The sequence below is a fragment of the Oculina patagonica genome, chromosome 4 (genome assembly GCF_052425735.1).
Source record: "Oculina patagonica isolate OP01 chromosome 4, crgOcupat, whole genome shotgun sequence".
Classification (NCBI taxonomy): domain Eukaryota; kingdom Metazoa; phylum Cnidaria; class Anthozoa; order Scleractinia; family Oculinidae; genus Oculina; species Oculina patagonica.
This window is the reverse complement of record NC_135761.1, coordinates 27,676,808-27,954,557: the sequence shown is the minus strand read 5'-3', so window position 1 is coordinate 27,954,557 and position 277,750 is coordinate 27,676,808. Positions and strand designations below refer to the sequence as shown.

The window sequence follows — 277,750 nt, the reverse complement described above, 5'->3', positions numbered from 1 at the left end:
AAGGAATATGTGTATAAATACCCGGCGCGAACGAGCCATTTTTGACAAAATTATATGGCTGCATTTCCTCCGCGAAGATAGGAAATTGTTAAATTAAACTACAAAGAAACTGTAATGATAAGTTCGAAGAACAATACACAGGATAAACCTTCAACTCATACCTCATGCAAAAACGTCGATATCTCGAAGAGACTTTGATTTTGACTTTTTTGTTTGTTTACAAGCAAAATGAAGGAGAATAGCGGTTAAGTGGGGTAATCTGGAACCGGAAGGAACCACATTCTTGTTAACTCTCAAGGGACTGTTTTAATTTCTCAAGGGAATACTTTCCGCTGTGGGTGATCAAAGCGCGTGACTTGTAAAGTGTCACTCTATAGTTTAGACTTGCCACAAGTCGACCTCACGAGTTTTCACAGTGAATAAGCGAGCGAAGCGAGCCTTTTAGGTCGCGAAGCGGCCGTGCGAGTGACAAAGTCGCGAGAGGTCCTTCGTCCCGGCGCGCCATAATAAACAAGACGAAGGACTTTATTGAAAGTCTATCTATAGTTGTGCTTCAGCACTTCCGTTTTTGTAGAAAAAACGTGATTTGTCAAATTTACAAACGTTATATAACAATCAAAAACGTAAGTAGCCCAAATCTTACGTCACATAACCAACTAAGAATGTAAGGGGTTCAGGGCTCGAAGGCAGCGAAGTTTAAAATGATTAAGAATGCAATGTGTACCGGTACAAGTCTTTCACACACTAAAACTTTAATTTCTCAAGGGAATACTTTCTGCTTTGGGTGATCAAAGCGCGTGACTTGTAAAGTGTCACTCTATAGTTGAGCTTCAGCACTTTCGTTCTTGTAGAAAAACGTGACTTGTCAAATTTACAAACGTTATATAACAATTAAAAACGTGAGTAGCCCAAATCTTACGTGACATGACCAATTAAGAATGTAAGAGGTTCAGCGATCGAAGGCAACCAAGTTTAAAACGATTAAGAACGCAATTTGTACTGGTACAAGTCTTTAGGCGCTAATATTAATTTAACCTCAAACGATTAACAACGCAAATTTGTACTGGTACAAGTCTTTCACACACTAAAACGTTGCTAATAGTTAACCAAAGGGAACTCATTTCGTGACAATTGATTATTTCTGCTGAGTTGCACAATTTTAAAATTGCAACATCATTAAATGTGTTAAGTGATATTTGCAAGTGTTTTTGTTGCCTGTTGTGAAATTACTTCCGGTGGGAGCAGTAAACGCTTAACGTTTTTGCTTCTGTTCAGAAGTTAATGCATCGCCATTAAAAAAATAAACAGCAACTGTTTTACTGGAAATGTAGTCGTTAGAAATGGCATGTGTAGCCGTAAGGTAAAGAATAACGCGAGGAGAAGCGGCTTTTGGTTATATCCAAACGAAAATGTACTTCTCAATGTGGGGTTAAGATTGCGTGACGAGACAAAAGGTAACTCTGTCGTGCGTATCGGGAACCCTGCATTAAGCCGAGTAGAAATCTTTCTAACTCAAAGGAAGCAATTATTTCGATTAAAGGCAAACGTCAAAGTTTACCATTTTTAACCAAGCCAAAGTATATGAGTCGCAAAGCACCCAGCCGTCGCGACTGACAAATACAGCATTTCCTCCGCGAAAATAAAAAAAATGCTTGAACTGAAAGATGTTTGAATTTTTCCATGATATGTTCGAACAACAATGCCCAGGATAAACCTTCTACTCATACTAACTTCATGCAAAAAAAGTCGATATCTCGAAGAGTTCTTTGATTTGGACAAGGGAGAGTCATGCAATTAACCGGTTGTATTTATTTTTTTCTGCGCTTGATTGTTTTGACATGCGAAGCGAATGAAAATGGTCGATTTTCAACCCAATTTGTACCCTCTGCATCGAGTCTAGACTAGTCTAGACGTCAAATCGAAAATGTCTTAGAAAAATAAAAATATTTGAAAGAAAAAGCAACATAACGTTTTTAGTTTTAACCTACATGCAGAAGATGAGCGAAATCCCTGTTTTTTTAGCCTTGCCGCAAAAGACCATTCTTGTTTGATTTTTCTAGAAACTTTCTCTTAAGTCATTTTGAATGGTATGCGGGGCTAGAAAATCAATACTAATTAAAAAAGTTGGGAAGACATTCACTATCATCATCTATTTTTTTTTTAAAAATGAGGATTTTTCTTGCTTTTTTCTTACTGGTTATAACATTTTCCAACATTATTTTATGTTATATTATTAGCATGGCGTACATAAATCATGTTATGAATGCACGCTCACACTGTTGATTTAGATTGCAGTAAATTGATTTCTTAAACATTGTTTCTTATATCAACAAAACATTAACAACATTTATTTAGGAAAATGTTGGACAACAAAAATTATTTTTGCAGGTTTAAGTGCAATTCATCTTCTTGCTGTAAGCAGTGACTTCCATTGGTTAGCCTGTGTGGATAATAACAATACTTTGAACATATTCAGCTTAAAGAAAATGAAGGTATGAAAATCAAATGTGCATTATTTATGGGTTAGAGACTGTTGTAAGTGTTTTGTTGACAAATACACGCACGCCTCGTGCAGTATTGAAAATTTCTCGTTCATTGTGCGGCCAGCGCGTGCGTGTATTTGTCAACAAAACACGAACGGACAGACTCTAACCCTTTTATTAAATATACAATCTGAGTACACTGCAAGCGATCATCGACTTAACGAACTTCAAACAATAAGCTTAATGTTTAAAAATAAGAAGTGTAGTAGTACATTTTAATTACACGGGATTACATCAATAATATAAAAATCACAAATAAGCCGTACAGAAATAAAGCTTAAAATGGTTCATAAAATCGTTCATCAGCTGCTGTGGTCGTTTATAAATACAGTCAGCGAGAAGCTTGTTCAAAGCGAGTCGATGGCTCTCACAATCAAGAAACTACTACGATTTCCAGTTGAGTACGACGCGAACAAAGTTTGGTGACGAAGTTTCAACATAACAACGGCATTGTTGTCAAGGGCAAACTTCTCTGTTACCATTGGTAACAAATTTGTTTTTGTAACTGCCTTGCTCGACAATCTCGATGCTTAAATAAATAAAAACACTACAAATATCGTCAGCAACACTTTATTACGCTTTCAAATAAAAAATATATACACAGAGACAACGATAAAAGAAACAAATAACGAAATATATTTAACAATTATCCTGCGAAATCGCGCGGAATATCGCCTGATACTTAGCCGACGAGGCCGTAGGCCGAGTTGGCTAAAATCAAACGATATTCCGCAAGATTGAGCAGGATAATTGTTTTATTATTCAACAAATTGTCAACGAAACACATTTTGCACTAAGAAAAACTGTAATCATGCGGCGCTTTACAAGATTTCGGACGAATCTTCGCAACCTACGAATATCGCAGGATATCTGTTATGTACGGATGACAGATATCGTTAACATTTTGACCATATATGGGCAGCGCGCGCATCTGTTGAATAATAATATGCCTTAGTAGAAACTCGGCTGTGTTCTATTGGAAATCCGCGAATCTGATTGGTTCTCTCACTGATTTCTATTCGTCGATAGAAAACAGTCGCGCGCGCGTAGCTCTTTAAGCGGTAAATTTTCTTGATTTTTGTCTTCAAAGTGCACAATATTGAAGGTTTTGGACTGTAATCCTTTAGGAGTTTCTACTAAAACAATTAGACTACTCGCCCTCGTTTTCTATGAGCGATAGTCAACTCGGCTGCGCCTCGTTGACTATTTGCTCATAGAAAACTCGGGCTCGTAGTCTAATTGTTAATTAGCTGTTTTATATCGACGGTAACAGATCTGTGTTGAGAGTTGACGTTATGTTTAACGTGCGTCACTTTACCTTCCTCGTTAGAGTTACTGTTCAACTGAAATTTTATCGTTTTCCAACTCCAGGGATTTTCTAGCACCTTTAAGAATTCCTTCAGCTTTAAATAATATATCTTTCTCAAGTGCAAAATGAATAATTCGCGAACTGAAATGAAGAACATTTAGCGTTTCGTAAAGCTGACAAAAGCTAACACTATTTCGGATCGAAATTTCAAAATATTAGCCAATCAAAAAATTGCTCAATTAAAACTGACGCCATCTTGGATCGAAATTAGCCAATCAAAAAATTGCCCTGTTTCCCGAGAGGTCCTCCTTGTATAAAAGAACTTTGGCGGTCAGTACCTGTAACGACAAGTTACCAATGGAAACAGAGAAGTTTGCCCTTGACAACAATGCCGTTGTTATGTTGAAACTTCGTCACCAAACTTTGTTCGCGTCGTACTCAACTGGAAATCGTATTTATTGAGCTGCAGTTTACCTTTGAACATGAAAGCGCTTCAAGTTGTTATCCTCTTCGATTTTGTTTGGTATTGGATCGTTGATAATTTGAGGAATACGTTTTTCTTCCACTTCTACGAGCCTTGAAGCTGAAGACATTTTCAATAATGCGCACTGTCGGAGTTTGCTGACGACAGGTAAAGCAAAATCACGTGATCTATTTTAACCAATTGCGCGCGTGGATTTTGGACAGTGAACGAAGATTGTATATTAATTCTTGATCTATATTGCTTTGAGCATGCATAACATCCAGTAGTGCATGCTGATAGCATGAGCATGGTGCAATTTTTGGCATGGGTTTAAATCCACATTTCCACCGGCAATGTTATAAAACAATATTGGTTCATGCTTATAGCTGTGCGCTATCAAGTTATGGTGCATGCAGGAAGTTTGGAGAGTACTCAAGAAGCTCTTGGCTATCGTCTCAAGCAACTCTCACGCCTTTTTTTATGCTCTCCAAACTTCCTGTGTGCACCTTACTCGATAGTGCACACTAAAACATGAACCTGTTGTTAACAAACAGCAATCTTCATAGCGGCCACTTCTCCACATCAGCCAGGAATTTTTGTCCCAGTCCTACACGGATCCATGCTGTCAGCAGATAGAATGGATAGAATTTGAGTCTGACGGAGAAGCTCTGCATTCTAACCGCTGACAGATCTATTCTCCCCAATAAGAGATCTGAATTAATCACCAAGTGCAGGCACAAAAACAAATTTTATGCAGCCAACCAGAAGCAGGATCGCTCCCACCCCCCCCCCCCCCTCCCCCCATGGCCCATGAATGTAGTTTAATTTTTCTTTCGACTGTCATTAACAGCACAGTCTGATGATCGCCTTGTGCGTGAAACTCCAGTAACTGTCCGTAGTCTCTATATTTTTATCATTTATTTATCATGTATTTCAGACCCCAAAAAACATACAGCAGATCATATTATGCTAGCCTGGCTAGTAATCTTTGCATTTGTAACAAAGCTGTTTAAACCTTCTATGATCAATTTTGATTTTCCTTTCTAGTTTTAGTTGTTTGAAATCTTAATTTACGTCCTCTTGATGTGGACTAAATTCTATTTTTGTTTATCAGTTAAAGAGCACCTTGCCACAGTTGGAGTCTCGTTTAACTGCAATAGCTTTCCAACCCAAAACAAATTCTCTGGCTGTTACTTGCTGCAATAATCAGGTAAGGAATAAAGTTCATGTATTTAGCCAGATGATGATTTAGCCAGAAGAAAACGCGATGGCCTTATGCGCCTACTGGTGTGACGAGAATTGATGATGATTTAGCCAGAAGAAAACGTGATGGCCTTATGCGCCTACTGGTGTGACGAGAATTGATGATGTATTTAGCCAGAAGAAAACGTGATGGCCTTATGCGCCTACTGGTGTGACGAGAATTGATGATGATTTAGCCAGAAGAAAACGTGATGGCCTTATGCGCCTGCTGGTGTGACGAGAATTGATGATGTATTTAGCCAGAAGAAAACGCGATGGCCTTATGCGCCTACTGGTGTGACAAGCATTGATGATGATTTAGCCAGAAGAAAACGTGATGGCCTTATGCGCCTACTGGTGTGACGAGAATTGATGATGATTTAACCAGAAGAAAACGTGAAGGCCTTATGCGCCTACTGGTGTGACGAGAATTGATGATGTATTTAGCCAGAAGAAAACGTGATGGCCTTATGCGCCTACTGGTGTGACGAGAATATTGATGATGATTTAGCCAGAAGAAAACGTGATGGCCTTATGCGCCTACTGGTGTGACGAGAATTGATGATGATTTAGCCAGAAGAAAACGTGATGGCCTTATGCGCCTACTGGTGTGATAAGAATTGATGATGATTTAGCCAGAAGAAAACGTGATGGCCTTATGCGCCTACTGGTGTGACGAGAATTGATGATGATTTAGCCAGAAGAAAACGTGATGGCCTTATGCGCCTACTGGTGTGACGAGAATTGATGATGTATTTAGCCAGAAGAAAACGTGATGGCCTTATGCGCCTACTGGTGTGATAAGAATTGATGATGATTTAGCCAGAAGAAAACGTGATGGCCTTATGCGCCTACTGGTGTGACGAGAATTGATGATGATTTAGCCAGAAGAAAACGTGATGGCCTTATGCGCCTACTGGTGTGACGAGAATATTGATGATGATTTAGCCAGAAGAAAACGTGATGGCCTTATGCGCCTACTGGTGTGACGAGAATTGATGATGATTTAGCCAGAAGAAAACGTGATGGCCTTATGCGCCTACTGGTGTGACGAGAATTGATGATGATTTAGCCAGAAGAAAACGTGATGGCCTTACGCGCCTATTGGTGTGACGAGAATTGATGATGTATTTAGCCAGAAGAAAACGTGATGGCCTTATGCGCCTATTGGTGTGACGAGAATTGATGATGATTTAGCCAGAAGAAAACGTGATGGCCTTATGCGGCTACTGGTGTGATAAGAATTGATGATGATTTAGCCAGAAAAAAACCTGATGGCCTTATGCGCCTACTGGTGTGACGAGAATATTGATGATGATTTAGCCAGAAGAAAACGTGATGGCCTTATTCGCCTACTGGTGTGACGAGAATTGATGATGATTTAGCCAGAAGAAAACGTGATGGCCTTATGCGCCTACTGGTGTGACGAGAATTGATGATGATTTAGCCAGAAGAAAACGTGATGGCCTTATGCGCCTACTGGTGTGATAAGAATTGATGATGATTTAGCCAGAAAAAAAGCTGATGGCCTTATGCGCCTACTGGTGTGACGAGAATTGATGATGATTTAGCCAGAAGAAAACGTGATGACCTTATGCGCCTACTGGTGTGACGAGAATTGATGATGATTTAGCCAGAAGAAATCGTGATGGCCTTATGCGCCTACTGGTGTGACGAGAATTGATGATGATTTAGCCAGAAGAAAACGTGATGGCCTTGTGCGCCTACTGGTGTGACGAGAATTGATGATGATTTAGCCAGAAGAAAACGTGATGACCTTATGCGCCTACTGGTGTGACGAGAATTGATGATGATTTAGCCAGAAGAAAACGTGATGGCCTTATGCGGCTACTGGTGTGATAAGAATTGATGATGATTTAGCCAGAAAAAAACCTGATGGCCTTATGCGCCTACTGGTGTGACGAGAATATTGATGATGATTTAGCCAGAAGAAAACGTGATGGCCTTATTCGCCTACTGGTGTGACGAGAATTGATGATGATTTAGCCAGAAGAAAACGTGATGGCCTTATGCGCCTACTGGTGTGACGAGAATTGATGATGATTTAGCCAGAAGAAAACGTGATGGCCTTATGCGCCTACTGGTGTGATAAGAATTGATGATGATTTAGCCAGAAGAAAACGTGATGGCCTTATTCGCCTACTGGTGTGACGAGAATTGATGATGATTTAGCCAGAAGAAATCGTGATGGCCTTATGCGCCTACTGGTGTGACGAGAATTGATGATGATTTAGCCAGAAAAAAACGTGATGACCTTATGCGCCTACTGGTGTGACGAGAATTGATGATGATTTAGCCAGAAGAAAACGTGATGGCCTTATGCGCCTACTGGTGTGATTAGAATTGATGATGATTTAGCCAGAAAAAAACGTGATGGCCTTATGCGCCTACTGGTGTGACGAGAATTGATGATGATTTAGCCAGAAGAAAACGTGATGGCCTTATGCGCCTACTGGTGTGACGAGAATTGATGATGATTTAGCCAGAAGAAAACGTGATGGCCTTATGCGCCTACTGGTGTGAAGAGAATTGATGATGATTTAGCCAGAAGAAAACGTGATGGCCTTATGCGCCTACTGGTGTGACGAGAATTGATGATGATTTAGCCAGAAGTAACGTGATGGCCTTATGCGCCTACTGGTGTGACGAGAATTGATGATGATGTAGCCAGAAGAAAACGTGATGGCCTTATGCGCCTACTGGTGTGAAGAGAATTGATGATGATTTAGCCAGAAGAAAACGTGATGGCCTTATGCGCCTACTGGTGTGACGAGAATTGATGATGATTTAGCCAAAAGTTTTATTTTTTATTGAAATTTCTTTAGCATCGAGCAGACCAGCAACATACTGCCAACAGAACAGAACATCTCAAACCACACACCAAGATATTCATAGACGCCGCTACCCTAATGACTCTAGTCAGAACGTCAAGGCAACTTTTATTTTGAAAAACATACTAGGCTCTTAACTCTTACAGCAGGCAGGTTGGGCAAGCCTATGGTGCCATGGTATAGCTACTGTGATGTTATTTACTATTCTTATCAAAGTGTGACTGCGTATGAAGGCAAATGACCAAGAGGTCAAATATAAAAACATTACCTTACTTCATCACCTTGACCTAACTCTATTGTAAATAAAGTGTGGTATACTTTCTTCTATTGTGTACGCTCATTAGTAGGAAACAGGAAGAGGAACTCACTGATGAATTTGTTTCACAGGTGTATCTGTTCAGACCCTCCAGTGGAAAGTTAACAGATTGGTCAAGACAGGCCTCGGAGCATGGTCTGCCTAAACAGTGGACTGAAGGTCGTTCTAAAGTAATTAACATCCAGTTTAATCCCTCATGCCATGAACTTATGATGCTCCAAGATCATTCCATGTTTACTATCCTGGATCTGAGAGAGGTAAAAATTGCATTTTATTGTCATTTTACAAGTTTCTAATGACTTGTGACACTAGACTTTCCTTCCTGTGAACGAGAAATGAAAACTGAACTTGACAAAAGTCAATTTGCTTGGCAAGGGTGGGGGGGGGGGGAGATGATACAAATCCGTCAGCTCTGTCTGGATACAGGGGATCTATGGTCACCAAGGACTCTCACACAGGACTTTATGTTAAATTTAGTTTATTTTCTCCCGGCTTTAAAATAGAATCATAAAGTTGCTGTTTTAATACAAATAGTTGACACCGTGGCATGAGGTCAAATCTAACTAAATGAGATAAGTTACACCACATATAACTATATGTTAGTTTAATATATTAATATACTGTATGTACCTATTGATTCAAAGCTTTTCTCTCCAACCATCCTTCTGCTACTTCTACTGAAAACTGTCATCAAATTATCAGCAGCTATTTGTCATACTTACTTTTTTTTAGCATAACTTAGTGACTATCCATCGATAGTATGCTCTCGGAGCGATAGGTGTTAAACAAAAGCATCAGTAAATCAATTCTATTGATATTCTATGTTCATATTCAAAAACCATCCACGGACCAACCTTTTATGTTCATATTCAAAAACCATCCACGGACCAACCTTTTCCAGAAAGACATTAAACAAAATTCAAAAACACCGGAATTGGTTTTTGCCTATATTCTATATTTAAGGAGGCTCCATGAAGTTTTTTAAGCCCTAGGGTGGTCGTTTTTGAAATTTAAAATTATCTCGGAAGCTAATGTTCGATTTTTGCCAAAATACACTATAATGATGAAATATGACCAAAGTTTAATTTTTTACTGGTCACTTCGTCACAAAGGTTACCATAGCAACGATTGTCGTTTTCTTTTGTTTTCAAACAAGCCTAATTTTGTCGAAATCTAGATTGACTCTTGGTATTAATTTTTTGAAATGTTAAAATTTAGTAGACTGACTAACTGTTGACGAAATTTGAGAAAAATCTGTAAGAGCGTTTTCAAGTAAATCAACTTTGGAATATGGCGAGGGCAAAGCTCCAAGCTAGCTGTCTAATTGTTAAATATGTTTGCAGCCTTTGCCAGACACAGATGTTCAGCTATATGAATCAAGACTTGTACAACAACGGAAACGAAAGTGCACAACGATCAATGAAGGTCTAGTTCAGGCTGATCAAGGACAAAGAGCATTTAGAGTTTGTAGGAAATATGGGGTGAGTTGTGGAGCCACGAGACTTGCAAATAATCTCACTGTATCATCCGAAAATAATTCAAACACAAGTGAAATGACAAGCGTTTCTGCGTTGTTTCACTACAATGTTTCAAAAAAATTTCAAAACAATGCAATACAATGACTTTGATAACGCGTCCGCACAAATTAAAGAATCAAAGTTTCTGGGGGTTGACCTGAATGTAAAACGTCTTTATGGGAAACAATAATGTTGTGTATTCTGTTTTTAAAATTTAATAGCTTGTAGACATTCTAAGAACCTGCATTCTATGGTTAATAAGAGACCATGGAAAAAATAATCTAGAAAATGGTTTGAACAGATAGGGTAAATGAATAATTGGTTGATGCTATGTGTCAAAACTGAACAAACCCACTTACGAACTGAAACAAGCCTCAGTAGAATAACTCGCTCGCTGACCTACTCGGATCTCACGCTATGGCTCGATCTTGTATTTAGCGTCTTCGTTTCCCTTGACCAGCGGTCGGGTAACGAGGATCTTGGGGAGTTCTGATTGGACGTCCGTAAATATTAGACTTCCGGCTTAATCGTGCATGCCTAGCTACCAAAAGCACAGCTTTTAAAACCAGTCAAAATTGCGCAGTAAGAAACGAAGACTCGAGGTACGAAACTGGCTGACATGCGCAGATTAACTTGTGATGGCCGTAGTGGAAAAGAACTGCAGAAGACGGCAAAGAAATGTACAAAGATTGAAAACGCACGTGCTGCTCAGTACTGCGCTTTTCAATAACAAGTCAACTCTACTGTTCAAAACCCAACTAACGATTGCTTTTTTTTCGCTGCCGCCCGTCATAATTATGTCGAAAACCATTTTGTTTATTTGCATTCATTACTTATACCTAATCGTACCTTTTTGGTACGCTTCGGTAGCATATCAGGCGAGTTTGGTCGAGCCATGGTTCGTATTTTGGCGAGACGCAGCAGCCAAAATACCCATGGCGAGACCAACGAGCCTGATTGCCGCGTCCAAAAGGACGATAGGTATTACCGTACCCAAATTCGCCAAAAACCCGGTTATTTCGCTCTTTTGAGCCATGCTTGCAGGTAGTTCTACAAATTGTGTTGACTTGGTCTTCCGCTTTTACCAAATTCCTCTTCTGCCTTTTTTCCCACTCGTTTGTTTAGAGTTTCATTTTCTAAATTTTCAAAAATTGGATAAAAAAAAATTGGAAATTCCGACTCCATTTTTTTCAGTCTGAATGTCTCATTACTCGTCGGCAAACATCGCGCAATTGGCGAGCGCGCTCAAGTTTAGTTTTGGCGGGAAAGTTTCTCTCTTTTTACGACCGCTAAACACCGCTAAATTTAAATTACGAAGTTCTGTTTTATTGGTAAAACCTCTTTTCAATTCATCGTACAGTAACACTACTTTATTTCAAAGTGACCGTGATATGGTGGCATATCAGGTCAGTGACTTGATATCGTAGGATATCAGGACAGTAGATCCCGCTTCTGATTGGCTACTTGCGAATTTGGGTACGGTAATTATTGATATCAGACATTTTGAGATTACAATGTTCAATGTTTTAATTGTTTCTCTTTCAGCCGCTACTTTACGCAGGTTTCACAAAAGACAGCTCGTTGGTTGTGGTAGAGAGGCCGTGGCGTTCTATGGTGGATAAGCTTCCCCCGCCACTTTATCGGAAAAAATATGGAATGTAACAACGGTTAATTTGTCCGGCGCTGTGATTAGGGGAGAGGTTTTCCCGCTCAGCTTCGGGAATGTGAGGACTGTGAACGAGCCTGTTTGTTTACCAAGTACATTGAGACTGAGGATGCTTTTTTGCAAGACTTTTGTAGAAAGGAACAGTAGAACTTATGAGATGCTACAAAAGGCAAAATTAAAGTTGTGTTACCGAGGCACATCCATGCCGATAACTTCATTTCTCTTGATTTCTCCGTGCAAATTTAATTTTAGTTGGCTGGCCTACTAATGAACTCTTCTTTCTTAGTAATCGACTATTACTCCATACTATTAAGTTCTTCCCCTATACCGGTATTCCTCCAGACTAATTGGGTCTTCGTAGCTACAATCCCGGACAAAATCAGTAAAGACAAACGCATTTCACGGGATTTTTTGCAAATGTCTTGCCTGGCAAGCTTGTTAAAAACATGTTATCCCCTTACCCCCCACTCAATGTTGTTTTATGGGGTTTGCAATTCACCAGGCTTTGTTTCCATAAAACGACAACATTGCGGACAACATTGAAATAGGGGAGGGGGAATTGACAAACATGAGCTGTAGTACCAAAATTGGGAAAATTAGCAAATTGTCTCAACCGTTTTGTCCGGGATTGTAGCTATTCGTCCTTACCTATCAAGTGGTTCTCCTCACCAATTAAGTATTCTTCCATAATAACGGAGTACTCTTTCAGACAAATTAGACATTCCGGCTTTCATACTGAGAAGGTATTCTTCGTTATTAATTTTCTATTTCTGTATTAATAGGTTATATTTGAAAGCAAATTTGCCGCCAATAAAGAAGAACAAGAGTACGCAGTGTCTTGCTTCCAGTTACAAAATAATCTGTGGTGTTAGTAATGACGACGGTGACGCCTAGGACAACGTCTTGTAAAAAAATGAAAGTCTATCCAGTGCATCTGCAGGGTTGGAACTAGATCAAGCTGAATATAGAACGGGACAGACACCTTTATTAAATTATAAGGCTTAGAGTAGTCCTTTCAGGGGCTTAACCTGCTATCAACAGGAGCCCTTTGCCCGGTTGCAAAAAGCAACTTAAGATTAAGTGGGACTTTCTGCAACCATTCCCTGTGTTTCAAAGGATTTTATCCCGTGCTATTATGGATGAGTGGGACAAAGACGGACTAAAGAGTACAGGAAAAACCATGATGTGTTGCAGAAAATCCCACTAAATCTTTAAGTTGCTTTATGCAACTGGGCCCTGACCACTAAAACAAAAACTAAATTACATATACAACATAAAGATAAGAGATAGATATACTAGAAAAACTGGACGAATCATCCAACAACTCGACATCCCACAAAGCCACTACTATCAAGACTTCGACGATTAGTTTGTGACACGCGGGACAGCTTATCTGACGAAAACAAATACATTGAACGTGTTTCTTAAGAACAAATAAAAACTATCGAAACTAACAGGAACCCGACATGTGTTACCTGCAGGCCACGTAGCAGATTTATCCTCTGTACATAGCCAGTCCGCCGTTTGAAGAAGATGCCACAAATCGCGCACATCGCAGGTCGACCTAATCTTTCAGCCTCGCGACAGGGTCGGAAGTATGCTTTGACTATGAGCTACTATCGTCGATGTTGCTTCGCGCTATAGAACCGCATTTCTGCTAACTGAAGACCAAGTCAACACAATTTGCAGTACGTACCTTGCAAGCATGGCATCAATAGGGCGATAAATATAACCGGATCTGAGATCATACTCTCCTCTCTCTCCCCCCCCCCCCCCCCTCCCTTTTTATCACAGAGTAAAATACGATTCCCCTAAAACGACTGCGTGGGAGGCTACCTCGTCTCTATAAAGGAAAGGAATTCATGGCCAATGTTATTCGCCTCATGAACACGCAAAATGTAACCATCAGGCGGGGAGAGAAAAGAGAAGTCTCCCTCTCTGCCCCCTTATTTTCTCTTGGTATTTTTCAATGGATAAATGAATGAATGAATGAAAACCACATAGCTAGGAAAGATTCCGGCTTACTTATTTGGAAAATAATTGATGTAAACAAATGATATGATATTGAATAAATTTAAGATGAACAGAGGGAACAGCCCTTGCAGCCATCATCAACTAGTAAACTGATATCATTTTAACGTATTTTATGTTTAAAAATATTGAGACTTTTTTCTGGATCTAACATCTTTGGGTACTTTTCCCCACAGCCTTGGCCCACGATAGCGTAATGAATGCTTTCCGTATGTGATAGTATTGTAGCTAGAAACGGAGAAGTCTGATTGTCTTAAGGTCGCGGGGGATACCAACAGCATGAATAAAGTCATGAAGGGAAATTTTGCTTGACCTGCATCTTTTAAAACGCTTTTTTCTCGGCTGTTTTGGGTGCGATTAAGCTCACATTTTACAGAGACATAAATAAATGTTGAAAGATTATGAATATCATCTTTTATTTGGTAGATTGCATTTAACGGCGATGGTATAGCCTCATTAGTGCCAAATTGGGAAAAACATGATTTTGTGGCAGAGTTTGTGGAACGAGTAGGAGACAGCACACTGTGATCTTGTCAAAAACTAATCAGTCAATACCTCTAGAGTGTCATAACAGAAGCGGATTTTTTAATTTAAAGTTTGCCACCAAATTATGGCGGTTTAAGTGCGCAAATTTGAATTTAATGCCCTCTACCTTTTTCTAAAAGCGCTCTTTTAAAATTCCGCTTCTGTTATGACACACTTCAGTATTCATAGTTTACCTATCTGCAGTGGCAAGTCATTAAGTTCTGTATCCGCGCTGTATTCTCTGCCACAAAATTGTCGGAAAAGTCCAAACTTTGAGATTTCCGAAGGTGTCCCGACCTAAATACGATCATTTTGCCAAGGAGAGATGTAATTATGGTAATTATATTCCACGCTTTTATGGTGAGAACAATGCGTTTTTAAAAAGGACACGATTGTTTATGTCGAATATTTTTGTGATTACTCTGAGTTGCAGAAATATTCAAATTTAAATGAAAATAAGCTCAAAGACTTCCTACAATCTATATGAACGTATATCGCTAAGTGTTGTTTTAAATTGGTAAAATATCAAAGAAACAGGGATTTTTTTACAAATCACGCGCACGCGCCCATATTTTTGTCCAGTCATAAATACCTCGTAAAGTTGTCGATGTCAGTCGTTGTACTTCGTGCATACGCTTTAAACCCATCTAAATGCATAATGATGAGCCGATTGTGTCCCCCGCGACCTTAAAAAGTAAGACGAATTGTGATTATTAAAAATGTCACTGATATAAGATGGACATCGCTTATGCTTAACTTTGTAAATTAGGATGCATATGTCCTGTAAGCGCCCGTTCATCAATATTGGCAATTCAGCCTTCATAAGTAGCTGTGAATAACTTGAATAATTGTCCCTGTACACAGCCCTCAAACCTCTTTCTTGAAGTCTCTCTATTATACGCGCATCACTGACTTTACAAAATGCCAAACTAAGTGACAAAGAATGCTTTACAAAAATGCCAAACGATGTTGCTGGGCATACATGTCATCTTTTTCTTCTCCCACAGCACTCATAAGAAAATGCCTGTGGTACACTCTGAGATTATGGAATTAGAACTTCATGGTATTTTTGTAAACCTGGGCGATTTGCCCCATAAGAAGTTACAAGAATTGTGCGCTGCTCCACAAAACCGACCAGTTATATTGGCAGGGATCTAGTTATTTTTTTCTATATGTGGCAGTTTTTATCTTCTACTGTACAATATCCCTCCAGACCTCTTGACCATCTCTGCCTTATGCCTTATCTACTCCATGCATGTTAAACCGAGACGTCAAATTTTACCACTGGGTGGGTCAAAGACCGCCCAAAGTGAGGTCCTGGGGCCAAATGAAGCCATGACTTCAAAACAGGAATTCTTTTCGCGTAGTTTCCCTGTCTTCTTCTGTTGTTTAGTTATAAAGAAAATTTGAACGAAGACATGTGTTGAATTACACACTTTCAGTTTTTAACTCGGAAAATTCCAAGTTGTAGTGAATTGTAGTCAATTTCACTCAATCCTTTCCTGTTAAACATAGGAACGCAATGCGTGCACGAGTTTAAAGATTACTTCTACATTTCTAGTTTCGATTCTAGTTATATTACGTTATAAAAACACACCTAATTACTTGACATATTTAAATTTCCTTCTTGTAAAGTAGCATTACATGGCTATGACTCTGTGACAGAGCCGAAATATTGTACTAATATCAGATCTTAGGGACGTTCGTTTTGACGTCACGCTTTGTGCGTTTTTTGACCCAACTGTCAAGTGACATTAAACTCTTTTGAATGGCTGAACACATCAGGATCCATGTAGATTCGATCAATCAAATAAAAAATATCTCTCATTAAAGCAGGCTAACGTCTGGGAATACGGAGAGAAGATGGAGATGGATTGAGCATGAGGACAACAACAACATAGCTAGAATTGCAATGCGCTGGATACCTGAAGGCAAACCTAAAAGCGAGAGCGCATAAACTGAATTCCGAAACGAAACGAAACGGTTAGCTTCATTCCGGTTTGCTTGCGGTTAACTTTCACTCCGGTTCGCTTGCGGTTAGCTTTTACTCCGGTTTGTTTGAGGTCTCCGGTTTGCTTGCGGTTAGCTTTCCTTTGTTGGTTAGATTTCGTTTCTTTTCGGGTTTAGTCCCGTTTTAGTGCGTGCCGTCTATGGTGCCGTTGAAGAGGGCACACAAAAACTACATGTCGCAGAACTGTAGAAAGAGAACTAAACAAGCTCAATTACAGCTAGAGCACCATTGAAAAACTAGCTAGCGACAGGCAGGGTTGGATTTATTAAAGTAAGTAAAGAAACGTCTGTAAATACACGCGCGAGTGGCGAAGTCGCAAGAACGAGTCGGGAGAAAATCGAGCGGGCGAGGAGAGTCGAGAGTCTGTTCTCGCCGGCTTGCTTCTCTAAACGGCTTGTTCTCACGGCTCTTCCGCTCGCGTATGTATTTCCAAACGTTTCGCAGGCTTAACCAACGTATGAAGAGCAACAGAATCAGCAAGAAGCACACACACCTCTTACGTGCTGTAACACAAACAGAGTGGGCCAGAGAGTGGTTTTCCTGTGCAAGAGTAATGACGTCATTTGGTTAGTGGTCACGTGGTATCGACATCGAAGCAGTGTCGAATTGTTGGTGACTTGGCTGTTTTCAGTTTATGAAGCAATTTTTTTTGTTTTTATGCAGCTTTTTCCTATTATGGGCTCATGACTTGAAGGTAAGACTTCTGGAAAATTCATGTTGCGTTTGTGCAGTGATCTGGCTGAATAAGCGCTTAATTATGAAGTTGAGTATGGGTAGCCATGTTGTTTGGAGGTCATGCCAACTTCAGAAACTAACGTATGGGAAATAATTTTCTACTCGATAATAAATTAACACTAAGAGTTAGCATTCTTTGGTCTTTTTCCATACCCCGTTTATTGTTTATCAAGAGGGCCAAATGTATTACATCTGTGAAACGAAAGTCGTGGTAAGCTAGCATTAAATTTTTAGATTTCTGGCAAGTTTACATAGTTCGGTTTTATTCCCTTAGGATATGAAAACTATAGAGAATGTTTCCTCCTGATTATTATCTTTCAGTGGTGTGATGAAAAAAGTAATTGATGATTGCAATGGTGGACTTATAATAACTGTTTTAAAATGTCCTTCAGGGCTTCAGATGGCCCAGATGTTGACCAGTGATGGAAAACACTAGATTCTGATTTGCAAGTTTCATCTGTGTACGGTGTGTTTGGTAAGTTTTCTTTCGTTTTGTTTGCAAAATGTAATAGCTAGAACCAGGAAATTTCTGGCAATTTTTGAAACAAATCCAGTCCAGTAACATGAGCTAAACGCTCATGAGACTAGTGAAAACTCTTCGAATGCTACCGTGATTTCTTATGTCTAACACCATTTGCAGTTTGTAGTGTGTCGGTTGTTTTCGAGTTCGAACTTGCCAATGCCAGGCATTCGTCAATAGGCTTGAATTATCCTGCTAGCTTAGATTGAACCACTACTGTCATTTAGCGTCTAGATGTTCACTTTCTCCCAAGTGATCAATGATCATAGTTGCTTGGTGAGATTTACTTCCTTGTTTGTCAACATTGACATATTTCTTTATTATTTTTATAACCTTGCTCATTATTTTAATATTCATTACTTTCTTTATTTCTTGTTCTCTAAAAAGTTTTTACAGTTTTCGCTCTTCAGTTGCTGGAAACAAGATAAATGTTTATTTATTACAGTAAATCAAAGTCAGGGACGTCTAGACTAGTGCTTATTTGTAGTAACATCCTTTTACAGAAGGAGAGTTTATTAGATGAATATCACAAAGTAAACCGTTAAGGACGGTGCCTCCTATTGTTACTGCGCACTTGTTCTGCGCATCACGCAATGCATCGAACACACTGGACGCGCGCGCTTTTGATTAATTTGATCGCGCAAAATGACGAGTTCAACTACGCGACCAAGCGCGTGACTAACAATCAAGAAAGATTTCTGGTGCGACGAAATCCAGTTTATGGGCATATACTAGGCCAGGTACCGAGCGGAAAAGCAACATTTTTGTTCCAATTGACCTCTAAAAATGGCTCACATTGATAGTTTAAAACAAATCGCTAAGCACTTAAACGTAACTCGCAAACTGTAACTACATATGGCGCGCGCGCGCGAGAGATGCAAATATTTAACTCGCTAGGGAGGGGAAAGGAAAAATGTAACAGACCCCAAAAACGATTCGATAGAGCTTGAAAAGAACTAAATGGAAGTGGTAAGTCTATATCTAGAGCACATGTTTAGTTTGTCATTAAGTGAAAAAAAAATTAGGCCGAATTTCTGGCCGTGCACGAGAGAGCTGTTAGAGTCAAAATTGCTCAAACACAATTATTTTGTTAATAAAATCGTAGATCACGCAGTTTCAAAGACATTATTTGTTAGTTATTTTAAAGATTGTTATATTTAATGTTGATTTGGTTCATGAAAAACCAATTTCAAATGGAATTTGCAAGGAATTTTATTTATTTTACGTTTTCTTTAAAATGCCACGTCAGCACTTTTTTCCAGTTTTCAAATCTAATTATCTCGAAATTTTGCGTGGCTACCCCCAATTTTCTTTTTGGAATTTAATAGCCCTTGGTAACATCTACAGTCTTGCACAGTCTTCGGCCAGGCAAAATTACTTCGTTATTAGTAGGCACCGTCCTTAAGGTATCAGTGTACCCTAAAATTGACCGTTCTTAAGAAAAATATATTTTGGTATTTTCAGGTAGATCTCATTAAGACCTTTCATTCAAAAAAAAGAGCATGGAAAAAGATTGACTCTACACAAAGTTATGAACGAAAAACTTTTCTTGCCATTAATTATTTGACATTGATAGCTGTCAACAGGTTGTCTAAAGAAGGGCGGCAATCTACCATTGCGTGATTTTATATTACAGTTCTTGGTTTTCGACGAGATGCTTTGGGTGTTTTTCGCTAACAAAATGCAGTTTTTCAGACGTGAAAGAAATAATAATAATAAAAATAATAAATAACATTTTAAGAGGAGGCCTCCAATCACCTAGGGGGTGGTTTTCAGGAGGGTCCTCTGAGAAACTAAATGTTAAACATTAAAATCTAAAATACAATAAAAAGACAAAACCTATGTTGTATGCTAACTAAGATTAAAAACTAGGACAAGAATTAAAATACTACTAACTAAGGTTAAAATTGGGAAATAAAAAAGTATTAAAATCTAAAAGGAAGTACGAATGTCACAGATCTAAAATATAAAATAACTACCTACTGTCCTAAAAAAAAACTAATAACAAATAGTTATCTATTAACATTATATAACGTTGTGCAACTAAAAATATTTGTTCATCGTCTAAAAATGTTTATCCAGTAAGAACCTTGTAAGGTTTTTCTTAAAAATCGCACATGGCATTGGCTTTCTTAAAAATACTGGGAGAGACATCCAGTCATTTGTAAAGCGGAAGTAGGATACTCTCTTTCCGCTTTCCGTTTTAGGTTTAGGCAGTCTAGGTAGGTATCCATGTCTAGTGTTGTAGCCATGTAAACTTCTTAATGTCGATTTAAAACTTTCAAAATGTTGCGGAATGTCTCCTTTGAAGAAACATTTTCCCATTCCTTTCTCATGTTCAAAGAATTTTGCAACAACGGAAAAAGGCAAAAGATTTGGCAGATGCACTAGTAGATAGCTGATAGCGACGGCGAATTATTTTTCGCAGCTTCAAGCGGTAACGCCATGGCCCGGCATCACGACTAGTTCCTCGCCTTACTTTAGGATGCTTGCGACTCCACGTTTTTGTTGTTTTAGACTCAATATTTCTAAAACTGTTGCACTTAGACGAAAATTGTTATAAAGGGAGCGGTAGAAATAAAATTATGCAACAGACTGTTTCCAACCAGAAGCAACATTTGACACCGCTTTGAACAAGTTCTATTGTTAATTAAAGTAAAATGAACCTTCATTCTATATGGCTCAACGCGTGATCATTTTCACACGTCTTGCGTAATTAATCTCATTAAAGCAGAAGCACTCCCCCAAATACATTTTCTTTTGTATCTCGTAAACAAAGTTTCGAAGAGAGAGGCGCACGTTTTAAGTTCGTTTTCAATGGGATTTCAACAATTTTCCCTAAAATTTGGCAAGAATGTTGTCCGATAATTGAGCAAAAGTTATGGCTGTTTAAACACAGACAAAAGTTGTTCCTTACACTCTTAAAGTTGAACTGCGTGTCAAAAACAAACCAGACAAGTAATCAATATTCCCTGACACAGTTTCTTAGAGAAATGTGTGAAGAACACATAGTGATGCTAATCGCTTTTTCCCACTCAAATTTGTCCGAAAACGAACCCAATTTATGAGCCTCGGTACTTTTGGATATAACACGCTCTTTTTGAATAACATTAATATTTTTACTTAAAATAAATATATCTCGGTAATGTACAATTCCTAAGCTTTCAGAAAATATATACTTTGCTGGGGTTTGGGTTAATTACCAGACGGTAAGGCAGCTCCAACGCATGATGTCATTTGGGGTACACTGATACCTTAACATACTATTGATACAGTTTAAAGCTGTTAAGAAAGTGTTTATGCTAATCCTAGTGTATTGCTACTGTGCATTAGCTAGCAGTTTGCCTTGTGGGCCTCAAGAATAGCGGTAGCCAACTAGCCACAGGCTAGAAGAAATGCAGTTTTGGCTAGTAGGTTTTGGCCATTCACTAGCCAAAATGGCTAGTGGAAATTTCAGGCAGTTTTGTGAAAAGAAACTGCAAATTGAAACTGTTGAAAGTTTATCAAAGAATATGGAGAAGCTAAAATTACTGAAAAGCGAACAAACCTTAACTTATTTTCCGGTGACGAAAGCAACAAGAGACAGAAAACTGTTTCAATTATTAGTTGCCTGGGAAATCAAGCATAATGTAGGTTGTAACCTTGATTGGTGATCAGGCAAGGTTGCATGAACAACCAGGACGAGAGGTCAGGTACATGAAATCAAAGGTGACACTAGCCACTCAAGCCGTGCCTTGTATCAATACTGGCAGGTTGTCCCACGATTGTCACACCTTTTATTTGAAAGAAGTTAGGAATCCTTGGCATTGCAAACGAGTGAATGAAAAGATTGAAAAAATGCAAGTCATGGAAATAAGTGTGATATATTCTGTATAACATATACATATTTTCTATAGAAAATTACAGTGGATCCATGTTATTTTGCTATAGACTTTTTGTCTACTATTAATAGAAACATAATTTACCTCATAGTCAAATGCTACCTTATGAGCAGCTTATTAACGGTAATATGACTTCCTTGTTATTATGTTCACTTGCTTTTGATCTGAAGTAAAGCTCAGTTTATAGACATTCTATTATAATTTAAATGCCCCTTTAAATACGCCCACCTTGTTAATACGACCAGATTTTGTTGGCCTGTTGTTGATTGGATGAGCTAAACTTGTACTGCATTTAACAATCACATTTTTTAATTACATTAAATCCTTTTGATGCTGTCTGTAGAGTTACAACAGAAGTGTCATGGTTGACATCCCTGTACAGCCAAGCTCTGCAAGGTAACACACATGTAATACTTGTAGTTTATACTTTTATTACATGGTTGGTCTCCCAAGGACTGCAGAACTACCAAACTCAAGAATTTGGTTGGCTAAAATCGATATTTTCCCACCTAAACCGGCAGCTAGGCAGATTACATTTGCAGTGAGAAAGTAACAAACAAAAATACAAAAAACATTGACTTGTTCCTGCTAAAATACTAAATGGAATTGAAACCATATCTGCTAGTGAACATAACCATCTTTTGTCCTAATTTTTTATTGCTATCCTTGTTTGGCCACATTATAAATATCTTATTTACCCCGGTCGTGAGCACAGACCGACTTACGACCTTGGTAAAGTTTTCCTGCTAAAATACTAAATGGAATTAAAACCATAACTGCTAGTGAACATAACCATCTTTTGTCCAAATTTTTTATTGCCATTCTTGTTTGGCCATATTATAAATATCTTATTTACCCCGGTCGTGAGCACAGACCGACTTACGACCTTGGTCAAGTTTCTCCCATACAGACCTCCTGGTTGGTTAATAAGAGCTTAATATGATTCTTTTTCTTTCTTGCTGACACACATTTTTAAAATTTTCATGTTCATGAATGAAAGACTAAAAAAAGAATTAATCAAGCAAGTGCTTAATGATCATGAGTGACTGACTGACAAAAAGAACTAATGAACTTATAAAATATATTTTGTACCATTATTATTGCTACTAATATTATTATTACTATCATTAACTCTTTTACTGTAATATTATTGTAACAATATGGCGTTTTCTTTTTCTTTTATAGCCAGCTATCACAACTGAAATTCACAAGTAAGTAAAGGGTGCATGTAAAGGAACATGTTGTGGTTGAATTTTATGTTTGGTTGAAATTTTTCAAACCAGTTTATTTTTCATTTCATAATCATTATAATCATAGTCTGAAACATTAGGGAAATAATCAAAGGGCACTTAGAGCCAGCTCATTCTTCTGCCTTTTTCGGGGGGGGGGAGGCAAAGGGGGGGGTTGGGAGTGGTGGTGGGTAATGAAAATGTACTGGTACAGTCCACTTAAGTCAAGTACAGTCCCCTGTAAAGTCAAAATGAGATACGCATGTGAAAAGAAATGAAATCACAATTTCACAACTTCTAAAAATGGTGCAACGTGAATCAAGGTGCCGAGCTGTTTAGACCTTAGGGACCCTAAACGTATTTTCACGTATTTTAACACGCGCTGACACAAGCGATCAAGTTCATTGAGGCAGCCGGAAGTAATTTTACATGGCCCCATTCCCCGCTACGTAAAAGTCCACAAGCAGTTATTTAAAAAAGAAATAGTATTTCGTTTCCAGATCGCGGTACGATAAGCATAATAAAGATATAAATGATAAGAAGAGAAGATCCTAGGTCGAGAATCAGTACGCGGGGAGGAATTGCGAAACAGTCAAGTTTTGTGCATGCATACACATTCCTTTACTCTTCCGTGCCAGCAAACACGAGACATCCGAAGACATCCAGTCTTGTTTACTCTTCTTAGCGCTATTATTGATGGAAAATGTACAAAGTCAACAACAACATAGACAGAAAAGCTAGAATATTTACATAACAATTAAACACGGAAAGGGCTTTCACACTGTTCACAATATTTTTCACCAATACATCGTTTTAATCGGTCTTAGAAGGATCGCAGTCGTTTGGTATTTCTATTGTGTAATTAAACTGCAAAGCTTTTCGTCTTCTTGACAAATATAATTTCGATATTTGAAGAACATGTTTTTACTGCTAAAACGTGTGGACATTGTCATAGGTGTACGAGGCGGGGGGGCGAGGGGGGCTGCAGCCCCCCCCCCCAGTGCCAAAATTTTTTCGGGAAAAATGCTAAGAATTCGGGCAACAAGCCAGAGAAAAAATAGAAAATAAGCAGACAAATCTCAACATTACAATCAAAACGAATTATATCAACAGAAAACGTATTGAAAAAAAAAAACGAACTTTGTGGTTCAAAAGTCCAAATTTCTCATTAATCTGCTTTCGTTTCCTCTCGCAAATTGCTATAATCATATTCGATTTTTCTCGCAAATTCTGCGTGACCCCTCAGCTTGATTCAGTTGCAATCAGCTTTTTCATAGCTTGAGCGTTTGCGCTCGGTGGACCCAGTTTAAGACCTTGAAACAAAGCTGTGATACGGTTACAAATGTAATGAAAGTAATGCTTTTGACTCAAATGCTAAGTTCTCAGGGCTAGCTCAAAACTTTTTACAAAATGTTTCAACCCATTCATCCCTGAATGTTTTACACGCTTTTACATAACTTTAAGTGAGGGAAAAACAATGCAAATTGCCTCCTAAAAATACTTTTATTTTTGCTAAACTTAAGTGAATAAATAAAATATTTCCGAAAAAAAGGATTCAGTGCATTGACACCTTCGGGCAACACCACAAGATTATTTAAAGAACTATCATTTCCTTTGAGCAAGCAGGCAAGGTTTGTACACAACAATTTCAACGCACGTTTTGTTGACCATTTCATATGCCTGTTTATTTGGCTTTTAACCCATGCCATTTTTTTTTCGGGCAATAAGGTCTCCGCCCCCCCAGGTCCGAAGGTGCCCGTACGCCTATGGACATTGTAGTTACGAGCTTTCTTCTGGTTGGACAGTGTCTAAATAGTTCACATCTTCCACGAAGCTCAGATACACATGTGAAAAGAAATGAAATGAATATTTGTTAGCGTTTTAAATTACTGAATTGCGTTTTGAATAACCTTTCTGTCAGCACGCATCTACCGGGCAGTGACACTCATTGTTCATGGATTGAGCAGCGAATGAAATTTGAGAGAAAGATGCACAGGAACACGTCGTGTAAAACGGATGACGTGACTCACGGGAAATGAGATGACGTGACATAAGACAAAAACGTGCTGCTCGGATGTCATGTTTTTATCAGTGAGCTTTATAAACGTTTATTTAGAACACGTCATATGGCAAGCGTAACTCCATAGTAAAAGTTAAAAATAAGTTCCATGAAGAAATATTGGTGTGATATCTCTAGATTTTTACCGACCAAATTAAATGTAGATGTAGAATCTCAACAATAGGAGAGGGGTAGCGTAATTAAATTTACTTCCGGCTGCCTGGCGGAACTTTATTGCGTGTAACAGCGCACGTTAAAATGAACCTTGATTATGTGTGTCAGCACATGATAAAATAAACCCCCAGGTTGTCAACATTTCGACTTTGTGATACACGTTTCCCTTTTTAAAAGTTCCAAAATGTGATTTGATGTTAATTTATTTATTACACTATACAATGATTTCATTTCTTTTCACATTTGCATCTGAGCTTCACTAAAGTTATTTTTGGTGTTACTAAGGGGGCAGGGGTAGCATAAAAAATTACTTCCGTTCTACAACTTCCGTCCACACATTTTTTGTACACGCAGACTTCCGTCAACATCTGTATCACTTCCGTCCACACAATTTTTGTACGCGCACACTTCCGTCAACATCTGTATCACTTCCGTCCACACATTTTTTGTACACGCAGACTTCCGTCAACATCTGTACATCACTTCCGTCCACACAGTTTTTGTACACGCACACTTCCGTCAACATCTGTATCACTTCCGTCCACACAATTTTTGTACACGCACACTTCCGTCAACTGTATCACTTCCGTCCACACATTTTTTGTACACGCAGACTTCCGTCAACATCTGTATCACTTCCGTCCACACAATTTTTGTACACGCACACTTCCGTCAACATCTGTATCACTTCCGTCCACACAATTTTTGTACACACACACTTCCGTCAACATCTGTATCACTTCCGTCCACACAATTTTTGTACACGCGGACTTCCGTCAACATCTGTATCACTCTATTACTCATTCTGGAGAATGAGCTAAAAATCAAACTGGTTTGAAATAAATTTTACCAAAGATAAAATTAAACCACAACATATATCAAGTACTTATCAAACCTATTTCCAGTATTGCGTCTTCATGTGTGTGTGTGTGCAGTAAGGCCGCCTCTCTTGTTAACATGACTATTGGTAAAGAACCAATTGATACATACATGTACTGTTAAAGACCAAATACAGAAGTTTCCTTAAAAGTAAACAGACAAAAGATTTGGTAGCCACTTTTCAAATTACCTCAATGTATAACAATCCATCCCCTTTCATTCTGATTGCTTTAGAAAACTGCCAAATGTATCAGGACATGGATTTGAAAAGTGTCAATAACGTTCACTGTAAATGTAATCACAAAATTACAAATGCTTGTTGAGAAAGCAAAATTTAACAGGAAAATTACAAATAGCCAGAAATAACAAGAACAAGATAATGTTGAGTTTCTACGCTATTTTCATTGCCAATAAACATGAACTTTTCACAAACAAGGATGATTCTCCTTCGATTGAACATGAAACAAGCAGTGTTTGTCACCAGTGCATTTCAGTCAAATCACATGACAAGTTTTGAGGGACTAGTAACAAGTAATGGCAGCTGCATCCAGGGACAAACATGGAGGATTTCTGTGAAACTGTTTGCTTTCAGTGTGCTTTCAGGAGAAGAAAACCTGTTTAAAATTTAAAAAGGATTGTGTATCAAGAACCTAGGATGCTATTTTTTCTATGTAAAACATTTGTAGAGAAGGTAAGGAATGGTTTTAACACTAGTTTGCACTGCATCACACTTGACCGTCTGGATACGTAATTTCACTGGCAACCCCCTCCTCTTCAGAATTTCCTTGGCCCATGACCCCCACCCCACCCCCCACCCCTACCCCTCTAGAATTTCCAATTCCCGCCTTGGTGAGGGTATGGATATTTTCTGGAACAACACAATGTGCACAATTATTATTGATTATTGTGGGTTTGTAACTAAAACTGTACAGCCATTAGTACCAACAGTGCAGGGTTGATGTTATTTTTTTCGTAGTCCTTAAAGCCTCACTCAAAGAACAGTCAGGATGGTTCAGTAAGTGTGTTCCACCAAGTGAAATAAACTCCAGACATTTATAATTTGCTTTAGACCCAAGACATACATTATGTGCATTTTGTTTAAGGTAATTCCTCAGTATTGCATTGTGCATCCCGTACTGTGCATAATTTTAGGCGTGATTAGCATACATGTGCACATTAAGAAAATAGTAGCTTTTTCTATACAGCGTGGCCCGCAAAAGAGAAAAATTGTTTTCTTCTTGTAAATGAGTACCAGGACCTATCATTTTTTTTATTTTTCCGAGTCTAGCAATCACCTTCTTTGTATAAAATGAATATTCATGAAATCGGCTTAGCGCACGCTATTGCCTGTCACCACCGTTACAAAAAAGTGTAATGCTAGAAAACCTTGTAGAATATGAAATCCAGTGAGAGAATGAAAACTTTGAAAACAGCAATAAAAACTAAAATCTATGTGCATCTTACTTACAAATAACTAGATAAAAAATAATTCAAGTTGTCGACTAACAAAGAAATAACAAAAATGCATCACGTTAAAATGCTCAATTTCCCGTTAGCATCAGTTGGAAAGAAATAGGAAAATAACTGATATAAACAACAATTTCATCCCAATACCTACTTTTTCAAAGTGCACATAAACTGGACATTATACTCCTCCATTTTTAACTTGTATTGTTTCATTACATTTGTACGAGGAAGCGAAATCCAGCATTACATGTGTTGAATTTTTGGTGATCATTTGCGAAAAGACAATTTTTGGTTTACAACACGCAGATCGTGCGTATGGTTTGGAGCGTTTGCGTGTTCACCGTGTGAATCGTTTGGAATGTTTCAAGCGTGTCTAGTTCTGTTGTGAGAATGTGCGAATAGAGTCTATCGTTTAAATGGTGCATGGTGTGGGTAAAAATAGACTCGCATTGTTGACCTTGTTCGATGCAAAGTTGCTTTCGAAAATGCCGCCGCTGTCTACGTTGAATTTAAATTAGGAAGCTTGTCTTTCAACCTAACTTACCAATCATTTGAATTACCAAAACTGTCTCGACTTATTTGATCAATAAGGCGTTGTTTTATGTTAGGAACATAAGCAAACCAAAAACGATTTACAAAAACACGAGCGAGCGGCCGTGCAGAGCGAATGCAAAAATGAAATCCGATACGCTGATAAATCACCCAACTGGTCTCGATCCTAGATCTCGGCGGAGATAAGACACTGGAGAATTTGGTTGACAAACCAAAGTTAAAAATCCCCAAAGACCCCTGCCATGATTAATGCAAGTTTTTAAATTGTAGTTTAATTCATATGGAGGAAAACTGGCAATCGAGCACTCGCCAAAATGCATAAAAATATTCCACGACGTGCTTTGGCGACGTGCCATGTCACGTTCGTGCCAAGATCACATTTCAACTGAAATTTGCATTGGTTAAATGCGTATTAAGAACGAAAAATAGCCATAAATAAAGATAAGATTTAAGGGAAGGATAAGTTTTAGTGCTGTGTAGTATCATCCGGCCGACCGCTAACGACGAAAACTAACAAAGCTTCAAGGCCGATCGCATGGCCAGCTCAGTAAAGCCGCGATGTTTGTAAATAAAATCGTTTCTGTTATTCTGTTTTTGGTATCTTAGAAATGCAGTGAATTAAAAAGTATGGCTCAATGGTAATTTAATGAACCTTTTATATTTTTGGGACTGCAGAATGCAAAATCAAAAGCTTTTAAATAACTTGTTTTTAGCGTACTAAACTAAAAGAAGCCTGTGTTTGAGTTGAATTATTTCTTTACACGAAAGACACGAACAAAACCATAGAAACGATACGCTTGATTCAGTGACACGCATGAAAGGAAAGAAATGCACGATGAGAACGATGCGAGCGGGGTTTGCTGCAAACAAACCATATGAACCAAACGCACGACACGTTGTGAACGTTATAACTGCAGATTTCTTATCCGATTTCGTTCTCATGTAACGGAAGTGCATGAAAATTTGGCATGATCACTAACTTAATTCCGTTGTTTACTCCGCGTGTGTAAGTCACGGTAAATTGAAAATATGGGCTTTGAAAGTACAGTAAATAAACAATCTTTTCTACTAATTATATAACGGGAGGCTTACAGAGAAGCGAGAAAATTGTGAACAAAGAGTAAATATTTTGGTAAATCGCGCGTGGCAGGCAATAGCGTGCGCTAAGCCTCATTTGAATTTCTATTGTAGAAAAAATAAAAAATAAACGGAAATGTGAACTTAGCCAGTACTCCTGATATTATTATTGCTGATAGTGTAAGGTCCGAATTACAGTGTATACGTATATTAAGGCCTTCCTGCTCTTTACGAATACCGGGACCCCTCTTTTTATAACAAAAGTAAAGTTCTCTTAGGATAAACAATTAATAGGCAAAGCTTTAGCGAAAATCTATTGTCAGTTCTATTTTGATAGATGTTATATTTTATATATTTGTTATAGCTAAAGGAGACCCTTATGTAAAACTTGTTGTTGATGGGAAACAACCATCAAAGAAAACAGAACCAGCTCGTAAGACATGGGAACCAGTGTGGGAAGAGGAGTTTACAATGTAAGCAATACAGTCACTGTAGTGATGTTCTTCTTAAATTTCAATGTAGTGATGCTCTTCTTAAGGAGGTTCGATGTAGTTTTTTTAGCCGAAGGGTGGTTGTTTTGAAATTAAAATTCTCTGGCAAGCCAATGTTCAATTTTTGCCAAAATACACCATAATGATCAAATATGACCAAATTTTAATTTTTTACCAGTCATTTTGTCAGAAAGGTTACCATAGCAACCACTGACCGTTTCTTTTGTTCTCAAACAAGCTTGATTTTCTCAAAATCTAGATTGACTCTTGTTGTTTATTTTTTTATATGTTAAAGTTTAGTAGATTGACTAACTCTTGACAAAATTTTAGAAAAATCTGTAAGAGCATTTTCAAGTAAATCAAGAATGAAATTTTCAGAAAAACCCCGTTTTAATCTAAAATAGGCGCTTTTAAATTGTTTCGTATTATTTGAGCGCAGTCTCTCACTGAAATATGAATACTTACTCCATTAAAGACCATTTACTAAAAGCGAAAGAGTTTTTGCTTTAATTTTTTAAAATATATCGACTGCCAATTGTAGGAAATTATGAGGAATTAACATAAACTTTATTCTTGATTTACTTGAAAACGCTCTTACAGATTTTCTTAAAATTTTGTGTACAGGTAGTAAATCTACTATACTTGAACATATCAAAAAATGAATACCAAGAGTCAATCTAGATTTCGAGAAAATCAAGCTTGTTTGAGAACAAAAGAAAACGTCAGTGGTTGCTATGGTAACCTTTGTGATAAAGTGACGGGTAAAAAATAAAAATTTGGTCATATTTGATCATTATGGTGTATTTTGGCAAACATCGAGCATTGGCTTCCTTGATAATTTTAATTTTCAATACAACCACCCTTCGGCTAAAAAAACTGCATCGAGCCTCCTTAAGGCTCTTCTTAAGGTTACACAATACCTTCCAATCGCCACTTTTGTCAAGAAAGTTTTTTTGGACTAAAATATAAAGTTTACTATAAATCTAACACATATCCCCCAAAATGAGAGTAAAATCTTAAAACGTGTGCAAGTTATTTCGAAAAAAAGGCTTTTTAAATAAAATTCAGTAACACAGATAGATGTCATAATCCTGACTCCCCAGTGACGTTTTTTTATGAAACAGCCTCTTCTGACAGCTCTGGACCTCATTAGCATTTTTTTGATTATATGTTATTTTGCTCTCTCTTCCATTGCTGATATTGCTCTTTGTTTTGTCCCTCTTCATTTCTGGTTACTGACGTTATTGAGGTCGTAAAATGAGTTTAAAATATGGAGAAAAGTTCTTGGACAGCGAAAAAATTGAAGCCAGGACCTAAGAAGAAAACAAGAGCAGAATGTTGGCTAACAGTGATAAAGGATCCCTCAAACAAATCAAACTACCCATTTCTACTTCATTTTCCTCCCCCACATAAATTTCTTGGTTTGTCCATTTCTCTCGCACGCTGAAGTTTAGCAAAAAGAACATATTTGACTGTCACACTATTATTGCCTTTGAATTCCTGCAAAGATTGTGTCGCTCTCTGCAAACAGTGGAGGTGCCATCATTTCATTGACTAGTGGCATATCCTGTTGACATAAAGGCATTACATGTTTACAAATCTTAAAATGGCCAAAACTCACAATCGTTTCTCGCATGAAAACCATCTCTTTGAATGCATTAATGCGGTATGTAGATTTGGCAGATTCAAACCAAATTTGGCCAGAACATTTGCAAAGCATAAAAGAACAAAAGCATGTCAGGGATCTCCTCTATCATGGATATTTCTCTTGTGATGGCTGCAAATTGCAACAGGGTCAGCAGATTATTCGATAGGTAAACTTTATGGGTCTATAAAAAGATAACCAATAAGAATTAAGAAAAAGCCTGACACGCTTTGAGAGATTGATGCTTGCTGATTAACATTGTGCAGTACTTTTTCAATAGTGGTTGTGTTTGATACAAGATTAATTCGGCAAAATGACACTTGGTCGTTTTCTCTATACCGCCCTCTTTCTTCTCAAGAATGACTGCCAACCATCAAATTCTTCAGTTCTTTATCTTCCTATTGATATATAGTTTGTGGTAGTTTACTTTAAGACAACACGCTTTTAGAAAAAAGATATTAAAAGATTTTATTATTTCTTATATGTTTTTGCAGTTTAAAAATGAATTTTAGCTCAAAATGATTTTAAACTAAATTGATTTGATTTTTTACCTGTCTTTTAAAAAGGACTATGGTAATAAAATAGTAGTCTGGAACAAAGAAAAATACAAATCAAACAGAAGTTTAAATCATTTTGACCTGAACTTTGTATTTTACAGTAACATTATGTAAAACTACAACATTTAAACCAATAAACCAATGTTCAAGAATTCTGTCTGAGTTAGGCCTTATTTCAAGTGTTACCTCACGTTCATTATTTTGATGTTTTTCACAGCCTTGTGACGCCATATAGCATTTTGGAACTGGAAGTTAACAATAAATTTTCCCTCAAGAGCGATGTGCCCTTAGGATGTGCAAAGATTGAGCTCAATGATGTCCTGCATTCAAGTCATGGAAAATGTATGTATTGTTGTAAGAATAGACCATATTCACTAATAACTGCTGTGATTGCTTTCATATGTGACCCTCCACGGGAAAACAGGTAAAATGGTGATGACACGGGCACGCTAATTTGACATGCTAAACAAAGGAAAATTCTGTTGACACGCAAGCACCGTGTCAGAACGCACAAATCATTAAAATTTTCTTTTGTTTTAAATGGCACGGAAAAAACAAAGGAGCGTGTTCAATCTAACAAAGAAGTGTGTCAGCATTTGCAAAACAAAAACAGCGACCAAATGACACGCTTAGCGAGCGAAATGACACGCTAAGCGAGCAAAATAACACACTAAGCAAGTGAACTATTTACTGTGTCGAAATGCATACTAGACTACTAACTCGCTGAGTGTTTTCACTTACCTACCGGGCGGCTCGTCGAAAGTTCCGTGAAGACATTTTGAACAGTTTATTCGTATGCGCCTTTAAGACCATTGTTTGTAGATTCTACTTCTAAAACTCGTGTTTCTCGAGCGAAATATTTTAATCCCTCACATGGTTTCCATGAAAATACACCACCGACATTTTCAGAGATTCCACTGTTTCCAAAAGCGAGACATGCTGACAGTAGTGTTGAAACGTAACTTTGCACGACCACCGTTTCTAAATGTAATTCAAGGGAAACCGTTTGGCTTAATAAAAGAACGGATATCCGAGACGTATTTTTCACATATTCAAAGAAAATAACTTTCATATTTTTACATGAAACTAAGGTGAACTTCGTGATAACCAAAAGTGCCGCCGCCGTAAATAAGTGAATGACTCACATGTCTCACTTTTGTTAATTTGATTCGAAAACGTCTCGGCTAATATTGATCGAATAACTCGCTGTTAGTGGCTGCAGGCTTTTGCTCTAGCTTTTGAAGCCATTTTATGATTTTTGCTCTGTGTGAAACGTACAGCAAAATCGCTCTTTTCGATCTAAAACACTAATACTGTTTACAGACGTCGGGAACTAAACATTTTGCAGAGCACGAAATCCTTGACCAAATAAGGAATCAAATGTCAACAAAACGCTATCTGATCGACTGCAAGCACTTTTGTGTGAAATAAAAAAGTTGGTTTTTATTTGGCCCAGCGAAGGATCGTGACTGAAGGAAGCTTTCCCGTACGAACAAAGAGCTTTCCACGTTGCAGAAAAGCTCTTTGTTCTACGCTCTTCGTTTTATACATATAAAAGATTTTTCTTCCTTCGATGAAGTTTAATTTAAATACAAAACGGCCCGTTTTCGCTCGAGCATAAGAACGATCGTTCGCGAGCTTACGCTCCGCGGAACTAGTAAGTTACGTTATTTAACTTAAAAATTCCCTTTTCTTGCTTATCAGTTTTATAAACAGTTATTTTCATCAGATAATAATGTTAGTCGCTTCTTGGTTTTCTTTTCATGTTTATTTATGCAACACACCTTTTAGTATTTACTAGTTCGGTGGAGATTATTAATAATAGTAAACCGATGCGAACATGCTTGTCTCATCCGATAGTAAAGCTGTTATGCGAGACTGCGACGATGTTTTGATCTTCTATTATTGCTTTACTAAGCCCAGCCGTGCCATCGCACGATTTTACCGTGTTATATCGCACGCTTAGCGTGACATTGAACACACTAACTTAAACAAAAGCTTAGCGTGTTAAAGTCGTGCCAAACAAAAGCTACCGTGACACCCATTGTTTCGCTTATTAAATATGCGCATATCCGTGTCAAATGTCACGATGAGCGTGCCGTGTCAGGGCATGCGTGCCCGTGTCATCACCTTTTTACCTATTTTCCCGTGGAGGGTCACATATTATAATGCAAATTAACCATGTTGTCTCTCAGGGGGCAATCATTGACAAAGAGTATTGGATAATCCCTGATATGACAGGTTATTAAAATGTTAATTTAACCCATTGGGTGTTCCAGAAAAAATCCACACCCCCCCCCCCCAACTGATGGGATTCTGGCAATTCTCGCGGGAGGGGGGGAAGTAAAAGGCTCTGGAAATCCAGGCGGGAGGGGGGTTGAACTTCAAAAAGTCTTCTGCAGGGGTCATTTCAACCGATAATTCAAGCACTTCGAACATTTAGTTCGGTGACACTTCAGCGCCCTCAGATCCTGAAAAAGTAGATTATATTTTTGTTCATATATTTCTCACCTGACATAAATGATAATCTAAGTTCCTTCACAGGTCCTATTATAGCAGAAAACATTAAAATAAGATACAAAATTAAAGAGAACCCATCAAAAGATCTCACAATGTTGTTGCAACTAAGGATGGGCCGATACTCAATGCCAAATATTCGATACATCGATATTTTGACAATTATGAAAAGTATCGATACTTTCGAAAAATATCGCACTTTCGATACGTTTTCGATACTGCACACGTGACCTGAGCCTGCGGTCTTCTGATCAACACCTGAGGTTTAAAAATGCACTTTTGCGCAAACAAATATAATTGTTGATTTTCTTGTCAATATTTGGATTTTTCTATTGCCTTGACTTGATCTAGTCCACAGTGAAACAAAAAGACCAAAAATCAACATTCCTGGCTCATATTTATAATGCCATGACTGTCCTTTGTATGGTCAGGCGAATCACGTGACATACCAATGATGTCAGTACAGAATTGATGTCATAATATTGATATCGATATTGATATCGAGAAAAAAGTCAAATATCATATCGATATCGTATCGTTTTAAAAGACCTGTATCAGCCCATCCTTAGTTGCAACGAAGATCGTGATTTCAACGCCTGACACATTTCTACTCACCTGACACATTTCTACTCGTACCCAGACCCAGCGCGATAAAGAAGTTTAGACTTTTGTTATTCGAAAGATTTTGATTTAGAAGTTCTCGATCTTCAGTGGACAGGACTGACCTTATGTCTCGAAAAGCAGGCGAAGAGGAATGACTATTTGACTCTTTTATCATATTTTTTACTACAGTAATCATATTACTTTAGGACCATATCTCGCGCAGAGTAGAATAAAGGGCAACTGATTTTAATGAGCAAAGAATGTAAACACTCGTTCACTTTTTCGTATTTTTGCTCCTTTCTTCTTTTAGTTCCATGCGATAGAATTCTTAGCTTAATATTAGCTGATGCTTTAGAAATTAAACAAAACATCTTCTAGACGTGATTGTGCATATTTTCTATTAAAATTTAATTAAAGTTAAGCATAATAATTTTTTCTGGAAATCCAGGCGGGAGGGGGGGGGGGTCTTTGGTCTTGGAAATCGAGACAGGAGGGGGGGTCTTGTGCTTCAGGAAATCCAGGTGAGAGGGGGGTTAAAAAACGACCACATCTGTCGGGGGTGTGTGGATTTTTTCTGGAATAACCCATTGACTCCTGAACCAGCCTAAACAGGCCATTAAGGATCCGGGCATTTGTCCCGCTTGTGACGTCATTACCTTTCACCCAGAAAGGCGACATCTATGCTCAAATTGTGAAGCAGAACAAGACCTTTCCAACGATACCTAAACCAGCACGATTAGATTGATGGAGCTTGAAGTATGCACCAAAACGCTTCAAAATTTTAGTGAAAAACTCAGAGGAAAATTTTCCCTTTCCACCCTTTGCTTGTCCATGGTAAGTAGTTCTTGCCTTGTTTGCGCTTTCGTGGAAATTCTTTTACTAGAAAGAAGCCTGGTAGAAGGCCAAACACTGCAGCAAAAAGAAAGGAAGAAGAGAAAAAGGAAAAGCAAAAAAAAAAACGAAAAGCCTAAAGTGGTAGGATGGTTTATCGTGCACGTGCACAAGCTAAAAAGTTGCTAAACATGATTCTGGTGAAAAACAAGGATGCATTTTGCGTTTCAAGGGCCGTTTTGAGTGATTTGGAGCTATTTTAGCTTATAATAGACCTTAAAAGGTCAAAAACATCTAAAAAATGTGTTTTTTGGAAAATCTCCAGGAGTCAATGGGTTAAATATTTTTTGTCCAGACCAAGTGGACAAAATAACGGTCAACTATATCTTTGATTAACAAATGCAAAATCAAATTATTTTCACTTTTCGGAAAAAAAAATATTTTGTGTGTGAACTACTAGACCAAGTGAGCTGAGTTGAAGATTGAATGAAGAATTAGATTTTTTTTGCACTTAACTATTTAATTTTTTGTTCTTGTTTGTGCAGTAAACAATCATAATTTAAAAGTGAATATTATCCTGGACAAGAATGGTGCTCCTTGTCAGACAGGAGTACTGGAGGTTCTACTTGATGGGATGAGTGTGAATATGAGACACTTTCCCCGAAGGCCACCTTCACAAACACCAACTCCTGTAGCTAATGGTCCAGTGGTAACACCCGGCTCAAGGACAACCTCAACTAATGGCAACACACCATCACGGCAGTCAACTAATGGCAACACACCATCACGACAGTCAACTAATGGCAACACGCCATCACGACAGTCAACTAATGCCAACACTCCCTCACGACCGTCACAGCAGTAAGAAATTTCTCTTTCTTGAGAATGTCAGGAGCTGATAATGAATTTATTTGCTATTGCATTTATATTTAGCCATGGCTGGTATCGATTGCCTGTTGGTTTGTGTTTCAGGCGACCGAGTGACGGTGATGTGCAAAGGAGACACAGTAGGCAGTCGTCAGGCAGACAGAGACCTGTCAGTACTGGAGCATTAGCAACTACTGCAGCAGCTGTTAATACTTCTCATAGTTCCTCTCCTGGGGTTAATGCCAGAAGTAATGTTTCTGCTTCCACTCCATCAGTTCCTCAGCCACCTCCTGGCCAGCCGCCTCCAGGTAAATTTACTTTCAAATAACTGCTTAGTCATAGAACAGATCGTAATCTGATATACCTTACATTGGATTCTTGATATTTTTACATTCTTTCTTTTTCCAGGTTTTCAGATTCTCAGTTCTAAACTCCAATATCGTGTGTTGTTTTCTGATTTTCAAGGTAGTTTAGAAGAAACTAGACCATTGAAATGCTAGGGAGTTGCATGTGGCAAAAAAGCACTAAAGCAAAAGGTGTAAACTTTTGCATGTGCACATTGACATAGAACATCAAATAGACAACAGCCCTGTTGTCTGCCATTTTCTTACCAGTTTGTTACAACTTTTTGCTAGCTACTCTTCAAGTTAACTTACTTAGCCTTTGAGTTGTATTACAGCAGCAAACACAGTGGCGAGTGGGCAAGCGCTAATTTCCAACCCTAGATAGATAAATAGACAACTTTAATTAGAGAGGGTAGCACATAACAGAAAAAATTCTGATAAACCTGTGGCCCTCTATTTTAAAAAAATTGCAATTTGATATACGACTAATTAATCTAAATAATCTAATTACAAAGACTTAAAATCTCTAAAATTATGCTTAAGTTACAATTGCTGGTTTTCACTGTCACGCAATCAAAAAATAAATTCGAAACCATTCAACTACAGAAGCTATGAATTTCAAATATTATAGACGATAAATAGGTAAACAATTTGTCCAAGTTTCAGGTCTGTACGGTGTACCGTTCGTGAGTTTTTGCCGAACCTTTCCACGCAAATTTATAAAGCTTAGTATGGAGATGCCAGGCGCGTAGGAGGGGGGGGGGGGTTCGAGGGGTTCGAACGAACCCCCTTTGGAGGTCAATAATGGAGGACTGAAAACACAAACTGTTGATTTTCAGCTTTTAGCAAATAGTGGGGGAATGGGAAACGTCGCAGTGTCGCAGCGTTTACATTACCCTGCAAGAAAACGCTAAAAGTATGGGGAAAGTATTAAATTGTAAGGAGAATGGGCTCTCCTCACTGGCTCTCATGCATATCAAGTATCAGTATGCCTGTCGATCTGGACGAAATTATCAATCTATTTCAAGGCCTTCACCCGAGGATGATGCAATTGTCAAGTTTGCTTTACGAATAGTCCTGTAGTGAATTAGTTAGTAAGTGGCCTCAATATATCCTAGTGACCTAGTATTATATGTAGTAAAAATAATCCCATCGTTGAAAAATATTTCCTTGACAGGCGTTCGGAATTTGATAAATGGAGTATCAATAGACGAAAGGCGGGGAATAAAGTTTCGGGGGACCCAGGTGATACGTGTATTTAGTGCATATCGATGCTTTGACGCTGCTTTTAGTACATTGACGGTGGAACCGAGGGGTGGGGGGCTTAGGCTTTTACCCTGAGATGCCTTTGCAGCACACATCAAGCTTTTGTAAAACGTTTAGTGTACTAAGCCGGTATGTAAATGTATCAAGTTAACAAAACGCCGGAAATATTGTTGTTATCACTAAAAATACCTGTTATTTTACACTCCATCGAGTTTGAAATATTGACGTGCACAATGCTGAAAATAGCATTTCCAGGCCTCTAGATTTCAAAATATTCTGGGGCACATGCCCCCAGACCCCCCTAGAGGCTCGCGCCTTCGGCACTCGCATTAATAACCCCCTAATAAATATTCCTGTCAATACGAACACCCTTCCAAAAACCTCAGCTACGCGCCTGGATGTCATAACTGTGTCCTTCCGAGGGACACAAATATGGCTGCCGTGATGTCAGAGAAACCATCTGGAACTCAATTCTGTTTACAACAGCGGCATTCTTTGGCTCATGAGCTAGTACAGTTTCACATAAACACCACTTATAATACATGTATCTGAAATGTTCAATCTGCTGAATATGAAAAGGAAAGGCTTTTTTTCAAACAAAACAGCTTTGTCACGGCGCTCAGCTTGATGTCACATACTGTACGACAAAGAACTGAAATATTCAAAATGCTCTGTTTAAAAAACGAATGACACTTTCGATCTGGAAATTTGCAAAAAGATATATTTTAAGTTTATCTTACGTCTAATGACAACGAAAATTTAGTAGGCCTAGTGAATTTTGATTTCAGAATTTTATGACATGAAAACCAAGAATAATTAAAATTGATTTGATTAACACACTGTAGTCTTAATATGAATATGGCCATGCGCACGGTGTTGGCGTACAACAGCGTAACAAAATATGTAACGCTAAATAACGAGCTAGAATGCAAAATTCACGGACAATCAATAATCTAACAACATAAAAGTAAAGTAAATTTCATGTGCATTTACCTGGTGATAAGAAAGTGGCAGAAAATCCACTTATTTAAAATAGAATTTACAACAAAATTAAAACATCGTACTCGAAAATTACAGCGAAAACAGGAGTGAACGCAAAAGACATTTTCGTGATTATTTCTGCTTCAACTAAAAATTAGACACAAAAATCTTGAAAACTGAAGTGCACATAAGTTGTAGAATCCAATCAAAGGCGTACTTCTTATCAAATTTCTTCAGATTCAGAGAAAGAACTGATTTTCTAGCGTTACATTGAAAAAAAATTACGTAAAGTTTTGGTTGGGTGATCACATTTCAATCCAGCGTTTGCGTTCAGCGTTTCAATGGTTTGTGTCGTTCGTTTCCATCGTTTTTGTCGTTTCAATGGTTTTTGCCAATGGTTTCAATGGTTTTTATCTTTCGTTGCAATCGTTTATGAACTTTGGTTTCAATCGTTTCTATCGTTGTGATGCTCAAAATAGCATCCTACGAGAACGTGCTAGAATAACAAGGTTTAATTTTCGGAACCCGTTCGCAAGAACACGTACACTGCGAATAAATTTTTACTTTATGAAAGAAAATGAATGATAAACTTACATTTTTGGGGGAAAATTTGAGTCAAATTACTCGAAAATTGCGAGAACAAGATGAGATAACTACTGTAGATAAGACATTTCGCTCCGACGCGTATGAATCGAGGTTTAGTTCACGTGCTGGTATGCATGAAAAATGGTTAGATAAATATTTTCTGATGAAAAATCGATAGTTGCATAAGAAATTTTAGATAGAAAACAATCGATAATAAAATTTCCCAATATAAATGAAACAATATCAAATTTCCACCGAAATGCAAATTTGTCAATGGCTTCCAACTAAGAATTAACAAAGACAAAATAGAATGCAAAATGTTTTTGGATCCAAAAAAGTTATTCAAACAATGTCAAATTTGCTTTTGGATGCAATAAAATTAATATTGATTCTTTGTGCGCTAGAACACAAGACTTAATTATTCGTGTGGAACTCGTGTATATTTAGCAGACACTGCCAAATTACGCTTCGTCTCTGTTCAAAGCTGTCCTTTTAAAATCACAACCTTTTCAGATAAAATCACCAAAGTTATTGAATTTTGTCTCAAACGATCAGTTAAACAATTGTTATAAATCAAATCCACATTTGAAAACAACATTTACCAAACCGAAAGAAAGAAACGATTCAAACTACAAATAAACCAAACAGACCAAACGATTCAAACCATATAATTATAAAACGAACGATTCAAACCATAGCAACGAACGTTTCAAACCATATAAGCGAATGATTTGAACGACAGAAACGAACGATACCAAAACGTTGCACAAACGCTAAACGCTGGTTTGGCAAAAGCAAGTTGGAAGCGTTTCAAACGATAAAAACGTTACAAACGATGACGAAAGTGTGTCGTTTGTAAACGAAAATGTTACGCGGCATGTAAAGAATTTTGGTGAGTGAACTAACTTTGTCTTGTTTTTACATTTTAACCAAGCAAACGAGCATTTAAACAAACAGTAATGCAACTTGATTAGATAATGAAGAATACATCTGTATGATTATTACAGTCATATTTATTCTTATTTACAAAATATACAAGGGTAAAGTCAGACATCGTTAGAAATTGTGACTTGTACACCAATGCATCTTTCTGACACAGAAAGATGCAAATAAAATAAAATGCATGTTATTGTCATGTATGGTGGTAAAATTGGCTGTTGATGCTGACTTCCAAACCCAGCCTGGGTGAATTTATGAATTTGATGAGTCCATGTTTGTTGAAAGTCACATTTTGGTACCACCATGGTATACTTTAATTCAAATGTTTACAATGCTATATATTATGGTACCTTTTCAAAGAAAGAACACTGCAGGAACTGCTTGTCCATGAAATTCACAATTTTTTTTATTGAATGAAAAAAGCACACTGCTTACAATAACAAGAACACTACTTACACTACTAATACACTAACAACAGTTACTTACTACATAAAGTAAAGTCTGTCTCCGAGCCATGAGGCCCATACAGCCGGCATTAGCATTAAGCGACTAGGAGTATTGCTACTCCCCCCTGGATGGGATGCTAGTCCATCGCAGGGTTATCCCCCAGCAGTAAATTCGCCGGTACCATTTATACACCTGGGTGGAGAGAGGCACTGTGAGAGTAAAGTGTCTTGCCCAAGAACACAACGCAGGCCCCCGGCCAGGCCTCGAACCCGGGCCGTTCGACTCGGAGTCGAGCGCGCTAACCATTAGGCCACCGCGCCTCCCACACTTACTACATACTACTCAGTATTTACATGTGATGTTTGGCTTATTATATATACAATTTACACTTGTAATATATCACTTATTACACTGTTTTCCTTAAATTACATAACACTTGTAAACAATAAAGCATTAAATTAGTTAAATATTTGAGCGACAAGTAAAGCTTACATGCAAAAAAAGGGGGGAGAATGAAATTCACAATATCATTCTCTTATTTCTGGGGCATGGCTGTTTCTGAGTAGGTGTACAAGTGTAGTATCATTTTGGGATTATAAAAATACCCCAAAATGGATCCTGGTACCTTTTACACTAAGCTTTTATTCTAAATGTCCATGAACTATCCATTTTGCATGATGTGTAGCTTTTAACTGTTGAATGAGGCATTAACAGAGCACTTTTCAATTTTCAGCTGTAAACAGTTCTAATGCTTCCTCATCAAGACAGAGACAAGGGAATGAGGAACCACTGCCTCCTGGGTAGGTTATGGATTGTCACTTCGTATTCTCATAGTGTAAGCACTTGACATACATCTTTCTTTTTATGAGAAAGATGTTAATAGAATTTACTGTGGGCTTGTGGCAAAGGAAAAAGGCCCTGAAGGGAATTGAGTCCAGTCAGATGCTTTAACCTCTTAGCTACAGTGTTCTGTATGGAGATGGTAAAGAAATGTGGTAAATTTTAACTACTGGTATTGGCTAAATTTTGTTTGTGAAAGTGAGTCATTATGAGTGAGTTTGAAGTCTTGACTGTAACATAAAATGCTACTGTAAGATTTATCTCTGAGCTTAAGTGTCAATGAATGAAGGAATAAATTTGTTCTAGAATTAAGAAGTGTAAAATTGGAAATACTTTAAGGAAGCTCTTTGATGTTCTCTAGCTTTAGGGAGTGGCACGAAGCTCCCGGTGTTGTGGTCTGGCCTTTGCAATTGTATCTTAAATTACAATATGTGTTAAGCGCATTTGAACATACCCATATGGAAAATGCGCTATATAAATGCATTATCAATAAATAATCTTACAGATTTTTTTTAAAAATGGTCTGCTGCAAGAATAATGGTTATGCTTCATGTTCCAGTTGAAACCTCAGGGATGTCGCTAAGGGCCGGCTGCCGGCTAATTTAACCGGCTGAAAAAGAACTTAAATCCAGCTGAAAATTCACATGAAAACAAAGGCTTGGGTAAACTTTTAGAGCTGCCAAGGCCAGAAAAGCCAGCTGGGCTTGTTGATGAGCCGGCTTAGTGCTTTCTTAGCTACATCCCTGAAACCTAGAGCAAAACATATATGCTAGCATTGGCAAATAACAGCAAATTACAGCTAAGTCAAATCAGTTTCATTTTCCTTCTAAGGACATACATAACATAGCATGTTGTTGTGTTTTAGGTGGGAGCAGCGTGTGGATCCTCATAGCAGGATATACTATGTAGATCACAATACACGCACAACTGCCTGGGAAAGACCTCAGCCTCTACCACCAGGGTAATAATCAGCTTCTTTCCATTTATTCACATTTATTGTTCTTTATCATATTTTTATTATTTAATTATGATTATAATAATTAAAGCCATTTTGCTCAACTTGTGATGCCAAGTTTCCTGCAGACTGTGCTATGAGCTGTTTGTAAACTGAACTTGACACAATGAAAAATGTGAAAAAGCAAACTTTTGTACTTGGCTCAAAACTTCTCAAAAGAGAACTTTGTCATCTGTAAGTGTTGTTCATCACATGAAGCTGTGAATAAAACAAGAAAATACAAATTACTTTTCAGGTGGGAACGGAGAACTGACTCACGAGGAAGAACATATTATGTTGATCACAACACAAGAACAACCACATGGCAACGACCAACAGCAGAAACGGTCAGAAACTTTGAGAACTGGCAGATGCAGAACAGAGCTTTACTCAACACAGAACGTCAGAACTTCCAGCAAAGATTTCTTCTCCCAGTAAGTGGAGTTGTGTTTATGTTTAAAAGCGTCACAAAATTAAATGTGGTGACCACTAGTTCACATTGAAAACAATTACCCTAACCATGTAAGTGTATCCACTGATCAACACCTTCAAATTAGTGTTGGGACATCCAGTTTATATTTAAATCATTTTAGGAAAAAAGTTTAGGGCTTAAGGGATATAAGCTTTGTAAGGCCATTTTAACCCTTTTCGGACGAGTGGGGTCGAGTTTGACCCCTTCAGAGACAATTTTTTTCCCTCTCCTACAAACTAAGGTAATTTTTGCTTGTATGAAGCTGCAGTGACGGGGAAAACTATACAGCAGTTATCCAATTACATAAACATGGCGTCGGCCATTTTGCTTTCAAGAATTTCTCTTCGGTTTCATCCCTCTACGTTTGTTTACATCTGTGGAAAGTCATGGCGTCAGATTATTTTAATACTGACCAAGCTTTAGACATGGTTTTGAAGGCTATAAGTGATCTTGAGGACGAAGAAAGCTTGGAAGATGATTTTGACAATTGTGGACACTGTATCTGGCACGTTGTCAAGTTTATTTTATTTCGTGAGACAGAAGTTTTTCCGAAGGATCGATTCAATCTTTGCCACCATGTCACAGGCCTTCGCTGCTAGAATAGGAGATAGAGCTAGGAATTCAATGTTTATTTTCTTTAATTTCTTTCTCGTGATGGCCTCAGGGTAGGGATTTTGGTGGTATATGATCCCCTGCAACAAGGTTTGAAGGACATCTGACCACCTTTCATTGCTCCCGGGTGGGGATTTTGACCAATTATTTTTTCCCGGGGGTGGGTAATTTGAATTTTTTTTTATAGAAAATGTCAAAATCCCCCCCCCCCCCCCCGGGCTTAACATTGATAGGTGCATAATAGCATTTTGTTTTGTAGCCCTGTGAAACCATTTCATGTACAAAAAATATTCAGTCTAAAAAGGGTTAATTGGTTATACTGTTGCCATGGTAACCAATCTTTCCACACACCAAGATAAGGACATAAATTTTATATTTTTGTCATCATTGCTTGGGGGAAGGGAAGTTTAGACATGAACAAAAAGTGTTGAAAAACCATTCTTTTACAAGAAGAGTAGAACAAACAAGTGTTATTGTATAATTAAAAGAAAAAGTGTCCCGACTACTTTTGACCTGCATTGTAGGTCAGAGCAATTTTTAGAATGTTAAACATACAGTCAGTTAAATCCTGATAACTCGAACCTTCAAGGGAAATCGGAAAAGGTTCAAGTTATTGGGGGGTTGAGTTATTGAGGGCAAAATTAGTAAGAAAATGACCTGAAGACAGATTGCAAAAGGTTCTTAAAGTTAGCGAGAGGTTTGAGTTACCGTACTGTGGATTCAAGTTATCAGGATTCAACTGTATGTTTATTTATGTCTTGTAGACTGCCGGTGTGCCCGAAACAGATCCCCTTGGACCCCTCCCAGCTGGCTGGGGTAAGTATTACTAGTTGTTTGAGTGAAAATTACTGAGTGCTACTTACAACATTCAGCTTATGTCTTGTATATACAGAGAAAAGAGTGGAATCCAATGGACGAGTTTACTTTGTCAACCACAACACAAGAGCTACTCAATGGGAAGATCCTCGTACTCAAGTGTAAGGAAATTAAAATTTATTTTTGTTGTAAGGTATGGTGGATTTATGTCCACCATTTCACTAACCTGCGATCAGGCATTATTTTTCTCGCGGCGGAGGGGTCAACGGAAAAATGAACGCCTGATACAATTACTTGTCGAGTCGTCTGTAAAAAGTCCAGAATCTGGACTTTTTTTCTGATTGGTTGAAGGAAACAAAAGGTACAACTTTATCCTGATTAATTGAGTTCAAGTCTAATTTCCGGTCCAAAAATATCGCGCGTAGATGATTGTTATCATGGCGGGTGTTGAGCGGAATGAAGCGAGTTCTTCTAGCTCTTAGAAAATCCCTCAAGAGTTTTGTTCACAAAACATTTAAAGACGAACAAAGGGAGTGTATTCGACGAATAGTTTGTGAAAGAAAAGATGTTTGGCGGTGCTTCCGACGGGATTCGGCAAGAGCGTGATCTACCACCAATGGTGTCGAAGAGTATTACATCACACCACCAAAGACGCCAGACAATCGTGCCAGTGATGCAAACTACGGCCTTGAAATGTCTGACCTGAGCCTTACACAAAATCAGCCTTTGCAGAAAACAAATTTTAAAAACCATCCGAACAGCTCGTTCAAAAAGGGCAATTCAAACACATGTTTGTGAGAGTATAAAAAATATAATTTGAAGGTGCTAATCACGCTTATCTGATGGCATCGCCGACATTCTCGACGACGTTGACAGATATTCTAATTAGGGGGTGGTGACAGATATTCTAATTAGGGGGTGGCAGACGACTTGACAAATAATTGTATCAGGCTTTCCTTTTTTCGCCTTCCCTCCGCCGCGTAAAAAGAAAGCCTGATCGCAGGTTACCATTTCACATGCCCGGTGGTAGCCTTCTTTAAAAATTTGTCCTACAAATGGAATTACCGTTTACATGAAAAAATGGAGCACTTCTGAAGAAAGTCTGGAAATATGAGTGTTTATTGTGCTATAACTTTAGCAACAAATTGATAGTTCAGAAGTACCCCCATTAAGGTGGAACTTATAATTCCAAGTTAAACTAAAATATTCCATGGACACAATTATAAGAGTTTTTGCTGCAGAACTGTTTGATGACGTTTGTTTCTTGTGTTAGTATGGTTGGTTCTGACACACCACTCCCTAGTGGCTGGGAAATGAGATACACAAATGAAGGCATCCCTTACTTTGTGGATCACAACACACGGACAACAACATTCAGTGATCCAAGGACAGGTGTTGCTCTTGGGTAAGAAAAACAGCTTGGATCAGTGAATGATTATACATGTTTTTAAAATAAAAAATCAATTTCATGTTCATGTTCAGGAAATTTCTTTATGCTGAGATGTCAGACGTGTTGTTAAGGTGGCTTGATTACGTTTTTGAGTGACAATACCTTTCAAATTTGACCAATTAGTGTACCGGCCACCATAAAGAATCTGACAGAAAATCAATTGAACATTACAGCTGCAGATGAGTTCAGTTTTGTCCAAATCAGAGTTACCATATCAATGTAATGATGACAGCCCCCATTTTACCCTAGATGGAATAACTTGTCATCAAACAATAATTAAAAAAAAAACGCTTTTTGGACCTTTGACCTGACATACTGCTGCATTAGACACTGATTAGTTGCTTTTTACACAAACTATTTCTTTGAAAAGTGTACTGTTTCCCCTCCCTGAGGAATCTATAGATTATTGTCTGCTATAACTTTATATGGTTTTTCTCCAAAGCATTAAAGGTGCTGCTGGTGGTCCCGCTTATGAAAGAAGCTTCAGATGGAAAGTTGGACAATTTAGACATCTCTGTCAGGTAGTGTGAATGTTTTTTTTTACCATTCTCTGAGAGAAAACTGCCCAGATGATAAAACTGAATTTTGTGAAACATTCTGAATTTTCTTTTTTTGCAGTCCAATTCTCTTCCAAGCCATATTAAAATCACAGTAAACAGAACTAACATATTTGAGGACTCGTTTCAGCAGGTTTGTAGCCTTTCATGCAAAAGAATCCTTGCAAAGCAACACTGTTTTTATTGGTTTTTTAACATAAAGGCTCTCATAAACTGACATTAATTTACCCATGTCTGTGTTCTAAGTATTATTATCATGTTACAAATCTTTGCACTTAACCTACATCAGCAAGAGTCTTTGAGTTTGGTTCCCCTTGAAGATTTGAGTTATTATGAGTCAACAATAATGTGCTACAAAACCCTTTTGAGCCTCCTTGATATTGCATGTATCTTGTTATTTCTGCATGTATTTATGTTTAAGTTGCTCTGTGTACATACTTTGAACAGTATTGAAGGTTTACTGTATCTTTGGTAAATGTGTCGTTAATAATAACTTGTCTCTATCAGGTCATGCGATACGCTCCACATGACTTGCGTCGAAGGCTTTACATTATCTTTAAAGGAGAAGAAGGGTTGGATTATGGTGGTGTCGCAAGGTAGGATTTCCAAAGCCACATGTGACCTTGAATGTCATTGGTGTTTTATTTGCAGTGAAATTCAAAATAATTAACACTAAATGTTCTTCACTTCTTCAATAGGGAGTGGTTCTTTCTTCTTTCTCATGAAGTACTCAATCCAATGTACTGTTTGTTTGAATATGCAAACAAGAGCAACTACAGCCTTCAAATAAATCCAGGTACTGACAACACTGAATTTAACCACTCTAACAGAGAGTTGAATTTGTGTGCACTACCTGGACATGATAAAATAATGTTCAGTCCATTTTTTCATCAGTTTTTTTATTCATTCATTAATTTCTCAGATTTAAATTTTATTTTTTGCTTTTAAGGGAAGAAGTAAAAACAAATGCTCCTCATAGTCAAAATTCTGTGAAGTGTAACCTTGAGGATAATTTCATTCACTTGGTGCATTCAGTCATATGCGCATAGAGCCCTTCAATTAATAATAACTTAAGCTTGCACTACAGCTGCACCAAATTGTGGTAAATTGATGTCTTTAGTAACTGGTTGTTTGTGTTTTGTAGCATCGTATGTGAATCCTGATCATTTACAGTACTTCAGGTTCGTTGGACGTTTAATAGCAATGGTAAGTCTAAAAATGCTTTACAAAAACCACACTATATCTGCTTTGTTACTGTATTATGTAACTGACATGCACTCTATTTGGAGTATATTCAAAGGAGTCCTGGGTAGGCGTCATAACTCTCTTTCATCCCGGGCTTCCTAAATTGATTGTGCAACATGCAGGTGTGGATCCAGACCGGTTTCCATCATTTTACGGAAATCGGTGACCAGAATTTTCAGACTTATATATATCTGTCTAAATGACTCAGAAACCCAGGAAAAGGGAGAAATTTCCGGGAGAGCATTCCCCCTGATCCCCCTAGAAGCTTGCGTCTTTGGCGCTTGTTTAGGAAATCGGTCACCATTTCTTCTAGATCTGCGCCTGACATATAGAGCACAGCTTTTGCAGGGCATAGACAATCAGTGATTCAATCAAATCGTAATTGTTTTTTCACATACCGGTAATTAGTTTGAAGAACAAATGCATTTATTGTATGTTCACACAGAAATATTCTTGACCCTGAGTGACACTGTAGTTTATTATCTGTACGCTGGTAATATCTAAATGCTTTTATTTTGATGGATTTTTATTTGCAGGCTCTTTATCATGGAAAGTTCATCGACAGAGGCTTCACACTTCCTTTTTACAAAAGAATGTTAAATAAAAAACAAACTATGAAAGACTTGGAGTCTATTGATCCGGAGTTTCACAATTCCCTAGTGTGGATTAAGTATGTATTATTAACAACTTTTAATCATTGTGCTGTGTCTTTGAACTCTTTGGTTTGTAAAGTGAGCTTTTTGGTAAATGTGGTGATGGTGAAAGCTCTTGATATTAAGCATGTGTTTATCTCCATCACCGTTTGTCACAGGGATAACAATATAGAGGAATGTGGTTTAGACATGGAATTTGCAGTAGACATGGAACTTCTAGGAAAAATTACATCCCATGACTTAAAACCTAATGGTGCCAATATCAAGGTCACAGAGGAAAACAAAGAGGAGTACCTGTCGTAAGTGTCTTGCTTATCTGTTCTTTGAAGCACTAAACCAATGAAGGTTTTTTGATTTGGGAGGGGTGTGGATTTAAACTTCCTGCAGGCGACTTGCTTCCTAATCTTGTTGTATGCCAGTACAAATTGAGAGTACACATAAATATCCTTCTCTTCTTGCACTTAAGAGCTGACATATTATGCTGTGCTTTTCTATGTTTATATTTCAGCACGTGTACACTTGCTCTGTATCTTTCACATGAAAAAATATATCTAAATAAATTAGATTTATTTCAATAGATAATATCTTCCAGGGAATTGCATGCGAAATGATTAATTTTAAAATAGATGCCGAGCACTTTTTAAAGAGCGATGGAACTACACTGTGTCTGTTACGAGTTCTGTGGAAAATAAAAACTAAGACTGTTAATAAGCCCTCTTGCCTCCAGAAATTAGCACCTTACATTTCAGATGCAAATTGTAATACCAAGTGCTTATATTATAGTCAGCTCTAAAAGATAGATACATTTGTATACAGCTGATAATCCCCTCCTCCTCAAAAAGGACACCATCAAAAGTCTTCTGAACAAATAAAGCCCAAGGCTTCTTATCACAACTTTGTGGCATTGTAATGGTTGCTGTGTAAAAGGTATTTTTAGCGAGACATGATTGTTGCTCATAAATGATCATATAATCATATGTCGATATTGCAATCTGTTTAGGCTTATGACACAATGGCGGTTTAATCGTGGAATTGAGGAACAAACTAAAGCTTTCTTAGATGGATTCAATGAAGTTGTGCCTCTTTACTGGTTGCAGTACTTTGATGAGAAGGAAATGGAGGTATACAGTATTATTTTTTGTGACTTCTCATCACAATTTCAATTCTAAATAGCCTGTGGATAACATGACATGGCTAGCATTTATTCTTGCGTTTTGGCAACATAATTTAATTAGCTGTCTACTCAATGAAATTATGAGTGTGGTGCGAGGAGAATGACGAAGAGTTGAGCATACCACATTCCTTTGACAGTTTTGTCACTCATCCTCCACAAGAAGAACTGTCAGATTATTTATTAACTTCCTATGTAGTGTCCTGAGGTGATATATTGCTGTTGTAGTAATCATATCTTTTGGATTGTTTAGTTGATGCTTTGTGGAATGCAAGAGATTGATGTTGATGACTGGCAGACTAACTCTGTATATCGTCACTATACCAGGAACAGTAAACAAGTTACATGGTTCTGGCAGGTTTGTGCAATAAGCAGTAATTTATATTATGACAACTCTTGGGGGTTTTCTTCAGCCATGCTAAAAATTGCAATATTTGATAGAGAGTTTAAAATGTTTAGATACAATTAAAAGCCTATTATTTGGATGTCTTAAGTGTATCTTTGTGAGAAAAGGAAAAAGAAAGAAATGCATACACGAGACAAAATTGAATTAATTTCCGTGTAAATATTTTGAAAAGGAGGACTTTGCTACCTTGTCTCTGGACTAGAAGGTTTGCAGGTTTGAGGGGGCGCAGGCTTCAAAATTTCAATTTTAATACATCTAAAATGCCGGGAAATGCATTCATCTACAGCAAACTAAATTTTAATTCCCAAACGTTCAGTGCTGTTGCTAGCGGATAGATTGAAATATCTATCCGAAATACTATCACTCGTTTGAAATAACGTTGACTGTTGTACTACTGATATCAACCTTTAATTACTATAAATAACTTCGAAATCCAACGATTTTGCCTGAGCTACCGTGAACTCAACGGTATATAAAAAAAAAAAAACGGCGAAGTAATTAAACAGTGGCTGATATTTACTGTACATTTGACCCCAGTTGTTTATATTGTGGACAATGCTATCCACCGTATAAATCACTATCCAAGTGGATAGCGAAGTTTTTTTTTGTTAAACAGTTGTCCACTGGATAGCGATTTATCCGGTGGATATCCTTCTCCACCCTTTGAACAACTGGGACCAGATACTATAAAGTTATCAACATTTCTTTTTCTGGTACGGTTGCAATCTGTAAATTCGTTTGCTATGTCAAGAAGAGAAAGTCTGTCTGTTCTTTCTTTGTGACTGTTGAAAATCGTCATTTTGCTAAATAGCTCTTGGGTTATTGTTGAACGAAGCCATGTTTTTAATCTCTGGGCAGTAGAAAACGATGGTTTACCAGCTGCACTGGTTGCTGCATTTACCAGTACAAGTTTGCATACCGTGATGAAAAGCCAGGAAGCAATGGCGGCATAACATCGTACCATTATTAACTGGACTCGACAACCGAACAATTTGTTTTGGAATCGCGTTATGCGCCTTGCCCAGTGACGAGTTCGGATCGAAATTAACCAGTTGCAAAATTAAACATTTTCCTGAGAGATCTACTTGCAGAATGAAGCCAGTTAAAATACATAAACCTGTACCATGTGTACTAGTCTGCAAGGTTAAAATTGAAAAATAATTTAATAATTATCACCACTTATAGTCATATGACGTCATTAAGATGGCCAGACACGTTCTCTTGGTCTCCACACTTTTGCTGAGTTTGCGGCTGGTAAATGACTTTTCCTGCTCTGAATTGTGGCTAAAACATATAACGACGAATTCCACCTTTCCAAGTGGTTCATTGGCTACATCAGATGATTGCTTTGATATAGCGAGACCAATTTCACTTTTCTGTGGATTGCTTCAGTGCCAGCTTGGAAATGTAAATGAATTTACTGAAATCTGCATACGAAAGAACTGTGCGGCAACACCTGCAGCAGATTATTCCAAGCAACTGTTGTCTGCAACAAGCTGGATAACGAGCTGTGGCACTTGCATTATTATTATTCAAATGCGCCGATCTGTGAAAAGTGTGAATTTAAAGCAAAAATACCTGCACGCTCGAATTGCGTATTATTCGAACTCTACTGCTACAGGCAAATTCTGCTACTGTGTGGTGATGTCGAGCTCAATCCTGGATGGCAAGGAGATACAGAGAACTCACGAACTAACTCCTGGAAATCTCGTTATCTGAATTCATCTGCCACCAATAATAGCTGCGGCTACATTTGTAATCATCGCCTAATACCTGTGAGAGTAACAACTCATCGCGATCCACGAGCTATGAAACAACAGCCCATCAGAAACAATCGAAATCTAGTCGTCGTTCCGCGTGCTCCCTTAGTTCCAGAATTTAAACCATGCAAAGCCATTGAATTTTGTTTATTGAACGCAAGATCAATTAAGAACAAAAATTTTTGTTGTTGAAAACAAAATTGATGCCATGGCTTTTACAGAAACGTGGCTTTTGCCTGGCGAAGCAGATGGAGCTGTAATAAGCGATATTGCACCAACTGGCTACGTCTTTCGCCGTGTTTCGAGGGAAAAGCGCGGTGGGGGCGTTGCAGTACTATGCAAAAAATCGCTAAAAGCAAAGATGAATTTGGTAAAGAGCTTTAAGTCATTCGAATACATGGATATCATACTTGAGTCAAATTCTAAATCGCTAAGAGTGGTTGTTGTTTATCGACCACCACCTTCAAGGACAAACGGCTCTACTAACGAACTGTTCTTTAGCGAGTTTGGAACCTTTCTTGAATACCTAGCGGCCGAACGGAGTCAAATTATGGTTGCTGGTGATTTCAACTTTCATGTGGACGATCAAAACAATGCCAGTGCTGTTAAATTTCTACAGTTACTTCAGACTTTTGATTGCACTCAGCATATTAAAGAACCGACACATAAGGGGAATCATACTCTTGATCTGATAATCACGAGATCCAGTGAAAACATCGTATGTCAAACGTCAGTGGTGGATCCTGCTTTATCTGATCATTATGCTGTACGCTGCAAAGTTTTGTTGGCCGAACCCCCTTTTCAAAGCGAATGGACTTTGCTCGTTTTCGCAAGGATATCAAGAGTTCGAAGTTAATGGAAAATGATGACTCATCCCTAAATGATTTGATTGATCGATATAATACTCCCGAATACTACACTATCAGCATTACTTGATGACCACGCTCCCATCAGAAAGAAAGTCATAACTTTACGCCCCGTGACCCCCTGGTTCACCGCAGAGATTCAAAAGCAGAAGGTGATTAGGAGACGACTAGAGCGCCGATGGCGTAAAACAAGGCTGACGGTAGACAGAGAACTCTACACACAGCAGTGTGTAACTGTTCGCAAGCTCATTTGTGAGGCTAAGGAGAACTACTACACAGAGCTTATCAGTGAACTTGCGTCTGATCCTAAAGAACTGTTTGGGACTTTGGAGGTGTTGCTGAAAGGTCGGACTGAGAAGCTCTACCCGCCTTGTAGTTCTTCTGAAGAACTAGCAAACTGATTCGTCGATTATTTTGAACAGAAGATAAGCACATTAAGAACAGAACTAGATTGCAAGAGGATGGAACAGCAGAATCCTTTCCCTGATACGTGCTTACGACAAAGGGATGTTCTACTTCGTCAGTTCACACCTGTTACTGAGGTACAGTTAGCAAAGCTTATTGGTAAATCTGTTCGCAAGTCCTGTGACCTGGATCCTGTTCCAGCAACAGTACTAAAAGAGTGTCTCACTGATTTGTTGCCAGTCATCACTAAGATAGTCAATGTGTCTGCAACTGACGCAGTGGTGCCTTCTACTCTAATAAACGGCATGCAGTGCATGCAGAAGCGATGACGTTTCACAAAGGGTCTAACATAATTTTGAATTTGTCAAAAACTCAACGTAAATAAAAGTAACCGACACCTTGTGCATGATTAAGACTGTTATTATATTGTAGTGTACATTTTTTAAACCTAAGAAGCAATGTTGGTGATTGTCTAAATAGTATAGTTAGGATCTGATGGAATTCAAATAAATACAGTAGTTATGAATGCACAGGCCAAGGATGCAAAAATAATAATACATTTTCTTCGTAGATTTGCTCAATTGAAGAACAGTAGATTGCGTTATATTGTAGTGTGTCAAACGGTCTCTTGCTCACAGCGGCCCTGTATTTTATAGAATTAGAAATTTCTGTCTACTGAATCTTATAGATGCCATCATATAAAATTTAGTCTGTTTCGTTAATACATTGTGGTGTTCCAACTGACTGCACGGGAGTATTTTGCTTTTGAGTTCTACGCGGCGATTTGTTGTTTAGTTAAACTTGTTTTCTGTTCGATTGCGCGAAAAGGACAAAAGGACAAAAAGATCCTGCCGGTCGGTTGCCTGCATAAAGCGATAATAATACATTTTCTTCGTAGATTTGCTCAATTGAACAACAGTAGATTGCGTTATATTGTGTGTGACTTCTGATAAATGACACACGATACGCGGGAGCTAGTTTTTCAGCTGCGAGAAAGGTCAAACGGTCTCTTGCATGCTCACAGTGGCCCTGTATTTTATAAGAATTTGAAATTTCTGTCTATTAAATCTAATAGATGCCATCATATAAAATTTAGTCTCTTTCGTTTATACATTGTGGTGTTCCATTCTGACTGCACGGGAGTATTTTGCTTTTGAGTTCTACGCGGCGATTTCTTGTTAAGTTAAACTTGATTTCTGTTCGATCGCGCGAAAACGACAAAAAGACAAAAGGACAAAAAGACAAAAAGATCCTGCCGGTCGGCTGCCTGCATAAAGCGATGACGTCGTCAGCTATACGTCATCGCTTAAAAATTCTTCATTGCATCCACTTCTTAAGAAGCAAACTCTGCCTTATGAAGAATTTAGCAGCCTTCGCCCAGTTTCTAACCTGGCTTTCATTTCCAAATGTGTCGAAAAAGTTGTTGCAGCTTAGACATGTCAACACGTTGAGGATAACAACTTAAACGAACTTTATCAGTCAGCATATAAACAGTACCACAGCACTGAAACGGCGATGATCAAAGTTCAAGATGATATTCTTCTGGCAATTGATAACAACTGTTGTGTAATTCTGCTGCTACTTGACCTTTCAGTAGTATTTGATACTGTTGATCATCGTATCCTATTAGATCGTGTGTCACAACGGTTTGGTATCGTGCACAACGCTTTGGAGTGGTTCCGATCATATCTGTCTGACCGACATCAAGTCGTGAAGGTAAATGGAAGTCAGTCTTCCCGTCGTGAGCTCCGCTGTGGTGTATCTCATTCTTTTATTGATCTTTTATTCTTTTTATTATATACAAATTGTAACTTTTTTTTAAATAGATATGTAATTTTTAATTGTAATTAACTTGTAAAGCGCTATTGGTTAGAAATAGAAAGAGCGCTATATAAATAAAGTATTATTATTTTTATGACAATGTCTGTTGTTAACATCTGTGCGTTTACTTTGCCAGTAACTTTTGTTCCTAACGAATTACCGATTATTTTGCAATCCTTTTGCTCTTTGTTTCTTTTTATTATTTTTTGTTTAATTTCATTTATTTATTTTTGCACAAAAGTGGGGGGGGGGGGGCTAAAGCCCCCCTAGCCCCTCCCTCTGCGCGGTCCCTGACACTCCAGTCGTGAGGCTTTTGACCCACGTCTTCAAGGAGAATTGACTAAGATCAGAATGCCGGCTTTTGAATCCAGGGTATCAAAGTTAAAGCCCTGTCTGTGAACATTGCCTCTCTCCACCCAGGAAAACAAATGGTTACTGGGTAATAGACTAAAATCCTTGACATAGAGAGAAGATCAAAAATAATATACAATTCTACGAAGAGACATGGAAGCAAGCTTGGGATAGAGCATTCCTCTACCTGAAAATCAGGATGTGTGTGCATGTCTCCCGTGTTTTTGCCTCTGTACACTTGTACACAAATTATTAAAATAAATAATAATTACTTGAGCATGGCACAATAGAGATGTTTATTTCTTTCAGGCTGTACGTTCCTTTGACAATGAGAAGAGAACTCGATTGTTACAGTTTGTAACAGGCACATGTCGTCTTCCTGTAGGGGGATTTGCTGAGCTCATGGGTTTGTATCTTTATTTTTTTTACCTTGTACAAACTTTAATTGTGGAACAGTTTCAGGTATCTCACATATAACAGGGCTTTTCCAGTATAAAAGACCTCGATTTAGTTCTGTGGAAACCAAACAGAAAATTTTAGCTTTTGCCATGACTGTGAACCTTGACGTTTTGTCCTCTACTAATTTTCACCCCATTATTACTTTTGTTCACTTATTACTTTATGAATGCATTATGGCATTAACATATATATAAAGACAGCACCTACCTTTGACAGTTGACTAGTGAGCCACTAAGTCACAATAAAGCAACTCTATATAATGTAACATGTTAATTATAGAATCCTTACCTGCAAATGAAAGCTAACCATTGTACTAGGCTAGCTGGAGTGCTAGTTAGGCGAACCTACATGGGAGCTCTGACAGTAAGAAATTCTTGATCCCAATCTAGTGTTGTTTTGGCTCACAATTTTTCAATACCCGCTTGCCTCCAGAGATCCATTTACCTGGGCGTACATCGAGTGTTAACAATGTATAGCTAGCTGTGTGCTTTACTGTAGTTAAGTGTAGTGATGTAGTCTCGTGTGTCTTTACAGGGAGTAATGGACCACAAAAGTTTTGCATTGAGAAGGTTGGCAAGGAAACCTGGCTTCCACGAAGCCATACTTGGTATGTTAAGTAGTTTTTTCACTTCCCCCTCCAGCTTTTGTACCACAGACAAGTAACTTCATTTTTTAGCTTTGTGGATGTTCAGTCCTATGACTGTAACTTTTGACGCCCAGTAATCGCCGGTTTCACGGCAATCTTATTATTCGAGTCAAAACCTGTACATAATTCGGTTTACTGTCTCTGCCATGGCAACAAGAGTTGTCATATTATTTACCAGTGTTTGATTATGCCAGCGTCAGCAGGCTTGCTCAACATCTCATGACTTGTTTGTTTCATCTTTCAGTTTTAACCGCCTGGATCTTCCACCATATAAGAGCTATGAACAGTTAGTTGAAAAGTTAACCTTTGCAATTGAAGAAACGGAAGGCTTTGCACAAGAGTAATGCTACGGAATATAACATGTAATAATTTGTACAACAACGTAGTTAGAATGTAAAGGTTGTAGTTTTGCAAACATTAGTCCAGTTAAAAATAATATGACGGCATTTCAATTTGTATATGACTAATTTTTCATTAAGAACTTTAATGCAGTGTAATAAGTAATGGTAATAGTGGAGTGGAGTGGAGTAGAGTACAATTCATGGAGCAATGGGGCAAGCAATTAGCAAAGTGAAATGCAAGGCTCATTTGATAATGAGCATAACTAGGCCAAGATTTATGATGTGAAGTTCTTTTTATTTCCAATTAATCAAGACGAGTCATTTTAAATTCCAAATCACAGTGGTTTCCTATCAGTAGACACTATACAGTAAGGGAACCAACCACAAGTGAGAAGTTTGATTTGATTACACTGGTCAGTTATAGTACCTTGTGCCATCCATGCAGGCTGCTGAGTGCAGTCAATGCTGTCACAAGAATGCAAACTAGTCTAATAAACTCTACAGTAATAACCTGGGCCTGCCATTAACTGGGCACGGTTTTAATTTCTATTTGGCCATATTTTTTTAAATAACGGAGTAACAGCTCTGAATGAAAGTTGCTGCTGTGTGAATAAAATAGAATCAAATTCAGTAAACATTGCAAGGTAAAAGTAGATTTAATTTAAATATTGTATAAGTAATATTAGCTGATTAATGCATCAAGTCTTGTGTAAAGTATTACAAATGAAATGTGGTATTAAATGCCTTGAGTGCTAAGATTGATTAGAGACTGCATTGGCCTTGCATCAATTATCACAGATAACCTGTTCACTTTTTGGCCCCATTCTTAAAAGCTTTCGTCTGTAATATACCTAGACTACTGTCAAAAGACCAGTAATGTTATTAAGTAATTTGTAACTCAATTTCCTACAGATAAGTACATCTAGTTACAATGATTAATAAAAACGTTGTATCATTTCCAACTAGTAACAAGATCATTTGTGCTGCCATCAAATCATATGATGCACGTTTAAGGTTCTTTGTATGTACACTATAACAGTTTTATTATTCTTTGGGAAAATAATGCATTCTGAGGTGGTGTTTTCTTCCCCTACGTCATGCGTAGTGTGCCGAAAATACCATCTGTTGTGTATTGTTTTTGGTAAAACTGGAAAATTTTCACTTGAAATAATGCACATGTTGATGTGTGTTGACACGACATGTTTGGTAGATAGTCCTGACCAACATGTACTCAAACTCAACATGCTGTCAAACATGTCCCTGACACCAGATCACAGCGTGCATTCCTGTCGTTCAACAAAGTGCCTACTACAGGGTTGCCACAGGAAAGTAAATGGTCAGGAAAAATAAAATTCTTCGAGGTCAGGGAATTTTATTTTGATTCAGGGAAAACTGACGTTCTGAAGAAAAGTCAGGGAAAATTGGAATACAATACTGCTGATTTCATACATAGTATTGATGGCTGGAAGTAACATGTCGGGTCAATGTGATCTCAGCGATGCTATGGTTGAGCCCGCTAGTGCTACTACCATAAATGATCTAATATACTACCACTCTCAAATAAACGCCTCGAATCTAATAAACGCTCCCCCTGAGGTGTGAAGTTTGTTCTAGACGCCCCCTCTAATAAACGACCCGTGTCTAATAGACACCCACTCCAAGAACCGCCTCGAAAGCCAAGCCAACGTTCCATAGAGAAAAATCACGCAATTTGTTTAGTTTCTTGCTTGATTCGAACATCGAAGAGGCCAACGATATCATCATGGTTGACCCCGATGTCAATGAAAATATCGATACCGAACCATGAACGACATCTCCAGGCTTTGCATTAGCGCAGAACATATGAGTCTCCTACTCACAAACTGTTTTCTGTCTAACTCCACGAGTAAACTTCGTGTCTTATTTGTTTCGTTGACGTTACAGTTAATTAAGAAATAGAAAACATGTTCCGTGTTTCTATCGAGCTATAGAAACACGAGTGGAAGTTTGGGAGAACGAGAAATGCTGTGGGAACACGAGTCGATAGACGAGTGTTTCCACAGCTTTTTCGAGTTCTCCCAAACTTTCACGAGTGTTTCTATAACTCGATAGAAACACGGAAAACATGTTTTCTATTTCTTTTAGAAAACAGCACAAAGAAAATAACGCACATCAAAGTAATATTTAGCGCTTTATTTAACATCAAAACGTAGATTCTCTTCACCTCGCGGTTTCACGTCATGAACATAATCAACCAATCATAGTAAGGGAGTCGATGAACAGAAATAAATCAACTGTTCAACATTTGCTTCAAGGCTAAAATTCACCGTTTTTTTGCCAAAGAAACAAAGAAAACAGGCCCCAAAGTTAACGTAATTATGAGAAATAACTAAGCCGATGATTTAACTGAAGTCCAGCACTGGAAGGAGTCAAGAATTGTGGTTTTATTTCGCTTCATCGAACTTACCGAATGGTTTGACGATCGACACTGCCGATCGAGCGACTCGAACCTTGGAGGTGAAAGTGCATTATTTTTCTGTTAAAAGAAGTTTGACTCGGCATTCTGGACGAATAACTTGTCATTTTGAAGAGCTGTGAATAGTTTTGAAGTGCTACAAAGCCTAGAATGGAGTGAAGTTGCGCCAATTCATAAACTTCTTTGAAAGGTCAGCCGCTTCGATAATTTCTTTCACAGACAATTTTCGAATGTGTAGCGGGCTCTGTAAACATCTTACTCGCTTGTTTTCAAGTGTGCAAATATTTGTTTAGTCTTAACCTGGTTTTTGTCAGCTGTGACATTAAAATTTGGCACAATTCTTAGTTGTTATTTTTGCATTGCTTATTTCAGCGCCGTGAATATTGATTGCCGTGTCTACGACAACTGTCTGTGTCTCCATCGAGTTATAGAAACACAATTTTTAACCAATCAGCGCACGTATTTACTTTGTGCTATTTTCTAAAGTGAAATAACGCCTAGATCATTTACGGTATATGACATATTTTGTATTTGGCGAAAGGGCCTAAAAAACATCAGATAAGATAAGAACTTTAATAGTAATCTCCCCATAGGGCTTTTCAGAAACTATTTACAATAAAAAATAAATCTACTTAACACTAATATTTACAAATAAAATTGAAAACTAAATAAAATAATGATTAAAAGTTTAAAAGAAGATGATCCCTAAGCTTTGATTTAAAAGAGTACAGAGATTTAGCGTTCTTGATTTTAATATCAAGGCTATTCCATAGGTTTACGGCTAGTTCTGTATGTAAATGTTTTTTGGCCTGCTGCGCTCCTGAACAGTGGAATTTGCAAGCTCTGGTGTTGGCGGGTTTTTCGTCCATGAACATCAGACCTTTTACAAAACTTTTTGCTTAAATAACTGGGTGCTAAATTATTTAGACATTTGTACATTAATACTAAATCTCTAAAGGCTAGTTGTTCTTTTAAAGGCACCCAGTTTAGCTGACGGAGAAGTAGAGTCACGTGGTCGTACTTCCTTGAGTTGACGAGTTGTTCGAGGATGGCGTGTTTGCCCAAACAGTCGAGCAATATAGCATCTTGCTAAAAACTAGAGACTTAATGAGCATTTCCAAGGTCTTAGCATCGAAGCTTGATCTTACTCTGTTTATCTGACAAAGCTTAGAATAACATGAAGATACAACTCTGGAGATGTGGTTGTTGTAAGTAAGGTTGGGGTATAGGGACACACCCAAATCCATGGCAGATGCTGCAGGATAAAGGCGCTTGCCCAAAAAAGAGACTGATGGAGTGGATTCAAGTCTGCCCATCAACTGCCTGGTACCAATGAGTAAAAATTTGGTTTTATCTGGATTTATTAATAAATCGTTCTCACAGCACCACGTTGCAACTTCATGTAGATCTTGCTGAAGTTTCTGCATTGCTTCTTCTTCAATGTCAGGCATAGGAAAGGATAGGTATAGTTTTGAATCGTCGACGTACGATTCGAGGCCACAGGAAAGGGGTAGACCAGGTACCTTATTAATCGGGCGTGGCCGATTTATAATTCACCCTTTGGTCGTCCTAGACGATAGTCTCCTGTCGGCTAAAAATGACGGGGATAGCCTGGGCCAATCGGTTTCATTTCAGTTTTGACAGTAAATCGTTGTAGGAACACTGGGTCGACTTTTGGGCTAATTTGCAATCTGGTTCTCTTCTTTGCTTCGGCGGGAGGACAGAGGAAAAAGCTTAAGGGGTACAGTACTAATAATCACCATTGTGAAACTGTAGTTGCTTTGACAAGTTGACGCTATTTTTGTAAATAAAACGGGTAACGTCATTCATGTCACGCAATGTTTTTGCGGGAAACTTTGAAACTAGACGCTTTGCTGGTTTCTACAAATAGCAGTGTGATCTGGCGGTACATTTTTTTTGAGGCGGACTCCACTTTAAAACTATTTTTTATATATTTAGCAAGAAGTATGTCGATTTTCATTTCCGCACAGTTGGGCGTCAAAGTCGCCTGTCACAAAGAGTAGAATGTTTGCACAACTTGGTTTGGATATATTTTAGATTTGACTAGTGACGTTAGTAATAAGACACTTCTCAAGACGTCAGCAAAACATTGGCAATGTACAGTATTGGTGTGAACTTGAATGGAATTTTTTACGAGATCAGTAAAGCTATCGAATGAAAAGATGACTTGAAAATGAAAACTTCGAATAATTATCATTAAATACCAATTGAATTTTAGATGAGAAATTCCGGAAGTGACATCTGTGTTCAAAATAGGAATTTTTGTACAACTTAAAGTTCCGAAAAAAAAGACCACATGTTTTGTAAAATCACAGACAAACATGATCAGGAAAACAAAACAGGCCAATAGGTTTTATTCACGAAAATACAACTTTTTTAAGAAAGAGTTTGTAAACAAGACAATGGAATCGAATTACATTTCACAAGAAATTTGCATACATTTGAACTTGCAAAAAAGAAGTATCTCTGCCGAGACATAATAGCGAGACCTTACATTAATAATTATTGTATTCTGATCTGATTGTTATTTTTTATGCATTAACTATTTGAAAGTGTTTCTCATCGATGAAAACAAAACGGTTTTTCATTCACTGCTTGAAGTATTTATAGACGTGAAAACATTCGCTTAATCAAATTACATTCTGCACGAAATATTTTGTATCCATTTGTCCCGAAACTTTGAGGAAATTGAAATCTTTGTGGACAGTATTGCATAAAAGTAGTTCATAGAATTGAATAAAAAGATAAGAACCATATTGATAAAGGAAATTTTAAAACTTTATTTTGGCTCATTTTGACGAAATTCAGGATTTTCAAAGACTGCCAGTAAACGGCTGTATATTGTCTGTCGATTTTGCTACGGTTTCGAACGAGCTAATTTTTCAACATGATATCATGGTAGCGGGCAGAAGTCGGTTCGTTCTGAATTTTTCAATACGGTATACAAGTTACAGGTCAATATACAGACCCTCTGTACAGTAAAAAACGTCTTGGGAACAAACCATTGTGAGCTTATTTTCTATGTTGATCAGTAAAAATCCTTAGTACGACATGGGGTTTGTTATCAAGTTCGTTAGTACGTTAATACTGCAAGGTGTATAACCTCAGATAATTATTATCAAGTGTGTTTTGTTTTATTAGCGGTTTATACTCTAAGGTCTTGGTATGGGAGATCAAAATTAAGGCAAATTTCTGTTATTATCTGATTGCTTGGCACAGATTAGTACGATACTGAATTGGTTAGGAAATGTAAACAAACATTAAATGAATGAGAGTAGAAAGGAAGGGACAGGTGGGGGTGAAAGGCTAAAGAGATGGAAAGGGAGGGAGAATTAAAAGCCATGTTTTCTCACAAGAACAAAACTTAAGGTGGGGTTCTACCTGAATTTGAATGGAACTTTAAGAGATTTAAAGAAGGGATTGAAGAAAAGAATGGAAACACCTCCAAACAGTTGACCCCCTCGCAAGAGCACTCCGGGTTGTCAGGAGACTGTTTGGTGTCCGTCCACCAATTTTTAACTTCAAATTCAAATTTTAAAATCACATTAAATCTCCAATATTTCTTATTTGTCTAAATTTTACTAATCCTTTGAGAAAAACTATCGCCTCCCAGACATCCCCCAAAATCGTCCAAAAATTAACAAAATACTGCAAAACAAATATATATGGGATAAGTAAAGCTTTTTTGGATTCCTTGAAACGCGGCTGAAATGGTTTTCAGTGTTTTCCAGCCCTTATACTTTGGGTCAGTACTACTATTCTTCACCAGTTGCTATTACAGTAATGGTATGAAACAAATACCTAATCATTGGTCAATGAGTTGTGATCATTTTCTTGACAATAGTAGTTACCTGATTAGGAGTTGTATACTGTTCCATTAAAGTGTTAGGGCTGGAAAATACTGAAATGCGTCAGCCACCTAAAGCGTTGGAAAAATTGGTCTTCAGGTAAAACCCCGCCTTTATTAAGTATTGCGAAAAGGCTATTGCGAAAAGGCAATACTTTTTTGTATTGTGCGAAATATATTTTTATAAATTGAGACCATTATGTCATTAAGTAATAATGCAATCTTGAAGACATTCCAGATTATCATTATTAAATAGAAACACGAAAAATTCAAATTTGGGAAAACAAGCCTGTCAAAATGACGTTGCCATGGTGATCAATAACTAATCCTACCAAATTATTGCGAGATAAATTTTAGATAAACGCGCAAAGTTTGGCAGCGTTTGGTTAAATCTTGAAAAAATAATAAGCGTCCAAAGTCAGCGCGGGCCTCAAAAGCCCCCCCCCCCTCCCCCCGGCCTGAATAGGTTTAAGTGACTGTTTTTCCAGTGATTTTTACTTACTGTACCCTGCCTTTCAAGTCAAAACAGATAGCTAATTATTAAGCGCCCGATTTTAAGCTTCTCAAGCTTCTCAAGCTTCTTGTTCTCACTTAATTTCGCAAGTACTAAATTTCGCGATTTTCATTTTTTTAATACTCGCGAAATATAGGACACGCGAAGTTTAAAATCACGAAATTTAGTATCGTACTGATAATATAAAAAAAAAATAATGAAACTCGATGTGTTTTATCATTGTTATTCCAACATGTCTGAGCTTCATGTTTAGGAGTTTTTTGTTTAATTTTGTCCATTAGTTATCTCCCACTCTATCAGTCGCACTGTTCGAACTGAGTGTTCTCTGCCGCCAAGTTCTTCAAAATCTCGCTCTTGCAGTCGTAGATGAACCTATTAGGTATTTAGACTGTTGAATACCTTATGTTTTGTTATGTGTATATTGTTTTGTTTGCTGTTTTTACGATGACTTTCATATTAATTATGTTGTTACAGTTTCGAGGTCAAATCTTCATATTGAAGAATAGATAAAAATCGCGAAATTTAATACACTTCAATTGTATCTTCCTCTCAAAATCGCGAAATTAAGTACTCGCGAAATATGGCTCTTGTTTTTTCGCGAAATTAAGTACTCGCGAAATTTAGTGAGAATAAGGTAGGTCGTTAAGGTATATACAGAAAAGAAGTGGCGAAAGGATTGCACCCTGAGGTACACCGTGTGTTAACAGTAGTGGCTCTGACAGTGTAGATTGGATGCGTACTGACTGGGAGCGACTTGATACATAGCTCTTGAACCATTCCACTGTTGCAGGCGATGCGCCAATGTTTGTTAATTTCTGTAGTAAACGTATATGGTTAATTATGCGTGTTCTGAATGAAATAGAAGGAATCTAGGCGAAGTTTAAAAAAGTGTTTGAGGAATACCGGCTGTTTTAGAAAGTGTTAGGAAAATCGTCCGCCATTTCGGTTTGTTTGTCTGAGTCGTGACATCACTCGCGCTTCGCTATTGAGGCGAAAGAGGTTTGACTGGAAATCACTCCCGCTATTACGGACTCTCGCTGTAACGGACGCCCCGAGCGTGTCCGCTATAACGAGAGTTGACTGTATTTGGTCCAGGGAAAGTCAGGGAATTTTGAAAACTTATGTCTGTGGCAACCATGTTAACATGTAAAACCATTTAACAGATGGCTCCAGTATTTTCTAAGTATTGGTCTGGGTGTAGTACCAGATGATAACGCCCATGTAAAAAAATGAACTTGACTCGCATGTTTAAACCCTATTCTGCTATTATTGGAGAATTATTTTCCGAAAAAACACGCATTCATTTTGTCTATTCCTCTTGTATGTTAATTTATTGAAATCTTTTTCAGTCGCGTAATAATCCTCAGGACTGTGGTAAGACATTACAGCCCCTCTCCGTACTGTCGAGACCTCTGGTCGATATTCTCCATGGGCATAATAACGGGAGAATTTAGCTAGCGGTGAGTTCTGACACCAACTAACGCACTTAATAAATTAGGATAATTGCGAGATTCTTAAGTAAAATATAAATTCATTTTTCAGTCGACGTTTAATATCGTCAGTGTCGCCATCGTGGTTTCGTAAGGTCCCTAACAGGAGGCGGAGCCGAGTTGACTATCGCTCATAGAAAACGAAGGCGAGAAGTCCAATTGTTATAGTAGAAACTCTCAAAGATTGCATTCAAAAAGTTATCATTTCATGTACTTTTTACCAGAAATTAATAAAAAATTATGCTTTCAAAAAGAACGCAAGCATGATCGTTTTCTAATTTAACAATAGAGTGTTTTAAAATAGTGCCCTCCCGTGAAAAATGCCCAGATCGATAGTGCCCGCCCGTGACTGTTTTTTGTAAACAAGGCGCCTGCAGACAAAAAAACCCAACCAAATTCACTGCATTCAGTGGGTTTCTCGTCTGGTTTTGTTTCGTTTGTTAAATTTCGGCTTTCAATTTGTTTTTTTTTATCCTCAAAAGTAAAAATAATTCACGATGCTTGCTTTTGTAGTCCTTTGTATGTGCGCGCGGAAGATAATTTAGTGGTGAACAATTAAGACAATAGAGTGTTTCTGTCTCGTAACTATCGGTCTGATAATTGCCCCTTGGATATTTGATGTTCTTAAAACTAGCATATTTGCCCTCGAAGCTTCGCTTCTCGGGCTAATATTTGTTTTAAGAACATCAAATTTCCGCGGGGCAACTATCAGCCGATAGTACCTCGACAGAAACACTCTATTGTTAAACTAGTAATAATCAGAGATTAGGGGAGTGCGTTCGACCCAAGATAGGTACACAAGATAAGGCTAGCAAACGTAATCCGAGTTACACGACTGTTTATATCGACATACAAATTTAAAACGACAGCGTGTGCAACATAAAGCGCGCATCCAACATCACTTGAAACTATCAGAGAAACAATCTCAATCCAACAGTGCACGAGGCAGAACAGCAATTTTTTTTACTATTGTTTAAAGGAGGACTGCCGAAACGTTTATTTTTCAGCACAACTTAGAGGACAAACTCGCAAACGCAAACCGAAGAAGATCGTTAGAACGAATCAAACTAATTAATTAGCCAACCTGCCACAAACCAAGATACATAGAATGACACATAAAACGACTTTTACTGGACAGCCACGGGACCACACGCCACCACGAGATTAGGATTTGTTCTCCTACTGTCGAACACAAAAATTGTTTACAGCCTAGCGTTATCGGCTTAATGAATTGTGTTTGTGCGCGCTGTCTTTGCGGCTCAATGTCATTATTGACGTTGCTGTGGCGTAATTAATTGCTTTCTAATGTCTAATCACATGAGATCGAGGCCAACTTGCCACATACCGACATACATAATACGACACTTTCGCTTGTGCGTTCACAGGACAACCACGGGGCCACAGGCCACCGCAAGATTAGGATGCGTTCTCCTACAGTCAAACGCAATTATAGTTCACCACTAAATTATCTCCGATTCTGATTGGTTTAAATTAAACTAGTAATAGTTCTCACTATAAAGCTGCCCCCGCCTTTTTATAATTTGTTTTACAGCAATAATCTAGGATCAGTGGAGTCTTTTGTCGCCTTTAATTATTGATGCCGATGGACTGCACAATTAGGCTTCTTTTGTACTGTGCAATGTACGTCATGACATTGTTTGCTGCGGAATTTCTTGTTGTGTGACACCGTTACAAGTCGAATATATTACCTAGCGCGCGGAAATATTAATCTAGCGGAAATACACATAACACATTATTCGTGGTGACAACACGCAAGCTTATTTCCTGGCTTATAACATTCAAAATTAACTTTAATACTAACAATAATTTCCAGGCCAAAAAGCCTAAAAATTCCGCGAGTAACAAAATATGGCACAGTTCAAAGATTCGAGAAAACAATTTTTGATTCTTATTGAACCCACTCTTTGGATCAAATAATCTGACAGTTTGTTAGCGAAACGAATTACCTTGTATTATATTTTTGTTTATTACTCGTTGTATTAAAGATGTATACGATACAAACCCCCGAAAGCAAACGTTGACGCTCGAACCAGCTCTTGGAATACACGTAGCCAAGAACACGAAACCAATTGCTCGAAATCTTTCGACGTATTACTAACAACTGCTTCAAATATCACTTAAAGCAGAGAAACGGCTCGAACAAATCTGTGAACACACGTAAACCAAAACCGGAAAACGAAATGCTGCTAGAAGATGGCGAAGCTCGAAAGTGACGAAACGCGACCTCGTGGTTGCAAGTACCCGACACCACCGTGCGCGCTTGCTAAAATATTACCCGAGACGACCGTGCGCGCCTAGTTTTGTCAAATCGAGAACGCTTCGCCCATTACAAACACATTTCTTACTTTTTCAACAAATATTCTTTGTCCTTGTATGTATACACCCGGGGACTTCTAGGGTGCCTCCTCGGGTTTTGGCCTCTGGGCCAAAACCCTGCGGGGGCAACAATAAAGACAATAGTGTTTCTGTCTCGGAACTATCGGTCTGATAGTTTTAAGAACATCAAATTTCCGCGGGGCAACTACTTTGCGGATATCCAATTGCTGGCTTGCAACCACGTGACAAAGAGGCCATGTTGGGAGTCAAAACAATAAAATAAATTTTCGCAAAATTTGCATGATAAAAAAGTTAAATTCCCAGTGGAAGGAAAGGCTTTGTTCCTGTCCCCCAACATGGCCGCTGTGACGTCAGTTGCAAGCCAGCAATAGGACACGACTAAGTTCTACTAACAATAATATTTTGAATATTCAGTTTAATACCTGCATCTCATCATCAATTTTTTTGGCTACTTTAGAAAGGCTGCAAGATAAATTGCAAGTTGCAGGTTTATACCTGCCAACTTTTTCTGGATCAAAGGCGTGAGATTTTTATCCTGAGAGTGCCAGGATTTCCAAAGAGGATACGATAATGTCCGAAGCCTCACGAAGACGTCCGAGGTATTACAAAGACGTTCCGAACATATCCCGATCCTAGTGCGTGGGCGACTGTTTTGCTAAACACGACCCCGTTCCAAATGCTTTTCTCATCAAAACTCTGAGATTTCGGAGAAAGTATCGTCATTTATTCATTTTACATGGAGTTTTTGTTTCTCATTGGTTTAAAAGTTTACATTTATTTTGGAAAGTCTGTCTGTTTTGGTTGTAAAAACTCACATTTTTCGACCAGGCGTGAGAAATTGGTTCGTAAGCGTGAGTTGGCGTGAGATTGAAGTTTTCAACTCGCAGGCGTGAGAGTTGGCAGGTATACAGGTTTTACACAAAAAATATCACGTGAAAAAGTGCTCAATGCTTTACTTTTTGAAGTGTCGAAGTATTCGATATTTGAATCATCACGTAACTCTGTCAGTCAAAGTAATCTTCAATATCGATGTCAGGATTAAGCAACAAGTCTTTTATTGCAGATAAATCCATTTGATTCAAAATTAAGTTCTCAAAGGTCTCCTCCAGATCAGTTTCACCAATAAGTACAGCTCCACATAGTCTGCCAGTTCTATCCAGGACAATTTTAACATACTCACTGCCTTTTGTACATCTTACAAGTAGTTCATAATCAGTTCCCAATCCTTGAGAATTAAATTTTCCTAGTAAAATGACCTTGTATCCAAAGAATTGAGTCACATGTGCAAACAACTCAAAACAGAAGTCCAGAGATATTTTTTCATTTGAAAAATGTGCAAACATGCACTTTGCTGCAAACACACCCATCTGCCGTGCTTGGCTCCATAATCTCATTTGGAACCAGTAAGGTGCCGGTTCCCAGCAAGCAGTGCAAACATCACCGGCAGCATAAACATCCTCAATATTAGTTTGCATGTTTGAATTAACTGAAAGGCCACCGTCATGTGCAACATCAAATTGAGCACACGATATGAAAGGTTGTGTGCTTGGAATAACACCTGTTGCTGAGACTACAAGGTCACAACCATATATTTTGTCGTTTGAAAGCTGAATGTACACTGGCCAATCACAATCTGTTATACTGTCAGTAGTCCAAGGAAGCGGTGACTCCTTCTGACCATACATTTTGAATTGTTCTGGTTCAAATAGCTGTTTTACTTGACACTTGTATTCAACATGAACTTGTCTTTGAGCTTTGTCTTGGCTGCTGAAGGCACCACAAAGAGAGAGGTCTGAGCTCCAGTCTGGTCCCAGGGCCCCTCCACATAAACTCTTAGTAGGGTTGCTGCAGTTACTAGTGTCTCCTAAAACAAGAAAGAAATGTATTACTATTGTGCTACCATAATGATTAGGCTTACTACATTTTTTCGACTTTTTTTTGCTTGTTTACAAGCAAAGAGTAGGAGAATAGCGTTTACGTGGGCTAAAATCTGAACCGGAAGGGATCGCATTCTTGTTAACTCTCAAGGGACTGTTTTAATTTCTCAAGGGAATACTTTCCGCTGTGGGTGATCCAAGCGCGTGACTTGTTAAGTGTCACTCTATAGTTGTGCTTCAGCACTTCCGTTCTTGTAGAAAAAACGTGACTTGTCAAATTTACAAACATTATATAAGAATAAAAAACGTGAGTAGCACAAATCTTACGTCACATAACCAATTAAGAATGTAAGGGGTTCAGCGCTCGAAGGCAGCGAAGTTTAAAACGATTAAGAAAGCAATTTTCACTAGTACAAGTCTTTAGGCGCTAATATTAATTTAACCTAAAACGATTAACAAGTCAACGCAAATTTGTACTCGTACAAGTCTTTCACACACTAAAACGTTGCTAATAGTTAACCAAAGGGAACTCATTTCGTAACAATTGATTATTTCTGCTGAGTTGCACAATTTAGAATTGCAACATCATCATATCTAGCGAAGCGCAATATTACTATTATTAAAAATAGATTTCGCCACATGATACCCCCCCCCCCCCCTGCGTGAGTCGGACAACAATTTTTGTTTGGGCAAAAGCTTTGTATGGAGGAGACGCATTCTTGACAAGAAAAAAAGGGCGAGAAAGGCACAATTTGAGGCCGAGATTCTCAGTATTGAAGGTATCCAAAAAATGGCCCAAAATTGAATTTATTAGTCGAAGATCCGGCAATGTCACCTTGATTCCCACTGCAAAATTATTTAGGCTGCCGAGAAATTTAAGCGGCGGATAGCGAATTACTATCGAATTATATAATTGCGAAGGATAGCACTTGTATGTTTGCTTCATTTAGGCACCGGAAAGATCGTCGGTTGCAAGAAATTCAGAATTCTTCCCGAATTTGACGGCACTGATCGCCGGCCATCCGATCTGTTTCGACACATGATAGATAGAGGGCGAAAATATTATTCTGTTTGACAAACCGTTTTGTTTCAAACCACGGTTTGAGCTTTCTACGTTGCACAGGTAAGGTTTTCCGAATTCCGAGCCAATCTGGCCATGGTTTTGTGAAACAATTGCTAAATATGCCTCCAAAGTGCCCGCCAACCAAACATTGCTCTTACAGAGAGCGGTTTGTTTGTCCGAATTTTGACTCACACCGGGGGTCAAATTCTGTGACGTCATTAGTGCGCTTCGCTAATTGCAACATCATTAAATGTGTTAAGTGATATTTATAAGTGTTTTTGTAGCCTGTTGTGAAATTACTTCCGGTGGAAGCAGCGTTAAACGTTTCTTCTGTTCAGAAGTTAATGCATCGCCATTAGAAAAATAAACAGCAACTGTTTTGCTGGAAATGTAGTCGTTAGAAATGGCATGTGTAGCCGTAAGGTAAAGAATAACGCGAGGAGAAGCGGCTTTTGGTAATATCCAAACGAAAATTTACTTCTCAATGTGGGGTTAAGATTGCGTGACGAGACAAAAGGTAACTCTGTCGTGCGTAGCCTAACCTGCGATCATGCATGTTTTTCTGCATTAAGCCAAGTAGAAATCTTTCTAACTCGAACGGAAACAACTATTTCGATTAAACAATGGCAAACGTCAATGTTTACCTTTTTTAACCAAGCCAAAGTATATGAGTCGCAAAGCACCCAACTGTTGCGACTGACAAATACAGCATTTACTCCGCGAAAATAAAAAAATGCTTGAACTGAAAGACGTTTGAATTCTTCCATGATATGTTCGAACAACAATGCCCAGGATAAACCTTCTACTCATACTAACTTCATGCAAAAAAAGTCGATATCTCGAAGATATCTTTGATTATTATTACATAAAGTTCCAAAAGTAACGACCCTGATTAGATAAAGCAGCTATGGCTATTTATGGAGGGGTGTTCCTACTCAGTTTGAGAAAGCTAAAACAATGATGAACCATATGCAGGCCAATCCGATTTACAGTGACAAAATAAATTCAAATGTACATGTATAGAGAAAAGAAAGGCAATTTTAACATTTTCTGACGAAATTATTTTTAAATATAATCTTCACATTCTGTTTCTATAATTACTTTTATGGCCCACGATGTAAACTAAGTACTGGGTTAAAATATACTACTTATAAACCGAGAGTGAGGGGAATCTCAGACTGAGGCCTTGATGTATTGACCGAGCGATAGCGAGGTCAATACATTAAGGCCGAGGTAAAGAAGTATCGGTATGCCAATATTTTTCTTTCAGTTATTGAAAAGATAGTTACATTTTGTCGGTACTTATTGTCGTTTTTGCAATTGCGCTAGTAGCTTTTACTCGCAACTCAAAAAACCATCGAGCCGAGAAAATTTTTCATAATGCCCGGTCATTACAAGAAAATAATGCCCGCTTAGAAGCTAATCAAAGCGCGCGTACTATTGTAGCCATATAATAAAGTTTATTATTTTTATTGTTGTTATTATTATTATCTTCAGATTATTTCGTTTCAGCTTGAGCCTCATGGTGTGTCTGCTCGCAGGCTACTTTTGCATCGTCAGACCGGGAGCTCAATAACACATGTATATAAACTAATTCAATTTGACAATTCGTTCAAGCACCCTGCCTGTTGTTTGCTGACTGCTGATACTAGAAATGGGACAAAAGGGATACTATCTTATAATTTCCATTTTCTTTATGTATTCTCTTGTCTATAAACTGTGCATGGCAAGAAATAAGTGGTGCATTCGCGTAAGAAACTGTAAGAACCGATTTGTTCTATCACTTGTTCTTATCGCTGATGTGAAACACACACTGAAAGCTGTGATAAACAGCTAGAACTTACAAATTTACCAACATTTTGTAATCAGTTACAAGCAGCATTCCTGCAAGTTTCAAACACGATGTTGAGTCGATCAGCTGTTGGATAGTATTCTATTCAGCAACATTCATATTCATGCTCAGTTGTAATAAGGTGTGGGAAAAATGATTGATCAGCGGATTAAGCCAAGCTGGAACAGCTTGGCTTAGGAGGTGTTCAAGATACGACCCACGCGATTTTTGGGTGGGAGGGTGGGCCGTTCACCTCTTCGTGGCTCCGCTGAAAACTGAGCTAGAATGAATTATTTTCGCGCCAAACCAGAATTTATCATTGGCAGTTACGTAATTGCACGTGAGACTGCTAAATTAGCCATGAAATACCCATTATTAAGTGTATTTCAACTTCGCATATCATTATGAGTGTTGTGAATAGTATTCTATTCAGCAACATTCATATTCATGCTCAATTGTAATAAGGTGTGGGAAAAATGATTAATCAGCGCCCAGCAGCCTTCACTGTCTCTTTAACAGTCGATAATTGTTGCACAGCGGCATTCAACCCCTTACAACTCTCCCCACTCCTCAATCCTCAAATCTCTCTCATACTTAACTTAAAAGTTCTAAGTACAGTGAAACACACCTACACATTTTGCAATTATAATCTACTAGACCGTTGTGTACTTCTGTAACAACATCTTTCTCAGGAAAGAAACGATGGCGCAAAGGGTTATTCGTCACAAACAACACTCTTAACACAAATCCGTACCAAACCCCAATGTATTCTCATTCTGCTGGGCGTTTCCTTTGCTCACAAGCTGGAAAAGCGCACACACAATGTTTCAGCTGATTCACATCTTACCAAGGAGTCACCACATTCTCAGCAGAGGGCATAGCAAGGCGTCCTGACGCACCATCATGGTTCAGCACTTTGGTCAACTGAAGGTAATATAAAGCAGTATGCCTCCTGGCCCAGCCCACGTGTTCCATAATCTCAGATAGATCCGCCCCTGTAAGGGCCAACGTTATCGCACAACCCGAAGGGAAGCCATGCAATATCTCACCATCGTCAGCTTTCATCTGCTTGAGATATACTTTAAGACGCGCATCCGCTGCTGGAGAGCTAAATGGAGAGTTCTGGTAACCGTTATTAGAGGTTGTCGGGCGAAACAGATATCCCTTTGTCAAATCAACACCTATTTCTCTCGCTACCTCCACATATTGTTCAATGCCCTTCATAGGGCAGATGACTGACTGGGGGTTTCTACGGACACCAAAAACATTACTGTCACCATCCTGCAAAGTCTTATCCCAGACATAATTAAATAAGAGCCCATCATCATTTGGAAAAACGAAGAGTTTCCGAAACTTTAACCTGGCCGAGGTCTCCTGGCCGGTCCCCACTAAAGAACGCCGGCTTAAAGTACGCTCGGTCACGTGAAATAATAAAAACGATCACGTTTCGTCTTTGCCCTTGCCAACTCGCCTCCAAGATACTTCGATAACTGTGTCAATTTATCCACAAAGAAGGGCGTGGCTTGTTTTGGGGTAACACGGGCCCTCAACTACTCTGCTGTGACAAGACGAAGGTTATCTTTCACCAGTTTATCAGAAGCTGGGTTACCAAGACCCAGCCGCTTATCCCACTCCCCATCTCGACCTATCGAATGGGAAATCGATCCTATGTATGAGTCCACAGTCTTATAAGACAATCTCAGAGGGCAGCCACATAAGTGTCTACCACGCTGACCCAAGAATTCACAACTATTGCGGTGTACTTGTGTTTTGCAATGTCTCTCTTTAAAGATCAGAAAACGACACAAGTCCCTAGGAGTCACAGTCGCCAAGGTAACAAAACCCGGCAGAGCACTAAGAAAAGCCTCAAGTTCCCTCTGAAGAGAGTCTTTTTGCTTTTTGTAACTGGTCGCCTGGTCATAATTAAGTAACTGTTGCAGTCTCGCTTCGATTTCATCAAGGATAACTACAACATCAGAGCAGTCCTTAATGGGCGTTGTCATTATCAAAGTCATTAGCGTGACCACAAATTGGACATTAACTGACTGAACAAACAACTTTGCCATGACTAGAAGCTCTTACAAACAAGGAAAGAAATATCGTATCATACACCACACACCAGCAACCCAACATGTTAAAATGTATGTCAAGAAGCACCTAAAAAACATACAGCAAAAGCCCATAGATCTCCAAAAATGCCTTTGTGAGGTAACCACCCCTTTCTGGACGGAACCAAGAGAGCCTTGCCATCGCCCCGTACAGCCAGGTGTTTGCTCTTAAAGGCTTTGCTTACAAGAATAGGCCACCAATACTTTTTAGGAAACATGTCAAGCACCACCACAGTGCACGACTGTCTGTAACTCTGCAGGTCCCGTTAAAGCCATAGGGGGAAAAACATACGGAGGGTCGACCACACCCACTTTCCCCAACAACGAAATGGCTCCTGATCTCAACCGCGCAATGAGAGTGTCCTCCACAAATGACACAAAGGGCTTGCATGATACATTGTTCTTAAACACCTTCATGGGAGGCTCGTTTGAATCGTATGATTCTCCTTTAAAGTGCTTGAAAAACGGCTGAATCGAGACCTTGTCCCTTAACCATCCGAGCATCTATGCTTACTGCGGAGAAGAGCTCTCCTTTGCGATGTACTGCCAATACTCGAAGTGATTATGCAACCCCCCAGCTCGAAAGCATTCTGGGTCGCGGGACAACAACTCCGAAATATCACCAATTAGCTCTCCCATCTGAATTCTCCGTAATCTATCATGGTCACAGGCTGTCATCCCTCTACCAACCCCGACGGGGTTTCCGTAACAATCAACCCAGGACATTGGAATTTCAATTTCTTTGTCTTGAAACTCCTGAGGTCGAAGGTCCATCATGATTTAAAAACCACCCCCGTCAAAGTCAGCAGAGAGATAACAGCTTTGACCAGTGAGGCTGGAGGGCCCTTGAATCAAGGATACCCCTTTTTCAAAGACGTTAAAACTATGTTGACAAGACAGAGCAAAATATGCACTAGATTGATTTCAACACACAAAGGCCTGTTTACTATTGCGAACAAAACATTATTACAGCACACAGCCTCGCCAAGGTGTCCAACGACCTTAATAACACTGGTGCGATCTGACACAATCTACTTGTCTGATTTGAAAGAAGATTTGCTATGACCGGACTTCCTTTCAGGGCAGTTAGCCTCAATATGACCCCGCCTATTACAAAAATAACATCGTATGTTGAAAGAACGTGAGGAACGTGCCACACCGGCACCTCTATCCTCCCTCTCCGGCTGGGATTTCTTACGATTTAACTTCTCTACTTAACACACAATTTCTAGGACCTTCTCATGGTCCTTATCTCCCAACAGGCGCATAACAAGGTCTTTGAAGTGGTCTTTCGACGAATCCCCCTTCTCCCTGGCTGTCTGATAGACGAGCCGATAGTATTTCTTCCTATCATGGTTGCCGTCAGCGGCTTTGTTATGCAGGGTCTCTAGCATCTCCAGAACTTCATATCTGTTGAATTCTGACAGCGGGCGGGCCGCATAGGTCAAAATCCGTTCTACGAGATTTTCGGGTTACGCGATGGTAACCAACTCCACTGATTGCTTCAATTGTCTAACCTTCTCACGCAATCTCCGTAAAGAGACAAACAGACTCTAACTCATCTCACAACTTGATGTGTAAAGCACTTAGTATTATTAACATAACACGAATAAAGCAAGCTCGCAACGTTTCCCTAGTTCAACTAGACGCCAACCGCTAGTTCGCCAACCAGCCCCACCGAATAAATCGGCTACCCTGCTTGTCGTTTGTAAACATCCAACGGCCACACCAGTCGAAGGAAATAATACAAATAAGCGAGCTCGCAGCGTTCCCCTAGTTAAACTAGACGCCGACCGCTAGTTCACCAACTAGCTACCGCCGAAATTAATCGGCCACCTCGCTTCTACCATTTGTAAACATCGAACGACCACATTAGTCGAAGGAAATAATACGAATAAGCGAGTCCTTGGCGTTCCCCTAACTAGGCTAGACGCCGACCGCTAGTTCACCAACTAGCCACCGCCGAAATATTAAAATCGGCTCTCTCGCTAGTACCACTTGTAAACATCCAATGACAACATAAGCGGAAGAAAATACAAATAAGCGAGTCCGCGGCGTTCCCCTAGTTAAACTAGACGCCGACCACTAGTTCACCAACTAGCCACGCCGAAATAAATCGGCTCTCTCGCTTGTACCATTTGTAACCATCCAACGACCACATAAGCCGAAGGAAATACAAATAAGCGAGTCCGCGGCGTTCCCCTAGTTGAACTAGACGCCAACGGCTAGTTCATTAACTAGCCACGCCGAATAAATCGACAACCTTTCCAGCAGTTCCGATAACAGGCTTTGGATCATCCCAAATCCTTTCAGCAGCCTCTCAACTTTGCTGTATAAGAAAACCTAGAAGATACAACAGACAAGAAATTATGCAACGCAATGTCAAATAACGACTGAAAGGCAACTATCTCCAGCTCTTGAGATTGACCCGCGTTCTCATTCCCATTTTCGACTGGTTCACAGAATCACCGAGTAGCTGAACTTCAGGTTCTGCAGGTTGACCTTCAGCCATAACGAACCTGTACAAGGAAAATCGCGTGGGTCGTATCTCAATACGAAAAGAGTTCACCTCTTCTTGGCTCCGCTGAAAACTGAGCTAGAATGAATTATTTTCGCGCCAAACCAGAATTTATCATTGGCAGTTACGTAATTGCACGTGAGACTGCTAAATTAGCCATGAAATACCCATTATTAAGTGTATTTCAACTTCGCATATCATTATGAGTGTTGTGAATAGTGCAATAAGCTAGCATTGATGGGTTTAGATTGTACATATACAACAAGAGTTGATTTTTTCCGATTTTGCCAGTTCTTAAAATTGTTGCACACATTCCATCTGCACATTTCACACATTCCATACTCCTCCACCATCATAGTGTATTGTCTGAAAACTTGCCAGCAGAACACAAAAATAGCAAGCGGTGTGTGGTTGAAAAATATCTGACTGAAAAAAGTAAATGAACTGAGAAATGAACATTATTTTGATGAAATTGCTTTAAAATTACAGTACCAAAATGTGTTTTAAGTTTGAACATTTTGATTTTGATGCCATTATAATTCTCGGGTTATTTTTGATTGCAAGTCCTTTTTCAAATACAGTAGAACCCTGGTAACTCGAACTCAGATAACTCGAACAACAGCTAACTCGAACAAACTTCCATTTCCCTTGGATTTGAACTCACTTTTCAGTCATTTTTACTCAGTTAACTTGAACTCGGATAACTCAAAAACCTGTAACGGTAGAGTTTTCCTTGTGTGAGTACAGGGAAACGGGCGAACTCTGAACTTGAGATAACGAGACAACTGTGACGATAATTGCGGGGAAGATTAGACTCAAACGGGGCACTCGCTTTGCAAGGAAGAGCCGTTACACTCTTGGGTACCGGGATCTAACCACGAACTGGACGGACAGCAACAGCAACAACTCAGCTTGGTTCCAACAGCAGTTTATTCCGAGTAGTTTGTAATCGAAAAAGCATAACAGTTCGGTTGTTTATATACGATTTGTACAAGCGTCTATTGTTAACAGAGTATAATAAGTGCGCTAACACCAAGATGTGAAAAGAAATATAAAGTCCTTTGAGGATAGCGCAACCTAATAAAAATTCTAACTTAACTTTCCGAGTTTATTGTCAAACGTGTTCGTTGCTTGGCGGTGAAAGGTACAACTAAAATAACACTAAATTAAAACTATCGAACGAAATTAAAAGTAGTGAATAGCTAGAAAGTGTTAACGAGCGGTTTCTTGCCGACCGATCGCACCTCTAGTAAATTAAGTAACCAAACATTAATTAAAGAAACTAGATGTGTCAACAAATGTATTCACAGTTAAAACGCGATGAGTCAGCAACCAACAGGTTGTTAATTAATCCTATTCAAGTGAACAACAGAGGCGAGATTGGCACGAGACTCATTTAGTAAAGTAATCAGAAAACTAAATTAAATACTGAGAAAATGTAACACTTTTTAGAAACGCGACAAGAGCGGAACTCATAAGTAATTAGCTACGATAATAAACCAAAGCAACCGCTATTACTAAAAATAAATAACACAAAAGCTTCGGAAGTAAAAAGGAACAATCTATTATTTAAACTTTACGCCTTTTATATTAACGACACAAATAACAGATCAACAGGTATTTTTAGCTAATGAGATGCTGTTGGCTTTTTAAGTGTTTTTGAATGAACAACAAGCTACATGCGGTTTAACGAAGAAAAGACTTAAATGCGGGAAATTCTCTGTAACAACCCCGCTAACTTGAACTAAATTTTGTTTCCCTTGATCAAAATTTGGGTCAAATTTAGCCCGATAACTTGAATCCTGGTTCTTACAACTCGCCACGGATGACCATTGAAATATTCCATTAGCTCTTCTTGTCGTGTATTTAGATTAAATCTCTAAAACGATCACTACAGAAATTTGATTTTAATTGAGCAACGAACAGATCACATATTTGACAGTCATTTTCCACTCTTAACATTAAAATGTACGATAGGGTGAAAGCTTTTGACAAGAGAAGTTTAATTTGCACTGTACTGTTCACTAAACTGCTGAAAAATCAGTACACTATCAATAATTAACATGGCAAATTGAATTTTCAATCGACTTCCGATAACTCGAAACCCCACTAACTCGAACTGTTTTTCGCTTCCCTTCAGAGTTCAAGTTACCAGGGTTCTACTGTAATTAATAAAGGTTTAAATTGACATTTTGAAATGTACACATGCTTGCAATAATGCACTAAACGTTTACATGCAGTTAAAAAAACATAACATTAATTTACTGGAACTAGATCATAGAATTCGCTTATATTACAATATTCAAATCAATGTAATGTATTTATCACAAAGAAATGTAATCTTTGTCATCTGCATATTATTTTGATGTTATTGTATCTTTTGTGATTCATTTTGTCACTGAAGTGTACCTCAGTTATTCCATAAATTTTGATGTAGAAAACTTACCATTTACACATGCTTGTAAATAATTTTATTCATTGAACGTATTACAGACTGTACATGTACAATAAATTTAAGGAACACTGTCAGATAAATACCGGTACACAACAAATGCAAAGTGTTTCATAAGAGACCAGTGAAATAAGCCCTTATTAAATGTCTCACTCACAAATAAATAATACTTCAGCTCTCAAAAATTCATAACATTACAAATAATTTGACAGATCATTAATTTGCAGTAATTAATAATTTCTAATTTGTTTGCAAAGTTTGATGTTCATTGATTTTATAATAATAATAATAATAATAATAATAATAATAATAATAATAATAATAATAATAATAATAATAACTTTATTTAATGAGGGTAAAAACACTTTACAGTTAAAAACTGAGAAACTAGTGGCCCTCATTATATTATACATAAATAAATCAAAGTCTCTTCGAGATATCGACTTTTTTGCACGAAGTACCGTATGAGTCAAAGGTTTATCCTGTGCATTGTTCTTCGAACTCATCATTACAGTTTCTTTGTAGTTTAGTTTAACAATTTCCTATCTTCGCGGAGGAAATGCAGCCATATAATTTTGTCAAAAATGGCTCGTCCGCGCCGGGTATTTATACACATATTCCTTAACATTACACAAATAAACAGTGCAAATTTCAGCGAGATCTGACAATTCTATACTTTATAATTGCAAGGACCTTTCGAGGCAGTCGATTACGGCAGCGAAATTAGCAAATGAAACAGCAAAATATGCGTTCGACGCTTTGTTTTTGCGACGCCATATTTGAATTGTTATAGGTAGACCGCTGTTCAATGCGTTCAAGGCCGTATCGTTATGATTGCTCCACGAAAAAGCACGAAAAAAAATATGGATATTTCCGACTACTGTCGGAGAAAACATTGCGCATATATTAAATTGCGGCGTAAACAAATCGTTACACTCAAGCTGCGTTTTGTCTAGGCTCTGCGAGGGTCGGATATCAAGACCCAGGATTAAACAAAAGCCATATATACAGTGAATGCTTTCGAATTATATTTGAAGATGAAATACGAAAGAATTTTGCTGTCTTTGACTGAAATTCCACTCGAACTGCGTAGATACGATCGCATGTTGTAAAGCCGATTCATGCAACATTGCTGTCAACGCTAGGTCTCGTCCCTAACGACCTAGGCTGATGACGAAATAGAATGGCGCTTGCATGTAGCGACCAAATTTGGCCTAATTTTTAACCGCTCCTAAGCTAAAAGAAGCCCCCATCTCTTGCATTTGTTTTAACTTCAATAATATCTTTGAAAAGAGCGAGTTTTTTGGTATGGTTTATTTTTGACGTTTGTAATTTTTAAACGATGTAAGTGCTAGTGATCATTTATTCGTGTTTTAGTTACGCAATCCATTGTTTGTGCGACGCTTTTTATAGATCGCCTTTCAGACACACAGCGTTGAGATAAGAAAGCTGACATGTCACTTTTAAAATTGTTATATAACGTTTGTAAATGTGACAAGTCACGCTTTTTCCACGAGATCGCAAATGATCACCCACAGCGGAAAGTAATCCCTTGAGAAATTAAAACAGTCCCTTGAGAAATTATTAAAAAAGTCCCTTGAGAGTTTACAAATATGTGGTTCCAAATTTTGTCCACATAACCCTATTCTACCATTTTAGCTTATAAACAAGCAAAAACGTCGAAAAAATGATAATTGAAATGACTAAAAACAAAATACTAAAATAGAGTTTAACTTAAGAAATAGAGAAATGGTCGAGACCTATGTATGATTCCTTAAGGTAATTCACATAATTATTTTTAAAAAGCTTAACATTCTGACTAGATCTAATGTTTATAGGGAGCTTATTCCACTCTTTCACTGCCGTGACTGCAAAAGTCCTTCCTCCCTCGGTTTCACGCCAGTATTTTGGGCATCTCAGGGTAATGCTTCCATGCCTCGACTGTCTCGTAGAAATATCACTAACCCTTGTCAGTGTATTGGACAAATACTCAGGGCATTGGCCATTAAGGCATTTAAACACTAAGCATAACTTGATTACATTAATTTTGTCATAAAATGGTAGCCATTTCAATTTCTTAAAAAGCTTAATTGTCCTCTCCTCTTTTGTTCTTACTCCGAGAATTACTCTTGCGGCTCTCTTTTGCAACCTAAACAACCTTCTTATATTATAAGTGGAGGCGGACCCCCAGATTAAGCCACCGTACATCATAACTGGTTTAATTATAGCATTATAAAAGGTAAGACGTTCATAAAGAGGAAGATAATGTCTTATAGATCTTAAAGTTCCTATCCGCTGGGCAAGCTTTTTACACATATAGTCCACATGATCGTTAAAAAACTTATCATTTACACATGCTTGTAAATAATTTTATTCATTGAATATATCACAGACTGTACATGTACAGGAACACTGTCACTGACATGTTTTGTACTTTCACCATCCTATAAAAAAATCCACTTGTCATTCTTCCATTTTCATGCTGCACCAACGATTCCTCTTGATTTGGATACCATTTCTTTAAGGCAAAAGCTGCCACTCCACCAACTTTTTTTAAAAATTTTTTTTTATCCAAAGGGATACCGTATTTATTTGTTTAAGCGCCCTGGGCACTTATTAAACTTTTGAACCTTGAGAGTGGGTGCTTATTCGAGGTGGGCGCTTATTTGAGGCTGGGCGCTTATTAAGTTTTTACCATTTTCAACAAGTAGTTAGTTTATTTTGTAAAATAATAACAACATGAGAAGATATATCAAAGCAGAAAACTGACAAACAAACTGTTCGTTGAAAGTTTCTATAATTTAATGCTAAGAAAATGTGGTCTTCAGGGAAGTCACTTAGTAGTACTTAGTCAATCAATACTCCCCTTGTGCACTTCAGTTTTTTCTTGGAGGTAGGGGTGGGCACATATTCAAGGCTGAGCGCTTATTAACTTTCCCTACCTTCAGGGTGGGTGCTTATTCGAGGTTGGGCGTTTAATCAAATAAAATTAATACGGTATTTTTAATGAGTTAAATTAATTCACTTCTGTTTTGTAAAAATGCACAATAAAATTAATAGAATACTGACCACAGTTGTCATTCTGCACAGTTTCGGCACCATATTTCATTCTTTTAACAGTACTCTCCATAAACTTTTGTTTCTCTTTAGAAACAGGTTGGTTAGGAACAAGGTGGGGAAGAAAGAAAGTAGCTGCACCTTCATCAAAGAATGAATTGCCAATAGCATCATCCTTGATGGCCCACAGCACCTGGCATCCACGCATTTCATACCTGAAAACAAACACAAGGCTTGTAAGCTTGATAAACAAGTTACCAAAGATAACAACTATACGAGCTTTTATTAATTTGATATTTAATTGATGCATTTATTAATGAATGATCTGTCTTAATGAGCACAATGCAATGGACATGGGAACTGCACAACTTGTGTCACGACAGGTAGCCAAAGCATACTATCAGCGTATCAAACTGAAATTTAATGAAAAAAATTCACTTTTTTACCTCCCAAAAGGAAAAATCCACTAGTATTCTACAGTTAGAGAGCTAGTCCAACAAGAAAAGCAACTCACCCAAAACAGCCTCAAGGAGCCTTCCAAAAGCGATAAATTTAAAGCACAGAAAAAGACTTACAGTCTAGGTGTACACACATAAACCAACTAAATTTTCAAAGGACAAGTGAATTTTTTTCGATCAAATTTTAGTTATACAAGCTCATATATTTTACATAATAATTGAAGAGCTCCCGACAAAATGTCCCCTGGACTTTCTGGCTAAATCTAACGTTATCAAAACAACTCCAAATTGCGCATGCAGGTTTGTTTACGTGTGCTAAACACTGTCCTGTGTTGCATTCGGCTGGTCTTTTCTTCGTTTTTCAGAAATTATGTAACTATGCAAAAAAAAGGCATTTTGCAAGCTTACGTTCTCCCAGTCAGCTAGCAGTCTGAGGTTTCCAACGCATCGCGTGTACATCTTTCCCTGTAGGGTTTTCTAAGCGTCTACGGAAGGCGAGACACCATTTTACAAGCATGTCTTCGACTCGCTGCGCATGTTTCTTGTTGATTTGAGTAGAGTAGGACTGGATACTGCATTGTGACGTAAGGTCACATGTTAGAGGCGGAAGAGTTTGAATTGAGCCAAATGACACCCTTTGAAAGTAAAACAAAGAAGTTTATAGTTTTAGCTCAAGTGCGGCTGCCAGGTGGTTGAAGGACATCATTAAGTCTGAATACCCGTAAGTTTACAGCATCGCTCGAAGAACTGAGTGATGTTTCTGCCTTTGTTTAGTACAACAGCGCTGTTTAGCGCTTCGGAAAAAACGTTGCACAAACCAAGGTAGTTTGAGCCTCGCCGCATAAAAAGCCTAAAACAAGAGGTTTCTTGCCGGGAACTTCCTCAACGCGAGTTTTGCAGGCTCCGCTTGGGTGCTGCCGCGACAAAGTTGCCGAGAAGTGACCTGGTTTTAGACTTTAAAAAATTCTTGATAGGTTTGGCAGGAGACCTTCCCTCGCAAAATTTTTTTCTGTGCCTCATTAAATATTCATCAATCAATAAATCAATCAATCGATTCGTGCCTTAGTTTATCTTGTTTTCTCGGGATTTTGTAGATGTGTGATGATGTAAGGAGTGGAGATAGAAGTGAGAGCAAGCCGGCGGCACTTAACTGAAAGCAAAACTAGTATAATGTGACAACACGAGCAAACGTATTCAATCAACAATCAGTCTTTATTTCACTTTCACCTCAAATTACAGCTAACGGTAACAGATTACAATAGTCTTGCCCGAAACAACAAAAAGCAGCTAACCGCAAGCAGACTGCAGTGAAAGCTAGCCGCTTGAAACGCTGACGCTAACCCTAACCCTTAAACTTGGGTTTAGCTTTTTAACCCTAAATTTGAAATGAAACCCTAGTGTCAGACCCTAACCCTAACCCTTGGGGTTTAGGGTTAAGCTTTTTTTCGCTAGGGTTAAGCTTAGGGGTTAGGGCTAGGCCTGTAATCCCAAAACTTTAGCTGCTTTCATTGTTTTGCGGAACAAAAGGTTTCCTTTGTGTATCGTTTGTAAAAGAAAAGTCAAAAAGACGCCGCGCCGGCAAAAACCTTGTCTTTTTGCATGTGTAATTTTTCAAAAACGAACGGAAGACCAGCTAAATGCGACACAGGACAGTGTTTAGCACACGTAAACAAACCTGCATGCGCAATTTGGAGTTGTTTGATAACGTTCGATTTAGCCAGAAAGTCCAGGGGACGTTTTTGTCGGGAGCTCTTCAATTGTCATACAATACTACGTGACTGGCCAGTCACGTAAGATGCTCCTTCTCCTGATTCTTCTCCTTTTATTTTGTTTTTTCGCATTTTTTTTCTAAACTTAATAGTGCATCTAATTTATTGTAATTGTGATTTATTGTAATTTAGTGTAACTAGTGTGATACCGATAATTGTAATGTATAATGTTCTGTAAAAACAAATGAATGTAATTGTATTATGTGTATAATAGCAACAAAAAAAAAAATAATAAAATAAAAAAAAATAAAAAATACTACGTGACTGGCCAGTCAATATTTTTGTACTGGTAATCCGAACTTCCCTCCCTCTTTCTGACAAAACAGTATTACACTCAAATAAATGTAAGGAGGAACAATTGCTTAACTTTAGTTTTATGGCTAATTTTAGTCTAACAGATAATTAAAACAGAAGTTCTGTTTGTCATAAATTAATGATTACAATGCAAGTTTACTGGATTGATCACTAAAATAAATTCTCCCACTCACCGCAGTTCGAGAGAACAACCTTGAGGAAAAACTGTGGGTTTTTTGCACAGCTGGTAAACTCATAGAAAGAGTGGTCTATTTGCTTAAATTAACACTTATGACAAGCTTTGAGGAGGGTTTTGTAAACTAAAGTTTTTTTGAATATTTTTTCAACTTACACAAGTTCCAATGCTATTCCTCCATTGCCAACAATTAGTACTCTGCGAGCTTTTGAAAGCCTACTCTTTAATTGCTGTACACTGTGTGTGTCTCGGATTCCAAGGATGCAAGGGTGTTGAGTGATGATGTTTGGTCTTCCTCCTGTGCAGATACACAGTTTCTTGTAAAAATACTTTTTACCACTCTCTGTCACAACACTATGCTCTGAAAGAAATTAACACAAGTTAATTGATCAATACCTTACTCAAATATTCAGACAAACAATGAACATTAATAAACAACAAGTAAATAAAGTTCAGACACTAAAGGATTAAGGGAAAAATGTGTTGAAATTGATGAATATTGACAGTATGGCGATCATTCCACTTGAATTTAAATGTTGAGTTTTATGTTGTTTATATTTTGGCTTATTAATTTTTCAGTACACCATGCGTTGAAACAACAAATGATTCTCAGGCATTTCTTTACATTGATTTCTTTTTGTGCTAACATTTGTCAGCTTATGAGAGATTAAAATTATATCAAGAAAGACAGCTGCACTACTTGGCCAAGAAGTCTTCACATAAAACAATGTAGTGTCTTATTATTCTATAATACAGCCAACTCTTGTTATAGGGGACATGCTCGGCGAGAGTCCGTAATTATAGCGGGAGTCATTTCCAGTCAAACCTCTTTCGTGGGGAATCTGGATTTTGTTCGTAATAGCCAGTGTCCACAATAGCGGGGTGTCTGCAAGGCAAGAGGTGACTGTATTCACCATTATTTTGGACAGTGTTTGACTCTGAGTTTTAGCTTCACAGAAGTCCTGCCATCTGCATTTTAGCAGGCGCATTACCAGGATTTTTTCTGAGATACACACAATCTTGTGCTTGTTACTACCCCCCCCACCCCCCCCCAAAGGGTATTTTGAAATTTACTCTTGTAAATGCCAATTCCTACATTTTCTGTGGACCAGCTTCCCAAAATAATTTCAAGCATGTTTTAAGTAAACATGAAAGTGGAGGAACTACTTGTTACAAAGCGATCATGCTGTTTGCTCTTATACTTGTGAGACAACACTGCTTTGGGTGGATGTGTGTGAAAATTATGAGGGAAGGCGACTAAAATTTTGGTGAAGGAGCCCATATGGGCGCCTAAAACACTGATTTTACATTCCCATCTAATGACTTCAATTTAGAGCCATTCACGCCTGAAATTATTGCTGGTTGGCTTTTTCTTACCAATAAATCCTCAATTTTACTGTCAACAAATACTGAAATTACCCTTTTTGCATAAGCATAGAAAAGCTGAGCCTCTCTATTATATTTGCCACAGCCATCAACATCAAGCAATCACGTGAAAGAAAATCCTGCTGCTGTTTCTGTTCGGGCTTCCCTTTTGCTCCCTACCCTTGTGTTTTATAGTCTTCTTTCTCATATTGCTATGGTCAGTTTTCGTTTTTTCCATCACCATAGACAGCAACTCCCGGGGAATTATAAATTTACACTACACGACCTCGATTTGCGTTTGAATTGGGGGCCATCGGCAAAGGAAACTTTGATCTTGAAATATATCCACCACTGGGCATTTTCCTGCCAGTTTCTGCAAACACAGGCGATTGGGCCTGATTTGTGTCCTTAGGTGTTAATCTGGAAGACCACTCCCAGAGGGCATGTTATGTTTACAAAACTTTCTAAGACGTATTTCTCGGCTAAATTCTTATTGCACTTTGCCAACTTTGAGTGGATACTTAACATATAGGAATTTATCGTAAAATCGTGAAATTTCACCAACAATACAAGAATCCCTCCCCTCCAAAAGTGTGTTGGGCTTTAGCCGATTTGTTTTTCATTATTTAGGAATTTTCCTAAAATAACGCACCTCTGAGAATGATTTGCCGCACAAACTTGTTCAGTAAACTTAACAAATTTATTTTTACAAAGTAATGTAAGCACATTGAGTTATTTAAATGCGCCCAAAAAACTTTATTGTCATTATTATTAAATATTATTATATTTTGATTCATAGTAACTTGCATTATGTACAGTTTGTAACAATAGGTCAAGTGTCCTCATAGACCAATTGTATTTGTTCAGCCTATGTGCTTATAAGGCTCGGCTTCTTGGCGGTTAGTTTTGTTGTTGAATCTTGTATCTTAACATGAGAGCCAAGATGAGTTTCGTCCTGGGATGAAAAAAAATTCATTTTACATGAGCGTGTTCATCCCGGAATAAATCGTCCCGCCCGAGTTGAATTCATCTCGCCCGTGCTTACATAACATTACATAACATTGTTTCATCCCGAGATGAGATCGTCCCGGGATGAACTCATCCCGGGACGAAATCATGTATCATTATGTAAACAGCAACAAGAAAATGACCAGACACCGAGATGAATTCATCCCAGGACGAAAGTCATCCCGGGACGAAAACTCTCATGTAAAGAGGCCCTAAGTAAGAAAGCCTGATTACAAAGTCAACTCGAAAGACATCACATCATACCAATTGTTGTTACTAAAACAAGATCGTGTGCTTGTAAATTGAAGTACTTGCTTCTTTAACTAGTGAATCTGGAATTTTTTTTTTACTTTTCGAAAAAAATGGGTCGGTGGGGCGATGGGAAACGAAACATTTTAAGTCCTTACATTTCGCTGGTACTTCAGAGCACTGTCCCCATCGTATCATACTACATACCTTGGGGGTTAAAGGCCGTGACGAGTGATTGCACAATGATAACATTACGACTCTGCTTGAACAGTGAAGATGCTGATCTTTCCTCGACATCAAATTCCTCCAGTGTTTTACCGAACTGTTTGAGGTTGCATGTGGCTTTCACTACATCAGTTGCGGTTATAAGGGCAATGGTTTCATTTGAACACAACACTGACAAGTGTTCCGCGCAAGATACACCAGAAATTCCTCCTCCTATAATTACAAAGGCGCAACTGACCCCAGAAGACATTCTTTTCTGACCTTATCCTTACATATGCCCTGATTGAATGCCTCGACACTGGGGCAATGGGTACGAGTCCGCTGCTGAGCTCGCTCCAGTCTCTGGCGTTGCTCCAACAAGTCACGTTTCAAGATGTCCAGCTCTGAGCAAAGCAGCAGTGAGGAAGATGAAGATTATGTACCAGGTTAGCGGACACATTGCTTCTGAAGTTAAAATTCACCGATGATTTACAAACTTGTATTTATTTTGATAAGCAGTGAGACATGGAATTCGAGAAAGAACTGCGAAACAACCACATTTTGCTGTCGTGTACTAAACATAAGCTTACTGTTGAATTACTACATTTAAGCTTATTAAGTGTCTAAAGAATCTAGCCGAGGGTAAAAATCCTCTGCATGCTTGGGACCCTACACACTTGAACCTCCCGTAACCAAACACCCAAAATGTCTGGAGTCTTGTCAGAACACAGGAATTTTGAGACAGGCAGATGTCATAAGACAATGACATCAGTTGACCATACTAACTATGAGTTGACTGGCCATTGATTATTTGCTGATGATCAATGGGTAATCGCTGTCTGATTGATACATGTAGGTAATTGCTACAACTTTGGCTTTCATTACTTTTAAGGGACTCGCGCTATATAGGGAAAACAACTGTCTAAATGCACGCTCAAAATGGTGTAAACAAATGTTGACTCTATTAAAAAACGCATGATTTTAATTTTACTTTACAAATTTAGAACAAATTGAAGAACGCAATTTTGTTAACTACGTGCAGCAGCAGTTCATGTTCTAACCTTTTTTCTTTCTCCAGGGACTGCGGTGGGTGAGAGGCTGGTAGGGCTATAGCTCTACCACTTTTTTGGTTGGGTTGATATTATTTTTAGGCCTCCGAGTGAAAAGAATAATATAATATATAGCTTTAGGCAAGCCTTAAAGCGAAGCTCCACATTTATTTAAAAAAATGACCTAAACGGAAAAAATCTAAACCTTGCGCACACAGAATATATAGAAACTGCGTTCAGAAAGTAAAAACATCATGAAATTTTCTGTCATAAAATCAGGCTCAGCAATTCAGTAAAGATTGTTAGCTTGATAAATGGCCCTTGTTCCATTTGTTTGTGCTTTCAGCATGACTGCTGACTTTGTATATTAACTGTCTGCTTTTGATCTCAAACAACACTCTGACAGCAGCCAGCCCTTCATCCATATTGCTATCTATTAGTTATTTTGTTGGGCAAGTTGTCAGTTGTTTTCTATTGTGTTTGATGTTGTTGTTGTTACAAGTTGAATATACTTACCATATTTCAAAGATTTAAAAATTAATTTTAAAACTGTCATTGATCAACAGAAGAATATGACAGCGATGAAGAAGAAAGCAGAGATGAAGACAAAAAGAACATTCAAGCTACAAAGGAGCAGACCAGAGTAAGGTAAAAATGCACAAGCGTATCAATAGTATACCTCAATTTCATCAAAAATAAAATACAGATTTTTGTTTTCTGGGTAGAAAATTTGTGATTGCTCTTTAATTAGTAAAAAATTGGAATGTTAAGGTTTTTTTTTTATTTTTCAAGATCAAGGACAATTTTTCTTTCTTTCATCATGTTGTTTCTTGCCAAGTAAGCATCAACAAGCTCCTGTCATCCCTAATGTGTGTTGCTCTACTCTCTTCTTTCTATTTACCTGGTACACTGTAATATCCACAGTTGCTCAGGTTTTCTATAATGAAAAGTATGTGTAAAAAAATATGCTAAAATGAGAAAAAAAGAAAGTAAAGTACACCAGATAGAATGGATTGCAGTGCGACATTTGTTAGTACTGGGATCATTAAACTAAACTGACCAATCAGATTACATGGCTCAAACAATGTATTACAACTTAAGTCTGATCTGTTTTAACCAATTAGTGATTAGAATCAAATCTAGCAAGGACTGTATCTTTTTCACCATGTTTATATATTCATAATAATAAATTATATAAATGTTGACACAGCATAAAAAGATTAAGGTCATTGCCCTGAAATAGAACTAAACACAATTTTTTAAACAAACTTCGCCTACTGGTTTATTACTTTGAGGGAACTTAAATTTTGAAATAAAAAAGGGGGGTCACCAGATTCGTTTAGGAGCAGGAAGACCATGTATATTCCATATAATTCCTTTATAATTCCTCTGCGAGTACTGGCAAAGTACACTTTTTTAGCGATAATTTATTTTTCAAACACATGAATTGATCTGTTTTCATTTTACAGAAAGAATTTGATCGCTACACCAAAAATATGAGAAAAAATTGATAGGTCACCAGACCCGTTTAGGAGAAAGTGACAATTTACTTCTCTCGCAGACTAAGCCACATAGAAAAAAGTCGCCATTTTGTTGATGTTCGCGCGCGCGCGCGCACTAAATACGCGTAAAATTCTGCGCAGTAAGGATGCGCAATGCAATACAGGGCAATGACCTTAAGTGTATGTCCCATAGCCTGGGGCTGACTAGTGGATTTTATCTTTCACTTGCCTGACAGGAGAAATTTTGAGGAAATTAAATCACAGAAGCACTGTAAAACATCAATTTTTTTAACTTTCTAGTAAATTTGTCTGAAATGAAAATCAGCTGTAGAGTTATCTGCATAAAAATGTTGGTATTGCATTATTTTTTTGTGTGTGTCTGTGCCTGTGTGAAATCCTTCCAGCCTATAAAGAATTATTTGAAAGAAAGCTCAAGTTGTCTAATTATGTGAACCATTTGGAAAACTTTTTGTTCATGAATTCCAACAAGAAATTTATTCAGGTTTTAGAAGCGTTTTTGTTCATGCACTGATTCGTGCATATTTAACTGCACGTATAAAGAATAAAACAAGAAACTTCAAGCAGTTTATTACCGTGCGGTTAATGCTTGACCACCTCTTTCGGTTCTTTGGCTAGAAAGGCACTGGCCACACAGTAAGAAATCTGCAGTCACTTCAGAAACACACGTCGTGTTTGTGTGAGTCACATAGTGTGTGTGAGATGAATTTCCTTCATCACGTCCCGGGGGGGGGGGGGGGGATAATCCCCTATAATATCGCCTATACAGGGATGTGCTGCTGGATAGGGTACATGGTTTTTTATTCCTCCGGCCCTGAACAGGGTATATAATTTCTATTTCCTCTGTCCTAAACAGGGCCCGAACCTGTCTTAGACAGGGTACGGCTGCAAGACTGTTGTCGAGTATTTACATTGTTTTCGCTTTGAATTCGCTTAAATTAAAAGCTATCCGTAAATGATCTAATAAATGCCCGGGGCATCTGTTAAATTTTAGGGGTCCTACAGGGGGCGTTAAATAGATATGAGGTGTTTATAAGAGAGAGGCATTTATTTCAACATCATCATCATCATCAATTCTCGTCGCGCAGGCATTTAGTTTGCCAGCGCATAGTAGGACCAAAAACAGAGTTTGTGAGAAGGAACCTAATCTATTCTGCGCTTATGCAAAGCTTGGAGATGCCGTTATAGTTTGATATTGATGTTTTCATCGACATCGGGGTCAACCATGTTGGCATCGTTGGCCTCTTCCATGTTCGAATCAAACAAGAAACTAAATAAATTACGTGATTTACTCTATGGAGCGTAACCTTGGTTTTTGAGGCGATCCTTGGAGGGGGCGTCTATTAGATACAGGGCGTTTATTAGAGAGGGGTGTCTAATACAAATTTTATACCTCAGGGAGAGTGTTTATTAGATACAAGGCATTTATTTGAGAGTGGGCGTTTATTAGATCATTTACGGTATTTTTATTTGCTGGGATCGGTGTTTGCATTCCAATTACGTTAAACATGGCGTACTGGATGCAATCACAATAAAGCGTAAATGATGGTCGAAGTTGTCCTTTGTCCTATAAAATAGAGTGTTGTCCTACACAGGGTATGTATTTTAAGTTTCTATTGTCCTAAACAGGGTCAGGGTTTCAAACCCCCCGCGACACCCCTATACCTAAGCGTAGGTCAAGTACCCCCCCTCCCAATGTTGAATAAAATAAACCCAGACCAGTTCATGAATGGCATTAAAAAGAAGTCTATTTCACGCCAAAATAAAGAGTTGACTAAGGCCATCCCATTGTATTTCTCCATTTAGTATTGTCTGACAAGCTTTTGCAAGTATAAATAGAGCATACCTGACTGTGTGATTCAGCAGGTAATCAGTCCCCTGACGTCAATGACGGTATTTCCTTTGCATTGACACATTCTTACTGGGCTTTCAATTTTCGTTTCGTTTTCCAAAATAAACTCAAAACAAAAATTGAAATATCCAGAAAACAAGTCATTGCGATTGTAAGTACATGTAACAAGTATTTTCATAACTGGTGAAATACACGTAGAGTGCTGAACCTAGACTTGCTCCAAGTCGCTTGTTAGATTAGCAGTAGACTGCTGGATACAGAAACGGAGGGAGCGCGCTGGCATGTAAAACAAAATGGCAGAGGATTGTGGCAGAACGAGCGACTTGTCTCACCTGCAGCGCGCCAATTCTGAAATGTGGCGTCACCGGCGGATTCTTCCACTGGTGACGCCATCAAGATTATGTCAGTCATATTATTGCGCGCGAACTGAACGCGGTCTGCTCACCAACTTAGCGCACGCTGCTGGCGAGACACGGTTGCGTTTTTACCTCTTGAGCAGACTTGTTTCCTTCTCACATTGGCAGTTAAACCAGTTTTGTAACAAAGATTACAAATTTCTTCTTTTGTGCCTGTCCCTTTTAAATCTTACAGAAATGAGAGAGCCGTCAAGGGCCTTGAGTATGAGTTCCCATAAAAAAGGGAAGAAAATCGCAATTTTAACACACGCCACAGCGCTTGTCAGCTGCACGCAGCGCACGAAACTGATGTCAACAAGATAAAAGAAACCAACTCAATGCACACGAAATGATGCAATATTTTTGCGGCAAAAAAAACGTCAGCTAGAATCGATTTCCTGCAAGTTACAGAAGTCGCTCGTTCCGAGCCGTTCCTTGGCAAGTGTCATTTGTTTCCTTTACGTACGCGTTCACAGAAATGAATCCCGCGCGATTTAGATCAAGTGGTCTTTTGCGCTTGATTTCAAACGATTTTATTTAAGTAACTATAGATGCAAAGAAAAAATGAGTGACTTGGGGCAAGTCTATGCTGAACCCTGCACCAAATGGTTTCCTCTGGAAGCCATCCAGTTTACCTCTTTAGTACTGAGCCGCAATGTGAAGAACAGTGTGGTTACTACATTAAGCGTCTGACTCCAGTACCCTTCAGGTACCTATTTTTAGTAATAATGCTGTGCTCTTTTTAATTAGGCGACAAGGTGGTATTAAACTGTATGATCCAGATGACAATATTATTGAAGATGTAAAAGAAAGAAATAAAAAAGAATCAGAAGAAGAGGAGATACTAATTAAACAAAAAGAAAAAGCTGCCAAGAAAGCAAAAGAAGAAGAACTATGGGCTGCTTTCAAAAAAGACACTGGAATAATGGCACAAAAATCTTCTAAAGCAACTCCTTCACAAATAGTAAGATAAATAATTATTCTGCATATTGTGCAAATTAATTCTCCACCACTGAGCTTTGAAGCTTGGAATCCTTGATATATTGGGAACTGGTCAACAGGTAATTTGCAGAATTTCACTACAACTACCACAGGCAGACCACCCTATGTGTTCATAGTTAATTATTGTTGTTGACATGAGACGAACAAAAGAAATTTTGAAATCTATAAGGGCTACTGAAATAAAGCTCTGGAAATTAAATATCTAAACTACATTTCGCTCTAAATATCTCAATGAAGTTGAATGAAATGTTTATCGACTCAATTGTTGCATTTCTTCGCCTGCGCGGGCCGTTTTAAGCGCCTTTTTAACTGATTTAGCCGGCCGGAGGTCGGTAATAGAGAAAGAGGAGACAAGGCTTGCAAGTCGACGGCCGACAGCAGCGACCTCCTCCACTTCAAACCAGAATTAACGCCAAACTTCTGAAAATCTCACCTATCTGACGACGGCTATCGATCGGTGAGTTGTTGCTCTATCTCTTCGCCGAATTTGAACTTCATCCCTCCAACAATTTCCGAGAAAATCCACGCTGAAATCATGCATACGGCTTGCTGACTATGATCGGTGCTCAACTCAGCGACCAGAGAAATAACATCATCGGCCGGCCGTTTCAAATTCACCAATCAGGTTTTGAGCCGCGGCGGGCTGCCGCGAAATGCCAAGGGGGTGGTCCAAATAGGGTGGTCTGCCTGTGCAACTACAAGAATCCTTCACTTTTCTTTTTCCCATGCTAACAAGGAGAATTGATCTTTAAAGTCCACCATCATTTTAAATTTATATAATAAAGGGAACACAAATTGAATTCTGTAGTTGTAGTCAAATGACTGCATCTTCAAGGTTTGCTATTGTGTGTTCTAATATCCTGTGTATGAAAAGCTTATCTTGATTTATCACCCCCTCCCTCCACTGCCAGAGGAAAACTGGTAACCTTGCTTGCTTGCTAAAGCTTGCTTTCTTGGGCCCTTATCTTTAATGTTTACATATTGTACGAGCAGGTAGAGTGAATAATACTAACCCAAGCTATGGCAACATTCTCCTAATACACTTTTGTTACATTTAGCCTTCTTCTAGCTCTAGCAAAAAAGTGTCCATCACAAAAACATATGATTTTGCTGGTGAATCTGTCATGTAAGTATTTCAAGAATTATTATTTTGTCCTCTACAGACAGGCATGAACCAATTTTTCTGTGCTTGGTTGGTCAAGATACTGACGATATATTTCCAATTATTATTCAACAGATGCGCGCGCTACCCATATATGGTCAAAATGTTAATGATATCTGTCATCCGTACATAACAGATATCCTGCGATATTCGTAGGTTACGAAGATTCGTCCGAAATCTTGTAAAGCGCTGCATAATTACAGTTTTTCTATGTCCAAAATGTGTTTCGTTGACAATTTGTTGAATAATAAAACAATTATCCTGCTCAATCTTGCGGAATATCGTCTGATTTTAGCCAACTCGGCCTACGGCCTCGTCGGCTAAGTATCAGGCGATATTCCGCGCGATTTCGCAGGATAATTGTTAAATATATCGCAGAGGGACCAGAATGCGGGAAATGAACACATAGACATCCCTGATGTATATAAGTCACTTACATAATGTTCATAGTCTCGCGCAGCGTTCGCGTGTATTTGTATTAGTCGCTCGCACGCGCGTACAATGTGAAACCGTTAAAAAGCCGTTTTTTATGCCATGATAACAACCGAAGAAGACCGAAGATTCTCGGTCGAAACGTCTTGAGTACATTATGAGCGTTGTTTACGCTCAAGTAAGTCAGCGTCAGAATTTATAAAGAGTATTAATGTCAACTCCTGACTGTAATTTTGGTATTTTTCGTTTATTTCCAAATATGCTTTAGAGCAAATAAAGCAGATTAGCAAAGATTGCTTACATGCATGGACATCACTGGTCAAGAGTGACCCCAAGATCATCCCTTGTCGTGATCGAAGAACCAGCAATGTTCACTGCAGCTAGAGATGAAAAGAAGATGAAAATGCAAAATTTCAGTTTTTATATATATATATATAATCTTTTTTCTAATGAACGACTCTAATTCAGTTGACTGCCATTCAATACAAATCTGTTTCGTAGGCCACCATAAAGGTGACCCACTCTTTAGTTAAACAGCATGTGCACTAGTTTGTTACAGTCTACATCATTGTTTTGAATGCGCTGTTAGCCGTTACAATTTTAAATTTTACACTGTACAGCACACGCGCGCGCTGAGTTGTCATGTCAGAGCTTAAAAAGCATCACTTATCGCTCGCGCTAAAATTAGTGTGTGATATTCTAAATTAAACCTTAAAATTAAACTTAAAAATAAATTTTCGCCTGTGCCTACACGTGGAAATAAGCTCGTTCCGCTTATTTAGAGCTGCCATATGTGGCCAACAAATTAAAAACAATTTCTCAGTAATACACAGGTCACAACGTTTTGAAGTGTTCGTGTATGGTTTGGCCTTAGCGAGAACTTTCCAGGTAACATTAAAATCCTTGTCCTCCTCTTTGAGCTTCCATATGTATTTGCTTAGCTCAGTTTCCTTTTTTCGCTTTTCATGTCTGAAGGACATCTGATGGTTTGCGTATGGATTTTAATGTTACCTGGAAAGTTTTCGCTAAAGCCAAACCGTACACGAACACTTCAAAACGTTGTGACCTGTGTATTACTGAGAAATTGTTTCTAATTTGTTGGCCACATATGGCAGCTCTAAATAAGCGGAACGAGCTTATTTCCACGTGTAGGCACAGGCAAAAATTTATTTTAAAGTTTAATTTTAAGGTTTAATTTAGAATATCACACACTAATTTTAGCGCGAGCGATTAGTGATGCTTTTTAAGCTCTGACATGACAACTCAGCGCGCGCGTGTGCTGTTCAGTGTAAAATTTAAAATTGTAACGGCTAACAGCGCGATCAAAACAATGATGTAGACTGTAACGTACTAGTGCACATGCTGTTTAACTGAAGAGTGGGTCACCTTTATGGTGGCCTACGAAACAGATTTGTATTGAATGGCAGTCAACTGAATTCGAGTCGTTCATTAGAAAAAAGATTATCACGCTCCTTCACCCGAAGTTGAGCATTCGACGGTGACCATTGAAGAGAATTATATATATATATATATACTATAATTAAAAGATTGAGACTGCACGGACAGTTACTTAAAGTTTCACGCACGAGGCGATCATCAGACTGTGCCGTTAATAGCAGTTGAAAGAAAATTTAAACTACATTCATGCAGGGCGGTTTGAGCGATCCTGCTTTTGATTGGCTGCATAAAACTTGTTTTCGTGCCTGCACTTGGTGATTAATTCAGATCTCTTATTGAGGAGAGTAGATCTGTCAGCGGATAGAATGCAGAGCTTCTCTGTCAGACACAAATTGCAGCGAGACGGGTTTCCCCTGTAAGAGCTTGCTCGCGTGACAATTGACCACTTGATTGAGAAATCGGTGTTTTTGTCTCTTTGGTCCCAGATGTACTTTGATAGGACAGTGTCGTGGGAATGTTTACGATGCTTGAAAGAGACCTTGTGGTTGTTATATCTAGTTTTGAAGCTGTGCTCCGTCATGCCAATATAGACCTTCGATTCGCCGGATGTGGTGGTGACAGTTGCTTTGTAGATGACGTTGTTGACAAGGCATGCACCGTCAAGAGGGCAAAGGTCCTTGTTTCTGCAGTTGCATGATTTAGACTCGACGTGTGTGTCGTTGTTTGTTAGGATCTTGGCGTTGTGGCTCTTGATGATGCTTGCCATGTTGCCCGTGCAACTATAGCTGACCTTCACATTATTCCTGTTGAATATCTTGTGCAATACGTGTGACTTGGGGAAGTGCTTGTCGATGAGGCGGAGGAACGAACTCGCAATGTTCGTCTGGACATTCTCGCTGTATGGCGGGTTGAACCAAATGATATTTCTTGGTCTGTTCCTGCGTCTGTGGTTTGTTTGGTCGTTGTTCCTCGCATATTGAAGGCACTCACAATAGCCGCTGGTCTTGAGGGCATCATTGTAGATCCGAGAGGCCTTATTAAATTCATCGGCATCACAAGATAAGCTTGAAATTCTGGTGCTTATAGCTGCAGGTAGGTGCTTGATTATAGAAGGTGGGTGGTTGGACTTTGTGTTTATGTAAAGCGGATAGTTGTCTGGCTTTCTATACGGGCAAAACTTTCCGGTAGAGAGATTTAGGGTCACGTCGAGGTAGTTGACAATTTTCAAATTTGATTGGGCTGTTATTTGAAGGCCTAGCTCTCCAATAATCTTAGAAAAGTCCTTCCTCATCTTGTCAAGAGATCTTGCGCTCATATTCTTAAATACGGCCAGGCCATCATCCCTATACAGGCCGATGTTTCCATTGGGATAGGCGGATGTAAGCTTGTGTAGGATATATAGACCCACCAGCTCACACACTTCAGCGCCATCGTAGCTGCCCATTGCTACATCGAACATAGGCGAATTACCTCTCTTGACCCATGGTTCGTTGTTGCTGAACAGAAGGGTTTTCCTTGAGTGCATGATAATCTCAATATCTTCATCAGAAATGGTAGTAAATTGCCTCGCGTACAAGCAGGTACTAGACAAAGTTAATAACAGCATCAGATCCCAAACCAACGCCAACCAATGGAGAAATACACGCTCCGTTATCGATTGGTTCTCTGGTATAGAAGACAAGAGTCAGCACACCTTCCTGATTTTTGATATAGTGGATTTCTATCCGTCCATTTCTGAAGCCCTTCTAAAGTTGTCGCTCGACTACGCGAGGCAATTTACTACCATTTCTGATGAAGATATTGAGATTATCATGCACTCGAGGAAAACCCTTCTGTTCAGCAACAACGAACCATGGGACAAGAGAGGTAATTCGCCTATGTTCGATGTAGCAATGGGCAGCTACGATGGCGCTGAAGTGTGTGAGCTGGTGGGTCTATATATCCTACACAAGCTTACATCCGCCTATCCCAATGGAAACATCGGCCTGTATAGGGATGATGGCCTGGCCGTATTTAAGAATATGAGCGCAAGATCTCTTGACAAGATGAGGAAGGACTTTTCTAAGATTATTGGAGAGCTAGGCCTTCAAATAACAGCCCAATCAAATTTGAAAATTGTCAACTACCTCGACGTGACCCTAAATCTCTCTACCGGAAAGTTTTGCCCGTATAGAAAGCCAGACAACTATCCGCTTTACATAAACACAAAGTCCAACCACCCACCTTCTATAATCAAGCACCTACCTGCAGCTATAAGCACCAGAATTTCAAGCTTATCTTGTGATGCCGATGAATTTAATAAGGCCTCTCGGATCTACAATGATGCCCTCAAGACCAGCGGCTATCGTGAGTGCCTTCAATATGCGAGGAACAACGACCAAACAAACCACAGACGCAGGAACAGACCAAGAAATATCATTTGGTTCAACCCGCCATACAGCGAGAATGTCCAGACGAACATTGCGAGTTCGTTCCTCCGCCTCATCGACAAGCACTTCCCCAAGTCACACGTATTGCACAAGATATTCAACAGGAATAATGTGAAGGTCAGCTATAGTTGCACGGGCAACATGGCAAGCATCATCAAGAGCCACAACGCCAAGATCCTAACAAACAACGACACACACGTCAAGTCTAAATCATGCAACTGCAGAAACAAGGACCTTTGCCCTCTTGACGGTGCATGCCTTGTCAACAACGTCATCTACAAAGCAACTGTCACCACCACATCCGGCGAATCGAAGGTCTATATTGGCATGACGGAGCACAGCTTCAAAACTAGATATAACAACCACAAGGTCTCTTTCAAGCATCGTAAACATTCCCACGACACTGTCCTATCAAAGTACATCTGGGACCAAAGAGACAAAAACACCGATTTCTCAATCAAGTGGTCAATTGTCACGCGAGCAAGCTCTTACAGGGGAAACCCGTCTCGCTGCAATTTGTGTCTGACAGAGAAGCTCTGCATTCTATCCGCTGACAGATCTACTCTCCTCAATAAGAGAACTGAATTAATCACCAAGTGCAGGCACGAAAACAAGTTTTATGCAGCCAATCAAAAGCAGGATCGCTCAAACCGCCCTCCATGAATGTAGTTTAAATTTTCTTTCAACTGCTATTAACGGCACAGTCTGATGATCGCCTCGTGCGTGAAACTTTAAGTAACTGTCCGTGCAGTCTCAATCTTTTAATTATAGTATCCCGCTCTGCATGTATTTGCATCAAGCACTTGTACGATTGTGTGAAACCATTTACATTTTTCTTTGTTTATATATATATATATATATATATATAAATTTCTTGTGATGGGTCCCGCAAACAATGCTGTCCACAATGCTGTGGACTCATGGTGAGATCAAGTTAAATGAATTCTTTCAACAATGCAACTCATTTGATCCACACATAAAATTCGAACAGTCTTTCTCACTCACCAACATACCCTTCCTTGACGTACAAGTCATCATTAAAGACGGCAAAATTGAAACTGACCTTTACACTAAACCAACAGATACTCATCAATATTTAAACTGGACAAGCTGCCATCCGCGCCACACTAAAACCGCCATTCCTTACAGCCTAGCCCTCCGACTGAGACGCATCTGCTCAACCAACAACTATTTTGAGAACAGAATCAAAGAACTTCACGCAATACTCTTAGAGCGAGGTTACAAAAATAGATTAGTCAAAGAATCCATCACAAGAGCTCGAAGCAAAACCCGAGAGGAGGCGCTGCATACAGACAACAACAACTTAAACAGCAACAGAGTGCCGTTGGTAGTCACCTACAACCCGGCTCTACCCAATTTACATAAAATATTAAGCCAAGCCCACCAGCTCCTACATGTGTCTCCAAGATGCAGAGATGTTTTCCGCGACCCTCCCTTAGTTGCCTACAGAAAAGGACGCAACTTATCGCAGATCCTAACAAGCCGGCGATTGCGACCAACCAGCCCTAATGAGCCACTCCCTCTGCCTGCACCATCCACCAACTCTAACACACCTACAGCCACTCAATGTAGCATCTGTAGCCGTTCATTCTGCAACAACAAAGGCCTTAAAATACATATCTCTCGTGTACACAAGCAAAACCACACCACCCGAGACACCAAACCAGGATTTTGGCCCTGCGGTAGTGATCCACGATGTGCTTGCTGTAAATCGTATGGTTTATTTGCCACAAAAGTCACTAGCAACACTACCCGCGAATCTATCAATCTTAAGCAATATAGCAACTGTCACACTCATAACGTAATTTACCTTATAACATGTGCTAAATGTAAAGATCAGTATGTTGGCGAGACTGGTAACAGCGTAAACACAAGGGCTAATCAACACCGCTCCGATATAACCGTTGGCAACAAAAACATTCCTACAGTGAGACATTTTAAAGTCTGTGGCCGTGAAAACATGAAGCTGACGGTTATTGAAAAAGTACGGGCAAAAGACCAGTTTACCAGGAGAACAAGAGAAGAATACTGGATAAACAAATTGAAGCCGGCAATTAACAGTTTAATCTAACCTTTCAATTATATTTCCTCACTGTTGTTGTTGTTTTTATTTATTTATTTATTTTTTATTATATATTTGATAGTTCCTTTTATTTTTTTATTTTTTTTATTTATTTTTTTTTATTATTATTTTTTTTTTTTTATTTTTTTTATTTTTTTTATTTTTTTTTTTTATAATTATTATTATTTTATATATATATATTTTTTTATTTTATTTTATTATTCTAAAAAATTTTTTCGACTTTTTGTATTTCTTTTTTCTATGTATTATGTATACATGTACTTGTCCCATCATATTTTATCATTTTTTAGTTAGTTCAGCATTGTATTTCATTAGCCACGTGCACATTACCGCGTGAACTGCTGTAACCAATCACAATTGTTATCCCATTTTTTAAAATACTTCTGTTGACACTAACCGTTATACAGTTTAAACGCTCCTGAAGAAGGCCGAGACGGCCGAAACGTAGAGCATTAAAAGCTAACAAGTCTTGACTGGAGTTGGTTACTTGACCGTTACAAATATTTATATATAAAAAAACGGCTTTTGTAAAAAAGCTGCTTTTTTACATAAAAAAGCAGCTTTTTTACAAAAATAAAATTGTAAAAAAGCTGCTTTTTTACAAGAATATATATTTGTAAAAAAGGCTGCTTTTCTATGTAAAAAAGCAGCTTTATTACAATTATATAATTGTAAAAAAGCAGCTTTTTTACAAGAATATATATTTGTAAAGGCTGCTTTTTTATGTAAAAAAGCAGCTTTTTTACAAATATATCATTGTAAAAATGCTGCTTTTTTACATGAATATATATTTGTAAAAAGCTGCTTTCTTACGTAAAAAAGCAGCTTTTTTACAGTTATATAGTTGTAAAAAAGCTGCTTTTTACAGAAAAACAGCAAGATGCTGCATAGAGTACCTCTAGAGAATTTGAGTGGAGAATTAGGGTATGCAAAAACCCATGTACCAAAGCACAACTGTCTTAAAGCCTTAAGTCGACTGAGTCACAACATTAATATTATGCGCAACATGTAGCATTTCTAGATCTGTTCAGTTGCCTTGTTGCTTGTGTGCGTGATAATGAAGCGATCTTGCGTGCCCGGTACATATCATCTAGCCTGTTTCATTTCGATGGACAAGATATTGATTTCTGTTCGCAAAAATAACGAGGGACTGAAACAGGCTTATCTGTTTCGACGTGTGAATGTTTACGCAAGGGTCAGGCAAGGGTCACGAAAATTAAATCATTTGGTGATTAAAGGATATTCACTTCTTAAAATTACCTCTATTTAAAATACATTCATACGAAACTCGTGCTTCGGTGATGCGAAAATTAAGAACGGAAGCGGTTTATTATTTGAGGCCAGCTGCTTCATCAAAACTAAACAGTCATCGTTCCGATCCAGCGGCCTTCGGTCGGCGAGTCGAAATTTTAATTTGTTTACAACAAGAAACGTCTGCTTTTAGGCTAAGAGCTAGAGTATAATACGAAGAACTTGCTCCAGTGTTTATCTATTTAAATTTATTTGAAACAAACAAAAAAAAACGCAGTTTTAATTAGTCTTTGCTGAGCTGCATGTATGGCAGACAGACCTTTTTCTTACAAACCTAAATTTGAAAGGAAACCGGCCATATACATTTTCACACATTAAAATACAGAATGACACTGCCAAATAGTTCTAGTAAGAGCCTTTAAAGTGTACAGAAAAATTCAGAACACTTGCTTTAATTGAAAGAAAGCTACAGCCTTCGAATCATTTTTTTACAAATATATAAGTGTAAAAATGCAGCTTTTTTATAAAATATATTATTGTAAAAAAACAGCTTTTTTACAATACCGTTTTTTTACGCCACATATATATATATATATATATATATATATGTGGCGTAAAAAAACGGTATTATAAATATATTCACAGCCCCCAGGGAGCTATGGGCTACGTGTGTGCAGATAACTCATAACCCTGACCATCATTTATTCTTCAATGTTGACTTTGGATAACTGTCGTTCAACCAAATGCCTGTAGGGAATGTTATTGACTGTTTTTTGCGTTCTTTTTCAGAGTAACAAAGACTGTAGATGAAGATTCCACTGAAGCCAAGAAAATGAAGAAAGAAGAAACAAAGAAAACTGAAGCTAATCCTACTGGGAAGCAGCACTTGGGCTCGGTGCAGCCTGCTACAGGGTAAATGTACAGGCCAACAAGATTCGTGTTGAACAATAGAAACAGTTCTGTCGTTTTTTGTTTCGTGTCGTATGACATTGTCATGACGACACGAGATAATTCTACAGGGGGAAAGGTGCATTCCATGCGTGTTTGCTTTCTGAGGCCGCCGAATTTTCCCGCCATGTCAATATTTTTCCCGCCATGTCAACATTTGCTTTGTGAGGCCGCGGAATTTTCCCGCCATGTCAACATTTCCTTATTGATCTGAGGCCGCCGGAATTTTATATCAAAGAACTATATAATGTTTCTTTACAAAGGTCGCAACTAACACGCTGGTTTATCAAACAGTAGGTTAGGAGTATTTATTGTAAAGGGCTTATTATGTAAAAATACAGGCACGCTAAAAGGGGATGATGTTTTTTTTCTGAAATTGCAGCAAACGAGCAAATTCTTAGCGGTCCAACAGGCAATTAAAATGGAAATAAGGCCCCTTTTAGCTGGCAACAGTGCCTATCCGCTAACGAACTGGCTAGTGAAACTCTACCCGGACAGAGGACGCCTGACTCAGGAGCAGAGAAAGTTTAAAACCTAAAGTTTGGTGCGCTACGATTTGAAGTGGAACGAGCATTTGGCATGTTGAACGTTTGTTGGAGAATTGCGTTGAAAAAGGTTGAACAAGAAACGAGCATCCTAAAAAAAGACTTTGATTGCTACGTGACTTTTGCAAAACATTTGTATTGAAAGGGGTGACCTTTGTGGCATGAATAACAACAATTTAATAACAGTAGATAAACGATTAGATAAAGACAATTATTTTGATGGCAAATCTTCAAAAATGTCAACTGTGGCGTTTGTTTGTTCAATTTGCCGGCTCTGGGCGTCACGGAATATTTCAGCCAATCGTCCAAATCTTGCGTTGTGTTGTTCCATACTTTTTTCCCCCACATTTCAATAAAAGAACTCTGCCAGTCTGGAGTCGTACTTTTTTGCCTTTCTTTTCTCAGGCGGTTTTGATTCATCGAGAGAAACAATTACACTTTCGATTTGCAAAGCCTCGTTTACACTCGGCTCTGAGGTAAAGGTAGAACTCAATGTATGACCGAAAGAGGGAAATTATGAGTTTTCTTAGGATTGAAGAGCAGAAATATTTGTATTTTTTTGACCCGAAGATTGACCTAAGTCAAGTGGCACTACATGTAGGTTCATATATCCTGCTGTGAATTCCACGCTACAATTTAACACAACTTTTATAGACGACAACAAGAGCCTTTTCAGTAGATGAATGAAGCTCTTAAGAGGAATACACGTACATGTGACCCATTTTTTTTTCTTTAAATTAGCTGTACGCTTTTCAATTTTGGATATATTTGAGCTGCAGCCAGCAGTTATCAAAAAAATACAGACAAGTTTTACGTTCTTTAAATAACATTCTAACCTTTGCGACAAGATTGTACTGAAAATCAATGAAAATTAATTGTAACTCAAGCAGAAAACGCGTAGAAGAAGAATGAAATACACCAGGTTATTACAAACGCATAATACAAAATTACTAACCGAAAGAGAGAAATTATATTGTTGAGTTTTAGAACGGATCTGAAAAGCAGAAGTGTCCGATCAACAAGTCAGTAGATGGACCTACCTGTAGGATTTCCGTTGTCGTCGTTATGCATATAACGCTGCTGTATACTGCAACTTAAATTGAGCAAGAAAAGCAGTTTTTAACTTTTCTTAATGGATGAATGAAGCTCTAAAATCTCTTTGGAGTGTCTTGTCTTGTGGTCGCTTGTAACGTTTTAATTAGTGCAATTGTAAGATGTATCAGAATAACAGCTTTACTTTGCCAATTTAAAGAATAGCGTGCTTTCATTTGATATCTATTATTTTATCTTGTGAGTTTTGGAAAGTAGTTGAAAATCATTTCTGTTTACCAAGCGTAGGAAAATGGTGCAGGTTTCAACAGGATATTTACTGTTCAAGCTGTATTTATGGAGATTACCGTCGTGGAATATAGCAGATATAGCTTTCATATCTACGTAACTAGTATACCTAATCATGGTAAAAATGTTGCCGAAAGAGAGGACAATGTAAATATCAGTTGTTCGATCTGTCAGCATTGTTCTTATCCTTGTGTAGACAACCGTTTTTAAATTTAGCCGTGGGAATAGATTGTATCGGGGTTAAAGAGGGATTGTAATCTAAGCAATTAGTTGGCGGTTCGGGATTGAATGTCAAAGTTAATCTTGCACACATAGCACATGTCGTTTGAACAAAAGGTTTGAATCGTTTGAATTGTTAGTCGATTGAATACCCAACCATTTTAAAGTTATGACCAGTTATCAAACAGCGTAGCTCTGTGTAGAAGTTAAAGTCTCCCTTTAAAAGTGAGATTTGATGACGATTTTGTGCGAGTTAAACACTACTACTGCGCGGAATCACGTGTCAAGCAAGATCGAATGTTTCCTAATTAGCAGAACCTAGCAGAATATTTCATTCAGTAGATTTCATCCAATAAGCAGGCCAGAGTCTAAGCACGGGCCGGCAGAAAATAGCGAAGAAAATGACTGTAATTTACACGTTCTTCAGCCGCTGCATTGTAGCTTTGGCGTTACAAAAACATTAAGACCAGCTCAAGAGTGACCAAAATCAAATTTCTCCTCACAATATCAACACTAAATCAGGAGAAGAGGTTATATAAGAATTAACAAAATCATCACCACTCGCAAGTCATTATCACACAACAGGCTTAGCGGTCACTAATAAACACCCAAAGCGATACTTCATATAGCAACCCTCCAAGTTTATTTTTTTGCTTAGTAGCCATTTGGCCACCGACTGCTCAAGTTTGGTCGCCAGTGAAAAATTTTAGTCGCTAAATTAAGCCACGCTTTCAATCCTTCTCCTTTATTTTAGTCGCCAGGCTGGCGACTTCAGTTCCAATTTGGTCGCCAGCTCCAAAATTTTAGTCGCCATGGCAACTAAAATGGTCTTAACTTGGAGGGTTGTATAGCGTGACGAAAAGCACATGGAAGTTATAGTATAAGTATACAGTAGAATGAATGCTTAGTGAACCAAAGTGCAATACAGCGTTTTTCCACAGCTAAGTATCTTTCTGTCATCTTTTTCTGCTGTTATTTACGGTGTACGATGAGTATCATGCGTTAAAATCTTGAAAAAATACATAAAATCTTGAAAAGTTACATGAAATCTTGAAAAAATACATAAAATCTTGAAAAGTGACATAAAATCTTGAAAAACACGAAAAAATCTTGAAAACAAAGTGAAAAATCTTGAAAAAGGCGAAAAAATCTTGAAAACGCGAAAAAAATCTTGAAAACGCGAAAAAATCTTGAAAACGCGAAAAAAATCTTGAAAAACACGAAAAATCTTGAAAAACACGAAAAACCTTGAAAAACGCGAAAAAATCTTGAAAACGCTAAAAAAATCTTGAAAAACGCGAGAAAACTTGAAAACGCCAAACAATCTTGAAAATCACGCGAAAATCTTGATATAAATGCTGGAAGCTTGAAAATTATCATGAAAAGGTCAAATGAGATCTTGATCTCACGTGACACGACGTGCTTGTTGAATACATGTCTGTTAGGCCAAACACGACTCCCGTTGGCCGCTAAAAGTTCTAGATCTCTAGAGCTGTTTCAGTAAAAATATTAATGCCATTATGTTTGCTTGTTCTGTGGCATGTTTAGTTAAAAGTCGTTTATCAGTCCTTTAAAAGAATATTGTTGTCTCACTGTCTGGAACGTGTATCGGATCAGTGGACCTCTCGAACATAGCCTGCAGAACAGGCGGTTTATTTTGCGGGTCGAGGCGCGAAGTGCTTGGTTTTTATTTAGCGGGTCACGCGAGGGCGAGCGCGAAGCGCGAATGAAAAATATAAAAACCGCCTGTTCTGCAGGCTATCTCGAACAATGATTTTGTTTATCATAAGCGTGCGGTCAGCCCGCAGGATTGTTTCTTTTCAACGGATGTGAAGATCTAAGATCCGAGTCCTTTCAAGGGTAATGCAGTCTCAAAGCATTGTGAGTTATTTCAGTTTTTCAAGCTCCCCTTAGCTTGGGTGTTGAGATTTGTACAAAAACGGCAAATCGAATGATTTCAAATAATTCGACGAGACTTTAGGAACAACTGATGAGTTCCACTGAAGAACCGAAACTCGAGTCTTGCTTAAGAATAAAAAAATTGCCAGAAGAGATCATCGTTACCGCATCCTGGAGACTTCAAATGCAGTAATCAAACTGTAATAAAATTTATTTGTTGGATGCAAGTAACAAGACTAAACGAATAAAAAAAATGGAGGCAGTTAGTTGAGTTCCAAAACGCAAATCTTAACCAATACTTTTACCGAAACAGCTGAAAGGGAGTAGTGTTTGGCCTAACAGACATGTATTCAATATGCAAGCACGTCGTGTCACGTGAGATCAATATCTCATTTGACCTTTATTAATCTTCAAGCTTTTTCGCGTTTTCAAGATTTTTTCGTGTTTTTCAAGATTTTTCACTTTTTTCAAGATTTCTCTCGTTTTTCAAGATTTTTGTTTTTCAAGATTTCATGTCACTTTTCAAGATTTTATGGTTTTTTTTTTCAAGATTTCATGTAACTTTTCAAGATGTTATGTATTTTTTCAAGATTTCAGGTAACTTTTCAAGATTTTAACGCATGATACTCATCATACACCGTAGTTATTGGAGTCCTATAATATAACTGTTCAACGGCCAGATGCTGAAGTGTACTTTGAATTTAGTTTTTTATGTTACATGCACGCTTTTCAATTTTCGATATCTTTGCAAGCAAATATCAATAGACCTGAAAAGTGACACAAGACACTAAGCCCAGAGGGCTTTTGATTTGTGTGTGTGTTATACTCATTCATTAATTTTACGTCTCAAACATTGTTTCAAAAAAACCTAAATCAAAGCTACCCAACATTATTTATCTTGGGTAATAAAAAGAAATGATAATAATTTGGTTTGTATCTGATCTTAAAATGGTGGTAAAAAACGTATAAACTGCATTTTCGGTAACTCTCTGTTACCTTCATCAGAGTTAAAATTGGTTCAGTTTTTGCATAAGAAGTTTTTTATACACCGCCGGTCTCTGGGGATGTTCCCAATGTTAAATAAACTTGTGGGAAATGCACATGCGCATTCACAAAGTTAATGTCCTGGATAGAGTGTAGCGGTTCTAGGAATAGGCGTTGTTGCCTATTGTTGACATTTCTTTCTAAAATTTCTACATAATCCGGATGAATGTCATGGTCTGTTGTTTCCACGTGAAATCTTATTGCGCTTTCGTTATTAGATCTTGTGCCAGGCTTGTGCTCTGCGCCGCACGAATTCCACGATCTTTTGCTCTCTCCCACATAGGCGAAATCACATGTTTTGCATTTGACTTTGTACACAATTCCCTTGATCTGATTTGTGGCGGGGCGGTCTTTTGGTTTCTTAAAGATACTGCCCAATGTTTTAACAGGCTTGAAAGTGGTTCTTATGTTTTCTCTGCTAAGCACCATCGAACTCTCTCGGAAACACCCTTTATGTAAGGGATTGAAGCGTAACCCCTTGGACTCTCTTGACTTTTTGAGTCTAATGCTTGCGTGCCCTTTGCGCATGCGCATTAGACTCTTTGTTATATGAAAAAAGCTGTTAGCAATCCCAAGGGAATGGTTCGGGATCGATAATCGTTCGCTGTAATGTAGAAAACAATGATCAGCTGCAAGAACGGACTCCGTACGGACACGCACGATTAGTTTCAATTAAAAACAGCCAATCAGCGACACGTGTTCCCACGCATAATTAAAAGTTCTTTCTCAAGTCACGATTATTCAACACTTGAACAGGACGAAATAATTTTCCAGTTAAGACATTTGTAAGCTTTTTGTAAAAATAAATCTTCGTTTTCAGTTCAGTTAAGCACTTGTGTTTTTGTCTTGCTTAAAAAGCAAGACGTCTTTGAGAAAAAAATTTTTCGACGGCGACTCGCGTTTCTTTACACAATGCGACCAAATATTTATTTTGTTTTAAAAAATAGAAAACTTTACCTCGGTTTTTGTATTTAAGTCATTCGAATTTTGACCAATTTTTTCTTTACAGTGCAAACAAAAACCTTCAAAAATAAAAGATGTACATGGATAAATGTAAATCAAGTTACGCGACTAAATCAAAATGCGTTTGTTTGGCCGCTTTGCAGTATTACACTGTCCCGGCCTTTGCCATACACTGAAATCGAATTTCATGCTTTTACGACTCTCAGAGATCTTAAGTTCTTCTTACAGCTAGAAAAATCATAAAATGGTTACATTGATATGGAAGTGATGATTCGCGAAATTTGTACATCATGATAAACAGTCTTCGCTCCTGTGTATGGTAGCTCGATAATAATTGCCTAGTTTCCAGCGTTCAAAAGGTCATCATTATATTGACGTGAGCATTTACACCCGTTTTTAGGAAAATCTGTCACTAAGTGCTTACAGTACAATGGAGTAACAGTCACTATTTCAAGTGCTTTTATTGCAAAATCTGTTTCAAGAGTCATCATCAAAATGGTGAAAAATCTGAAAGAAAACGATGTGAAGTTCTTCAACCCTTGTTGTAATGAACATGCTTTTTGTAAATCGTCACGCAATCTTGTCCAAATGTTTAATCGTTTCTGCTTTTACGGACAATACGGAAGAAGTAACATCAACTCCTGTTCATACTTTAAATTTTGTGAAGCATATAACATTTATGACTGTTTCGTTTTCATCCATAATCATCCACAATGCCCCTAGCTTGCTATAAGCATTTTAAATTAAACTCCCGAACACAAACCTCTAACCAATTTTAACCGGCTTACGAAAACCGCGCAATCTGTATCACTATGCCATACGGCATTAGACTCATGTCACCCTTGGTGACCTATTTTTTGGTTTTCTGGCTGTATGGTTTCTTGAGCCGAAACAAGGCAACGATCAATGAAACTTTGGGGGTATCCGTTGACTTTAAGGTCACCGATTACTTGTTGTTTTTCGCTGTTTCCGCTCAGAGGTCGAGGGAAGATATTTGGCACGGTCCATTAGTGTCTTTACTACAGCTCGTTTGCTTTGCGTGGGACTATGCAACTCGAAGGCGAAATAATTATTTGTTTGTGTGCGTGGGTTTCCTGTACACGCCCACTTCCACGTGACCACTCGCAGATACTGTGTTACTTGTATCAAGGAAAGCTATGGTTTGGCCTTCGGCGCCTGTAGTTGGCTTTTCTATTGTGAATTGGATATGAGGGTTAATGGAATTCAGATGGCTGTGAAAAACTCTGATGCGTTCACTCTTTAGGCACGCATTAGAGTTGTCAACGTAGTGGCGCCACCAGCGCGGTTTTACTGGAAGTGAAGAGAGATACAACATCGAAGAACACAATTTGTCCTTCGATGTTGTATCTCTCTTCACTTCAATCCCAGTAGATTTTGCGATAAATATTGTTCAATGCAAACTTGGTGAGACAACTGAACGGAAAGCCCTTACAAGCTTGACACAAGCTCAAGTTCTCGATCTACTCTCCTTCGTACTTAACAACAGCTATTTCTCATCTGAAGGAACTCAGTACCACCAAGTATTTGGCTGTGCGATGGGATCGCCTGTCAGCGCAGTGATCGTCGAATTAGTCATGGAAGAAATTGAGGAAAAGGCCTTAGCCTCTGCACCAGTAAAACCGCGCTGGTGGCGCCGCTATGTTGACGACTCTAATGCGTGCCTAAAGAGTGAAAGCATCAGAGTTTTTCACGTACGTAAGCGGTACAAGTCAGGGCATGTTTGTTAAGGGAATTTTTCTTTTTATCTCTAAAATCCTTTCAATGACACAGGCCCAAAAAAAATAGTTTTTCCTTAAAAGAGAAATACTTTGCAATAAATTTGTTTAGTAAAGACCAAAGGATTTGCAAAGATTTGAAAGGTAGCTTATAATAGCTTTAAAACACTACGTGACTTGAGCTCTAGCCGATCAAAAGTGAAACTTGTCATGTCAGCACATTCTTTTACACCAACGTAATGGTATTTATTCACGGAATCTGGCCCGCTGAATTATATTTCTCTTTGAAAGCATGGAAATTTAGTGTTTTCCATGAGTCAAACGCTCCAAAATCGAATATTTCACACTAAACATTCTTTTTAAATACAGAAAAAAAGAAAATGTGTCCATTTGTTACTGATTTGTAGCTTCTAAACATCGCATGACCTGAACCTTGACCGAGTGGAGGTCGGCGTCTGGTCACCGACAAAACGACGAAAAATAAACCCTGTGCAGAGCAAGAACTGTGCAGTGCAGTTAATGATACTATTTTTTGAAAGGTATAAACTATATGTTGTCGGTAATTATTTCAGACACTGTAGTAATAACAAATAATGCATGTGTCATATAAATTTATGTTAATTATATTACACAATTAGAAAGGAACCACAAACGTAACATAAAACTTATTCTATACAGTACGGTTAATCAAAGAAAAGATCATTTGATCAAGATGTAAAAATTAATATATTAAGAACATTGTCAGATAGTGCCGCAATGCATTGTAAACCCCCCCCCCCCCCCCACTTTTTACAGTAACTAGAAAAAAATTATAATGAATTAAGAAAGAAAGAAAAGATATTGAAAACATTAATTTTCATTTCTGGGTGCTGTATTATCGATTACGTTTGTGAAGGATGAAAGTAACAGCAGTTACTATTACCAAAGTAGACTTGCCTTTAACTTAGATACATAAAGAACAAGTAAATGCGGTCAATTGTTTTGAAAATTTTCAGTTATAATCGAATAATGCTAGGCTACTACCCTCAACTAAAAACTGGCTTTTTAAGGGCGAGCAGACTAATGTCTTCTCTTTTTGAGTTCAGTTGCCTAAAGGTAATTCATTTTGCAAGAATTAAAGAAAAATTGTCTTTTCTGTTTTTATTTGTTCTGGTACATCTCAGTAACCAGTACTCGAACATGGGGAGAAAAGTTTGTGTCTATATACCGGTATAAGGTTTAAGGGGCCAGTGAGAAGTTTTATCGAAAGTTTTGTGGAGCAAGGTTGCTTTACTGCAATACTTTGTCGTTTTAAGCAATACTTTTAAAACAAAATTTTAAGCGCTGAACATTTAAACTTTTAATTTTAAATGCATTTCCTGGTATCTAAGAGAAATTGAAATCCAACTTTTCCTGGGGGAGCATGCCCCTGGACCCCCCTAGCTGGCTCACCCTTACATGTTCGCAGTTAAGCCCCCCCCCCCCACTTAGTCCCTGGTAAAGGCCTTGCATTGTGTTTTTACGTATGTCTGTAAAACATTTACCTTAAGCTTGAGTCTAATGCTCTTATTTCTTCTGAATAATTTTGTCTTTTCATTTGTTTCTTCAATTTTAAGGGAATTATACTTGCTGTGCAATTTTGTCTTCTTAATTTCTTTATGCAAATTATAATATGATGAGCAGTTTTTGCGTGTGCTTCATTTACATTTAGTTTAATTAATCACTGCCATTCAATAAACTGATCCTTTATCTTTTTGGTGGCTCCTGTAAAGTATCTAGCTGTTGATTGTTGTAAGCCTACATATTTGGCTGTTGGTCACCCAACAATAGGCCAACTGTCTATCTACAAATGGCAACAAAATGAAAATCACGTGCATGTAATTTATGAAGTGTGTTTGTTAGAATTATGACTAGATAAATGCCGGTATGGATTGTTGAGGTTTTTTAATGAGGCCTGCCACATGTTTTTGTTTTTATCAGTTTCAAGAGAACAGGAGGACTTAGCAGTGTTCTTGGTCAAATTAGTAAAAAAACAAAGATGAGCACACTAGTAAGTGAAAATAAAGCAGCTTTACAATGGCTGCAAAATGTTGTAATTACACACCAAAAGTGCTTATCAGGGCTTATCTAGGATTTTAGAGGAAAGGCTAGAGATCTTTAGTCACGTTGTCCATGGATTTTCTTGCTTTTCCTTTGTTGTGTCAGTCTGTTATGATCATTATTAGTTTGCAAGACTAACCCTGGCTATCATATGCCTGGCATCATCCCAGGTTAGGCTTAAACCAGTCAACATCAGTTGAGTTAAGAAGGCTCACAACAGCTTCCACAAGTCCAGTAACCCCCACTTTTTACCATTGAACAATGATCAGCATGTTAGGATACAACTTTTTGCAAAGTTAAAATTTTTCTTTGGAGCCATTTCAGAGCCACCGTAAATTTTCGAAAATTTAAGGTGGCTCTGAAACTGCTACAGAGAAATGTTTTAAACTTAGCAAAAAGTTGTATCCTAACACGCTGATCATGCAATGATTGTACATTTGTTTGATATCATTATAATTGTAGCAGCAACTGTTTAAGACTTCTAGTACTGACCTATCAAAGTTTTAGAGCTAAAAAGTGCTGGAAACCGTTGTGAGCCTCCTTAACTTCATATACCTGCCAACTTTTTCTGGGTCAAAGGCGTGAGATTTTTATCCTGAGAGTGCCAGGATTTCCGAAGACGATACGACAATGTCCAAAGTTTTCCGAAGACGTCCGAAGTATTCCGAAGACGTTCCGAACATCTCCCGATCCCAGTACATGGACGTGTTTTGCTTAACACGACCTCGTTCCCAATGCTTTTTTTCGTCAAAACTCTGTCATTTCGGGGAAGGTATTGCCATGTACTCATTTTACATGGGTTTTTTATTTTCTCACACTGGTTTGGGATTACATTTTTTGGAAAATGTGTCGTTTTTGTTTGTAATAACTCACATTATTTTTTCGACCAGGTGTGAGAAATTGGTTCGTAAGCGTGAGTTGGCGTGAGATCGAAGTTTTTAACTCGTAGGCGTGAGACTCACGCCCAAGGCGTGAAAGTTGGCAGGTATAATTCTTCATAGGCACTAGCAGTTTTCTGGGCATTCTACCAAAAAAATGAAGGTATTTGAAGTGAACATTACATTACTAGCAATTTACCCAAGATTTGTCTGGGATGAATTTGCAGCACTGCCCGCTGGTATGTGTGTAACATTTCTAGACAGCTTGAAACCTGTTGCAGGATTTTACGTGATTGTCAAACATAAGTTAATGAAAATTTGTTTTCTACAAGGAAAAGTCAAAGCTAGACTGGGACGTGTTTAAAGACCAGGAAGGAATTCAAGAGGAACTGCAACACTTTAACAAAGATGGGTTTGTAGACATTTGTTGCTTCATATAATTATACCTATTACCTACTGGATGGTCAAGAGTGTTTAGCAGACCAAGTTGAAAAGGTTGTGTTCTTTCATGTTTTTTTGTACAGCAGTGCTATTAGGTAGAAAAGGAATCTAATGTACTTTGTTTCCGTCAGAAGCCTGCTGCTTTCAAGAAAAACAAGAAAATCGGGTTTCATGTTTAGACACATGAAAAAAAAATCTGAAGCCTCATATTAAACCATGAACTCTTTTTGCATTTGAAAACCAAATCACACAGTCTTCACACAGTCTACAAATCACACAGTCTTCATTCCCTTTGACCAATGGTCAGGCAATAAGCAACCCTGGGAAGAATAAATGAATTAAAACTTGATCAATAGAAAAGTGCCACTGTAACTAAAGCTACTTTTCCTGACAGCAACATGAAATTGCAAAGTTGTCAAAACAATATAGTGGCATCAAAAATTCACTGATGTTTTCTTCAAAAATTCATTCTTTTAACCATTTTCAGGGATTTCGCTAAGGGCCAGCTGCTGGCTAAATTCACTACCTGAAAGAGAACTTAAATCCAGCTGAAATTCCACACAAAACAAAGACTTGGGTTAGCTTTTAGAGCTGGAAAGGCCAGAAAAGCCATCAAGGGACTAATTATCCAACAAAGGAGCCCAACTTTGAACAAACAAGTCAATTGCTATGTTGCACAGTTGTTCCCTTCAGGAATAACTTGAGCATAAAAACAATGTAAATCACGGACGGCTTTTGACACTGGTGATGACAAGTCAAAAACGTTTGGTTTCTTTTTAAATTTTATAACTTTTTAGCCTTGTAAATAATATTTTTACCTTTTTAGTGAACATTATGACAATAATAATAATAATAATTTGAATTTATATAGCACTATTACACTTAAGCTATTAAAAAACTTCAAAGCAGCAGTAAACACTGTAACTTGCTTTATATGTGTCATTGAAACTATTAATTTTATTTTGGAAAACTTGAAACATTTTCAGATATCTGGAAAAGCAAGCATTTCTTCAAAGAACAGATGAAAAGCAGTTTGAGATGGAGAGAGATATTCGTCAGGGTAGAAGGAAAAGATAACACTACTGTTTTTCTCCTGTGGTTACTTTTAATTTCAAAACTGTATTCTTAAACCAAGAAACAAAGTTCTCCCACTATGCAGAGATACCATTTGTTTTTGTTTTTTGAGGAGATTGGGGAAAAAAAACCTGACAATGAAAAAACATAGGCACGCTAAGCGTGCAGGAGTTATTTTTTCAATTTATGGGGTGGCTTGGGGTGAAACTGGGTGAATGTCCTGTTGGGATGGTTTATGCCATGGGTTGAGCTATTTGTGTATGGCGGCCCACGGAGTCACTTTTTTGCACAAAATTTGCTTGCAAACAAAATAACTTTTACGTGCATTTTGATACATCAGAACTATTTTATTCCATACGTAAATTTTCATCATTTAATTGAAAAACAAAAACTAATTCAATTATCAAAATGTCACAAAATGCCACGTTCTTATTCTGTTTAAGCGGTTATTTTGTTGCTAGCTTTGTAGCAACCGTAACGTGTTACTTTTGTTTGTTACGGAATTCTTTTGGCTTTTTGCCAAACACTGAAACATGATATTGTTGTTTTTCTCACTTTTGTAACATGAGACCTTTGTTTTTTAAAAACGAACGTAACACGATACCCTTGTTTTTCTCGAAGAAGCCACGTTTCCATACAGACATTGAACAAAAAATGCACTATAATAAACGAAGTAATAAACGCATCAAATCAAAAACCACTTTCTTCGGGAAAGTTCTTTAAAGCGCAGTACACCTGTCAGAACTGTTCAACAAAGATTTTCGTTCATTCACAACCTAAATTCTATTCAACAAACAAGAACTAATTGAGTTATCAAATTGTCACGGAATGGCACGCTCTTATTCTGTTTCTGCTATCGATCGTAGTTGCTTTTAACAGCAAAGTTAATACCGGTTCATTAAATGTTTGAACGAGATGTTTTACAGTTGATTTCAGTTTACTTTGGCCGCCTGCTTTGCGAAGTTTGTTGGGAAATTGGAAACTTTGTTATGAAGTTGCCAATTACATTGCGAGTTTGCCAATCAAATTGCGAACTTCGATAAGTTCCCAACTACGGCCCGACTGAACGGTCGAAGTTTTGGTAGTCGAGGAGAAACAAGACATGTTGCTCGAAAGTCATGGCGATTTCTGAACTCGAAGATTTTAGAGCTTGTCAAGGAAAGTTGACAAGTAGAAATTTGGTCAAATTTTAAATTTTTTGTATGAAAACACATATTTAACGATTTCTGTGAGGCATCATCATCAATTTCAAGTCTTCTGCGTTTGTAAACCGGATGAAACTGGATGGTTTACCCATATGTAAAATTGATTTTAATCGAAGCCGACGCGACGCGACAGACTAATTTGTTCGAGACACCATGTTTACGGCTCGCTGAACATAAAAGTTTTTTATTTTTATGACATTTGTTTCCAACAGTTTAGCGTAGCAAAGCCGTTTTTGATAACATAATTATAGAAGGTTTTATTAATTTCGGGCCTAAGTTGGGAACTTTGTATCAAAGCTCACAATTTGATTCACAAACTCGCAACCTCTTTGGCAACTTCGTAACAAACTTTCCAATTTCCCAACGAACTTCGCAAAGCGGACAGCAAAAGTAATGACAACATTATTCTCCAAATCTGCTTTGTGCAAATGTTATATGTTATTTTTACTACGGTCAGGAAAGCTAGCCTCTCCAAACGTACGCTCCAATAAGACGAATAACAAGTTAGTGTTGGGCCTTTTGCTCACGGCGTGTGCGTTGTAAGCAGGCGAGCGAAAAACGTTTTTAATCCAGGGTTAAATCACAACTCACCAATTCCGCCTCCTTCTAATCTAAAAACTTCGAACGAATTTGCTGACTACAACTGTGTCAGATTGCCTCCCCTTTATAAACTACAATTTGATTGATTCCGATAGTACCTGAAATCTGATTGGTGTGACAAACAAACATACTTCGCTGACTGAGCCACCCACTGACTACAGGGAACATCACGCACGCCGACTAAGAGCTATTTTGAAAAAATAACTCAATGATGGAATTAATGTAAAAATAGGCATAGAGGGGTTGTGAATGGTCTGGCATCAAAATTTGCTGTGTTCGCAAAATTGAGCTTCTGCTTAGAATGCTTGCAAAATTTTAGTGGGTGTTTGTTTGCTCCTGGTCGCATATTTTAACAAGTGCTCACATGCTCTGTTTTTAGTGGAGGCCACTAAAATAGCAGCTGAGATACTAGCCAATTTTATAAGAAGGGATAAAGACATAAAGGGGTTTGAAACGAATGAAGTAGAACACAAACTAAGCCAATATGCCGACGATACAACCTTAATACTCGACGGTTCTGAGGGCTCATTTCTTCGTGCAGTTGCAGTCTTGGACGGATTTCACATAATCTCTGGGCTCAAGGTGAATTACGAGAAAACAAAAGTGCTATGGGTGGGTTCAGCAAAAGAAAGAGAACCAATAAAATGTGACAAATCGGAAATTTCCTGGGTGAAAGGAAAAGTATTTGCACTTGGAATTTGGTTTGCAACAGACAGGAAGACAATGCTCCGCTGCAATTACGAGGTAAGGATCAAAAAGATAGAAAGTGTAATTGAATCATGGCAGTTTAGGAGGCTCAGTTTAATCGGAAAAATTACCATCATTAAAAGTCTCCTGGTTTCCCAACTGGTCTATATTTTAACGCCGCTAACCACCTCCGTAGAAGCATTACAAAAAGTCAATAAAATGTTTTTCGATTTTCTCTGGGATGGTAAAGGAGATAAGGTTAAAAGGATATTTATAACCAAAGATTACAAGGAGGGCGGCCTAAAAATGATTGATATAAACAAGTTCAATCAATCTCTCAAAGTCTCCTGGATCCAAAAATACCTGGATCCGACAAATGATGGGAAATGGAAATTTGTTTTCGAGGACAGTCTTAAAAAGCATGGAGGAAGGGATGTTTTCACCTGCAATCTTCACAAAGACGACATCCCCACGTTAGGGGTCTGTAACCCCTTCGTCCAAGAGGTACTGGAAGCCTGGGCAGAGTTACATTTTACGGATGTCACTGACATCACTGATGTAAATGTTGGTGACCAGATCATCTGGTACAATTCTCTTATTCGAATAAACGACCGACCCGTTTTCCATAAACATTGGTTCAACCACGGAATTTGCAAAATTTCCCACTTATTGGACGAGAATGGCACCCTGCTTAGGTACGACGAGCTGAGGATTAAGTTCCCCGAGCTAAAATGGTTTGAATCATTTGCCGTTCTTTCAGCTATAAGGTCATTTATAAGGAAGCTACATAATCCTCAGACGCCAGACAATAACATTATGAAAGGAGTATCTTTAGCTGATCTTACCTCTAAGAGTAAGATCAATCATTTTGTGTATACCTCTCTTTTAAAGAGAGAAAAAATCCCACCCATTGGAAGCCAAGTAAAATGGCTGAGAGACCTTCATGTTCAGAACGACTGTGAGGTAGACTGGAAAGTAGCATACACAATTGCTTTTAATTGTACGGCGTCCACCAAATTAAGAACCTTCCATTTTAAATTCTTACATCGGAGGATTGCCACGAATGATTTTCTGCAGAGAATCAATCTTATACCTTCAAATAAATGCTGCTTCTGTGCAAAACAAACAGAGACTATCATCCATCTTTTCTTGAACTGTCCCATAACGCAATGTTTTTGGGAAGATATTAAACAATTTCTCTTTCAAAAGGGCTTTGGGACTGAGTTTGTTCTCACAGATCTCCATTTGATGGGGCTGTTAAGAATCCCGACTAACACAGCCGTTGATCTTGTGCTTCTAATTGCGAGATATCATCTTTACTCCCGGAAATTAGGCGGAGCGCCTCCTTGTTTGTCTGTTTTCTTGAGTAAGTTGAATTCCATTATTCAAATTGAAAAACAAATAGCTTTGCATAGTAATCGTTTGACCGCCTTCACAAACAAGTGGAAGATGTTTCTCTGTTAATCTCCTCTACACATTTTTCCCTATAAATTATCTCCATGTTTTATCCGTTTGAATTATCCACCAATCTAGTTTCTGTAAACCAAGTGTTGGTTTAGTTTTTTTTTCAAATGTGAAATTTATTTATAGATCCGTCTAGCCATTATGTAGTTTTTTTTTTTGAAAAATTTAATCTAGTCGACTGTTTCCTTTACTAAGTAGTTGCTGAAGCGTCATTGTTATTTGTATACATGCATAGTTTTTCTGCTGTTTTTTTTTTTTTTTTTTTTTTTTTTTTCCTTTTTGCACTGTAATTGTGGCATGAGGCATTGTTAGTATCACTGAAAGCATAGCAAAAAACAAAAGAAAAAGAAAAGAAAAAAAAAGAGAGAAATATATATGTAGATTTAAATAAGTAATAAGCAAATACAGTATTGTAAATTAGATAGTATTGTAAGTTTTGTAATGTTAATATGGTAGGTAACACCAGTATTTTATTAGGATATAAGGTATTGTCAGTATTGTTAACAATGTTTTCTTGTACTGTTAGTAACTGTAAGTAATGTAGTTAATGTTAGTATTGTAAGTAATGTTAGTTTTGTTTAAGTAATTTGTGGTATTGTAAGTATTGTAAGAAAATTTGTTGTTCTCAATAAAAAAAAAAAAAAAAAAAAAAAAAAAAAAAAAAAAAAAGTGCTCCTTGCTTGCAGTGCTAACGTTTCTTGCTCGCAAAGCAAAACGTGTGCTCGCATGCTCGCAAATACCATTCATATCCCTCCATGGGTGTCTAGCTTTGTGAAAAAAATAATTGGGAACACCTGAATAAAAGAAGACCATCACTTGATCTCTCCAAGTATCTGAAAACCTGTCATTAAAAATGTGATATCGTTCATCATGGTTTGATAGATGAATGTTTGTTAGTTTGTCTTACCATGGAGTCACTTCTAGGTGTTGATTCCAACCTTTGACTGCTATATTGCTAGTTTTTATCAAGCGATGAAGAATGCTAACAGAAACCCATTTGGGTTTCTGACTATAACTATAGTACCAAAAACAGTAAAATTTTATTAACCCATTGGCGCCTGGAGATTTTGAAAAAAGAAAGCATGTTTTCTGGACAGTTTTGACATTTTCTGCTCAGATATGAGCTAAATCTGCTCCAAGCCACTTGAAATGGAATTTGCAACATGAATGTATGCCTTGCAATCCACTAGCATCGTATTTTATGGCATTTTGTTTGGGCATGCCCACAAATCAAAATTTTGAGATGAGAGAGCCCACCACTTTCGACTTTTTGTTTTTGCTCTCAGTTCAAGGATTCCCCCCAAAAAGACATGTGTCATCCAAACAGGAAATTCTTGCCATTGAGTAGAAAGATGCAATGCCAGCACATTCCAGGACACTAACGTACGTAATGGTGTTTAAATGAATGTAAATTCTGGCTCGCTAAAGCGTATTAAGTTTTTCTTTCATAGCATTAAGTTTGAGTATTTTCTTTGATTCAAACGATTCAAAATCTAATATTTCACACTAAACATTCTTTGTAAAGATCAAAGTATAAACATACAACGTGTAGAGCAAGAACTGCGATGCGTAGTTAAAAATACCCTTTGGCAGGCCAGAATTAACATTTAATTTAAACACCATTACCTTTGTGTCGTAGAATGTGCTGGTGTTGCAACTTTCACAAGGCATTGATGACAATCGGCCATGCAGTGTTTTAAAAGCTATAAATCTGTTACAAATGGAAACTTAACAAATCCTTTGGTCTTAACCTACAATCCCAGACAAAAATCCATGGGACACTTAAAGAAATAGTACTCAGTGACTCCCTTTGCATTAAGAACTCATTGTTTTAATTTTCCGAGCCCTCCTCCCCCCCCCCCCCCCCCAAAAAAAAAAAAAAACAATGTTGAGATATTGTACCACGGTATTCATGATGGATAGAAACCAACATTGAATTGGGGGTGAGGAGGGGGAGGTCAATACAATGTCAGTTTTTCTTCGAAGTTGTTAAGTGTCCCAGGACTTTTGTCTAGGATTGTAGCATGTTACATGTAAAATGTTCGATTTTTTAGCGTTGTGTATTTTTCTTGCTGTGTCATCTAGAAGATTTCAGTCAACCGTGAAATGTCACACAAGGTGTTTTCTTACCAATTTATTTGTCATTCGCAACATTTGTTTGGACGCTGCTGAGGGGGATGCATTTTTTATTCCCCCAAATGCCTCCACTAGGATGGACACGTGACCGGCGTGGTTTAGGCTCTAAGAGCTTCTTGTTTGATAATTAAGATATTTTCTTTCCTTGAAAGCCTTAGCATGATTTATGTAACCTGTTTTATGATTATATTATTTTATTCTGTCACAGATGGCAACTTTTTTCCAATTTCCCAGTAAACATTCAGGTCACATTGCTCATGGTTTACCAAATGCTTTTCATGGGTAAACAATAATTATTCTTAATTTAATCAGGCATATAACTGGTCAAGATGGGACAGCAGGAAAAATTGACAAGAGAAGACAGCTAAATTCATGACAACTGAAGGAAGCCTTCAGTATAGAGGTGTTCCTGAGATTCTGTTATCGGAATGTAGTCGCTTGTCAACAGACATAAGTGGGTCACATGTAGCACCTTTAACTGAACCTCAATAAAAAAATTTCCCTTTTCCTTCCCTGGAATATTAAAGCCTCCTTTCGACCAGTTAAAAGTACCAGTGACCTCTTATGCATATACAGTGGAACCTCGTTAATACGGCCACCGACAGGCCATGTTTATTTGGCCGTACTAACGGGGTGGCCATATTAATGGGGAAGGGTCAAATTTCATGGCTGGTCCACACCCAGGATCTACTTCAAATGCACAACAATAATACACTTTTAAACACTGTTATTTAATAAACATCCCGACTGCAGATATTACAGTTATTAAAAGCTAATGAAGATTCAATCAACACATATTCAATATGATGTAAAAAATAATATCTGGATCTAAAAAAAAGGTATTGGTTCAAGTGGCTGTATTAACAGGATAAAATTAAAGAGGATTATACAGACCTGTTGGGATTTCATTATGTGGCCATTGGCCGTATTGACAGGGTGGCCACATTAACAAGGTTTTATTACAGTGAAACCTCGATAATTAAGTGCCAAGGAACTGGGGAAATTTGATCGTTATATCGAGGGTTCATTAAATCAAAAAACCTTGATATAACGAATTCGCAGAAAAACAACCAAAACGTTCATTATATCAAGGTATAGTTAATCAATTTTTAACAATGTTACGCTGCACTATGAACCCAGCATTTCCGGGTATTAACAATTTCTGGAAATAAATTTGTCTAATAATGCACATAGGTATCTTGAACTTGTTCTCTTGTTACAGGATTAAAGGATTTTCATTTTTGTTGGTCTGTTTGGCATTCATCTTTTGTCACGTGTTGACAATTTTTTTTTTCACTATATTGAGGTTCATTTTAAGTTTGGGCTTCTGGATTGTGTTCGTTATAACGAAGATATCGAGGTCCTGTTCCATACATTTTATCAAGACCCAACAAAGGACCAAAGATTAACCCCCAAAAATCCAATCCTGAATTTCTAATTCTTAGATTTCCAGTAAGGGGAGTGATATAACACAAAGAAAAACAATAGAAATTGAATGCTCAGGTTTATTCCTCATACCATCTGAATTTATCTTTTCCTCATCTGGTAGTCGTTGTTACAATGCTAGAGACATCCAAGAACACTTCAAGCCACTCAAAAAAATACTTGCTAATTAATTTATGTATGAATAAACCTGTTGTTGACGCATTTTAAAGTTATGGACATTTCTTGTAAAAATGCGGTTGGGAAAACATATCTCAAACATTTTTACCCCAACTAAAAAATAAAAACGCTTGCTTTAAATCCGACCATCCTTTATGAAGGGTGCCACAAATCAAAGAAATCGGTGAAATTTTTCTGTCAAAAAGCCTGACTTAAACTTCAAAGAGGTTGTTTGGGTAATTGTAATCTAATCATAATCAGGGGACTGTAGTTGCCTAGAGTGCAGCCTTTCCTGTTATAACTGTAAGAATTACAATTAAATCATAACTGACATGGCTCTAGTTCAATGCTTCATCAGAAGTGTTTGCACCAACTGGCTGCCCCATCTTATGTTCTATACTTGGATGATGTTCATAATCATAGTCAATATGGACAAAGGCCCTTTCAACATCAGAATAACTCTCCAATTTGTTTTGAAGTGATTCACCGATATCATGAGCCTCAAAGAGGGTCATATCAGCTGGCAAAACAATATGGGCCTCTACAAGGATATTATTGCCAAAATGATACGCCCTTAACGTGTCAATAAACTGAATTCTTCTGTCATGATTCATACAAACCCACAGCAACTTCTGTAACATGACTGGACGAGCAGTATGGCCTGTTAAGCCACGGATTTGCTCTTTGCCTGTTTTATACCAGCCTAAAATAATGTAAAGACTTATTAAAATGGCACCCAATGGGTCCGCATTACTCCACACTTTGTAACCAAGATAACCAAACCCAAGAGCAAAGATGTTCGATACAATATCATTTCTATGATCTTGAGCTAACACATCTGTGGAAGGCTTTTTCACACGCCGACAGTACAGAAACAAAATCACTTTAATTAAGACAGTTCCACCAATAATGGCAATAGTGGGAATTGAAATATCAGGGTCAGCTGACTGTTCAATTATCTTCGTAACTGATGAGATAATGACTTGTATTGAAGCCACAGCCATTATTACTGCTAACACTATAATGCCTATTGGCTCCAAGCGAGTTTTCCCTTCAGGGTACTCATAGTAATTAGTACATTTGATAGCATGGGTTGTATACCACATAACTAAACCAGAGACCAAATCAACTGCACTGTCTACTAAGCTAGAAATGATTGACATTGAGCCAGACAAATAAGCAGCAATTGCTTTTGCAATAAGCAGCCCAGTGTTGCATAACATGCTCATATTGACTGCAATGGAAACCTTTGACTCTTCGTTGTCTTCTGAGCTGGATTTTGCTGCCCTACCAAAGTCCTGGATGTTTACTTCTTCAAAAGCAGCTTTGGTCTTTTCCTGTTGTTTGTAGTATCTTCTCACATTCTTCTTGCCAGTGAAGGCCAAAGGCCCTCTTTGCCTCACCAACTTCCTAATCCAAGTCCGTTGCTGCACCTGTTTGTTTTGTTTTCCATCAGATATGGTATTATTCTGTGGTGCAATTTCTTCAAGGGTGACACACGAAGATTTTGAGGGTCTCACTTCTATATCAATGTCATCTTGCGGATCAATACTTTTGTGTTTTGAGCCTGAGATGGTGGGACTTTCATCTCCCATTGTCATTCAACTATGAAAACTTATGCCTACAAAATTGGATATAAGGTAAAGTGAGGACTACAGTTGAACCTCCATGGTCCTAGCCACATACTGGGTGATTTCAGAAAATATCCATACCATACCACGGACAGATTTTTGGGATCCTGCTGGGAATTCTAAAGGGCTTGACGAAAAAATTAAAAAAATCCAAACGGTAGGAGGGGTTAACGATTATGGAATTCCGAGGGCATGGGGGGATAACACATTTTGGAATTTCTGAAGGCAAGTGGGGGGGGGGGGGCTAAAATATGGAAGCCGTCCGTGGTATGGTATGGATACTTTTTTGGGGGATTGCCCACTGTAAAATACCAAAAATAAGCCCTTTGTTACCGGTAACTTATTATTGGGATTCGTTAACAGATGCCCCCAAAAATGAGCCTGCCTGAAACTGAAAGGGACGTTAAGCATTGAAATATAGTATAGCTGAGTGATCAGTTTTGGATTCTTAGAGTATGTAAACTATGCTTTTTACCGAATGGTAATGAGGTTATGTTATGGGCCGCATTTTCTCACTCGAACACTCACTCACTCACTCACTCGATTCTGATATCAAACCGCAATTAATTTAGCATTAAAACGAGAAACGTGCTGACAGAAAGGTCCTTTAAACGCATTCAGCACATGTCAATCAAATCTCAACCTTGTTCCAGGGTCTCTCTCTTTCAGGGAACTAAATTGAATTTCACAAAACAAATCGAAAGAGGATCACTTCCACGTATCCTCTGGTGATAAAAGAGAAAAGAATTCGCTCAACGAAGCCTCAGAGCATAGGCTATCAATTACCCATTCACGTAAGAAAACATTCAAAGACGCGTTTTAGTAAACACAACATTCATGCACGTTTTTTTTTCGCGTCACATCATCTTCGTGTCACGTCATCCGTTCTTCATCTTTTTGAGTCGTGCAGAAACGCGCATCTTTCTCTCAAATTTTAATGGCTGCTTAAAATAACGCTATACGTGCTGGCAGAAAAGTAAACATATTCACAAAACAAATTTACTTAATGCTAAAAAGGATCAAAGGTTACACTTAAATAGTTTTTGTGATAAAATAGAATTCGCGCTACGAAGCCTGAGAGCACGAACCATCAATGACGCAATTCCCATGGAAATTCACAGGGAAATAAAGTGAGATTGTGTTCATTATTGAACGCTTATTTGAAGAAAAAAACTATCAATGACCCATTCACGCAAGAAAACATTCGAAGGCAAATTAAGTGAGATTGTGACATTACTGATAGCACCAATGAACTACATATAGTTACGCTTAAAAACTGTTAAAATTATTACGCTCGCCTTGTGACGTGTTTTAGTCAACACAACATCCACGGCACGTTTTTGTTTCGCGTCACGTCACCTCGTGTCACGTCATCCATTTTTCATCTTTTTGACTCGAGCAGATACACGAAGTGCTCGGGCGTATCTTTTCTCTCAATTTTTTTTCGCTGCTCAAAAATAACGCTATACGTGCTGACAGAAAAGTAAACATATTCACAAAACAAATTTACTTAATGCTTAAAAGGATCAAAGGTAGTACACTAACCGGTAAATATTTTGGTTGTGAAAACTGAATAGCGCTACGACCCCTGAAAGCACGAGCCATCAATGTCGCAACTCACGTGGAAAAATAAAGCAAAGTGAGATTGCTTTACTTTATTGGACACTTATTTAGAAAAAATGCGGAGGTCGGCACTTCATCCATCGAATTACCATGAGGTTGCTCGAAGAGCCTTTGATTTAAATGAACACATCTCCCTGCAACATGCACTCAAGTAAAATTGTTTGAATACTGTAAAATTCTCTCCTGCAATGACCTCACTAAATGTCCAAAACTGTATGTAGTTATAATAATACAAAAGTCTACAAGAGTTTAATAGACACTCGGTTCTATTAGAAATCAGCATCATCTGATTAGTTCTTACACAATATTTTTTTCACGAATAGGGAAGGATATTAAGGCTTGGCACCGCTAATAATGTGAATAGCTCTTTTGTTTTGTTGTATAAGTAGTCTTTTTATGCAGCATGATTTCATCCATACACTTGATAATATTCTTCAACCATAAACTGAAGATGGAACACTTCACATTTTGTTCTTTTCAAATTTGTTAAATTTATGCAAAAAAACTGAATTAAGCTTCAGTTGAAAGAAGCTGACCAAACTTAAATGCGTTAAATACTTTAACCAGGTTTGTTATATTCTTCTTGGTCGTTCAGAATCATTTTATAGTTGGAGGAAGGACTATGCAGCAAAAGACAAACAACAACAACAACAAAAAAACAATTACATGTACAGTACAACCACTAGAGCACAAATATACTTAACAATTATTCTATGAGCCCGTGTTGGATACGAGTTGGGTATAACGACTCGTATCCAACAAGAGCGAATAGAATAATTGTTTTATTTAATTCTTCTTTAAGGTGGCTCGATATAGTTTTTTCTGGGCCATACCTACAATTTGCAATTGGCCTTTAAACGATCTTCCCTGACTCGGATCGATATGAAAATTACACCATATATTGTTTTTAGATTGAAATTTGATTTAATATACTTTTTAAGGAAATCGATATTTCCATGGCAACGGTAAACAGAAAATCGCCAAATGAGTAAATCCTGATTTTTGCGTGAATCAGATTTTCCGCTAAAAAAAAAAATATCAGCATCTTAAACTATGATGTACTGCAAATAAAATATTCAAGAATTAAAAGATTCTGTATGTTTGATTTCGAACAAGAACTTCAAGTAGTTTATAACCGGGCGGTTAATGTTGGACCACTTCTTTCAGCTTTTTGGCTAGAAAGGCACGGCGCCGCTTTGTAAAAAAAAAAAAAACTTTAGAAAACAGTCACTTGAGAAACACACAAGCCGTGTTTGCGTCAGTCACGGAGTGTGCGTGACATGAATTTTCTTTATCACGTCATCTCTTGTTTTAAACCACATGCCTAGCCGGATAAATATCTGCTTACGCATGCAGTATTTATTTTGTTTCGGATGTTGAATAAAATAAACCCAAACCAGTTGAATGACATTAAAAGGAAGTCCATTTCACGCCAAAATAAAGACTAGACTGAGGCCATCCCGTTGTATTTCTTCGTTTAGCGTCGTCTGACGACTTAAGTCCGCGGTGTGCAAGAGTCACGGGGTTTGCGTGAACTGTAGCAGTGAGCGAAAATTCTCTTACTCACGTCATCCCTTTCTTTAATAAACTTGCATCAACAAATTCCTGCCTGGGCTTGCAAATTTTTATATTGTTCCGAATCTCAGACAAACTACACTCAAACCACTTGAATGGCATAAATTGATTTCGGTTAAAATTAAAGAAGCTTTAAAATCAAGTTCTTGAAGTTTAACTGCTATTTCCCCCCAAAAAAACCAGCTTTCAGAAGCATTTGGGAAGTCGCGTGATTCAAAGCACGTAATTCTTACTGCGAGATTCGCTAGGTAATTCCCCTTTTCGTGATGACGTGTGTCCTGTGCCTTGACAAATTTTTGCTGGGTTTGCAATTTTCGTTTCGATTCCGAAAATAAACTCAAAAACACTTGCAAAACACACGAAAAATAATTCATATTTTCATTTAAAAATAGTTTGGACATGTCAAATCGCAACGTGAATGTTCAAGCCCTGAGCCAAACGCTTGAATATCAATTTAATGAACGATCGCCAGAAACATCAAAATTTGCGTGACCGTGACCTCCTTCTGGAACGATTTACCGACAAAAAAACAAAAACAAAACCCCAGGCAGATTATGAACCGGGCCCAGGCCCCGCCCGGTTAATAAATCGCAAAAATGTTTCAAATCGTAGTTTTTGCACAGCGATAATAAATGAGCCGAGACACAAACACTACCTAGACGAAGTAATCTCAAAAAACGGCAAAACGTGTATTAAACTTATCTTTCGACGTCGTGAAAGTTTTGTTGAGTTTCCACAGCGCAATGCCTAGAATTTGTTTTTTTCTTGCGACCACTCGTATTGTTATTTTTAAGCAATTGATTCAGGTAAGATATTTAAGTTTATAACTTTTACTCGCGGACCAAGGGCCACATACTGTACATTTACGTTTCTTAAATAAATAAGCTTATGTAAGCTTTGTTTGCTTGCGCGAAGATAAAAGTCGAGTAACCTTTAATTACGCTGAAATACAGGGGGCTTTTTCAGCTCAGGATAAAAGGGTGTTTGTAAATTATGTTAAGCCTGGTTTTCACTGGCGACGCAAGTACAAGCGCAAGGATAACAGCTCTTATTTCACCGTGAAAACGGCTTCGACTCAAGTAAAAGCACAGGCGCATTGCATTTTGATGCTTGTGCTTGTGCTTGCGGGGCACAAGGATTAAAATTTGTCCTTTTTGCGTGATTGCGCTTGTGCTTGCGTCGCTAGTGAAAACCAGGCTTTAGCTTACCTGTACACTGCCGTTCACATTCGCACTTCTACACGATCACGCGTTCTATGCACTTCCTTTTTAGCGCCCTGGTTCAACTCGCAGCTTCACAACTTCTGATGACTTCCCTTTGACGTCCCATCGACCCTTGTCTCCAGGGCCCATCGTTATACTTAGTCAGCGAAGCCTAGGTACCAGTGTGTGTTGTGTTGATTTCGATGAGGGGCGAAGGAGGTTCTTTTATAGGTTTATCCTCATTTCTGAAACATAATATGAACTTTTAAGCAATGGTGGCGGGATGGACGTTCAAGGAACTTTACATTTCTTTGGTGGTGAGTGATCAGCCTAATTAATTTAAGCTTAGATCTTTACAATCATTGTAATTAAGCGGCCTTCACACGACAAACCATTGGCCAACTCGAGTTGGTGTGTGTGAACGACGCATCAACGGCAAACAAGTTGGCCAACTGTTGGCGACAAAATAGAACTTAGAAAGATTTCCGCACAGCCCCCTACATTGATCATGTATGCAACTATTTCATACTATCACTATACATATATAAACAGCAATCATGAAAAGAACGAATCAGTCAGAAAATTGTATGCATAATTAATGTAGGGGGCTGTGCGGAAATCTTGCCTAGAACTTGTCTCTATTCTCACCAACAGTTTGCCAACTTGTTGCCAACGGTTGTGTGTCTTTCACCCACACCAACTTGAGTTTGCCAACATGAGTTTGCCACCTTAAGTTTGTCGTGTGAAGGCCGCTCAAGCTTAAATTTAGATAAATTCGATTATAACAAACTGAATGACTGTTGACGTTTTAAAACTACAAAGGAAATGTATGGGAATACCAAAACGTTCCGAACTATTATAAAATATTGCGAGTGATATTCACATTTAAGTTAAAGTCAAAATAAATGTTAAGGGGGCTCACAACGGTTTCCAGCTGTTAAACTTTGATGGGACAATACTTCAAATTTAAACAGTTGCTCTAAAATAGTGATATGAAACCCCCCACGGGGGGAGGTACTCCTTGGAATTTTTGGTAGGGTGTGCTGCCGGCATCTCCAAATCCAGACCCAATTTCAGACCAAAAAATGCCATTTTCCACACCCATTTTCAGACCTGGCCTCAAAAATCCATACCCATTTTCAGACCTGACCCTGAAAATATACACCCGTTTTCAGACATGGCTTTAAAAAGTCATTACCGGTACATTATTAACAAATCGTTATTACATTATCCGAGTGAAGTCACGACAAAGTCTATTTTGTTTAAGCATAATTATATTTTTTTTTTTTAGGTAGTATAGAATACAGAGAATTGCCTCAGGCACAATATTCTAGAGTAATTCTAGCTTCATATTGTGCCATCATGAAAACAGTATGCACATATACTTTTAATTAATGTTGATCTGCATATGGTGGGGATATGACGAAGAGACTAACAGAACAGAACAACATTTTCTTGGGGACCATGCCCCCAGACCTCCCTATGAAGGTGTCCACTTCGGCATCACATTAAAGGTCAAATGAACTGAAACTTCAATTTTTTTTTAAACCAAAGTGCTAATTACCATACCGGTATATATTTTGAATTTTCAAATTAATTTGGACTTAAAATCCCAGAGTGCTCAGGAAAATTGTTGGAAAATTATTGTAAACACCGACAATGTTCATAAACAACGTCCCCAGCGAGGTTGGAAAACACCAATAATAATAATTATTTATTATTATGATGTCACTGTTGTTGTGTTGTTAGACCACGAGGCATCTCAATGATGATGGATGAAAGGATTAGAACTACAGCTTAAATATTTGATTTGAGTATTAGCACTTTTATTTTGTTGATATACATGTACTGTATTTACTCGAATATGCGCCCCCCCCCCCGAATAAGCCCCGCCCGCGAATAAGCGTTGCAGTTGGGTCCAAAAAGTTAATATGCGCTGCCCCCAAATAAGCACTGCAGTATTGATGCTCCGCAGTACCAATGCAGTGCTTATTCGATGATTTCTGTTAACTAAAAACAACACTAAAAAGCAACTCAAATCAAACTTGGAAGTTTCTTTCCAGTAAAAGCGATGTTTTGCAGTTCAAAGTGATTGTTTTACCGCTCGCCCATTAGTTTTTCTATCCAACATTCTTACAATACGTAGTTGCCACTTCTCCCTTCAGCAAGAGACAAATACTGAGAACGAAAAGATGCTGTTTTCAATTAACTGTAAAAGATTAGATTCTTTCTGATGGCCAAATTAAATAAGCGCCGCCCTCAAATATGTGCTGCATTTAAGGCTTGAAATATTTAATAAGCGCCGCGGCGCTTATTCAAGTAAATATGGTAGCTTGTATAGCCATACAAGGCGGGGGACGAGGGGGGCTGCAGCCACCCAGTGCCGAAAATTTTTTGGGCAAAATGCTTGGAATTCGGGCAACAAGCCTAGAGAAAAAAAATAGAAAACAAGCCGACAAATCTCAACATGACGTTCAAAACGAATTACATCAACAGAAAAAAGTATTGACAAAAAAACTTAAAAAAACTTTCAAAAGTCTAACTGATTTCTCATATATGTTTTCGTTTCCTCTCACAAATTGCTATAATCCTGTTCAATTTTCCTCGCAAATTTTGTGTTACCCCACAGTTGGATTCAGTTACAATCATTTTGAAGTAAGAAGGAAATTGGCAAGGGTAACCAGAAGTAAGGATTCTCCGTAGCTCGACCGTTTGTGCACGATGAATCCAGCTTAAGACCTTGAAACAAAGCTGTTAAAGATGTGATTAAGCTAGTGCTTTGACTCAAATGTTAAGACATAAGGGCTAGCTCAAAACTTTCAACGAAATGTTTTAACCCATTTGCCTGACACGCTTTTACATATTTTTCAAGTGAGGGAATGTAAATTGGCTGCCCGAAAATACGTTAATTTTTGCTGAACTCAGGAGTGGATAAATAATAAATATTTCCGAAGAAAAAAGATACAGTGCATTGACATCTTCGGGCAACACCATGAAATTAATAAAAAAATATATTGTTTCCTTAAAGCAAGCAGGCAAGTTGAGGTTTGTACACAACTATTTCAATGCACGTTTCGTTGTCCATTTTAAATGCCTTTTTATTCGGCTTTCAATGCATGTCATTTTTTTTCGGGCGATTAGGTCTCCGCCCCCCCCCCCCCCCCAGGTCCGAAGGTGCCCGTACGCCTATGGTAGCTTGAAAAAGCTGCATACCAGTAATAAGAATTTCAATAATTTTTGTTGGTTTAACATTTTCACCAAATGTTAATTATTCAAATAAGAAGCGGTTTCTTAAAACATTTGATAATAAAAAGTTGCAATAATATGTTTCTTAAAAACATTTTAAGAAAAACAGTAAAAAACAATGACGTTTCAATGTTTAGCTAACGTTATTATCAAGTCATAATGAGTGTTGATAAAACAAAATGTATAAATATTACCGTAAACACCCGCTGGGAAGCCAGCCCACAGATAAGCTGCACCCTGAATTTATCAACTCAAATTTTGGAGAAAAAAAATTTGGAAAGTGAATCAAAGAAAAACCAAAGTTGAGTCTTCAGGAGTTTTCTTCATCGAACGTAAACTCACTAAACATTGAAATGGAAATATTTCAGTCTTACCCACAATTTCAGCTCTTTAATATAATGAACACCAACTTTGACATATGGTTGTTCTTTTTCTGGTAGTTGTTGACTTGTATTTCTTCATTAAACACATTTTTTTCATGGAGTTTTGTGTGACAACAAAAACGTGCATTTGCAGAACGTTCGTAGCTTAGCAACCAGTATTAGTATAAGTATTTTTCAGCATCCAGTGTTGTATCCAATTCCTGGGACAGGTCATTAACAGAACAAAAAAAACGTGCAGAGCAAGAACTGCGCACTGCAGTTAACAAGATGGAGGCCTTCCGGCGTTGTTACTACCGTATCGATTAAAGGAGATTTGGGAGCCATCTGTTGGAGATAAACTTGTTGCATCAAGAGAGTTTCGTAATCAGTTCGGCTAAACTGCCATCAAAGTGCTAAACGGGAAAGAAACAGTAGGCCATCCACATCTACCATGCAAATACTTGAATGTGGTATTTTCTCCTTGTGCCGTATCAATATTTTTTCTGTTGAAAATATAGGTCATCGTGACACTGCAAACAGCTTTTAGGGGCTGTCAAACTTGCAAAAGCAATGGCCAATACTCCCATGTAGTTTTGTGTAATATTAATTTGCATACTTTTCCATAAAAGTGTCAATTCACAGAAATTTTTAGCACCTTTTCCAAATGTTCCCGCAGATAAGTTATACCCTCGATATCGAGCGCCCCCGGTCTGGATAGGGTTAAATTTGACTGTAATGTGATAAGCAATTATTCAGTGTATCATCCAAGAACCCTTTTTATCTATTATTGAGTCTATGCAGCGACTGTACTGTCCCTTTTGCACAAAGCCATTCTGAGATTTAATTACCAAACCTATTTTTTTTCTTTATTTGCAGAAATGTGGTATCAGATCTTTCTTTGGTGTTTAGCGACCTCAGTTTTTATCCACTGTATTTCAGCTTGTGTTGCTTTCTTTGCTTTGCGGCAGCATTCACGTGGCATGTTTTTCCCTCTTCTCATACTCTTTATTGGATTTCTTTATCCTGTGACTGGAGGAATAGTTACAAGTGAGTTGTAAAATAACAAATAAATGGCTTGTACTGTTATTAAGTCATAATACATAGTAAGTGTTCCAAACTAATAACAATTCCATCATACTTATCTGTCATCTGATGTTCCATACGACTTTGGTATACAACAAAAGTCACCAAACTGTGGAATGGGATGTAATTTTCATATGGCTGCCCCACCCAATTTCATTTGATAATTTCCAGAAATTCCTGTGACTTGCATGCTGCCTCTCCTTGCTGCCATTGTTGTTGATGGTCACTCGCTTGAACCATACTGGACAAAATGAAATTAAAATTCTAAATTACGACCAAACTTTTGACACTACCACTTGAAGGAAATAGAAATCACTTCTTTTAACTGAACTTTTATTGAATTGCCCTTCTACGGACCATTTATTTGACGCTTCATTTAACAAGGATTGTAGTGTAATCACCAAGTTGTAAAGAAATATGCAAAAAGTGTATCTTGATGGATAGTCTATATGGGGCAGTAGAACAACCCTGATAAAAATCTTTTTAAGATCTTTAAAGATCTTTTACTTTTGTATATCTTGATGATTTGAGGATAAGGATCTTCATCGTTATCCTCAAAGATCTTGTAGGATGAGATTGCAAAGGTCTTGAAAGGCCCTGCAACAATTCTTCAGGATCCTTAAGGAGGCTCAATGTAGTTTTTTCACGTTTTTGCTTGTTTACAAGCTTAAGTAGGAGAATAGGGGTTATGTAGACAAAATTTGGAACCACATATTTGTAAACTCTCAAGGGACTTTTTTAATTTCTCAAGGGACTGTTTTAATTTCTCAAGGGATTTCTTTCCGCTGTGGGTGATCACTTGCGAACTCGTGGAAAAAACGTGACTTGTCACATTTACAAACGTTATATAACAATTTTAAAAGTGACATGTCAGCTTTCTTATCTCAACGCACGTGTGTCTGAAAGGCGATCTATAAAAAGCGTCGCACAAACAATGGATTGCGTAACTAAAACACGAATAAATAATCACTAGCACTTACATCGTTTAAAAATTACAAACGTCAAAAATAAACCATACCAAAAAACTCGCTCTTTTCAAAGATATTATTGAAGTTAAAACAAATGCAAGAGATGGGGGCTTCTTTTAGCTTAGGAGCGGTTAAAAATTAGGCCAAATTTGGTCGCTACATGCAAGCGCCATTCTATTTCGTCATCAGCCTAGGTCGTTAGGGACGTGACCTCGCGTTGACAGCAATGTTGCATGAATCGGCTTTACAACATGCGATCGTATCTACGTAGTTCGAGTGGAATTTCAGTCAAAGACAGCAAAATTCTTTCGTATTTCATCTTCAAATATAATTCGAAAGCATTCACTGTATATATGGCTTTTGTTTAATCCTGGGTCTTGATATCCGACCCTCGCAGAGCCTAGACAAAACGCAGCTTGAGTGTAACGATTTGTTTACGCCGCAATAATATGTGCAATGTTTTCTCCGACAGTAGTCGGAAATATCCGTATTTTTTTTCGTGCTTTTTCGTGGAGCAATCGTAACGATACGGCCTTGAACACATTGAACAGCGGTCTACATGTACCTATAACAATTCAAATATGACGTCGCAAAAACAAAGCGTCGAACGCATATTTTGCTGTTTCATTTGCTAGTTTCGCTGCCGTAATCGACTGCCTCGAAAGGTCCTTGCAATTTTAAAGTATAGAATTGTCAGATCTCGGTGAAATTTGCACTGTTTATTTGTGTAATGTTAAGGAATATGTGTATAAATACCCGGCGCGGACGAGCCATTTTTGACAAAATTATATGGCTGCATTTCCTCCGCGAAGATAGGAAATTGTTAAACTAAACTACAAAGAAACTGTAATGATAAGTTCGAAAAACAATGCACAGGATAAACCTTCGACTCATACTTCATGCAAAAACGTCGGTATCTCGAAGAGACTTTGATTTAGCCTAAGGGTGGTTGTTTTGAAAATTAAAATTACCTAGGAAGCCAATGTTCGATTTTTGCCAAAATACACCATAATGATCAAATATGACCAAATTTTAATTTTTTACTAGTCACAACAGTTACCATAGCAACGATTGACGTTTTCTTTTGTTCTCAAACAAGCTTGATTTTCTCGAAATCTAGATTGACTCTTGGTGTTAATTTTTTAATATGTTAAAGTTTGGTAGATTGACTAACTGTTGAGTGCGAGTTTATCGGGAAAAACCATTGCGTTGTCAGGCAATCAACTTATTCCCAACACAAAGTGGCACCTCCGACGGGACATGTGAGCAGAAAACAAAGAAACAAAACAAGGGAATCAGACAAGCAAGGCTGTGCTCTAAGGAAATTTTCTGGGAGCCCTTCGGGCTCCCAACCCTGCCAGGTAGGGTGGCCAGCCCTTCAGGTTGGTCGCCCAAACTAATTAATTATTTAAATTATTAATTATTCAATTAATTAATTTATTAATATTATCATGGTTTAATAAGTTAATAACTAATTAACCAATGAATTTAAATCATTAAACCAATTAAGATTTCTTGTTAACTGCGCTGCGCAGTTCTTGCTCTGCACGCGGTTTATTATTATTATTATTTTTTTTAGTTTTGTCGGTGACCAGACGCAGACCTCCACTCGGTCGAGGTTATGTCACGCAATGTTTAGAAGCTATAAATCAGTAACAAATGGAAACAAATGGTTATTCTTTGTCTTTACAAAGAATGTTTAGTGTGAAATATTCGAATTTGAAGCCTTTGACTCATTAAAAAATACTAAATTTCGACGCTTTCAAAGAGAAATGTAATTCAGCGGGCCAGAATCTGTGAATAGATACCATTACGTTGGTGGAAAAGAATGTGCTGACATGACAAGTTTCACTTTCGATCGGCTAGACCTCGAGTCACGTAACGTTTTAAAGCTATTATAAGCTACCTTTCAAATCTCTGCGAATCCTTTGGTCTTTACTAAACAAATTTATTGCGTAATCCATTTTTTGGCTGTGTCATTGAAGGATTTTAGAGATATGAAGAAAAATTCCCTTCACAAACATGCCCTGTACCGCTTACGTCATTCGGTATGCTAGGGAAATTACCCTCTGTGCTAAAAACAGCTTCAGCGTCCGCGCGTGGGAATTCGGCCAGAATTTGCATATATGAGAAATTATTAATCGCGGCTGGAACAAGTCAACCATGAAATGTCACACAAAGTTTGTCAGTCGCTGCACTTTTACAACCGCCTATTGTAATACGAAAACCAAAATAGGGGCAAAAATAATACTAACAGTATAGAAACTACAAAACATTGTCAGTGGGTCAGTTTTCAAAGAGAAATATAATTCAGTGGGCCAGAGTCTGTAAATAAATGCCATTACGTTGGTGTCAAAGAATGTGCTGACATGACAAGTTTCACTTTCCATCGGCTCGAGTCACGTAATTTTTCAAAGCTATCCAGCCTCCTTTGAAATCTTTGCGAATCCTTTGGTCTTTACTTAAAGACTGTGAAGTACTTTGAAGCGTTTGAATCAAAGAAAATACTAAAATTTGATGCTTTAGCGGGCAAGAATTTACATTTATTTACATTACGTCTGTGTCCTGGAATGTGCTACTTCTTGAAATTTCTACTTTCACAAGGCACCGATCGGCAAGAATCACGCAATGCTCTGAAAGCTTTTAAAACTGCTACAAATGGAAACTAACCTAGCATGTTAAGTGTAAAATGTTCGACTTTTTAGCTTTACGTGTTTTTGGAGCTGTGTCATGTACGGATTTCTGAAATCTGAAGGAAGACCACTGAGACAAACATGCCCTGACTTGCAAGGGTTACGTCATTGGTCAATTAATTCCCCAGAGAATTCCCATTCAGCAAAACACAGGTCTAGTGTTCTTCTCAAATTTGATTTAATTATTTGCCCCGGAAATTCGATACAACACGAGATGCTGATTTAAAAGATTTTTTGGTTTCACGGATCAGGATCGTGGGAATTAAATTTGGCCAGCATTGGCATATGAGAAAAATAATTAATTGCGGATGGAACTAGTCAACCATGAAATGTCACACAAGGTGTTTTCTTACCATTTTGTTTGTCAGTCGCGACATTTTTTGACGTGACGCGGGTAAAGAGGATGGGGGTGCATTTTTTATTCTCCCCACATGGCTCCCCTAGGGTGGTCATGTGACCAGCGCTGTTTTAAGCTCTAAGAGCTTCTTGTTAACTGCGCTGCGCAGTTCTTGCTCTGCACGGGGTTTATTATTATTATTAACTGCGCTGCGCAGTTCTTGCTCTGCACGGGGTTTATTATTATTTTTCGTTTTGTCGGTGACCTGTACCAAACTTCCACTCGGTCAGGCTCATGTCACGCGATGTTTAGAAGCTACAAATCAGTAACAAATGGAAACATTTTCTTATTTTTTGTCTTTACAAAGAATGTTTAGTGTGAAATATTCGATTTTGAAGCGTTTTATGCAAAGGAAATTCTAAATTTTCATGCGTCGAAAGAAAAATATATTTCAGCGGGCCAGAATCTGTGAATAAATACCATTACGTTGGTGTAAAAGAATGTGCTGACATGACAAGTTTCACTTTCGATCGGCTAGACCTCGAGTCACGTAGTTTTTCAAAGCTATTATCAGCTACCTTTCAAATTTTTGCGAAGCCATTAATCTTTACTTACAAAATTCAGTGTGAAGTATTTTGAGGCGTTTGAATCAAAGAAAATACTAAAATTTCACGCTTTAAATAAATACGCTTTAGCGGGCAAGAATTTACATTTATTTACATTACGTTTGTGTCCTGGAATGTGCTGGCGTTAGCAAATGTTTACTTTCACAAGGCACTGATCGGCAAGAATCACGCAATGCTTTGAAATGGTTTAAATCTGCTACAAACGGAAACTAACCAAATCCTCTGGTCTAAACTTAGCATGTTACGTGTGAATTATTCGACTTTTTAGCGTTATTTATTTTTGGAACTGTGTCATCTATAGGATTTCTGAAATCTGATGGAAAACCACTGAGACAAGCATGCCCTGACTTGCAAGGGTTACGTCATTGATAAATTAATTCCCCAGGGAATTTCCATTCAGCAAAACACAGGTCTAGTGTTCTTCTCAAATTTGATTTTCTTATTTACTCCAATATTCCATTTTCGGAGCTGGATATTCAATCTTTAAACGGTAATTCAAGACAACACTGGATGCTGATTTAAAATATTTTTGGGTTTCACGGATCAAGATCGTGGGAATTAAATTTGGCCACCATTAGCATATAAGAAAAATGTTTAATTTCGGATGGAACTAGTCAACCATGAAATGTCACGCAAAGTGTTTTCTTACCATCTTGTTTGTCAGTCGCAACAGTGTTCGACGCATGTAAAGGGGATAAGGGGAGGGGGGGGGGGTGCATTTTTGTTCACCCCACATGGCTCCCCTAAAGTGCTCACGAGACCAGCGCAGTTGTAAGCTCTAAGAGCTCTTGTTCTTTTCGGTTTTTATTATTATTTTTTTTCGTTTTGTCGGTGACCTGTCCCAGACCTCCACTCGGTCGAGCTTGAAGTCACGTAATGTTTAGAAGCTACAAATCAGTAACAAATGGTAAAAGTTTCTCTATTTTTGTCTTTATAAAGTATGTTTATTGTGAACTATTCCATTTTGAAGCGTTTAGTCCATGGAAAATACTAAATTTCCACGCTTTCAAAGAGAAATATAATTTAGCGGGCCAGAATCTGTGAATAAATACCATTACGTTGGTGTAAAAGAATGTGCTGACATGACAAGTTTCACTTTCGATCGGCTAGAGCTCAAGTCACGTAATGTTTTAAAGCTATGTAAGCTACCGTTCAAGTCTTTGCGAATCCTTTGGTCTTTACTAAACAAATTTATTGCAAAGTATTTCTCTTAAGGGTAATCTATTTTTTTTTTGGGCCTGTGTCATTGAAAGGATTTTAGAGAGAAAGAAAAATTCCCTTCACAAACATGCCCTGACTTGTACCGCTTACGTCATTCGGTATGCTAGGGAAATACCCTATGTTCTAAAAACAGCTTCAGCGTCCGCACGTGGGAATTCGGCCAGAATTTGAATATAAGAAAAATTATTAATCGCGGCTAGAACAAGTCAACCATGAAATGTACACAAAGTTTGTCAGACGCTGCATTTTTACAACCGCCTATTGTAATACGAAAACCGGAACAGGGTCAAATAAATTTTGAACTGTTGAAGAGGTTTAAAACTAGTAGTAACTTTATAGAAACTGCGAAACATTGTCATTGGGTCATTTTCAGTTTTATGCAAATGGGGAATACTGTCAAAATTCTCACGGATATTTACGTTCCTTGCGTGAAGCCAGACTTACTTATCAATTGTAAAGTTTATCCTCGGAGACCCAGGGGCAGTTGTTGTAAACCTTCGCCCAAAAAATCCCGTCGTCCGGATAAGCGTTTTTTTGGTTTACGGATCAGGATCGTGGGAATTAAATTTGGCCAGCATTAGCATATAGGAAAAATATTTAATTGCGGATGGAACTAGTCAACCATGAAATGTCACACAAGGTGTTTTCTTACCATTTTGCTTGTCAGTCGCAACATTGTTTGACGCAGATAAAGGGGATATAAGGGGGTGGGGTGCTTTTTTTATTCTCCCCCCATGGCTACCCCTAGGGTGGTCACGTGACCAGCGCAGTTTTAAGCTCTAAGAGCTTCTTGTTGATTATATTTAACAGCACACACTATTAAATATATTTGTTGCTTCTTGTCAATGAACAACTTTGACTTTGTCAGTAACACAACATTACATCAATGTTAATACAGAGAGTTTGTAAGAGAAGGTTGTTTTTAAGCCACAATAAGCTAAATGATAATTACATTTTATCAAGATTTAGAGTGCAACAAGTTGTCGCTATTCCTATGTATGTAAACATCTGCAGACGAAGCCGAAGAGGCAGAAATTTGCATATACGAAGAATTTCATTTTATGTTAACACCAACGCACTGCACTAACGAAAACTATTAATATACCAAAATAAATGAAAACTAAAATCATCTCAAGGAAAAAACTCAAAATTTCAAAACATATTTTTTTAATGTTCGTGCATTTTGTCACGTGCAAAGTCAAGCTTGTGTTAAATTATGTGGAACGAACTTGACAGCGCTGGCAAGCGTAAACATTTGACTTCGTAATGTGCGGAAGCCTATTTTCCCACAAATAACATTATCAATCAGCCAAAAACATAATTTTACAATCAATCTCCTGCTATACTACAGTGTGGAACGGCGAACAAGGGGGCCGGGTGCCCAGCCGGGCGAGCAGTTTTATTTTTCGGTCGCCCGAGACCAAATGTTAGTCGCCTGAGGTGACCGGGTACTGCTTGAGCACAGCCTTGACAAGAGGATCGAACAACAACATGACAACAATGGAGAAATTGACCCCGGACCTGGACGTTCAACTAAAACTACTGGCATTTAATCAAGGGAAGACCAAAGGGATTGTCGACAAAGGAAACAGGGAAGCAGTAGAACGGCATCGGGATGCTCTCCGACTAACTAAATGGAGCGACGGAGTTGAAGCACAACAAGAAACGGCTGACGAGGAAATCACGTATTTATCAGAAACACTCGTTCAAATCAATTATAAAACAAGTTTGCAAGCGAAGAAATGCGAAGAGGAGCTGGCCGAGAGAGATCGAGACAAACCACTGCAATTTGAGCGCGCACAGCTAGAACAGAAGCTGGAATTTGAGAAGAAGATAGAAGAAGCGAAGAAGAGTCAAAATAGTCAAGTTGCGGTGTCGCCGATGTCACAGCGGATTTTGACCCCCCGCCGATTTTGTCCCCCCGGACCAAATCCGCTAGCAGATATTGACCCCCCTTAAACAATTGTTATTTATGCTTTGTTTCCCTCTTACTCAGTAAACTTTCCATTTGCAAGCTTTTTTTTCAACATTGCCTCGAATGACAACACAAAACTTGTTATAATTCTGCCATATTTATTGTAGTAAATAGAGTAACTTCTTATAATAGCGATGCAATTTTGCGTTCTATGCTTTTATTTCAAGTTTACAACTTTTAACAAAGCTTATGCTACAAAAAACACTTCTTACTCTGCAAAAGTCGAGAAAACTGCTCTTTGTTTTATCGGCAGGCGAAAAAATGTTTTAATGTCGGAAGCTATTTAGAAGAAATCTACTGTCTAAAGTAAAAGTCGAGAAAACTGCTCCTTGTTTTATCGGCAAGCGAAAAACTATTTTAATGTCGGAAGCTATTTAGAAGAAATCTATTGTCTAAAGTAAAAAAGAAAACAAATGAATGTAATTAGAGTCCAGTAATCTTATTGTGTATCTTTTCAGGTTTTTGTAAATTCACTCAACCGAACATTTATTCTAATAAACTAACTTGACACTGGGACTTGTTAGCCGAACATGTTTTATTATAATTTCAGACGTATACAACAAACTAACAAAAAAAGCAATTGAAGAGCGGCGGGAATAAACGGCCCCTGGACTTTCTGACTAAATCGAACATTATCTGTCTATCAACTTTATTGGTCTTAGAATTTTACAAATAAAAGAAAAAAGAAAAGGACCAAAAAGGAATTGCGCGAACGGGAAAATAGTAACCCATGCGGGGCGCAACCCTAAAAACTAAAAAGAATGGCGATAAAAATCTTAAATTAAAAAATATATGTATATACAATAAATCTAATTAATTACTATAGTTAAAAATTATAGTTATAAAATCTAGTTAATTACTTATAGCTAAAGTTATAAATTCAAACTTGCGCATGCAGGTTTGTTTACATGTGCTAAACACTGTCCTGTGTTGCATTCGGCTGGTCTTTTCTTCGTTTTTCAGAAATTATGTATGCAAAAAAAAAGGCATTTTGCAAGCTTACATGCTCCCAGTCAGCTAGCAGTCTGAGTTTTCCAACGCATCGCGTGTACATCTTTCCCTGTAGGGTTTTCTAAGCGTCTACGGAAGGCGAGAAACCATTTAACAAGCATGTCTTCGACTCGCTGCACATGTTTTTCTTGTTGAGTTGAGTAGAGTAGGACTGGAAACTGCATTGTGACGTAAGGTCACATGTTAGAGGCGGAAGAGTTTGAATTGAGCGAAATGGCGCCTGTGAAAGTAAAACGAAGAAGTTTATAGTTTTAGCTCAAGTGCGGCTGCCAGGTGGTTGAAGGACATCATTAAGTCTGAATACCCGTAAGTTTACAGCGTCGCTCGAAGAACTGAGTGATGTTTCTGCCTTTGTTTTGTACAACAGCGCTGTTTAGCGCTTGGAAAAAACGTTGCCCAAAACAAGGTAGTTTAGAGCCTGGCCGCATAGAAGGCCTAAAACAAGAGGTTTCTTGCCGGGAACTTCGTCAACGCGAGTTTTACAGGGTCCGCTTGGGTTCTGCCGCGACAAAGTTGCCGAGAAGTGACCTGGTTTTAGATTTTAAAAAATTCTTTATAGGTTTGGCAGGGGACCTTTCCTTGCAAAATTTTTTTCTGTGCCTCATTAAATATTCATCAATCAATAAATCAATCGATTCGTGCCTTAGTTTATCTTGTTTTCGCGGGATTTTGTAGATGTGTGATGATGTAAGGAGTGGAGATAGAAGTGAGAGCAAGCCGGCGGCACTTAACTGAAAGCAAAACTAGTATAATGTGACAACACGAGCAAACGTATTCAATCAACAATCAGTCTTTATTTCACTTTCACCTCAAAATTACAGCTAACGGTTACAGATTACAATAGTCTTGCCCGAAACAACAAAAAGAAGCTAACCGCAAGCAGACTGCAGTGAAAGCTAGCCGCTTGAAACGCTGACGCTAACCCTAACCCTTAAACTTGGGTTTAGCTTTTTAACCCTAAATTTGAAATGAAACCCTAGCGTCAGACCCTAACCCTAACCCTTGGGGTTTAGGGTTAAGCTTTTTTCGCTAGGGTTAAGGCTAAGAGGTTAGGGCTAGGCCTGTAATCCCAAAACTTTAGCTGACTTCATCGTTTTGAGAAACAAAAGGTTTCCTTTGTTTATCCTTTGTAAAAGAAAAGACAAAAGAAGCCGCGCGAGCAAAAACCTTGTCTTTTTGCATGTGTAATTTTTCAAAAACGAAACAAAGACCAGTGAAATGAAAGACAGGACATTGTTAAGCACATGTAAACAAACCTGCAGGCGCAATTTGGAGCTGTTTCGATAATGTTCGATGTAGTCAGAAAGTCCAGGGGCCGTTTATTCCCGCCGCTCTTCAATTGTAAATTTGGTTCTGCACTTTAGCCTAGGATCAACAAAAATGACACTTGATTTTCGATTGGAAAACGTTGCTTCGGGCCGTGTTGAGAATAACATAGATTTTGCAATGCTCATGCATGCTGTGTTTGGTAAACACCGAGACTTACCTTGTCTATTTCGTCTTTTCAATGTTCATGAAATATTCGTATTAACATTTAATCGTCTTTTCTTTTATTCGTTTACGACACCAGGAGTACGATAGCGAAGTATGATCACTTTTGATGGGGGGTCAAAATTCGCGAAGGGGGGACAAAGTTGCAGTGTCGCCGTTGTTGTAAACTTGTAAACTTGAAATAAAAGCACATTCCTCACAAGGCGGTAGTACGCGACACAGCAGAAACCATTAAGCTTCGAGTGGTCTATGACGTGTCAGCACGGGCCCACTCTGGTGCACCCTCGCTAAATGAGTGTCTCAATCCTGGTCCATCTCTTCAGAACAAGCTCTGGAGTGTCCTAGTTCGTTCTCGATTTCATCCAGTTGCAGTCGCAGGGGACATCAAACAAGCTTTCCTCCAAGTCCGAATCAAAGAGCAAGACCGCGATGTGCTAAGATTTCATTGGTTGAAGGACCCAAGCAGTCAAACAGTGGAGATGTTGAGGTTTACCAGAGACCGCTTCAGCCTCACATCATCACCGTTCCTCCTGGGAGGAGTCATTCAGCACCTGTTGGAGAGTTGCAGACAAAACTACCCGGACATTGTCAGTGAGATCGAACGAAGCTTATACGTAGACGACCTGATCAGTGGTGGCCCTACAAGTGAAAAGGCAAAAGAAATCAAATCAGCTTCCCAGAGCATATTTGCCAAGGGCACCTTCGAGTTGCATAAATGGCATTCGAATGTGAAAGAGTTGGAATCGGCCGCCTCAGAACCAGGCGTGATCGAGGAAGAAACGTACGCAAAAGAGCAGTTGAACGTCCCTAGAAGAGAAGGAGCTACCCTGCTTGGGTTGCCATGGAACAAGGAAAACGATACTGTTGGCGTGAGTTTCCCACAAGGGAAGGCTGATCCTAGCAAACGGGGCATCCTAAGCAAGGTGGCGAGAATCTATGACCCGCTGGGATTGGCCTCTCCTATCTCATTGGGCGGTAAACACCTCTACCGTGACGTGTGTGACGCCAAGCTAAACTGGGATACAACGCTACCAAGCAGGTTGATGCAGAGTTGGGTCCGACGGGAGGAGCGACTTCCCGAGCAGCTGACAGTCCTGAGGTCTTTAGCAGCCTATCAAGAGGACATTCAGCGAATCGAGTTACACGCCTTTGGTGATGCCAGTGGTAAGGGCGTGGCCGGGGCTGTGTATGCTGTAGTCGTTCAAGAGACAGGCGTCAATCAGGGGCTTGTGGCAGCGAGAGCAAGACTCTCCAAAAAGGGACTAACGATCCCTCGGCTAGTGTTGGTGTCTGGACATTTGGCGGTGAATCTCTTAGCAAATGTGGCCTCAGCCCTGGATGGATTACCCCTAATGAAAAGGTACTGCTGGCTCGATAGCACCGTTGCCCTGCACTGGATCAGATCCCAGGCACATCAGTTTGTGAGTAACAGAGTTGAGAAAATACAAGCGCATTCGGAAGTGATCTGGCGGCACGTAGGGACCTCAGACAACCCTGCTGACCTTGGAAGCTGTGGTGGAGAAGTGACAAGTCATCCCTCTTGGTGCAATGGACCGACGTGGTTGAAGAACAAAGCTTGCTGGCCTCTAGATATTGTGACCAAGGCATCAGACGAATCAATGGCAGAAGTGAAAGCAATGCGAGATGTTTTTGCTGTGGCGATAGCAAGTACAGATAAGCTAGACTCCCTTCTTGAGAAGTATACCTACTGGAAGACGATGAGAATCTGTGCGTGGATAATGCGGTTCGTCCACAACATTCGTTCAAGGAAGACAGGAAAACTCAAGGGACCCCTGACAACTGAAGAAACTAACAAAGCAAGAATCTTTTGGGTGAAAAGAGTCCAGACCAGAGCCACAGCGGATAAGCATTATCAAGAAGATCGGTTGCAACTGAATCTACAACCAAACCAAGACGGCATATTGGAATGTCGAGGCAGAATCCAAGGGCATTTTCCGGTGTATTTGCCCGATAGTCAGCGCTTCACAGAGAAGCTCGTAACACAATCTCATCTCAGTACCATGGCAAAGGTTCGAGAGCTGTACTGGGTCCCACGCCTTAGACGATTGACTAAAAGAATTGTGAAAAGTTGCCACGGCTGTCGGCGGTTTCAAGCGCAAGCATTTTCATCCCCGCCCCAAGGAGACCTCCCAAAGGATCGGACGGAAGGTCAGACGCCCTTTCAAGTCGTTGGCGTTGATTACGCGGGACCGTTGAAGTACCGTAAGAACGCGAAGACAGAGGGAAAGGCTTACGTGTTGCTGTACGCCTGTAGCCTGACACGAGCTTTGTTCTTGGATTTGTTGCCCAACTTGGAAACTAAAGAATTCCTCGCGAGTTTCAAGAACTTCATCGCCCGACGCGGGAGACCGAAAAAGGTGTATTCCGACAACGGAAGAAACCTTCGTTGGTGCCGCCCAGTGGATCAAGCAAGTGATGCAAGATGAGAAGTTCCAGAATTTCCTCGCCTACGAAGGGATCCAGTGGCAGTTCAATTTGAGTCGTGCACCTTGGTGGGGAGGGCAATTCGAGAGAATGGTGGGACTTGTCAAGGGAGCTCTTCAAAATTGTATTGGAAACAGTCTACTGTCCTGGGCTGAACTTCAAGAGGTACTGTTGGACATAGAAGTGGCACTCAACAACAGACCACTGAGTTACGTAGATGTCAAAGACATTCAGCTACCCATCCTGACCCCAAGTTCCTTCCTGTTTGGCCAACCAAACATGCTACCAGAGTTAGAACCTTATCGCATCCAGGAACATGACCTGCGGAAGAGAGCTAAGTATCTGAGGAAGTGCAAGGATACGCTATTGTCCCGATGGACAAGAGAGTATCTCCACGGACTGAGAGAGAGACACCGACTGAAGCACAAGGGAGAAATGTCCTATCCATCCAAGGGAGAAGTCGTTATCATTAAGTCAGAAGAGAAGAACCGAGCACAGTGGAAGTTGGGAGTCGTTGAAGACCTAATCACCGGGCATGACGGCGTGATTCGTGGGGCGAAACTAAAAACCGGAAAGTCGCATGTGGAGCGCCCAATTCAGCATTTGTATCCTCTTGAGTTAAACTGTGACAAATCAGTACAGACCCCACGGGACACCCTGAATGCAGACGCACCAGTCCACAGGCCGCGAAGGGATGCCGCAGCAGCAGCCAGATTTCGTATCCAGGATATTAACGAGAATGAACAATGAACAATGCATATATTTGATGATCATGACTGATTTTCCAAATGTTTAAGTTTTGTGGACATTTGCTCTCTCGAAGCAAATGGGGGGAGGGTGTCGGAAATCGTGTGTTTACATAATCAAAAGCCTTTTAACGCGTCTATGATTGTTCAGTTGACCGGAAAGGGATAGGCATCGAATCTGTCATCGTCAGTAATTGTAGCCAATCGAAGAAAGCCTTGTACGATTAGTTTGATCTTTTGTTCTAGAAACAAAGTGAGAGTGTTGTAATTGAACTCGGGACCTCGTGAGAAAAAAATATATCTGTTTTAAAAATTCTATCGTGAGTGAGTGATTTTTAGCGCAAGTTTATCGGGAAAAACCATTGTGTTGTCAGGCAATCAACACCCGAAACAAACACCATTTTATTTGGGGGTATGTATGCCTACAGCTTTGCTAATTTGTATTTGGTACTGTGTACATAATTCTATCGTGTGAAGCTCATAATATCCAAAGGTGGTCATCTCCTTATTTGAAAGGTAAAGGTTGGGTTTCCAAATTAAATCATTCAGTCACACAGCTGCAGGGAGTGGTATGTAGTAAACATGGGTTTACCAGCTGGAGTACAGTGGAACCCCCGTTAATACGGACACCAAGGGGGCAGGTCAAATTGACCGTATTAACGGGGTGTCCGTATTAAGCGGGGTCTCCAAAAAAGTCACGGCAACAAAACGTTATTTAATTGTACTGTAACTGTAACAAATGCAAACTGTGAACTCTCTGACTAAAATTTATAGTTTTTACAAAAAAATACAATCTTGTGATACACACGAACTAAACATTAATAAACTCAACATTGGAACAATTTGAAAATATCGCAACTTAACTATTTACAAGAAATAAAACGCATTTCAACAGCAACAGAACTTTTTTTGTAACTGTTCTTAAACTCTACAAACTCGTTTGAAAAAGTCGGTAACGTTAGTTTCCACGGAAGCTTTTAGCTTGCGACACAAGCGATAGCTGCAGCAATAGGCCAAGAAAGTGAAACTTTTAAATAGGATCAGCAGTAACTTACGCTATTAAGCTACTCTTTGTAAATGGGTTAACTCTTCGAATTCTCTAATTATTTGACTAGGGTCCAACGTCTTCAAGTGAACAAATAATCGCGACAATTAAAAAAAATTGTCGGTACGCGCACAGAGAGATAAACAGTGTCCGTAACGCGGGGTTGATAATGTATAAGAGTTTGTAACTCGGGACACGGAAAAGTGTTAACGGGTGTCCGTATTAAGCAGGTTAATTTAAGAGAAAATGTATGAGCGTTTCGTCGGGACCAACAAAACTGTCAGTAATACCGGGGTGTCCGTATTAAGCGGGTGTTCGTAAAGCGGGGTTCCACTGTAGTTGGAATGTTGCATTATATTTTGCAAGTATGAATTAGAGTTAAGAACTATGAACATCACCTTTCAAACAAATTGAAATAAATACAAGCTTGCCTACTCTTATAACTTTTCTTTATTTTCCTGTTGTAAAGTGATATAATATGATATATTTTTTTGGCTCCATTCAAGAAACAAAACTGGATTTTGCGATGTCAAAGTTGCAAATAATTGTAAACTAGGATTTGCTGATAGCAAGTTAAGTGCTGCGAAGTGAGTTATAAGAATATTAATTATAATAGTAGGAGCAGAACGGAAGGTCATAGGAATGTTTCGGATTTTCACATTTTCAGATGTGAAAGATATAATCTTACATTCTTAGCGTGTGAAATGCTAGTGACATTGAGAAAAGGAAGCAATGTAACATAAAGCACGTGCAATTCGATCGCAAAGCCATCAGAAACACCAATTTATGACGTCAAAAAGCTCAAAGCTGCTGTTGAGTCAGAGAAATAGAATTAACCCCTGCGAGCAAAGTTTCTTTCAAGACTTTTCAAAACATTTATTGGGAATTGTTCGGAAACCTGAAATCGATTTTAATGTGTTAAGTTTTGTGGCGTATTTGTGCTTTCTTTATGATTTTATTTGCTTTTCTTGATTCTCTGCAGTGTTAATTAAATATGCTGAACCAGATTGAGTACAGTTAGTTTTAAGCGAAGCTATTTTACTCTGAAACAGAATTCTTCACCCTTGCTCGTCGATCGAGATGGACTCAACAGTGAAAACAAATCCGCTCGTATACAAACAAAGATTTTGCGACACATTATTTCTCAGTCTCTTTTTTAAACAAATTAAAGAAGGAAAAAATAAAAACGTTATTTGTCGGCCTAGGTCGGTCTGTATTGAGAAAAACTGTAGCCTTGGTCTTGAGCACGGTTGATTGGCCAATCGATATCAATTAACTAACCACTATCACTTGATATTGATTGATCAATTGATTTCTGATCATCGATTGGTCAGGCCGGGTGTAATGACTTAAGTGGTTAGTTATTGGCTTAAAATTTAGATGAACTTCACACATCCTATAGCTCGTGTGTGTACCTGTCACTTGTACATCTTGAAACGGAGCTTCAGTATATTAAGTTTATCAATATCCGTATTTCAAATTGCAAGCAAAACAAAAGCATTCTTGCTTATGGTTCTATAATGCTACTACACCATGGAAGAGATAGCTATACATCTAGCCAACCTGTCAATGTGATAGTTTTATTTCATTTAAGTCAAAGTGTTAAATTATACATTTTATACAATTGGATCAAGAATATGATGTTTACTTAACTAAGAATTTTTGAAACGCCTGTTTACAATTAATCTGGAATAGTAATTTATTGCTCCTTTGTCTTTTCCAGGTGCTACAATAGGAGCAGTGTATCGAACAGCACATTTCACCATGCCTCGATATGCTTCATTTCTTTGGGGTGCAGGACAAGCTTTCATTGGATTTCTGGTGTCTTATACACGAATATTAGCTACCCTGTGATGCAATTTCCAGACAGTTCAAGAATATGTGAATGAGTGGTATTAAACTTTATGTAAGGTTTCTTTGTGGCAGATCTACGATTAACAAGAGGCACAGAATACTGTAAAGAAAAGTGAAAAACAATTTAAGAAATTAATAGTATATTTATTATTTTTACTTCAAAAAATTTTTCTCATGTACAATGTACCTATAAGAGTGTTTTAATTTGATTGTTTTTTGATTGGATGGGTCATTTAGAAATTAAGGTCTCTTTGGTATAGAATTGACAATATCATTATCAGCTTAAAACTCATGTATAATAAAAATGTGAAGAGGTTTTTTCTTTCTAAGTATATGTAACTAATTGCAATAACATTGTCAAAGAATCAAAGGCTCTTCGAGCAACCTCATGGTAATTCTGCAATTCGATGAAGTGCCGACCGTCCAATTTTTTTCCAAATAAGCGTCCAATAATGTAACGCAATCTCACTTTATTACTAACGTTCAATACTAACGTGACACGAGATGACGTGACACGGAAGAAAAACGTGCTGTGGATGTCGTGTTAACTAAAACACTACACACGGCAAGCGTAATATTTTGATAGTTTAAGCGTAACTGCATGTAGTTTAGCTGCTATATATCAATAACGTCACAATCTCACTTAATTTGCCTTTGAATGTTTTCTTGAGCCAATGGGTCATTGATAGTTTTTTCTTTCAAATAAGCGTCCAAACATGTAGCACAATCTCACTTTGTTTGCCTTTGAATGTTTTATTTTTCATGAAAGTTGCGACATTGATGGTTCGTGCTCTTAGATTTCGTAGCACGAATTCTATTTTTTCACCGCAAAATATTTAAGTGTAACCTTTGATCCTTTTTAGCATTAAGTAAATTTGTTTTGTGAATATGTTTACTTTTCTGTCAGCACGTATAGCGTTATTTTGAGCAGCGAATAAAATTTGAGAGAAAGATGTGCGTTTCTGCTCGACCCAAAAAGATGAACAACGGATGACGTGACACGAGATGACGTGACGCGAAACAAAAACGTGCCATGAATGTCGTGTTTACTTAAACACGTCAGATGGCAAGCATGTATCAGTAATATCACAATCTCACTTCAATTGCCTTTGAACGCGAACGGGTCATGATAGCGTATGCTCTGAGGCTTCGTACGGCGAATTATATTCTCTGTCCAATCAAGTAAAGCAATCTCACTTTGCTTTATTTTTCCACGTGAGTTGCGTCATTGATGGCTCGTGCTCTCAGGGGTCGTAGCGCTATTCAGTTTTCACAACCAAAATATTTACCGTTTAGTGTATTACAGCCTTTGTTTTGTGAATATGTTTACTTTTCTGTCAGCACGTATAGCGTTATTTTTGAGCAGCGGAAAAAATTGAGAGAAAAGATACGCCCGAGCACTTCGTGTATCTCCTCGACTCAAAAAGATGAAAAACGGATGACGTCACACGAGGTGACGTGACGCGAAACAAAAACGTGCCGTGGATGTGGTGTTAACTAAAACACGTCATTGGCGAGCGTAATAATTTTTAATAACAGTTTAAGGGTAACTATATGTAGTTCATAGTAGTCAGGTACCCAGGAGTCCAAAATGTGACACCCACGGGCATTTTTGTCTGATTTTTGGCAACATAGCTATTTTTGCTAAATCGAGTACGCTGATTTCGAAAATCAATGTTGCCAAGCTTAATTCTTGCGTTAAGATGATGTTTTGATGCATTAAATTATGACGTCATGGTCCAAATAAGGAATTTTCTTTCCTTTAGCTATTTTAAGCATAATACATCCAGAAATTTATTTAAAGCATTGCTAGTGTACTGTAAAATGATTTTAAGAATTTTCTGAGAGTTTATACGCTGTTTCTGTGAAAATCAAGCCCTTCAGTGACAATTGACCACGCCCTCTTAAACAAAATTCACCCTATCACGGGAACCTTATCACAGGTGTAGTTTTGTTATTTTGTCAAAGAACAAATGCGATTTTTGTATTAACAAATCGCTATAGTTGCAATAAGAAAGAAAAATGTTGTAGTCTTGCCACGCTGAAGCTACGAGCTAGCGAGCATCAAGAATGACGCCATTACAATTTTCATATATCGAGTTTCCCTTGTTTCAGCATTTCGTTTAAGTTTTGTGGTAAAATAAATGGAAATAACATCATAGTTAGTGTCGTAATATATCATCGTTGTTATAGTTAGAGATAAAACTTTATTGTTTGTCTTGTATATTGCTGAATCTAACTTATTTCACAATGCACTTTGTCTGTTATAGGCTCATGATAAAGACTTTGGTTGAACGCATGTAAAATTAACGAATTCAAAATGATCATAACAATATTGTAAATATTTTTAATATATCTTCTGAACTTTTTCAAAAACACTGAACAAATATTACTTTTTAAACAAGTTTCTTTAAAGCGCTTTAGCGCAGGTTGATATAGAAATTAGCGTCGGTCTTGGTGCATCTACACAGCCCAGTGCACATGACAGACACCGAGATGAATTCATCCCGGGACGAAAGTCATCCCGAGACGAAAACTCTCATGTAAAGAGGCCCTATTATACATTCAACAAACAAACGTTTTCTGCGGAGGTAGTCGTGTCAGCTTCGAGGACATCTTCGCCAACCGAGGAGAGAAGAACAAAGTGTTCTGTGAAAACTCTCCACAGATGGAAGAGGTGCTGTTACATCTGGTGATGGTGGGAGATGGTAACAACGGAACTTGACGAGTTATCAGGAAGATTTACTGAGACATACTCTAAAGGTATTTACGTTGGATTCTCTGAAGTTCCTGCCCATACCCACACTGTTGATGAGAGCTTAGCGCGATCGATGTGCCAGGAGAATTCGAAGTAACAAGTCTGTGCCTCGAGTGGAAACTATTATGTTGTCGACACGCCCGCTTAGACTGACTGCATAACGAACAAACTTCGTATCGGCTTCCTCTTGGTTGGATCTCAAAAAGGCTACATCTAGGCAAGGATCTGAGCAGAATCCACTTCATATGAAAAACCACCAGATATACTACGATTGCAGAGTCAGTGCCTGCGAGATAAGTTCATCTGAGAGAATCCGTGCGAAGTCCGCTTTGTTTTCTCCTAGTGCCAAAAATGCTCGCCACTTCATCGGCCGCTACCGAACCTCTCTTACGTACTTCAATGACTCTGCTCACAGGCAGCGCCGTGTTCTCGGAGCGTCGACTTCTTGTCGTTGCTTTTATGGAGTGCCTCCCATCGAGTAACACATCGATCCTCTGGTATCCAGGACCTTTCCGTATAACAGTGTTAACGTAACATTCCGCAAAGCCGCCGAAAGCATTTGCATTTTTTGGTTTGCCAATAGCTACCACCATAATTAGTATGCTGCCACCAGGGCGAAGCCATCGAAGAACAAACTGACTCTAGGCACTTGACCTTTTCTCTGAGAACGTCTGCTAAAATTGACTTGTTTCACACTTGTGGGGTTCATTTCTGTGAGAAACAGTGGCACCGTGATTATACCTCAGATGCTACAATACGGCTTGCATGTTTATCTCGCGCCTGCCTTCATACACTGTCACAAGACAACAAAGAATACTCTGGTTTCCATGCAAATTTAAAGTCTTTCTCTTTTGGGGGCTAGTTGCAGCACTTTTGACTTCATAAAGGCTGGCAAATAGAGGTGGATTATTCTTGCGAACAGGTCATGAAAGTTTGTCTTCCATCCCTTCTTCCCGTTCCCGTTCTTCCTCTCTGTCTGAAGATACTAGCCTCCATTCCACGAATCGTTCAAGCTAAGTCTGTCCAATCAAAAGTTCTTGTTTTATTTCTAGAGTCACGAGATCTTTCTTGGCAATTTTTTGCAATGTCTCATTTGTCCGTGACAAGAATAACCCGAATTTTGTTGTGTGGAATGTAGAGAATTGTCAGCTTCATTATCTTGCTCCTGTCTCTCCTTGCCACTCTCTTTGTGGATAAAAGCAGTCGTTATGGTGTATGTCAAACATCGCTGATGTTTGTGGAGCAATTCAATTACAACTTTCTATTAATACAAGAATCACATTCATTTTTCAACAAAATGTTAACACTATACCCGTAATAAAGTGAATTTGTATGAGAGGGCGTGGTCAATTCTCACTGGACGGCTTGATATTCATAGAAACGGTATAAAAACTGTCAGAACATTGTTAAAATCATTTTTACAGTATACTAATAATGTTTTGAACGAATTTCTGGACGAATTATGTTTAAAATAGCTAAAGGAAAGAAAATTCCTTATTTGGACAATGACGTCATAATTAAATGCATCAAAACATCATCTTAACGCAAGAATTAAGCTTGGCAACATTGATTTTCGAAATCAGCGTACTCGATTTAGTACAAATAGCTATGTTGCCAAAAATCAGACAAAAATGCCCGTGGGTGTCACATTTTGGACTCCTGGGTACCTGACTATAGGTGCTATCAGTAATGTCACAGTCTCACTTAATTTGCCTTCGAATGTTTTCTTGCGTGAATGGGTCATTGATAGTTTTTTTCTTCAAATAAGCGTTCAATAATGTAACACAATCTCACTTTATTTCCCTGTGAATGTTTTATTTTTCCATGGGAATTGCGTCATTGATGGTTCGTGCTCTCAGGCTTCGTAGCTTGTTGAATTCTATTTCATCACAAAAATATTTAAGTGTAACCTTTGATCCTTTTTAGCATTAAGTAAATTTTTTTGTGAATATGTTTACTTTTCTGCCAGCACGTAAAGCGTTATTTTAAGCAACGAATAAAATTTGAGAGAAAGATGCGCGTTTCTGCACGACTCAAAAAGATGAAGAACGAATGACGTGACACGAAGATGATGTGACGCGAAACAAAAACGTGCATGAATGTTGTGTTTTCTAAAACGCGTCTTTGAATGTTTTCTTACGTGAATGGCTCATTGATAGCCTATGCTCTTCGTTGAGCAAATTCCATTCTCTTTTATCACCAGAGGATAAGTGTAAGTGATCCTCTTTCGATTTGTTTTGTGAAAATTCAATTTAGTTCCCTGAAAGAGAGAGACCCTGGGAACGAGGTTGAAGAATAATTTGTTTCTGATTGACATGTGCTGAATGCGTTTAACCCTTAATATGTTGAAATTATTCCTAAAAACGCGTTTTTTATAACCGTTAATCGATTTTCTTGGCCCTACGGTCCAAAAGTTCTCTAAATTCGCTAAAAATGCACTTTCTGACAATGCAGGAAGATTTTGATGAAATTTCCATGGAAAAATGTACAATATTTTACTTTGGCGCATGCTTTCTTATTCTCTCTATCTTTTACTCTGTGCACTTCTTCTACTGGCCTGAAAAGTTTTGATCTGAATCAATGGAAAACCCTGGAAAGGAGATCATGATCAAGTACGGGTATTTTGGCCTGTTTTAGCACCAATTTTACACCAAAAACTGATCGTGTTTTTTTCGATTAACTCTGTCGGAATGCAGTCAATATTGAAGATGGATAGTCCTGTGGAAAGATCTATCCTAGCTCTACAAGATGCAAATCACAAAAATCTGCTGACGTGTAAATTGGTGACGTCATAAGTGGCAGAATGGCCATTCCTCCAAATCCCGGAATAATCCGCGCTTAGCATGTTAAGGGTTAAAGGACCTTCCTGTCAGCACGTTTATCGTTTAGCGCATAAATTAATTGCGGTTTGATATCAGAATGGAGTGAGTGAGTGAGTGAGTGAGTGAGCCAGTGAGGGAAATAAATAGTCATTTTAATACCTTCATTACCATTCGGTAAAAACGAAAATGCAAATAGGAATTAATTAGCCGACAAACTACTTTTATGGCTTTGTAATAATTTCTAAAGCAGTCATGAATATAATTAACAGGTTTTCCTTCTCATATTACATGTAAAATAGATTCCCCGGCTGTGAATGATGCAAGCTATTAATTGAGATTAAGCTAATTCATTCCTTTTTGCTTTTTTTTGCTTTTTTACATGATAAGGCTATTTCAATTAGGTGTATATGTGTTGCTGCTGATAACCAATTCTATCCGCTAAAATGAACGCCTAGCTAAAGGAAAAAAAAAAAACAGGTAACTTAAAAATGTACTGCCCATTCAAGTATTAGTTAAGAGATTTTATAAAGATTTGTGTTTTGCCGTGTGTGGTTAGCCGTTATTTGGGTCATTAAGGAACGCTTCTCCCCTTGAATAGTGTGCCATTTTTCGGTTATAAGCCTTAAAAAGGTTATAAACTTTCGCTTTCTTTATCCTTAAATAGGGTTAGGGTTTATGAGGTCTTATGACCTTTCATGGCAAACCCCTATCCGAAATTTATGGTAGTACCCCCCGCTCCCCGGGAATGACCACCAGTACCCGAAACTCTGGCTGTGCATTTATAGGACCCAAGAATTAAAAATTAAAAACATAAAAGAAAAAGAGATATAAAAGAAATATTGTATTTGTGCTAACTATATGTACAAAATTGTTACACTTGTATTGCAATATTGAAATGATATGCACATGTTCTTTTTTAAAACCCTCAATCCAATGATATGGATAGCTGTGGCCATAATAATTCCCTTATTCACTTTTGATTTGTATAAAGTGATAGCAGATGAGGATGCACTGATAAGCTGATTAAATATTAAAGGTCAAATGAACAGAAATTTCAAAATGCCATTTCAACCAACCAAACGCTAAAACTATCCATTATTGAGTATAAAAATTAAGAAAACATTTTGCTTTCCGAGCCTTAAAGCGTGAATTACAGCAAAAAATACGAAGATTTCCGAAGGTTTCACGAAAACGTTTTTGAATGACTGCGCACTGAAATGAAGGAATGGAACGAGTTTGTGACGTCAAAATTGGTGTTTTTGAAGACGACCGCACCGACGGCAACGTCGTCGACAACGTCTGGTGCAAAAAGGTGCAAAATTATATTTTACTTGAGAATATCGCAGCTTTCCGGACGCATTCTGCTTATTTATCGCTTTATTGCGCTTTTCAGTGAAATGCGAACTCTGAAATTCAATCCTCGACCAACGATTTACGCTTTTTGCTGCCGTCAATCATCTTAGCGGACCTCTCGGGAAACAGACGTTCACTTCACCTGGGTCAAAGGGTCACGTCTCTCGATTGTGATTGGTAGATTTCGATCCATTTTGTTTGTTTCTGTTTTTCATGGTTCGCTAGCTGTCGCCATAATTATGATTGACGGCAGCGAAAAACGCAATCGTTAGTTGGATTTTGAATTTCAGAGTTCGCATTTCACTGAAAACCGCAATAATAACTAGAATAACTAGCTCCCGCTGAATATTCAAAGAAAGCGTTCAACCCCAAATAGAAAAACCAAAATTAGCCGTCGTGGCTGACGTTGTCCAAAATACGCAGAATTTCGTCATTTCACGTTGTTGTTCGGCAGAGAACGGCTTTGAAGTGTTACAAAATTCAAAACGCACGTGCATAGTTAACGCGCGTGCAGAACAGCTTTGAAGTGTACCAAAATTCAAAACGCACGTGCATGGTTAACGCGCTTGCAGATAATTCTGCTCATCAAGATTCCTGATTTGTTTTCATACCAGCGTGCATTCGTGCATTCTACCAATCTCGTTCCCAGAGTCCACGTTCCCCTTGACCAGCGGTCGGAAAACGAGGGACTCTGGGATAGAGTGTTTGAGAGCGACATTTCATTGGCAGAAGATGAGCATGCTCAGTTGAACCGGAAGTCGAAAAGAAGCACAATTTTCGTTCCCAGATTATTCAGAGTTTGCCGCGTTGGGAGGGAAACTCTGGTGTCGAGTTCAAAACACCGGGAAAATATGGCGGACAAAACTCCTGTGAAATCTGTGCCTCGACCTACAGATCGACAACACGTTTGTAGATGCTGCAATTCCAGCTTCGCTAGCCATCCAATTTATTTGTTTGGATTTAAGTCCGAAAGTGAGAGCGTTATAAGTGTAATAGAGAACGTAACAGGTCTTAGTGTCAGTGAAAGCGATGAAGGAATATAGTTGGAGAAATTGTAATACCCCACTGATCGCAGCAAGCTAAATTTATAGGCTTACGACCGAGGGAAAAAGATTGAAGAAAGTTCTTTTGCAGCAAAGGAACGTGCAGCAAAACAAGGAAAACGCGAAGGAATCGAAAGTGAATCCGCAACGAGACAAAAAGTTTGCTTTAATCCAACCAAACCCGTGCGAGTGTAAATGGTGTAGCACATAAAGAAATGACGGAGTCTCACGTTGGTAGCAAGGTTAGAATTCTGCCAAAAACAATGCAGCCTCTTCCAGCCGCTGAACCAAGCAAAGGAGTGCTAAAACCGGCAAAATCTGGTCTACGTAATAGTGAGGTTTGTAAAGTTGCAAAATGATGTGAACTTTTCAAATTTCATTGTCTGACTTTGCTTTATATTGTACACAGTTTATATTAAATAAAGCTGTTCTTTATTAAATTGACCAGACGTTGTGTTTATTGTTACTAACCCTTATGAACTGTTGTTGTTATGCTGAATAACAAAAAAATGCATGAAGATCAGCAGTTCTTGAGGGAACTGTCATGGAAATCATGGCAGTTAGTAAGTTTGTTGAGTTTTATTCTTTACAAGTTTGATAACTGAGTAAGCTCAATAAGGCAGGATTTAATGTCATTTGACTGGTATTAAAGTATGAAAATGTAAAGTATCTTATGAGCAAGTCTGAACTTAATCAGCAGAGGAATGATTATATTATCCTTGTTGCAAAGAAAAAAAAATCAAACTGGTTGAAACATTTGCAACCAAAGAGAAAATTTAACCCAAAAATATAAAATCATTTCTGTTATTGCACCCTCTATTTATGTTATGGGCTTAAAATGTATTCAGGGTAGTTATTGGGTAGCCTCGGGTTAATTTGAGTTTCCATCATGGTCCACTACTTTGGGCAGCAGTCATTCTGCTGGTAAAATTCTGCTTTTTGAGCAAGATATGAACTGGATTAAGAAAAATCAGTATCACAAAATTATTATTAAGACATGTCAATTATCATATCAAAATAATAACAAAGGAAAAGCATAGATCCAGAGGAATATGAAAGGGAAAAATGGGATGCTTGTTGTCTTGCTTTGCCTAGGGTGAGAATGATAGATTTAAAACCTTGCTTGTGTTTAATTCAGCAGGGTGTCAAGTGACAAATGACATTTAAAAAATAGGAAAGACAGTGGCAAAAAATAGTAATTCTCACCCTTTCTCCATGTTTTAACTTTCACTTGACAATTCCAACCCGGGACTCTACGGTGACTCCACCCAAAAGGGGTACCTTTTTCATGCTGTAGGTACATATAAGTGAAGGGATTTCATGAGTTTTCTGTCAAAAATATTTAATTAAAGGGTAGGGGTTTGGACCTTGGGGCATACAAAATATGTTTGAGTACCCTTCCCACACCCCACCAAGATCCCAACAGCCCCTCCCCCCTCCCCTTCTGTATTTAATATTTAACAGACAGAATGACATATTTTGTATCCTCGATGTAATTCACACAAATAAACAGGGCAGGAAAAATGTTTTGAAATCCACTTGCCTAGTGGGCCAGAAAATTTCAGTTTTTGTTGCTTGCCCCCACTTTAATAATATTTCTTATAATCACTCTGAATCATAAGACTGCTGAGGCTTATTTCACTTGCCCACTGAGACAACAAAGCTCTTTTTTACTTACTCAAGAGCAATATTTACTTGCCACAGGCAATAAGAACTGGATTTTTCCAGCGCATGCCCTGATGCTCTGGCATTGCCATATGAGCAAAAACTACCAATATCAACTCATCTGCAGCAATTGCCAAATTACTGTGGACCCTAAAAATCCAAAAAGGGGCCCCAAAACTGAAAAGCAAAAATCCTTCCAGTAGTATTAAGCCCTCCCAAATAAAAGTCCATGTGGTTATATCTAGTGATAGCTCTTAGAGAGTTGTATGCAACTAAAATTTTAGATGCAGTATATTCTTTAAGAATGTAAGCCCCCTTCTCTCAACCCTGTATAAAGGGCCTCCCCCAAAATAAGCAGACTTGAAGAGGATGTCAAGCAGATTAACTTAGTTTTGGAATGTCACTGTACTTCACAAAATACATTTAATTTACAAACACCTCCCCAGGGTGCTTTTCCAGCATGCAAAGAAGTTAGTGTCCACTAACCTAGGGCTGGGGCAAGCTGGAAAATTTAATTCCTTTGTACCCTGTAATTTCCCTTCAAAAGTGGGAAGGGAATAAGGTTTAATATTTAGGTAAATACATGTAGTTGTTAAAAATGTGAAAAAATAAGCAGCAAGAAAGATTTTTAAAAACAGTATCAAAGTTCATTTTATTATAATTTTATCTCAAATATTTATTTTAAAATGTTTTGATCTATACACTTGGTAAAAGACCCTAAAAATAAAAGGTTAAATAGGAATTTTTCATGAAAAATAGGAGAAAAAAGGAAGCAGGCCAAAAAATAGGAGCTTGACACCCTAATACAGAACAACAACAACAACAGTATTTTTATTTGTCAAGACCTCATTTATTAGTGTTTTAATTGCAAGTACAGGTAAATAAAAAAAATCTAGACATAAACATTTTTAAGCCATGCCCAGATTGGTATCCTTTTAATTCAAATTTTCATTTAAGTACCCCCTTTTTTTCGCTAGGTAGTCCCCTTCCCCTGTTGTACTTCTTGGCAGTATCCCTCCATTGTATATGGTACCCCAATGGTGAATGTGAATTATTCTACGAATGTTGTTGCAGGCAATTCCAATTCCAAAAGCCACGGTCACACACAGAACCTGGTGCTTTGATGTGCCATTCACCAGTTTATGGACTTTTCTTTTCCTTTTTTTTCACTGACAGGATACTGTGCATGATATCGGCTAAAAAAACAAAGCAGTCTGAAATGGTTTCTAAGTTTCCATAAATAAGGGTGAGGGGCATATTCAGTTTTTCTAATTTTAGCTGAGCAACAATTGGCTCCAATAAATTATTGTTCTCTCTGTTTGCGTTGCATTCAATGAGAACTGGATTTAAAAGACTCAAGGTGTCAGATATTCAAGCTCTTGTGGCAGTTCCAGTTAGTGCAAGTACTGGCACTGAGGGCAATAATTTTGTAAGAAAGCCAATCTTTGCATATGCTGGTCTGAATGTGGACCTTGGAATAGACAACAAATTTATTAGTCAATTTTAAGCTCTTGACCAAAATTAATTGATTTGAGTGGTAATTATGAAAACCTTTTTTAATTCCCAAAAAAAGACATAACATCTTAAAAGAACTCTCTACTTTGAAGAAACAATAATTACTCCACAAAACAAGTCAAGCAAAGAGATTGAGTGAAATCAGAAACAACTCTATTGGTGTATAATGTTGTAACTTGTATATACATGTTACAATGCAACTACTCCAACCAAGGGCACCCAAGCAATTTCTTTTCAAATTGGCAAATAGTGTACAAGTGTTATACCAAACGCAAAGGTCATAAATTTATTGCTTTTGTGTGCAGATTGCTTACATTGATAATTTGTTGACATCTATTTTTGACATCCAAGGTTTTCAATTATCAATTTGCACAACATTTTGTCAGGTGGCCTTGGTGTGAGTAGTAGGTTGTCATAGATCAACTAACTGCTGAATAAAAAACAATAAACAATTAAAGCAATCGAAACTCTTTATTGTAAAAGCAGTCACCAAGTGTCCTACATAGTTACATGTATTGCAATGGATGCAAGTTATGCAGCTCCCTCGCACAGTCGCCCCAAACCCCAAAGTATTCGCTGACATATAGTCATAAACTGGTGCTGTAGTCTACCAGTGTACAAGTATATTTATCGCTTAATATCATTACATTTTTCAAACATTACTCTTCACAGTGTTCATTTCATTGGGTCAACAAAACTTCGGGGAACAGGGCAAATTATTGGGCAAAATAATCTGCTACCATTGCAATATTTAAAAACTATTAACAAACAATATACAAAAACAATACAAATATACAATACGAAAAAATAGTAACAATACCATTGCAGAACCAAGTGTGCCTCGTCCACAACTTGTACTTTCTTGTTTAACTCCTTTGTTTTAAGCATTTTGGCCACCTTCCTGTTTATATCGACGAAGACCTCTGGATGTGCAAAAATCAAACTACATAATTTAACAATTTTTTTCAGTAAGAATGGTTATTTTCTGTTCATCTTCATCTTCTTCGATACTCTGCAGGATGCAGACTTTAAGAAAGGCTTCTAACTTTTTCAGTTGGTTGAGCTTAGAGTAGACGCAACTAGCATAACAGCATCTTGATTTTCAGGCTCACAGCCGTCGAACGAAGTCAAAAATCGCTGGTAGCGTTTGACGTGTTAGCGATTTTCCAAATCCAGTTGGCAACACAGCTAGCACGTCCTGTTGCTCGTATGGCATCATACGGTTCCTTCTCCAATTCAAGCTCGGGTCTACCTAGTTTTTCTAACGAAAACTCGATAGCTTCGTGAAATAAACTCTCCAAGGCAGACGCCATCTTGTCAAAGACCCTTACGCTTGCGCAGTTTTACCGGAAGGACAAGAATCCTGTCACGGAAAACACTCTATCCCAGAGTCCCTCGTTTTCCGACCGCTGGTCAAGGGGAACGTGGACTCTGGGAACGAGATTGGCATTCTACCTACCTTATTGCGGGCCCAAGAGGACAGTGACCAGCGGATTGCGTTTTACGCGTGCGCGCCACGTTAATGAAAAGCGAACAGAAAACGGAAGTTGAAAATTTTGTTCTTCCACTAAGAACGATCGGGATGCGAAAAATGTGTCAATCACGACAGTTTGTCGTAACACCGGAAGAGAAAATCTGTTCTCCAAGAACGATTTTCACATAAGATCTTGGCTTCTGTCACATGGAAGATTGCAAACATTACAATTTGCAGACTTGTTTTACGGTTGTTGCTTTTGCGAAAATTTGCTCTGATTGTATCACGCATAAACCACGGCAAAGCGAATGATTATTCTCGAGAAATTCGTTATAACACTGACAACATAGCGAGTTTATCGACCGGGGAAAATCACATCTCAATTCACACCGCGTGCTTGACTTCAGTTCACTAAACTGTCAATCCGACAAAAAACAACTCTGACTGGTTCGCGGCCGGTTAGCGGCAATTAAGCGTGATTTATCATTAATCGCGCCACGTTAATAAACGGCGAGCACAGCTTAGCGAGTTTACCGACTTAGAAAAATCACATCTCAATTCACACCGCGTGCTCGATAACACTTCCCAAAACGATAAAAAACATGCATTCCTTGCGTGACGCGTAACTCGGGATAATTGTCTTTTGTCCATTTAATCATTTATTTATCGACACTGCCATCTAAAATTACGCACTCTCGTACCAGTACCTTTTCTAAGTGCGTCAAGGCCCGCACTTTCTAACCTGTGGTTACCACTAGTTATAGGAATATAACGAAGCATTTTAACAACGCGAACAAAATGTACGCGTAATAAAATTAACGCGAATTGTCGCAAATTTATGTTAATATGCATTTAATTAACGCGAATTCTCGTGTGGTGTGTGCTTACATGCAGTTAATTAACGCGAATTTGATGCGTAGTAATTTTTATAGCAAACTACGCTATTTAAAAGACAAAACAACAACGTCCAACAACAGAACTTGAGGTTTAATTCTGATAATTGGCGTAAGACAGTTACAGCCTTATGCGCTTCATGGCGCGAAGAGAACTAACTAACTATTCTCATTCATAATTATGACGCGGAATTCACAAGTGCGTGGATTACATAACCCTGTTTGTTTATAGATAGTTGTATTATGTAATGCCTAATCAGCATGTGCACAATCGCGGTATTTAAAGATCTCTTTGCTTAGTTTCGGGACATTTCGAAAGAGATACGCAAGCCGGGAAGTCCGGACGAATTTACTTATACTCTCGCCGTACGTCGCCGAAGCCCAAGCAAGTAAATGGCTGTACCTACCCTGCTGCTGCTATAAAAACTACAGGACTTACACTGTATTTCAGCTTATATCCAGTCTCTGCCGCTTTTGCAGTTCCACAGCATTCCGGAGAAGCGGGACAACGTATACAACAATTACTCGGTATTTTAAAACATTTATATGCTTTCTTTTTCGCTTGCTATCTCGTTTGTTTATCGCGTAGTGTGCTTTATATCTAGTTCTGTTTATGGCAATTTATTAGCGGACCCCGTTTATTACGGCTTTAGTAGCTTACGTTCGCTCGTGTGTCGAGCAGAGATTGGCAGAAGCCGTGTGTTGGCTGTAGTAGCTTACGTTCGCTCGTGTGTCGAGCAGAAATTGGCAGTTGCCGTTTGTCGGCTGTAATAGCTAAAACGTTCCGTCGCTCGTGTGTCGAGCAGAGATTGGCAGACGCCGTGTGTCGGCTGTAATAGCTAAAACGTTCCGTCGCTCGTGTGTCGAGCAGAGATTGGCAGACGCCGTGTGTCGGCTGTTATAGCTAAAACGTTCGCTCGTATGTCGAGCAGAAATTGGCAGATGCTGTCTGTTGGTTGTAGCTAAAACGTTCGCTCGTGTGTCGAGTAGAAATTGGAACATGCCGTGTGTCGGCTATAGCTATGTTCGCTCCTATGTTGAGCACAATTTGTTTCACGACGTGTTACGGTTTTGGTCTCAAGTGTGCTCGTGTGTCGAGCTAAGTTGGCAAGAGCCATGCGTCGTCTTTGTTTAAAGTTTGAATTGGGTATCGAGGGTATTTGGCAACAGTCATGTGTCGGTCCTTTTAAGTGTTGGTGTGTTAGGTGCTTTGTTATGGTTTATCGGTCTGGAATTGATAAGCTTTCATGTCAAGAAAAATAACACGTTGAGCTAACGTAAGGTTTGTTACCTAACACATCCCAGTGCGGAACTTTAAATAGACAATTGTATATTTCTGTAGGTTTAGTTTGTAATTATTAAAAGCTCGCCGGTCGGCCGTTTTTATCCACGGAGTTAAGCATTTTATCCACGTTTAGACGCTACAACCTGGGTTATACGGGAGTTATGTTTATCTTTTACTTCTCCCCTAGCTAGAATTTTAACAATTCAAAATATTATGTCATTTTAAAATAATAAAAAAAAATAGTCAGTCCACCCCCTCCACTGGCCTTGTCGCGATCAGAAGGGTATTCTAATTTACACCCTATAATCCGTTTACGACGGATTCCTGGTCCGGCTTGGCTAGTGGGGTTTTTCCCTTTTGTTCTTTTTTCGTTTTTGTCTTTCGTTTTCCTTTCTCGGCAGACATCACTGGTGTTATTCTGTCCGCCTTAGGTCTTGGCGTTTTCTTTACTCTTAACTTCACTCTCATTGTAAGCCACGATCTAAATACATGCTATGATATGGTATAGGGAAGTAACCCCACTAGCTGGGTTGGGCCTCTCTCGTGGTTGGATATACCGGTTGGGGTTTGAGGGGTTTTCTGAGTTTTGGGGAGAAGGTGTATTTTGTGGATTATTTCCTGTAAATGCGGAGATCTTTTGGCGTTTATACTGAAGCAGCAAGGTGCGTGAGCAGCCGTAGGCCACAATCTTTTCCCATATCTTATCCACGCCGGACAATGAGCGGCATAATTAATGAGTGAGAATGGTAAACTATTCTCATTCATAATTATGACGCGGAATTCACAAGTGCGTGGATTACATAACCCTGTTTGTTTATAGATAGTTGTATTATGTAATGCCTAATCAGCATGTGCACAATCGCGGTATTTAAAGATCTCTTTGCTTAGTTTCGGGACATTTCGAAAGAGATACGCAAGCCGGGAAGTCCGAACAAATTTTCGACCCTCCCACCTCCCCTTCGGCGACGTAATACACAGCTATAGTGCTTTATCACCCAGTCGCTCATTGCCTCGGCCACAATCTTTTCCCATATCTTATCCACGCCGGACAATGAGCGGCATAATTAATGAGTGAGAATGGTAAACTATTCTCACCGGGGCCCGCGCGAACAAACACCCTAATTTCCTATTCCACGTGCCCAGTTACTTTGGCAACTGCAAGCCATGCCGCTGACTATGTACAGGTATATACAGTGAAACCTCGATTTAACGAACAGCCAAGGGACTGGGGAAATTTGTTCGTTATATCGAGGGTTCGTTATATCGAAAACCTCGATATAACGAATTTGCGGAAAAACAACCAAAATGTTCGTTATATCGAGGTATAGTTAATAATTGTTTTTAACGCTGTGACGTTGCACTACCCAGTATTTAATGATCTGAACTGTCTGAGCGCCTGTCAAAAATTACATTTGTGCTTTAACGTTTAATTTCCACGTTGGTATGGGCATATGTCTTTGAAGTTGTTTTCCTGTTAGGATTAAAGTATTTTCATCCTTGTTGGTCTGTTTTACATTCATGTTTTGTCGCGTGTTAACTAAAATTCGTTATATCGAGGTACATTTTACGTTTGGGCTCCCAGATTGTGTTCGTTAAAACGAGGATTTCGTTATATGGAGGTTCGTTATATCGAGGTACTGCTCCATACATTTTACTGTAACTTTGGCCGGGCTGAAGAAAATCGTTCGTTATACCGAGGTCTTCGTTATATAGAGGTTCGTTAAATCGAGGTTCCACTGTATATATAGCTTCTCAGTACACGTGTATTCTGTCTTTTCGTGAAGTGCTGGCGTACTTTGGCATCGGCTCCTCGTTTACTCTAGCGTCATAGCTGCGCCCTCCTTCTGCCCATTACACATTCCTGGTGCTCTTATCCTGGAGTTTTGGCTACTCATCTGACTCGTTTATACGTTCAACATGTTTATCCTCACTTCACCGCTGCTTCTCTATTTCAAGCGTGCCAACTGCAAATACACCACCCGCTAGCGCTCTAGCAATTCCTACAGAGAAGAGTCCGAGGTCTGTTATCTGGGTCTTCGCTCGCATGTTAGTCTTCCGTTCCTCAACCAGGTTTAGTTTGTTATACGGTTTTAGCCTATTCTACTTATTTTGCATTGTGTTGTTTGCGGTGTTTGTGAAGCTACCTTCGCGTCCCGAGTTATGGTGTATTTGTCTCATTCGCGGCCCTTCCCTCGCTTTTTCGTTTCTTCCCTTTACCTGTTTTCTGTATTTTTAGTTGGGTTCTACTTATCCGATCTGGTTTTATTGTCTGTTTGTTTATTTTTAAGGTTTTGTTCATTACTCGGTTTTTTGTCCCTATATTTCGTTTCATGGCCTTTAGTTTTCGTCGCTTTGTCTCACGCCACGTGTTTTCATTCATCCCCCTTAGTGTTTTCTTTGGTATTTGTTCTGCATTTTTTATTTATCGGTATTTTTGCATGGTATTTCAGTATTTAGTTTATTTCTGGTGTGGTTTCTGGTACTTTATATTTCATTGCTTGTTGATTACCTCTTCAACTAGTATGTCACACCTTTTTGGTTGCGTTGCGATCTCACCTTTTGTTCTACTTTCCTATTGTCCCTTCGTTAGCTGTCGGTATTGTTTGTCATTTCTTGTGTTATTGTTTAATTACATTATTTAGGGAACAGACAAAATAAAAAGCGTAAAACGGGAAGAGGAGGAAGGAGGAGAAGCTTAAACATGGGAGAAACGTACAAAAAAAGAAAAAAAATGGAAATTAAGAGATGGAAAAGAAGAAGTTAAAAAAGGAAAAAGAAAAGAGATGAAGAGTTAAAAAAAATGAGAAAAAGAAGAAGTCAGAAAAAGAAAAGGAGAGAAGAAAAAGAAAGGAAAAAAGCGATGAAGAGATAAAAAGATACGAGAAAGAAGAAGTTAGAAAAAGAAAAGAGGAAAAGGAAAAAAAAAGAAAAAAGAAAAGAGATGAAGAGATAAAAATAAGAGAAAGAAGAAGTAAGAAAAAGAAATGAGAAGGAAAAAAAAAAGAAAAAAGTAGAAAAGAAATGAAGAGATTAACAAAAAGATATTGAGAGAAAGAAGACTCAAATTACAAGATGAGAGAGAAATGGGAAACTTAAAAAAAAAAAAAAAAAAAAAAAAAAAAAAAAAAACAAGAAAAGAGAACTAAAAAAGAGGAAAAATGAAATGGAAAGATATAAAAAGATCACTTATTATCGTTGTATCTGGAGGCGAGATTAACCGCCGCGTCGGCTTGTCCCGAAAGGGGTTATCTAAAACCTTGCACTCTGTCCTATTCTCACCGGGGCCCGCGCGAACAAACACCCTAATTTCCTATTCCACGTGCCCAGTTACTTTGGCAACTGCAAGCCATGCCGCTGACTATGTACAGGTATATATATAGCTTCTCAGTACACGTGTATTCTGTCTTTTCGTGAAGTGCTGGAGGACTGAAGCATTGGCGACCCACCCACCTCCCCGCAGCGATGACCTCTGTACTTGCCGTATTGGAGCTCTCGCTCTCTCTCACCTTCGGAGTCGCCTCGTTCCCATAACTTAACTATTACCGGGGTGATTGAGAGTAAGGGCTCCGGTAGGAATTGTTTACTATACACAACAAAGATACTTAAACAGACCAAATAGTGACTAATATTAAATGAATGGATCCAGGGATGGAGTACATCCCGTCCTCGTGCTTTCCGCTGCCTCTGTTATTCCTGCAGCCTTCACGGAGAAGTAGATGTCGTTTAAACATAACTTTTCCGGAAATAAAGGTGTATTAAAATAACAATGCTGAAAAATAGTGTGCTTTTAATTTACAATGACGTAAAGTAAGGTACATGTAATTAACGCGAATTTTTGAAATTCGCGTTAATTACATGTATCGTTTAATTCCTATAATAAGGTATGTCTCACATGATATGCAAAACGACAGCAAACAAAACTTTAAGCTATTTTTGTGCTTTAGCCTCACAAACATGTATTATCCTCTATATATTATCATTAATTATTACATAAGGAAAGCTGAAAACAAGCAGCAGGGTTTTTTCCTGGGGTTCCAACTTATCAATGAATTATTGAGTGTTTGCCTTGCTCGCCGTAAACGATCCTCGTATTTATTGTAGAGAAGTTGATTTGAGTCCTTTCTAGTTGAAGTACAGCTGTAAGATGTTAAAAGATAGTACATTTGTACAGTGTTTATACTGGCTTAAATAGCCGAGGTAAATCTGTCATGAATCACGATCACGATCAAATCGAATTGGCGGCCAAAGAAAGAGAAAAGCTGTGGCTCTTATTTTTGAGCTGCAAACTCGGGTCTCAAGATATCAGCGGCTGTTACTTTTGCAGCACCTCAAGAAGTCGAGGCCAATTTCTCTTTGAAAGACAATGCGCGCTGGACGTGCACAATCATGGCCGAGAAAACAATTCAATTACAATTGACTGTTGATTTCTGGAAGGGCCCCGTTCTACCTCGTGCGAGCAATACAAACGACTGCACTCAACAGACATCAAGTAGTGAAAAGAAAGAAAAATACGCACACAACTCATAGCATCAATCCCGTTTATTGGTAGGGGTTTGCAGAACGAACATGTGTTATACCTCAAAAACATCTCCACGCTAAAACAAACCATAGAGTGCTCAAAAAAGCTAGAAATATGCCGTCGAAGAAACACACTAGAGCTTCAAACACGAGAGGATCGAAAAGAACACAACGCCATTGGCTAACTTTGTTAGCCAATAGAAACCATACATTTTCGATCCGCCCCTGAAGGGTTAACACCACCAACAGTTTGTGTCAAGCCGCAGAATCTAACATTCTCACACATGAACAAGTTGCGCTAGCAACTAAAGAAAACCAAATACGGGCAACTGATGAGATCCACATGGAGGATCGAAACCATGGTCTTGCCTGAACCGAACCATATACTGGCATATACATAACGCAAAAATTAATAGTCAACAGACTTGCGCGTGAAAAATTTCAAATCTATACAATGTATTTGAATCAAGGGAGGTAAAAAATCCTAAACATCGAGCTAAAAAGACAGAGCGCTCGATCAAAATAATGCAAGAAGCATAACCTTTACAACACAGAATGTCTCTCTGAAACAACTTTCAGCCTTTTCATAGTAAAGCTGAAACAGTCTCTGGCGAAGCCGGACCAAGATAATCCGTGATAAGACAATAGTCTTGCAACAGTATTGATTAAAATGCCGGGCCCGGCGTCAATAAAATGCAAGTAGTTACATTTTCACGGAACATTTCAGATCTTGTCCTTCCAGAGCCAACATTATGAGAGACTAATGGTGGATTTCCACTGACGCGTAATTTGTTACGTGCGTAAAAAAATTAGAGACAATGTATGAACGGCTTGCGTACACGTTTACGCAGGCCATTCATACATTGTCTCTAATTTTTTTCACGCACGTAAAAATTTACGCGTCAGTGGAAATCCACCATAAAGCATATCTTGCAAATAGAATTGAGCCAAAACAAACTGAACTAGCACAACATGTGGCAGAGTACAGATTTAGAGGTGTCATTCAACCACGCAGCGCGGACTAATGACCTCTAGACACTTCCTTATTCAATACATAATGCCTCGAAATAAAAACAGTACCCTCAGAAAGAAGTCAGAAGCAAATAAGGTCGGAAGACTGAACTTAACATAGAACGGCAAAGGTACAAATGTCAGGAACGTAGGAGTCGTGTAGGACCGTCACCTTTATTTACAAGTATAGTAGTATTTCATTGATGTTTATATAAAAAATTATTAGAATTAATGAATAAATAATTGATAAGAATAATAGTCTGAAAAAACATTAAATTTAAAAAATAAAATAAAATTTAGGGGTAGCCCATGGCCCTGGGCCCAGGTTTTGTCCACACCCAATGATCGGTAACGCACGTTACCAATTTAGTTGAAACAAAAATATTTATTTTATACTTTACTATTAATTAAGAGTGTTGATCTATATAATGTTACCTGCGATCACTGAAGTCTGTGCAGTTGAACTTCAACAGGTTCAGATTTAATTTGAAACAAATAAGTACACGAGTCAGAGCCGCCCCCGAAATGCCCACGTCATTGACGTGTTATAGACGTTTAGTTATAATGGTCCGTCTCTACCATTCGGTCGAATTGTGAGTTTGGGATGCCTGTGCGTTGTTAGGAATGATGTAACAAAACCGGAAGATTCGGCATTCTACAAATTTCAATAAGGCGCGGCCATGTTGAATTACGTCACTAGCATTGGAATGCACGAGTTTATTTGAAATTCCTTCAGCTCGCTTCTGTTGAATTTTCACGAGAGACAGTTAATGGACCTGACTACATTCCAGGAAAAGGTGATCATTTAGTCAGCTGGATGCATACCCGCCTATTTGGTGTTATGAAAGTTAGATGAGCTTATTTTGAGCAAAAGAGCATGTTTGCAGCCAAGTCGTAAACAAGTAACGGTGTCAAGATCGGTTTGTGGTGTCGTTCTGACGTTGCTCACGACTTTATCTTGTTCTTGTTTGGCTTCTTTTAGGTTTTATCTTGAATTTACGAATGTAAGAAGAAGACGTGTACCAGTTGTAAAAAAAGAAGTTGCGTGGGGTTGCAACAAATTAAACTGACATGTCCGCTCCGCCGGTAAGAAGCTACCTCCTAGAGTTTCAGATTAACATGCTTAGATCATTTACTGCTTTAAATAACATTATTTACGTCCTGGTATTGGGTTATGGAGTGAAATCACGGCTAAAATCAAACAGATCGTTTCTGTCGGTGGCAAAGAAGATTTTGTAACGCTTTCTGGTCTTCATAGTTCTCTTTGGGCATCAATATTCTGATACAGACTTGCTTATTTATCTGTCTTGGAATGCTATTCGTGCCAATATTTATTCTTTATATATTTTGCTTATCATTATTGACATTATCGTTCAGCTAAACTATCAAACATTTTATATCCAACATTGTGTTGTGATCATACATAAATAAAATACTCCTAAGATCTAGACAGCAAGAACTATACCAGAATGACATAAAAAAATTGACATTAATATAATCTAATTTATATTAAAAGTATTCTAACCTATCAAGAGAGTTTAAAAATCCTTAGATGATAAATAAATAAATAAATAAATAAACAAATAAATTAATTATTTTGTATCCAAATTATATTGCATTGTGATTAAACATTTTTTTCTTAGCTAGTATATGATTGCTCTCAAGAAATATTAAACAGTCAATTCATATTTCATGGAAAATAAAATGGCCATTTCATGCTTCTCTCCCAAAAACAATTGTGGGGTTTGATTCATGAGCGGTCCACTTGTTTGTTCTACCACTATCAGCAAGAATATTGAATTGTTTATTTTGCAGCTGACTTTCAGCTGTGCCATGTTCACGGGCCATCCTGACTCAGTTTGCATAAAGAGCTGTCACATTCAGGGAGCTGATTGCTTACAAAATTGGGAAATCAAGCATTTTTAGTTTTGTATTAACAAATTTATTATTTCCAGAATTGTGAAACATTATCAGGGAAATGGCTCCAGTTTGTCTGTGTAAACAAACTGTCAAACTCAGGGCTGTAGATTGTAACAGGTGAACCAAGACACTTGCCTTGGTAAAAAATTTGCATTTTTTGGCAGGTTCTTGTAAGACACCACCCATCAAAAGTAATACTTTAATCCTGACTCGTCCCCAGTCGTCTTCATACAGCACGCGGCAAAGATACAGCGGAGGGAGAGACGGGTACCGAGAAAGGGAGCGCACCTCGCGCGCGTGCTTCTCCCTTTGCCGCGTGCTATATGAAGACGACTGGGGACGAGTCAGACTTTAAATATGAAAATAGCGTTTCTTTTCTCTGATATTACCTTGGTTAGAATTTTCATCTGGCAATTGATGGCACTGGTTCAGCATTTAATTACCTGTATGACTTTACCTTTTGAAAACCTTAGACGAGGAGATATGCATATGCTTTAGGCTTTTCAGAGATCATAATAAGGGACAAAGAGACCACAGTAAATAAAACTGTTCTTTTGTATAAATTTCCCCTCCATTCTTGTAGCTTTCAAGGTTCCTCGAAAATACCTTGCTGTTTGGTTTCATTCTATCTCAATTAAGAAGACACTGACTGTGATGCTATCCAACCCTCCAAGTTGCGACCATTTTAGTCGCCATGGTAACTAAAATTTTGTAACTGGCGCCAGCTCAGCAACGACAAGAAGACTGCTCCAGAGCTTGAGCAGACAACTATCATTCGAACTGAAAAATTCTCTGACTTTATGGATTTTATTTAAAAAATAAGTTGTTAAGTTCTGCTATGAAAACCTACTGGGGACAAGTACCACAGCATTTCTTGTTTTTGTAAACTGATCTTTTTCATTTTTTATTCTTCATGTTTCTTTCAACAAGTTTTTTTCCAGGAAAAAAATTGCAGTGTAATTTTGTTTCATTCACCCTTTTTGGCATGTGGATTTATAGATAATTTTATATTTTGGCAAATATACCGGTAAGTACTAGGTACTTGCTAAATGGCCACCAAGGAGAAAAGTTAATTTGGAGGATTGCTATTGAAAATTCTTGAATCTGTATCGTATATCGTAAATCAGGCTTATACCAGAAACCATGCTTGCAAAACTTCAGCAACACTAAAGCTAGTCACTGGGCTAGTCGTGTACAGGGAAATTTTGGGATAATAAAGAAAGAAAGCATGTGACCAAATCTTAACATGAACAGATGCTCCACTGAACCTTGGTATAATTAAATAAAAATGTCACGTGAACCATCAGGAACAGATTCGGAGCATACTGGTGCTCATAATGACTCAACATGACTTCACACAATTGGTTTTCAGTTCTTAAATTTGGTTGGGACCCGCGTCTGCTGCCCAGATTGTATCTCTTGGCTTCTTGGCTGGAATAAAATGTTTCCACCTCATACAACAATGACTTCATTTAAGACTGGTCTTGATGAATTCATGGTCTATGGTCCTCCTTATCGCAGCTGGACTGACCATGCTAAGTTTCTCCATTGGGATTGTGGTTGCTATCCACTTAAGTTGATGTTGCAGCCGGTTGTCTGTTAAATGCCTGTTAACCAAACACTGTCACTGAGATAGCGGGAAAAGTCGGTATTGACTTCTCATTCATTCTACATACGGGTGGCCCTTTGTTAGTGCCTTTTGGTTGCAAATGCTTTTTTGTTATTTGGTACAGTTTGCGAAATTTCTCGAGTTCCATACATACACTGGTTCAGAGTTGTTAGGAACATGCTTGTTGCTGCTGGCTCTCTTTCGTTTTGCCTGCTTGGTTTGTTTTTGTAGGTTGGCTTCTAAGTGAGAAAAGTTACTGTTTGGTAGCAGTGACCTGGCGTGCACTTCTCAAAAGTCCCGAAAACTTCTCTGGCCCGAAAGATTTTTCGAGGCTGTTTTCGGGCACACTTCTCGGATTCGTGGAAGCATTTCTCAAAAGGTTTCGAAAGTGCCCCATAATTTTCTGGGAGGTTTTCCAGACTTGTAACACAAGAAATAGCGTGAGTTTAAATTTGCCAGTCTGTGGTTTGTTCAAAAAGTACAATTGACATTGCTGCACTTAGTTGGGTCTGTCAAGTACATCAGCAAAGTTTTATCTCTGCCCATTTTTACAGTTCCAGCAATGTTCTTTTTTTAACACTGATTCTCCTCTATGGGCTACTTAATGCAAAGGAAGCTTGATGTAAGGAAATCCGCCAGGACTTCGAGTAGTTATTGGACAAAATTATGTACCAAAACTATTTACACATGATTGCAAGCTTTTGTGTTACTGCTTCAAGTATCTTATCGAAAGAAATCTTTTCTAACAACACCAAACATCGAAAACAAATTTCGAAGTTTCACTAAATTCCCATGAAACACTTAAAAGATGTGAGCTTTTGCCCATAGCTTATGAACTTTGAATATCATTTTCTCAGACTCTGATAAGAAATTGTTGTACCAGAATTATTTCCACCTTATTGCAAACTTTTTTGTTACTGCTTCAAATATCTTATCAAAAGAAACCTTTTCTAACAACACCAAACATCGAAAACAAATTTCAAAGTTCCGCTGAATTCTACTGAATCGCTTAAGACGAATTTACAAAATGGCTACACGTGAGATTTTGCCTATAGCTTGTGAACTTTGAAACTCATTTTCTCAGAATCTGATATGAAATTATTGTTGGTGTTATCACAGATAATTACTTGCATCTTTACCTTTTATTAAGGGTAGGAAATAACGCAATAGGATTTAAATTATTCTGGTACTGGATTTTTGTCCAACTTTAATAAATATTATTCGACTTCCTAGTGGATTCCGTCTTAAAGCATTTTCTGTGTGTTTAAACATGTTTATTCCTGGCTCATAGTTTACGAAGCTCACGCTTTTAAGTGCCGTTATCTTGTTTTTGGCCTCAAATTTTTGGTTGAATAAAGTCTTTTGGTTAAATTCCTCTCCATCATTTGTTTCTTAGTACTTTGGTGGACTTGATGTTCATACTCTGAATGAATTTTAGAAATTTCTGTGAACAATTTCAGGCAGAAGCTTATCAGGTGATGGAAGGCAATCATCCAGAGGAGTTATTCTGTACATACACAGGGCTGTTTTGGGACACTGCTTACTCTTATCTGCTTTCTCCAAAGGGATTTGATAGTGGAAACACACCTTTCTGTTACACTGCCTGTTTGGCGATGGTATACCACATAACAACCAAATACTATCCACATATACCTACTTAGATGTGTTAATTAAACAGCATGGCATGCCCGTGGAAGACTTTTAACACTAATAATTTGGTGACAGTGGATGTGACCCTGCATTTAAAGATGAAACCATCCCAGAGAAATTGGTTTTTGGTCTGTAATCAAATAAAGCAAAAAAAGTTGCAATCTCTCTAGGGGGAAAAAATGCAAGTAATACCCTAAAATTCCGGTCATAAGCTCTAGGGGTTTTGAGTGGGCTTATAAGTGGAGGGGCTTATATCTGAGAGGGCTTATAAGCGGAATAAAAAAAGTGTTGATCGAGATACATTTTTAAGTTAAAAATGCAAAATTATAATATAAAGCGACAATGTGCCCTATTCAGTATTGTAGAGGGGGGCTTATAATCTGATGTATTTTTTGTTTTCAGGTAGAAATTGGGCCTATAACTGGGGGGGCTTATATATGGGCGAGGTTATAACCGGTCGGGAATTTTACGGTATTAGAGAGCCCATTTAGGGAGACCCAAATAACTGAGTCCATGTTTCCCAAGCCAATACACCAAAAAACTTTATTAAAGTCTCATTACACAGTTTTTAAGTTTTCTTCTACTACTTCTGTTCAATTTGGAGGGGATCAATAAAGGGACAGTTGACCATCAGCATCATTGTTTTTGTGACATGTTTTGTTCTTGCAGAAAATCTTACCAAAAGAAAGAAACTGCTTGCATTCATAATTTAATTTTTGGAAAGATGCCCATGTGTAGCCTTACTTACACTGTTTTTAGCTATAATTATAGTTGTTGACAATTAAAACCATTACTTATTTTAAGGTGTTAATCTCATTAGCAATTTTGTTCAAATTTGCATAATTGCACATTTTTTATTGACATGGTCAGTTTCATAATAAAACATGAGAAAAGACAGAATATCCTTTAGAGATTGCATACTGGCAATGATTAAGCTTAAAAATATCTACAATGAAGAAGGGAATAGACAGATACAGTAAATATATCATAAGAAATTCTTGCCATTCCTGTTGTTTATAAAGTGAGACAGAATGTATACAGTGCATAACTTACACAACTCACATATTTTTAGGAAAGTGTTTACAAAGTGAAAACATTTGCTTAAAGATGTTTCTCTCAACTAACCTACATTGAGGATGATATGGTCAGTATAATGCCTTTACTCACTAGTTTCAGATACAAACAACATATGGTACACTGTATCAATTTTAGTTAGACTTAAAAGATGACATAATTTACAAAACATGTAGAGCAAATTGAAGTATTTCAAGAAAGGTGAACCTCTAAGTGCAACTTATTGAGTAAGAAAAACTTTTGGGATGTTTATTCCATTATCTGTAACATGGTACTCCATAATTATTGCTACAGGTATTGCTGCTAGGTAATCTATAAGTACTTTAGAAAGCCACTATTATAATGATTTACTTCTTCGTGAGTCGTTAGTAACATTTTGCATAAAATTTGATTAGCTGTCTGGTAATAAATTTGTACAATTTCTTTTAATTAAAATCTTACTTGTAAACATGTGTGTAACCATATTGTATAACTGTTTTTAATACCATTTATACATCCAGGCTTTTTTCCTTTAGGTCTTAAAGAAGAATGGAAAGAATTTGAGCATGCTTTATGTCATTCCATCAAAACAGAACTGACAATAGATTTTAGTTCAAACTTTGCCAGTTGATTGTTCATCATAGGGGAACTTAAAGTTTGAAATAAAAAAGAGGGTTTCCCTTATTTGTTTAGGAGTAGGAAGTCCTTGTGTAGACCCCAACATCTCCTTATCACACTTTTTTTTCTTGAAATTTACAAAAAATATTTAAGCATATTTTCCGGTATCTAAGAGAAATTGAAATCCAAACTTTCCCGGAAGAGCATGCCCCCGGACTGTTTTCGAGTGTAGCACACGTTAGCTCTTCCACTTCCTTCCATGCAAGCAAACACGAAATACGCCAAGTCATCTTGTTTTTGTTTGCGCTTGCAAACACTACTGTGATTGGTAGAAATTTTCTTTTGTTTCAAAATATAGCTAGAACTTTTAATTTACAATTAAAGGCTGAAAGAGCTTACTCTATTATTTTTCCAATACATCGCTTGCAGTCGTCAGATATTTGTATTTGAAAGGAATCTCAATGTATTTTGGTCATGCTGAGGAGTATCTTTCCGATATTTGAAGAACACGTTTTTACAAAATTAATTGCCTTGGGTCAAATGCATTTACTTTGTGGTTACGAGGGTTTTTCTGATTGGATAGTAGCCTCCACTGTGTAAATAGTTCACATCGAATCCAAAACAACCATAATTGGCCAAAAAAAGCCTTTAGCATCGGGGATCTGGAACCTAGTATGTTGAGATGGTAATCAAATTGTTAAGTTCATATTATGTTACTGCAAAGAATCAGAGACTTGCTGAGATATCAGTTATTGTTTGTAAACATCTTTCATCCTTATTATTGTACTCTACCATGATGATTAACCACTTTCTTCATATTTGGTCAGAATTTGGTTAAGTCTAAATTATACATATACATAATTTGCAAAGAGATATTGGAAAACAGTAAACAGCATTTTTCTTCTCATATAGAGTACTTGATAATACAGTATTTAAAACCACTACAAAAGGAAAGATGCGAATTTCATCATAGTAGCACTTTGAAGTATGGGCAGGAATAATTTGCCAACCCTGTTGCGTTCGTGGCCACCATAAGCGAAATATCCAAAATTATAAAGGAAATTCCTGACAAACTTTTGTTCTTTAATGTTCTGCGAATGTTCTGGCCATATTTCGTTAGAATCTGCCAACTCTACATACCCTATTGATTCATTCAAAGAGAGGGTACACTTGTGAAAAATGATTGTAAGTTTTCGCCATTCGAAGCTTTGTAAACATCTTTCATCCCTATGTGGACAGGATATGCTGCCAGCTAATGAAATCATGACACTCCTACCTTGCCTTTACAATAATAGTGTGTTAGAGTCACGTACGTTCTTCTTGTTGAACTTCAGTGTGTCAAAGAAATGGAAAACCAAGGAAAATATACCTTTATTGGTTGGAAGAGTACGGAAAATGAAGTAGCAACAGGTAGTTCGATTTGTTTAAAGGATCTCCTGCTTGCACATTGGCCAACATTCTGCTTTTGTCTTCTTCTACGGTCTTGGCTTCAATTTTTTCAGGACATGTACAGTAGTGATTTGGAGTTTGCATGCAAGCGGAAGTATCATATTCCAAAATGGGCATATGTGTCATTGAGAACTGTCAGTGAGCATCAGAAATGCAGTATGAAACCATTGTAGTCTCTCTTTTTACTCGGGCTGGCTCCCTTTGCTACTCGCAGCACTTACAATTTTTGCCTTTGTTCAACAGATTTTAGAGCAAAAGAAAGACTGCTTTTAGTCTAGTGAAAAACCTGAAGAAAATAATGTTATTTCGCCCACCCTCACTTGTAGTAATGAGCATGTTCGTCTCAATTGTCATGCATTCTTATCCAAATGTTCCGTCGTTTTTGTTTGTACTGTTGCTGATACTTCATGCAAAATAGTCGTAATCTCAAAAGAGACCTTAATTGATTTGTATTTTTTCTTGGCTGATGCTAGGCACAAAATAAGTATACAGTAGTTGGTAACTGTGCAGTCTGATTTTCCTGTCTATGGGAACAGGATAAGTGAGTCAACAAATTGTAAAGCCCTGGCCAAATGCTAATGCAAGTGGACGCAAGTTCCCAAGTTGAACTTGCTGCATACAGACTTTTGTTGGGTAGCCAGACCCATGGACTCTCGCAAGTTTACTGGCAAGTACACCCAAGTTGTCAAAAAAGCCTTTTCGACTGATGAATACTTCAGCGTGTGCTGCAACTCAGTACTTAAAGTAAACAGCAAGACTTGCTGGCCAAGCCGTGAAAAACTTGCCTTGACTTACGTGCAAATTTGATCTCAGCCAAAGTGAATGCAAGTCAATGTGTCTGCTTGTTCTGAGTCAAGCGTTCTTATGGCCAATTCAACTTTGACAATTCTTTCAGTAGCTGGAATGTTAGTTGTTTTAATAAACACAACAAGACATGTTTGTTATTCAAATGAATCAATTACAAGACATTTTTTCTCACGTGTCAACTTACTTGATTGTGCAATAAATTCATACAATCATTACCATATAAGGGTCTAAAGTATAAATCAGCATAAATTAAATGAAAATGTTCACAGCACTATTCTCTATAAAAATGATATAAATGATACTGCAGCGTCGCTGAGGGGGTGTGATAATAAATTAATTAACATGAGGTGTTCTACATGGAGGTGATGAAGAGACAGGAGCATGTTTCTCTAAATACAAGTTTTAGAAACTAATTTATCTGTAAGATGAGTTTAAGTTTACATCTGTTTAAAGAAATCTAGTTTACACATCTGTGTTAGCTTTGTTGTTGATGTAACCAGTTGCAGTTTTATAGTAATTTCAATATCTGTGTGACAAATGTCTTACTTTTTTCATGTGACAAAAATTAAAGTCATAGTGAATGCAGGGCTCAAAGTTTTAAATGTGAATGTATGGGTCACAATTTGAAGCCGTAAAATGTGTGTAAATAGTTTCAATCATCACAAATTTTAGTGGTCATTCACATCCGTGAGACATACTCTAGTCTTCACATCTGTGTGGCAGATCTCAGTAAGGTGTATTGGAGTGAACAGAACGTATCAGCATGCATTGTATAGTACACTGATCACAGTACATGCTTGTACAGCTACAGGTCAGCTTGGCAGAGTTGAGACATTTAGTGGCGCATGACAAGAAAAAAACAAAGGCTCTTCGAGCAACCTCATGGTAATTTGATGAAGTGCCAACCTTCGCATTTTTTCCAAAATATTAGCGTCCAATAATATAACGTAATCTCACTTTATTACTAATGTTCATTCATTTACTAACGTGACACAAGATGTTGTGATACAAAACAAAAACGTGCTGCTGTGGATGTCATGTTAACTAAAACACATCACATGGCAAGCGTAATGATAATTTGTAATAATTTAAGTGGAACTGCATATAGCTTATGGCTGCTATCAATAATATCACAATCTCACTTTATTTGCCTTTGAATGTTTTCTTGCGTCAATGGGTCATTGATAGGGTTTTTTTCATCCTCTTCCCCAGGGCCACGCATATTTTTTTAAATGACATGACGTAGTGGCCCTGGTAACGGTAAAAAATATGATTTTTTTGATTGGCTGATAAAAACTGCATGCGTAATTAGGTAAAAAAATGAAAGTACATCTTTTGTAAGGTGTAACTCGGTTGTACTTCTTATTGCATTAAAAATATTGCAAACATTTGCACTATCAACTTAGCTTATACAAGATATACACACTAAATGGAGTTCATGAATACATGAAGACTTTGAAATTCAATGTGATATTTCTTACCGCCGCTCAATTGAATGATACCTCATCGCTCAGCTGCTTTTTTAGCTCTGATTTTCCTACAATACCTCCGCATGGCCATAAATAAATTTCACAGTATCATCAACCGTCGGAATGTTATCAGCTGATGATATCCTCGACTCAGTGTTTAAACACTATGACTCCAATTCCTCTGAATTCTAACTTTTCTATCTGCCGTCTTTTTGTTCCATTCCTTGTTTCTTGATGTCCTCCGACAATTGTAGCAAGGATTGCTGTACAGCTCTTTCGAACGCCAAACTCAAATGTCGTATCTTCTTTCAAATTCGCTTTCTTCTTGTCTCAATCAGCCCCAGCCTTCCCCTTTCTTTTACTGAGCAGGCGCAGACGAACATTTATGCAGTGGGCATGCGCTACCGGATGTCGTGGATTTTACGACATCCGGTAGTCAGTGTTACCAGAGCCCTCCGTTTCGCCGACCACGTGACCAAAAGAAATGGAAGGCTCTGAGAACGAGAATGGGTTTTTTCAAATAAGCATCCAATAATGTAAAACAATCTCACTTTGTTTGCGTTTGAATGTTTTATTTTTCATGGAAGCTGCGGTATGATGGTTCGTGCTTTCAGGTTTCATAGCACGAATTCTATTTTTTCACCAGAAAAAAATTAATATTCAACTTTTTAGCATTAAGTAAATTTGTTTTGTGAATATGTTTACTTTTCTGTCAGCACGTATAGCGTTATTTTGAGCAGCGAATAAAATTTGAGAGAAAAATGTGTGTTTCTGCTCGACTCGAAAAGATGAAAAACAGATGACGTGACACAAGATGACGAGACGCAAAAACACATCAGATGGCAAGCATAACTGCGTGTAGCTTATAGCTGCCATCAGTAATGTCACAATCTCACTTCATTTGCCTTTGCATGTTTTCTTACGTGAATGGGTCATTGATAACGTATGCTCTGATGCTTCGTACGGCGAATTATATTATCTTTCTACCGGATAAGAGCAGATCAGAGGATATGTGTAACTGATCCTCTTTCGATTTGTTTTGTGAAAATTCAACCTTGTTCCCTGGAAGAGGGAGACCCTGGGAACAAGGTTGGAGAATAATTCATGTGCTGAATGGCATTTTAAAGAACCTTTCTGTCAGCACGTTTACTGTTAAATGCATAAGTTAATTGCGGTTTAATATCAGAATGGAGTGAGTGAGTGATCCAATGAGGTAAACACGTGACTTCGAGAATGATCACTACAACTCATTACCATTTGGTAAAAATGAGCAAATTATTAACCGTGCTTACCCCAGGCTGCCCAGTTACAACTGTACATGTTTAAATATCTGGGGTGTCTGATACCTATAATGGTTGCTTATTAATAGTTTTGTTTTTGTAATTGTTTTAGGCTATTCTTGCCAAAGCTCTGTTTGACAACTTAGCTGATGCACCTGATGAATTAAGCTTTAGGAAGGGTGATGTCATAACTGTGCTGGAACAAGATGTGGACGGACTAATTGGATGGTGGCTGTGTTCATTACATGGAAAACAAGGAATTGCACCTGGTAATCGCTTGCAGGAAATTAAGAGAAGATTAGAAGGAGAAACATCACCTCGAACATCCAAATCTACTGAATGTTTCTCTTTTGAGGATATTGATTATGATGTTCCCAGGTCTCATGAGGTTGCTGATGATTATGCTATACCAAGGGGAACTACAAGTCCTGACTATGATGTTCCCAATGCTAACAGACCTGAGGGATTTATGCACTCCTCAAGTATAAGTAAAGAATTACAAGAGTTTCAGCAGCAGTTTAATTCTCTCCCTGGTAATACTTCACTAAGTAATGAAATTAACAGCAAGCAATCTGGAATTGAAAGTGTTCTTGGCAACCAAGCAATATCAAGTGTTGATGTGTATGATGTACCCACAGCACTCCTTGAAGATGATCTGTCTCAAGATTTTTATGACATGCCTCGAAATGCTGCAGACAAGGAGCAGAGTAGAGTTGAGCTGTTTACTAATCAGTCAACTGACTTGTCATGTGAAAACAATATGGACAGTAGTGCTGAGCAAGGGTCAAGAGGAGAAAGTGAGAGGAAACAGCCTCTACCGGTTCACAAAGAACCTGACATATATACAGAAATTTATGATGTTCCCCTTGTACCTGGTGATCAAGAAAAGGAAAGGTCTCTTGAAAGACCACTGCAAGGGGGGAGTCTTTCATTTGACACCAATATGAATTCTGTACCAGAAGAGAACAGAAACATGCCAAGACATCCTGGAGATGTTGTGACACATGTGATAGGTAATGATGGTAAGCGCCAATCAACTTCTAGCACAGACAGCGCAAAGTTAAGCTCAGAAGATGATGATTATGTTGACTACCAAGAGATTTATGGTGATGGAAGAAGCAAAGATATCAATGTGTATGATGTTCCTGTTCAGGTAGGTGGTATAGCATCAGCCTTTCTGTTTTACTGTTGTGTGTGCTTAAAATGAAACTTACATGAACCCTTCAAGGTTTATGTATGCAGGGCAGTAAGGTTTTTACCATTTCACTAACTGTGGCAAGCTTTTCAGATTTTGTTACCCGCTTAAATTGCCTAATTAAATTATTTCCTAAATCTCGGTTAGTAATTGAAGGTCGGGTGGAAAAAGGGTGGTGGTGATTATTGGCTTAAAGTGAACTTTGCCGTAACAACTCAAAATTTCACATGTAGGTTTGTTTATGTCTGCAAAACATTGTCCTTTTGTTATTTTCGCTGGGTTTTGATTTGTTTTTGAGAAATAACATATGCAAAAAGCCTGGTTAGTCCAGTCAGCATCTTTTGGAGTTCCTTTGTTCCACTTAAACAGAGGAAATTCTAAAGACACCAACTGGAAAAACCAAGTTACGGTATTTGCTTACATTATTTTTTTGGAAACAAAACAGAAGCCACTGAAAAATGAATCTAATAAAATGTTTAAATCATAAATGTAAACAAACACGCAATGTTCATTTTTAGCCAAAATCACTAACTCCCTTCTTCAACGGAACCCTTCAATTATTTTAGTATAGTTTTTAGAGTGGAATATCAAGAACTGCAAATTAAATACTACTTATTAACCGAGAGTGAGGTCATTACAGGGGAATCTCAGACTGAGGCCTTGATGTATTGACTGAGCGATAGCAAGGTCAATACATCAAGGCCGAGGTCTAAGATTCCCCTGTAATGACCGAACGGACGAGGTTAATAAGTTATTTATTATATGGCCTTTTAGTGCTATTCTAAAAATATCTAAAAAAACACTGAGGTGAAACTCGCTCTCGCTCTCTGCTGTGGCTCTCTTCGTCGCTCATACTAGAGAAGTATCAGTATGCTAATATTTATCTTTCAGTTATTGAAAAGATAGACTTCACATTTTGTTGGTATTTATTGTCGTTTTCGCAATTGCGCTAGTAGGTTTTACTCACAACTCAAAAAACCGTAGAGCCGAGAAAATTTTTCATAATGTCTGGTCATTACAAGAAAATAATGAGCGTGCGTATTATTGTAGCCATATAATAATGATACAGAACATGGAAACCAATTTGATTCATCAACTGTAAATCAGAATTTACACTTAATTTTAAGCAATAAAATGGAAAAAACTAAGGGTGCGATCCATTCAACCAAAAATTCCGGTTTGAATTTCTGAAATTTTCGTGCGTTGAAAGGAACGGTATTTTCCACTTGACTGAACAAGGCGCGTCGATATGGACTCAACGATTGTTACTCGACGATTTCAAGTCAACAGACAATATCCTGTAAAACAACGACGACATATTTTTTACCAGCGAGCTGCTTCACAATTAAGGAGAAGTAAACTTACCCGTATTTACAATTAGTTTGAGCTCAATCTTTTGAGATATTTCAATGTAAGCTTCATTTTCACTCGACAAGAGATATTTACGAACTTCTCTAGCTCCTACAAACTGGACAAATACCCGTACAAAACGTATCGTCGCAGATATGGAAACATGTTTAAGGATATAAATTAGCCTTGTGAAACGAGAAAAACATAATACGCAAGTCAATGTCCGTCGCTGCCACTGGTTAATAGTAATTTTGTTCGGCCATGTTGCTTCTGGAGCACGACAGAGAGGTACTGGGGAAGCGGATGGTCAAATGGAACGGCAAATTCCGATCGGACCGATCTAACCAGAAAAGTGGTCCTCCTCGAAAGGTGGATCTCTTTACCGATCCATTCAGTTTTGAACCGAGATTTCCGGAAATTTTGGCTCAATGGATAGTGCCCTAACACTACGAAAACTATAGTTATCTGGTGTTGTTGCAGACTTCTGAACAATTTTGTGAATCCTCTTGAAATGAGTAGGTCCAGTCAGAAGAGAACTGATTTTTTTTTTTTGATTTTTTTTGGCTAGACCATTCAATTCATTCCTTCCGACTTGAACCTTGGCCACTCTTACATGTCCATCTTTTCCTGTGTCCTTGAGGTATATTAGGGGAAATGACTAACCCAACACCCCCCACATGAAGATCTCCCAGTAGTCAACCACTTTCTCCTGACGTTAAGAGCAGGCAGCCATTCTCGAATCCAATGATGCCAGAAATGCCTCACTTATTCCCAGACTCTTCTCCACCTTTTGTTTGAGTTAAATGCAATCTCGTCTACTGACTCTGGTGTGAATTGTCTGCCAATCTGACCAAATAATAAGCCAATTGATATGTCAATGGTCTTGAGTTTAGAAGTGCATCTGCTCCAGTAAATGCTGTCATTAACTCTTTGTCTTTGGTCTCTGCATTACCCAGAATTGCATACATGTATGTTGCTTGCTTTGCTGCCTTAATCATAGTTTGATGAGCGCCACTGAAGTGAGTTGCAAGTGGAGAGTTGAACTTACATTTCACTCCTTGATTTACAATCGATTTAGTGATCTTCTCTTGGTCCAGCTCTTCGACCAAATCGCTAATAACTCCTTGTTAGCTCCAACAAAGTTACCTCCATTGTCATCAGGATTCAAAACATGACTTTCAGGTGATGCAATAGGATTCTTGCTCTCCCATACAGTAATTGTTGAAGGAGTGTGATTATCTCATCTGCGTCTGACTGTTCTCATTCAAAATAAGTTTGCACAAAGTTTGACTGTAGGTCACCCCCTGTGAGCCCACTAACAGCTGTCGTGGCTGACGTTGTCCAAAATACGCAGAATTTGGTCATTTCACGTTGTTGTTCTGCAGAGAACGAATTTCAATTGTACCAATATTCAAAGCGCACATGCAGAGCTAATGCAGCGCATACAGTTTGCCGCTGCTAGTTTTGTTTTAGGTCATTGTGTAAGAGACTGTAGTGACGTCTTGAAGCTAGGATGGTTAACAGTGAGGGAAAGGCGAGATTTCCACCTACTTAAACAAGTTCATAAGGCACTTTATTCGGATCATTGGCCTTCTTACTTAAAACTTGATACAGTGACCTCTGCCGGTACGAACACTGCGGTCAAGTTCAGCAACTAGACTTGCAATTCCCTTAGTTAGAACATGGAACATACCAGGACATGTCTGCCAGCCTGTTCAATAACCTACCTACCAACCTAAGAACTTGTAGCGATTTCAAACTTTTCTGCGGGGAAGTCAGAAAGCACATTCTTAGGTCAAGATGCAGTCAATAGTAGCTTTTAATGATAAGATTTTTTAATTAATAGCTTGCATTATCTATTTGTAATTAACTGCGCTGCGCAGTTCTTGCTCTGCACGGGGTTTATTAGTTATGTCAGTGACCAGACGCAGACCTCCACTCGGTCAAGCTTGAAGTCATGCGAAGTTAAGAAGCTACAAATCAGTAACAAATGGAAAAAATTTCTCTTTTTTGTCTTTACAAAGAATGTTAAGTGTTAATTATTCGATTTTGAAGCGTTTGACTCATGGAAAATGCTAAATTTCCATGCTTTCAAAGAGAAATATAATTCAGCGGGCCAGAATCTGTGAATAAATACAATTACGTTGGTGTAAAAGAATGTGCTGACATGACAAGTTTCACTTTCGATCGGCTTGACCTTGAGTCACGTAATTTTTCAAAGCTTTTATCAGCTACCTTTCAAATCTTTGTGAATACTTTGGTCTTTACTTCAAAAATTCAGCATGAAGTATTTTAAAGCATTTAAATCAAAGAAAATACTAAAATTTCATGCTTTAAAAGAAAAATAAGCTTTAGCGGGCAAGAATTTACATTTATTTACATTACATTTGTGCCCTGGAATGTGCTGACGTTGGCAAGTTTCACTTTCACAAGGCTTTGATGACGATAGGCAAGAATCACGCAATGTTGCTACAAATAGAAACTAAACAAATCCTTTGGTCTTTACCTAGCATGTTAAGTGTGAAATGTTCGACTTTTTAGCGTTATGTATTTTTGAAGCTGTGTCTTCTAGAAGATTTCTGAAATCTGAAGGAAAACCACTGAGACAAACATGAAAGGCTTACTTTACTGGTAAAATTAATTCCCCGGGGAATTCCCATTCAGCTAAAAGCAGCTCCAGTGTTCTTCTCAAATTTGATTTAATTATTTGCTTCAATATTCCATTTTCGAAGTGAGTTATTCAATCTTTAAACGGAAATTCAATACAACACTGTTTTTTTTTTATTTATTTATTTATTTATTTATTTATTTTTATTCTGCATTTGACACAACAATTACAAAACATACTAAAATAACTAACAGTATCGACAATTCACATGAAGCGCGTCAACATTGTCCATTATAACCGTTAAACGCACTAACAATAAGTTACAAGACTAGAATAATTACTAACAAAAAAATAAGTTACAATGATATACGCTGCTTAAATTAAAGTTACTTACAGAAGAATAAATTACCTACAAATAACTTACGATCATAGATAAATATATAGTTAGCTTACGATAACAACTCTACAAAATACGATGATGACGAACACACTTATATATTAACTAACAGTACCGAAATTATTTACTTATAGATTATTAACATGAAAGATACAAACGCGATTACATTGCACACAAAAATTAATACTAACAATACTACAAAGCTTGAATATCAAGAGATACAACAGATAGGAGAATATCTAAAAAAGAAGAAAGAAAAAAAAAAGACAGTTGCAGTTGTCATGCTGTTCAAATAGTTCAAATAATAATGATGCCATCCACGTGACTAACAAAAAAGGAAATTACATAAATTAATTTGGGATTAGTACCCACTTTTTTTTAAAATAATCATTCTTTTTGATCTTACTTTCTGTTTCATATTTAATGGCAATTTTAGTACGAAATCCTTGAATTGTGGGTTGAATTTGGCACCTTCTGCAGTCCCATATAAGTAGTTTTCCAATGATTATAAAATAGTTCAGTAAGTTGAGTAAAGGGCCTGGTTTGGATAATATTCCAAATAAAACATCTTGGAGGGAAAGATGAACCTGCTGATTTGAGATTTGGTGCCAGTAACCTTGAAACTCACTCCAGAATCGTTTAACAAAGGAGCATTGATAAAGAAGGTGGTACAAGGTTTCCGGTTCTGCCTTGCAAAATGAACATAGGTCGTCTGTTTTAAAGCCTATTTTGTGTAATTTTGAATTAGTGTATAGAATAGAGTTGAGCACTTTGAATTGAAATCCTTTTACATAAGATTCAAGTACAACAGAGTGTGGCAGAATAAAGATTTGTCTCAGCTGATCGATAGAAAAGTTAAGATCGTTCTGCAGTTTGTTTATGATATTAGGAAATTGTGCTATTTTGCGAACAAGAAGTGAGTAATAGTCTTTTGATTTCTTTTTTTTGACGTCAAAGATGTTATCGTCAATAAAGAAGGATGGAGAAGCTAAAGATGGACAGGAAATAATATTCTTTAAAAAGGACGGTATAGAATGGCGAAGGCCAGCCCATTGCAAATAACTAATATTGGTTATCTTGTCTGACCAGTGGCTGAGTGCATCGTTTATATTTGAATCAAAATGTAGGTCTTGGATACGAATCACGCCCGCCTCAAAATACTTTTTGTAGAAGACTGGTCTTTTTTCAATACGAATTTCCTTATTATTCCAAATAATATTTTGCCAATCTCGTTGAGAGGCAAAGGAATCACGAAACTCCGACCACCATGAGAGCATTTCACTGTAGAACTGAGAGAAGAGGTTGTAATCCTTTATATCATAGTTGCAATTTAAAAAGAAAAACCCTCCCATGGGATCCAGCAAGTGGTTTAGATATAATTTCCATGTTCCGTTGTTGTCATTAAATATGCATTTTATCCATGCCAGCCTTAAAGACTTGATCATGCAATTTAAATCAATCATTTTTAAACCACCTTCCTCGTATTTATTTATTGCCGAAACACAGGTGACCTTATCCGTCCCATTCCATAAAAATTTGAACAGCAGTTGATTCAATTCTTTCACTAATTCTTTAGGTGTAGGCAGTACCGAGCAAACATAAACAAATTTTGGAATAAGAAAGGATTTGATGATTGTAACCTTGCCGTACACAGATAAACTTCTAGAGGACCAGATTTGGATAAGTTTTTTAATACTATCCAAACGTTCAATGAAATTCTTTTCTTTTAATAGTTTTGGGTCGTACGTGAAGTACACCCCCAGTGCTTTAATTGGCTGGTTAGGCCATTTAATGCCAAACGGTTGTGCTTTGTTTTCTTTTGATGAACCAATCCACATACCCTCGGTTTTTGTGTTATTGATCTTGAGGCCTGAGATATTCTTAAAAAGGTCTAATACTTGAAATAGTACTTTGGCCGAGCTAGTGTCGGCGAGCATTGCTGCTGTGTCATCTGCGTATTGTCATAGTTTTGTCTCTTCCTTGCCAATAGAGATACCCTTTATAGCTGGATTTTGACGAATGGCAATTGCTAACGTTTCTACAGCTACAATGAAAAGATAAGGAGAAAGTGGATCTCCCTGTCTAACGCCTCGCTCAAGTTTAAAAGATTTTGAAATCATGCCGTTGTTAATTATGCAGCTTTCTATGTTTTTGTAGAACAGTTTTACCCAGCGGAGAAAGTCAGAACCAAAATTAAAAGCTTCAAGACATTTAAAAAGGAAATCCCATTCAATACTATCGAATGCCTTTTAAAAATCAATGAAAATCATTAAACCAGGGATGTTTTCTTTAACAGTCCAATCCATAATATCATAGATGGAGCGAATGGTTTCGCCGATAAAACGATCTTTAATATACCCTGTTTGATTATGATGAATGATATAAGGTAAGACATTTTTAATTCTCGAGGCTATTACTTTAGACATAATTTTTGCGTCCACGTTAACAAGAGAAATTGGGCGCCAATTTTCAACGAGAGAACGATCTTTACCTCTTTTTTTCTATGAGAGTGATAAACGCTTGCTTTTGAGATTGGGACATCTCTCCTTTTTCGAAACAATCATTAACACATCTAATAATGCAATCGCTGATTAAAGGCCAAAAATTTTTGTAGAACTCGATCGGAATTCCATCGTTCCCTGGAGATTTGTTGTCTTGAAAAGTATCGAGAAGACGGAAACAATCCTCCGAAGAGATTTTACCTTCACATGATTTTTTTTTTGTTCTTCAGTTAATGTAGGAATATTTAAATCATTTAAAAAGGAATCAATTTTAAGATCAATGTCCGGAAGAATATTATGAGTCTTGTACAAGTCACAGTAGAATTGTTCTACTTCCTTTAGTATACAGAATGGATCTTTTTTGATTTCCCCGTTAACGTTTGATTTAATAGATTTTTTGGTTTCATGGATCCGAGCGTGGAAATTAAATTGGCCAGCATTAGCATATAAAAAAAATAATTAATTGCGTTTGGAATTAGTCAACCATGAAATGTCACACAAGGTGTTTTCTCACCATTTTGTTTGTCAGTCGCAACATTGTTTCACGCGGGAAAAGGGGATGGGAGTGCATTTTTCATTGGCCCCACATGGCTCCCCTAGGGTGGTCACGTGACCAGCGCAGTTTTAAGCTCTAAGAGCTTCTTGTTTTATTTTAGCTATAGGAATTTTTGTCTTTTTATATTCGCTTTTTCACGATCCCATAATACATCTTGTTTACCCCCAAAATTCTCTTGGGACGATTGTACGTCATTGAAAATCCCAAGAGAAATTGAAAACAATGTTTATGCAAAAATTTTGGGGGGTAAACAAGATGTATTATGGGAACGGTGAAAACAGTGAATTAATTGTATTTTTTAGCTTTAGGAATTCTTTTATATCAAATTGTAATTTTTATATTTAGTTAGTATTAACAGGTGAAGATCCATGAATTATGGATATACTGTTAATTTAAATAAACAATTATTATTATTATTGTTATTATTATTATTATTATGTTCTTTACGTAATGTTTGCTTAAAGTCCTTAATGCCGAGACCAAACCATGGTCCTGGGGCACTAAAGGGTAGCCAGTTTTTAGCTTGACAACACCCTCCTCAAAATATGTGCTGTACCCAGCAAGGTTATCTTCTGTAGTTCACTGATGCTTATTTGGCCGAGGATTCAATAGCCATTAAGGTCGGGACACACTAGGCGACACGTCGCGGCGACAGTCACCTCGTGTGACATGCGACAAACTATGTCGCTGTAACAGAATTTTGTCGCTGCGACGTGTCGTTCGAATTCAAACTGGTTTGAATTTGTGCGACACGTCGCAGCGACAAAATGAGTGATAGCAACGTTGTTGCAGCGTGTGTACACGTCTGCGACAAATCGCTGCGACAAAATATGAATTAACCAATGAGAGCGGGTCATGTATTTTCGCCATATTGAATATGGGAAACTAGTTTGCATTCCCACTCTTCCAAATTCGCTGTTTCTGCACCAAACAAACACCTTGTTGCAGCGACTTAGTTGTAAACAGTACACACGGAGCAACTTGTCGCTGCGACATGTCACTGCGACTTGTCCTATAGTTTGTCCCGACTTTTACACTATTGAAGACACATTTTAGCCTGTGCTAGAGTAAATTTATGGTCTGCGATAATAATTTCGTAAATTCTCTGTAATTTCATTATTTTTATTGTAACAAAGGAGCAATTGTAGAATACCCCGCCATTATTCGTCTGCTCCCGTGGTCCACAGTCCGCAGTGAAATTTTGTTGTTACCGGTAAGTTATATTTCACTCATAACGCAGTCCGCAGTCATGCAGTCCATTGATCAAAATTGGATTTAATTGTTATAATCGCCTGCCACCGCGGTCCACAGTCCCGTAGTGTTTTATTTGAAAATAATACAAAGTCTGCTAATTGCCTGCCACTGGGGCCCGTAGTCCCGTAGTCGATTCTAAGAAATGCTAGTAAATGTTATAATCGCCTGCCACCGCAGACCGCAGTCCCGTAGTGGATTTAAGAACAATAGATATCCTGAACACAATATAAAGGCTAACCGCAAGCAACCTAATCACAGTCCGTAGTGTACCCAGAATTCTACATGTTAACACTATATAGTGTTGCCCTTACAAATATAGATAGCTCACCGTGAACAGGCTAACCAAAGTGCATATTAGGCTAACCGAAATGAATAAGTAGGCCTATCTAAACACAAACCATTCTGTTCCATGTGTTCACTATGGGACTGCGGACCACGGTGGTAGACAAGAAATGCGTTCACGACTACAGACAGCGGTGGCAGGCAATCTAAACACCAAACTTTTTGTGTCGGACCGTGGACCGTGGACTGCGGTGACATTAAAATCAGTTCAGCATGAAATTTTGATATTTGTATGGTGACTGCGGACTGCGGTGGCAGTCATTTCAGTTATGCAAAAAAAGTGCCGGGGTATTCTACAATCATGCCAAAACAAAATAGTTTTGTCATGAACCCAGAATGGTTTCAAAACTTACATGTAATAAAGTGTCAGTATTCACATGTAGCCTTATTGGGTTCTGGGATGTTCATATTACATAAATAGCTATAAATGTCACTAAAGTATATTCAGGTTTAAACTGGCAATATGTGGAAATCAATCATGTGACAATTTTATTACATTAACACAATGTGTATTTTTGAGTTCATGTTGACTAAGAGGAATGTCATTGCACTCTTCAAGTCACCTGTAAATAGAAACAAAACAAACAAAAACTGTTTATTTTGATGAAATTGCTATTTTTCCAGCATGCAGACTGTATATTAAGTGGCCTTTTTCAGTGTGTGAAAAAAAAACTGACTGCTTTCATGTTGGGCTAGTGGATTCAATAATTTTTTCCACTTGCTACACTGTAAATAGCCAAATGACATTTATGGATTTTTATTTTTTGTTGTTGTTCTTTCAGAGAAACATGGGACTTTGGGTAAGCATATAATGGTTTCACCTTGCACAGTCTACCTGGGTCAGGCCAGGAAGAAATCAATTTTCTTTGCACCCTTCCTTTCATTAATCATAATTTTGCAGAAAAAATGTCAGTCTTCATTTGAATTTTTTACATTGCTAGCTGTAGTTTAAAATGCTACCGAAGGCCATCCAACAACTGAAAATACATGCCTTAAAAAAATGTCAAACAGCTTTTTTATAAAGTAGGCAAATGTCTGGTCAAAAAGTAGATCTTTTAAAAATGTCTCAGGTAGTGAATGTGTGAAGAGAGGAGGATGGGAATTGCTGAGATTGGCTGAAGAGATCAATAACTACCTGAACTTGTTATAATCCATAGTTTAACTCACCAGTAATTCAGAAAGTCCTCAGTTCTGAATTCTGTAAATCCTGTTTACAAATTAGACATTCTATTAATCCCACAAATTACCTGTATACAACAAAATGCAAAAGAAACGTAAATCTATGTCTGGCAATACAATACACATCATGGAAAGATAGAAATTTAAACTTCAGAAATGGTCTCATTTATTTCTTTGCGGCCGGAAATGACCACATGGTCAATATTTTGACAAACATTTCCTCATGTATAAATAATGAAAGGATGCGATTCTTATTAAATTGAAGTAGCTTAACATTCAGATGACAAATATAAATAACAATTACATGCTTCGACGAACTGAGTGACATTACTGTGAGTCACTATCGCCTCAAAATCTACAAGATCTATTTTTTTTATCGCCGAGCTCGGCTTTAATTCTAGTGAGCTAAGTTTTAGTACGATTCAATCTTTGGCACTTTTATAAATCTTCACATAAACGCCGAAGACATAAGCTTAAGCCAGTCTTCAAAATGAAATTATAGTACAATGAGAAACGCTTATCTCAAGTGACCTCAGGTCACTGTAAGTTTTTGTTAGAAATGTTTGCGAAAAGCCCCACTGTGTCTCCTCATTCCATATTCTTCTCCGGTATCGGAATACAAATAAAGGATATCGAATACCCTTTGTTTCAGGACTCGTGATCGCGTCAAGAAGAAAGAACATTGACAAAACTATCCTATAGAACTCGAAATTGCAAAATCACTCCACTAGATCGATCGACGCCATTTTGAACATGTGCCCGCAATACGGACCGCGGGGGAATCCGCAAGTAGGGGGGGCACAGCTTAAACTCTCCCCATGCGCCACTCCTTTGTCTGAAAGAAATTACATCCAACCTCGCCAAAAGCAATTAAAATGAAAAGAAACTGACAACGCTATCATAAAGAGCATACACTCAAGCCTTTGGCAAAATTTTCTTTTATTTCAAATGCAAATGGTCGTTGAGTAGGAAGCCAACAAACTTTTCAATTGTATTTTTTACTGCCGTACTTTTTCACGAAAAGTAATAATGGCCATTTTTAAAAACACTATTTAAAAAACTACAACTTTGTTAAAACTACTTCACATATAAGTATCTACTTCACATATAAGTATCTACCAACATGTAATTTCTTGTTACCTCGCATTTAATGAAACGCCAGATACGCACTTGTACCCAGACTCCCATTTTTTGAAAATTGTGCATAGCTCCCTTAATTTTGATATTTTTTTCGGTACCTGGGCAGTCCGAAATGCCTCACACCATGGTGCTTCAAACTGCAATGACTGCTTTTTTAGTAATAAACTATTTTCGTCACAGTGAGCAAAACTAATGACGTCATCAACCTACGACTTCTACAAGAAGTAGTTTATGGTAAGAGTTATTTCTATACGACGTACTACTCCTGCTGACTTCAAACTGACCAAGTTATTTGGCATTGACCATTTTTCAGTTGCAAAGGATTTTGGGGAGGTTTTTATTATGATTATATATTGTTTTTATAATTATTATTATTAGATAATTCTGCTCATTAACGTTAAATGCTAATGAAAAAGAACAATAAGATTGCAGAATTTGTTTTTATACCAGCGTACATTCAGTGTGAGAACAGTAGATTTTGCTAGGTTTGCCACTTTGAAGGCCCGGCCAAACGCAGCCAAAATGTCAACACAACATATCCCAACATTGTTGCGCATGTTGCAATCGTTTGGCCACCTTGTTGCAACATGTTGGACCAAGTTTGAAAATGCTCAAACTTTTCTCCCAACATCTTGGGAGAAATTGGATGTTGCATGATGTTGTACTCATTTGGCCACGTTCGTGCAACATTGTTGCGCTGAAGCATGCGCACTAGTTCGATTTGCGCCATCTAACATACTGCAGCATATCGCAACAGGGTGGCCAAACGCGTCCAACATGTTGTGCACAACAATGTTGCGATGTGTTGCGTTGAAATGTTGCGTGCGTTTGGCCAGCTGCTTCACAACATGACCCAACAGTGTTGGGATATGTTACGTTGAAATGTTGCGTGCGTTTGGCCGGGCCTTGATGTATGTGAGATGGTTAAGAGTTGCGATCATAAAACTTTTACTCTCTTTATATTTTCAGCCTCTTGCACTAAGTCAAGTTGGTGGGGCTCCTACTATAAAGCGAAGTCAAGTCAGCATCTTACAACGTATCAACATGAGTGCAGTCAAGGGATTAAAGTTGGATGTACCCGAAGCACTGCAACGTTTGTCAAAGCTTGAACAAGCTGTAAATGGAGCAGTTCACAAACTTTTAAGCTTTGTCACAATTACGTGGAGGAATCCAAATGTTCTCAAGCCTCAGTTGGCAGATATCAGGGATATCGCAGGAAAAGCAAAGGTAGCCTTGAGATTATTGACAGAATTTGCTCTCAGTTCTCTGGTCAATGCAAGAAACCTACCAAACCAGGAACTCAGTGGGAAGCTAAGCAGAGCAGTAGAGCCACTACTGGAGACATACTATGCAGTGAAGCTGGCATTGCAAAGACTTGATGACAAAGGCTGGGAGGTTTCTTTGGACAAAGGTGACAAAACACATGATGAACTAGATCTGATAATGGTTCATATCCGCTCTGTTCCTGAGAACTCGCAAAATTTGGCAGCTATTATTCGCACTGCTGCAACAATACTGTACAACATCTCAACCAAGAAAAGCAAATCAGACTTCAAAAAATCGAGCGTGGAGCACCAACCTCAGAAAGCAACACAAAGTAAAATGGCTGTGGGAGAGTCCGAACAGTCAGACACAGAGTCTCTGACGCTTATCGCAAGTGTCATAAAAGATACTGTTGATGCAAATTTCAAACCAACGGCTAATGGTGGGAAATGGAGTCCTTCAACTGTGCGTCGTGTTTGTGGGATGGACACACACAAGAAGAATAGTAGTGGCAGTGAGAAACCTGCTGTTGGCAGTGACCAGGAAAACATGGCACCAAAGCTTCCATTGCGTTTGCAGTCAACTGAACGCAAACCAAAAGATTCTGTTGTAGGGGAAGAGTCACGATCTGCACCACCACCTCCCCAGAGGAAAGACAGCGGTGAAAAGTTTCAGCATTTAAGGCAGAAGAGCACAGATAAGTTTCCTCTAGAAACAACAAATGGTGAAGCATCCGGGCCACCCCCAAAGCCAAAGTTAGACAGAAAGAACACAACAAGGAAGAGTTACAAGATTCCATTATTTTCTGAACACAGACGTGATAAAAAAGATGTTATTTGGAGAGAGCACAAGACTGAAACAGAGCCATCAACACCTCGACGAAAATGCAATTCAGATCCAACTCAGTTACATGATCATAAAAACAAGGATGAAGGACAAAAATATTCAGAAAAACACAACATAGCTACCTTGATGAAACAGGGTACTGTTCACATCTCAGATTCAGATTTACCCCAAAGTTTACACCAATCAAAGAATGTGCAATCATTGACTTTCCAGCTATCAGCTGTTGGTAAACCACTTCAGCATCGTCCTCTTTCCGACTTGATAAGAGATGGTGGCACACCAAATGGATGTATGGTGTCTCTAAATGATCGTGAACTTTTGGAGTTCTATAAGTATGAGATTGACGCACAATTATTTGTGTTGAGCGAGGCTGTCAAAGGCTTTTTTGCTGTTGTCGACAAGAATGAAAGTCCCAAGGTGTTTGTCTCCAGTAGCAAGTTTATTGTGTTGAGTGCACATAAATTTGTCTACATCGGTGACACTTTAAGTAAGAGGATCAAACATGGTGATCTAAATACTGAAATAGTAGCTGTGACTAATAAACTATCAAATCACATCAGGAGTTTGGTGAGTGCAACAAAATCCGCAGCACTGCAGTACCCAGCATCAAATGCCATACGTGACATGAGTGAAGCTGTAGTTGTAGTGAACAATGTTGCTGTTGAACTGTATCAGATCGTAAAGAAAACCACAAAGAGTTCCTAAGACAACCTCAGACTGAAATTTCAGTGTGGCATTTCTTTATTGATTAGTGATGACTACACTGGAAACAGGTTTCAAAGAAAATGAGATACCTTGTGGGTTATTACTGGTGGACTGATGTTAATGAGATTGCACTCCGTGAATTTCTTTCTTGAATATGGACACCAAACAGCCGACAAATTCCCAGATGAACTCTGTGACCCTTGTATGCAATATATCCTCAAGGCTGCTGTGTTTTGTTGCTGTTTATTAACCAGCAAATTGATTATAAATTGTGTTTGTTGTAGGTAAAATGTGCGCGCAAGTTGGAAATCGTTGTACATTTCTAAGCCATTAAAGAAATAACAGATTCTTTATATTTTTGAACAACTTTTAATAGCTTTTTTGTTTCAAGTGTTGGTGTTCTTCAATAAAATTTATGTGTCCCGGCCAAAAAATGAATGTAAATCACCACAGCAAATTGTTGTCTTCGCATATTCTGCTATCAGTGATTGACAAACTGGCTGAATTTAGAGATGTCCAACATGTCCTCAGTATTGGTGGGTGTCTACTCTGATTGCTGCGATAGTCGCTACCCTTCACATAAAGAAAGAAGCCTTATGAAAACATCGATGACCAAAACAAAACATAAACCGAATATAAACAACTAATATGCGTAACATGAGACAGCCCAAAGGGCCTTTGATTTGAAATAAGTTTCGCCTTCTAAGACTTTGGTTATCTCCCTTCCCTTGTCATTTGCTGTTTAATCACTTTGATAATTCATGAAGTATTTCTCATTCAGCATGTAAGACCCTCTAGCGCTTACAACTTCACTTCAATCCAAACACTTTCTTAAACAGCTTTTTCCAATGGCTATCATTTTGTACCAAATGCTAGAATCAACTATATTGTTGACATTCTACCACAGCCCGCGAGTTTGGAAACAAGACTGAAGTTTATTGTCGGACTACAAAGCTGTGATAGAAATCAAAATAGATTGACATCCATTTTTTTAATTAACTTCGACAAAATCTGTAAATCACATTTGTCACATTTTTGCCGGTACAGTAAAAACCTGCAAGTGAGAACCTAGGTTCTAAATAGGTTCTTATTTTCTAAAGAAAACTTTTCATTGTTGCAAATAGAACTTTTAGTGGTATTCGGCCAATTAATTTAAAAAATTTGCATAGCACACAAGTGTTGATGTAAAAATAAAGCACTAATCATTCAGAACATAACATTGCATACATGTACAGTAAAGCCTTGTTCAAACTTATTTTCCCAAAAGTAAACATTTTAAATCAATTTTAAAAAAATGAGAACCTGTTTTTAAACTTCAGGCTAAATAGGTTCTTATAATAACTAAAAGTGGCTATAAGCCACTAAACTCGGAAAAGTTATTATGAAACAAGAATCGAAAACAGCAAACTGACAAATAAAGGTTTGCTAATACAAATAATAATAATAATATCATTGGCTATAAGTCGAGCGATTTTTTTTCATTAAATCGTACTGAAATAAATTCATCTTTAGCTGAGTGTTTTGGGTTAGTTTTTTCCAACTGGTTTTAAAAAACCAAAGGTTTACGGTCTCAGCTTATAGCTAAATAAATATCATAATGTTATTTCAAGAAAACTGACATGAATACAATATTTCGGTTGGTGACTAAGCATGTTAATTTTATGTAATTAATCGGGCGGGGCCTGGGCCCGATTCATATCTGTGTCAGATTTTGTCGTTTTTTTTTGTCGGTAATCGTTCCGAACCTCGCGGCCCAGCCGTCCCTTGGTCACGGTCACGCAGTTTTCATTACTTCGATACGTTCATCGTACAAGTTTTAATGTTCACTCCCTGGAAGCTGTGTTACAAAATCACCCGTCTTTTCGGTCTCTTCTCTGTTCGCAAAAATATATTTTGTGTCCGGCATTTGTCTTACTTGAGCGGTACTGGAGTTCGCATGCCTTCTTCTTTCCTTCCTTTTTTGTGCGTCAATCGGATCTCTTTTCATTTCTTGTCTTATCTTGAAAAAAATCAATCTAAACATCTTTTTGGAGATGTCGTTGTCTCAGAGCGAGTACTCGGCTTTTTCGTGATACGTCCTGCGTCACTGCGCCTCCCTCCACTATTTTGGGAGCTTTGCGTTTGACTCAGTGCCGTATACGCCGTAACGAAGGGGGAGCTATAGAACATTAGGTCAAGTCACGTAGGTCGCCATTCTCTGAATGAATTGTTTTTACGGGGGCTGGGGACGTCAATAAATAGTCAGACCTCTCTCCTTTGCTTATATATTTCTCTCGCTCTTTTTGTGATACTTATTTTGTGTACGCTCGGCGGTTGTCGACATTAGCGAGTGTTAAAATTGCAAAAAGATTATTTCTGAATTTTTTGAGTTACGGTGAGTAGATCGGGGCAGCTCGATGTGTCAGGAACCTCCCGCTAAACGGAGAAATACAATGGGATGGCCTTAGTCTACTCTTTATTTTGGCGTGATTTGGCTTTCTTTTAAATGAACTGGTTTGGGTTATTTTATTGAACATTCGGAACAAAATAAAATTTGCATGCGTAAGCAGGCTTTCCGGCTGGCTGTGGTTTTAAAAAGAAAAAATGACGTGGTAAAGGAAACATGTACGTTCACTCCGTGACTAACGCAAAAGACTTGTGTGTTTCTCAAGTGACTGCTTTTCTAAAATTTTACTGTGCGGTGCCGTGCCTTTAAGCCAAAGCACTGAAAGAGGTCAGGAGGTCAAGATACCCGCACGATTATAAACTGCTTGCAGTTCTTGTTTAACAAGAAATGTAGGTATCAGAGAAAAGGTCTAATTCTCTAGAGGCCTTAAAACACTTGCACGCATTGCGTGCATATGTATAACAGGAAACGAGTGAAGGAGTGATGGAGTGAATTCACTTCGCCCACTACAACTCTTTTCCGAGTTAAAAATGGGGTCTAATTTACAAATGCTAGCATAACAGGTTCTTAAATGTTGGGTTCTTACTCGCAGGTTTTTACCGTATTACAAAAGGGCCCTTACGGTGTAAGAGGACACAATGTCTGTGCTACTGTGATCAAATTTTCACCTCTTGATATTTTAGTCGTTTTATGGAGATTTTAACGAAAGATTCAAAATGGCGTTTTCCGTTTCCAAATATCTATTTTAGTTCCGGAGATATTCAAGCTTAAAAAAATCGCAAAATATGCAAAATAGGGGACTGATGACGTCATCTACTCAACCCAATTTTATGTAAAGTACAAAAATTGAATTATCTCAGTCATTTTTTTGCAGAGACCAATGAAACTTGGCAGACTAATAGTTCTACAGAAAACACACTTTCAGTTGGAATAAAATTACGTTACCATGGCAACCCACTCTTTTCCAGTCCCCTGCAATTTATTTTTAATATTTTATTTTTTTTAGTTCGGAAAAATGTAACCCAGCCAAGACGACTGCCAAATTCTTTCGTATGCTTGCCAAATCACCCATGTAAAGCTTCATTGGCAAATATCAAAAAAGAATGCTAGAATCTGCCAGAAAAGCTTTTAGCATCCAGGGGATCTGGAACCTAGTATGTCACTATGGTAACCAAATTGTTAATTTCAAATTGTGAAACACAACTCCCAGAAGGTTACTGCAAAAAATCAGAGACTTGTGATAAAAATTGGCTTAGATATCACTTTCTTCATATTTGATGAAAATTTGGTTGAGTCTATGACGTCATCATTTTGCTAATTTGCATATTCTAAAAACTTGAATATCTCTGGAAAGGAAAGAGATATTTGAAAAAAATAAAAAGCATTTTTCTTCTCATAAAGAGTACTTGTTAATATGTTAAAACGGCCACAAAAGGGAAGATACGAATTTCGTCACAGTAGCACTTTAAGCAATTGCACTTGAAGTAACAACGCATAGATTTTCACCAGCGTTTAGAATCAATGACTGTAAAACTGTACTTGAAGAAAGAACACATATAATGTCCCGGCAATTTACAATAAATGTGTATTTGTTACTTTGTCATTTTGCTACTTTGTTACCTTACGTGACGTGTTACACGAAATGCTACCCTGCGCGACAACCTAACAGGATATTCTTGTGTTGTAATGTCACATAACACAAATCAAGGTACAAGGGAAAGAGCTAACTGTGTGGATCTGTGGAGGTTTCTAGGTTTAAAGTTGTTATTTTTTCCCATTTATTTTGGCCTGCCTCCTATTATCCCCTTTTTGAAATGAAATTTCTATTTTTTTACCCTCTCCTTTGCAAACAATTGTGTCCTGGGAGAGTTTAAAGGATAAAACTCAAACAAAGCTTTTTATTTTGGGGTGAGGAATTATTTTAATTTTATTTCCTTTTTTGACCACTCACTAGTTTTAGTTTTCCTAATCAAGACAGTGGGTTACTTGACATTTCGCACTGAAGACAGTCAGTTTTTTTTCTCTTCTCGACAGCTCAAAGGAGATACGCGACGGGGATTTTATGGTTCTGAAATTAGTCGTAGGCAACTAAACGCGTGAAAAATCATCTTTGAACATCTGAAGGAAGATATAAAAAGTCAAACAACAGCTACAAATATCGATTTTTTAAGATGCGTGGAAACCACTTTAAAACGTTAACCCTTAATTGTTCAAGTTTTAATCCTTTTCCATCCTAGCCATCCTAGTGGGCGTTACTAAACACTGGAACGGAACGAAAAGGACCGGAATGAGACCGTAATGGACCGGAATGAGACTGCAATAAGACCGGAATGAGACCGGAATGAGACTGCAATTAGACCGAAATGGACCGGAATAAGACCGTAATGGACCGGAATGAGACCGGAATGAGACTGCAATTAGACCGGAATGAGACCGGAATGAGACTGCAATTAGACCGAAATGGACCGGAATAAGACCGGAATGAGACTGCAATTAGACCGGAATGAGACCGGAATGAGACTGCAATTAGACCGAAATGGACCGGAATAAGACCGTAATGGACCGGAATGAGACCGGAAAGAGGCCAGAATGAGACCGCAATGAGACCAGAATGAGATCAGTATGAGACCGGAATGAGACCGGAATGGACCGGAATGAGACCGCAATGAGACCGGAATGGACCGGAATGAGACCGCAATGAGACCGGAATGGACCGGAATTAGACCGCAATGAGACCGCAATGAGACCGCAATGGACCGCAATGAGACCGGAATGAGACCGCAATGAGACCGCAATGAGACCGGAATTAGACTGCAATGAGACCGGAATGGACCGGAATGAGACCGGAATGGACCGGAATGAGACCGCAATAAGACCGCAATGAGACCGGAATGAGACCGCAATGAGACCGGAATGGACCGCAATGAGACTGCAATGAGACCGCAATGAGACCGGAATGGACCGGAATGAGACCGGAATGAAACGGAATGAGACCGGAATGAACCGAAATGAGATTTATAAAGCTAAAAACTTAATTTTTTCGTTTGCATGTTTTTACTTACTTTTTTTGTGGGCTGGGGGGATTAAGCCTTTTTCGCAAGGATGTTTCTGATTATTTCTCATTCACTACCCTCCGAGTACCCGTTCTATTGGAAAGCAACTACTTCAGTGAAAGTGTCCAGGATGGATGTGGGTATGTTGTGGCGCACAATAGAAAGTGGTTCTATAAAATTGCTTATTCTTTAGCTGAACTCTAAAATGTAAATAACTCAAACTCGCATTCTTCATATCACCACGTTTATTGAACTCCTGAACTTCTTTCTTGTAGCGACTTGATGTTCATTTCAGATGTTCGCGTCTCGTTACAATTTCGAGTTAGAGAAATTGGTGTAACTATCCGTGGCACTTTCCGCCATTTCGTTTTTCTTTTGATTCATTTGGTTGGTAAAACTAAACGTCTCTTTATTTTATATTTTATTTTGATAGTTTGATTTATTTTTGATAATTTTGCCTTGTGCTTTTTCTCCATTTTTCATATTTCTTTTTTCTGGTACGGCCTGATCCTTTATCCTTTTACCCTTTCTTTATTCACATTTCTATTTTCCCTTTATCAATATTTCGGGGTTTTTTTTTCTATTTCCCTTTAGCATTTTTTTCTTTTTTCTCTATTTCTTTTTTTCTGTATTCTTTTTTTTTACCTTTTTCCTTTTCCTTTCTCCAACTTTTTCTTTTCCCTCCATTGCATACCCAGTAATCTGGGCTTTGCTGGCAAATTTCGCGCCATTTTTTCGCCATTTCCACTTGAGCTTCAGCCTAGTGGTCTTCACGATCAAACTCTGACATGGAGAACTTTGTGCTAGTCCAAAGCGGGGGATTAAGTTCTCAAAGTAAAGCTTAATAATAGCACGATTACTGTGTTGTCCAAGGTGTTAAGTCTGGAGGATGAAACGATCTATCTAATCGGTGATGACAGTGTGGTAATGCCCGATCCAGTAGCCTTTGTTTCATACGAAGTACATGGTCAGCATATAACTCGCAAGCCCGACCCAATCGACAAGTTACCCGTACCCCTTGTAAATCGTTTTTCGTACTAATCATCTTACTAGCCGCCAGCACAAGCAAGTTGATTGGTAAACCAGCTGCAGTAAGAAGCAGTCACTTTCTCCGCGACCGGCATTTGCTTTCAAGTCAAGCAGGGAACATGGGCAAACTCAGAAATGGCGCAAGAATATTATTTTCTCCGAAGTTGTGGATGGTAAACCTTCACTCATCTATCAGATATACCTCACTCTCAGTAATGAAACAGCAGCGAAATTACTAACAGAATAAGCCTTGTGGTTTCTTGGAGGTCTCTTCGCCATATCTATTTAAGTTATTTTGTATATATTAATTTCTAAAGTGGCAAATAAATGATGATGATGAGAAAGTCGCACGAATGGTGGAAGAGGAGGTTGGAACACGTGTCATGCTGCTCGACAGCAAGGGTTTGAGTATAATGCCTTCTGAATCAACGATAGAAAAAAGGATAAAAGAAAATAGAAAAAAGGTAAAACTAAAAACGGAATTAAGGGCCTGATTACATGAGACGGGCTGGCCCGGTTAGCCGGGCCAGCCCGGTTAGCCGAGATCCCGGTATCGCGATGCCGGGATCTCGGCTAGCCGGGCTGAAAATTTAAAAAAATTTGCCATGTAATCGCGTTCACCGGGCCAGCCCGGCTAAGCGGGCCAGCATTAAATTTCTCTTCCGAGCACAATATCCGACGAAAAAATCAATGCTACTCCTTCTAAATAGGATGTAGAGGTAAAGTAACCTATCCAGCTGCATAAGTGAAAAACATTTTTAAACCACCAAATTGCCGGAAAAAGGTGATCAAGATCATTCGTGCTCTGATCATTCGTGCTGAAACCGGGCTGAAAGTCATCTCAGCAAACCGGGCCAGCCCGGCTAACCGGGCTCATGTAATACCGGGCTGAAAGTCATCTCGGCAAACCGAGCCAGCCCGGCTAACCGGGCCAGCCCGGCTCATGTAATCAGGCCCTAAGAAAAAGGAATAAAGAAAAAGAAAAAGGGAAAAAAGGAATAAAGAAAAACGAAAAAAGATAAATGAAAAATTGAAAAGAAATAAAGAAAAGGATTACGCGAAACCAGAAAAAAGAATATGATAATTTAATAAAAAGAAAAGAGAAAAAATGGACAAAGTACAGGATAAAATTATCAAAAACTACTCGCACTATCGAGAACGGAAAATATAAAATAAAGAGACATTCAGTTTTACGAACCAAACTAAGCAAGCGAAAAACGAAATGGCGGAAAGTGCCTATCCAACTCCTTACTCCTACTATCAATGCCTAGTTTCTTTGTCACTGAGGTAATTTCAATACTTCATAATAGCAACAGTAGGAAGAATTCATGATCTAATTCTCCCTGGCAACAAGTTTTTGAAATTAAGGTTTGCTAGACAGAATATCATAAAAGACGATTAGTGGAAAACAAAACAGAACAAAAGCTAGACACGCTTTATTTGAAACTACTACCAAAGGAACACAATCTACACGACTAATCGTCAATGCACACTCCTGACTCTATCATTTCTTGTAGCTTGGACAAGAACTAGACAATATCCATTGTGGCACTATTTTGTAACAACGGTTAACGACAGAAAGTCAACTTTTAGAAAATCGTCTTTTTATAAAGGAAATATGTCTCCTGTCCGTTTCCTCTGCATGCAAGAAAGAAATACCGCAACTGTCACAGGAAAAGGTAAGTAGTGTAGTTAGGGATATTTTTTAGGGAGGGATATAATAGCCCTACATAGGTATGCACGGCTATACATAGCCCTACACAGGCATGCACGTCAATACAAAGCCCTATATACACGGATAAACATAGCCGTATACTTAACAACTATTCCATGAGCCTGCGTTGGATACGGGGTGGTAAATAGCCAACGAGAGGCGAAGCGCCGAGTTGGCTACGACGACTTGTATCCAACAAGGGCGAATGGAATAATTGTTTTATTAAATTGTTTTATTAAATTGTTTTATTACGGGACTTTGACCAAGTAGTTTTTCATTTTTTTAAAATAATATTTTATTTTTTTTTATATTTTTCAGTAGTTAGACAATATTGTAATTTGTAGTTATTCTTAATCATAGCTTAATCTATTTTTAAACACTTCCAAGAAGTTTTTATTTTTCTATTTTGTATTTTTATTCCGTAGCGCACTGCGCATCTGAAAACTAGTTTTTTAGCTAAGTGTGCGGACCACGTTAAATAAAGATTGTTGTTGTTGTTGTATTGTCAGTTGGCCCTTTCTTAAGTTAAAAGTGTTCATAAAATCCATTGTTTTACATACTGACAACGTTAAAAATATGCATTAGATGGGAATTACCTTATCACGAGTCGGACTAGCGTGATGATAATGGACAGCAGTCGCCAAGGGCTTGTGAAGATTAAGGATCTGCGCTTCAAATATATGTGATTTTTTTATTTAAGTTGCCAAAATTGTTTTCTAAACGGCCTACATTATTCTTAAATATATGCGCTATTTCGTACGTCTTCTTCTCTTTTTAACAATCCTGAAGTAAGAATCATTCTCGGAGTCTTCGTGTCGCCTTTTTAAAGTGACTAGTCTTCGAATACAGCCGCCTCTCATTCGCTGAGAGGTGGCTGTATTGACAGGCTATTTGACATTATAAGACACAATTTACCATAAACACACATCATTAACCACAACTAACCATCACTAGACATCATTCACCATGACGAACCATCACAAGACATCATTTACCATGACTAAACATCATTCGCTAACAATAGACATCATAACAGTGACGAGGCCTGAAAGATTCTTGCCTATGAGACGACAGAGACAAGACGCCAGAGACATGTCTATAATTTAGTTCGTAGGTGTATTGATGGAAAAGTCCCCCAATTTTTTAAGAATTATTTTACTTTTAATAGAGATGTGGCACTAAGACAAACAAGGCAGGCTGATTTATTGCATTTGCCTAAGGTACGGACAGAAGCCGCGAAAAAGTCTTTTTATTACTCCGGTTGCCAAATTTATAACTCTTATCAAAATAATACGTAATTTTTAAATTTTTCGATTTTATACAAATGTAACATAATTTTAGCTTATATCTTAGTATCTCTTATATATTTTAATATTTTTAAATTCCATTTTAGGTACATTGTAAGACCTTTAGCGACTTTTTAATTTTTACTTTTTACTAGGGCCTCTAAGGATAACAGTTTTTATTGTAAAGCTGACGGAGTAACCCTATTTAAATAAAGGCTTCTCTCTCTCTCTAGACAAATACCCAACCAACCACAAATACTGTAAGTGCTCCAATAAACGCCCACTCTCAAATAAACGCCTCCCCCGAAGTGTAAACTTATTACTAGACGCCCCCTCTAATAAACGCCCCGTGTCTAAAAGACGCCCCACTCCAAGAATCACCTCAAAAACCAAGGAGATGCTCCATAGAGTAAAATCACGCAATATAGTTAGTTTCTTGCTTGACTCAGACATCAAAGAGGCCCCGATGACGATGAAAACGTCAATATCGAGCTATGACCGACATTTCTAGGCTTTGCTTTAGTGCAGATTAGATAAGTATCCAACTCATCTACTGTGTCTTGTATCATACTCAACGAGCAAACTACGCGTTGACGTTGTTACAGTCAAAGTAAAATAAACGCCCCTCTCTAATAAACGCCTCATATCTATTTAACGCCTCGCCTTTTTAAAGTTTGGAAATCGATCACCATCTCTCGAAGTTATGGCTCAGGACCCCTAAAATTTATTAGCATAACCACTTTTGCCTTCTATCGATCGTTTGACGGCTCTTGGTGCGCGCTTAGTTTTTTTGCGGAATTTTATCAACAAACATTCTAAAAATCAACTCTAGCTATATTTTGTGTTTCAGAATAATAATAATAATAATAATAATAATAATAATAATAATAATAGCTTTTATTTAATTTTTAAGATTTATTCAGCTAATTTTAACGAATTTTTATAGATTTGTAAAGCGCCTAGAGCAGACCTGGATAGGCGCTATAAAAATATTTTATTATTATTATTATTATTTATACACGATAAATATTGCAGCATAATAGCTGATGTGGTCGTGTCTTTTGAAAATAACAATAAATTAACAAAACAATAACTACGCTAAATCATTTAAGTCCCTAGATGATACAAAAGATTTAAAAACCATGTTCCATTAATGAACTTTTGAAACCCGCCAAAGATTCTTCAAGGTGGGCCTCATTGTCTAATGAGTTCCAAAAAGAGGCCCCTGCAAATTTAACTGACTTCTTACCAAAGTCCGTATTAGGCTTGGGAAGCACCAAGCAGTTCTTTCTTCTTAGATTATATCCGCTCTCTTGTTTTCACCACAAGTTACGTAGGTGGGAAGGAGCATCTCAGGAGACACATTTGTACACAAAACAAAGTATCTGTCGAATGTACATTTGCTTTAAAGACTTCCACTTGGTTTTCAGCAATACCTCATCTGAGGGGGTAAGCCAGTCGAGACCGTAAATCAACTTGGCCGCTCGTACATGGATCTTCTCAAGTTCACTAAAAAGTGCTGCACCACACGAACCCCAGACAAGCATTCCATACGTAACAGAGGGCAAAATTACTTTAAAATAAAAGTCAACCCTTACTTGAACCGGTAAAAAATACAATGATCGCAAGAGGTTTAGTTTCTTAGTAAAGCATTTGCACAATTCCTGACGTGAATGTTCCATTTCAGCATATTGTCAACTTTAACACCTAAACACCTTGCTGAGTTTACATGATTAATGTAATTGTCACCAAGTTTAATGCCTGGTAAAGGGCCAGTAAATGATCCACGCTGTAACAGCATATATTCTGTCTTTCCTGGGTGTGGCGTTAGGGAGTTATGGCAACACCAGCGATATAACTTGCGAAGAACAGAATTCAAGACGTTAGCTACTGTGTCTGGACTTGGGGACGCGACGTAGATAGTGGTGTCATCAGCATACATGTGTAGCTCCCCTTCTCTATCGTCTATTATTGTAGGCAGGTCATTGCAAAACAGAGCAAATAGGCATGGACCAAGAACAGATCCCTGTGGTACACCAAATTCCACTGTCTTTCTGTTGGATTGGCTGCCATTAATTATGGTCACTTGAGTTCTGTTAGACAGGTAGTCCTTGATCCAAGACCAGAGGTCTCCTGCAATGCCAAGTCCCTGGAGTTTTTGTAGAAGTGAGTGGGATACGGAGTCAAAGGCCTTCCGGAAGTCTACGAACACTATGCCAACCACCAAATTTTTGTCCAGCGCTTTTCTCCAGTCTTCAGTCATCTTCACCAGTAAAAGCCCCGTTGAGTAGCCTTTTCTATACGCCCACTGATTGCTGCTACTTAGGTCGTGATTTGCTATATGCGTGGTGATTATCGACCCAACACATGACTCCATTAGCTTCCCAGGAACACTCAATAGAGATATCGGACGGTAGTTATGCTTGTCTGTTTCATCCCCACTTTTGTACAGTGACGCACATTAGCTAATTTCCAAGTAGCAGGGACAGTATTGGATGCCGCACTAGCAGTGAAAACAGACATCAGTGATGGCACAATAGCATTTCCTGCACACTTTAGAAGCTTGGACGAAACGTGGTCCGGTCCGCTTGCCTTATCCGGTTTTAGATTAAAAAGCGCTTTCTTGACGATATCCATCGTAAGATCTATTGTTGTTGTCGTTGGTGTGACACGAGCAACGAATGTCAAGGGTTGTTTACGGCCTACTGGCGGAAGGCTACTGGCGAGTTTTTCCCCTATTGTAGCAAAATGTTCATTCAGGATGTTTGCCTTAGCGAGATCAGTTGTTTCAGTTTTTCCGTCAGATCCCTTTATAGCCATAATTGGAGCGGATGTTTTACAGCAAGCAGCTTCCTTTACAAGCTTCCAGTATGACTTGCAGTCCTTTACCTCAGCGAATAGCGCGGTGTAATATTTGCACTTCGCCTTTCTGACCTCCGACGTCACTTTGTTGCGCAGCTCACGGTATCTTGTCTAAAGTTCCTGCTTGTTTGTTCGCCTGGCCATTAGTAGGATTCTGTATCTCTGATTCATTACGTGACGAATCTGGGATGTGATCCATGGGAGAGATTGACTTCTGATTTTCACTTCCTTGTAAGGTGCGTGCCTGTTGCAGATGTCATTAAAGATGTTTGACCACGCCCAGTAACAGTCATCTGGATCGTCGAATACAGAGCATACAGACCAGGGGACTTCCTCCAAGTCATTGATGAAATACCGCTGATTGAACGTTTTAAAGGTGCGGCCTTTGACTATTTTCGGAGGTGGTCTTCGGACTCTTGTTTGAACACAAGCATACACTAACATGTCAGTGATCCGAGATACCTAGCTCCAGATTGTGCTGCTGATAAACCCTGCTCTGCTTGCAATGACAAGGTCTATAAGTGTAGAGGTGTCTCGTGTCACTCTTGTTGGCTCGTTGTTAATAACGGTGTAGTCAAATTGAAGTAGTGATGTCTGTAATTTACTACCAGTGGTTGACAACACAATGTCACCATTTCGTTGCGCGTAATCGCAATTGAAATCACCCACAATGACAACGTTCTTGTATTTCATCCATACCTTTTCTCTTCTAACGTTCATAAAATGTACCATCCGATGGAGGTCTATAGATTGTTCCAACTACAAAACCACTTGAAAGAATGCAAAAGAAAGCAATCCGTCTAATTGCCTTTTCTGATTTTGATGCCCATACTAGTCCTTTATTTTCTCAACTCAAACTTCTAAAACTTCAAGATCATATCGAACTTCAAACCCTTTATTTCATGCACCAATTCTTCCATGACAAATTACCTAAGGTTTTTGACTACTTTTTTATTAAAACTTCTGATAAGCATAATGTTAACACACGCTTTGCATCTAGGTCAACTTTTTATGTTCCAAAAATTCGAACTAACTATGGCAAATTCAATATAAGATACAACGGTCCTATATTATGGAATTAAATTGATGAGAGATTTAAGATTCTATCTCCTTATTCATTAAAAAGAGAATTATTATTGCATTTCATTCATTTCTATAAAGTTTTCTACTAATAATTTAATTTTGGTATTTCTGCCATTTTTCATTTTTTTTTCCTTTTTCTTTTTACTATTATCTTTTTGCTGTTGTTGTTGTTGTACATACGTGTTTAAGAATTATTTGTTCTGTAATCTACCACCTTAATTAATTGTGTAAAATTGTAAAATGTAAAATGCCTCTTTTCTGACGTTGTATTTATTTTAAATTAATAAATGGTGGTCACCCAACTAGTTTAGCTTTTTAGTTATTTTGGGTGACCAGCAACTGTATGTATTTTTAATTTATTTATTGTTTAAACATTTCTTTGTAATTTTACAGTTCAAATAAACTTTTGTTGTTGTTTGTTGTTGTTGTTGTTAGAGTCGATTAAAAGCTTCAGCCATATCCCCTCGACTTCTTGTGTTTCTCAGGCGGGATGAACATATGTAACTGGCCACATATACCACGCAACCCCCACCAGCTGTGCAAACGCCTCGGTCCCTTCTTACTATCTTATAGTCTTTGACTTCTAATTGACGGTCCGATATCGTGTTATCCAAATGGGTCTCGGTTATTGACAACACATCAAAGCGACGCAAATACAATAGGAGTTTAACCTCATCCAGTTTGTTCCTCAGGCTGCGGATGTTAATATGAGCAACGTTTAGGTTTCTTGATCGCGGATTAAGAGGAAATCCGCCAGGACTTCGAGTAGTTATTGGACAAAATTATGTACCAAAACTATTTACACCTGATTGCAAGCTTTTGTGTTACTGCTTCAAATATCTTATCGAAAGAAATCTTTTCTAACAACACCACACATCGAAAACACATTTTGAAGTTCCGCTGAATTCCACTGAATCGCTTAAAAGATGTAAGCTTTTGCCCATAGCTTGTGAACTTTAAATATCATTTTCTCAGACTCGGATAAGAAATTGTTGTACCAGAATTATTTCCACCTTATTGCAAACTTTTTTGTTACTGCTTCAAATATCTTATCAAAAGAAATCTTTTCTAACAACACCACACATCGAAAACACATTTTGAAGTTCCGCTGAATTCCACTGAATCGCTTAAGACGAATTTACAAAATGGCTACACGTGAGATTTTTCCTATACCTTGTGAACTTTGAAATTCATTTTCTCAGACTCTGATAAGAAATTGTTGTTGGTGTTATCACGGATAATTACTTACATCTTTACCTTTTAGTTAAGGGTAGAAAATAACGCAATAGGATTTAAATTATTCTGGAAATTGATTTTTGTCCAACTTTAATAAATATTACTCGACTTGCTAGTGGATTCCGTCTTAATCGCTTTTGCAAACTGTTCCAGGTAATCCTTACTGACTCTCGCACCAACCTTACTCGGTCCACAACTCGCGTAGATCAGATGTGGTTACGCGATCAACAGAAAACTTTTCCGTTATGCCAAAGCTTACCAACAAAGTACCCAAAAGAAACCTCTCAATTCGTCCAGAAACGTCACTGAAAACTCGCCAGTTCAGTCCACTGTGTCAAGTGTTACATTACAAAAGCTGCTCAATAGAAAGGCCAACTCAATTCGGTCTCAGTATGGTACAAAAAGCAGAAATTTCCAGAGCCAGAACATGCGTGGCTGCACGTGACGAATGACGAATAGATCGGCAGCTGGGTTATACTAAAACAATTAGACGGCTCGCTCTCGGTTTCTACCGGCTTTTGATAGTTGGCTCGGGCCTCCCCTCGTTATCTATCAACTAGCCTGCGAACAGGCTTTCTGGAAAGCGCTTTGCGCCGTCCGAGCGCTCTCCGGAAATCTCCGAAAGCCTGTTCGCATGTTAACTATCCGCCGGTAGATACCTCGAGCTTGCCGTCTAATTGCCCCCGCAGGGTTTTGGCCCAGAGGCCAAAACCCGAGGAGGCATCATTGTAATCCGTGCGTATATATAGTTGCCCCCGCAGGGTCTGGCCCAGAGGCCGGAACCCGAGGAGGCACCTTAGAAGTCCCCCCGTAGGTAGGAAAAATGGGTGCATTCAGTGAACGGTACCGCTCACAAAGGATTGCCCAAATACTCGCAAAGGATTGCCGGAACGCTCACAAATGACCAACGGAAGTCAGTGCCGCAAAAGATAAAAATGGCCGCCTCACTGTGATCACAAGAAAAATGCCTTGCTTGAAGAAATATGTTAACCGTGTCCTGAATTTAAAATGGCACCAAAAATGACTTTAAAGGCATAACAGGCGTATCATCCAGGGACGAAGAGTTTCTTATCTTAGTCAGCGACTGAACGTCGTGAAACGCCCATTCCACAGAAAGTAGGGCCAATAGCCAATTGTGATGTCCAATGCCTGTGGTGGCCGTAAAAACAGCTGAAACTTGAAACTTTTAGCTCCACCTTAGGGTATACGAGAAGAGTTTTTTAGCCAAAGTGCAAAGTTGCTGGTATCATTTACTATTTCTCCATAGTAAGATCACAAATACCCCAAAATCCCGCTATTCGCGATGCCCGCAAGGCACCTCACTGTAGAAGGTAATCAATAAAAGCACTAGAACCACTTCTTAGTGACTAGTTATGGCGAATGATGCTTAGTTATGGTGAATTACGTCTAGTGATGGTGAATGACGTCTAGTGATGGTAATTACGTCTAGTTATGGTGAATGACGTCTAGTGATGGTGAATGACGTCTAGTGATGGCAATTACGTCTAGTTATGGCAAATAATGCTTAGTTATGGTGAATTACGTCTAGTTATGGTGAATGACGTCTAGTGATGGTGAATGACGTCTAGTGATGGTAATTACGTCTAGTTATGGCAAATAATGCTTAGTTATGGTGAATTACGTCTAGTTATGGCGAAAAATGCTTAGAACAGTTATGGTGAATTACGTCTAGTTATGGCAAATAATGCTTAGTTGTGGTGAATTACGTCTAGTTATGGTGAATGACGTCTAGTGATGGTGAGCACGGATCCTCGGTATGCTAAGGAGTCTTTCATGTATCGCGTGTTGAAACACGGCACTATCAAAGATTCGCGTGCCCTAGTTGAGATTATATGATCTCGCTTGACAATTATGCATCTATTTAAGATGGTGGGTAATGTGTCATTATATGCATTTTGCACAAGCTTCAACACGGCGAATTTGTAATGGAAATTAATATTTGTCCACGCAGACCGTTCTAGTACTTCGGTAAAAGCCATATCTTTAGGCAGATTATAGATAATTCTAGCGGCTCTACAGTGCAGTCTTTCAATGGAATGAATGAGTTCTGTATTGCAGCACGATCCCCACAACAACAACAACAAGCTTTATTTGCATGACTGTAAATTTGTTACAATATTGCAAAAGCGTAAACTTATTTAGTAATAATAATAATAAAAATAATAAAATAATAACATAGTAAAAAACAAAAACAAAATGATAAGGAGAGGAAATCGACCAAGCTCAGCTCTACATGCAACATTAGAAGCCTTATTACTTACTTCAAGATAGCGTTTACAAAACTGTAGATGTGTTCTTTCAATTTGTGAACCATCCCAGACCTTAAAATCAGATTTTACATTACCATCCCAAATTTCACTATTTTTTAATTTCCCCCCCCCCCCCCCCCCCCCCCCTCCCCCCCTAAAGTGGCCCGGCCAAAAATCTTAAAAAGCTGGCTACGCCCCTGCTATTATAGAGCAGAATTGGAGATATCATTGCATCAAAGATTTTACAGGCAAGAGAAGGTTTCAATCTACTAAAATTTGTGTGTCGTCTCAAACTAAAAAGTGCATGAAGTCCTTCCTCTTTTAGGTGATCAAGTGAGATTTTAAAATTTCCTGTAGAAGATATTTTGGTTCCTAAATAAGTATAATCTTGTACAACATCAATTGTTTGATTTCCTTTGTAAAATACATGTTCAGTACATTTTTTCGCACGTTTTTGAAAAACCATTATCTTGGTTTTTTTGGGATTTACGCTCAACATCCACGTGTTGCAGTATGTGTCTAATGTGTCAAGACAGTTTTGCAAACCTGTTTTGGAACGTGATAAAATAATTAAATCGTCGGCATATAGTAGAGCGTTTAATTTTGTACCGTTTGGTAGGACAAAAGGATCAGACAGAATATTTTCAAATGAAAACGGTAAATCGTTAATATAAAGGTTGAAAAGTAGTGGACTTAAAACGCAACCTTGTCGTACACCTCTCATATATTGAAAGGGTCGTGTCTGATACTGATCAAGAAGACTTAGAATAAAGGCTTTTAATTAAATTGTAGAAGGATTCTCCTAATTAACTAAGCCGTAGTTCAAAGAGGGCAATATGACCTTAAAGTAAAAATCTTCAAGGACGTCATTTGGTAGAAACCTCCACTGTCATTCCTAGCAAGCGTGTTTTTTTTTTGACCCACTGAATGGCAGACTCCCCAATGATAATTGGCGCAAGAGACTTCGTAATGTTTCCTCTATAAATGCGCATCGCCTCGCTTTTACCTGGGTGGGGTGTAAGCCTGTTAGTAAGACACCACGAGTGTAACTCACTCAATGCCGTGTTGAGTTTTGTAATGGCCCCATCTGCCGTGTCACTTATGCAGTAAATTGTTGTGTCGTCAGCGAACATATAGCCTTCTCCGGTTACTACAGATGATGGTAGGTCGTTTGTAAACAGGGTAAAGAGTGTTGGACCCAGAACAGACCCTTGTGGGATGCCGAATGTGACTGGGAGGAAGTCTGATTTGGTTCCGTTGACAGTTGTGTATATCAGCCTTCCTTTTAGATAGCTCCTAAGCCAATCTAGATTTTTCCCGCAATACCAAAGTTCTTTTGCAATTTCATTTCTAGGACGGTGTGAGATACGCTGTCAAATGCCTTTTTAAAGTCTATAAAGGCGACTGCTACAACCAGTCCAGAGTCAACAGTTTATCTCCACGTCTCGAGTGAGGTGAATTAGTAACAGTTCTGTTGAGTGTTTTGCACGATATGCCCATTGTCTATCTGATACTAGCTGATTCTCTATTGACTCTATGAAGATGTGACGTACGAGCGTGTCATTTATCTCGGATTCCAATATCTTGCTTGGTACACTCAGCAGTGATACTGGTCTGTAATTCCCCCTGTCCGTTTCATCATCCTTTTTGAAAATAGGGGTAAGTCTTGCCGTTTTCCAACTGGTGAAGAGAGTTTTTGTCTCGATACTGTGTCGGTATAGGCTAAATAAGGAGGGAACAATTGAATCACTTGCTAGCTTTAAAAGCTTGGGTTGTATGTCGTCAGGGCCTGTTGATTTATTTGTTTTTAGTGCATTAACTTTATCCCGAATCTTTGATCACGAGACATTGAAGTCTACGAGTGGCGGTAGGTTCTTTGTTTCAGCATTGACAACAGTGGCTCCCCTTACATCAGTGTCAGCCGGTGGTAAGTTATTAGATAGCTTTTGGCCAATCGTTGTGAAAAATGAGTTCATGAGGCAAGCTTTTCGGAATCATCAAGTGCTAGGGTATTGTCGTCCCTTTTCAGAGGACTGATGTTCTTACGTATCTTAGGATTGGTAGCCTTCATAATTAGGTTCCAATATACTCTCGTGTTTTTGACCTCACTGAACATTTTCGAGAAATATGCAGCCTTGGCCTTTCTTAGATCTAAGGTGACCTCATTTCTAACCGTTTTGTATTCCGACCACTGTTGAGGGCATTTTGTAGAAGCCGCTGCTTTAAATAACTTGTATCTTCGATTCATCTTGTACCGAATTTCGCATGTAATCCAAGGATCGGAGCTGCTTCTGACTTTTTAAAACTTCTTTCCAGGGGAGTGTTCATCACATATGTCATTGAATAAACATTGCCAGGCCCACAGATGATCGTCGGGATCGTCAAAAATGGATGCAATTTGGAACGGCACTGTTTCCTGAAGATCGTGTCTGAAACTGTTTTTGTCCATTCTCTTATAGTCTCTTGTCTTGATAATCTTAGGTGGCGGTCTTTTGTTTTTTATTCTAATTGTCGCATAAAATAAGTGGTGGTCTGATATGCCCAGAGGGAGTACGCCAGAAGAACTGACAAGGTGTTTTTTTGTAGTTACAATAAGATCGATTAAGGTGCTTGATGTTATTGTTAACCTTGTAGCTCCTTAAATGACATTCTGCGTATTAAACATCTCGAATATAGAACGTAGTTCGCTGGTGTTTACGTTCGGAACCTTCGTGTCGCTTTCTTGATTACCTTCGATAAGAAAATTGCAGTTGAAGACTCCCAGAAGAAAAATATTAGAAGACTTTAGCCATGCCTTTTCAAGGGGAGAGCTAATTAAATCAAAGAAGTGCGGTGGTCTGTACATGACTGAAAACAGAACCGAAGTGCTAGGAAATTTAACTTGCACCCAAATCGCTTCAAGACCGTCGATAAATAGGTCCTTGCGGTGAGTTGCTTGTAAGTGATCCGCATAGTACAGGATACAGCCACTAGCGCAAGAGCACCGTTGCGTCCTTTCCTGTCGAGGCGTAGAAACTTCATCCCGTCAATATCCAAAGCTGTGTCTGGAACAGTTTTGTCCAGGTGGATTTCGGTGATAGCGAGCACTTCAAATCTGCAAAGCATTTGCAAGCATCTTAGCTCCTCGATCTTGTTTCGTAAGCTGCACACATTTAAGTGGGCTACCCTAATGTCTTTAGCTGAGCGGTTCACGAGTTTTTGAACGAGATCTGAGAGATGACTATCGCATTCTTCGTCTGCGTACAATGCGTTTGTTGGCGTCACCTCCCGAGAATCGGACAACAATAATAACCGGCACGCATACATGCATGCACAGGCGATGACGCTTTACAATGATCCCAGAAATTGCATTTTTCTTATTCATTTTAATTTTTATTTGCCTTGACTACAAAACGAACCTCCAATGCAATACATTACAAACTTACAGTATGATAAGATAAATACATTAAATTAATTATGAACTTCGTCATTTAGCAACAGAAAGGCCCAGGATTGATTTCCACACCTAGTCGATACTGAAGATTGTGTGACACCACCGTATTGAAATGGTCTGAAATGTAATGAAGTCAACACCGCTTACTAGAAATAGGGTAGAAGTTCTTTCTTAATTTCTTAATTCTTAATTCTGGCTTCTCGTACAAATAGGAATACGGATACCGTCACTGTTTTGTTTTTAATGGCTTGAGATAAATACCCGAATAAATATTAGCGGAGCTCCACAGCGGCCCGCAGGGCCGCAGAGCGGAGCCCCATACCCATAGAAAATTCACAGAAATAGGAAAACCATGAACTTGAGTTTTCATGGTCATCATGGCTAGCGGCATGGCTCGCGGGCGCGTACGGCGTCGTACGTACGGTGTTGCGCACTTCAGAAATAGATTAACACTCATCTATTTGTTACTGGGCATCCAAGTTATGGTCAATTGACAGCTGTCAATACAAGGTATCCGCTGACCAGTATCACGTGATCATATCGCGGGCTCAGGTGTATAACTCATCGAGGTAACGCGTTTTTATAAAGTTGACCGCTGACCGAAAAATGGTTTTTCTATTGGAATGCGGGCTCATTAACTATTTTTTATGCCTACGGTCAGTGAATTCAGATATTTTAATAAAGGGCAAAGTAAATTACCGGGGAGCTCCGCTTTTAGGCTTGGCTAAATCTATTTAATATCAAAAGCAGTAAAATGAAGATGGCGAGTCGCGAAAGGAAAAGAAAAGAAAATTAACTTAAACTTCAATATTATCGACAACAATGCACGTCAAAGGTTAAGCAAACAAAGATTTCAGATAGCTCACCTTTGCAATCTAATCAAGATACTGCTGCCATCGGTCTCCCTTTTGGAAAGGTTTCAAAAGTTATGACACTAACCGGCCTTCACTCGTCAAATTCAACATCAGTCAAGTTAGTCTGCCATCACGTATGCCGACTTCGGTAGAAAAGTTCTTTAAGCGAGCTCACAATTATCCAGTACATCATTCTCCCTTGAACCCAAAACTCTGTTTAACTGTACGTTAGAAATCAAACGCGTTTTGCCGATGGATGCTCTTAAAGTTGATTCAGTACTCATGACAATCAAAGATGGCGTACCAAAACTGAGTAAACAACAAAGTGCCTAGTTCCCAGTGCTACTCGGTTGGAGTAATCGTAACATTGCCCGTCCACGGGCCACAGCATATAGGCGTTGCGTCACCGCCTAAAAATGATTCATCTGACACCGACCCAAATGGTAGGGCGGACATTTGGTTTATATCCGAGCTACTCTCTTACATGTTCTCTTGCAGTGCAGGCTGAGTTACACACTGAGGACAGCTCCAGGTCATTAGGTCTCTTCTTTGAATTACTTTGTATTCCTTGGGCGTAACTTTCCCGCACCTGATGTGACGTTTTAGGCCGCAAATACTGCAGTCTAGTGCGCGATGGTGGCGAGCGACCGTTTTTGAGCATATTGGGCAGGTATGTTTCTCTGTGCTTGGACCTGGATTTAGGCTTATGTCGCCGCTTGTTATCAGGCGAGTTAGCTGGAAGGTTTACTCTGAGGTTGAAGTAACCTTTGGTTTAATGACATTAAAATCCAAAATGGCGTCTGCATTTCCACGAGAACAAGAGTACTAAACGGGATGCGCAAGTGACCTGATGTGTTCCTTGATTTACAGGTCCGTCCGCAACAAGGTAAACAACATTTGGGTCCTTCTTAATGCAATGCCTCCCAGCGATATCGAGGATACAAAGAAAAATGCAGAGGATTAAGCGAGAGCGACTGTCGTTCCCGCCCGCCATATCTACTAGCTCTGTGTGAAAAATAAATATTTTACAATAAAATTGAGCTATCTTCATTTTCTCACTGCCCATCAATGCCCAGATGCGATAGCCACTAACACTAAACCGCAAGCTACAGCTTCGCGCACATTTACAACCCTCCAAAAATAAACACAAACAAGTTTCCATTTTATACAAATCAGATAAGATCAAAAGACCGGGGGCACTTTTAGTGTCAACTACCCCTAGTGATATTTAGTGATGTAAAGTTACGTCTAATGACTTCAAATGACGTGTAGTTGCTGCGAAGCCTTAGCGTAGCAGCAGAACTATTTTTGACTGTCCGCGCGGGGCCTGGGCGCTTTATATAGGCGCCACACTCGATTTGACTTTTTCGCTGGCGATGATTTTGAGTACATGCAGTACGTATGATCAGCGGCATGTAAAATGTGGAAGCTGCGTTTGTCGTTTGCGATGTCCTTTTCGCTAAAGAGCAAGAAGCTAAATTTTAAAGCGCTGCCGCTTGCGCTTCTGTTCAGTACTTTGTAAATGCTTCCCAAGAAACCTCTCTTGGGCAAGATGGTCAAGTATAGCCGGGGAAACGGTCTTTTCATCCCTTATGCGCCAGCTCTGATGAATAACGAATTTACGAGGCCTTCTTATAATTCGCTTTGATAATTTCCGTGTAATTGGATATCCGAAAACATGCCCTGTCATTTTTAGAGCTACGAGAAACAACTTCCGAACGTGTAATAGTCAGTCAGAAAAAATAGTCAGGAAAAGCTATAAATATGCAAGATCAATTAAAGCCAAGTTGTTGTCAAACACGAAATCAAAACTTACTCAATTTATACCGTTAATTTAAAGGTCTTTGTTTTGCAACCAAACACTAAAATTATTCATTCCTAAGCTCATTTAAGGAGAAATTTTACTTTCTGAGTCTTAAGCGCGAAATATACCCAGCAAAAAGTACAATGATTTGCGAAGGCTCCACGCAAACTTTTTCATAATGACCTTGCGCAACGAGCTTTTTGACGTCATAAATTGGTGTTTTTGATGGCTTTGCGATCGAATTGCACTCGCACGCAAGGTTGTGTTTAGAAACAGTCTCATATTTTCGACTTCTTTTGCTTGTTTACAAGCAAAAAAGTAGGAGAATAGCGTTTAGTGGACTCAAATCTGAACCGGAAGGGATTGCATTCTTGTTAACTCTCAAGGGAATACTTTCCGCTGTGGGTGATCAAAGTGCGTGACTTGTAAGTGTCACTCTATAGTTGTGCTTCAGCACTTCCGTTCTTGTAGAAAAAACGTGACTTGTCAAATTTACAAACATTATATAAGAATCAAAAACGTGAGTAGCCCGAATCTTACGTCACATAACCAATTAAGAATGTAAGCGGTTCAGCGCTCGAAGGCAGTGAAGTTTAAAACGATTAAGAACGCAATTTTTACTAGTACAAGTCTTTAGGCGCTAATATTAATTTAACCTAAAACGATTAACAACGCAAATTTGTACTCGTACATGTGCTTCAGCACTTCCGTTCTTGTAGAAAAAACGTGACTTGTCATTGAGGTCACACTAGTGCTTTTTTTACTATAGTAAAGTCAAGTTTACTATAGTTAAGCCAATTTGTAGTGTGACCGGCTTTTTTCAGTTTACTATGGTAAATGTAATCGTAGTCTGTCGCGATAGCAACGGCGGCAGGATGAAAGCAAAGTTTACTATAGTAAAACGACCTGAAAAGGCATGGTTTATCGCGCGTTTATCTAAACTTTGTTTATTTAGTAATGGATTGTCTAAGTTTTGACATGAAATGTCTTAAAGCTCCGGAACCGTGAAATAGTTGCGCCATTTTCATTTACGTGCTTTATTCTTGTGTTCGGATCAACACAGAAGCAACGCTAGACCTTTTATTTCAGTTGTCCTAGAAAATTCGCTGAAAATATGTCTGACAAATGTCTGGCTTCTTAAATAGCTCGTATGTACTGACAAACGAAACTACGAAAAAAGCCGTTATCTAAGTGCCGGAATTAATCCATGGCTCACTGCAGGCGACATGCAAGCGAGTGAAAGTGGAATGTCTGAGCATAATTGTTTTAGTCATCAAATTGCAGTTTGATCGACAACATTTGGACAAGAAGCCATCTGGAAAATGTAAAAGTCAACAAGCACAGTTTACCATAGTTAACTTTTGTTTACTTTTTTTTACTATAGTAAAAGCCCTTAACCACAGGAAAAGTCTAAGTGTGACCTCAACCAATTATATAAGAATCAAAAACGTGAGTAGCCCAAATCTTACGTCACATAACCAATTAAGAATGTAAGCGGTTCAGCGCTCGAAGGCAGTGAAGTTTAAAACGATCAAGAACGCAATTTTTACTAGTACAAGTCTTTAGGCGCTAATATTAACCTAAAACGATTAACAACGCAAATTTGTACTCGTACAAGTCTTTCACACACTAAAACGTTGCTAATAGTTAACCAAAGGGATCTCATTTCGTGACAATTGATTATTTCTGCTGAGTTGCACAATTTAGAATTGCAACATCATCTAGCGAAGCGCACTATTACTAAAAATAGATTTCGCCACATGATACCCCCCCCCCCCCCCCGCGTGAGTCGGACAACAATTTTAGTTTGGGCAAAGGCTTTGTATGGAGGGGACGCATTCTTGACAAGAAAAAAGGGGCGAGAAAGTCACATTGTGAGGCCGAGATTCTCGAAAGGCTCGAAAAATGATAGATTCCAAACATTTTTGCTTTAGTAAGTGAAAACAGATTGAAGGTATCCAAAAAATGGCCCAAAATTGAATTTATTAGTAGAAGATCCGGCAATAACACCTTGATTCCCACTGCAAAATTATTCAGGCTGCCGAGAAATTTAAGCGGCGGATAGCGAATTACTATCGAATTATATAATTGCGAAGGATTGCTTCATTTAGGCACCGGAAAGATCGTCGGTTGCAAGAAATTCAGAATTCTTCCCGAATTTGACGGCACTGATCGCCGGTCATCCGATCTGTTTCGACACATGATAGATAGAGGGCGAAAATATTATGCTATTTAAACGCCTTTCTAATGGAATTGACGGCGGGTTTGATTTTAATAAAGCTGTTATTTATCCCCATTACTATTACAGACTGCAGCTACAGCTGCCGAGCTCGATCAGTGTATATTAAATAGTATTTGCCGCGACAACTGTGTAACGAAATTGACCTCTTAAAATATTCGGGTCAGGCAAGGGGACCGATCGGACGAGCGTTTCTTTGTGTAATTTTGTGGTGGCATAAATCTGAGGTTAGCTCTGTTGTGTTGGAAAATGTGCCACTAAGAACAGTGTAAACGTTTTGCATTTCTCATAAAAATAAATGTTTTCTTTCAGCAAATCCCGGCAGCAAATCGGGCCTTTATAATCCATTCAATAACTGAGAGTAAAACATTTTACACATTTATTGAATAATCGCTCTGTTTGACAAACCTTTTGTTTCAAACCACGGTTTGAGCTTTCTACGTTGCACAGGTAAGGCTTTCTCTCGAATTCCGAGCCAATCTGGCCATGGTTTTGTGAACAATCGCTAAATATGCCTCCAAAGTGCCCGCCAACCATACATTGCTCTTACAGAGAGCGGTTTGTTTGTTTGAATTTTGACTCACACCGGGGGTCAAATTCTGTGACGTCATTAGTGCGCTTCGCAAATTGCAACATCATTTATAGTAAACGTTAAACGTTTCTTCTGTTCAGAAGTAAATGCATCGATCGCCATTAGAAAAATAACAGCAACTGTTTTGCTGGAAATGTAGTCGTTAGAAATGGCATGTGTAGCTGTAAGGTAAAGAATAACGCGAGGAGAAGCGGCTTTTGGTAATATCCAAACGAAAATTTACTTCTCAATGTGGGGTTAAGATTGCGTGACGAAACAAAAGGTAACTCTGTCGTGAGTAGTAATATAGGGACCGCAGAACCCCCAAGAAAGCTGAGGAAATGCGGAGAAATGCTGAGTAAATGCTGAGTAAATGCTGAGGCATCTCATTACCGGGCTGAGGCATCTCATTACCGTCCGTTAGCTGACGTCATAGCTTTTTTTCTGGCTATTTGGACTGGCTGTCTCTAAAAAACAAAGGCGTTCATTGGTTGCCTTTGTTTTAGGGTGACACTCTGATTGGTCATGCATATGTCTATTGTTGTCCAGGAATAAAACGGTAGGCACCACCTATAGCGTCACTCTTGGATTTGAATTTTAAGCGGAAAATAATTCGAACAGTTTTTGGAAACTTCTTTTTCAAGTGATAATTTTTTCGTTTGCTAAGATGGATTTTTTATCAGCTTTAAACACGGTAGAAGAATGGGATACTTTGACTGGCAATTTTCCAATCCCGCAACACTTAGTGACAGAAGCCCTAGCAAGATATGCTGATTTAACGTTGAATCAGCTAAATTTTGAGGTATGGTAGTTTTAAATTCTGTTTCAATCCGTAAAATGTTCGTCATTTGGTTGTAATGATTTAAATTAAAATGTATACTGTTCTACTATATGTCCCTAGCTACCAGAGCAACCATCGACTGATCAGAAGTTACAAGATCTTCCTGAATCTATCTAATACAACGTAAGTTACGCAGCGCAAGACACAAGAAGGAACAAGAAGCTTTTCTCTTTTTAAAATTCCTTTTATTGATAATAAAAACATTGAGGTGTTACTACAAAAGATTAACAGACACAGTTCACTTAGTCTTCGGGAACGGTTTGTTTGACAAACAACCGATTGAGTAAGAATTTTCGCCTATCAATAGCGAGTTCTGTCGATTCCAGCCAATCATATCCCTCAGTATCTTTCAATTCATTTTTGGTCTCCATCACTTTACGGAAGGTGGAATCTTTCTTCATAGCATGCAACCACTGTAAATACTCCAAAAGAACTTTTCTCAGCTCCTTTCTGTATACTGGTAGAAGAGCATTTTCAGCTTTAACACGGGCCACCTCAGGCTAATCTCCATGTTGTTCATACTCGTTTATCAGAGCTTCGAGCTGGCCTTCGTGGCGACTAGTAACTTCATCTTGAATGCGCGACCAGGATCTATATTCTCCTCTTCTTCTTGGGAAGAGTCTATTTCTTCGCTCGAATGTGAATCTTAAGATGACTGTTCGCTTTCCTGTGAGCTCTCAACTTCGCTATCATCTCCACCATCTTCGGGCAATATGATATTTCCATAACCTTCTTGAGAGAATTGATTATAACTGCTACACATTGTGATTTGAACTGTGTAAACTCTGAGAATAGACTAAACTTCAAGCAGCAGTGCGCTTCTTTTATAGCTATTGGTGAAGACGGGGTTACCCAGTAAATTAGTAAGTTAGTTAATTTAACTCCTCCCCCCTCTACTTAAATGTTGTATTATTTGTTTCTCTTGTACCCCTCCTTTAACCTCTCTGTACCCCTATTGTACCCCCTCTGTACCCCTCTTGTTCCCTTTCTGTACCCCTCTCATGTAATTTTTTTTTTCTTCAGAAAAAATAAATTAAATGAATATGACAAAATTCATTTATTTGAAGTTATGTTGGAGAAGAGAGAAGAGAACTGTAGCCAATACTTCCGCTCCATCTCTGACAATTCGTGCACTTGCGCCAAATGATTTGCGAGTCGAACTAAAAATTTGGAAAAGCAGCCAGGAACTAGACAGTGCTTATATTTTAGCCTCTTCATGTTCACGGTCTGAAAATTGAATAGAAACCGAACAAAATGTTTTAGAACACAATTTCATAGCGCAAAAAGGGCAGCAGGGGCACCGAGGGCAAAAGGGGTAATAAACTGTGATGTGTTTTTTCCTGAAAGTGTGCGTGGGGATCTCGCGTGGAGTTCGCGCGCGTGGTTAGAAAGAGATTTAGCCAGATTTATATCAAAAAATTATAGGAGCTATTTACAAACAAAGCTTAAATATCTGAAGGGAGTGTGCTTACCCCATCTTCTAAAACTTTGCGTTTTGGATAAAAATACAAAAATGCATCGATCAAAATTGTACATTTCAAACGTGTTCGAAACGAACTTGAAGTAAATAGGTTTGCGGTGATTTCAATTGACTCATACACTCGTTCTATTGCTTGTTTGACAGGTAAAACAAAAGACACGAGTTAAGAATTTATATAATTGCTCATACAGAGAAACCGAAATTAACATAACGCAAAGGTCGATGGGGCGTGAACCACTGCAAATAAAACTGGAAATCTGGAACAAACACGAATTTTATAGCGCCAAAAGGGCAGCAGGGGCACCGAGGGCAAAAGGGGTAATAAACTGTGATGTGTTTTTCCTGAAAGCGTGCGTGGGGATCTCGCGTGGAGTTCGCGCGCGTGGTTAGAAAGAAATTTAGCCAGATTTATATCAAACTATATTTGTTTACAGTTGATTGCATTCGTAAGAAAAAAAAATGTATTATTTTGAAGCTCAAAAAATTATAGGAGATATTTACAAACAAAGCTTAAATATCTGAAGGGAGTGTGCTTACCCCATCTTCTAAAACTTTGCGTTTTGGATAAAAATACGAAAATGCATCGAGCAAATTGTACATTTCAAACGTGTTCAAAACGAAGTTGAAGTACATAAGTTTGCGGTGATTTCAACTGTCATACACTCGTTCTATTGTTTGTTTGACAGGTAAAACAAAAGACACGAGTTTAGAATTATAATTGCTCATACAGAGAAACCGAAATTAGCATAACGCAGTGGTCAATGGGACGTGAACCGCTGCAAATAAAACTGGAAATCTGGAACAAACACGAATTTTATAGCGCCAAAAGGGCAGCAGGGGCACTGAAGGCAGAAAGGGTAGTAAATTGTGATGTCGCGAGGAGTTCGCGCGCGTGGTTAGACATAAAAGATCAAAAGGTGATTAAATTCCGCCAACTCGGACTTATTTACCTTTGAAGGAACTACATTCTTTAGAAAATATTTTTTTTAATATCCACACAAGTTAGTAAGTATTTGTAGCCTTTGTTGTAGCGACTGAGATTTTAAACATCACAAAGATCTCCTGAAAATGTGCGTCTACTCCAGAAACAATCACTCGACTCCGTTTGTAACGCATGCGAGCAGGTTTATGCAGCGTGTAAACGTCTTGTTGACTCAACCAATCTTGGAGTCGTTTTCGAGTAATTTTACTCTTCCCTTCCTCTTTGACTGCTCGGTAAACAGCATCTAAACCACCGAAACTTGCGGGATGACTTGGGTTGAGATAAATGCTTGCCAGTGTTTTCTCCTTCGCAAAACTCGGAGTTTTGTACGATGACTTTGCCTCCACAACAAGCTAATACACAACGGGTGCGATTAAAAATGCGCTCGAATCCCAAAGTGGAGGAAGGCGGACAACAACCCATCACATGTGTTTACCGTGAAGGTTGAAGTTGTAATGACTGCATGCTGTTTCGATGGTGCTCACTTATATGACTATTCTCGAATCTTGGATAGGGTTGGAACGAGGAAATTGAAGAGTTGTTCCCATTCTTCCTCGATCAATTCTAGTTTCTCCGCTAAATTTAAAAATGCCACTATAATCGACCCCAGTGAACTTTGGAAAATACTTCTGAATGAAGAGCTTTTAACTTGTCAAGCATAGATCCCGGCAAAACACAAAATTTATCTTTAAGTAAAGTTGTTTCACTTGAAGGTATTGTTAAATTCCTTGCTATGAGGCGGTAGCAGTAAAAATCCACTCGAAGTATAGAGGGGTGACCCTATTCGGCGGAATGACGGAATGACGGAACGGCACGCGGAATGGCGGAATGGCGGAATATCCTAAAACACGGAATGACGGAATATCCTAAAACACGGAATGACGGAATATCCTAAAACGCGGAATGATGGAATATCCTAAAACGCGGAATTATGAAACATTAAAAAAGAAACAACAACAGCAACAAAAACAAACAAAAGGAAAATTTTAACTACTAACTTTCCCAGACAGCGATTATAAAGGCTAAGAATGTCGCTAATAATGATTCAGGTTCTTTAACTTGTGGATATATTTGTTGCGGTGACAGAGAAACCAAGTTGTTTACGAGAGGGGCAAGCAGTTGAAAACCAGTTTTAAAACACTTAATATATTCCTTAAAATGACGGGTTCTTTATATATCTTCTTAATCGTTCGAGGACGTCGATCTCGAGCCGGGATTTCGTGGTAGGATATCGAGTGATCAAGTGAGGATTTCGTTAATTTACAGAAGACGTTCTCGCCCCGTTCGAGACAATGAAACGTACAAAGCCGAGGTACCTAAACGAAGTCGTTATAAAGAAAATGGAAGGGCCTGAAATTTATTGAGTTCGTACTGAGAAATAATAATAAAAGGAAACCAAAAACAAGGGGTTTCCGGTTGGTCACCCATCCAAGCGGTACTAGCCCCGACCAATAGGGCTTAACTTTGGCTCAGAAAGAGCACGTAAATCAGCTTGTAACAGTATAAGTCCAGTCATAGCATCGTTCAAAAGATCCATTACACCTAACCACAAGGAAAGCACCAGCTCTCGTCCGATCGCTGAAGTACAGCCCTGTTGGTCGGGGTTAGTACTTGGATGGGTGACCAACCGGAAACCCCTTGTTTTTGGTTTCCTTTTATTATTATTTCTCAGTACGAACTCAATAAATTTCAGGCCCTTCCATTTTCTTTATAACGACTTCGTTTAGGTACCTCGGCTTTGTACGTTTCATTGTCTCGAACGGGGCGAGAACGTCTTCTGTAAATTAACGAAATCCTCACTTGATCACTCGATATCCTACCACGAAATCCCGGCTCGAGATCGACGTCCTCGAACGATTAAGAAGATATATAAAGAACCCGTCATTTTAAGGAATATATTAAGTGTTAACTGGTTTTCAACTGTTAGCCCCTCTCGTAAACAACTTGGTTTCTCTGTCACCGCAACGAATATATCCACAAGTTAAAGAACCTGAATCATTATTAGCGACATTCTTAGCCTTTATAATCGCTGTCTGGGAAAGTTAGTAGTTAAAATTTTCCTTTTGTTTGTCTGTTTTTGTTGCTGTTGTTGTTTCTTTTTTAATGTTTCATAATTCCGCGTTTTAGGATATTCCGTCATTCCGCGTTTTAGGATATTCCGTCATTCCGTGTTTTAGGATATTCCGTCATTCCGTGTTTTAGGATATTCCGCCATTCCGCCATTCCGCGTGCCGTTCCATCATTCCGCCGAATAGGGTCACCCGTATATATAGAGAGGGTTAGACCCATGTTTACTTGACTAGAGACAAACAGAGACTGACTTATAACCTTCTTCATGAGCACACTTTATTGTTTTAAAAATAAAACTTATTTTGAATTTCATTAATTACAAAATCAAGGTCCATTAATTCTTCTTCTTTTCTGCCAACGTTCTCAGGGCATTCCACTTCAAACGGGTCACAGTTCTTAACCTCGTCAGCATTTTGATCGTCTCGAGTTTCCATACCACTGAAATCGTTCGTTTTGAGACCATTTGGACCATAGTAAATGGCATACAGAATGCGATCTTGCAGTTCCTTTGCTTGAACGATCTCGCCACACTCCTCGAATTCCAGTGACGTGAGATACATGCTGGTCCAAGGAAACTTTGGTAGCTCGGTAACGTACGTTTCCCACGAATTAGCTAGCTTGAAACCAAGAGCACTGCAGACATATTCGACTGTTTTTAAGACGTGGCTGAGGTCAATTTTTTCTCTTACTTCATCGTGGAAGTAAAACCATGCATCTTCGTTATCCATCATTAGACATGAATGCTCTCTCTTATATATGCAGCATCTATGCTTTCTGTCCCAGGGAACGTCATCAAAATGGTTCAGTCTCAGTTATTCTCTTTTTTGTGGAACAACAAAAAAGATAAAATCAAGAGAGCTGTCATGTACCAACCGCTTAAGCATGGAGGTGTAAATTTTGTCAACTTTGAAACTGTTGTTAAATCTTTACGCCTGGCCTGGATTAGCAGACTATTGAGTAACTCTGAAGATGTATGGAAAGCAATCCCAAATCACTACCTTTCACAATATGGGGGTTTGTCATTTCTTCTCCGGTGTAATTTTAATCCTGTCTCCATAGACAAAAAAATGCCTCTCTTTTACAGAGAACTTCTGTTTTACTTTCAGGAATTAAAACAAGGTAAAGGCCTTTTCCCGTATGGCGAATATATACTTTGGAATAACGAGACTATAACTATAGAAAATAAACCTTTATTTTGGAAAACCTGGTTTGACCAAGGGATTTACTTTGTACAAGACCTCTTAGACTCAAGCGGAAACTTCCTGTCTTTTAGCGAATTTCAAAATAAATTTCAGATTAAGACAAACTATTTACACTACTTTCAGTTAATTGCAGCAATTCCTTCAAATTTAAAAAAGAAAGCTAAAGACTATAAGCCGTCCTCAGATAGTCTGTATTCGACCATCATAGCTCTTTCTCCAACTGGGTCGGAAATAACTTTAGATTTAGCAAACATGCGCTGCAAACACTACTATAAACTCTTCAATGAAAACTGCAACATTGTACCTACCGGTATCAAAAAATGGAAAGATAAGTTCCCTGAAGACTTTTCTGAATGGAAGAACAAATTTTCCTTCATCTATAGATCTTCACGAGATAACAAGCTAAGGCAGTTTTCCTTCAAACTACTACATAGAATAATCGTTACAAAGAAAGAACTTAAAAACTATGGTCTAGCCGATAATGCAACATGCATTTTTTGTCAAAATCCCGATTCGATTGAACATGCTTTTTTAGATTGTAACATTACAACATCCTTTTTGTCGGACGCTTTTGCTTGGTTTAATCAAGCTCATAGCTCTGCTTTCTTTTTTTCGAGTAAACAGATAACTTTCAATGATACTACCGCTACTGCCGCATATCAGGTGTCTGATCCCCCAACAAAACACAGATTACACCTGTTCATCATTTACCTTAAACAGTATTTATATAACTGTAAAAGGCTTGAAAGAAAACCCCATCTTCAAGAGTTCAGAAGAAAAATGTTGCTGCAATGGAAAATAGAAAAATGCGCTCCTCCTTAACGTCTTTCCAGTGTGTCTGTTAACATGTACTGAATAATCAATATCCGTCAGAAAACTTAAATGTAAAGTCAAATTGTAATTAACGTCCCTTTCTTTTCAACTGTAACTTTTATCTTGACCTAGCCTGTAAACCTTGCTGTAATTTCTTTTTATTTAAGTAAGTAGTATTAGTTTCTTGTTAATCATCAGTGGTCACTACTGACGGCTTTTGTTTCATATGTATCCCCACTAGTTATAAACAGTGTGTTATTATTAGTTTAATTTTTTCTGTTTTCCCTTTTGCATGTAATTTTCTTTTCATTTTGTATTACATTGTTTGAATAAATGAATTAAAATTAAAAAAAAAAAAAAAAAAAAAAAATGAATGCTCTCTCTGGCTAGGGTGATGAATAGCACAACCATTACAGCGCTTCACTTTTTCCTCGTGGATAAGCCCGTCAAAGATTGCAGCGTAGGTTAGCTGAAACACATGTCCGACAAGACTGGCTATCTTTTGGCGCTGGATTTTTTCCACTTCATCAACAGTCAAGCTATTGGTAGACTTAAGAACGATATTTGAAACCATCATAAATTCAACTGTAGAGAGTAAGCAGAATGACTAGAATTCAAATGCAAGAGTGACGCTATAGGTGGTGCCTACCGTTTTATTCCTGGACAACAATAGACATATGCATGACCAATCAGAGTGTCACCCTAAAACAAAGGCAACCAATGAACGCCTTTGTTTTTTAGAGACAGCCAATCCAAATAGCCAGAAAAAAAGCTATGACGTCAGCTAACGGACGGTAATTAGATGCCTCAGCACGATAACGAGATGCCTCAGCCCAGTAATGAGATGCCTCAGCCCGGTAATGAGATGCCTCAGCCCGGTAATGAGATGCCTCAGCATTTACTCAGCATTTACTCAGCATTTCTCCGCATTTCCTCAGCTTTCTTGGGGCTTCTGCGTTGCCTATATTAGTACTGTCGTGCGTAACCTAACCTGCGATCAGGCGTTATTTTTCTGCATTAGGCCGAGTAGAAATCTTTCTAACTCGAAAGGAAACAACTATTTCGATTATAAAACATGTTAAATGCAAATTAAATGTCAAAGTTTACCTTTTTTAACCAAGCCAAAGTATATGAGTCGCAAAGCACCCAGTCGTCGCGACTGACAAATACAGCATTTACTCCGCGAAAATAAAAAATGCTTGAACTGAAAGACGTTTGAATTTTTCCATGATATGTTCGAACAACAATGCCCAGGATAAACCTTCTACTCATACTAACCTCATGCAAAAAAAGTCGATATCTCGAAGAGATCTTTGATGTAAGTTATTTCTTACTTTAGCTGGGGGCGTTGACGACTATCGAGGAATTAACGGCCTCAAAACCCCATGAAAACACAAAAGATCATACAAAAGATGAAAGGTAAGTGAACTTTATTTATCTGGCTTACAGTAGATCAACGTTTGGGATGAAAAGATGCGAAATTCAGTATTTTATGGAGCATTTCTCACGATCAGTTGACTCAAGCGGAGGTCAATCGTTACAAATTACATCCTCGTACCTAGGGTATTCGTTCCCTTTGACCCGCGGTCAGGAAACGAGCGATTTTTCTTCAAGCCTGCGCAGAAGGGACGAAGAGTCGAGGTACGAGAATGTACAAATTACAGTGAATGTATGGGATCAAATAGCGCATACCGTGACGCTTAAGTCACGCGGCCTCAAACACAGAGACTTGTCTGCCTGTGGTTATACCATATAAGGTACCGCTCAGAGGGACAGCCGAGAAGTACTGGAGATGACTTTCCGACTCGGCTGGCTCCATTCTCGTCCCCATAGCCCTTTCGTTTCTCTTAGCCGGCTTGGCACGAGAAAACATTCTCGTCCCCATAGCCCTTTCGTTTCTCTTAGCCGGCTTGGCACGAGAAAACGGAGGGCTCTGGGGACATAGGATTTTTGAATTAATTCGAATTTTTTTGATTGGCTGTTTGGAACAAAGAATTCCTAAACGGAAGTCGAAAAAGTAACGACTCTCTCATACATTCTTTCGAAACATTATGACTGCATACATGAAGACCGGAAGTCCTAGAATCTAGGACTGGAAGTCCTGTGTCCCCAGAGCCCTTTGTTTCCTCGTGCCAAGGCCCAGCCGGCTAAGAGAAACGAAAGGGCTATGGGGACGAGAATCGAATGGGCTGGCTCTCGGAAAATTCTCGGTAAATCCAATATGGCGTCTCATTCTTGACTTGTTCATTGTCTACAAACTCCCATCGAGGACGAAGGAGAATAATACGAAGAAAAGTATGTTTTTTCTAATATCCTAGTTTGAAATCGGATTCCATGAGCACTTAGAGGCTCGTTTGGAAAGCATTCATACTACTGAAAAGGAATGAGATGAATGAGTGTCGTAAAACACTCCGACCCAGGCATTTGACACAAGGGAAATGTAGAAAACATTCGGCTCATGTTTTCTACATTTCCCTTGTGTTCTCTAATGCCCGTCGTGTTTTATGACAGTATAAAACATGGATTAGGCTTTTTTATTTGTTAAATATATATATATTTATACGGGTATGAAGACTATGAAAAAAATTGCAAACGTAACGTTTCGCGACCCTCCCCCCTCCTGCGTGCACACATCCTGTTTGAGACAACCTCTGTTCTAGATCCTGTTGAAATATTTTCAACAAAATGTTGAACACCTCGGATGCAAATTTCAAAGGAATCTCTAACTTACTGAAACAAAATAAATGAGCTTTCTGAATCTAAACCATGCAGATATAGGATTGGGTTCTGGCAGTTCTTACTACAATCATAGTTAATAGAGGAAAATGGTTAGGAAGCCTGGCAAAGTTCTCTGTTGTATGTTTTTGTTCGCTATTTTGGGGATTGACCCTGCACAAAACCTGAGAAAATACAATAGGTGGTTATGTGTGTTTATGCTACTAACCAACAGAAACGTGATTACATAATCCATGCATAGTGTATGAGCACAAAACAAAAGATGTGCAGGATCGTGGACCTTCCAACATAAATCTTGGCCTCTTTGTTTGCTCCTTTGATGTTTGCCGGGCTTCCTAACCATTTCCCTCTAATAACTAAGCTACAATGGGTGGGTGGGTGGAGACCTCACCCCACCTTTACCTTGCAGAGTGTGTCACTGCCACCCTTACTGCATTGCTCATTGCTAGGGTGTGTTGCTGCCACCCTCAATTTATTATGTACTGCCACTAGGGTGTGTTGCTTAATGCTGCCGCCCTTATTCCATTTCTCAGTTTTTTAAGGTGTGTCGCTGCCACCATTATTGCATGCATTTTATGGGGTGTGTTGCTGCCACCCTCATTTTACCCCAGGGTGCATCCAACAACTTTTATTCCCATTTACTGCCAAACATTGTATGCAGTCTTTATTTACTACGTTAAGCGACTAATTTGAAGAGCTGCAGAAAAAAGTGGCCCCTGGAATTTCTGGCTAATTGGAACATTATCAAAACAGCTCCAAATTGCGAATGCGGGTTTGTTTACGTGTGCTAAACACCGTCCTGTGTTGCATTTGGCTGGTCTTTTCTTCGTTTTTCAGAAATAATGGATGCAAAAAAAGGCATTTTGCAAGCTTACATTCTCCCAGTCAGCTATCAGTCTGAGTTTTCCAATGCATTGCGTGTACATCTTTACCTGCAGGGTTTTCTAAGCGTCTATGGAAGGCGAGAAACCATTTTACAAAGCATGTCCTTGACTCGTTGCTGCCATGTTTCTTGTTGATTTGAGTAGAGTAGGACTGGATACTGCATTGTGACGTAAGGTCACATGTTAGAGGCGGAAGAGTTTGAATTGAGCAAAATGGCGCCTTTGAAAGTAAAACGTAGAAGTTTATAGTTTTAGCTCAAGTGCAGCTGCCAGGTGGTTGAAGGACATCATTAAGTCTGAATACCCGTAAGTTTATAGCATTCCTTGAAGAACTGAGGGATGTTCCTGCCTTTGTGTTGTACAACAGCGCTGTTTAATGCTTCGGAAAAAACATTGCACAAACCAAGGTAGTTTTGAGCCTGGCCGCATAAAAAGCCTAAAACAAGAGGTTTCTTGCCGGGAACTTTGTCAACGCGAGTTTTGCAGGGTCTGCTTGGGTGCTGCCGTGACCAAGTTGCAGAGAAGTGACCTGGTTTCAGATAAAAAAAATCTTTAGAGGTTTCGCAGGCGACATTCGCTCGCAAAATGTTTTTCTGTGCCTCATAAAACATTCATCAATCAATAAATCTATTAATCGATTCGTGCCTTAGCTTTTCTTGTTTTTGCGGGATTTTGTAGATGTGTGATGATGTAAGGAGTGGAGATAGAAGTGAGAGCAAGCCAGCGTCACTTTACTGAAAGCAAAACTAGTATAAAGTGGCAACACCAGCAAACGTATTCAGTCTATCACAACGATCAATCTTTATTTCACTTTCACCTCAAATTACAGCTAACGGTAACAGATTAAAATAGTCTTGCCCGAAACAACAAAAATTAGCTAACCGTAAGCAGACTGCAGTGAAAGCTAGCTGCAAGCAAACTGGCGAAAAGCTTGCTGTACTAAAAGCGCGATCTAAAGGTTGAGGCTGACTCTGACCCAAAACTTAACTTGAAACGGCTTAACCCTAATCCCTTGGGGTAAGGGTAAAGCTCCTTTTTTTGCGTTAGGGCTAGGCTTTTGCGTTAGGGCTAAAATTGTAACCCTAATCTGAAACTCTAACCCCGACCCTAAGGCCTTGGGGTTACCTTTTGCGTTAGGACTTGGACTGTATCCCTAAAAATTTAGCTGACTTCATCATTTTGATAAACAAAAGGTTTCCTTTGTTTATTGTTTGTAAAAGAAAAGTAAAAAAGACACCGTGCCAGCAAAAACCTTGTCTTTTTGCATGTGTAATTTTTCAAAAACGAACGAAAGACCAGCGAAATGAAAGACAGGACAAACCTGCATGTGCAATTTGGAGCTGTTTCGATAATGTTCGAATTAGCCAGAAATTCCGGGGGCCGTTGTTTCCCGCAGCCTTTCATTTGTTAATTGAGAAAATGTATCAAAGACTTGAGACAGTGTTTCTTCAGCTATTCAAACACCTGGAATTTCTTCAAAAATACACTGCTGAGCGTCATATTTTCAACTCAACTTTGTGTTTAGATATCCCAATGAAACAATGTCAATTGTGCTTGTTATGTTACATCAAGACCACGAGAGTTCAGTTAGACACTCAGGTTAATGTTGTAGTTTTTATTGCTTTAAGGTCGATTTATCACATTACAGAATGAGTGGTCCTCCACCCCATGGGTATTATCCAGCTTCTGGACAGCACCCATCCCCACTTCCTGGGCAAGGATACCTCCAGGTGAGCATGGCAATGTTATTACTATTAGAGAAAAATAAATTACAAATAACATTTATTTTATCGTGCATTATGGCATATTTTGTGGGCTAAAATGGAGAATTCAGCGGGCTAAAATATAGCCTGCTGCCGTGGACCAATCAAAAACAAGAAAATAATGATGCCAGCCAAACAGAACTGAAAACCATTCATTACAATTGTTCTGTTGTTTTCTTGCTGGCTTGCATCACTTCAAGCTCTGATAAATTTTATTCAAGGCACTTCAATCTACAACTGGAAACTGTTCTTGAGCTTAACAGGTATTAAGTAATTCTTAGTCTTCTCTGGTAGCTGGAGAGGAATTACAGAAACTCGTAGAAAGAATACAGCTAAACTTGGTTCGTTCCGGCACAATGCCAAACTGTCAGTGCAGTTAAACAGCACAATTAATTTTAATACTTCTAAATGACAACTAGTTATTTGCTGTGGATAGAATTCTGCAATTTTCATTTTCAACCAAAGATTGTTTTGAGTAAGTTTATTGCAAGGATAGACTCTCTCAAGTGCTGGCATAACAGGTGTTTTTGCTTTGCAGGCATCTGTGCCACCACCATCTTATGATCCCTCTGGCCATGGAGGACATTATTCAAGTCATGCTCCCCAGTACCATTATCCTGGGGAGCCCAGCCCTGCACAGGCTGCATATCCAGTAAGTATTACAACTTATTAACAATTAAAGTACCTAAAAACAATCACAATAACACAATTTGCTTTTAAGGTGTCTCAAAATAGTTTTTAAGTCCTGAATGTAATGAACGAATTATTGCGGTCTGCTGGAGAAATTAAATGTTGTAAACTCCCTTGGTAACCTGGCGATTTTATATTAAGTTTAAATTAAGTTCAAAATGGCGGATGAACGTGTACAAGGGCTGGTTTCCCGAGTTATAATGCGAACTTGTGGATGTACATCAGGAGAATACGAATATTTTTTCCTTTCTGGAAGGAATTTTTCTAGTGAGGCCAGTGCTCGAATCCACATTTACACACAATGCAACGGAAAGGATGGCCAAGGAAGCAAGAAACTTGCACGCCGAACAATAGCTTATTTTGAAAGTCTGCGGTTATGAAATCATCTTTCATTGAAATGCAATCAAATAGTTGGTAAGTAATAAATTACCCTAAATAAGGCTGTATTTTCCGCTACAAATTAATCTCACACAGCAAGATTGAACTGATGCGATTCGAAACAATTAGAGATATCTATAGTTGGCTTGCTTTGTCTTTCGGTCGATCATTCATTTGCACGTTCGTCAAGTTTTTGTATCTAGTAATATTTTATATTCGTTGTCACACTCTCGTTAACGAAGTTCCCAAGTACATCTATCTCGTGACTTAAACTTAAATCAAAATTTCCTCTGGCATTCGTAGCTCATTAGGTAGCAAGCCTTATGTGAATGATAAATTTGCTCTGCTTTTGACGGCAAAACTACATTTGTAAACACAGTATTATGCACCAGTCCCTTACAATTATTTTTTCTTCATACACATGGTCTGTCAAAAAAGGTACATATTAGTTCAACTGTGGTAATTGTAGTTCTCCAGGGGTGTATAATTACACTCAGGTAATTTTTTGCTTTGTCGACATCCACTGAGTGCTATGGGGTAAACATTCAAAGAAATACTGAGAGAGTACTATTGTTAGCAGCTATTAATTTTAGCGATTTTTTTCTGAGCAAGATTTAGCGAAGTCTATTAATATAGGGATTTTCCAAAAACTTCAAAAAATAGTAATATCGTGTAAACCAGCTTTTACTGGCGGTCGGTATAAAACGCAGACCATGCAGACTGCAGACTGCAGACTGCAGACCGTGCAGACTGAGTAATTTTTTTTTCTTCTTTTTTTACATTGTGTTTCACAAAACTTTTCACGGACGGTTTCCGAAGTTCGTTTGAAATTCGCGAAGTTCGCTACGAACTTTAGGGGGAATTTCATTATGTACATGTAGTTGTCAATCAAATTACGAACTTCGAAACGAAATTGTGAATTTCACGTGCAGCGAAGTTGAAAGGTTGAGGAGTTCGCAAGTTGAGAAGAAGTTTGTCCAGTTTGTTTAATTTGGTGAAATGAATCCTTTCACGGTACAGCAAAAAGCAATCCCAAGTCCAGTAAGGCAGGACATCAACGGACTAAAAAGCAAGGCTGCCCTGAAAATGGTTTGTGAATGTTACAACTGAGTTTTCCCAATGTCACCCGACACCCGACTAAAAATAGATTACAAGTTCTGCCGTGTGCAGTTTCGAAGGAAAAAATTTCAACAGATGAACCGGTTTACATATAAAAATACTGTTTGTGTGTGCCGTAAAAATCTTCTAAAGAGAAAAAAACGTTTTCCTTCTTGAATACACATCAGTTTGGAAAATCTGCGGAAAACCAGAACTTTTCAATTCCGTGTTGTTATACTTCTGTGTTTACACAACACGCAAGTCACGCCATCTGTCTGTTCGTGATAAACTCTGTTCCTCTGAAAGAATTTATATTTGCAAAAAAATAAGCTTTGGTTAAAAATTTTTTTACTAATAAACAACACTTGCTTTGGAACAATTGAAATGTGTATTTATTTACGAATTACTTATATTTTATTATTAAGGACAGTGTAAAAATTTTTGGGGGATTTCTCAAGAAAACCCTGTATTCCCAAAGCATAACTACCAACCGAAGCATTTGTTTACGTTATAAAATTGAACTAGAAACCTGAACTTAACAAATAAACTGCTATATCCGACCAGTTCGTTTTACCTATAACTTAAAATGTTCCAATGTTTACAGTGTAACGCGCTCTCTGACAGCAGAAGAAAACTCAACAAGCTGGAAGCTAAATAAAATAATCCTTGACCTTGAAGCCAACTTTAGATGATTTCCTGCCTTCCTAGACTTATAATTGCCTTTCCTTGTAACGTGAACGGATTCATTTCATTAAATTATACAAACTGGACGAACTTCTTCTCAACTTGCGAACTCCTCAACCTTTCAACTTCGCTGCACGTGAAATTCACAATTTCGTTTCGAAGTTCGTAATTTGATTGACAACTACATAATGAAATTCCCCCTAAAGTTCGTAGCGAACTTCGCGAATTTCAAACGAACTTCGGAAACCGTTCGTGAAAAGTTTTGTGAAACACAATGTAAAAAAAGAAGAAAAAAAATCACTCAGTCTGCACCGTCTGCACCGTCTGCACGGTCTGCACGGTCTGCAGTCTGCAGTCTGCACGTGGTCTGCGTTTTATACCGACCGTTTTACTGGCCGGTGATGAACATATGGCTAAGATGAAAAGGGTCTACCAAATCTGCGAGCCAGCGAGCCACGCGAGCCACAGTGCGAGTCATGCGAGCCAAGCGAGCCATGCGAGCCATGCGAGCCATGTCTGTACGCCATTTGTGAGCGATTCCCTTTTTCTTCAATTGGTCGGGAAGGTCGTCGCTTATTCCACCAGCAAAAGTCCTGCACCTCAGTGGAGTTTTACCTGCGACTTTCGCTTTAAGCCGCCATCTTGTAAACAGAGTTGATGCTGGGTACGAATAAACGGTACCACGGTACCTCGCTCGCTCCCAGGGTCCTCTCTCTTTCCCTGTTGCTGGCGGCCGAAGTATGAAATACTCTACAGTGTTCCTCGTGATGGCTCAATTGGGCGATGCTTTCCTTTTTCATTTTTTCTTTGTTGTTATTTCTTTCTTATTTTTTTTCTATTAAAATCGCTCGATATCCGCCAAAAATATTGAAAACAATTTCGATAAAATTTAATAACATTTAACATGAGAATGAAACTTACAACTCCACCGGTACCGCTCCGCTACTCGAATGGGTATCCTATGACAGCTGTCACTCATTGCTATTCACGTGAAAAATCATTCAAGAAAAAAAGAGAACAGCGCAATTCAGTTCGAACTTCGTGTATTTGCGACAAGAATGGTAAGTAAATCGCGTAATTTTAACAGGTTTGCTCTTTAGTGAATCAAATTTACCAGACCTCTGACAGTACGCTGACTGTCGCATGTGGTTGCCTCTTTCTTCAGACGAGTGTTTCTTCAAAACTCGCCACTAGAGTGGCGAGTAAAATAGCTCCTCCACCTCCACCTCCACGCTAATTACCTGCACTCCTACTCTCGGTAATTTTGCACCCTCCCCAGTTTTCTCTCGCGTTTAGGAGGCAAGATGGCGGCACGGAAAATCAAGGACTGTGATCAGTCCGATTCCGATCCTTTTTTCATGTCTTTTTACTTGAAAAATGTAAATGTAAGAAATAAAAATTCTTCACATTTATACTGTGGCTCGCTTGACTCGCGTGGCTCGCATGGCTCGCATGGCTCGCATGACTCGCATGACTCGCACCAGGCTCGCATGGCTCGCTGGCTCGCAGATTTATATAACTCAGATGAAAATAAAGGTTCAGTAAAAGAAAAAAACTACCATATCTTGACATTGAATGAACATAAATTGCATATTTGCCTAAAAGAACAAAGTTACCAGTATCCATTTTTGTGTTCCATTAGGGTGCTACCGGGGAGGTACTTGAAATTTGACCAAGACAAATTTTAGCAAGTACTAAATTTAGCGATTTTCGCCCAACTCACTAAAATCGCTTAAATGTAATAGCCACTAATATAGCAATAGTAACCTTAACGTCGATTTCTGTACATGTCCTATGCCTCCCCCCCCCAAATAAATGCATGCATTCATCTCAGCCGAAAAGGAAATAACAAATTGCTTACACTTAGATGGTTTGTTGTACGTGTTGTCCTACAGATTTATTTTAAGGTGGCTCAACTGGATTTTCAAGGGGTAACACCGCTCAAGTTTGAGAATAAACTACGTCGCCATTAACAGTGCTATCGAAAAACGATCACCACAGTTGTATTAGATAAAGATGAAATTTTTTCATGACCAGTGTTTTATTGGCATCGGAGTTGCCATAGCAACGAAATGACGTCATTACGTTTTTTACGTTCGCTCGTATTCCTCGGCACCAGGAGATTTTTTCGAAAATCCCTCAAAGGAGCTTGTACCACACATGGCTGCCTCGATGTTGGCAAAGTTTGAACAAATTCTATGAGAGCGTTTTCGAAATATTTGGGGATGAAGTTTTCAGGGCTATAAATACAGTCAAAAACATACTAACGAGAAAATGGGGTAATATCTAAAGAAAACGAAGCGCTTGTGAATTGCAATTTCATCTTATAGTAGTTTGATTCCATTTAAAATCGTGGGAAAACAGTGGTGGGGATTGCTTTGGTCGATTGCGAGAAAAAAGAATTTGATGAGCGTGCGTTCCGGTGCTCTTGTTGCCATTTTTGTTTATAATTTGGTCTATACCTACAAAAATGATAATAAATTTAAAACCGCTCGATTAATTTTTTTTAAAATTTGTTTAATTTGAGGTTTGTCATTAATTGATATAGCTTGCAAGTTTCAAGCTCATTGAAAATATTTAAGGCAGTAAAATTGGGCCTTCAATGTACTGATTTTTCTCGCAGATTTCGTGTTTACAAGCGAGTGTCCTCATTATTCACGGGTATTCTTTTCAAGTTTCATATCCACGTGCACGACTTCAGCAAAAATTTCATTTTTGCATTTGATAGGACGTTCGATTGCTTTCCGAACAATTTTCCGAAACATGTTTATATTGCTTAAAAAATTGTAACAGCATTTGTCGTTCTATTGATGTCAAGGACCTCTGTCCAGAAAACTAAAGCTATTATTCTGCATATATTGTCATTGCTATTCTCACCCCAAGGCAGATTAGCATGCTTCGGAAAAATTTTCGGAAAGCAATCGAGCGTCCTATTTAATGCAAATGATATTTTCTGCTGGAGTGGTGCACGTAGATATGACACTTGAAAACAATACCCGTGAATAATGAGGACACTCGCTTGTAAACACGAAATCTGCGAGAAAAATCAGTACATTGGAGGCCCAATTTTATTACCTTAAATGTTTTCAATGAACTTGAAACTTGCAAGCTATGTCAATCGACGACAAACCTCGTGTTTGTCAATTTTTTTAAAAAAATTCATCGAGCGGTTTTTAATTTATGATCACTTTTGTAGGCATATACCAAATTATAAACAAAAATGGCAACGAGAGCACCGGAACGCACGCTCATCAAATTCTTTTTTCTCGCAATCGACCAAAGCAATCCCCACCACTGTCTTTTCACGATTTTAAATGGAATCAAACTACTATAAGATGAAATTGCAATTCACAAGCGCTTCGTTTTCTTTAGATATTACCCCATTTTTTGTTAGTATGTTTTTGACTGTATTTATAGCCCTGAAAACTTTATCCCCAAATATTTCGAAAACGCTCTCATAGAATTTGTTCAAACTTTGCCAACATCGAGGCAGCCATGTGTGGTACAAGCTCCTTTGAGCGATTTTCGAAAAAATCTCCTGGTGCCGAGGAATACGAGCGAAAGTAAAAAACGTAATGACGTCATTTCGTTGCTATGGCAACTCAGATGCCAATAAAACACTGGTCATAAAAAAATTTCATCTTTATCTAATACAACTGTGGTGATCGTTTTTCGATAGCACTGTTAATGGCGACGTAGTTAATTCGCAAACTTGAGCGGTGTTGCCCCTTAAAAATCCAGTTGAGCCACCTTAACAAGGCACATAGAATTTTGAATTAATTTACAGATTCGCCAAAACAATATCCTGCAATACAGCACATCACTGAACTCTGCATGGGGCTAGGCTGTCAAGAGGTGTGGGCTGGAATGAACATCCTGCAGTAACTTGTATGAAACACATGATCAGAAAAAACATTTTATTTCAAATTTACTCTCATTTCACAAACAGTGAATACTGCTCTCTATAAATTGACTTTTAGCAGACTGTACAGCTGCAAGTTATTGTTATCGACTGCTGAAAACAAAGAGTACAGTAAAAGATAAACAAGCTTTAAGGTTCAGATCCTTTAATCCAACATGGCCGCCAAATCTATGCAGGATGGCTGGCAATGTATAGAGATTATTTAAAAATGAATTAATAAGGCTGATTAAAATGCATTGATGATTTTCGTGGCATGTTAAGGGGTAAAGTAAACTTTTTGGTTGAAAGTAAAGATACCAGATCAAAAGCCCTCTGGGCTTAGTGTCTTGTGACTCTTTTCAGAGTTTAATTTATTTGAAAATAGACCGCTTTTCACGTCTATTTATTGCTTGTAAAGATATCGAAAATTAAAAAGCGTGCATCTAACATAAAGAAACATTTAGACTCCTCACCCCTAAAATTTAAACTTAAACTAAAGCTACTTTTGTCGCTCGATAAAAGTTGTGACATTCAAAACACGATATACGAAACTCTTGATTCACATGTCAATTCAGAAACCTTTGTCGTGAATGCTTGCGCTGAACTTCACGATTTCACAGCTAAAGATAAAAACAAAGGTTTATTCCAACTACAAAAGGTTCTCACGCGAAAGGCTTAAAATCCAACTAAAAAATATATATAAGATTTGGGACCTAAAAGACAACAACACCGAATTTTCGATCAAGTGGTACTCCATTGTCACGAGAGCAAGCGCTTACAGGGGAAACCCGTCACGCTGCAATTTGTGTCTGACGGAGAAGCTCTGCATACTATCAGCTGACAGATACACCTTCTTGAACAAAAGATCTGAGCTTGTTACCAAGTGCAGGCACGAAAACAAGTACTACACGGCCAATCAGAGACAGGATCGTTCCAACCGTCCTCCATGAACGTAGTTTAAATTGTATTTCACCGCATCTAACGACACAGTCTGATGATCGCTTCGTGCGTTAAACTCTGAGTAACTGTCCGTGAAGTTTCTATCTTTAATTATTGTATAAGATTACGTGCTTAAAGTTTTGAAATCGATGCCTTAATAGTATCCATTCCGATCACAATCACGGTAATTAAGCGTCCATTTTGATTCATACTAATTGATCGTTGCTATTTCTGTCAGGCGGATAATGTTTGTACTTATTATTGTCACGCGACTTGTTTCCGACACCTTATCAAAAGCGATTTTTCCAAGCAGCCGAAAGTAGGCTTGACTTAAATTCAAAGTACACTCCAGCATGTAGCCGTTTAACAGTTATAGGACTCCGATAACAGCACAAAAAGAATACAGACACACAGATTCATAAGCATTTATCTGTCAAAGATAATTCTTAAATATCTTAAAAAGGTCAACAAAGTCACAGATTTTCCTTTGTTGTTTTGTGTCTGTGACTGATAAGAACGTTTTCAGCCTCACGTTTCAATAAACTCAAATTGAAGACACACAAGGAAAATAATGTCCACGGGATCAGTTGTTTTGAACTAGTTTAATCAGCACAAATTCTAACTTGCCTAAGCTAGCTAGTCAACTGAAGTAAAGGCACACATGTGGTTCGACTACTACGGTCTATTACATCTTTGAAATCGGATCTAATCAAAAATGGAAACGGCAAAGAAAGGTTTTCCTGACATATTGTCGGTCGACATACCTACAGTTCTGTAAGGCGCAATCCTGTTTAAGACATGCTTTTCCCCTATTGCTGTACCAAAATCATAAAACACATTGTTCTCACGAAACGGTAGCTATTATCAGATTGACTAATATGACTAGAATGGTGGGAATCTCGTGTGATTGCTTTTATCACTAAGAAAAACAAACAAAAAGCTTAAAAATAAACGCAACTGTCAGTGTAAACAGCATCTGCAGACCTCTCAAGTCTCACGATTTTGTCCTGAGACTCACGGTTTTCACTTCAATCTCACGACGAGAAACAGAAATCTCACGAAAAAACAGAGTAACAAGTCATTTGATTAGCGCCTGGTTTTAGGACTCTTTTAGTTATTTTGTCCGTCAGTTGATCAATCTCCCGGTTTTTACTAAAATCTCCAGATTTTTTTACCTCAATCTCTAGATTTCCAGTGCTTTGAGGTTGAGAAGTCTGCATCTGTTTTGTTTAAATCTGATGATCGCATTTTTCGGCATTTACTAAAAAAAAAGAAAATTTTGACATGGCGGGAAAAATATTGACATGGCGGGAAAAATATTGACATGGCGGGAAAATTCCGCGGCCTCAGAAAGCAAATACGCATGGAATGCACCTTGTCCCCTGTAGTATTATCTTGTGTCGTCATGACTACGTCATGACGTCACAAGTCACTATCATCTTCCAATATTACACGTCCCCGGCCGTCTTTCGCTATCTGCCGTCCTCTTCCGGAGTCCCCGGGGCCTTCCTTCACCGGGCAACTGCTTCCTCTCCCCTGCCCCCTCTCGCCCTCCTCTCTCCGTCGGCGCGCTTTGTTTGGACTTCGTCGGGCGGACTCCCCCCCGGCGGTTTCTGGTTCTCCGGGCACTTCCTCCGCGCACCTTGGTCCATTCTTCGATGTACCTTTCGGATTGGCACCGCCGAAATCACTCTATACTCATAAGATCACCGTGTAACTACTAGGCCCTCGATAGAGGATCTGAGGCGGCACTTGTGCGACATTGGATCATCGGGACTTACGGAGCCCAAGTGTAACTTTTTCGTCTCTTAAAAAATTTTAAATAATCAATCCATACGCAATCATTCATGTAATTTTAATTTTATTGTCTTATTGATTTTTGTACATAGTTTTATCTAATCAAATCTATTTTTAGTATACTTTCCTTTTGGGGCACAAGTATTTGATCTGTCAGTGTCCCGTTAAATAAAGTCATACTTTACTTTACTTTACTTTACAAGACAAAAAGGAAATAAGCAGCAGTTTTCATTTGTTACATGTATCAGGCCTCTAAATTGATAATAAATTATGTTGACTTTACTGTTTCCTGCCAATTTCAATTCTTAGAAGTCACATGTATGAGGCATCTGTTAGTTTCTTATAATTATTTGCCTTCTGTCACAGTGTCTGCCATTCTTTAACAGAGAAAAATGTATGTCGAATAATACCACTGTCCTGTATAAAATGGCTGAGTTACCTGGTTATTAATTAAAGAACCCTTTAGCAAATGTGAAACAGTTTGGTGAAAAAAAAAAAAAATTCCCTAGCTTTTTTCCATTACCAGCTTCGCTGCATCTTAAGGTACCTCATATCTTGTTACCACTACACGTGTCTCTCTCAGCATTAATTATTTTAAGCTCTGAAATAATCTTCACTTCTTAGCTGCTTAGCTAGAAGGCCTCAATGGATTACTGGATGGTTAGTTTTCAGTTAGAATATGGGGTTATTTATCACTTACCAGCTAGAATTTTAAACATGACTCAACTATGACGTACGTTAACAGATTTCATAGACAATTACAAGAATTGTCGTTTGTCAGCAGACATTTAAGATTTATTTTGGCTAATTCTGGGCTATCAGTTTATAATATACCACATTCACGACTTTGCTCATAGAGCCTTTGATTTCAGATCATACAGACATTTTCATACAGCCGTAATTTTGTAATTTGTAATTTTGGAATGATGTGAAAATCACACCTGTTACATACATACATGTATAAATTTATTGTGCATCCTGAAAAGGGCTTTTCAGCAGCAATGTTAAAAAAATTACAATTAGAATACAAGTAAACAAAAGCCTATTACAAAATATTTACAATAAAAATTCGTAATGAGAAAATAAAAAAATAAAAATATAAAACAAATTTAGACAGTCTTTTTTAAAAATGGTTGTTGGGTCAGTAGTCCTTAATTCCACGAGGAGCGAATTCCAAGTTTTTGCTCCCTGGAAGGCAAATGATCTCTGGCCCCGGGGGGTGGGGGGGGCACCCTGTTTATTTTTGGGTGGGGGTGTGCCGCTGGGAATTTGAAGGCCTTACCCTATACTAGACCATTTTCAGCTGATTTTTGCAACCCTATACTAGACTAGACACCGAAAATCCCTACCCTATCCCAGACTTGCATTTTTTTAGAACTGTATCACTATCTACGATGCCGCGATGTTTTTTATTAACGTTTAGGAAATCCTCTTTCTCTTCTGAGTTTCTATTCCTATTCTGGACTTATTTCGTCATACCACCAATCAGTTTCCCGGCAAATGCTACCCTTTTCTAGACCAAAACTCTCTGATTTCTATACCCTATCCCAGACTAAACTGCTTGAAAACCATACCCCCCACAGCGGCACATACCTATATAGCTCATGTACGGGAGTGCCCCCCCCCCCGGGTCTCTGGCTGGTAGAAATCAGGCAGAGTGGTAAATTTACTGCTCTTAGAATAAAATTTGGTATTATGTAATATATTTTAAGGGAAATCAATATTTATAATGCTCGTACAAAAGCGAAAGCGCTGCAAAAGGGCTGTTTTTGAGTTATACCTCTTTAGTTAGTAGTCTAGCGGGTAAGCAAAATTATCGTTACATGCTGGACAAAAGAACCAAATTTGGCACACGTAGTCTTTGAGGCATGGGCTTTAAGAAAATCCAATGCTCCAAGAACATGGTTTGCGAGAAAGGACAAATACGTCATCACAGAAATCGACAACGTATTTGTCATCTTTGATCCGCCATCTTGGATTTGAAAATTTTTCCAAAACATAAGAAAACCGCCAAAAATTACTAAAAAGTACTGAAAAACAATAAAATGGCGCAAAAAAATGCCCAAAAGGTAAAACTAACTGCATGAAAGTTAATTTTCATCTATAAAGACACAAAAATTGCAAATTTGGTAAAACATTTCTCTCAAAATGCCATTTCCATGGCAAGTTGCAAAGTTTGGCAGTGTTTGGTTGAATGTTGAAAAAGTTATAAATGTTCAAAGTCGGCGCGGACACTTTTTGCCCCAGCCTCGTCCCCAGTCGTCCCCGGCGAATTTGGATGTGACGTCACCCGCCAAGCTTGTCGGGGAAGTTCGCCTAGGACGCCTGGCAATAAACGGCAAATCCAATATGGCGGAGCCTGTCCAACGATTGAACTTCAGTCAACTTCTTGAAGAACTTAAAAACGCGTCAGAATTAGGCTGGGATTCCTTCATCCATGTCTGCCAGCAAACTCGTGAAGTAATTGGAGATTTTTTATTTAAGGTAGAAAAATTAAATGTCGATTTTTATGCGCAGCAAATTGTACCATCTAAAGAGCTTTATAAAGAATATGTTCCACTAACTGTAACTGGCGATGGGAGCTGTCTCTATCGATCGATTTCTCTGTTGGTGTCTTGGTGAACGGAGATAGAATAGTGGTCGTTCGTGGAAAGTTGTATGATGAGTATTTTTGCTTCTCGCTAACACAACAACAGCGGTGAAAAGATAAAAGGCTCAAAGCTGATATCCATCAGTACTTTCAACTGTGCTTTCGTGTGTGCTTTGTTTGTTCCTTTGCCTTCGCTTTTTTCGAAAATTTTTCGCAGTTTTATCCAAGGTAAGTGAAGTTGTAACTATTTATTCGAAGTATCAGTAGCGAAATATATGACTAAAGCTACTTATCAGAAAATTAGAAAGCTGTGTAGTGGTTTGTTTTCTGGGAAACAAACGCTGCAATTCGCCTACTGTTGGTGACGATACCGAGTTGTAATGTGTCAACTCAGCTGCTTAACAGATTCAACTTCTCTCTTGTGAACTTCAGACTTGTGAGACTCTATAACATACCAAATTCCCTTCGGCCACTAAGCATTGACAAGATTATGATTGTAAGGAAACAAAAAACTGTTCCGAATGGACTGGTATCAAAATGTTTAGAATGGCTTCATTTCAGTTTAAAAGTCGTTTCTTACTGTTAGTTAATGTTATATTTATATTGTTACTATTGTTACTATACAAACATTATCCAGAGTATCTTCTAGATATACAATGTACTCTATTTGGATTCATTAAAGACCTTTAGCCACTTAGCTTGGCACAATCAATCAAAAGGCTTTATTCTTCTTTTATGCTTTAGAAAGATGGGTTGGTACAAGCAGATCAGGTTTCATCAGCTGGCAATGTCATACATTTTCTATGGGCAGACCTCAAATATCAAGAGAATATGAAAACATAATATAACACTTTCCACTGCCTCCAGCTTTCCCTGCCTCCTCCCCAAATCACCCCACCCTACCAAATGCACTCCCCTAAATTCCAATAACTACTAGTTTTAGTATATATTGCAAGAGTTGAATACATGTAAATACTTTTGTATACTGCACTGTGTTTATGTGTGTGTGTGTGTGTCAGTCAAGCTCAGTTTAATATCTCTGCAAGTAGGAGTTAAAAAGGTGGTAGTTTAAGGAATGGGAAAAATAGCCAGTGTACCCATGTGAGGAAAAATACAAATATTTTTGGGCTATCAAAAATGCAGAATGGGGCTCACAAATTAAAAAGAAACTGGTCCAAAAGCCCCAGTAACCAGCTTTTCTGGAGCAGTTCAAACAATATTTAAACATTATATATTTTGATATTTTAATTTATTTGCAAATAAACATATAAACACAGTATATATATATATTGTGTTTATGTGTTTCTTTGCAAGTAAATGTCAGGGAGAATAGCAGAAGAATCATACTTTGTTAAACGAGCTATGTCTACAATGATGCAGTATGTACCTTGTCTAAAGGGGAAAGCAGTGCACTTCTGTTTCTTTTTGAACATCTCAGCAGGTAAATTTGTCAAAACTACACGAAAATTGGCAGCAAAATATATAAACTTCAGCTGAAATGCTAACTCTGCAACTGAGGGAAATTGAAATAAATTTCCACACCTTTTGGGCTGACAAGAACTGTTGGCTATTTAGTGGTGCTACACAATGGAAATGTTATCAATTCACACTTGGAATCTGCAATAAGTCATGACCAGCTGTAATTTTTATTTAATAAGCTCATTGAATTGACGAAAATGATTGAAGCATACTTGTTATATATAACCTGAACATGGCCCAGGATTTGGATTAACATTTCCTGCTAATGAAATGAACCAGAGTATACAAGAAAAAGACAGGCTACATCAAGATCAAATAAAGTTTTGGTTTACGAGAGTTTATAGATTATTTTTTTTCTTTCTCTAAAAAGCTAAATAAAAAATTACAGGTAATCAATGACAAGCTTTAATACATGCATCGGGGGATTAGCCCTCTTCTCTCAAGTAAGCTGAATTGTTTCTTTGTTTTCGCACATAAATTTGTAAACAACAAAGGTCGAAAATCCCGACCCTAGCTCTATAAACATTGAGATCGACGCCTTTCAGGTTTAAATAAAACTAACACAGTTACTAGTACCTGGCGAACGTAATTTGCTTACCACAAAGAACTTCTAGATACATGTAGACCCATGTATCACTACGAGTAGTGAACGAAAACAATGATAACAGAATAATTTTCTTAACTCTATTAAATACGACCAATACCATTCTGCAAGGCAGGAAAAAACGGCATTACAGTTCGTCTCCGCCATCTAAAATAGTCCACAAATGTTCAAAAGGGATGCAGTTTCCTCATGAACCAGAAATATTTTCTTTTCCTCGCAGAAAAACGTATATTTTCGTCGAACTATATCTGGGACTTTTTCTCGCTAAACTGGGACTTTTTTGCCATTTTGTGCCAGGCCTCGCGCTATCGCGCTCGGTTCCAGTCCTCCTCCGCTCACTCGCATAGCGCGGTATGGCCTGGGGACGAGGCTGTTTTTGCCCCCCTGGTCTGGATAGTGTTGAGATTTCGATTTCGTGATACTTTTATCAAATTGACGGAAAACTACCACTCCAGCCACCCTTTGAAGAACAGTGGATTTTAGGGGCTGTTTGAACGCTATTCCCGCCTCCTCTGGAATTGCCTTGCACTGACTTGCAAATTCTTTTCTTTCCACTTCCACCTTCAGGTTTTTAGTGAATAATTTATTAGGCTGTGTTTCTGAACACACGACCAAAACCCCAGCCTGGTATGCCGCTCTTTAAATAATATTGTTAGCAAAGCATCATGAAAAACAAATTACTTCCTGATAAAAATAGTTTTTTAAAAATGTAATTGTTATCCAGTTTTCTACTTACTTGTATGTACTGTCAATCTCTCTTTAGTTTCTGAGTGTACTGAAGAACAGCTAACTGTAACGAACTTGCTTTGTTTTAGGTAATGAAAGGCTTCACAAAAAGGCAAATTTGTTTCGCAGCCTAACAAAAGACGTGAAAAACAGAATTTGACTTTGATTGCTCCATGCCTAAATTTCCACAAAATTGTAATTGACTTCTCAGAAAATGCGTACCAATTCCAAACGCCACCGATATGCTAGTTTACTCGTGGAGACTTCCCTTGTATATTAAAGAATTGGCCAACCAATGCAACAACACCAATACCAATATCCGTGTCCACTGTTCAAATTTCAATTTTGCTCTGCCCATTTTCAAGAGCGTCAAACAAATAAACTATTTCTCTGATATCCGCTTCTTTATACATGTTTATAAGTGAAATCCATCTTCATTTGTCGCTCCCTTTCTCTGGTCTTTTCCTCCCTTCTCGTCCCTCTTTGGGTGGTTCGTGGGCCCGTTCTCCTTGGGGCTCTTCTCCCCTTCTCCTTCTCCTCGCTCTGCTCCCTCCCCTCTTGTCCCCTGTCCTCCCGTCGCGTGCGTTCTCCCTTCCTTCCCTCCTTCCCTCGTCCCGCCGCGCCCGCCTCCGCGGCCCTCGGCTCCTGGGGGGGGGCTCCTGCTGCTCTCCGGGTCTCTCTGTTCCCTGTTCCTGGGGCCTTTCTGCTCCCCAGGGAGGTCCGGGTCGATCTGTCGGTGTGCGGGTGGTCGTGCGGGTCCCTGTCGTCGGCTCTCTCCCCTTGAATTCATAGGGTGTCATTTTTTCGGTTTTGGGCCTTATACTTTTTAAATACTAAACCGTATCTTAAATGTAAATTGTCATTTTTACTTCCATTTGTGTGGAAAAACCAGTGAGACTTTTTCAGCAAATAGAACAGTACAAATTTTTAAAAAGTTAGTTGAGAATTTCACTGCTTCCCTTGGCGAGTTTTGCATTTCAAAATGAAAATGAAAGCAGTGTTCATGAACTTGTCTTTCAAGCTTTTCTGTTTATCATTGTCAAAGATGAAAAATACACCATACCAAACTTTACTGGTGTATTAATTTCATGTCAAATCAATGAATAAAAACTGCTGAAAAGCTGATAAAAAAAAATGTTCAGTTTGTCCTAAAAAAAAAGAAAGGTTTGAGACACCTTGAGCAACATTTTATACATCGATTTTGTTGGGAGTCACGTTTGGATCTCTTGCACTAGTATTAAACTGTAGCACAGCTGGTTACTCTGGTGTTATCTTGTTTTTCAGCCTGGCTATGGCCCTCCTCCCGGCACTGGATTCTATGCTGGACCAGCAGGAGCTTACCCTCCCCCTGTTGGAGTACCCCCTGGACAACCTCCACCCCAGGGAGGACCTTATCCTGGAGCTTTCCATCCTGCTGTTGGTTCTCAGCCAGGACCACCTTTCCTTTCCTACTCTGGACCACACCCTGAACATTTCCCATCTCACTCAGGACCATATCCTGGCCAGAAACATGAGGTTGGTATCTCCATGTTAACATCACGAACTTACCGTAATCTTTCACCAAAACAAAGACATTGGCATGCACCCAAGGCATTCCATGACTTTCAAACTTATGAATGAATGAGTGAAGGACTTAAGTTTGAGCAGTATTTAACTTATACAAAACTAACTGGGGACACTATTATGTATGTATGTTTAACCTGTCTGGTGAGAATCAAGTGTGCACACAAATAAAATGTACATAACTTTAAGGTCAAATTGAATTTCGGGAACAACACCTTTCCCGTTTGTGGTGCGAAGATTTTTAATGAACTGCCTGTAAATATAGTGATTGCCGACAGTATACAAACCTTTTGCTGCCTAGCAAAAGGTTTCTGCTTAACATAGTATTTTAGTAGTAATGTTTTTAGTCTTTGTAAATATTATTGTAAATTAGGTCAGTATTTTTATTCTTTTTTAGATTTTCATGTAAATTTACTATTATAATTTAGCTTAGCATTTTTTTATCTTATTAGATTTTTTATGTATTTTTTCCTACTTTATACATGTACTTACACATTGATATCTTTTGTTAATCTCGTACCCAGATCTTCTCAACCCTCGGAGAGAACATCTGTTAAAGTCGGATTTTGCTCGCGTCAAATGTGTCAGAAATGTGACACACGACGCGACTACACATGCTCAGCAATTTAGTAGATGAAAAGCTCACTCGGCCGCTGTAAATAGCTAATAAACTTCTTTCCCATACAAGGAAAGGCAAGTAACACAATCTTGAAATAGAGTTGAGGAAGAAAAAAAGCCGCTAGTCGTGTTTTTGCTGATAATTTAAAACATTCAAACCAGCCTTCAACCGGTGGGAAAAGCGCGCGCTGTGTTTGACGCGTACAAGCTAGCTGTACGCGTGAAGTACGCGTCAGATTTGCAAAGTTTTTTGCCCATCTTTTTACCCACGAATATCGTCATTTTAAAACATTCTGTTCTAACAAGCTTGAACTACAAACTGTATCTATAGCTTATTCGCATTAGTTACGTTTAAAACACGACGCGTTTGTAGAAAAGCCTTCAAAACCAAATATTTTCCTACTAGCCAACGCACAGTGCGCGCGTGCGAAACAAGTTTGCATCATCCGCGCGCAAATGCTGAAGCAGTCCATCGACCAATCAGATTGGCGAATTGAACGCACTTTACCAGATGTGTACTACCGTGGTAAGTAGACATCTGGGTACGAGTTTAATCTTTTGTGCATGTACTGCACTGATGGTTTAGAGGGCTATTCTTTCACCAAACCACCATGGTATTAACATCATACTTAAGGTGGCCCGAACCTATTTATTTACGTGATGGTTGCATTTTTGAATCGCGCTTTACTTGTTTTAGATAAAATTTGACCAGCATTTTGTGCAGCGAGTTGCATGGTCAGGATTGTCATGAAACTTCCTGATACAAAACTTGAGAGCTCTGAGGCTTATTTGCTAAAGTTTAGAAGAAATCTGTTGTCGGGATTTAAATTTATGGACATTTTTGGGGTATGTTCAAATCTCAGAAGGTTTTATTCCGACTGAAAATCGAATACCATTTTCCGTAAATTCGAACATTTTACATTCAGGACGCAAAAATTCGAAGAAATCGGTGAAATCTTTCCTGCCATAAAGCGCGATTCAAAAATGCAACCATGAGGTAAATAAATAGGTTTGGGCCACCTTAATTAATTATAATTTAATAGGACTATACATCCAGAGACAAATCCCTGTTTAGCTCAAATAAGGGTATAACCCTGAGTAGTTTTCTTTATGGCTTGCACTCTTCTTCTATCATAGATTGTTTCTTTGTTGGGTGATTGTTAAAGTGCTACTATGATGAAATTTGCATCTTTTCTTTCGTAGCCGTTTCAAATATTAACAAGTTCTCTTTATGAGAAGAAAAATGCCATTTACTGTTTTCCAATATCTCCTTTTTTCCAGAGATATTCAAGTTTTTATAATATGCAAATAAACAAAGCGATGACATCATAGACTCAAACAAATTTTGATCAAATATGAAGAAAGTGATATCTCAGCCAATTTGTATCCGAACTCTTCGATTTTTTGCAGCAACACTCTGCTTGTTGTGTTTCACCATGTGAACTCAACAATTTGGTTACCATGGCAACACACTAGGTTCCAGACCCCAATGCTAAATGGGTTTTCGGGCCAATTCTGGCATTCCTTATTGTTATTTGTCAATAATGCTTTACATGAGTGATCTGGCAAGCGTATGAATGGATAAGGCAGATGTCTTGCTGGGGTTTAATTTTTCAAACTGAAAAATTCTTAAATATTCAAAATAAATTGGGTGGGGACTGGAAAAGAGTGAGTTTCCATGGTAACTGCATGTGTGTCACCTGCAGAACTATTAGTCTGCCAAGTTTCATTGGTCTCTGCAGAAAATGACCGAGATAACTCGAGATAACATAAAATTGGGTTGAGTAGATGACGTCATCAGTCCCCTAATTTGCATATTTTACGATTTTTTAAGCTTAAATATCTCCGGAACTAAAAAAGATATTTAAAAATGGAAAACGGCATTTTGAATCTTTTCTTAAATACTTTAAGAAATGTTAAGAAAAGCAAGGAGTGAAAATTTGATCATAGTAGCACTGACCGGTATATGATATAATACATGTATTATTATTGTTTTCACTTGTTATTTCAGGATGCAGAAAGTGATGACAGTGACTTATCTGAATATAGTAAGTTAATAATTTTAACCACTGTGCTTTTTGTGCTTAATAATATACATACAAAAATTTCTGCATGGTCATTGGCTGAGAGCACGTCAATTGATCCCAAACAGTGCAGAAAGTTGAAATTGAGTGCAAAAAGTTAAAATTGAGTGGAGAAAGTTGAAATTAAATTGATTGACAGGAAAGTTTGAAAGCGCGCCAAAACAAAATGGCGCCCGATGTCGGAGTGTTTGAGAGAGCAAAAATCGAGCAAAAACATAACGATTCATGAAAAGTTTGACCGATTTAACGAAAGTTTTAAGTATATAAACCAAAGTACTAGGAATTGGACACTTGTACAGCACAAGAGAGGCTTTACGAAACTACTGAAAGCTACCAATTGCGGATTTTCTTACGCAATGGCTCGTAAAGAAGAAAGATTACAAGCGTAAGTTGAAGTTGGACATTTCAGACCAAACCAATACAGCTGAATAAGGATAAAAGCACCTGATAATGCATGACAGAGAGATTTAAAATTCCCTAGCGGTATCTGGATTTTACAAAGCCCGGCAACTCTGTTATGTTTAAGAACGAATCAGAAAGGTACCGGTAAGCCACTGAACACGTTTTATTTGTCATCCACTTCAAGTGAATTTTTGTATGTGTATTATTAACAAGTCAGCGTTATCTCCCCTGCACTACAAGCCGACTCTGCCGTCACTTGCTGGATTGGACAAGAAGAGGCATAAGAGCGTAAAATAGCGCCACTAAAATAGCGAAAACGTAGCTTGTAAGCGATAGCGTCATGCAAGAGGTGAACCCCGGTTTATTCAATTAATTACAACAACAGTCAAGCCTCCAAAGGGAGGGAGGGAGGGATTTACAAATTTCGAACTAAGTTGCAGTTTTACAAGCAATACATCTAGTGAATGATGCTAAAGTTCATTCTTTAAACTTTTATAGCCAGACAGTTGTCTGGATCTAGGCCAATGGCAAATATTGTACCATAGAAAGTAAGGATCTCATGCAGACTTAAACAAGACATGAATAGAGATATTTAAACGAATAGCCATACGTCAAAATGCATGATATAATTTTGCTAGACAGTGTTGCAACATTTATACCTAAACAGCCATTGTTATCATTGTCCTTTCAAGACACCATATTCAATTAGGAGCAAGAACACGTTGTATACACCAGATAATTCCTTGATAATTCCATTGTGAGTACTGGCAGAGTACATGTTTCCGGTGATAATGTATTATTCTGTCATAGAAATTGATCTGTATTCATTTTATAGGAAGAATTTGATTGCTACACTCAACCTAAGAGAATAAACAATAGGTCACTGTACTTGTTAACAAGAAAACAATGATTTATCTTTCTTGCAAGCCAAGCCACCAGGTTTGGACACTAAAATTTTGGAGCACTTGCTATCTTGGCGAGTGACATTTAGTTTGTATTCGCCCAGTCTCCTCCAAAAAAGGAAACTTTAGTCCCCCTCCCCCCACAAATAATAAAATATACAACATAAATTTTTAATCAGGTTTATTTGATACTCATTGTGCCAATGTGATGGTCGATTGCAATACAGACAGCGATCTATTTCTTCAATGAAAAATCCCCCAAAACAGACCTTACTCCACAATAAAAACATAAGCACACTTATTTAAAAAGTTGAAACACAGTTTTTAATTTGACATGTTCCCAAATTCCTATAGTTTGCAAGCAAAGTGTCAAAATTGTTCCGAAAAAGAAGCGGCAAAATCAGAAAACAGCCATCTTGCTGCGTTTTGCAGCTCCGTGGATGAGTGAGTGTATTTATGACAAGAGGTATTACTTTGAGCGCGAACGCAGCTTTGTTGGAATGTAGGTTAGCTATCCGTTTGTGGACTGTAGATTATTTTTGAAGCTCTTTTTAATGATTTCCTCCCGCATTAGCCTCCATTGCAAGCTATTTCCAGTCCAATACCGAGAATTCAAAAATTGGTTTATTATGAAACACAAACTGCACAAGTCATGCAAGACTCAACACCGCCAGCACAAATTTCATTTAATTTCATTTCTGAATGTTGTCTTGTTATGAATTTGCTAGATCTTTACTCCAGAGAGGACAAGCATCCACTGACAGTGAAATTCACAAACAGGACAGGGAAGAAAATCCAGTTATTCTGGATCAACAAGAAAGGAAGACGGAAGCGGAAAGGGAAGTTGAAGGATGGCCAATCCAAGACACTAGACACCTATCAGACACATGTTTTCATGGCTTTTAACAAGAAGTTGAGTCGGGAGCCACTCTTGATTAATGGCAGTCCAGTATTTTATGCGTTTCCACATAAACATGATGCCCATCATTTGGATGTTGAAATAAAGAAACCATCAGGTATGAATACAAACTGTCTTTCACTATAACTTGACCAGTCTATAAGACCATAGTCATGCATTGTGTCTTGAAAAGTGTTGCAGTGGATAAGTGTTAACAAAAAATACTGCACTATCCACCGGATAGTGATTTATCCGGTGGATAGCGTTATCCACGCTTTGAACAACTGGGGCCAGGTGTTTAAGCACGAGCGGACAAGTTTGAAATGTCATGACATTTTTTACAAAAACAAACTTGTCATGACAAGTCAGAGACATCTTGAAGAGAACAAAAGGTGAAATTATTAGTACAATAGCTTTGCACATGCATGCTTCAGTCGTGAGAGCGATGCAGATCAAACTAATAATGTTCAAAGTCTCAGAAGATATAGTTCGGCATTATAAGAACGACATAGCCGAAGTTTTGGCAATTATTTTAACATCGGCCGAATTGATCGAGATCAACCGTCAGATATTAGATTTTACCAGATGTCCATTGTCAATAAATCCTATGATGAGAAAGCGTGCTATGGTAGTCCCTGACTTTATATACTTCTCTCTCCACACGTTAAATGTGTTATTTCTCATCCTTCGCACGGTAAGTGTGCGTTGACACGGTAATTCGCACGGTAAGCATGTGTTTTTCGCACGGTAAGCGTGTTTGTTTTGCACGGGATGGCGTGCTTTATTCGCATGGTAAGCGTGCTTAATTCGCACGATAGCTTTTGTTTTCCAGTACTGACACGGACGATTGGCTAAGTCCTTTGTTTTTACCGTGTCCTAAAAAACACAAGAAAATTTTAATGAGAGATTTACTGGACACGGTTGTTCCGTGTTAAATCGTGTCTCTTTTGTCTTACCGTGCGAGTGAGTCGTGCGCGTGTCAACACCAAAGTGACCAAAATCCCGTGGAGGGTCACATATGTGACTTTTGGGTGCTTCATGCATTAAATAAGATTGCATTTATCACGTAATACGTGTTTTCAACCGATAAAACAAGAAACCTGCGCAAAATAAGAAAAAGATTGTCTCAACTTGTCATTTGCAGTTTCGTTGCGGCAAGGTCAAAGGTCAGGTTTTTAGGAGGAGAGCTGCATTTACTTTGCTGCCTCAGCCCTCGCAATTTTAATTACCCAAATATTTTATTTCACAGATTTGTAGTAAAAAACATGCTCTTTCAGACTGATTAAGCCATTTTGGGCAAAGCGATGTACCAGAAGGCTTTTAAAGCAGTTGAAAATATGGTAAATTTTGGCCTATTTTTTAGCTGTCTTGAGGTACCGACTTTCAAAATTTTGTAAAATTTTTGCCTTCTTATCAAATTGTGATCTACAGTCGAACCCCTATTAAGCGGCCACCCATTAAGCGGCCACCCCCTATTAAGCGGCCAGTTACTAAAGTCCTGAAAATATTGTCAGTATAATACTGTAAATAAAACCCCTTTTAAGCGGCCACCCCTATTAAGCGGCCACGGCCACCTTTCTTCCGTCCCGATGAGCGTTCTTCTATTGTTTTTACCTCTATTTAGCGGCCAATAAGAATGTAATATACGATATTTAAATAAATTTCCAACAAGCTCAGATCGTGACGGCCGATAAAATCATTCAAACACAGGTTTATTGTCGTCTTCATGTGATTTCGTTATTCCTTTTCACCTTATTTTGTATTGAAATAATGTAACCTTCTTAAAAGACCTTATGCTAATTTCTGACAAACCCCTATTAAGCGGCCAACCTCTATTAAGCGGCCAGTTGCCATTTCCCCGAGTGTGGCCGCTTAATAGGGGTTCTACTGTAATTAGATCTCTAAAGATAGTAGAATAGAAGTACAAAGACGATATGAAATTGGGAAGAAAAAAATTGTTAAAAAATCAAAAATTAACCGATTGATCTTAAACTTATATTTTTGTAACTAGTGCCTCTAGGGCTTTATTCAGGCCGAGTTTGAAGGAATTTCATTTTGGGCTATTTCCAAGTATAGTTGACATTAATGCGAAGGTCTTCTTAAAGCATGTTTCTTGCAAATAGAAATGAGTCAAAACAAACCGCACAAGCGAAACCTGTTCGATTGATCAGTAAATTGGGAGCTCCGCTTTTAGGCTTGGCTAAATCTATTTATACTTTGTGTTACCTTATTGTGTGTTGTGTTTTTGAATTGATCAGGAAATTCTCTCGACAAGCTGAAATCAGATGCTCATGTGACCGTCCCAGTGGAGGTGAAGTTTGTTAATCGTACAAGGCATGCAGTTCAGTTGGTGTGGATCACTCCTCAAGGCCGTCGTGAGAAGAAGAAAGTTCTGGCTAAGGGTCGCTGCTGGCGGACCACTTCTTGGGAAGGTCATTACTGGGTGTGTTGTGACCCTAAACACGATGAGCATTTGTTTGCACTCAATTATGGTCTGCATTACAGAGTGCAGAAGACCAGAGGAGCAAAGGAAAGAATTGTCATTACAGCAGGTAACATAACAAGTTTCTTGTGACCATTGTAGGTCATCTCTATTTTTGTCACTTTTCACTGTTGGTTTCAATCCTGTGCAATCCTGACCTCTGTGGTGTTCTTGCTAAGAAACCACATAGATTATTATTTGAGGTGGTCATTAACAGGAGGTTGCAAACTTGTAAAGAGGCCTTCCAAGGGGTAAAAGTGACATTCAACAGGAACAATTTAACAGCAACAAGCGACATCGTTACAGCACTGAAATGCGAAAGTGACGCAATGCGACAGCAACGCAATAGGGTAAAAAACGACAGCCACATTTAAAGCTGCTAGCTAGGCGACATGGGTTTTCAGAAACATGCAACGTTGCGACACAGCTGCCCCCTTGAAAGGCCTCTGTAAAATGAATACAAAGGATACACTGAACATAAATATAGGGCTAATTGAGGATCCGTTGACCCCTTACCCAGACTTCAAATCACGTGACTTTTGATGTTTACTTGCCAGGAGCTGTCAAAAATAAGTTTTAGGAATTTTAAATTCTAACCAGCAGTATGGGACTGGCACTAGTTTTGCAAGCACAATGATATATTTTTTAAGCAGTTGTCTCTCCCCCCCCCCCCCCCAATAAAATTCACCACTTATCATTACAAAACGCTCCAAAATCGCTTGCCACAGAATACAGTCTTTCTTTTTTTTGTTTTTCTTTGCAATAATTAATTCAGGGTCAGCTTGACGTAACATTCTTACTTCAACAAAAATAAGTACTTGCTATTCAAACTATACAAACCAAACGATCTCAACCATACAAACCAAACAATTCAAACCATGTAAACGAATGATTTAAACCTTAAACCATAAAACTGCACAAACACTAAACGCTGGTTCAGCAAACACAAGGTGAAAACTTCAATAATACAATTTTAACAAGCCTCTTCCAGTCATCCTCTTTGTCATAGTACAGCGATGATCTGGATTTTTCATTGTCTGGCTTCCTTTTTCCTGGTGGTATCTGTCTTAGGTTGAATACACTTCTTTAATCTCTAATTACTTCTAGTTTTTCGTTTTTCGTCAAAAAATTTTGATGAACGTATAATACCTGAAACTATGCACAACAAATTATGCAAAATTGCTTTAGGAGTACACTCCAAATCAAGCAACCTTGCTGTGAAGGGGGAACTTGGACGATTCCCCCTCCACAACAAAATTATGATACAATCCAAAAATATTTTTTGAGACTCATTACTTTTTCGAATACCAAAATAATAAGTACCGGTAGTGCTTTAGAAACATACATACAACTAGATTCTTCAGGTAAACATTCTTGGTTTACCACAGTCAAGCATTTGTTACAATTCACTAATTTAAATAAGACGATATTAGATTCCCCTGTGCACTTTGATAACAGTAAAAGCCCAACTATTGCAAAATTGTTCAATAAGAGCATCACTAAACAGTTTGAGGCTTATTGGTTTAAAAATTTAGACAAGAATCAACCAGATAGGACAGAAGGCAACAAGTTATGTCTTTATAACGCATTAAAAATGAATTTCGTTTTGAGCCCTATCTTACAAATATAAAAAATGTTAATCAAAGGGTGGCAGTTACCAAGTTGAGAATGTCTTGTCACCCTTTACCCATTGAGACAGGGCCGCGTTACAGGAAGATACCTGGAGATGAGAGATTTTGTGTCAATCATCTATCGGCGATGAGTTTCAATGTTTGATGAAATGCAGGCATCCATCACTTCTTCATCTAAGGGAAATCTTCCTGGAACGTCCGTTTGCAATAAACAACAATTTTAGGATGTTAACTATTAATGTACGATTTAAGTATATCCTGACTATGTGCGATGAAAACATAATTACCATTAGTTCAATTTATATTAATGACTTTTTGACACGTTACAAATCTTTAACAAACGATGAATCCTTCTTTTGACTGTATTATTATTTTTATTCATTTTGTAATATTATAATTATTTTATTTCATTTGTATTCCTTAAAAGTAATTTACTTGTTGTATTAGAATTTATCTTCAACTTCAGGTTGAAGATAAAGTTAATAAAGTTACTTTTGTTGTACCAAAATATTAGATAAAGAAAGATTACAAAAATGTACGTGGTTGACCCCTGTTGTGTGTTGGTTTTTAATCTTTCAGATATGAATATCTCTGGTAGCAGCAACAGTAGTAGTAGCAGTGATTAAGAGATACAGTAGCTGTGTGTCTGTTAAACATGTTACTGTGTTCGTGCAAACAATTGGTAAGAATATAATTTTCAACACATACATGTAAGACGATAACATTTATCTGTTGTTGGTAAATTCCTGAAAGTAGCAACCTTTCAAAAGCAATGGTTCTCCTAAGGGCCTCAAATGAAATTCCACATTTGTTGAAAGTAAAAGCAGGGAATAACAGATACCAGGTACAATACATTGCAAAATAGGAGTATGTAGGTGAAGTTCACTCACATTGTTAGTTGTAAACCTTTGTTTGTTACATCATTCTCACGGAATTGTTCACAAAAGCAAGCCAAGAGAAAGTGTCGTGTTTTCATTGCTAATTAAGCTGTTTTTAATTTTGAATTGCTAATTTTACCTTCTTGACTATTGCCGACAAACGAACCAACAAAATGACAGACCGTGTTCGCACTGAATGCTATAAAAACTGATGTGACTTCAACACAACAAAGACAATAGGTGACAAAAACACTGGTGACAATAGATATTAGGGACTGAAACACTCAGGAAAGTCCTGCTTAATGTATACCGACCAAGACTACTGTATAAAGTTAGAAGCAGTTTAAAGGTAGAAGCAGTTTTTTCTTGTCAACTGTGGCGATAGGATGTTTCATTCTTTTTTAGTTTAGTTTGCTTTGCCGATAAAACATCAAAACCAACGTAGAAACTACAGTGTTTTAGTTCAAGTTCAGTAAGCCTAAAAAAAGCCTGTTGCTATTTAATCGAGCGTAAACTGTTTTTTAGATCGTAACTGTAAATAGCATTGACAAGTGTTTGGCCTTAATTTGTATGACTGAGGGTTTCCGCAAAACATTCGAGCAATAAATGCAAAAATAGAGATACCAGCGTGGTTACAGTATTTCAAACAAAATATTACGCGTTAAAGCCTGGTTTTCACTAACGACGCAAGTACAAGCGCAAGAATAACAGCCCTTATTTCACCGTGAAAACAGCTTTGACTCAAGCAAAAGCACAAGCGCATTGCAGTTTTATGCTTGCACTTGAGCTTGTGGTAAGCACAAGAACAAGGATCCAAATTTGTCCTTTTTGCGTGATTGCGCTTATGCTTGCACTTGTGCATGCTTAGGTTTGACATTAACTTTCTCTAGAATGCTTTAAAACTTAACGGCAGGGTCACTTAAAGAAATTAATTACGGTGAGATGTTTCAAAAAGTATATAAAATGTTACTTCACTATGTGTAGATCTTTGGTAATTAATTTTTGCACTTATTGCTCGAACTTATTGCTCGACGTGTTGTAAAAATAAATTCGGCTGTTACCAAACTTACTTTCTGAAAAACATGATTAGTAAAGACTTTTTGATGATTTGATCTAATCCTGTTGTTTCGCGTAAATAGAAGTGCTTTGTAAAATAATCTTTGGTTATGTTCTGACTGTACTCAAGGTATAGTCTTGCTATTAAACTCTCCGTTGGAACCAAGTTATGTTGTTAAAATAACTGTCTCGAAGAATAGATATTTGCTTACTTTAATAAATCCCCCGTACCTCCGCAGCCAGTTAGTGCCCCCAGGAAAAGGCCTTTCTCAACGAGTTTTCAGAGTTTCCCTGTTCGTACTACTATGATAAAATGGATGCATTTGTCAATGACAAACAAGCCTTCAAAGAACTTAAATGCGACCCAACGCCAGCTCAACAAGTTAAGCTGGACAAACCTGGTATACTCATGCAACCTGTAGTCTCATCTTGGGGGTCCTCTACATACCAACTGTCCAAATACCTGACGACCATACTGTTATACCCCTAATTGACTGATAAAAAAAGTAAACTACAAAAAAACAAACCACTGAGAACGTTATTGAGACAATCAAGACGGTTCAGATACTTGACGTAACATTGTAACAACAACAACAACAACAACAACAACATCCTCTTTATTTCCTTATCAATAAATTAAATTACAGAATTGTTATAAAAATATATTACTAAAGATAAGGAGTTCTGGCAACCCGAAATAACCACTAGGTTAAAAATGCCGGGTTGCCAGTTTACAAATTGAGAAGTCAAATTTTGGCCGGACACACACGGACACACATACAAAATATAATATAGAATATAATATATACCAGAAAGTAAAGAAGAAAAGAAGCTGAAATTGCATGCGTAATCTACTACCTTAAATAAAAAATATAAATGAACTGAACAATGAAGAATATCAGAAACATAATGATAAGGCGTTGCAAAAACAGTGATATTATCTTAATGTGAAGACAAAGGTAAAGTGAATTGACTAGAAGCCTTGGAGAAAGCTCTGTTTCAGTTTAATTTTGAATGATGAAATTGGTGATGAATAATGAATAGAATAATCATGAATAATCAATAGAATAATGATGATGAATAATCAATAGCATTCCATATCTTAGGGCCTTGAAATCGAATATTAAATTTTCCATAATTTGTTCTTGCTTTGGGGAGATAGTAACACTGTTTTGCAGAATGCCTAGTATATAACTGAGTATCTAACTTGGTGAAGAAGGACTGGAATACAAAGGGGAACAATTGATTATAAAATTTATACATAAAAGTGGCAATGACGAAGGTAAGGAGATCAGAAAATTTAATAATCTCCAGAGACTTGAATAGTTGACTGGAGTGATGATCAAATGTCATCACCCGTACTGCTTTTTTTGTAAGATAAAAATTGGATTTACAGTAGACTCATAAGTATTACCCCAGACAATCAGTCTATAAATCAGAAAAGGATATACTAAGCCATAATATAAAGTTAATAGAATTTAATTTTGACGACTACAAACTTGTGTATTTTGATGTTAAAACACTGTTCACCAGTATTCACTTCAATTTGCTCTACAGTGCACTAAGATCTACTGTTACTTATAACCCACCCATTAATTTTTGCGCCCGCTTATTGGACAAAACGCACGTGGTACAAAATCGGACGACGGGTATCAGCGAATATACCCCGTCCGAATTGATTTCCGTCGCCCGATTTTGTAGGCAGGCACAAAACAAACGAATGAAGTCACCTTATACTCAAATCTAACTTTAAATGAAATCACCGAGTTGAAAAATCACGTAAACCAATCAACTTTCAACTTACATTTGTTTCAACCACAGTTACGTCGGGTTTATTAAGTAGGTTTTTTCCTATAAATTTACTGGCAATAAAGCGCGTTGTAAAAATTAATCGGAGGGTTATAAAACAAATAAACCCCTCTCTGGCTTGCTAGTATATTGGAGGATAATGCCCTTGGCTGAAAGATTGTCCTCAAAATTTTACATTTGCCCTCAAAGATGTTAATTTTTCGACAATCTTTCAGCCTCGGGCATTATCCTCCAATATACCAGCCGCCTGAAGGGGTTTATTTACTAAACTAGGAGTTGCTGGTAGCAAATAAAGTGCTGCGAAGTGAGTTATAATAATAGTAATAATAATTATAATACAGTCGAACCCCGATATAACGATATGCCAAGGGAGCAGTAATATAATATCGTTATATCCAGGTGGTGTGCGGCCTATGACCGCACTGCATGCTGGTATTTGTGTCGTTTGGAGCTCATTTACTCGTGACCGCCATCGCGTGAGGATGTCTTGCGGTTGAATGCAAATTTGTTCAAAATATGCTGCTCTCTTTCGTTACATGCTTCCGATAGTTACTGATCTAGGAATTACGTATCGAACTGGTGGTTCAACATTGGGGATCCCCTCACCAGTGAATCGACTAACTTCCTACACTCACGTCGCTGGCCTCAATCTCATTGAAACTGGGTTCTCATTTTTCTTTGTAATTGGGCGCATATGGTCGTCGTCTTTTCTTTTGATTAATTTGGGGACTAGGTGCTATAATATGAAAGTCTTACGGTGACAAGGAAGTGGAGGGGGACAGGGGGCGGGAGCCCGGGAGAAAAGGGGCGGGAAGCGGGAGGAGAGAGGGCGGGAAGCGGGATTCTTAGGTGGCGGGAACCGGGAGAAAACGAGTGATTCGTACATTTCATTATATTTCGCTGCATGGAAAAACAGGAGAGAAAGCTACGGAAAGGGGCGGGAGGCGGGAGTAAAGGTACGGGAAGCGGGAGTAAAAGGTCGGGGGCGGGAGGTATCCCTCTGTCCCCCCACAGGTATGAAGATTTAGCAGAGTACAAGTAGTTGTCTACATGCTGTGGCTGAGGTCTTTGTTCATCGACTATAAGCTATGAAGATCTTTCACTATTTGCGTGGCCCTGGTTGTTCAAGGATGATATCCATTTTTCGCTGGTGTGTCTTTGATGCATATACCTTGAGTCTGATTTTGAGCGTGAGCTGAAAATATATTACAATGCTATAGGCTACCGGCCGAGTGTGTAGTAGGCACCCGAGTGAAGTATCATTTTGGTTAGCCTATTACACTCTGTTGCTTAATAGTGGTAACACAATAATTCTGCATGTCGATCGCCTTTGAACAACAGGGCCCTGGTTGCTCAGCGCAAACTGTTGTGAAGGCCTTCACCTTATAATTGATGCTACATAAGAGATCTTTCTCTTAAAATGTGAGATTGTGTGATAGTATTGTGTTAGGGGCCTTTACATATTTACTTTCCTTTAATACTACTATAACTGCTATATTTTGTACTATAAAGTTATCATTTCTATTTTAGAATATAAGAAAGTCTAGGCTTGCAGGATATTGGGAGGCAGTAGTCCTCTTTATCATTTTTTTGATAAATTGGCACGATGTGGCGAGGTGGACTGACAGTAAAACATTTTTATGGCACACTGTGTGGCAAGCAGCCACAAATAAATAAATCACTAGCTGTAAAGGTTGTTGAAAATAAAACATGAAAGAAAAGAACTTTTGTCAATTTGCCCTGCTTCTTTGCTCATTGATAGAAGCCAAATGTCTCTAAAATGAGGGGGTCTGGAGTAAAATGGAAGTGAGATTTAAAAATTTCATGGAAAAACTGATTTGGGTCCCTGGTACTGGGAATCAAAAAAAAAAATGATGGGATTTGGAAAATAAAAAAAATAGCTAGAATGGGATTTTATACCCCCCCCCTTTTCAGAAACTCTATTAAACTTCCCATTTTTTTATGAACACAATTCAATCCTAGTGAAAAAAAATGGAATACACAATTTAATATACCTTCAGTGTACAATAAAACACTGATTTTCAAGAGATGAATTAGTAAAAATTTTCAATATCTCAGAGGTATCTTTGACCAAATAAAACAAGCTGACTGACCACGCTGAATGTAAGACAAGAAAGCAGTTTCTTAGATGATTTTATTTAGCCCGTGAAACATTTTAACATTTAGTAAAAATGTTAGTCTATAATAAAGGAAAAGATGAAAAAGAAACTAGCTATTATTTATTTATAAAAATTAATGGCGAAAAACAGGACAGTCTTTTACAAGACCTGAAATTGATTATAAAATTTAAATCAAAGCAGGCTTTGTTTTTGCGGTGTGGTGACGTGCATGACATCACCTCTTTTAACGAATAAAAAACGAATCGTCTCAAAAAATTTCAACTTCTAATAGTTTGTGTTAAAAGTAGGGGTGCGCTGGGGTGCGATCCACTCAATTAGTCGGTCTACTCTTCAGGAATATCTTGGTTATCTTTTGAAAAGTGGGCGCCAGGAATAGTTGAAGAGAGCCATCAGAGTGGAGTGTACTTCGCAGACGTTCGGTCAAAAAATTACGTGCTATTACTCTTATAAATGATACGATACCACAAACGGTGTTTACAATCATAGCGTCTTCTGGAGATGTAGGAAGGATTTTACTTTCTATTGAATTCCTTTGTGGCACGATAAGCTTTGTAACAGCGACAAAAAAATGACTTCAATTTTCGTCTTCGAACGTCGCCTCACGATGTGAAAGACCGCCATCTTGAAAATGTGTAACAATAATGCACCGCGATCGTAGGCCGCACACCACCTGCGTTAAATCGAAGAATCGTTCTATCGAAACTCCCGATACAACGATATGGCCGTAAAATAACCGAAAATATCTCTATATTGGGGTTAACCTAACGAGTACTTTTAACTGCGTATTAGAGGAGGATAAAGAGAATAATTTTGATAAGAAGGCTTAGAACACAGTATCATTTTTGCGACTTTTTTTGCTTGTTTACAAGCGAAAATAGAAGAATAGCAGTTATGTGGGGCAAAATTTGGAACATTCTTGTCTACTCTCAAGGGACTTTTTTAATTTCTCAAGGGAATATTTTAATTTCTCAAGGGATTACTTTCCGCTGTGGGTGATCACGCGATCTCGTGGAAAAAACGTGACTTGTCATTTACAAACGTTATATAACAATGTTAAAAGTGACATGTCAGCTTTCTTATCTCAACGCACGTGTGTCTGAAAGGCGATCTATAAAAAGCGTCGCACAAACAATGGATTGCGTAACTAAAACACGAATAAATAGCACTAGCACTTACATCGTTTAAAAATTACAAACGTCAAAAATAAACCATACCAAAAAACTTGCCCTTTTCAAAGATATTATTGAAGTTAAAACAAATGCAAGAGATGGGGGCTTCTTTTAAGGCTTCTTTTTTAGGCAAATTGGTCGCTACAAGCGCCCATTCTATTTCGTCATCATCCTAGGTCGTTAGGGACGTGACCTCGCGTTGACAGCAATGTTGCATCACAGGCAGACCCCCTATGTGTTCGTGGTTAATTATTGTTGTTGACATGAGACGAACAAAAGAAATTTAAATCTATAAGGGTTACTGAAATAAAGCTCTGGAAATAACATATCTAACTACATTTCGCTCTAAATATCTAATAAAGTTTAATGAAACGTTTATCGACTCTTGTTGTATTTCTTCGCCTGCGCGGGCCGTTTTAAGCACTTTTTTAACTGATTTAGCCGGCCGAAGGCCAGTAAGAGAGAAAGAGGAGACAAGGCTTGCAGTCGGCGGCCGCCAGCAGCGACCTCCTCCACTTCAAACCGGAATTAACGCCAAATACTGAAAATCTCACCTATCTGACGACGGCTATCGATCGGTGAGTTGTTGCTCTATCTCTTCGCCGAATTTGAACTTCATCCCTCCAATAGTTTCCGAGAAAATCCACGCTGAAATCATGCATACGGCTTTTTGACTGCACAGGATAAACCTTCGACTCATACTTCATGCAAAAAAGTCGGTATCTCGAAGAGACTTTGATCGTATATCATTGTACAAAGCTGTCAGTTAGAAACGTCGGTTACCGTAATGTTATTGCATTAAATTTGATGTTTTGCAAATATAATGTGACTAAATAATAAAGATGGTGAATGGTGACTGTGTTATATCGGGAGGATTATACGTTCGGTCCGCTAAATTCTCATCGTTATATCGGGAATATCGTTATATTCGATTATATCGAAGATCGTTATATCGGGGTTCCGTCCCATACATTTTACTGTAACTTTTGCCGGGACATAGAATATTTATCGTTATATCGGGAATATCGTTATATGATTATCGAGGACCGTTGTATCGTAGTAGTAGGAACAGAACGGAATTTTTCTCAGTGAGTGAAATGCTGGTAATTTTCACTTAGTTTATATAATAATTAGTGACATTAAGGAAAGGAAGCAATGTAACATAACATAGCTCGTGCAAAAAAAAAAAAAAAAAAAAAAAAAAAAGCTCGTGCAATACCCGACTCCCTCTATAGCGCGCGCCTGCAGGGAATCACGGTAGTTGTATTCATTAAACCACGCGCGAGATTCAGCAGCGTGTAGCGTTGCTAAGTCGGCAACGATCTGCTTCCATCGGGACCGATCTTTTGCTGCAAGTTGTGCCTCGCCCCAAGTCAAGCCCATCTCGTTGTTCTTGAGGTCTCGAACATGGTGCGGACATTCCATGTACCTAGGCGGATGTTGGTTTTAGGCACGAGCAGACTATCCATCGTACTTACTCGGACTTCCCGAGGGCTTTCATCAGGAGTAGTCATGTAGCCAGTTGGTTGGCTCAAGTCCGCTATAGGGTCCACAGTTGTTGTAGCATTTGTTGTCGTTTCCGTAACAAAGTGTTTTTTACGGGGTGGAGTTGGCATACACATAGCAAAGGATCACCCTCAAACTTCTCAAAGGTCTGTTTAATTGGGTTCTGACCTTTCTTTCTTAGCAAAACAAGCCGGACTCTAGAAACGCTTTGAGGTAAGAAACCTTTTTTAGCCACAATCTGAAGACAGAACACTCCACTTTTGTTCTTTTTAAATCTTAATAAGAGGCGAATTTGAAAAACTTGCTGCGAAACGAACGCATGAAAATTTTTCATTTGAATGAAATTGAAGTAGGCTTAACCAAACTTGAATGCGTAAATATTTCAACTAGATTTGTCGGCTTTGTGAGAATCTTTTGGTTGTTGGAGAAAGGACTATGTATGGTATCTTGGTTTATTTATAAAGAAGCCGCCAAAGAAAAGAATAAACTAAACTTTCACTTTTACCAATGTTGCGTGCGTTTGAAAATGTCGTGAGCGGCCGCGAATCTTGTAAGTTCTGTGCTCTTTTTAATGCTATATTCTAAACCCACTAGAAGATGGTTTTCCTATGTCCTATAAGAAAAAAATGCACTTTTGAGGTCTAGAAAAGCAGCTGAATGCAAGCAGCTTTTATAGACCTGAAGCGTGCATTCAAGCGTTCTTATAGAACATGGAAAACCATCTTCTAGTAGGTAAATAGACCATAAAAATGACGTCAGAAATGTTTAAAACTCAAGTGGAACGACGAGGCGTTAGCCGAGTGGTTTCACTGCAAAGTTTTGGACATTTTATGACGTCATTTCTATGGTCTATAAGAGAGGGTCTGGATGGGGTTAACTGACAAATAGCCTAAATTGTAACTGACAACTGACATTTGGAGTTGGTTTTACTGACAACTGACAAAGGACCTGATTGTCCTTAATATTCTACAAACCACGTCGTAAATAACATTGTTCGACTCTTTTCGTCTAACAAATGCCAGAAATATACGTTTTTGTGCCACATCTGGACCAATCTTAGCAGCAGGATGCTTAAGTGTCATGTTTTGTTAATAATTTGCCTTATGGCCCATATTTCATCTATTTGCGCTGGGCACGCGCCAGCTTACATCATTGCAGCTAATGCCGGTTTATATTCGGATACGACACGACATAGAAGTCGTGAATACGGTCTAGGCGCTTAAAAAGGGACCTTGAAAATAGATAGAAAATGGTACGACCTTTTCGTACAATTAATTATTAATAGGTACAAGTAATGCTTTGAAACTTCTTAAAATAATATCATAGGTGACAAATTACTCCTTAATTTTGGCGCGAAATTTTAACGTTAATTTATAATTTGTGAAATTATAAAATTGCCATGGCAACGTAGTTAGCGGAAAGATGGCGTCCGTAATAAAAGATGTTTTAAAGCTTAAACTTTGTACATTTTCGCTTGAATTTCATCTTAGCAAGCTAGCCTTGGCCATGTAATAAAACTTTTGATGATATTTTATATTTCAAAACGTCAATACGACTTCTAGACTTAAGCGAATTACATAAATGGCATCGAGCGGATTTTTGAGCGCGTTTTACACGGGCACCGTTTTGAGTTCATTCAAGACGAACTACGGTCATAATGTGAGAAATAATTGACAGTTTATTCATCTTTCAAACTTTTTGTCAACAGTAAAAAGGAATCTCTAAAAGGTTTTCTTCAAAGACTAAATAACTTGCGAAATTGAGCAAAAGGTATGCGTTCAACTTTGCAAAACTCGGAGTTCGCGATGCAATATACCAGTCAAAAACCTACGATTGCAAGCGTAATTTGTCACCTATGAGGGTCCTGAAGGCCTCCCCCCCCCCCCGCGGTGGGGCGTCGCCCCGCCATAGAAATACTCCCCAAATACCAAAAAAAAAAAAAAAAAAAAAAAAAAAAAAAAAAAAAAAAAAAAAAAAAAAAAAAAAAAAAAAAAAAAAAAAAAAAACCAAAAAAAAAAAAAAAAAAAAAAAAGGTAAAAACACCACCCCCGGAGGGGGAATTTCCAAGTTTGGGAAAAATTCGGACGGCTTCGGAAAAATTCGACATTGTCGTATCTTTTTCAGAAATCCTGGCACTCTCAGGAAAAAAAATCCCCCCCTTTGACCCAAAAAAAGTTGGCAGGTATATGAAGGGGTAAATTGGGAACTGGGATTTGCCTATTTTGACTGGGATTTGCCTATCTTTTCACTGGGAAAATGGGATTTAGGTAACTGAGACTGGGATTCGGAAACAAAAATGGGAATGGGAAGCATGTCCGTACATGACTAAACCTGCATATTTGTGTGCCGAAAACTGAGGCGCCGGATAACACCCTCCTCGATCTGCATAATTCTTCATATCATACTCAGCCTCATCCAATAATTGCTTATTATATGTGCTTTACTCTCATCGACCATAACTTTGGACCAATCAGAATTCTCTCGGTTATGGTATAATATATCTTATTGAGGTTTGTGAAGTAAACATAAAACTTATAAAGTATAAACGTCACGCTAGCTAACAGTAAGGGATTTGAGCTCGCTGTGACGTCAGCCAGCAAGCTCATACAGACATCATTATTGAAGAATGTCACAAGGCCGACTCAAATCATTTTCTGTAAAAAAGCTACCTTCTTTAGTCACTGAGGCGATGTGCTGAAGTTTTTTTTAAACGAAATTTATAGTTTGCTAAGTGATGCCATTTAACTACCTACCTTAGTCACTGCAAGTTATGAAAAACCGTTGTCAGGGAAATTCTTCTTTAGACAGATCACGTTATCAAAGAACGTGGCAGGATGACTCGAATTATTTGGGACCTTCAGATTTGACTACGAGTACGACATCGAGTACAAGTACGACTTTGGATTTCTACGCAATTGTATCCCCCAAACTAAAACTCTTCCCTGTCGCTGACTAACACATAAATAAACGTTGGGGATAAGATTGGTGTGATAAGTGATTATAGGAGGCACACGAATTTGGTTTGAAAACTCGTACTCGTACTCAATCTCGTACTCGTAGTCCGATCTGAAGGTCCCTATTTTCAGTTAGAAAGCTACCTTCTTTAGTCACTGAGGTGATGTGCTTAAGTTTTTTTTGAACAAAATCAATAGTGATGCCATTATAAAAAACTTATAGCCAGTGCCCAACTCCGTGAGATGGCAACAGATTCATGCAAGTAAGGCTATAAGTTACCTCCCTTAGTTACTGCAAAATATGAATCAAAGTCTCTTCGAGATGTCGACGTTTTTGCATGAAGTTTGAGTCGAAGGTTTATCCTGTGCATTGTTCTTCGAACTTATCATTACAGTTTCTTTGTAGTTTAGTTTAACAATTTCCTATCTTCGCGGAGGAAATGCAGCCATATAATTTTGTCAAAAATGGCTCGTCCGCGCCGGGTATTTATACACATATTCCTTAACATTACACAAATAAACAGTGCAAATTTCACCGAGATCTGACAATTCTATACTTTAAAATTGCAAGGACCTTTCGAGGCAGTCGATTACGGCAGCGAAATTAGCAAATGAAACAGCAAAATATGCGTTCGACGCTTTGTTTTTGCGACGCCATATTTGAATTGTTATAGCCGGGTAGACCGCTGTTCAATGTGTTCAAGGCCGTATCGTTACGATTGCTCCACGAAAAAGCACGAAAAAAAATACGGATATTTCCGACTACTGTCGGAGAAAACATTGCGCATATAATTGGGGCGTAAACAAATCGTTACACTCAAGCTGCGTTTTGTCTAGGCTCTGCGAGGGTCGGATATCAAGACCCAGGATTAAACAAAAGCCATATATATACAGTGAATGCTTTCGAATTATATTTGAAGATGAAATACGAAAGAATTTTGCTGTCTTTGACTGAAATTCCACTCGAACTGCGTAGATACGATCGCATGTTGTAAAGCCGATTCATGCAACATTGCTGTCATTCCCTGTCAACGCGAGGTCACGTCCCTAACGACCTAGGCTGATGACGAAATAGAGTTGCGCTTGCATGTAGCGACCAAATTTGGCCTAATTTTTAACCGCTCCTAAGCTAAAAGAAGCCCCCATCTCTTGCATTTGTTTTAACTTCAATAATATCTTTGAAAAGAGCGAGTTTTTTGGTATGGTTTATTTTTGACGTTTGTAATTTTTAAACGATGTAAGTGCTAGTGATTATTTATTCGTGTTTTAGTTACGCAATCCATTGTTTGTGCGACGCTTTTTATAGATCGCCTTTTAGACACACGTGCGTTGAGATAAGAAAGCTGACATGTCACTTTTAAAATTGTTATATAACGTTTGTAAATGTGACAAGTCACGTTTTTTTCCACGAGATCGCAAGTGATCACCCACAGCGGAAAGTAATCCCTTGAGAAATTAAAACAGTCCCTTGATAAATTAAAAAAGTCCCTTGAGAGTTTACAAATATGTGGTTCCAAATTTTGTCCACATAACCCCTATTCTACGTTTTTAGCTTGTAAACAAGCAAAAACGTCGAAAAAACCGCTGTCAACGTGTTGGGTGAAATGGATCACTTGCCGTTTCTGGGAAACCTATCACAAAGCACTCGTTTTAAATCACACTCGATAAAATATCACTCGTTTAACGATTTGCTTTTTACCACTCGTTATTGATCGAGTCCTATTCGAGTCTCGTTTCTCCGCCTTTTTTTTTTTTTTTAATTTTTTTCTCGCGCGCGTTTAAATAATTTTACAGGGGCCCCAAAAAAATCATAAATTTTCATTTTAATTATCATTTTAAATTCACTAGTTATATGCGCTACACAGTACACAAATTTCTTTAGAGATTTCTATTTTACTATCTCGTTTCTGTAATCGAGTCTCGTTTCTAAATCGAGCCTCGTTTTCAAAATCGAGTGTCGTAGTCTCGTTTCTTTAATCGAGTGTCGTTTCCAAAATCGAATCTCGTTTATTAAATCGACTCTTGTTTCCATAATCGAGTATCATTTCCAAAATCGAGGGCGCTTTCCATTCGACCAAAAATTCCGGAAATTTCGGAACAAGCGCGAATGGTACAGAAATTTCCTGGAAAAAGTTTCCAGAAAATCCGGAAAGTGTTGACTTTCCGAAATGCGAACCATTCAACCAAAAACCCCGGCAATTCCAGGAGCAATATCAAATGGAGCTGAAAGTTCCCGGAAATTGTTTTCGAAAAGGTTGTCCACTTTTCCGGAAATTTTGGAAAAAACTACCATTTTACACTCAGCTCAAGTTCCTTCGGCAGAAAATTTAGCGATTTGGGCAGCTGAAAGCAGCTACATGAGTTAAGAAAGCGTTCTTGAAACTCCAAATAAAAAATTTAGGTTAATTCGGTTGTTTTCGTTGTTGTTTCGCAGGCGGCAGCAAAGAAATGTACAAATGTTGGTAATTTCTACGATCAGAAAGCATAACAGCCGTTCAACTACAAAGCGGACCTATGAGGGAACACCATCTGTTAGTCGGAATAATAATGAGGATCGAAATGCACCAATCACAGCGAACCAACGTGCATAAATAGCGACGCGTAAACAATCGACCTCATCGCCTGATGAAGACTAGCAGTATTGCAGTCGAAACGTCGCGATCAACATCTCAAAGCGATTCTATCGTGAGACAAACGAATAAACGTTCATTACCTATCTTACACCACGATGAACAATATTCACATCTTTAATGACATTGTACAAATGTTTATAGAGCGGTTTTCAATTGAGTGTCGAAAGTAAATTGCGTTTACTTTGGTTTTGCATTACTACGCTTAGTGATTGGCTAAAAAATCTCGCGCCACTTTCTCAGCCAATCAGGAGTAAAACCAAAACCAATCGTGACTCGCTTGCGCACGTTTCCCACGCTTCGTGCCAGCTACATGTATTTGCTTTGAGTTTTGATTGGTTCACTGGCTTGTCTGTGCCCTTTGTGATTGGCCAGAGTAATTACTTTGGTTTTGGTTTTACGACACTCAATTGAAAACTGCTCTAACACGCGTGCAGGCTACGCCATTGTATTGCTCATTGAACTTTTTGGGTTGGCGACGTTTTCGTTGCTTGTGTGCCTTTTGAAAGGTCCCTGTATTCGAGGCTATGATGTCATTCTTGGCGTTTTTTCAGTGCTCGAATTGCTTTTTATTTGCAAAAATATCGAGTTATATGTGCAGCAAACCTGCCACAGTGCATTATTTAAATGCACCGTACAATAAATATTGTTGTTACCAGTAGGTTTTATTATCTAATAACAAGAGAAAGAAAAAAAAAACACTGTAAAAAAAGCACTAGTAGTAAGTATGTTTGAATGTACTCACTGTAATCGTTTTTTTTTTTTGTAAGTAGCGTATCGATTATGTAATGTCTTGTTTTATGTAAATGCATTAGGGACTGGTCAATAAGTACAGGGGGGGGGGGGGGATGGGCCGGAGCAGAAAGTTGGTGGGTCATCAGTTTTTGAGCCCTCGAAAAGGGGTGGGTTATGTAATTTTGATCTACACGTAGGGGGTGGGTCATCTTATTTTTACACTAACTTTAAACTGTTATAGTTCCAAGAAAAGATGTATTCATCAGTATATAAAATTGATAAATTTCTCCATGTGGGCATTTTTTAATGAATTTCTAGCGGTTTCAGAAGGCCAAAATATAAAAATTTCCCGGGGGAGCATGCCCCCTGACCCCCCTAGATGGCTTGTGATCATAACATCAAGCAATCAGGTTTGCCTGTCTCTCTTCAACCTGCATAGATTCACACTAGGCTTTAAAGCCTTTTAATATCAGTAAACTCAAACACTTTTCAAATATGAATGATGGACAGTGATTGTAGTTTCTGTTATCAATTTGTGTATAAAAATAAGAACTCTTCAATAGTTGTTTATGAAATAATAT

General features: G+C 38.4%; 9 protein-coding genes and 1 long non-coding RNA gene across 14 annotated transcripts in view; 8 read left to right on the top strand and 2 right to left on the bottom strand.

The window, feature by feature from the left end:
* The window catches only part of LOC144650065 (U3 small nucleolar RNA-associated protein 4 homolog), a 51,379-nt gene extending 39,259 nt beyond the window's left edge, over window positions 1–12,120 (top strand). For all 3 annotated transcript variants that reach the window (XM_078509712.1, XM_078509713.1, XM_078509711.1), the window contains exons 19-23: window positions 2,389–2,492; window positions 5,430–5,525; window positions 8,797–8,982; window positions 10,069–10,206; window positions 11,788–12,120. In XM_078509712.1, coding sequence (XP_078365838.1) covers window positions 2,389–2,492; window positions 5,430–5,525; window positions 8,797–8,982; window positions 10,069–10,206; window positions 11,788–11,904 — 641 coding nt within the window. In that variant the 3' untranslated portion in view covers window positions 11,905–12,120. The remainder of the gene's footprint in view (window positions 1–2,388; window positions 2,493–5,429; window positions 5,526–8,796; window positions 8,983–10,068; window positions 10,207–11,787) is intronic.
* Window positions 12,121–17,053: 4,933 nt separating this feature from the next.
* On the top strand, window positions 17,054–57,948 carry LOC144650059 (E3 ubiquitin-protein ligase Su(dx)-like). The gene is made up of 27 exons (XM_078509706.1): window positions 17,054–17,169; window positions 17,603–17,685; window positions 21,955–22,007; window positions 22,797–22,822; window positions 26,929–26,967; window positions 29,413–29,521; window positions 31,959–32,083; window positions 36,238–36,553; window positions 36,665–36,867; window positions 41,855–41,921; window positions 42,827–42,922; window positions 43,212–43,389; window positions 44,804–44,855; window positions 44,932–45,016; window positions 46,129–46,260; window positions 46,748–46,826; window positions 46,924–46,995; window positions 47,370–47,458; window positions 47,561–47,658; window positions 48,007–48,068; window positions 48,644–48,777; window positions 48,919–49,059; window positions 49,761–49,881; window positions 50,185–50,289; window positions 55,850–55,946; window positions 56,534–56,606; window positions 56,890–57,948. Exons 3-27 carry the CDS (start codon window positions 21,973–21,975, stop codon window positions 56,987–56,989), a joined length of 2,634 nt encoding a protein of 877 aa, XP_078365832.1. The 5' UTR covers window positions 17,054–17,169; window positions 17,603–17,685; window positions 21,955–21,972; the 3' UTR covers window positions 56,990–57,948.
* Window positions 57,949–68,098: 10,150 nt separating this feature from the next.
* On the bottom strand, window positions 68,099–88,434 carry LOC144650080 (pyridine nucleotide-disulfide oxidoreductase domain-containing protein 1-like). 2 transcript variants are annotated; one of them, XM_078509736.1, is made up of 4 exons: window positions 88,124–88,434; window positions 85,451–85,655; window positions 82,719–82,792; window positions 68,099–69,535 (listed from the first exon to the last, which is right to left on the bottom strand). In XM_078509736.1, the coding sequence occupies exons 1-4, from the start codon at window positions 88,389–88,391 to the stop codon at window positions 68,676–68,678; spliced, it is 1,407 nt and encodes a 468-aa protein (XP_078365862.1). In that variant the 5' UTR covers window positions 88,392–88,434; the 3' UTR covers window positions 68,099–68,675. The 2 variants fall into 2 exon arrangements, with proteins under 2 accessions (XP_078365862.1, XP_078365861.1); XM_078509735.1 differs by having other exon boundaries at window positions 82,590–82,792; window positions 88,124–88,433.
* On the top strand, window positions 88,426–123,218 carry LOC144650091 (craniofacial development protein 1-like). Its single transcript, XM_078509753.1, has 8 exons — window positions 88,426–88,566; window positions 89,736–89,817; window positions 93,687–93,900; window positions 94,997–95,064; window positions 103,504–103,626; window positions 113,366–113,435; window positions 114,696–114,775; window positions 115,791–123,218. The coding sequence occupies exons 1-8, from the start codon at window positions 88,515–88,517 to the stop codon at window positions 115,879–115,881; spliced, it is 780 nt and encodes a 259-aa protein (XP_078365879.1). The 5' UTR covers window positions 88,426–88,514; the 3' UTR covers window positions 115,882–123,218.
* Window positions 123,219–123,457: 239 nt separating this feature from the next.
* Window positions 123,458–129,728, bottom strand: LOC144650083 (uncharacterized). The gene is made up of 2 exons (XM_078509740.1): window positions 129,610–129,728; window positions 123,458–125,193 (listed from the first exon to the last, which is right to left on the bottom strand). The coding sequence occupies exon 2, from the start codon at window positions 125,171–125,173 to the stop codon at window positions 123,911–123,913; it is 1,263 nt and encodes a 420-aa protein (XP_078365866.1). The 5' UTR covers window positions 125,174–125,193; window positions 129,610–129,728; the 3' UTR covers window positions 123,458–123,910.
* Window positions 129,729–129,765: 37 nt separating this feature from the next.
* Window positions 129,766–151,529, top strand: LOC144650101 (transmembrane protein 170A-like). The gene is made up of 3 exons (XM_078509765.1): window positions 129,766–129,920; window positions 134,088–134,258; window positions 150,576–151,529. Exons 1-3 carry the CDS (start codon window positions 129,887–129,889, stop codon window positions 150,704–150,706), a joined length of 336 nt encoding a protein of 111 aa, XP_078365891.1. The 5' UTR covers window positions 129,766–129,886; the 3' UTR covers window positions 150,707–151,529.
* LOC144650069 (uncharacterized) lies at window positions 144,907–147,076 on the top strand. Its single transcript, XM_078509719.1, has one exon. It carries the CDS (start codon window positions 145,096–145,098, stop codon window positions 147,061–147,063), a length of 1,968 nt encoding a protein of 655 aa, XP_078365845.1. The 5' UTR covers window positions 144,907–145,095; the 3' UTR covers window positions 147,064–147,076.
* Window positions 151,530–155,052: 3,523 nt separating the features above from the next.
* On the top strand, window positions 155,053–156,817 carry LOC144650114 (uncharacterized). Its single transcript, XR_013570016.1, has 2 exons — window positions 155,053–155,792; window positions 156,316–156,817. It is a non-coding gene; the product is annotated as an uncharacterized LOC144650114 (long non-coding RNA).
* A 14,900-nt stretch (window positions 156,818–171,717) lies between these two features.
* Window positions 171,718–199,568, top strand: LOC144650057 (enhancer of filamentation 1-like). Of its 2 annotated transcripts, XM_078509703.1 has the most exons (4): window positions 171,718–171,840; window positions 172,026–172,129; window positions 183,011–184,051; window positions 196,390–199,567. In XM_078509703.1, exons 2-4 carry the CDS (start codon window positions 172,115–172,117, stop codon window positions 198,232–198,234), a joined length of 2,901 nt encoding a protein of 966 aa, XP_078365829.1. In that variant the 5' UTR covers window positions 171,718–171,840; window positions 172,026–172,114; the 3' UTR covers window positions 198,235–199,567. The 2 variants fall into 2 exon arrangements, with proteins under 2 accessions (XP_078365829.1, XP_078365830.1); XM_078509704.1 differs by lacking the exons at window positions 171,718–171,840; window positions 172,026–172,129 and adding an exon at window positions 177,290–177,366 and having other exon boundaries at window positions 196,390–199,568.
* A 34,034-nt stretch (window positions 199,569–233,602) lies between these two features.
* On the top strand, window positions 233,603–264,391 carry LOC144650085 (uncharacterized). Its single transcript, XM_078509742.1, has 8 exons — window positions 233,603–233,737; window positions 236,691–236,792; window positions 237,364–237,477; window positions 252,996–253,226; window positions 255,904–255,940; window positions 258,009–258,296; window positions 260,437–260,730; window positions 262,871–264,391. Exons 2-8 carry the CDS (start codon window positions 236,712–236,714, stop codon window positions 262,915–262,917), a joined length of 1,092 nt encoding a protein of 363 aa, XP_078365868.1. The 5' UTR covers window positions 233,603–233,737; window positions 236,691–236,711; the 3' UTR covers window positions 262,918–264,391.
* The last annotated feature ends 13,359 nt before the right edge of the window (window positions 264,392–277,750 follow it).

What these genes read in the sequence shown, in the direction of transcription:
- LOC144650059 (XM_078509706.1), top strand. Translation starts at nt 21,973, where the DNA reads ATGGTTGACATCCCTGTACAGCCAAGCTCTGCAAG. An exon ending in CCTCAGCCTCTACCACCAGG is followed by an intron (nt 42,923 to 43,211) that starts GTAATAATCAGC and finishes ATTACTTTTCAG; the next exon opens with GTGGGAACGGAGAACTGACT. An exon ending in AATTCCCTAGTGTGGATTAA is followed by an intron (nt 48,778 to 48,918) that starts GTATGTATTATT and finishes CGTTTGTCACAG; the next exon opens with GGATAACAATATAGAGGAAT.
- LOC144650080 (XM_078509735.1), bottom strand. Translation starts at nt 88,391, where the DNA reads ATGTCTTCTGGGGTCAGTTGCGCCTTTGTAATTATAGGAGGAGGAATT. An exon ending in GGAATAGCATTGGAACTTGT is followed by an intron (nt 82,793 to 85,450) that starts GTAAGTTGAAAA and finishes GTTTGTTTTCAG; the next exon opens with GTATGAAATGCGTGGATGCC. An exon ending in TGTGCAGAATGACAACTGTG is followed by an intron (nt 69,536 to 82,589) that starts GTCAGTATTCTA and finishes TTCTTGTTTTAG; the next exon opens with GAGACACTAGTAACTGCAGC.
- LOC144650091 (XM_078509753.1), top strand. Translation starts at nt 88,515, where the DNA reads ATGTCCAGCTCTGAGCAAAGCAGCAGTGAGGAAGATGAAGATTATGTA. An exon ending in AGATGAAGATTATGTACCAG is followed by an intron (nt 88,567 to 89,735) that starts GTTAGCGGACAC and finishes ATTGATCAACAG; the next exon opens with AAGAATATGACAGCGATGAA. An exon ending in TCGGTGCAGCCTGCTACAGG is followed by an intron (nt 103,627 to 113,365) that starts GTAAATGTACAG and finishes TGTTTTTATCAG; the next exon opens with TTTCAAGAGAACAGGAGGAC.
- LOC144650083 (XM_078509740.1), bottom strand. Translation starts at nt 125,173, where the DNA reads ATGACAATGGGAGATGAAAGTCCCACCATCTCAGGCTCAAAACACAAA.
- LOC144650101 (XM_078509765.1), top strand. Translation starts at nt 129,887, where the DNA reads ATGGACGTTCAAGGAACTTTACATTTCTTTGGTG. An exon ending in AACTTTACATTTCTTTGGTG is followed by an intron (nt 129,921 to 134,087) that starts GTGAGTGATCAG and finishes CTTTATTTGCAG; the next exon opens with AAATGTGGTATCAGATCTTT. An exon ending in GACTGGAGGAATAGTTACAA is followed by an intron (nt 134,259 to 150,575) that starts GTGAGTTGTAAA and finishes TGTCTTTTCCAG; the next exon opens with GTGCTACAATAGGAGCAGTG.
- LOC144650069 (XM_078509719.1), top strand. Translation starts at nt 145,096, where the DNA reads ATGTTGAGGTTTACCAGAGACCGCTTCAGCCTCACATCATCACCGTTC.
- LOC144650057 (XM_078509703.1), top strand. An exon ending in TGTATGATGTTCCTGTTCAG is followed by an intron (nt 184,052 to 196,389) that starts GTAGGTGGTATA and finishes TTATATTTTCAG; the next exon opens with CCTCTTGCACTAAGTCAAGT.
- LOC144650085 (XM_078509742.1), top strand. Translation starts at nt 236,712, where the DNA reads ATGAGTGGTCCTCCACCCCATGGGTATTATCCAGCTTCTGGACAGCAC. An exon ending in CAGTGACTTATCTGAATATA is followed by an intron (nt 255,941 to 258,008) that starts GTAAGTTAATAA and finishes TGAATTTGCTAG; the next exon opens with ATCTTTACTCCAGAGAGGAC. An exon ending in AAGAATTGTCATTACAGCAG is followed by an intron (nt 260,731 to 262,870) that starts GTAACATAACAA and finishes TTAATCTTTCAG; the next exon opens with ATATGAATATCTCTGGTAGC.